This window comes from Molossus molossus, unplaced genomic scaffold (assembly GCF_014108415.1).
Source record: "Molossus molossus isolate mMolMol1 unplaced genomic scaffold, mMolMol1.p scaffold_m16_p_3, whole genome shotgun sequence".
NCBI lineage: Eukaryota > Metazoa > Chordata > Mammalia > Chiroptera > Molossidae > Molossus > Molossus molossus.
The window spans coordinates 44657469-44901261 of NW_023425366.1; the positions used below are offsets into that span (position 1 = coordinate 44657469).

At 43.3% G+C, this 243793-nt stretch overlaps 1 protein-coding gene across 1 annotated transcript; it reads left to right on the top strand.

The window, feature by feature from the left end:
- Nucleotides 1–60421: 60421 nt before the first annotated feature.
- Nucleotides 60422–243476, top strand: LOC118641998 (microtubule-associated serine/threonine-protein kinase 4-like). The gene is made up of 4 exons (XM_036279675.1): nucleotides 60422–61046; nucleotides 209357–209510; nucleotides 237951–238075; nucleotides 243411–243476. The coding sequence occupies exons 1-4, from the start codon at nucleotides 60687–60689 to the stop codon at nucleotides 243474–243476; spliced, it is 705 nt and encodes a 234-aa protein (XP_036135568.1). The 5' UTR covers nucleotides 60422–60686.
- The last annotated feature ends 317 nt before the right edge of the window (nucleotides 243477–243793 follow it).

Sequence of the window (243793 nt, forward strand, 5' to 3'; positions counted from 1 at the left end):
TATTCCTCACACAAGTCAGGGCCTGACTTAGGTGAGAAGGAATATTGGAGTGACCAGCTATCTGAGTTTGCCTAGGATTCCCATGGGTTTAAGGCTGAACGTTTTGCCCTGGCCGGTTTGGCTCAGTGGGTAGAGCATCCGCCTGCGGTCCGGAGAGACCCGGGTTTGGTTCTCGCTAAGGGCACGTACCTCGGTTGCAGTTTGTCCCCGGCCCTGGTTGGTCGTGCGGGTGGCAGCCACTCGATGTGTCCCTTTCACATCGATGTTTCTCTCTCTCTCTTCCTCTCTCTCCCTCCCACTCTATCTGTGCAAAAATGGAAAAATGTCCTCGGGTGAGGATAAAAAAAAAAAGACTGAACGTTTCACATCCCAGGAGCCCCACAGTCCTGGACAAACTGAGGCAGCTTCTCACCCTTGTCCAAAACCTGCCAACAGTGTAAATCGAATTCTCATAGAATTAAATTGAGAAAGGGTGAAGTAGCTCCAGCTGTTTGCTTATGGAGGGTAAAGGGAGTCTCTTCCTCTGCCTTCCCTATTCAAGCTGCCTCCACATTCTATATGGTTCAATTTAAGAAGTCATGCAAAAGAACCTGCCTCTCCAACCATGTTTTCCCTACTGACCTGTCAACTTGGCTAAGGCAACTTTGGAGCCTAAATAATACTCCCAGAAAATCATCTTTAAATAAGTGCCACAGCAAATTAATTCAGTAGTATTCCCATCCCCATTTGTGTGGGTGAGATTACCAAACCATCACCCGGAAATGTATTCTGAAATGAGAAGACAGCAGGTAGGCACATTTTAACGGGGCCATGGCCATAAGGGCACCCAGAAGCAGTGCTGTATTGGGTGCCTCCGTGGTACTTGCTGTCCAGCCGGGGCAGTAAAGAGACACTGGATCCCTTGGAAGAGAGTCACCCCATTACTTATAATCCGCCCTATGATTTATGTTCACTCTTCTAGGGGTTTCAGAATAGAGACACTCTCCAAGTTACCAACGCAGATCTTGAACTTTCAGATGATTCTCTGGAATCTGATATTCCTCTTGCCGTTGCATGACTGCTCTGCCCCTGAATTTGGTCTCATTTATTCAGCCACCACCAAACATTTCCTGGTGGCAGACTTATCTTGATCGTCTTTTCTTTTTGCCTTCTGTTTTTGCTATTCATAGATCAGTTCATTCCTTTTATGCACATGCTCTTTTTAACTTCTTTCCCCTTATAGTTACTCAGAAAAGTCTTTTTGCCATGTTATCCTCTCTGTCCCTTCCTGTGCTCCTTTTTTTGAGTACATATATTCATATTTGTGTGCATGTCTGCATCCAAGTACACACACATCTATATCGGTGTCCTCACAGCCTGCTTATATCTACTTGTTTCAAGCAAAAAGGAGGGGCAGAGACTTGAAGTTAAACATAAAGACTCCGGACCTTCGATTTCTAGGGAATTTAAAAGTGCTTAGAAGAGTTCCTTCATAATTTTTTTTCTTTATTGATTTTAGAGAGAGAAGAAGGGAGAGGAAGAGAGAGATAGAAACATGGATGAGAGAGAACATGATTGGCTACCTCCTGCATGCCCTGCACTGGGGATTTGGCCCACAGCCTGGGCATGTGCCCTGACTGGGAATTGAACCGACGACCTCTTGGTGCATGGGTCAATGCTTAACCACTGCGCCACACTGGTTGGGCTCCTTCATAATTTTTACGAAAATCTCTATCTGCTCCTAAATTCTCCACTAATTCCACCAGCTTTGCTCCAGCACTAGTATTCAATATAAATAGAAGAAAATAATTTCCTACTCATTTCCCCCTGTTTTCTTCTTTTTAAATAGTAGCTATCATTGTAATGCCCTTTCCTATTTTTCATTGTAAATCTGAGGCACATGCAGCAATATTATGTGTGAAACAAGGTTTTGTGCCTACCTGGAAATCTACACACCATTTTACTAGGTGTGATTAGACACAGAGAGAAAGCAGGTGGCTTTCTAGAATGAGACTAGAAGTTTGAGACAATAAAGGACACAAGCACACCTGGTTATTTTGAGCTGTGGTCCTTTATTTGTTACGAGAGGAGCCTCAGAAATCTTTAAGAGAGACCTGAAACTGGGCATGCGCTTGAAAATAGAGCAGAGAGCTCCAGTATGCTCTAGCAAGTTCTATTATATTCTAGTGTCTGGCCTGCGGCCAACACTGAGGCTAGGACTAAGGATATAAACCCTGTTTAAGAAGAAGTGTCGAGAATCGTGGGTCTGTGTGCAGTCTCCATGTGGCCCAGCCTATGAGGAAAGAGCTCGCACTGGTCTGCCGTTCCAGCCGCATCTGCTTCCCTGGGGTCCTGGCGGCTGGAATGGGGGGCAGTGGTGGGCCATCTGAGTTCCAAACAGCGGATTCGGAGTGCATTTGTGTGCTGAAAATTCTTGTATTTTACAAAGGTCTCTTTATCAATTCACATGGCAAACCTGTAAAACATAGCTATTACCATATTTTATAGATGCTGAGTAATTTACCAAAGTTAATAGCGTGTTTGACTTCTCTCCCTCAGCTTCAAAGGATCAAAGCCCTGTTGAATTTTCCTTCAACATGCTACTCACACTCATTGTTCCCTTTTCGTTCCACTGCTACCCTCTCTGGTCCGCCCCTGCGTCATTTTCCCCACACTCCTGCAGCAGCTTCCTAAACGCGCCCCTGTCACCAGCCGGCCTCGCTTCAGGATACCCGAGGATCACTGCTAGGGTTCAATATGAGCTTCATTGTCATAACACCGCTTTGGCTATCTCGGTTCCCTGTTTAAATCATCCAGTGACACCCCCATTCCACGACAGGAGAAGGACCACTCCTGTCAGCCAGCCACGCAAGGTTTTCCACGGTGTTCTTCAGCCCTTCCTTGGAGTTTCCCTCGCCCTGCATGACAGGCAAACTCTTTCATTCTTTGTCCTTGAAACACTTGCACCATAGTCACACTTCTGCTTGTCACGTTTCCCACCTGGCATTCCGCCCTCTTCTTCCCTTTCTCCATCTAAATCTGTGCAGCCCAGACCTCTCCTTCTTGCGAAGAGCGACCGCTGGTGTCTCAGCCCTCAGCTATTAATACTGCAGACCCTGGTGACATCGCTTTCGTAGCTGTGTAATATTGTTACTTCACTCCATGGTTATTAACTTTGCACGAATTTCCCCATTTTTCATGTTTTTGCAGTTATGTAGGCAAGAGTCATGTTTTCGACTGTGTCGATGTAGCAAGATAGCATATTGAAATATTAATCTTTGTGCGTTTGTTTTCTCTTGTCCCTGCAGTGACTCTCCTCTCAGGCCTCGGCCTCAGCATCGCCTCAGGGAGGAAGACCAGAGCAAGAGAAAAAGCAAGAAACTTTCAAGGTCCAGGTTTCTTTGTTTCCTAACTTTCCAAACAGATGTTTTGAGAATCAGAAGGGCAAGTCTGAGGGCTTTCTCTCATACCCAGGGTTCATACCATAACCATGGAATCGGACAGAGAACGTAGCGTATTGCCCATGGTCCACTCAGTCCAAGGAAGCCTTCATCTGCCTTAAGATGTTCTGAGACCCAATCACAATGATCCACGCAGACACCCTCAGCCAATACCATGGCCCAAGATACTCTTAACAAACACCAACCCTGAAAGAGGGTGGAGGGCTTTGATCCCCTGGGGGAGACAAAAGCGGGAAAGGAAAACCCCAGCACTGAGACAATGGGAAATGCCCTGTATTACCTACATCCTGTATCTGCTGGCCAAGATGGTAGGCATGTGACTAGTACGCACTTGAACTGTAGTAAGTGACTACAGAACTGGATTTCAACAGCTACACGTGGCTAGTGGCTCCTGTACTGAAGTGAGCAGCTCTAAAGCTGCTCTGTGTGGTTCCATGACTCGCCGAGTGTACACCACTTCTGACACATAGTAGGCACTTGGTAAATATTTCTAGACTGAATTAATGACACACATTCTAAAAGCAATGAATACATATCGACCGCTGGTTCAAGATAGACCCGAAGCCTCTTAGCTTCAGTGTTCTCTGTTCTACTGATCATACAAAAGCTACTGCAGCTTATTCCATTTTAAAACTTTATAGGAATTGATTTTTCTCAGGGTGCATAATTCCCAGACCATCAACATCAACAGATAGCTCGCTATAGAGCCTGATGATCACCGCACTGCTTAGACTCTGAAAGCACCTAGATCAAGCTCGCCAAAGCTTCAAATTACTCCGTCTGTAACACCCTGAAGGGAACTTGGGTTACGTGCTTTTTCACTTCTCCCAGTGGGGTTTAGTGTTGTTTTATACTATATTTGTAGCCTGATTGTCCCAGGCCTTACCAACCTGTGGATAAAGAGATATAGGCATATTGATATTCAAATCACAGCGACTTCAGTAGAGCTTCGGACCCTTCCTGGGTCTCTCTGGTGTTCTTACTATTATTTCTACTGCTGCTGCCTTGGATGACAGCACGCTGGGATGCGGCACAGCTGGCTTCCCGTGGGAGCTGCTGGGAGCCCTGGGATGCCCAGCCCCCCATGTGGTCCACAGCTCTCCCGTCTGTTCTTCCTGGAGCCGCTTCTTATTCTCTGAGTCCCATTACAGATTTCATTTTGTTTCAATGAACATAGATCTTCCAGCTTCTGGCCCTCCACACTCCTTTGGGGACCAAAACCAGTTCATTAAGCAGAAGGACTAAGCTGAATTAAATCATCAACAAATACTTGTGGATTCTGTTATGTATAAAGATTCTATTTTTTTAAAAATCAATAGATATTGAATATACACCATAATGTTTAATATCCAGACATCTTGCTACACTCCCATCTCTTTCCTTCATCTAGAAATCCTGAAACTCCTGTGCCTCTCAGTTCATGGAGTGAGAGACCCGTAAGGATCACTAGCGAGACAGGCAGCCAAACACTGAAACCCAACTTGAGCTCTGCTGGGAATAATTAGAAATCATTCCTTTACTCCAGGGGTTGTCAGATCTGCACTGAATCACCTGGAGGGCTTATTGAAACAGATCCCTGGGCTCTCCCTGCAGAATCTCTGCTTTAGTAAGTCTTGGGTAGGAGCCAAAAATGTGCATTTCCAACAGGTTCCCAGGTGATGCTGATGTTGGTGGAAAACACGATAGAAACACAGCCTTAATCATTTGGTGACTAGCTCTCTGGAAAAACAACTTATGGATGCATGACAGCCCTCCTAACTTCACTTCATCTTTGTTTTTACATGCCCTAAAACATTGCCTGGTAAAGACCTTTCTTGTCTGAATCCAACCAGATAATGAGTTTGAAACACGATGAGAATTCTCAACACCTTCATCCACAGTTCTAAACAAATGATCAGTTTGTTCAAGGTTTCTGTAAGCCTTTGGATGGCTTGGTTTATAGGTGGTAGAAAGCAATGATTCACTGCGTAGTCAAGGCATTGAGTAACTTTAGTAAGCCTCACCATAATCTCTGTGAAAAGACTTGACTAATTAGGTGGAGCTCATCTGCTGTCTGAGCCCACAGGAATGGGTCCGCTGTCAGATGGAGATTGTTGTTCTAATTATGTAATATAAATTATTCCCAAACAAGGTCAGACAGAATATGATTCCTTTGCTTTTCATTATTTAGGTGAAATTTCCCCAAAGCCATGAAACATTGACTCAGTTCAGTTAATTCATTAAAAATTCCAGTTATCTTACAGATGTTTTATCCACATTTAAAAGGTTAGATGGATGAAAATTTAAATATCCACAGATGCTTTGCTGTCAGGAAAACATAGCTTCACTCAAAAATGTTTTAGGAACCTAGCTTTCTCTCTGTGTTTACTCTCCCTTCTGATCAATGAATTCTCCTTTCAGGGGCCAAACTTCACTCTCTCAGTTTAAACTCATTTCTTGTTTCTCTCTTGTGTAGGGAATGAGTAATACCGGTAATTATCTTTTGGTAATTACTCTTAATTTATTTGAAGACAGTCACTCTTTACCTTTTTCTTTTTCATGCAAAATTACCTCTGACCCTATTTAAAGCTTCCTTCATAGATCCTGATTTTAATTTCCTTTATTTATTCATAATTGTTCGGTAGAGCCTATATTTTTCCAGGATTTTCTTTTAAAATCCTCATCAGAATCTTGACTTCTTGGCTCCTACAGATGTGCCCTCATCACCTGGGCCCTGGACTGCGGCTCCTCCACTGTGATTCCTGCCCCAGCCTCGCTCTGCTGTTTCCATCCCAGGAAGTGGGAGAGCATCATGCCCACATCTCATCAGCTCTGAGCAATATGTTCCTGTTGCAGAGTTTTGTTTTTAACAACTATTTTTAAAAATCTATGAATTAAAAGAAGCCATTCGATTCATACAAATTGATGCAGTTCACAGTTAAGTAAAATGTACACTGAGTTTGATTAATGAATGCAGTTCTGCTTCATGTTTATTTAGTGTTCACTCTGATTTGTTTTAAGTTTTACATAAATAAAAGTTAAGGCAGCTCTCATGGGTATGTGATAAAAATACTTTTATTTTTCTAAATCTTGAGAAATCTCTAGCTCTAAGTCACCCCTGGGGGACCAATCAGGATATAGTAACGATTGCAGTGTTCTTTATCCTAACGGAGGCCTGGGTCTCCCGGCTGCCTTTCCTCAGTGGGTTCTTTGTGGCTTAGTCCCTTGACAGCATTACCATTTTTCATCATTCTCACAGTTATGATAGAACTCGAGGAAGAGGTCTGTCCTCACAAATTACACTAGGATCAGCATATGCTATAAGAAACTTCTACCTGCTACTTTCATTTCTGCTTGCTTATCTTTGGTGGTAGTGTTTAAAGTTTACCTCCTCATATGCTATATTTTGCATTTGTAGAAAATATTGTTTTTATTTTAAGCAAGTACTTTAAAAAAGATTTTTTAAAAGAGAAAAATCATTTCTGTTTATCCACACTATGATCATTTCTGGCTCTCTCTATGACATGACGCATTTCTGTCTGGTATCACTTTCCTTCTGCCTGAACTTCCTTTAACATTGCTTATAATTCATGTTGGCCAGCAATGAGTTTTGTTTGTCTAAAGTATCTTTAGTGTGCCTTCAAATTTGAAAGCTGTTCGTTTTTATGGGTAAAGAATTTTAGGTTGCTGTTTTGTTCTTTTCATACTTTAAAGATGAGTTTCTACTATCTTTTGAATGTATAGGTTCTGATAAGAAGCTTATTATAATTGTTGTAATTATTTCTCTCTACATACAATATCATTTTCCTCTAATTGTTTTAACATTTTTTTTCTCTTTATCTCTGACTTTAGTAATTTAATTACAATGTGTAGGTTTTTTTTATCCTCACCAGAGGACATTTTTTATTCAGATAGAATGGGAGGGAGAGAGAGGAAGAGAGAGAGAGAGAAACATCGACATGAAAGGGACACATCGAGTGGCCGCCACCCGCAAGACCAATCAAGGCCGGGGACAAACGGCAACCGAGGTACATGCCCTTAGTGGGAACTGAACCCAGGTCTCTCTGGACCACAGGCTGATGCTCTAACCACTGAGCAAAACCGACCAGGGCACAATGTATGGTTTTTAATACTTATTTTGCTCAAATTCAGTGAGCTTCTTGAGTCTGTGAGTGTATATCTTTTATCAAATTTGGAAAATTTTGACCATTATTTTTTTTACATATTTTTTAGTTCCCTTCCCCCCTTTTTTCTGGGCCTCCATTTAGCCCACTTGATAGTGTTCCAGGGTTACCGATGCTCTCTTCATATTTTTCCAGTGAATTTTCTGTTTTATTTTGGATATTTTTATTACCATGCCTTCATAATCATTGACCTTTCCTGTTCAGTGTCTAGTCTTCTGTTAATCCCAGACAGTGTATTTTCATTTCACATGTTGGATTTTTTTTCTTTAGTAGTTCATTTGGGTCTTTTTATATCTTCCATTTTTTTTCACATCATGGTCACGTTTCCCTTTACCCTTCTTAAACATATGGAGCATATTTATAATAGCTGTTCTAACACCATTTTAAAAATTCTTGTCTGTTAGTTCCAATCCCTCTGTCATTTCTTGATCTGTTTCTATTGTTTGAGTTCTCTCCTGATTTTAGGACTTATTTGCATGTCTGCTAATTTATTATTGGATGCTAGATGTTATAAATTTTACATTATTGATTGATAAATTTTGTGGTATTTATTAAAATAGTGTTGGATTTTGTCCTTGCACACAATTAATTTACTTGTAATTAGTTGAAAGTTTTAGAGACTTCCTTTTAAATTTGGTTAGGACAAATCCGGAGCAGCCTTTAGTATAGGCTAAAGAACAGCTGAGAATTCTGCTCGGTCTTGTAGCTTATCATGACTTTCTACATTTGCCCTGCTTGAACTCTGGGAATTGTTTTTGCTTACTCCTTCCTGGTGATTATTTATCTGGATTCGGGTAGTTTCTGCTCAGACATGCACAGATTAGTACTAGGCCAAAGATTCAAGAGGTTAATTCTCTCCTGGCAGTAAGCTTGTACAATTATCCAGTAGATTTTTTTTGTTTCCCTTCTGGTAGAAATCACAGTCTCTTGCTATCTGTTGTTCAATGTCTGTGGTAGGCAGCTTCCAGACGGCCCTCAACAACCTTACCTCATGCCATTCACTTTTTTTTTTGGTACGTGCCCCTAGCGGGAACCGAACCTGGGACTCTCTGGTCCACAGGCCAATTCTGCAACCACTGAGCCAAACCAGCCAGGGCACCATTCGCATTTTGTATAACCATTGTCTCTTGAGGTGGGAGCAGGATCTAGGGACTAACAAATAGTATATGGCAAGTGTGATAAAATATTATTTCTGTGGTTGTAGGAGGTTACAGAAGACTATGACTTCCATCTCACTAGCAGACTCTCTCTCTTGCTGGCTTTGATAAAGCAAGCTGCCATGTTAAAGAGGCCTACATGGCAAGAAACTCAGAGCAGCCTCTGGCCAACACCCAGAGATTAGCAGAAGCCCTTGGCCCAACTGCCCATAAGGAACTGAGTCTTGCAACATGACTCAGTTAGAAGTGAGGTTAGAAGTGGATTTTTTTCCCCTGTTGAGCATTCAGATGAGACCATGGCACTGGCCAACACCTCAGTTGCAGCCTTGGTAGAAATCCTGAGCTCAAGGATCAATTGGTAATTTGTGATAATTTTGTGATAGTTAAATCATGCCTGAACTCCTGAACCACAAAACTGTAAGATAATAAATGTGTGTTGCTTTAAGCTGTTAAATTTTGGGGTAACTTTTTACTCAGTGATAGATAACTAATGTATCCTGAGAATCACTGCTTCACATATACTGTCTGTTCTGTTCTGTTTTGTTCACATATACTGTCATCTAAGGCAGGAAGATAAATTAGGCCTCTGATACTCCATCTTGGTCAGAAAGAAGTCCAAGACCACCGAAGTTAGAACCCAGATATCAATATTAAAGTTTCCCAAGTAATGTCAATATATAAGCAACTGTGAAAGCTACTATTTTAGATCAGTGCTTCTCAGCCTTTAATATGCATTGAATCACCCAAGCATCTTATTAATATCAGGATTCTGATTCAGCAATTCTGGAGTGAGACCTGGGATTCTGCATCATGAGATTCTGCTCCCACATCATGCTGATGCTGCTGGTTTGTGGACCACACTTTGAATAGCAAGGACTTAGGTTATTGGGTGCCTTCTGTTTATTTCATCTACTGATAAACTTGGAACAACTTCCTAGTATCTGTACCAAAAGATATTTGAGTAGATCTACCCTCTGTCTAATTCTCTCTCCATTAACTGATTTCTAAGTCATTAATTCAACAAATATTTATTTTACAGGTTTTGTATGATAGATGAAGTTGCTAAATAAATAAGACACAGCCCCTCTATCCCTTGCAATCTGAAGCCATTCTCATTTTGGTGGAAGAAACTGGTATGTGAGGAAGTACAACATAAAGTAGGCTGATAAGTACAAAAGTAGAAGCACTAATTAATTATAAATCCTCTTTTAAGGTGCAGTGGTCAGGAAGGCTTCTGGAAGAGATGATGTTTGAGTTGAATTTAGAGAGATGAATGGCCTCTCCAGTGTGTAAGTTGAAGAGCTGCTTTTTGAGAGGATGAATACTGGAACTTTACCTCTATTTCCTCTCACTACTTGAGCTCCTTAACCTTGCTGTCTCTTTCTCTCATGCAGATTGATTTCTGGTAGTCTGCCCTGAGGTCTCAGAACCCTTCCTCCACAGCCCTCACTGTCTTCACCTTCTGTGTTTAATCAAACAAATTTAAGAAATATCCTTTTATTTTTAGCCTCGTGTTTTTTTTTTAACTTACCTGTATTGTTGAATGTCCCTCCTTTTTTTACCCCATTGACCCCCTCCTCCCCAATCCTGCCCCCCTCCTACCTTCTCCACACTATTGATTGTGTCCATTGGTTATACATATATGCATAGAACTTCTTTGATTTATCTCTCCCACCCTCCCTTCCCTCTTCTCTTTGAGATTCATCAATCTAACAACAATTTGTACTTCTTAATTCCTTCATCTTCTTTACCCATCCTCCCAGCCCCCTCCCATTTGGCAAGCAACAAAAAGTTCTCTGTATCTACGAGTCTTTCTGTTCTGCTTGCTCATTTTGTTTGTAGATTCAATTGTTGATAGATATGTATTTATTGCCATTTTATTGTTTATATTTTTGTTCTTCTCCTTCAAGAAGACCCTTCAACATTTCATATAATATTGGTTTGGTGATGATGAACTCCTTTAGCTTTTTTTTTTTGTCTGGGACACTCTTTATATGTCCATCAATTCTAAATGATAGCTTTGTAGGATAGAGTAATCTTAGTTTTAGGTTGTTGCTTTTCATCACTTTGAAAATCTCTTGCCACTCCTTTCTGGCCTGCAAAGTTTCTTTTGATAAATTGCCTGACAGTCTTATGGGAGCTCCTTTGTAGGTAACAAACTGCTTTTCTCTTGCTGCTATTAAGATTCTCTCTTTGTCTTTAACCTTTGGAATTTTGATGATGATGTGTCTTGGCATGGACCTCTTCGAGTTCATCTTGTTTGGGACTCTCTGTGCTTCCTGGACTTTTATATCTGTTTCCTTCACCAAGTTAGGAAAGTTTTATGCCATTATTTTTTCAAATATGTTTTCAATTCTTGCTCTCTCTCTTATCCTTCTGGTACTCCCATGATGCAAATGTTGGTACACTTGAAGTTGTCCCAAAGGCTCCTTACATTGTCCTTATTTTTTGGATTCTTTTTTCTTTTTGCTGTTCTGATTGGGTGTTTTTTGCTTCCTTATAGTCCAATTTGGTGGTTTGCTTCTTGGCTTAACCTACTCTACTATTGATTCCCTATAAATTATTCTTTATTTCAGTTAGTGTATCCTTCATTTCTGACTGGTCCTTTTTTATGTTGTTGATGTTCTCACTAAGTTCCCAGGAGTTCTCCTTAAGTTCCTTGAAGGTCTCACTAAGTTCCTTGAGCATCCTGATAACCAGTGTTTTGAACTCTGCATCTGATTGATTGCTTATCTCCATTTTGTTTAGGTCTTTTCCTGGAGTTTTGTTCAGTTTTTTCACTTGGGACATGTTTCTTTTTTTTCTCATTTTGGCTATTTCCCTGTGTTTGGTTCTATGTATTTAGGTAGAGTTGCTATGTCTCCTAGACTTCCTAAGATGGCCTATTGTAGTAGGTGTTCTGTAGGGTCCAGTGGCACAGCCTCCCTGATCTCCCAGCTGGGCTCTCAAGGTACACCCCTTCTGTGGCCTGTACACCGTTCTGTTGTAATTGAGTCTTGATTGCTGTTGGCGTTTCAATGGGAAAGATTTACTCAGGCTGATCAGCTGCAAGGACTGGCTGTGCCCACTGACCACTGGCCTCTGACCCCCTTGGAGGATCATCGGTGTATGGGTCCAACACACAGTGCAAGACTTAATTTAGCAGGGTTCTGCTACTCACTGAGTCCACTCATTGAGTGTGTCACTTGTGGAGGTAGTTGGGTGGTGGTGGTGCTTTGATGTGGTCTGAAGCTGTCCATTGAATGTGCTGGCTCTGGGGCAAGGTCAACCTCTGCCTGTGTTCTACCTGGGGCCACCCGGCATAAGCTACAAAGTAATCTGCAGATGGCTGTTTCTTGTGCTGGGCTTGGAGGTACCCAGGAATAGCCAAGTTGTGAACCAAGTCTAGGCCTGGGGCCACTTAAAAAGAGGTATGGGGCTCACTGAGACCAGATGCTGCTTGTTAGAGAGATTTTAGAAAAATTTAAAGTAGGATCCAAGATAGGCCAATCCTATGGTAAAGCTTTTGGAAACAGCTTGGGTGGGCCCAAAGGTTGGGTGGGGCAGAGCCTCAGGGAATCACCAGGGCAGGGCAACCAGTGTGAGCCAAGTGCTGGAGTCCCAGATATGGCGGCTGTCACCTGCTGCCCCAGGGAAGGTCTCACCAAAGGAACAATGGCCTCCCACAGCAAGTCTGTCCAGGAGAAAGCTGCCCCTCCAGCTCTCGCTCCAATGCCAAACAGCTCAGTTCTTCCCTCTATGTCTCTGGTGCCTTTCAAGCTGCCTCCCCTCCGAGCTTACAAGGAGCAAGTTCAAGTAAGTCTGTACACTGGCTCTTTAAGAGAAACTGCCTGGGGCTCCAGAAGCCACAGCCTCTCTCAGCCTCAGTTCCCACTAGTTTTATAGCCAGAAGTTATGGGGATTTTCTTCCTGACACTGGGACCCTGACCTGGGCGCCTGGTGTGGGACGGGGACCCCTCAGTCCTCAGGGAGGACCTTCCCAGCCCAGGTGTCCTCCGGATTTTTATCCGCCACACGTGGGTGTGGGACCAGCCCGTCCCCTCCGCCCCTCCTACCAGTCTGGATGTGGCTGCTGCTTTAATTCCGTAGTTGTAGGACTTCCATTCAGCTCGATGCCAGGCAGTTCTGCATGATGGTTGTTCTGTAGTTTAGTTGTAATTTTGATGTGGTTGTGGGAAGACGTGATACCACGTTACCTATGCCGCCATCTTGGCCAGAAGCCCAGCTCTCAAGTTAGTTTTATTATGGAAAAGTTTCAGAGGTCAGAAGTTACCATCTTTCATCCTTGTCTCTACTCATTTCTCTGGGGTTGGGATGGGGAAGAGAGCAGCTAGACAATGGCAGGCATCCTAATTTTATCCATAGCCGGTTCCCCGACTTTCCCTCCAAGAGAATTATTTGTTGTGAAACTCCTTTCAACACTTTCCCGAAATATTTCAGATGGGCTAATGAAAGTAACAGATTAACTAACTATGTAGAAAATGAACTGGAAAATTTTAAGGTTTACTCTTTGGGATCATAAGTAAGAGACGGTTACTTTCCTTTGGAGAACAGGCCAGTGCAGTAAAGGCTTATGAACCAACAGTAACCCGGAGTTTTTCTCCTTGAGGTGGAAAAATCAGCCCCTCAATCTCTCTCAAAATCTTTTAAAATAAAAATTGGAGAGTAGAGCAAGGCTTACTCCTCCTCATAGTTAGAGCCTGAGACTCTTTGGCTGTTGTTATACATCTGAGGCTAACCCCAACTCAGTGCCCAGAAAAGGTGTGGTTGGAGACCAGAGAGCTGACAAGTAGTCCAGCAAAGTCCTTGCACCTTCTCACATATTATAAGGGCATTGAAATCCTAGAATCCAATGGGGTTTGGCATCCACATTTGAAAGATTACTTTTCTCCAACTGTTAAGGACTCACTGGTTTACCCTCCCCAAGTCTACAGAAAGAATTCAAGTGAATAACTGCTGTTTGATGCTCATCATCCTAATTGTGATAATGATGAAGAGAGTATGTAGGGCAGTATATCAGTGAGCTTTTGCTATGTAACACACCGCTCCAAAATTTAGTGGCTTAAAGCAATACCATTTGTAATTTCTCACTATTCTGTGGGTTTTATGAGTACTTCTTATCTAAACCAGATTATCTGAGGCTGAATGCTTTAGGTAGGTGTCACTCAGATCTCTGGATGACTTAGGAATGGCTGGAATAGAGCCTCTATCTATTAGGTCACTCAGCTTCTAGAAGGTCAGCCTGGGCATGGTCACACAGTGGTGGAAGAGTTCCCAAAAGACATCAAGAAATGTAAACTCCAATGTACAAGCATTTTGCAAACTTCTGTTGGCATACATTTGCTAGTGACCCATTTGCTGAAGTGAGTCACATGGCCATGCGCAGATTCATGTAATAAAGAAATAGACCCATTTCTTGATGGGAAGAGCAGCAAAGTCACATTGAAAAAGGCATTCATCTAAGGAATTGCAATCGACCATAGCAGTCACATCTCATTTCTCCTGTTCTCAACAGCCTGGAAAGTCACCTGACATCAGTTCCTACAGGCAGCAAGTCAATGCAGATTGGTCATTAAAGGTAATTTCCAGAATTACTTGCTATCAGTCACCAATCGTGTAGCACTAAGTTTCCACTCTGCCTACATCACTCTTGTCTTTTACCCCAAATAACTGATATCTCTGGCCTCTGTATGTGCAGTTTCATCAGTCTGGAAGGTCCATCTACATTAAACTTATCTAATGAACTCATACCTATACATTAATCGCTAGCTGCAGTATCACTGCTGTGGAATCATTTCATTGCCTCCTTGGTGGATCTACCTGAGCTCTTACCCCTCTTCTCCCAGGCCACAGTTTATGACTCTAGCGTTGCCTTGTACCATTACATCAAAGTCCCACATCTATCATTCCCACTGGGCTACAAATCTGAAAGATCAGGAAATGCATTATGTCATTCATCTTTGTATTCCTAGAGCCCATCCAGGATCTGGCTCAGAGTAGATTCCCAGTAATTGTTGATTGAGTATATGATACATAGCATAAATAATGCGGTACTCAGCTTGCTTATTGTCTGTTTGGAAAGAGATACATTCACGTGTGAATCATCTAGAGAACAATAGAAATTATTTGCTGCAAGAATCAAGAGGAGGGAAAAATATCTCCTGATTCAATTAACAGCATCTTATCCACCCTGGATTCTTCCCTTTCCATCATTTTGTTGTGTCCCCCGCTACCCCTAGATCTCATCTAGCATCATTTTCCATGGCTCTGGAAACCAAACCTCACTTACTGACCTTGTACAAGTTACTTAACCCCTGAAAGTTACAGTGTCCTCATCTGTTTTCTGAAGATCTATGCTGATCGAATAAGTTAAGACACCTATAAACACTTGGAAAGGTGCTCAATAAATATTAGTTTTTATTGATGTTCATAATATCATTGTCATTATTAGATGTCCAGAGGTACTACTGCTTTTGTTTCAGCCCTTGTCACTTTTCCTGGACCCCTGCAATCCCTTCTCAAGACTTTCCCCCTAACTCACCCCACAACTTTCACCTTTTCTGAACGACACATCTTAACACTTCTTTTACATGCTTCGAAAACTTCTTTGCCTGAAGAACCAAGTTTAAATTTCTCAGCATTCCTCCAGCAGCACTGGACAACCTGCAGTTCCCTCAATGTGCTGTCATGTTTTAAACACCCTTGCTTTGCACAGAGGCCATTTACAATGATGATATGACGCTTATGCCACAGGGTCCCTTGTTGGTACTTGCACCCCCAAGGCTTGGCGTGTTCTCCGGGACTCAGAGGAAGTTGCCGTCTAGCTGGGAGTTTGAGCCAAGGGGCAGTGCTGAACCCAGGGATGGCAGTCCTGAGGCTACACGTGGGGCCAGTGGGCTGCCAGCACTACCTCCCGATCTGCCAAGATTCATCACAACTGGCCCCTGCAACCTCATTGTACATCCGGGCCCTGTCTTTGACCCCCAAGAGAAGATATGAAGTAGAAATGGCTCCACCCCTGATTTGGGGCCACTGTGACTCAGGCTCCACCTATAATGCCACCCCCAACCCAGGGCCACCCTCAGGGGATAGGGAGCCTCTCAGGCTTTGCTCTGCCTGAGCACGAAGCTGGAGAGCCATACACGCTTGGTAATGAGGTCAGCACAAACAGAAGGCAGGTCAGGTTGTCAGGGGTTATGGTGGAAAGAAGGGGTGACTATAAAGAAATAACACTGTAAAGAAAACTTTCTGGGGTAATGAAACTGTTTTGTATCTTGATTATGGTGGTGGTTACATGAATGTATATATGTGTTAACAATTATAAAACTGCCCATCAAAAGAAAAAACTAAATTTTATTGTGTGGTAATTTTAAGAATAAAATGTGCATAAAAACAACTAGGATAAGAAAGACAGGCAGGTTAGGAGCTCATTCAGAAACAGCAATGGGCCCTCTGCCCTCGTCAAAGCCGAGGGTGCATGAGGCAGGGGTCACATGCACAGTGATCAGTGTTTCCTAGACATTGTGCAAGAAACCCACAGACGATTACGTGTTTCCATTCTTTTAGCTGAGCCTTCTTAGGCAGAACGAGACCAGAGCAAAGGGTTGTGAATCACTTGGAAATGACGAACGACAGCCTCGGGTAGAGAAGGGGGTATGTCAGATGTGTGGTTTTCTAAACCTGAAATATTTGCTTTCAGTGCACATATATGTAGGGTTATAATTACAGGGTGTGAAACTCTTGGAAGTGTCATGCCTACTCAGCACTCCACTTGATGATTGTTAAAAAATAAAAACAGCTTTATTGCGATATAATTTACATATTCACTAAGTATGCTATCATTACCACTGTCTAATTTCAGAAGATTTTCATACCCAACAAGAAACCCAGTATCCATTAGCTGGGTTTCTTTCCATTCCCCTCTCCTTTAGTCCCTGGCAACCACTAAGCTACTTTTTATCTCTATGGATTTTCCTATTCTAGACATTTCATATGAATTGAATCATATGATATGTGGTCTTTTGTGACTGGCTTCTTTCACTTAGCATCATGTTTTCAAAGTTCATCTGTGTTGTAGCATGTATCAATACTGCATTACTTTTTATGGCTGAATAATATTCTATTGTATGGATATATCACATTTGTTTATTCATTCACCAGTTGATAGACGTCTGGGTTGTTTCCACTTTTTGGCTTCAATGAACACTCATGTACAGTCTTCTGTGCAGAAATATGTTTTTAATTATCTTGGATATATACTTAGGAATGGTATTCTTGGGTCCTATGGTAATGCTATGTTTAGCTGTTTGAGAAACTGCTAAACTGTTTTCCAAAGTGGCTGCACCATTTTACATTTGCACCCACAATATTGAGGTTTCTGAGATTTCTCCACACCCTCACCAACACCTGTTATTATTTATCTTTTTCACTATAGCCATCGAGTGAGTGTGAAGTAGCTTTCATTATGGTTCTTAACTTTAACATGGTAAGATATACAGCATAGAATTTAGCATTTTAACCATTTTTAAGTCTATAAGTCAGTGACATTGAGTACATTCTCAACGTTGGGCAACCATCATTATTATCCACTTCCAGAACTTCTTTATCATCCCAAACAGAAATTGCACATAAAAGAATAACTCACACTCCTCTCCCTTTCTAATTGTGGTTTGAATTTGTGTTTCCCTAATTGTTGAGTAACTTTTCACATGTTTATTGGCCATTTATATATCTTCCTTGAAAATATATATGTTCAAATCTTTTTTCCCCTTGTAAAATTGGGTTATTTGTCTTTTTATTGTTGAGTTATATGAGCTCTTTGTATATTCTGAGTACAAGTCCCTTGTCAAATATATGATTTGCAAATATTTTCTCTGATTCTTTGTGTTGGCTTTTGCTTTCGCAATGAAGAAAACACAGATGTTTTAAATTTAGTCTTATTTACCTATTTTTCTTTGGTTGCTTGTGCTTTGGACTTTATATATAAGAAACCATTGCCCTAATCCAAGGTCGCAGAGATTTACCTCTGTATTTTCTTATAAGAATTGCTTACTTGCCTGGCTTGTGTGGCTCAGTGGTTGAGCATTGACCCATGTACCAAGAGGTCACTGGTTCGATTCCTGCTCAGGGCACATGCCCAGGTTGTGGGCCCAATCCTCAGTGTGGGTAATGCAGGAGGTGGCCAATTGACATTCTCTCTCATTGATATTTCTATATCTCTCACTCTCTCCCTTTCTTCCTCTCTAAATCCCAATAAAGAAAAATATTTTTAAAAATTGCACGTTTGTAGCTCTGACATTAAGATCTATGATCAATTTTCAGTTAATTTTTGTGTATGGTATGAAATGGGGATTTAACTTTATTCTTACAGGTGAATATGTAGTTGTCCCAGCACCATTTCTTGAAAAGACTCTTTTCCCCCCATTAAACTGACACAATTTAAAAAATTTAATTGAACATAAATTAACTTTGACATCTTTTCCATTGATCTACATGTCTGTTCTTATGCTGCCACCACAGTGTCTTAAGTACTGCAGCTTTATAGTCAGTTTTGAAATTGGGAGGCGTGAGTCCTCCAACTTATCCTTTTTCAAGGCTGATTGGGCTCTTCCGGTTTCCTTGCATTTCCACATGAATTTTCTGATCAGCTTGTTGGTTGGTGTACAAAAGCCAGTTAAGATTTTGACAGGAAGTGCATTGAATGTGTAGATCAGTTTGGGTGGTATTGTTGTCTTATTAATATAATGTCTTTAGATTCATGAAGATGGGTTACCTTTTCATTTATTAAGGTCTTCTTTAATTTTTTTAACATTGTTTTATAGTTTTCAGTGTGTAAATCTTGTACTTTTTTCTTAAGTTTATTTCTAAGTATTTTATTAATTTTGATGCTATAAGAACTGCAATTGTGACCTCAATTTTATTTTTGGATTTTTCACTGCTAGAGTATAGGAATACAACTGCTTTTTGAATATTGACCTTGAATGCTGCAACCTTGCTAAACTTGTTTATTAGTTCTAATAGTGTTTTTGGTGGATTCTTTAGGATTATATGTGAATATAATATTATATATTATATATATGTTTTTTATCTTGGATATATACTTAGGAATGGTATTGTTGGGTCCTATGGTAATGCTATGTTTAGCTATTTGTCATTTGTCAATAGAAATAAATCTGCTTCCTCTCCAATCTAGATGTCTTCTATTTACTTTTCTTGCCTAATTGCTCCAGCTCAATAAATATTTTAAACTCAATTTAAGAAAAGTCAGGAGCTCTGGCTGGTATGGCTCAGTCGGTTGGAGCGCTGTCTTGTGAACCAAAAGGTGTTGGGTTCAATTCCTGGTCAGGGCATATACCTGGGTTGCAGATTTGCTCTCTGGGAGGCAACTGATCGATGTGATATTTCTCTTTCTCTAAAAAAAAAAAAAGATAAAAAGAGTCAGGAGCATTTAGAATTTGTTTTGTCAGAATAGGATAAAACCAAGAAGGTCTAGGAATCCAGTATCTTGCAGATAAATCTATTTGTTGAAGTTATTTTCATATTTCTCAATTAAGCAATTTCTCTTCTCTAATTCCCCCCTGTAAGAAGAAAGATGTATTCAAGACAGTGTGCTTTTATGTTTTAAATAAAAAGCAATATTACCCAGTGTCCCATGCCAGCATTTATTCAGTCTCTTTCACCGCCTAGCTCCTAATTTACCCTAGAACACCACAGTGAATAAAAAGGGCAGAAAAATGTAACTTCTAAACACTAGAATCCAAGGAACTTAGGCTGATTTTTATTTGTATATATACCTGGACTGAATCCCCTACCACCAGATTCATGACTTTCAATTTTTCATTTTTTGGCCTCCTGGCTTGAGATAGCTGATCTTTTTAAAATTTTTTATTAAAATTTCCCATATATATCAGTGTTGGGAAATAAATGTCTCAACTGAGAGGCTATGTTTACCATCAGGCCTTTGCTGCAGATGTGTTTTTAGCTTGATTACGTGGTCAACATAGAGAATTTAAAGTGTCAACATAAACCTAATACTATTTTTCTCCCAATAAGAACTGAGAAATATGTGTAATTGTAAGGATGGCCCGGAATCGTGTTACTCGTGGAATTATTATATTGTACTTAGAGCTGGTAGGTCTATTGTCAGGGGAGCAGCCATAGAAGAATGGAAAGAATCGTCTGCTGCGCGTCCAGCACTGGGTTCTGGTTCTTCCGCTGCCGTCAGTTAGCTTGGTGTGTGGCCTTGGCTAAGTTAAACTGCTTGAACTCGCTGGGCCGGAAATGAAGAGCTTGGCCTGAAGAATCCCTGCAAACTCTGCCAGCCTGTGACCCTGTGACTGGGAAGGGCTCTGTGCAAGCCGGGCGCTGTGGCACTCACTGCAAGAGGCACAGAACCTTCAGAAAGCACAGTGTCCGTGCGGTGTGACCACAGCCACCAGGCCAGCGGAGCCTCTTGATGGAGGGTGCACGTGGGGTCTGATTTCAAATCCCTGCCTACGGGCTTGTATAGTCTTGCCCTTCAAAGACCATGGAGGGGTGGGTGATCGTATGAGAAGACATTGTACTGGAACATGTGCTCTGGATGAGGATTGCTTTTTTCAGATAATTCTTAAAAACAGAGTTCATCGAAGCAGAAGGCAATATAAACTCACGATCCGAATATTGCTGACACCCAGCCTGGGGAGTTTCCTCTTTAAGCTCTTCCCTCCACAGCCTCGTGAGCATCATGAAATAGGGCGACGGGCTAGGTGGAGGCCCCCAGAGAGTCCCATAGCTATGGGCTCAGAACCTCCGCTCAGCAGCAGGTGACTGCCCTGCTTGGTTTGCCCAGGACAGATTCTTTTCATACTTGTTATTCCCGACTAATGATTAATGGGGCCCTTTCCTCTCGAAAGTCTCGTGGCTTAGATAGTAAATTATATACAGTAAGTCCTCACTTAATGTCATAGTTAGGTTCTGCAACGTCAGGCAAAACGAGGTGTAATGAAGCCAATTTTGCCATAGGCTAATTGATATAAACAAGAGTTAAGTGCCTAAGGCATCTCATCAACTTTTAACCAAACAACATTGAATGCAATGACGTTCTTGTAGGACCTGCGGTAATGACCACAAGGTTTTTTTTTGTTTTTGTTTTTGTTTTTTGTTTTCTCAGTGGTAAAATAATTAAAAGTGTTATTCAATTAAGTCCCCTCACTTGCTTTATTTTCTTGCCTTAATAACATATAAGCTTTCATTTATTTCATACCCACACGCAGCATGCCCTGGGCCAAGATTTTATATGAAATCTTACTCACAGCACCTTGGTAGGGAGAGAATTATTAGCCCCCTTTACAGATGGAGAAACTGAGGCTCTGAGAGAAGTAGCAGATCCAGAATTTGACCCAGGTCTATTGGCAATAGTAGTCTTTTGTCATTACTCATGAAGCTGCTGCTCCAACTGCTCTCTGCCATTTTTAGCTGTTCCCAACTGCCACACCGTCTCCTGCCTGCCAGTTCCCCTTACCTTGCCATCTGCCTCTGGTTATATTAACTTTTCATTAGCATCTCTCTGCTGTTATAATTTCAGTGGCACAAAATATGTAAGAAATGTGTCTTTACTGTGGAGACCTGTTTTTGCTCTATCTGCACACTGATTTATCCAACTTTGTAAAAATTTGTAAGAACAATATTTATCCAACTTTGAAACAACTTAAAAAGGAAACTAAGGGATACAAATCGCTGTCTCAGTTTTGCAGTAATTCGAGGTATCATTTCACTCCTCAGTTTCTCTATCTCTAAAACAATAGAGCAACAGTTTCAAGTTCTTATATGGAAGTTATAGTCTTAAGGCAAAGAACTGACCATTAACTATTGACTTGATTCAGGCATCACAATGGTTGAAAAACTTGAAAAGATACTGAGACTCATATTGAAAACATTTTGAAAGTCAAAAATAATATTTTCCCTATCACCCCCCCCCCAAAATAACATGTTAGTTGTTATGTAAATCCTTTGTTCATATTTTTTATGTGTATTTATACATATACAGATACATAAACACATATACAAAAACAAAAATGAGATGACACTGAAGTTGTTTAGTAGTTTTACAAAGTATTTTAAACCTCTTTCTATTTTAGTAATATTCAGTCCATTTCCAACTATTTTTGGCAGCAGAACTAATCTTCCAAAGGGAACCACCCTAAAACCCATAAAGTTGAAGTCTTTGAGGTTGAAGCAGAAATGTGAGATCCAGGGCCCTACCCACTGGCTCCCACTGGCTTTCCTTCTTCCTTGTCCTTCACCCGGTTGCCCCTGAGACACCACCAAGGACCCTGTGTATCTGACCAACAGTCATTACGGATGTGCCATGATAAACCGATTTCTTTTCATTTAGATTATGTCTAATTTTTTTCTGCTATAAACAATAGTGCAGTGAACATCTTTATAGCTTATCTTTATATATTTATTTATTTCCTTTGGACATCTTTTAGATGCAGAAATTCTAGGTCAAAGGGAATGCCCATTTTAAGGTTTTTGTTTTTGTTTTTTTTAAAATGAATATTGTAAAAATTATGTTTTAGAAAATCTGTATAAATTAACTTGCTAACTCTGGGGGTTTCCATTAAAAACAAAATCCTGGCCAATGCATTGATTAAGAGTAAAATCAGAATACTTAGAACCCACACCAGACACCATTAAATCGATAGAGCATGCGAGACAAGTTCTGCCACCCCAAAAGGATTTCGTTCTCTAATGCTTGCAGAGAACTCAGAGAAAAGGCCCTACCCTCAAAGAACTTGTATTTTACAGTTTAAAAAGAAAAGAAAAGAAAAGAAGAGAAGAGAAAAGAAAAAGTGGAGACAATCTTGCTTATTTCTATGAACTGGGTGTAGAAAAGGTCTAACATAGCAAACACTCCAGAAGTATTAATACAAGAGTCAACTTGGCTTTGATGATGTTGGCACTTCTGTAGGTATTGCTGGTAGCTTTACCCGCCATGATGATCATATATTTGGCCCACTGGGCACTGGGCCTATCAGTTTAGTGGTCTTCCTTCAGTAAAAGGAAGAGTTTTTAAAACGCCATCTAGGGCACCCTCCTCCACTAAATCACTTCCGGTTCCCTGAGGATCATCTGCCATATCACCATCCCTCTACCCTTGAAATACTATAGTGACAATAAAGTTACAGCCTTGGGTGATGTAGCAATGAAGCATCATCTCCTTATTCCTTTTATTCCTCTTAAAGAAGAGATACGTTTAATTTTTAAAGAAGGTTTTGTGGGTTTTTTTGCATTGACTATATTTAGTAGTTAGTGAGGTCTCTACAGATTTCTCTGAAGAGAAAAACCAACTTGATGAAATAGTTGGTACTGAGAAACTTGGGTACATAGCAAATCTTTACTTTTTATTTGCTTCCTCCTGTTATAGTGGGTCACCGAGGGTTCCTACACTAGCATTGTATATGAATTTGAAAGTCTTTTTAATGAAACCAAGTAGAAGTCTTTCCATAGTTGATTTCCTAAATATCATCTTTAGGTTCATTTATACCATAGTTTTATACCACATGTTGCAAGAGACTCCTATCTCCCAGCCCAGTACTATACCTGGCAGGGGAATTAAACTAACTGCTCATTTGATGACCCAAAGCACACCTCATCAACTTGACTCCACTGTCCTAAAGATGCTCTACATTAGCTGCACATTGGAATCTTTTGGAGAACATTAGAGACAGATACCGGGATCCAGTCCAAGATCTTCTGACATAATTGGCCTGGGGTGGGGGCTGGACATAAGGTTGTTTTGAGAGTTCCCCATGTGATTCCTTTGTGCAGCCAGGATTGAGAATCCAGACTTAACCCAGTACTTCTCTGACTTCATAATTTTATCTACAAGTTGGGCTGAATGTAAAATAGCCACTTTAAGGAAACTAGGGAAAATAAAGAGAGTGGAGGAGAAATAATTTATATATTTTAAGAATGTCTATTTCACTCAACTAAAATAAAGCTTAAATATTGGGACAGGATCAGGATTCTTTGTCATGAACTTACCTGGAGGAAGGTTGAGCACTGGGCAAGGACATGGGCAGTATGGGAGGAGACAATGTGAAATTCATGTCACTTTAACAAGTAACACCACCTTACAGCATCATTGCTAAATGGCCAGAGTGGTTAGTGCAATCATTCCAAGCCAAGTACGTTTTTGGCGCTTCAGGAAGGAAGGTCTTACTTTTTCCTCTAGATCAAGCACTTAGTTGCTTAATTTGTCTGGAATCTCATTGTGGAACTCATTACTAAATCCATCAGGACTCAGAGGGTGTCAGGATGATTTAGCAGTCTTATAAATTTCTCTATATTCTCTAGTAATTCTCATTGTCTGTTAAATGCTTCAGAATGACAGGAAGATATAACTTATCAAAATGACTAGGAATGACATTGAAAACATCTTTTCTTTTTCTTTTTAAGAGAAAAGGGCTACAAAAAAAAGGTCTTAAAATCCCTCCAAATTAATATTTAACTTCGTTAGCACTAAACCTGTTCTTATCCAAGCCCTTGATTGTTTTATTAGATGCAATTGCTTATCTTGGTTTAAGAAGCTTGGCCCAGGCAGGTTACTCACATGTCTCATTCATATAAACATTATATTAAGTATTTTAAATGGATTTTAACTCTTAAGGTTTTGCAGATTTGACAGGAACCTACAGAAAGAAGAGGTATGCTCTTTTTTTTACATCTTCAAATATATTACTCCTATTAAAAACATCATTCTCACTAATGTCAAATGGTCTTTTGGTACCTAATGATCTTGACAAGAACAAAAACAACTGTGTGGATTTGGAATCAGGAGAGAATAGGGTCATTTATCTGTGGTGCTGTGGGAGAGACATTTTCTTTTTCAATTTTCTTTCTCCTTTTTCTTATTACAATTACTGTTTGGGTTCATAATGACAACTCCCATCATTATGACTTTTCCAGCTCACAAGCTGGAGAAAGATTGATGGTAGAAGAAAATACAGTCTTTGGGCATTAGTGCTATATACAGCTGTTAATATAACAGGGCAGAAGTACATGAAATCCATTTATAAGATTTATGCTTGTGATGGAGAAAAAGTGGTACAAGGTAAAAAATGTTAAAGATGTAGAACCTAAAATGTTGGCAGGTGGCATGTAAATTTCATTCATTCACTCATTCATTCAACACATCTCAAGCATTGATTATGTGTGCATGTTGCACAGGGAAATAAAAAGAAACCCTAGTCCGAAAGGACATAGGGAGGGGAGCATGCATTGAGTACCAGAGGGGTGGGGGAGGTACTTGCTTGGTTTTGCCCATCCTGTAAACTAGAACTTTAATTCTAATGATATGGTGGGAGCTTCTGGGTCTAGCTATCTATAAAAATGATAACTAAGTTTAACACTAAGCTTTCATGAGAATGAGTGAATCTATAAAGGAGAACTGTATATTTATGAATTCATTGTAGTACACAAAAAATAAAGGCTCAGCAGTGAGTTTGAGATAAGCCTCTAATTTCTCCACACTAAAGAAATTGGTAATCCTTCTTTAACTATTATAGCAAAGAATACTTCTGGTGTCTTTCCCAATGTAGTTGTGTATCTGTGGTGTCCTCCTATGATGGTTTGGAGATGCCTCCTGGCTGCAGGTCTCTTATGACTGCCCCTAAGAATTCTTAGACTTTGTCCCTTCACCTCGGGAAGGACTGCTCTAGGTCTGGTTTACTAGAGCTCTCTGAATGTTCTCTGTGGGATTTGCTTTCTCCACCTTATGGCTTTGGGTGGAGCATTTAAAAAAAACCTTTTGAAGCAAAAGAGTCATTTCCTGCTTGGAGGTCTAACAACTATAAAGGGCTTTGTCATTGCTCAGAAATAGGGCATCCATGACAATTGTGCAACATCATTTCACACATCCCAGGTAGAAGTAGGTTAGAGTAGCTTAGGGGTGTTGCCCTTTAATCATCTCTTGCTCAATATCATGTAGACTACAGTCAACACTGTGCCAGGCACTGGAGATGCCACAATCGAAAGCAGTACCCCTGTCCCCAAGGAGCTCGGAGCTGGTGAGGGAGTCAGACAGCGTGGTTAGTTCTATGACAGAGGAATGCAGGTGGTGGGGGTTTGCTATGGGACCACAGAGAAAAGTTACTTAATCCAGAAAGGCCAAACACATTTACATTTTTGCTAAATAGCACAATCTTTAGAAAGTTGATCACACCAAAATAATCTGGGAATTTTCTCCAAAAATGTTTAATTCCATATTAAAATATAAACTGGTCTTATGCTGTGTTTGTCAAGGTAGTTTACAGTTATTATTTAATTTCATGAACTCTTAAAATGTGAGATATGTGCTTAGGAGGATGTCAAGAAAGATTTCCCGTGAAGATCCTCTCAGAGCTGGGGGCTTAAGGAACCAGCGAGAGTAAATCAGAGAAAGTCAAGAAGCAAGAGGGAGCATCCTTTGCAAAGGAAACAGCACTCACGAAGGCTGGGACACAAGCGGTGGTGGGTTGGGAAAGTTGGTGGGTGTTTTCCATCAGGCACGGGTGAGGGGGCAGCGTAGGGGTGAGAGGAAAGAGGCTGGAAAGCTAGTCAGGGGTGTGAGCAGGGAGAGCCTCACGTGCTGAATAAGGAGTTAGAGTTTATCTTGAAGGCAATGGAGGAAGAGGAGATGATAAAGGCCTTTGAACAGGAACGGGGTAAGAGCGGATTTGTGTTTAAATAAGAACACTATGCCTGCACCTTGGAGGATGACTTGGGGGTAATATTGGAGAAAGGAAGACCAAGGGGAGGCTGATGCAATAAACCAGGGAAGGAAAGCTGGTGGCCTGAACTTAGGCAAGAGGAGGAGTGGAGGATAAAAAAGAAATAATGTCCTGGATAGATAATTACCTGGACTGGGATAAGGGAGGGGGAAAATCCTATTCAGCCTGGGCCATCCGCCATTGAGTACTCCATTCGACCAGACCAACAGTGAGTGTTCACTGGGAGGAAAGAAATAACAAACTAAGTAAACAACAGATATGTTCCCTTCCTTTTTCATCAATACCATATTTTAAGTATTTTTATATCATTCTCTCTTAAAATTTTATTATTTTTTGAACAAGTAATATATGCACATAGCTCAAAGCTCTCAAAACCTGACCAAGGGCCCTGGCTGGTTTGGCTCAGCAGTTAGAGCGTCGGCCTGTGGTCCAGAGAGACCCGGGTTCAGTTCCTGCTAAGGGCACGTACCTCGGTTGCAGTTTGTCCCCGGCCCTGGTTGGTCGTGCGGGTGGCAGCCACTCGATGTGTCCCTTCACGTCGATGTTTCTCTCTCTCTCCCTCCCTCTCTCTCTCTCTCTCTCTCTCTCTTTCTCCCTTCCACTCTATCTGAACAACAACAACAACAACAAAAAATGGAAAAATGTCCTTGGGTGAGGATAAAAAACAAACAAACAAAAGAACCTGAACAAGGTATACTCGGAGAGGTCTCACTCCTTTGCCATCTACTTGTTTCTTGTGCCCTCTATACACAAGCACGTCTCACCCCTTTCTTCTCCCAAAGGCAGCATACTTTATACAGTGATCTTTGCCTTGATCTTTTGTTTTGCTTTATTTTGTTTTGCTTTAACCTAGTAGTATCTCCTGCATAACTTCCCATATCAATATAATGAGAGATTATCTTCCTTATTTTCTGTTTACAGCTGCATAGTATTCCATGCTGTAGATTACCATAGTTTATTAAGCCAGTTCCCTGCTATGGACACTTGGATTATTTCTGGTCTCTTATTATGAAAGCTGCTTCGATAAGTAATCTTATGCATTTATCATTTTATATGTGGGCATGTGTATCTGCCAGAATGGGCTTGACACATGGGAGGGAGAAAGTATTTATACAGAGACAGGCCAGTGTCTTCTGGAAGGTCTGGGCCCCATTCCTCAGTGTTTCCCCACCTCTCCTGTGTCTTTGGCCTGTCCCTCCCTGTAGTCATGTTCCTGCTACACAGAGATGAGCACAGTTAATGTACTGACTTATTTCCTTCCAGTTTTTATACATATGTAAGCATACATTTCATACAGCACTGGCATTTTTGTCGGTGAGAGTTCAAACGGGGGAGCAGAGTCCCTGTGCTATGGGACTTATTTCGGGAATTGGACCTCACACAGTTGTGAGAGGAGGGACATGAAGGGCCCAGGTTGATGGTAAGTGTCCTACGAGTGCGGCGGTCGTAGGAAATGTGGTGCCGGCGGGAGCGATGGAGGGAGGGTCCCGAGCCAAGGAGCGCCGCAGCTGGGGCAGGCCAGGACCCAGGTCCTCCCCCAGAGCCTCCGGAGGAACCAGGCCTGGCTTGAGCCTAGTGAAACCGATGTTGGACATCTGGCCTCCAGAACTGCAAGAGAATACACTGGTAATTAATTAAGTTCGTGGTAATTCATCACAGGAGCAAGAGAAAACAAAGCGCACATCCGGCCACAGAGGGAGCTCACCGAGGGAGCACGCTGGAGGAGTCTGCTGCTGCCCGTGGCTCTGTCTGCTGCGGATCTGCAGGCACACGTGGTGCTGGGCCTGAGACCACCGCGGGTGGGTCAGCCAGGCCAGAGGCAGCATGCAGAGCAGAGAAGAGCTGGGACCCTCAGTCACCACTCCATGTCCTCCACTACATCTGACCACAAACGCCATGGGAAGGCTTTGTCACTTTTGCCTTCTAAATCTCACACAGGTTTCTCCTTCCGCCAGCTCCAACCCATAGGGGGAACACCATTCATAGCCTGGGACCCACAGTTCCCAGCTTAAGCAAGTTGACACAGCATGTTCCAACCTAGATTACATAGTTTGATACGATTTCATCTGGCTCCCCCCGTCCCCAATTGCAAGAGTAGTTTCCTATATCATTGAATAGTCTTCCAAACTAATTTGAAAGCAGTCTGATGAATCATTATTTAACCATCCCTTTGTTATTGGTACCTTAGGATATTTTCTGTTTTTCTATTTTACAAGTAGTACTCTCTGCATACAAACCTTTGTACTCCTGATGTTTCCTGGAATGGATTTCAAGACAGGGTAGTCCTGAGTTGAAGTGAATTTCTACAAATCGCGATGGTTCCTGCCAAACTGCTTTTCAGAAATGATGTATCAGCTTTCATTCCTATTAATACTGGGTCCTGGCCAACACTGAATACTATGTTTTGAATCTTTTCGAAGAGGCACTTGATTATTTCTGATGCTGGTAATCATGACTGCTTGAGAACTGGACATGAAGTGAGCTGGCTGGGACACTCATCTCTGGCTGGCTGGGCCGGTGACACCTTCCCTCCTCTACCCCGTGGGTGCCTGCACCTTCAGAAGCTGTGCTCTTAGCAAAGGGGGACAGCCTCCTCTGATAGGGAATCTGGCATTTGCCAGTAAAACACTTGGGGAATTATATTGCTTAAAATTAAATATGTCCTCAGTATACACGGAAAACTGAGAAACAAATAGAGAATCAGAAACAAAATGAGAGCAAGTAACATTTCCAACAATAGCAAGTTCCTAGCAGAGTCTCAATTAGCATTTACTTTCCTAAAGTTTTCAACCATGATTTAAAACTTTCTAAAGCATCTACAGTATACCAAAAACTAGATTTTGCATCAAACATAGCAAAGGCATAATCTTTGGTTTACTACTAAAACACGAAAACACATTACTTTGCTAATTCCCATTGCAAATATTTGAATTAATCAGGATGGTTTTATGGCACACTGTTTTAAATAATCTTTTTGATTCTCAGCTTTACTGCAACAAAAATGAAAAAACAAAACATGATTTGAAAAAACTGAAGTGACCCAAGGAGAAAAGCCCTCCCTTTGGAGAATTTTGTGCAGGGAGTGAAGAATCAGTCTGTGCTACGTGTTTCCCCAAATTTGTATTTCAACTGAAATGTAAGGGTAGATAGATAAGCAGTAACTGGTACACTGAGAAAAGAAATTAATGCTGACTTATCTTCTGTCAAAACTGCAAAGTGTATTTTTTTATATTTACAATCTCAGAATGCTAATAAAATAATCTAGTTTCCATTTATCAAAATGAAATATGCCTGAATTTCTGATGACTGGTTTGCTTTATGAAAGCCTATTTTTAGAGTTATCAGACTGTCGGAGACCTTGAGGGAATTTCTGCATGGAGTGAGCCAGCCCACAAACAAGCTTGACGTATACAGATTCCCAGCAGGCCGAGCCACGTGGGGCATAGCCGAGATGGTCAGTGCTTCTCAGAGTGGTCTCTAAACCAGCGGTATCAGCCTCACTTTGGAGATGATCAGAAATGCAAATTCTGGGGGCAAATGCAAATTCAGTTCAGACTTACTGAATCTGAAACTCTGGCCAATTTATGTTTTAACAAGCCCTGTAATAAATGATGAAGTTTAAGAACTACTGATAGGGTGGCGCCTTCGTTCTGCAGGTAAGGAAGCGGAAGCCCGGAGAGGTTAGGTAGCACCCGCGAAATCACATGAGAAGTTAATGGCATAATGTATAACAAACCCACAGCCAAAATCATACTCAGTGGGGGAAGATGAATAGCATTTCCCTTAAGATCAGAAACAAGATAGGGAAGTCTTCTTTCACAATTCCTATTCAACACAGTTCTGGAAGTTCCTAGCCACACAATCAGATAAGAAGAAGAAATAAGAGGCATCCAAAATGGATAAAAAAAAGTAAAACTGTCATTATTTGCAGATGACATGATACTGTATATGTAGAACCCTAAAGATTCCACCAAAAAAACTACTAGAAATGATAAATAAAGGAGCAGGATACGAAATAAATATCCAGAAATTAGTTGCATTTTTATACAGCAATAATGAAATATCAGAAGAGGAAACTAAGAAAACAATTCCATTTACAATTGTATCAAAAATAAAAATACTAGGAATAACTTTAACCTAGGAGGTAAAAGACTTACATTTGGAAAATTATAAGACCCCGAAGAAAGAAACTGAAAAAGATACAGATAGTTTGGCCAGTGTGGTTCAGCGGTTGAGCGTTGACCCATGCACCGATTCCTGGTCAGGATACATGCCCAGATTGTGGGCCCGATCGTCAGTGGGGGGCATGCAGGAGGCGGCCAATCAATGTTCTCTCTCGTTGATGTTCCTATCTCTCCCTCTCATTTCCTCTCTCTCTAAAATCAATAAGGAAAAAAAAAATTAAAAAGAAAAATATACAGATAAATGAAAGCTCACAGATAGGAAGAATTAATATTGTTAAAATGTCCATATTACTGAAAGCAATCTATAGATTCAACACAATTCCTATCAAGATACCAGCGGCATACCAATGACATACTTCACAGGACTAGAACAAATAACCCTTAAATTTATATGGAACCACAAAAAACCCTCAAATAGCTATAGCAATCATTTTTTCTTATCCTCACCCCCAGGATATTTTTCTATTTATTTTCAAATAGAGTGGGAGGAAGGGAGAGAGAGAGAGAGAGATAGAAACATTAATGTGAGAGAGACACATTGACTGGCTGCCTCTAGCACAACCCTGACCAAGACTGGGGACAAATGGCAGCCAAGACACATGCCCTTGACCAAAATCGAACACGCAACTCATTAGTCTGTGGGCCAATGCTCTAACTGCTGAGCCAAATCAGTCAGGGCTAGCTATAGCAATCCTTTGAAAGAATAAAATTGGTGGTATCACGCTACCTGATATCAAACTATACTTCAAGGCTGTAGTAATCAAAACAGCATGGTACTGGCATAAAAACAGACACATAGTTCAATGGAACAGAATAGAGAGCCCAGAAATAAACCCATACCTATATGGTCAATTACCATTTGACAAAGGAGACAAAAATATACAATGGGGTAAAGACAGTCTAGTTAAAAAAATGGTATTAGGCAAATTGGACAAATGCATACAAAAGAATGAAATTATACCACCTTCTTTTTTTAAAATTATTTATTTATTTTTTTGTTACAGATGTTTCTCCTTTTTTACCCCATTGGCACCCCCCTCCCCACCTCACCCCCGCCCCGTCCCCGGCTTTGTTGTCCTTGTCCATTGGTCATGCATACATGCATATAAGATCTGTGGTTTAGCTCCTCCCAGCCCCCAGCCCCTTTTCTGAGGGAAGTCAGTCTGTGCCCTCCTTCCATGTTTCTGGGTCTACTATATTCCTCAGACTGTTATGTTCATTATATTCCGTATATAAGTGAGATCATAAGAAGGTATACCACCTTCTTATCCCATATATAAGAATAAACTCAAAATGGATTCAAGACTTAAATGTAAGACTTGAAACCATAAAACTTACAGAAGTAAACATAGGCAGTAAAATCTCAGACATTTCTCTTAGTAACATTTTTTCTGATCTATCTCCTTGGGCAAGTGAAATACAAGAAAAACAAATGGGACTACATCAAACTAAGAAGATTTTTTTGCCCAGCAAAGAAAATCATCAACAAAACAAAAATATAACCCACTGAATGGGAGAACATATTCTCCAATGATACATCTGATAAGGGGATGCTAATATCCAAAATTTATAAAGAACTCATACAACTCAACACCAGAAAATAAACAACCCAATTAAAAAAAACTGGTTAGAGGACCAGAATAGACATAAAGATGATCAATAGACAAATGAAAAGATGCTCAATGTCACTAATCATCAGAGAAATGCAAATTAAAAACCATAATGAGGTATCACCTCACACATGTCAGAATGACTATCATCAATAAACAAACAAGTGTTGGTGAGGATGTGGAGAAAAGGGAACCTTCGTGCACTGTTGGTGGGAATGCAGACTGGTGCAGCCACTGTGGAAAGGAGTATGGAGTTACCTCAAAAAATTAAAAATGGAACTGCCTTATGACCCAACAATTCCACTTCTGGGTACATATCTGAAGAAACCCAAAACACTAATAAGAAAGAATATATGCACTCCTATGTTCATCGTAGAGTTATTTACACTAGCCAAGCTATGGAAGCAACCCGGGTGACCAATAATAGATGAGTAGATAAAAATGTAGTGGTATATTTACACATGGAATACTACATGGTCATAAAAAAGAAAGATCTAGAATGAACCTAGAGAGTATTATATTAAATGAAATAAGTCAATCAGAGAGAGACAAATACCATATGATTTCACTTATATGTGGAATTTGAAGAATAATATAAACAAACATATAAATAGAAACAAACTCATAGATAGAGAGAAGAGACTAGACTGATAGTTGCCAGAGAGGAGGGGTTTGAGGGTTTGGATGAAAAGGTAAAGGGACTAAGAAGACAGATTTGTAGTTATAAAATAGTCATGGGGATGTAAAGGACAGCATAGGAAATATAGTCAATAATAGCGTAATAACTATGCGTGGTGCCAGGTGGGTACTGGAAATATCAAGGGAAACACTTTGGAAAGTATATGGCTGTCTAACCACCATGCTGTACACCTGAAACTAATACAAAATAATAGTGAAAGTAAATAAAAAATTAATTTTTATAGAAGAAGTTAATGGCACTGCAGGACAAGACTTTCTCGTCTCTAGACAATTTCAATAGTCTTTGTATGACACGTAGCTTCCCTGAGATATCCAGTGAGGATGAAAGTGTGTTTAGCTTGTTCTGCCAATGCAGGCAGGCAAGCTATATGGTAACATATTCTAGAAAGGAGAACTTACTGCTATAAGAAGCAACCCATGCAGAGCTTAGCCACTAAGGGAATTCACCTCTGTGGCACAGCCAACCAATCCTGCCACCAACTAGATGAATGAGCTATTATTATCCCTCTTGATTTGATATTTTAATCATAAGCATTTGGGAAAATTCTATATTGAGATCACAAAAGTACTCACAGAGTCTGTAGGAAATCTGCCCAGTTATCTATTTTATAAAAAATAACAAAAAAAAAAAATGTGTAGCTTGACCCCTTTGGAGGAATTGCATTTATTGAAATGACCTTATTAATTAAGGGCAGGGAGGAAAGTGGGCAAGTTTTGTCGAATTACAACCACATAGTTTCTTTCTATGGTCTCTAACCAAAGTGAACGTTTCTATTTCTAAAGGGAAACTCTTGCCATAATTGTAATGAAAAGAGAATTTGATGTAACTGATTTTTATGGTATGTTAAGAACCTCATAGATGATTTAAAAAATGTAGTCATCTCCAACTCATATTGTGACCTTATTAAATAATTAAGTTTCTCTTCATTTAATCAAGTCGTATATCACCAGATGGAAGAAGGGATTTATTTGATTGAACTTTTTTCAAAGTCAGCAAGGACATCTTGAGTCTTATAAATATATCGAGGATATGATACCTCTATCTTAACAGTTTCCCAGTTCAGCAAGGATCAAATGATCCACGTGGCATTGTTTTTACTAAAATATAGGTCTATCTGTGCAATATAAACATGTATCTAAAATACAAAAGTCGCCTGGCCGGTGTGGCTCAGTGGTTGAGCATCGACCCATGCACCAAGAGGTCACTGGTCCGATTCTCGGTCAGGGCACATGCCCAGGTTGTGGGACCAATCCCCAGTGGGGGGCATAAAGAAGATGGCCAATCAGTGTTCTCTCTCATCAATGTTTCTATCTCTCTTTCCCCTCTCCCTTCCTCGCTCTCTAAAATAAAAATTTAAAAATTAAAATATGAAAGACATTGGCACTTAAAGTTGGGGACATGATCAATACCTTAAGAAAGGCATGTAGGAAATACCTATGAAATCTACATTTACATTCAAGAATACCATAATATGTCACAATGACATTTCTGGAAAACTAGGATGAGACTATTGGCAGAGCATTAAAGATCAGGCCAATAGAAACAGAAATAGAATGTGAACCACATATGCAACTTAAAATTTTCTAGTAGCCACATTAAAAAAAGTACAAAGAAACAGGTAGAATTAATTTTTTTTATCTTCACCCGAGAATATTTTTCCATTTCTCTTCAGATAGAGTGGGAGGGAGAGAGAGAGCGAGAGCGAGAGAGATCAATATGAGAGAGACACATCAACTGGCTGCCTCCTGCATGACCCCGACCAGGGCCGGGACAGACCACAACCAGAATAGAACCTATGACCTTGTTCCACGGGCTGACGCTCTAACCACTGAGCAGGTAAAATTAATTTTAATGATAGTTTATTTATCCCACTATATCCCAAATATTATCATTTTAACATGTAATCAATATAAAAATTTCTAATGAGAATTTATTCTTTTTGTATCAATTCTTTGAATTATAGTGTGTATTTTATACTTACACATACCTCAGTTTGACAAGCCACATTTCCAGTGCTCAATAGCCTTGGACAGCATAGGGATAGACTTACTAGTAAACTGATGCCTCCCTTAGCCTACCCTCCTTAGCCTACATTCACCCCAATCCTAAATTTTACATTGTCAGCTGTACCCTCTGATTTCTGTAAGTAACTTTCTTGAAATGCCTCTGGGGTCTCATTCTTTACCCTATTCTTTTTTTTTCTCCACAGTCTCTCCCTAGATCCTAAAGCTTTATTTATTCTTATTTTTTATCCTCACTCGAGGACGTTTTTGCAGATAGATTGGAAGGAAGAGAGGGAGGAATAGAAAGACAGAAACATCGACTAGTTGCCACACACATGACCCCAACCGGGGTTGGGGACAAACTGCAACCGAGGTATGTGCCCTTAGTGGGAACTGAACCTGGGTCTCTCTGGTCCATGGGCTGAAGCTCTAATGGCTGAGCCAAACCAGCTGGGGCTAGACCCTAAAGCTTTAAATGCTAGCTATATGCAGGTGCCTCTCAGACTTACCTCTCCAGCTCAAACCTCTTCTCTGATCTCCAGATTTTCATATCCAACTAAATACTCAATATTTCCTCTTGGATGTATAATAAACACCAAAATATAATGTGGCCAAAATAAGTATTGATTAGAAACCACTAGCATAATCACCATATTTGCTCCCCCATAAGCCTTCTTAACGGCACCACTACCTACACAGCTGTTCAGCTTCATACTTCCCTTTCCCACTCACCCGCACCCTACACCCAGCCTTTCAGCCAACTCTGTTGACTTCCTCCATAATGTATCTGTTTTCAAATTCCTCTCCACCTCCACTATTATAACCCAAGTCCAGGTTGCCACAATCTCCCTCTGGATCACCGCAACCATCTCTTAACTAGTCAACTGCCTATACTCTAGTCTCCATTTAACAACCAGATTGAGCTTTAAAGCATAAGTCATATCATATCTCTCCCTTGCTTACAACTTCTCCTTTGGTAACAAGGATGTGAAAGATATTAAACATCATTAGTTATTACAGAAATGCAAATGAAAAGTCCACAGTGAGATACTATTTCACACCCACTAGAATGGCTTTTCTAAATAAGACACACAACAAATGTTGGTATGTTAAGAAATGGGAACCCTCAGACATTGCTGGTGGGAATGTAAAATGGTGCAGCCTCTTTGGAAAACGGTTCGGCAGTTTCTCAAAATGTTAAACATAAAACTGCCATACCACCCAGCATTTCCACTGTTAGGTATCTACCCGTGAGGAATGAAAACATGTCCACTCAAAAGACTTGCACGCAAGTGTTGATAGCACCATCATTCACAGTAGCCAACATCTGGAGCAACCTACCTGTTCACCATCAGGTAAATGGATAAACAAATACCGGTACAGCCACACAGTGGAACATAGAGGAACAAACTACTGGCACATGCTATGGAACATCAAAAACACTATGGCAAGTGAAAGAAGCCAGACACAGGAGACCATACATTGGATAATTCCATTTATATGAGATGTCCAGAAAAGACAAATTTAAAGAGGCAAAAATAGATTAGCAGTTGCATGGAGCTGAAGGAGGGAATGGGGAATACCTTACCTGTAAGTGGGCACGACAGATCTTTTTTGGGAGGATGAAAATGTTCTAAAACTGATTTATGGTAATGGTTGCACCCTTCTGTGGAGTTATTAAACAATATTGAATTGCGCACTTGAAATAGATTAATTTTACGATATGTAGAATACCCTTTAATGAAGATGTTTACAAAAACTTCCCATTACACTTAGAATAACACCCAAACTCCTTGCCGTGGTCCACATGCCCTATGTGGCTGACCTTTATCCACCTCTCAGACCTCCTTCCTACTGGCCTCTTGGCTGATGGCACCCGGTGGCTGTATCATTCCTTTATTCCACTCTCTCTTCTAACATGCCAAGTGCCTTTCTGGGTTCAGGTGTTTGTTCCTCTGCTAGGGTTGTTAGTTCCTCAGATTTTCACATGCTTGCTTCCTTTTCACCATTCAGAACTCAGGTCAGAAATCAACCCCAAGTCCATGTGAGCTGAAGCAGCAACTGCCACCCAGGTCATCCTGTATCATGTTACTTTCTTATTTTCTCTATGGCAATCACCAGTACCTGCAATTATCTCAAAATGTTCTTCTGGAAAAATAATAAATAATAATTTTATCTGTCCTTCCACCTCACAGGGCTGTTTGTGAGGACTGAATCAGAATTTATGTGAAAGCGCTTTGGACACAAAGCTGACTGCAGTTATTTTCTGAAAGGGTTTCCTCGTGGCTCCTCGGCACTACCCTTCTGTGTACGTATCTTGGGATCAGGAAAATACTGTAAATGAACGACTGAGTTGTACACACTGTAGACACCGGGATAAGTGAGACAAGGCACACCAGCAACCACTCTATGTGGTTATTCAAGGACAATGCCCTACTGCTGTGTAAGGGGAGACAATGTCCCTGGTTCCATAAGTGAAAGAGGACCTCATGCCGTCTCATAGGAAACCCGCTGTTCTTCTGGTGACAATGGGGAATCTGTAGGGAAGCAGATTTGTTTGTTTGTCCTTTGCCCTTGCCATGGAAAGTGGGACAAAGACTGGGCACTTGCCATATTTGCTGAGAGTATAAAACCCCAAATTCCAAATACAGGAAGTGGACTTCAGAACTGGCTCATTTCACATAAGTCGCTAAATGAATATCAAGATAACAACCTCTCATAGCCCCTTAACTAAGCTGCTAAATAAGAAGTTATCCTCAATTTTCCCTCCCCTCCTCTCTCCCCTCCCCCTCCCCTCCCTCCCTCCCTCCCTCCCTCCCTCCCTCCCTCCCTCCCTCCCTTCCTTCCTTCCTTCCTTCCTTCCTTCCTTCCTTCCTTCCTTCCTTCCTTCCATAATATTATTTTTTAAGACAATTTAATTAGAGCAGTTTTATTTCCATAGCACATTTAAAAGGAAGGTACGGAAATTTCCCGTAGAACCCCTGCACTACACTCAGGCATAGTCTCCCCTGTTACCAACATCACTTACTGGAGTGGTACACTTGTTACAATTGATGAACCTGCATTAACACATCAGAGTCATCCTAGATCCAGTTCACGTTAGGATTCACTCTTGGTGCTGTATGTTCTGTGGGCTTAGATACACGTATAATGACCTGTATCAAGCACTGTGGTATCATACAGAGGGTTTTCATTGCTCTAAAAATCCTCTGTACTCTGCCTGTTCATGTCCTCTGATCTTTTTACCGTCTTCTTAGCTTTGCCTTTTCCAGAATGTCATGTGGTTGGAATCGCATAGTATATAACCCTTTCAGAGGAGCTCCTTTTATTTGGTAATGTGCATTAAAGTTTCCTCTTTGTCATTGTACGGGTTGGTAGTGCCTTTCTTTTTTAGCACTGAATACTATTTCATGGTGTGGAAGCACCACAATCTATTCTCTGTTCACCTATTCAAGGATATCTTTGTTGCTTCCAACCTTCACCACTTATGAGTAAAGTTGCAATCAACGTCTATGTACAGGTTTTTGTGTGGACATAAGTTTTCAACTCCTCTGAGTGCAGTTGCTGTGTATGTGGTAGGAGTATGTTTAGTTTTGTAAAACGCCACCAAACTGTCTTCCAAGTGGCTTTACCAATTTGCCACCAATTTACATTCCCACCAGCAGTAAAAGAGAGATTCTGTTGCCCATAGCCTCCCCTGCGTTTGATGTCAAAGCCCTGAATTGTGGCCCTTCTACTAGGTGTGGAGTTGCAGGTCATTGTTGTTTTCACTTGGGTTTTTCTGTGGAAAAGATGTGAAACATCCTTTCACATGCTTACTTGCTGTCTGTATATCTTTTTTTGACGAGATATAACAAAATCTATATCTTTTTCTAGGTTCAGGTCTCTGGCCCACTTTTAAATCTGGTTGTTTTGTTTTCTTCTTCTTGTGTTTTTAGAGTTCCTAGTATATTTTTGGATAATGATCATCTATTAGAAGTGTCTTGCCCTGGCCGGTTAGGCTCAGCGGTTAGAGCGTCGGCCTGCGGTCTGGAGAGACCGGGGTTCGGTTCCTGCTAAGGGCACGTACCTCAGTTGCAGTTTGTCCCCGGCCCTGGTTGGGTCGTGCGGGTGGCAGCCACTTGATGTGTCCCTTTCACGTCGATGTTTCTCTCTCTTTCTCTCCCTCTCACTCTATCTGAACAAAATGCCATAAAATGTCCTGGGTGAGGATAAAGAAAAAAAGAAGTGTCTTTTGCAAATACTTTCTCCAAGTCTACAGCTTGTCTTCTCATTTTCTTCATATTATCTTTCATAGAGAAGAAGTTTTTAATTTTAATGAAGTCCAGCTAATCAATTGTTTCTTTCATGGATTGTGCCTTCGGCATTGTATCTAAAAAGTTATCACAGTATCCAGTGTCATCTAGGTTTTCACCTATGTCCTAGGAGTTTTGTAATTTTGCATTTTACATTTAGGTCTGTGATCTATGTTGAGTTCATTTTGTGAAGGGCACAAGGTCTGTATATAGACTCATTTTTTTTGCATGTGGATGTCAAAGTTGTTGCAGTACCACTGGTTGAAAAGCCTAGGTTTTTTTTTTCTTTATTTTTTCTCTTTCTAAAATGTACATCTTTAGCAACGTTGCTAGATGTTCTTTTGATAATTTTTTCCAAAGCAATCAAAATCCTCTTTCTCTCAAACTAAAATACAATTTACCAACTGCCCCAACATTTTAAAACTTTAGTTCCCTTAAAAATTATTCAATGCAACAAGCATTTCTTGCACTTAACATTGTCATTTTTTAAAGTTGAATGATAGTTTTTCTAGGGAAAAAAAATACTCCATTCAAAATACTTTCCCCCTTACAGCATAGGGAATATAGTCAATAATACTTTAATAACTATGTATGGTGTCAAATGGGTACTAGACTTATTGGAGTGATCACTCCGTAAGGTATATAAACATCTAATCACTATGCTCTACACCTGAAATGAATATAATATTTATGTCAACTGTAATTGAAAAATAAAACAATCTGAAAAATATTTCCCTCTTAAAATTTTGAGATTTCTGGTGTCTGTTAGCATCAGTGTTTTTGATGAGAAGTCTGATGCCAAATTGACTTTCATTCTAAGTCATCTTTTCTCTCTTTCTCTCGATGGAAACTTTCTCTTTATCCTTGGTATCTGCAATTTTGTCAATATATGTCTATTCCAACCTGCTTAGCAATCTATGAGCTCTTTCAATTAAAAAACATGAGCCATTTTTTAGCTTTGGGAATTTTTCTTACATTAGTTCTTTGATTTCTGCCTCTTTATTTTGATTATTCTCCCATTCTGGAGTTCCTCTTAAATCATTCCCAATCCCTTGTATTTTTTCTACTTGATTTTGACCATGGTTTTCTCTACCAATGTGATCACATCATCTATGTTTATTTCAGGATTTCTTCAAAATTTCTGGATTGCTAATAACGCATTAACTTTTCGAGGACTGATATTGTGTGTGTGTGTGTATTAGTTAATTCATTTCTTGGGATTTGAGGCTGGAATTAGAAATATGTGACTAGTCTGCCATATTAACACAGGTTCCCAAGTGACCATTTCTTTAAGGCTGGATCCTATCTCAAGTGTGGAAATTTCATATTTTGGGATTTCATAATGCTCTCCTCAGATAAACTTTAGGAAGAAGTATGTTTTAGTATGGATGTAGAATGCAAAAAATATTCCTTTATTGCTTTGTTTCCTTACAAATTAACCTTGTTCATTGTAGTCTGCTATATTGCTTTTGGGGCTCTACTTTCTGTTAATAGTTGTGACTATTCTTAACATTCTATTATTTTATATGAAATACAAGCGTAGTCATCCTAGGGAAGATAGGGTTCAAATTTTCATCCCACAGTTCTTGAAGATCTTGAAAAGAAATGCTTCTTTTATGTGGTTCAGGACTGGATAGGGGACTTTTTAAAACATACTGCCTATAGAATTATGTCAGCAACACCTTTATAACTTCTGAACATTTGAGGGGAAGAGAGAACATTAAAAAAAGAAAGAGGTCATGCTTCTCGACTCCATAGTCCTGGGAACCAGGAAAAGGAATAATAATGTTCCAGCCAGAGTAATCAGAGCAAATATGGCTAATAGGTTTCAACTTGAGTTGAAATAAATGATTGATAGGGGCTGCCTGGAACACAGCTGTGCTGGAAAAGAATTTGAGGCCACATCTGGGTTCACAGGACAAAGTGTGATTAATGATGTCTGCCATGGCTGTGAGAGGGGGTGGCCATGGTAGCCCCGTCATGTATTTTTAATCCCCGAATAAGAATCTCCTGATGACTAGAACTGTTCATCCATGAGTTTGCCAGGTTTTAGTTGGAAGATTATGGGCATATTCTGACAGCATGGAGATAAGATGCTAATGTTATTTGGGCTGATTTTATTCAACCTGTAGTCAAATGATTTGCTGACTTGCCAGAGCCAGTAAGTTGGAGAATAAAGTGTGTCATATATGTACACCTACTGCTTGGATCCAACGTAAGCACAGAACCGTGTGCCTCCCAGTGCAGACACAAACAGGATGCTATTCAGAAAAAAGGGAACATTAGTCTGAATTACCATTCTAATAAAAACTGTCCTGTGTCCTAGAAGGCAAGGGTAGATTCTTTTTTGCTTGCTTGATTTTATACTTTGTTCAGTCAACATAGAAAGGTATAAAGAAGAGAGTGATATTTACCTATAATACTTCCAGAGATAATATTACTGTAGGACCTTCTGGGCTCATTTCTGTGTACATGTTTAAATGTAATGGGATCAGCCCTGGCCGGTTTGGCTCAGCGGTTAGAGCATCGGCCTGCGGTCCAGAGAGACCCGGGTTCGGTTCCCGCTAAGGGCACGTACCTCGGTTGCAGTTTGTTCCCAGCCCTGGTTGGGTCGTGTGGGAGGCAGCCACTCGATGTGTCCCTTTCACGTCGATGTTTCTCTCTCTCTCTCTCTTCCTCTTTCTCCCTTCCACTCTATCTGAGCAAAAAATGGAAAAATGTCCTCAGGTGAGGATAAAAATAAATAAATAAATAAATAAATAAATAAATGAAAGAAAGAAATGAGATCAGACTATGCATCCTGTTTTTAGCTTAAATTTTTTATTTAACAAAACATTGAGCTTTTTCTAAGTTAAAAATAAATATGACTGATTACAGTATTTAATGAATAATATTACGTTATTGTACAAATACACACCATCATTTCTTTAATCTAGCTTCGTAGGTTGTTTCTCATACTTTGGCATCATAAACACCACTCTGGTGATTACCCTTGTACATAAATATTTCTGCACTGATTATTTCCTTAGAACAATTTTCTAGAAGAGCATTTGCTGGGACAAATATATAAATGTGTGTTTTCATTTTAAGAGTTTTGATACTGTCTTCAAGAGGCATCAACAACACATGTACCAAGTCTTGCAGAGAGTGACACAGAAAGTCCAATAATATTGCTAAGATCACCATGCTGAATAAAGAGCCCAAACTATTCCCCACCTGCACACTCACGCGATCTCTCTTCCTCCTTCACGATGTCATGTGTCTTGGTTGGGGAACTCATTATCATTCAGAGGTGCAGCAGCCAGCTCAGAGGCAGGCTTATGCACTTGGAGCTGATGGAGTGGAGCCAGGTGTGGTCCCTGCAGATTGTTTCATTCTACAGACCCAACGGCTTCACAGGGCCAGCTGCCCCCAGACTGCTGGGCTCCAGGGAGGGCCTGAGCGTTCTTCTTTGTACTTCCTAGAACATGCCAGGCTTATGTTGACACAGTATGCAGGTCCCCAGTTCCTTTCTAATGACTGATTCTGAGGTCACTGCAGGGCTGCAGTTTGGAAGGCGGTGGGATGGAGGGCTGGTGAAGTCTGGAGGAATCTAGGGCACAGCTTCCGGGGTGGTGGTGGAAGAAGGCAGAGCTCCGCCCCTTGGGGTGAATATCATGAGGAGGTACGAGTTAGTGATCTCTCAGAGAAGACTCAAACTTTTAAGGGGTCAGGGTGGTGTTCTTGTATCTAAAACTCTTCCCTATTTCTTTTTTTTTTTTTTTTATCCTCACCCGAGGACATTTTTCCATTTTTTGTTCAGATAGAGTGGGAGGGAGAGAGAGGAACAGAGAGAGAGAAACATCGAAGTGAAGGGACACATCGAGTGGCTGCCACCCGCACGACCAACCAGGGCCGGGGACAAACTGCAACCGAAGTACATGCCCTTAGCGGGAACCGAACCCGGGTCTCTCCGGACTGCAGGCCGACGCTCTAAGCGCTGAGCCAAACCGGCCAGGGCTAAAACTCTTCTCTATTTTTGCTGAGACTAGAAAAAAGTACAAGTTTTCACATTTCATTTATTCTCTAAAAACATGTTAATAGTAATCTGTCATTATCCCGTTCCATCATTTTCTTTTTTCTTGAAGTACTTTTGTTATCTGTGGCACCTGAACGTTTGGTGTTATATATACATGCTGTATATAAGTACAGTAAATACCATGAATCATAGTTAAAAGTATCTATGTAAAGTAGAGAATTAAACTTAATCTATACCTACACATTTTAGGGGAAGAAGTTGTCTTTGTTTCATTTTTGAATAATAGCTTGAATATTTAGTGATTTGCAGATTCATAATTTTCATTCTCGCCATAAATTGTTGTGTTGTTGCCTTTTTCCCACTGGTAACCAAAGCAACCAGGACAGCTCCCCCTGCACACTGGAATGCACAGGGAGCTGTCATGAAGGCATGATGGAGACTGTTAGTGCCCACGATTCACACGGCGAGTTTCCAAACACGCCCAGTCTGAGGAGGTGGAAGAACAGTCCATCATTATCACTGGTAACTGGGTTTGGTTTTCAATCTAGAAAATCATAGTGGCATGCACACACACACACACACACACATCTCCCAGGAGACTCGAAAAAAGTACAAGTTTTCACATTTCATTTATTTTCTAAAAACATGTTAATAGTAGATTTTTTTTTTTTTTTTTTGCAAAGAGAAAAGGAAAAGAATTTAAGGGTAGAAAACATAAATTAAAAAATTGGGAAATTAGAAATATGTTGAAATTTATTTCTGGAAATCTTTTACCTGAAGTTTTATATTGGTAATTTAAAAAAAAAAAAAAAAAAAAAAAGTCTCCACTTAAAAAGTAGTACATACATGCCCATTGCAGAAAATTTGGAAAATACAGAAATTAAAAAACTTTAAAATATAGAATTACTTATATTTCCATCACCCAGATACCACTCAAATATAAACAGTTATGTTTCATGTAGATGTAAGATTTATTCTCTTTCTTGTCTTCTTTTTCTAAGTTTGAATCAAATTTTATACATATTTCTTTACCTTACTTTCTCTACCTAAGTTTTGTCATGAGAATTTTCTTAAATTATTTAATATTTATTTATCAACTATTTATTGAGTGCTTACAATTTGTCAGGTATTTTCCCCAGCACTGGGACTATATCTAAGAAGAAAATAGACATGGCGTTTACTCTCTTGGAGTCTCTAGTCAAATGGGAAGACACTCAGTTAAAGAGCAACTGCAGTGGAATGAGGTGAGCGTCACAACGTGGGAATAGAAATGAGAGAGGAACCCTAAACTGGGGAGACTTGTAGAAGAATGGAGCAGAAGGCTAAAGGATGAGTAGAGGTTAGCCAGCAAATAGAATTGTTTTTATAGCTACATAATATTTCACAATATAAACATGCTACTATTTAACTAGCTTCTTTATTAGATAGCTAGATTATATCTTGTTCCTTATCTTTATAAATAATACTATAGTGAGCAAGCTTGTATGTAAATTTTTGTCAACATTGTTGATGTTTCCTTGTAGTTCCTGGGTGAAAGAAAACAAGCCTTTTGCAGTTTCTTGCTGTATACTGCTGAATTGCTCTCCAGAGAGGCTGTACAGTACTTCTCTACACCTGCACCCTAGGACATGATGTTACCCATGATGCTACTCTCTGCTACTGATGAATAGTATCATTTTCTTAAGCAGCAAATTCATAGGCAAACAATATATTTTACTGTGTTTTAATTTACTTTTCTTTAATTACCAAAGAGATTAAATAAAATTTTTTTTACATGTATTGGCCATTTGGGTTCATCTTTAGTACTAGAATGATCTCTTTATGTCCTTTATCCAATTTTCTAGTGAAGGTTAATTTTTGTGTGTTTTGATTTTTAAGAGCTATTTTCATACTGGGGTTATGTGGTGTGTGTGTGTGTGTGTGTGTGTGTGTGTGTACGGAGGGGCGATTTTAGGAATCTTAGTTCTCCAGATGTATCACATTATTCGGATCCTTTTTTTCCTGGCACCATGAATGGAAGGTTATATTTTCAGGAGCTGAACAACGTTGGTAAAGGAGTAGGCAATCAGGGTGTGTAATCTTGCTTTGGGCTCTTCTGTTCCAAGTGAGCGCGCATGGGCAGCCATCTGGAGGGAATGCGAAAAGTCCCATGCTGGACAATTATGGAGACAGGTAGGAATGTGAGAGTAAAGTGGTCCTCGATTTACTGACCCATCTAGGTCCATTCCTCACCTTTATGCACAGCCAGAGAAAGGGAATGCCCTTCTGAGGGTGTCTCCCATTTCCGAGTGGAGGCGTGTCCTGGGCGGTAAGCCCAGGGCTGGTCTGTGGGTCTCTGCCTACAATCCAGAGGCAGAGGTTCTAGGGGTACCCAGCCCGGGAGGGGCAGGGGCGGGGCTCTTCCAGATACACAGCCGCACTTCAGAATCTCCATAAAATGGTAAAGAGAGAAAACACTGAAGATAAATAAAAGGCTTATCAACTTTCAATTGTATGACGTGTTCTGTAACTTCATTTTGTGTTTGTAGCACTGAGACTAGAAAGAAGTGCAGTGATGGTTCATAGGAGGAGAAAAATGGTTCAGCCCGGCCCCCTAGCAAGTCAGCTGGGCGCTTTAGAGTGTGCGGTGCCGTGTACCCACCCACTTGGAGCCAGGAGCTGCACACACATCTCCCAAATATTTAAGCACATCATGAAGCAGGTATCAGAAGCAGACACTCCTTTTCTTGCAATCCTGCTGTGCTATCTCTGCATAGAAAACCCCTTCCTTCCTTATCCTTGTCCCGCTCCACCCTAGAACCTCCTTCCCCACTGTTCCCTAGTCAACAACCACTGTTAATTACTCACAGGGGACCCAACCAATTGTTAGGCATTTGCTTTTAAGTCCTTTCACTCACCATACATATTACACCAAAATTATTTTTTCCCGACCATAGGACCAATTATTTCCTCAGTTCTGGTTTTTAAAAAAATTTAATTATTTTTGATTCATGTTTTCTTCTTTCTTTCACTAGAAGCACTCAGGTCTCTTTTTGAGGCAATCAGATTAGCTTCTTCTCTTTAGTAGCTTTTTATTTTCTTATTTGTTTCTCTCACCATTTATTTTCAACAATTTTATTTTCCCAACTCTCCTGCATTTCCAGGCCACCACCTAAGATTTGATTGGTTCTCACCTTCTAATCAGCCTCTCTACCTTCCTTGTAGAAACAACACAAAATCACCGTCAAAGGCATGCGTTCTCCCCTGAGATCACTGTCTTCTTTTCCTATGAGTGGAAGTTAGTCCAACTAAGTGACATTATTTTATATCTCTTTTTAAAGTTCTAACTAGAAAGCGTAACTTTGATAAGCTTTGCTTTGTAGCCATAGCCCATTCTGAAAGCACTGTGACATAAAGTCATGACTCAGGATTGGTGGCTGGGTGGGGAGTCAGGTTCCTCCACAGAGAAGAGATGGAGGGGCCGCGGGTGGGGCGGACTGTTCCAGGGCACTGTGCTCATGGCAGAACTGCTGCATGTCTATTTTCTCCCCTCATGTCCACTAAGATTTCTGAAAAAAGAGAAGAACAGATCAGGGAAAAAAAAGAACAGGGTGTGCTCTAAACAGAAAAGAGTTAGGACTTGTGAAAAATTGCTCTAGTGGTGGCCTGGGAAAATAAGCAATTAGGGGAATATTTCTTAATGAAAAAGGTGTTTTGGTTAGCATAAGTGGTCCAGAAACTTGAGGTTTGATTCTTGGGGAGGTAAAGGGTAATTGATCCTATTTAAACTCAGGATAAACCCAGGATTAAATAAAGCAGTGATTAACAACAAAAATTATGGGAAAGAATCTTACATTTCTTTAATTATATCCTAATTATGTCATATATATATTTTTTTCTTTATTGATTTTAGAGAGAGAGTGAGAGAGGGAGGGAGGGAGAGGAAGAGAGAGATAGAAACAAGAATGAGAGAGAACACCGATTGGCTGCCTCCTGCATGCCCCCCACTGGGGATTTGGCCCACAACCTGGGCATGTGTCCTGACTGGGAATTGAACCGGTGACTTCTTGGTGCATGGGTCAGCGCTCACTCTGGCCAGGCTATATGTCTTTTTTAAACAGAGCAATTAGTAATGTTAATAAAAATTGGTGCTTATCTGTTTTAATAAAGAGTTTTACTTTTTTGTAAAGAAGCATAATTACAGGGGAAAATATACTAATCTTTATTTATCATTTAATAATGCCTATGGGACATCATTTTGGAAACAGCAAAGTCATAACCACCAATAACACTCTGACAGCTGACACTATTTATAGTTCAAATATTTATAGTTTAAGTACTGGTAATGGAATAAAGAGTCCTTTAGGGATTGACCTTGGAAACCCAAATTTGGAAAATGATAGCAAATGTTAGGCCAACTAAGTTGCCTTCTTCGTAACAAAAAATTATTAGTAAATATGTTAAATTATGATTTAATCACTTATTGGTTATGTGCATAACCAATACGGGGTGGGGCAAGAGAAGGTTTACAGAGTTTATTCTTGTATATTATTATTTATTAATTATTGTATTATTTTCCATATGAACAACTGTAAACCTATTTTTACCCCACCCTGTATAATTGGACAATATTTTTGATCTTTTTTCCTTTATTGATTTGAGAGAGAGAGAGGAAGGGAGAGGGAGAGAGAGATAGAAACATGGATGAGCAAGAACATCGTTTGGCTGCCTCCTGCATGCTCCCCACTGGGGAACGGCCCCACAACCTGGGCATGTGTCCTGACTGGGAATTGAACCGGCGACATCTTGGTGCATGGGTCGACACTCGACTACCGAACCACACCAGCCAGCCGGACAATACTTTTGAAATAATATCTGATATATGTTTTTGTTACTGGAAAATCTTAGTTGTCCTGTTTTCTCTCCATCGTATCAATGACATTTAGAAATGACAAGTACACTCTAAAGAAAAAGCAATCTTCACTTTGAAAAAAGTTATTAAAGCCCAGAGTTAAAAAAGTAGCCTGAAACTAAAAACATGTTTGATTTTCAAGGGCTCTTAAGGCTCCTAAGAGAGAATAGGTTTCGGGGGAGATCCTGAAACTTGGCTTCATGTATAATATTCTAGGCCCTGCATTGGTGTTGTGGCATAATAAGAAATATATAACAGTGTTTTTCTTTTTGATGTGAATTTGGGGAATTTATACCATGAGCTCTAAAGAAGCGCTGCGCCCACTGGGCCAAGCGGGTGGTAGAGCGGGAAGGACTGAGGCAGCGGGGCAGGGTTCCCAGGACTCTGCCCGCCGGAGTGGAGAACGACCAGCAGCTGAGAGGCGGGCAGAGGAGTGACCAGCAGACCTGAGAGAGCAGTTCGGTGTGAGCATCAGGTGTGTGGAGGGGGGCCTAGAAAGACCGTGGGGCCTTGTGTGCTAAGCGAAGAAGTTTGTCCTTGATCTTATTGACATAAAGGGGAGTGGCCTGTTCAAAGCAGTATTTCTGAAAGATTAATCTGACACGAGGATACAAGATAGATCGGAAGGGCTGGACTATCAACCAGGAAATCATTGAGAGGGCTGTTGCAGAAATGTTGGAGTTAGGGAAGCAGAATTTAACATGGAAAACAAGGGATAAATAGGAGAGTTATGTGAAGGCAAAAACAATACGGCTTGATGTCCCATTGGCTGCGGAAGGAATCATGAGAGCCGGAGCGCTGACTGCTTCCTAGAGAGGAAAACAGTATAGCGCAGCCTCCCTGTACCAGGAGCAATCTAATTGAGCAAGTCCAATTAATCTTCATCCACGCAATATAATGTGTAAAAAAAAATACCAGTTTGAAATCAGAAGCTGCTATCGTTGGAGGAAACATCATAGGAAAGCAGTTTTCAAAATTTCTCCTTTGTCTCTCCTCCCTGCCACCTGCTTCATAAATATCACACATTGAATTCTCATATTAGATACCACCATAATTGTTCACTGCTTTACCCTTTTCTTTATGGAAACCACTCAAGAAAGAAAACAACACATCAATAACAGCAAGAACAACAACAATTAATAATTGAACTTCACACTACCTGGCGTTTTGCCCTATTTGAGAAATGCTCTCGACTTCCCTTATTTCCACTGGTGTGAACAGGCCAGTTATGGAAATTACTCAATGGTTTTATTTATGGCCTATTCCACAGCTCTGAAATTAAGTTTACATCCGGTGTTAGTAGCTATTCATTACCTTTCTAAAATGCCATTTTAAAAACTGATTGCTTGGGGACTGGATGGCAAAGAAGGGGACATTTCACACTCGGATGGTTGGCCCTGTTCATAAAATGCTACATTGAGACATTCTCCTATATTTATGGTGTTATACTGCTACTTCTCTTAGTGGGCCAGGCTATCTCTCCAGGGTTTCTTTGCATCTTCTTGTTTTAAAACAGTCATTATCTTGTTTCTAGAGTAAAGCTTTTGTGTTCTGTAAGATAATATACAAGCTGACAGCAAGACATAAATAATGAACAATCTAAAGGAACATTCCAGCTAGCTTAACACAATTTGAGAGTCTTATTTATACTGGAATTAAAAACAAACAAACACAGACAAATAAAGCAAATGAAAAGAGGGAAGAAGCGACCCACTAGAAATAAAAAACTAAGAAATAAACACGTTGTTTTTCACAAAGAACATCCTGTGTATGGATGCCTGTGAGCCTCAAAAATCACTCAGTCCTAGAAGGTGTAAGGCAAGTCTTCTCTGAGGTGCTTTTCTTTCCCCCAAAGAGGTCATAACAGGTGTATATACAGATCTATAATGCTTTTCTGTTGGAGAAATGAAAGTACTTCCAAAACAATCTTATAACATTGTGATGGAGGAAATGATGGCAGGTTCTATATTACTCCCATCACACAGGTGATAGAGGCCTGGATAAATGGTGTCGGTGACAGTCACAAATATGCTAGGCCTTCTGATATACGGCGAATACTTCAGTGGTTAAATGGAAAATATGTCCCTATTTTGTTCAGCCCTTTCTCATCTTTCAGAGAACAGCTTTTTAACTCTTGCTCATTCCTATATAGACATGGCTTTCCCCCCATGAAATAGGGCTCTTGACTTCTTTAAAATTTGAATCTTGGGAAATGATATCACAATCAACAAGTGCAACTATCAAAAGTAAAAAAAAAAAAAAAATTAATTGGAACGTACACCCTTCCCCAACAACAGCTTTATGATCATAAACTGATCTATAACTTTGGGTAGTCCAGTTGTTCATTGCTGCTTGGGGGTCATATATACCCCTTTGGAAATCCAATAAAAGCTACAGATGATCTCCCCAGAGAGATGTACGCCCACAATTCCAAGGGCTTCTGAAGCCAGTACCACCTTCAGTAGGTCCATGAATGCTCTGGTTAAGAACCCAATAGAGTAGAAAGAGCATAACTTGGGAGAGAACTTGAATTAAATCCTAGTCCCACCTTCCTATCAGATAAAAACTCTTTCTTTATCTATAACATGGGAATTGTACCCTTGAATCGGGATTGAGGAGATTAAATGCACAGTGCATGTAAAGCATTTAGCACAGTGCCTGGCATATAGAATGTGCTCTGTACATGAGGATTCTTCTCCCTTATGCAATATTTAGCAGGGAGTGACCGATGTTGGAGCTGGCATCCCAAAGCTGACACTCTGGCCCATTTCTACCTGATGGCTGCAAATATTATGCCAGGGGGTAGATTAATACAATTAATCAAGAGCTGGAGCCTTTTAAAGTCTAAATCATCCTGGTTTACCCTGTTAGCCAAATCTTTTGACATTCTTTCCACATGATGATGGTTCCCCATGGTGTGAATCCCATCTTCTCAAGATAGAATACAAAGCTCCCACGTTTTTCAGTTTCCTTTGCCTCCAGGATGCAGCCAAGTGATTTAGGTTCTGCTAATCAGATGCACATACAGAGATGTAGATACAGAAGTGATTTGTGTGGGAAAGCAGGTGGGATGCAGGGCATTCATTTTGCAGGCACAGATGGGAGAAGAGGCAGTGTGCTTTGGAAGCATCAGGAGCAGGGAATTCTTGCCCAGCCAGTTCTGCATTGAGGTTCTGGGGATTGTTCCTGGAAGCTCACTTCGGCGCCTGCTTCTTCAGTTCTTCCAAAGACTCTGCGAACACTCTAATGTCTTTTTTAAATTGCTGCCTACTTTAACCAGCTGAATAGACTTTGTGGTTGCTAACTAAGAACCCCGTCTTTCATAATGCTAAAATGTCAACTATTTCATCTTCCTCCCTGCCACAATAATTTCTTGGCATTAATTTTGCAACATGACCTAGTGTAATAACGGGCCCTAATATCCTTACCTAAGAATGGGATTTCCAAAAGAATGGGGCTTTCTATAAATAAGGCACAGACTCTTTCCACCCTTACCAGCATCCTGAGTGGGATCCTTGGGCTGCCCGCAGGGATATTCTTGTAGCTTAGCCTTCCAAGGGGCTGCACCAGTAAGCTGTCTCAAGGGCTCCTCACGTGTTTTTTTTATTTTTTTATTTTTATTGTTTTTTAAACCCTATTCACATTACATGCAGGCAGTTCTTAGTTGTTTGGCTATTTTAGGGAGGCAAATGGTTGGGAAGAAATTTTTGTGAGTATGACCATAACAGTGGTTTGAGCTGAAGATTTTTTATGCAATTAGTATTTTATTAAAATGAGGACTCTGGCCACCTTATTACATAAACAGATTTCTTTCCCCCTAAATTATTTTGGGTTCTTTTAATCAACCTATACACATCTCAGACTGAACAAACTCTAGATAAACAGAAAAAATTACTTTAAAGCTGGTTTAAAGTCATGCGGTGGCTCCCTGGCTGAGGTGGCTCAGTTGGTTGGAATGTCACCTCCTACACCAAAAGGTGGCAGGAGGCAACCGATTGGCGTCTCTCTCTTTCTATTCTCCTCTCCTCTCCCTGGAATCAATAACAATAATTTTAAAAAGTCATGTGGTAGCAATTGTCTTATGCACCATTCAATAAGTATCAGACACTGTGATAGCAAAATAAGCTGTTAGATAAATAAGATTTGTTATGCTTTTGCCCTCAAGAATCTTATGACCTAGGAGAAAGATAGACTGACAATTCCCACGTGGGGTGGTGCTGGGATCTCTTCCCGCCATAACTGAAAATGGTTGTTTTTCTCTGCCAGGGCGCTCTTTTCCTCGAATGTTTTGGTACGAGAGACGCCTACTATGACTGAAACAATAATGGTTTCCTAAAGTGTGAGGGAAGCAGCACTGCTGTTGAGGTCAGGATACCACATCTTTCAGTGTGGTGTCAATAATAGCTGTTGGATGGCGTTCAGATGTTTCCCTTGCACCTGGGCTGGGAGACCAGTGGATTCAGGTCAGCACGCTTATGTTTCTTAGGGTTCCTTGGGGGCAGCCAATAGCTGATTTTAGCTACTTCAATCGGAAGGAAGCTTTACTGGTAGCTCAGAGAATCAAAGGAAAAGCCAGAGAACAGGACTAGGAAAGTACTGGAACCACAGCAGCTCTGGATGTAGTTAATGGGAGCTAATTGACAGCATTGTCCAGACACCCTGCCCTTGTATTACTTTTCTCAAGATTCGGAGTCCAAGGGTAGCCCACTCCTGGATGAAGGTCAAGACTGCTCAAAAGGAGATAGGTAATTCCTTAAAAATAGATTGGATGCTCTTACCAAAAGAAGGCAGAATGAATAGAGGGAATCCAGATATCAAATATACCTACCATGAGGTTTATGCTCCAAGTGTATGGACACTAGCCATGGACATTTTCCTGGATGTAGCATTGATGTTGCTACTTACAGCATTGCCCCTTATCAAACCACCTTAATTTATCCTCTTGATGAGGGAAATATAAGAAAAATTATTTTCCTTGAATAAGGAGAAAGTAGGGAAGGAGTTTAATCATTGATGGCTGGAGTAGTAATTTTCAACCTTGGCTGCCATTAGATTTACCTAGGGACTTCTGCTTTTTAACATTTCATTTTATTTTGAACCAATTTTAGATTTATAGAAAGTGCAAAATAGCACAAAGAGTTTCCTAATGTTCCTTACCTTGCTTTCCCTGATAATATCTTATATAACCATATTATAATTATCAAGAACAGGCATTAACATTGGTACAATATTATTAACTAAGCAAGATACGTAATTCAAAGTTCACCATTCCCCCCCGCCAACATCTTTTTTGTTATTTTTGTTCCAGAATTCTATTCAGGATCCCACATTGTATTTGGTTTATTTAGTTGTTACGTCTTAATTTCTGAAATAGTTCCTCCCACTTTCTTTATCTCTTATGACCTTGATTTTGATGAAGAGCACTGATCAGTGATTCTGTACAATATCCTTCAATTTGGATTTGCCGTGTTTTCTTACCAATGGAGTGAGGTTATGCATTTTAATCAAGAATACCACAACAATGATGTTGCACATCATAGCAAGAGATTCAGGATGTTGAGGTGTTTTACTACCAGGGATATTTCTATTGTGACGTTGGTGTCTGCTGGGTTTCTCTGCTGTCACTATGTTACTATCTTTTACTCTATACTGGTAAGTCTCCTGGGGAGAGTACTTTGCGCCTATGCAAATCCTGTTTCTCTCTTCTGCTCACTAATCTGAGCATATAGTTCTGGGTCTTGTCTGCAACACTTATTCCTTTGATGTTTTCCTAATGGTTATTCTCTATTTCCCTCTTTCTTTCTACATTTGTTCATTGGAAATCAATTGTGAGAAAATCTATCTCTGCTCCTCCATTTACTTTTTTATTTCACTACATATCTGAGTTTGGACTCATGGACATTAATTTTATTCTGTGGTTGAAAGTCTAACACTATGATGATTTCTTTTGCTGCTCAGATTGTTCTTGCTTTGGCCATTGGGAGCTCCTTTAGGCTGGCACCTGTGTTCTTCTGACAAGGTCTTATCTCTCTCTCTCTTTTTTTTGAGAATTTCCTTAATTTGTGGCACCACAAGTTGTTCCAGGCTCACCCCTGCCCTGGCCCTAAATTCCACCACTTCCCAGCTAGGGAACTTGTTAAATCCTAGTGTCAAGTCCCCAACCCAAACCAGTTAAATCAGAGGATCTGGGGATGGAATGCCAGTATATCGTAAAGTTCCACAGGTAATTCCAATACACAGCCCAGTTTGAGAACCAAACTAGAGCCATGCCCTGCTACCTGTAATGTGGCTATGAGGTTCCCGAGAAGTCTGTTAAGGTTCTGGTAGAGTAGGTGTGGGCTGGGGACTGAGAGTCTGCGCTTCACAGAAACTCTAGGTCGGCTTACTGGCTAACCACACTTTGAGGGGAAAGGGACTAGAAGACACTATTTCCTCAAGTACAAAAAAAAACGCTTAAAAATGACTCTGAGAGTTGCTGGCTGATGGCCGTGGAAAGAGTTGCTACTTGCTAGGTTACTCTTCAGCATCGTTTTATTTTCTAATTAGTTGGGGTTAGTGGGGAAAGGAACTGCTTGCCATGCAGTGTAGACAGAGTCAAGGAGATTGCTCAAAGAACTGGAAATGGAAGAGGAAACCACCGGACTGTGAAAGCAAACCACTAGAATGAATAAAAATGAGTGAAAGTGTTTGCCTGTCTTCTCTTTCCTAAACAGGCAAAGAGTACTGAATAAATCTTTGTGAAAAATGAAGAGTGATAATAAAAGAACATTTCATGCTGGAAGCATAACAACAACAATAAAACATCCCAGATGTGAATATCCATCTTATCCATCTTGGGAAAACAAATACAAAAGATTGGCGTCTTCTGTGGGAAATAGGTCACCATTTTGGATTTTGTTTAAACAGGATCCTCGAGGGAACATTATTCTCGGTTCTTTTTGTGTATTATTTCAGTTTTCCAGCTGTTTGCAGAGCATGCATGTTCCTGTCCAGCTGCTAAGCTGCCTTGGTCTTCCCTAGGTAGTTGTTCTCCAGGAGATAAGAACAAAGAGGCCCAGAGACACAAACTATAGTCAGCCAAGTTCATTCCAGTCCCCTTCTACAGAGCCATGCACATTTGCCTCATAAAATGGCTCTTTGATCTCCAAATCAGGATAATTTCAGTAATCCTTAAACTTTAGTATAATTGATACTTATTATGGTGCTTAAAAAATATTGATCCCCAAACTTTTGGGTGGGGCCAGGGAACCAGCACCCCATCTTCCCCTGCTTGCCTCCTGGTGATCCGATGAAGTGTTCCACATACACAGTTTTGAGAAACATTGATCTAAGAGATCAGACCAGCAGCATCCTCCCCTTTGGCCCATTGCAGGCTTATTTTAATTTGCTAACATATCTTATTCCACCCCCCTTTTTTTCCCCAAGTCTTAGGTCAAACAAAGACTCCGACAGCTGCAAATCAAATCACATTATTACTTTTCCTCCCCTCTCCTTTTAAAACATTATTTAAAACTTCTACTTTTCTTCTGGAACCTTGTACTGCAACCCTTCGTTTCCCAGAGCCTCAGACAAACAAAAGCCGTGAAGGCTTTACCTCCTGGCCGGATGGTCAGGACTGCCAGGATCCACGTCATGCTACACCCTCGGTGTAGCTCAGAAACCTGCATCTAGGCTGCCGCAAGGGCCACCTTTATTTATTTATATATATAAATAAATTTATTTATTTATATATATATATATATATTTATTTATTTCAATCCTCACCTGAGAATATTTTCCCATTTATTTTCAGACAGAGTGGGAGAGAGGGAGAAAGAAAGACAGAGGGAGAGAGAGGAACATCGATGTGTGAGAGACACATTAATTGTCTCCGGCATGGCCCTGACCAGGGCTGGGGACTGAATTGCAACCGAGGTACGGGCCCTTGACCAAACTGAACCCATGCTCTTTGGTCTTCAGACCAACACTAATCGCTGAGCCAAACTGGACAGGGCAAGAGCCACTTTTTCATCAATGTTTACTTTCTCTTGAAATTGTACTCCATTGGTCATGGGCAGCAGGCAAATCCATCACGAATAATCATAATAAAAAACCTACCAGAGGTGAATAAACCGAGGAGATATGTTTAGGATTTTTTAATGTATCAAATAGGAACATATTTACTTGTAATTTTGCAAAAATGTTCATTGTGAGTTTTAATGTTCTAATTTTATGTATGTAAGAAAGGAAGACAACTCGATTTCAATTTTATTAATTCCTAAACCCAATCCATGGGCGAAAGGTCATGACACTGGAAATAGACTAAAGGTGTGATGACTTGTCCCTGAACATCCTCCATCTCTCAAAGACCAAGCTTGCCATTTTCACTGGGCCCCTCCCACTCAGCAGAGACAACAGACTCCCAGAGGCCTCAGGGGCCATCACTTGGGAGAACTGAGGCACGTGATCACAAAACACAATGAACACTTTCTCAGTGCCCAGGGGTGCTTGTCCCAGATCAATCAATTGGGAGTATGTCCAAAGGAAATTCTGGACCCGATTACCTTGGAGTAGGCTGACCTTGTTCTTCCTTGTCTGTAGGCTAATCTGGTTCTGTCGTGTATCAGCTTCCCAGGGTTATGACTATGTCATTTTTACTTTTTTGGCTCTTGTCTACAGTGACACTGCAGGAAAAAAAGTCATGCTTTTATACCCTCTTCTGGTCCGCAAGTCTCCAACATTATGGACATTTATGAGAAGTTCTCTTGTAGGGATGCTTGCCTGGCCATGGAAAAAGATGTTTATAATTTAATTACAGTAATAAGATAAGAAAGGTAAATTGTAGGATTTAGATAAAAACTGACTTTGATCTAGTGGTTTGACCATATCCCAGCATTTGTTTGTAGGTATAATTGGGGTGCCTTTGGGGAACTATCTCGACCTTCTGATCATCTTCTATTTAAGAGTCATGCTTTGAGTTTGCCCATTTCTGATCTGGAAGCTCTCTGCCTGAACCACAGTCATATTTTCCTCACGGTCAGCTGTGCGAGTGATCAGGTACACGGCTTTTGCCTGTGTGTCAAAGTGGAGTGTGGCATCCATATAGCTGATCATAACTAGCAGTTTTATTTTCCATAAACTATAACAAAAATGTTAGACTGCAATGCTGATAGGAAGGGTAAGTATTGTTTCATGGAATTTGTATTTGTATGTATGTATGTGTCATGAAATACAATGTGAAATATACTGCTTATTTGGAGTGAAGGTTTAAAAAGTTTAAGAAATACTGCTCTAGTACTTGACTTTAATCTGGAGGGTGAAAGGCATGAATGCTGGGGCCTAACTGTTCAAGTTTGAATCCTGGCTCTATCACTTGCCAGCGGGGTGACTTTGGGAAAATTACTTAACTTCTCTATGCCATAGTTTTCATACATTTCACATATGTAATAGAAGAATAATAATAGTTGCTACCTCACAGGGTTGATAACAGGATTAAGGGAATTAACATTTACCCTGGCTAGATGGCCCAGTTGGTTGGAGCGTTGTTTTGTACACCAAAAGGTTTTGGGTTTGATATCTGGTTAGGACACATACCTAAGTTACAGGCTGGGGTCCTGGTCTGGGGGTATGTGGGAGGCAACCAATCAATTTTTCTCTTTCACATCAAAGTTTCTCTCTCCAAAAAAAAAAAAAAAAAAAAAAAAAAATCAATAAAAACATATCTTTGGGTGAGGAACAAAAGAAAAGAAAATTAACATTTGTATAGTGCTTAAAATCTTGCCTGGCACATAGTAAGTGCCTTATAAATTGCTTGTGGGGGGGGAAAAAAAAATCTGTTCCACAAGTATGCTTTTATATCCTTTTACATACGGAGTTAAAACAACAAAGTCCCTGCCCTCTGGACATTTGTAATCTAATATGCATATGTACTCAAAAAAGTTGTATGTTCTGAGTGGCATTATACTGGAATGTTTTAGAAAGAGTGCCTTAGAACGAGACTGCTGGGTTCAAACCACAGTCCTACCATTCATTTGCTGTGTGACCACTTGCAAGTTGTTTGACCTTGCAGATCCTCAGTTTCTTAATCTATAAAGTGGGGCTATTAGACTCTCTCCTAAGGTTGTTGCCAGGATTAAATGAGGCCATCCATAGACGATGCTTAGGGCTCAAGCAATAATAGCTGTTATCATTCTTCCTGTTAGTAATTCAGGTCATGTCACTGCTTCTTATTTCCCAATGTACTGAAAAGCAACCCCTCCTTCTCTTTTGTGTGAATGGCTTGCTGAAGTTGTCATTTCACTCTGGCTGTGGCGAATCAACCACATAGGGGCTCAGATAAAGACCAATACTCCTGATGAGAAAATCAATTGTGAAGCCCAGGGTTGGACTCAGACTGCCCCACTGTGCTCTCTCTTCAGCCTTGCTCTCACAACTTATCCAAGTCTCTAGAATCATCCTTTTGCCTCAGCAGGTCTTCACAGCCCTGCAAATAATTCTCAAGTGTCACAATGCAAGCCTGACAGCCGGAGTCCATTTTGCAGTATGGCTGCTTATGGCAATGGGGTCACATCTTATTTCCTTCCCCTTCATCTCAGGGGAGGAAACCGATCAGGACAAAGCTTGCTGTCCAATATGATGAAGCATTTTGTATGATGTATCACTTTTAAATACCGTGATAGCATAAAAGGGCTCATTAGCTGAAGGGGCTTTCAACTCGTGTCCTTCAGTTCTTAAGGACCTTTGGGAAAACTGTTCTGACAAAGAGAAATCTAAGATTCTTGAGGACTCCTAAGCTTGAGGACCCGGTGACTGTTTTTCTGTAACTCTCTTCTCTTCTCTTCTCCATGGCACATTGTTCCTGTAGCACTACCTCAGCTTTTAAAAATTAAAAATGGAGCTATATTAGGCAGCATCAATCTCTTGCTTGACCATAAGCTCCTCAAGGGCAGAGAACCTGCCTTATTCATCTTTGTAGCCCCTGCAAGCACTTGGCACACATCTCAATCAACGTCTGTGGAATTGAATCTGTTTGAATTTATATCCCAGGTCACACTGCCAGAGCTCAGAATAGGGCTGGAGCTGAAAGCAAGTGAGGAAAATCATTTATTTCCCACTGCTGAGCTGAGTGCTGGCCTCTGAGTAATTCAAGCCATCCTCTCCCCTCAAAAGCTGCTCCAGGAAGGGCCTTAAAGTGATTCCATTGGTGCCTTTGGTGAAAGTTTTCTCCTAGTTCTGAGAGATAAGGGAAATGAAGCACCCAGCTCTGCATCTTGCTGGTTTACAATCCAGGGCTAGGAGAAAGTAAACCGTGAATGTAAACTTTTTCCTCCCCCTGCTTAGTTAATGCGGGGAGACCATCAATGGGAGGACAGGGAGCCCTTTCTCATTCAGCTTTGTCTATCATTGGCACAGTGCTGGGTGTATTCTCAGTCCTAATTACAGAAGCATAATTGGTTATTTCCCTCTCTTTCAAAAGGTACACGTTTTTGACTTAACTTTTTAGTTTATAAACAGAAATAACGACAGGAAAATGTCTTTCTGAAAACTTTCCATGTGTCTAAGCCAGGCAGTCTGCTGAAGCTTTGTATTAATTTGCTCTAATTCTGCCCATAGCCAGACAAGTATTAATACCTACATTTCCAGTTGAGGAAACCGAGGCCCGAGGAGTTTAAATGGAGAATCCGGGACTGGGGATCAGTTCCGATTGGATCCACTCACTACACCATGACTTCCCCCCTTTTCTCCTCCAGCACGCTGGTGGGTGTGTGCCTGCTGTGTGTGTGTGTTTCCTCTTCCCATCAAAGCCCAACTACTTCTCCTCTGGTCAGTTTCCTCGATTCCACTTTTGCTAAACAAAGTTCAGTTCTTCAAAGTCTCACCGCTTCCTCAGCCAAGGACCGCCAGCTACTCCTCCACTAAGTTCGGAGTCCCGGCCTTCGGCTCGGATTCTGGGTTCCAATTCCATCCTCCAGGAGGCCAGGTTTCTCAGGCCCCAGCGTTCCAACTGGACCTAGCGCTCCGGCGGGACCCTGCAGCCTGCGCCTCGGCCCCGCCTTCCCTACCTGACGCCCGTGCGCCTGGGGCGCCACAGCCTCCGCCCACCGGCGCGCCCGCCCTGCCATTGGTTTCTCCGGCTGCCTGTCTTCTCCGCCGCCCCGCTCGGTCCCGTAGGCAGGTTTTACTGGAGAAGCCGCAGTCCCGGCGGCTGGGGCGCAGCGCGAGAGGACTGTGCAGCGCTGAGCGCAGACCCCAGCTGGCATGTCTCCACGCGCGGGAGCCCCCATCGGCCCGCGGGCCCGGGCGGCTGCCAACTTGGCGGCGGGCTCCGGCAGCCGTGCCATGGCCATGTAGTCGCCGGCGGGGCTCCCCGCAGCCCGGGAGCGACAGCGACAGCAAGCCGGACCCAGAAGCCCGCGGCTTTTCCCAGAGGCGCTGAGCGCGCGCCGCGCCCCCGCCGCCCCTCGGGTTGCACTTTGGGCCCGAGAGGGAAATGGGGGAGAAAGTTTCGGAGGCGCCAGAGCCGGTGCCCCGCGGCTGCAGCAGCTACGGCGCCCGGACTCCCGCCCCTGCGGCGACGGCCGCGTCCTCGCAGGGAGCTTCCTCGGCCGAGTCCTCCTCGGGATCAGAAACTCTGTCGGAGGAAGGGGAGCCCGGCGGCTTCTCCTGCCAGCCGCCGCCGCCGCCGCCGCCACCGCCGGGCGGCGCCCTGGGCACCCGGCTGCCCGCCGCGTGGGCTCCCACACGCGTGGTGCTGGAGCTTGGAGTGTCCGCGCCGCCGCCGCGCCCCGGAGGAGCCGCGCCGTCTGCTCTCCAGGGCAGCAGCGCGTCCCAGGAGGAGCAGGACGAGGAGGTGGGCGCCACCTTTCCCCACCGCGGCCCCTCCGGGTCCTGGCTGCCTGGCGAACCCTGTTCTCCACCCGGCGGTGGGCAGGGCTCACTGGGGCTGGAGGGGGGCGGGGGACCCCAGGTACTCTGTCCCGAGCCGGGATAATGACCATTAGGAGCCTCCCTGTGGGTCAGCCCCCGTGGCTGTCACCTCCGTGTGTGTGTCTACATGTGCTGCCTGATAGAGTGATTTAAAATGTCAAAGCAACAAAACTCGTTACTGCCTGTATTTGCTATGGTGGGTCTGTGAATGGATGTGATCTGGACGCCTGGCTTGTCCCCACAACTAAGATCTCCTGCTCCGAAGTGGGCGTGGTTTCCCACCGAAGCGCTTGGTCGAGGGGGAGTGTGTAGCCCAGGTGGGTGTGAGAGCGAGAGATGCTGTGTTGGGGTTGGAGGACGAATGGAGCCGTCCCTGCGAAGCTGCATCGCGGGGTTTCTGTGGCGCCAGCCCCCCTAGGATCGCCCACGGGTGGTTTTGGCTGGTCCCCGCAGCGGCCCTCCAGCAGAGGAGAACTCCCAGCTCTCGGCCCACGGCGCTGACGTGCGCATCTGCACCTCCCATTTGGACTTGGTTCAGGGTGTCCAGATGCGCGCTGGTCGCCAAACTAAATAGAGCCCACCTTCTTCAGGGGACTGTGCCCATCCTAGTTTCCTGGAAGGATGTTCGTCCAGAACTTGTGGGTCGCATCCTGAGACGTTGAGCACGTGACTTTGGTGTCTTCTGCCTGCTTTCTCTGGCCTTTTCTTTTTTTTCTGCCTTTGGAGGACACTTCAGGAAGCATAAGGTTCTTCATGCCTTTAAAATTGTTTGCTTTGGACGTTTCTTGTAGGGAAGTCATCTTGATTAGGCAGGGCCATAAATAAAACATCACCCTAACACAGCCTCCTTGTGAAGTTAATTCCTCAGTGCCAGAATGGTATTTTCCTTCTCTCCGATGGGATTAGCTGTAGTGAATGTCTTTTTTCTCAGAGATTCTGCAAGCTGAGGCCATTGCCCAGACAGTAGCCCCCTGGGACCTCAGCCTGAAGGCAAAAACTAGATCTAGCACAAGGTGAGGTTTCAAGCCTGGTGGGGTGGAGCAAACCCTAGATGGTGGTTGGCCCAGCTTCTGGCAGTAACCATGACCCATTCCCCAATTCCCCCGGAGGAGGGCAGGGATCCTGCATCTGGAGATCTGCTTTCTAAAACTGTCCCTGCTCCTGAGTTGTGAGACCTTGGATGAATTGTTTAATTCCCCTGAAGTTCAGTTCAGTAATTTGACCAACAAACTTCAAGGTAAAAATCATTTATACACGTACACTTCTTCATTTTCTGATCAGGAATTTAGTTTGGATCCAAAGTTTATATTGATTCTAGGGACCAGATGCCAGGAGTTAAACTGAGTGCCACACCCACCACAGAGCTACTGAACCGGGGTTCCGCAGTGGTTGCATTTCCTTTTGAAGATGCCAGGCATGTGTTTTCATGTTTGTTTGCCCTGCAACACCTGCCTCAATCTTCAGAGATGAGCACACTCCTCACTGGGCAGTGGGGGTATGCCTTAACATTGATTTACTGCTAGATTTACTATGGTCATTGGTAGAGAAGATGGTAGAGTTAGTTGCTCTATGTTTTCTGTGTTGCTAGGAGGGTGCTCCTTGGTACATGGCATGGTCTTGTGGATCCTAGGAAGGGGAAGGCGGGAACTTCTCACATTTGATCTGGATTCTGTAGCTGATTTATTGCCTGGCCTCAGGGTGACAGTGTTTTACTTTTCGGAAGTTAGTATAATGATAGCTTATTTCACAGGCAATGGGGTGAGGATTGGTTGAGCGAAACACATTTTGGAAAGTGGAATGACTAGATGACATTGGTCAGTATTTGTGAAATCTCAGAATTGAATGTGAACTGATATGGTATTGCAATTTATCGTGTAACTTAACCTGTAGCAGTGGATACTGGAAAATGTCCAGGAAAGGAAATCTTGATTTGCTCTGAGAATTTTAAAGTGAAAAAACTGAGCCCCCCCCCCCCCCCCCCAGGAGTAGAGAAGTGATCGTCTTGGTGAAAGGGGCTGAAGCCCAGTGCACATTTTCTGGTTGTACACTGGTGATGGTGTATAGTGGTTCTTAAGCTCTTGGTAGGGGGGCCCTTTCGAGAATCTAATGAAAGCTCTCCACTGTCTGCTCAGAAAACACACACAATTTTAAATACCATTCCAGAGGGTTCAGGCAGAAACACCAGGTCCCACAAATACTCAGTTAAGTGGAATGACCTGAGTTTAATTCCCAGCTCTGCCACCTTAACTAGATGTGGATTGTGGACCATTCAACTAATAAAGCCCCAGTTTTTTCACCTCTTAAATGGGAATAATAGCAATAGAGTTGTTAGATGTTTTATACACACCATCTAATTTAATCCTAGCACAGTATCTAAACATATAGCATTGAGTGCTAAGTAAATATTAAATTTTCAAGTTCACTTGTGATTTAAAAAATTGTGCAATGCAAGTATGCTTTCAGAGAGCCTGGGGCTGTCTATTCAGTTTATTTCCATTTGATTAGTATAAGGTGGGAAATAATTTTTATTTGTATCAGGTTGTATTATAGCACTGAGTATAAAGCACTACAAGTCTTAAGCACAACCCATAAAATGGAGAGAGGTTCATTTAGATTTTAAAATTGTTATGTCTAGCTTGGGAGAGTCATTGTTTTTCCAAAGTTATTTTTATGGTAACTTACTACATGCATTTTTATAAGGCAGCAAAGTCCAAGCGTCTAGTGTATTAGTGCAGTGCTAGTTTTTTTGACAACTTGGGTAAAGCTGTTTCCAGTGTATCTAGTAATGTCACCAGTGTTTGACCTATTTCATATTTTATCTCACTGTCAATATTTGTGTAAATTTACAAAGTTTTGTAGACTTCAATCAGCCCCTTTAGCTTTTGGTGTTTCACAGCAATATAGGCAGACCTCAGAGATTTTACGAGGTCAGTTCCAGACCACCACAATAAAGCAAGTATGAAAATAAAGCGAGTGGTCATCTTTTTGCTGGTGGAGGGTCTTACCTTCAACTTGTAAAAAAAAAAAAAAAAAATGCAACATCTGTGAAGTGCACTAAAGCAAAGCCAAATAAAAGGAGGTATACCATGGCAGAGGTGTAGTTTTTATATACTTAATGTTAAACATATGAGAGTTTAGAGATGGCGAGGAAGTTTTTGTTTAAATAACTCCACCTGAGTTTACTGCTGCTTGTGGATTTGTGGTCTGTAGGCATTAAGGAATAGCTGGCTGCATTTCTGACACTTAGGACACTCTAGATTGAATTCTTGTTCCTCTGACATTTCTGAGTTTTGCTTTTAGGAACTCTGCCCTGTCCCTTCCCAAAGATTCTTGCGATGACAAATAAAATTCTTGGTGCCATTTGCTGTGTGGCAGTGGACTCCTAAGGGCAGGGAGTTTGTCTTTGTATGCCTAGCACAGTGTCTGTACTTTATTAGTGGGGGCTCAGTAAATATATACTGAATGAATGGGGAAAAAAATCACAGCTTTGAAAATAGTTGCACATTTGATGGAAGGTGACTGTGTGTATTTATTTGTCGATTGTGATTTTTGCTTAAACTTCTAGATCTCTTATAAAAAAAAAAATCTCAGAGTGAAAATGTCATGAACAGTTTTTCCAGGTAACTTTTGAACACAGTTAAATCCCTGAGGATTCACTCAGAACACCTGTGGAAGTTCTTGTGCGTTAACTTTGCTTTTCACTGTGTACTCGAACTTGAAACTATCAGGGATTCTTAGAACGGCAGGAAAAAAGGCTTAGAAATTAAAAGGATTTTCAACTCAATGTAGTGTCTCCTTTATCCTCTGATATACTAAAGGGTTAATTTTATTGGCATAGGTTGGGAAACAAGGTTCCGTTTTGACTTCATGAAGCTTCCATTGTAGTGGAAGTGATGGTCACCTAGTATGACTGTTAATGAACTGGTTTCAAAGATTTCAACTGGTGTCGGCTGTGAGGGAGTGTGTGACCGCACTGTGGAACTTATTTATCCTGGGGGAACTGCCTCACTGAGGAAGCTGGTGTTTGCGCTGAGAAGTAAGGAGAGTAGGAGTTCGGGGGGAGAGGGGAAGAGAGAGGACCCATGCAGGTGGCAGGAGGCCCCGAAGCAGGAGAGAGGTCGGTGGGTCTGGAGGAATCTGTTTGGCTGGAGGAGAGGAGAGCATGGCATCAGGTGGTGCTGGACAGAGAAGCAGCAGCTGGGATGGACAGAGCCTTGTGGGCTTTATTCCAAGGGCACGGGGAGCCTTGGAAGGATTTGAAGCAAGGTAGGACCATGCTTGGATTTGTATCTGGGGAGGCCAGGCAGCGTGAAGCCCTCCTGTTAGGGACCGCTGGGGTAAAGGTTCCAGCTTGGAGTGGAAGCCCGAGAATGGCATTGTGCTACACGGTGTGTGGAGGGCCCGGGGCCCCCTCCCGGGGAGTTCAAGCACTCCAGGTAAACACGTGGAATACAGTAGGAGAGAAATTTAGGTCTGTTCAGGAGAATATCATGGTGTGAACAGGAACTCTACTTTTCATTGCGATACTGCTTTAAACCTAGTATTTTCTAGAAGGAAAAACTATATCGACATGCATGAGCTTGAAAAGAGGGCCTGGCAAATGTTCATTCTCACAGTAAATGGCAGGGAAACATTGACCCGAGGTGAATGTAGAGGAGACCACCCTGAGGGTGTGTGAGAGTCTCTGGTGACAGGAAGTGTGGTGTTTGTGAGCGAGCTCACATGACTGGGGTCTCGCTTGTGGACGTGGATGTTCCTAGGGAAGGAAGGGTCAGCATCAAAGAACTAGGCTTTGACCCTTTCCACCTGGCCCGAGGTGTTCTAGAGGCGTCAGATATTTATATTGCGCCAGCTTGGGAGCCAGTGACAGCGTCTGTGTGTCCCTCAGACTTAGCGGGTGCTGGATGTGAGTCCAGCTGATTTTTAGTGTGTCCCTGTGAGGAAGGGTGTGGCCTCAGGGTCACGCGTAGTGCAGAGGACAAATAGTGGGAAGGATCCTGCCCAAGAATTTCTCACAGTGAGACGGGTCCATGACCAGGTGGCTTGGCATTCGAGAAGACTGAGAGGTGTGTGTGTGTGTGTGTGTGTGTGTGTACACACATGCGCACAGGCACATGTATATCTTAGAAGAGATGATTGTACTTTTTAGTTGAAAGACACCCCATGCCATTGATAATCACATTCTCACATTCTGTCTTGTTGCCTGGAAAGGGCTTGGCTCCTCCCTTCACCCCTTCAGCGCCAGAAGCCAGCGTTCCCCTGCTCTGGGATCAGGGTCTGCAGAGCCTAAGGGTACGGACTAGTGACTTTGGTTCAGCCACATACAGGCCATGTGACTTTGGAAAGTTATTACTATTGAGACTATTCCCTCATTGGTAATGTGGGTATGCCCCTGCTTATTTTGGGGGTTTGTTATGAGAATTGATGGAATTTGCTCTTGTTATGGAGTGTGGATGTGCTGGTTTATGCAGAACATCAGCGCCATAGCCAGGAACAGCAGAAGCCTGGAGGTCCCTTCCCTCCAGTGTTGTGTACCCAGCATGTGTGGTTGGTAGTCCTGGCAGGCCCTTTCATTCATGAGTAGGTAGATATGTAAGTTATCACTTTTAATTTCATGGACAGAGCATTCTTATGATGTACTAACAGCAAACTTTTATGGTGTATGGTTCATTAACCTTTTTATTAAGACACTATCTCTCTTTTGCTCATGGAACCGGCTCTTAGTGATCATTTATTACGCAATATCCCAAAAGACTCTATGAACATGCAAATTACTAGGTACACCCCAGGAATTAGTCAGAAGGCAGCATGTCAGCCATGTGGGGAGGCCAGTGAGAAGACCATGTACTTCACTTAAGCTTCCTGGGCAATGATTTAGGGGCCGAGAAGAAAGTAACAAGGAGATTCACTGATTTTCTGGAAGCCAACTTTGGTGCATATAAGCATTGCAAGGGGTTCTGCTGGTGAGGGTGATGAGGCAGGTGGTCCAGGGGCCACCCTAACCTCGCAGAGGGGAGATCTGTTAGAAATGCAGTAGATCATAAAAATGCAAGAACTCATGTATGTAAATTGCCCAACAAAAATTCTGTTGGGTTCCTTTGGGATAGTGTAAATCAGTGGTTCTCAACCTTCCTAATGCCACGACCCTTTAATACCTACAGTTCCTCGTGTTGTAGTGACCCTCAACCATAAAATTATTTTTGTTGCTACTTCATAACTGTAATTTTGCTACTGTTATATCTTAGGTGCCCCCTGTGAAAGAGTCGTTCAACCCCCAAAGGGGTCGTGACCCACAGGTAAATGATTCATGTTGTAAGGCAATTATGCAAACTACCCAGGAGCACTTTTGATTCAACTCAAACGCTGGTACTGAGACTGCAACCCAGTGCTCTGTCCCGAGCACCTGTTCTGGTTGACATTTACACACCTCTGCATCATTTAGTTCTAACATTTTTGTTCTCTTTTATGTCTCTGATATTTTGTCTGGTTTCTTATTTGCCCATGTCATTTTTGGGTAAATCATAACACAAAATGTGATTAAGCAGAAATCTCTTTCTCCAGCAGCTGCTGTGTGCTTGTTTCTTACCCACTCTTTGTCCTTCCCGCTTCGAATTCTCTCACCTGGTTCAGAATTCCTGGAAAAGAATGGGCAGTAGTCACCTGTGCTTCCAGGGTTGGAGAGAAAACCCTTCCCCAAATGGGAAATGTTGGTTCAGGACCGCGGTCAGCGGTACCCACGCGAAAGTCACATTTAAGAATCTAGAACTTGTGTGAAATTCTGGTAGCTCCTCCACCTTCTCTTAACGAAAAGCTTCACTGCTTAGTTATCTATTAATTAATTAATTAATTATTTTGGTGTGTGCCCCTAGCAGGAACCAAACCTGGGGCTCTCTGGTCCGCAGGCCGACACTCCAACCGCTGAGCCAAACCGGCCAGGGTACTCACTGCTTATTTAATGATTTGAATTCATAACCAGACGTGTGTCTGTGAGACAGCTTATACATTTGTACTCAAGGCCTGTACTCCTTTGCTAGCCCATCAATTCCCCTCTGGACTCAGTCAATCGAATTTTTATTAAGGTACTTACTTTCACTGAACCTTTGGGCCAAAATGCTTTGTATTGATATAGGGAAAAGGAGTGGTGGGGAGGTGGGAAGGAGGCCGGCGAGACTGACATATTGGCTTTCTTCTCTTAACAAAATTCATAGGCTGTCCTGTGGAAAATGAAGATTTATTTTTAATGTTCTTGATTTTGTGGTTTTTGGTGGATGGCAAGCTCACAGGTGTTTTGATCTCTACCTTAGAACTTGGTCAGCTGCCTTTTTAAAATAAGCTGAGAAGTTAGGTCTGTAGTTCAATCTTAGCTGATTATTTTGTGCCTTTCTGTGTTGGTTTGAAAAATAGTACCGTTCTATCCCGGGCTTCTGGTGTTAACATTGGTTTGTTCAGGCATTTCCTTGTGCAGAGATGCCCACACCTTCCGTAGTACAGGAAGGGCCCCAGGGCCTCATCCGTGGGAGGGGAAATAAACTAAAATTGGGTTGGAATCGGTGGTTAAAATCTTACTTCACTGCACTCTGTCATCGAGACTTATAGTCACAGAAATTACCAATCTAAAATTGCTTCTTAGGGCAAACACTGCTAGCTAAACTACATTAAGGTACTGAAATAGAATGCAGTGTGGTGAAATCCATTTTGTGTAGGAAGGTGAAATGATGATTTTTACAAATAGGTTCTTCATGAATAAATTGGTTCCATAGGAATATGTCTAGCCCCTGTATACCGAAACTCGAGAAATTTGTTTTACACCTCTCTTAGTTTTAGCTGGAGTGCCTAATTGAAATCACCTGAGGCTTGGTTGCAGCCTTCACCCCAGGCTTCTGGTTTTAAAAGGGGATGCTCAGTTAGAGGCTGCGGGACACCAGGAGAGAGTTGCTCCAGAGGAGAGGGTAGCCCCAGTGCTTGCTGGGAGAGAAAGGACCCCTGACAAGTTCTACCTGAGCACGAGAACTGCAGACTCATCTCTAATGAGTAGAGTACATTTGGGGAAGACCCAAGAAAATGCCGACCTCCCCGTTCTTGTGGCTTTTATCAGATTGGTAAGTAGAAGCGCCATGCCGTCCACGTGGCCCAGTGAGAGACCACGCGCGTGTGAGCATGAGGACCAAGGCGATGAGAGAAGTACTTGTCAAGTAAGAAAGACCATCTTCGCTTTGCCCTGCGTTCTGCCACTTTAAGTTATTTATCTCTACTGTTTGAATTTTTACCTTCGTAAACTTTAATGTGCTACCTTATTTCCTTGGAATTTCTTGGGTCTTTTGTTCTACGTGCAGTCAGTTGCTCTAAGAAGCTACCCCCAGTTCATTGCTGGCTGGGAAAACAGCCTCTAAGACCTTTTAGGAACAACTTTAATTGTGGCGATGGGTGGGTCTCAGCTGTGGGGCACACTCTCTGGGGGAGGACGAGATGAAACGGGAATGACAAATTTGAATGCTCTTGGTTTTCTTTACTAAAACATCAGTATCACTTTCGTTTTCAAGAGTTTTGTTTTTGAAATGAAAACATTTCTACCTGGAGAAAGCTGAGGGCAACCGTTTTTAAAAGTTTTGGAGTAAGACCGATTGAGAATAGTTATGCTAGTAGAGTAGCCACATGACACTTTTGTAACCTGCTAAAATCATACTTTTTAAAATTCCTTTAAACTTACTCTGAGTCATCACTTTCTGTGGATTAGGTTACCTGTCATTCCTTGCTCTAATTCATTCTGGTTTCTTTCCACCCCTTCCCATCTACAGCTTGGTCATCGAAATTTTAAAAAGAACAGGAGAAACCACTCTTGTGGGAAGATTGTAGGAAAACCTTTGTTAAATGGGATGTCTGGGGAAAAGGCCTTTTGGTTACTGAATTTTATGATTCACCAAAAACTAATTTGAAAGCTTGTTTTGTTCTTACTTTGTTGCTTACCTTTTTCCCTTATAATGTCCTGGTGTGATTTTCCTGCCTTATTATTCTGTGCTGAACAAGCTAGATTAAAAAAAACAAAAACAAAAACGATTGGACATCTTGTAGTGCTGTAGGGCTCTCCCTTTGCATATCAATCATCTTTGAAGTCTACTGAAGACACAAAGTGTGTAAGGAGAGGTAGAAAGTGAGTGTGAAATTATGGGTGCTATTAACATAAGTAGACCACCTTGATTTCTTTTTGAAATGTTAACAGTTGAAGATAGAAGGGTTTTGCTGTATTATCTTTGTTTCTGGGACCTGCCAGATTGTATATATAGGGCATCCCAGAAATGTATACACAACTTTGAATAATTATAAAGCCAGTGTTTATTAAAATACATTTCATTTTCAAAATGTAATGGAACCTACAGGCATCCTGTGTACATATTTTTGGGACACCCTGAATATTGTTAATATTTAACAGTTTGCACAGCCTTTTCTGATATTTCATCTGTTCTCTCATTCCCATTTTGTACACATTTCTTTTTGTACTAGAGTTAATAGTTAATCTCTCTCTCTCTCTCTCTCTCTCTCTCTCTCTCTCTCTCTCTCTTTCTTTCTCTCACTAGCTTGCAGACTCCTCCGAGTGGGAACAATGTCATATCAGCTCAGATCTCTGCAGCAGGGAGAGCGTATGGCATTTATTGGGTAATACTACATTGCCCAAAATGGCACTCGAGGCATATTGTGTATCGAGACAGCATCCTGAGTGTTTTACGTGCATTTGCTTATTTAATTACCATGCTGTAGCTAAGTTATCTTCTCAACATTATACAAATGAGGGGGAGAATTTTGGGAAGAGATTGGAGAGGAGCAGGTTTTCAGAGACCATCGAGGAACACTTTGCACTCCTTAAGGTCCCAGCCTCTTGGTCATCTCTGTAGCCCAGAGCCGAGCACAGGTGTGGCACGTAATAAATGAGGGTTGAATGATTGATTATTGAATGAATGAAGCACCACTTAGCAGGTAGGTTCCTGTGCTTTTGGCATTTAAGAGCTTGGATTAAGTGTCTTTTGTTAAAGTCAGGGCTAAGATTTAACAGAGCTCTGATTCTAGGTTTTAGTTGGTCAGGTTAATGGGTTGAGTGGGTTTGTACAAAAGAAAGGTTTTGACTACAAATCAATACTTATTTTCCTGTTGGTGTTGGCAAACTGTTTTCTGTTTAGATAATTTTTGATTATTCATTACAATCATGCTTGTAGCAGTAAGCCATCTTTGGCTATATGTTTAAAGGAATTCATTTCTGATGATACATCGACAACTAACCTTAAAATATTAGTGACACGGGGATGTCCTCATTAGTGCTCAGGATGAGACTGCTGTCAGTGGGAACGGGTTACAGGGTTTCTGGAAGTTTCATTGGGAGTGTTGGTGTAACAGTTAAGAGGTCTGAACTTTGCCTTGGCTTCTTGCTAGGCAAATTATTATTTTATTTTATTTTGTTAGTCCTCACCCAAGGACATTTTTCCATTGATTTTTAGAGAGAGTGGAAGAGAGGGAGGGAGGGTGGAGGAAAGAGAGAGAGGAAGAGGGAAAGAGAGTGAGGAAAAGGGAAAGAGAGAGGGAGAGAAACAGAGAAACATGGATGTGAGACAGACACGTTGATTGGCTGCCTCCTGTATGATCCTGACTGGGGCTTGAGATCAAACCTGCAACCCAGGTATGTGCCCTTGACTGGAATCGAACCTGAGACTCTTCGGTCTGTGGGACGACACTCTAACTGCTGAGCCAAACTGGCCAGGACAAGTAGGCAAATTATTAGCCTCCAGGTCTTCATGGGTGATGAAATAAGGGGTCCTTTCAGCCTCAGCTCCAGTTTTTTGTTTTTGTTTTGTTTTTTGTTTTTGTTTTAATCATCACCTGAGGACGTTTTTTCATTTATCTTCAGATAGAACAGGAGGGAGGGACAGAGAGAGAAACATTGATGTGAGAGAAACACATTGATTGGTTGCCATCCGCATGACCCCAACTTGGGCGGGGGACAAACTGCAACCGAGGTACGTGCCCTTGGCAGGAATTGAACCTGTGACTCTTTGGTCCACGGGCTGATGCTCTAACCATTTAGCTCCAGTTTGATTCCCTCTTTTTACAGAAACATTAATTTAAGAAGTTAAAGTTGTCATTGACATGTAATTCATTATAGAACTGTTCAGTCACATTTTTCTTTTGACAAACTTGATAGTTGTGTTTTCTGATTTGTGAATAGAAACATATTCTTGAAAGGAATTCTCACAAGGACACTTACTCATGGATTCTTCCTTTCAGCCTATGCTGACGTAAACATGCAGAAAAAATATAGTTTACTCATGTGTTCCATTTTTATTTATCTTTTAAAATGCTTTGGCCTCTTTCTGTCCGTCATCAGAATAAACGTGGAGGGTACCTGCCTGTCCCTGCAAGGGGATTTTACTCTGTGTGACGAGACAAGTTTTGCATTTCTCTTGACGCTATACCACACTGTTGTGTGCACCGGACACGACTGTTCCGGGGAATTAGGAAGCTGGGTCTTGGAGCTAGCTCCTGGAGACTCTGACTGCAGACTGGGTTTTTCTCCCTTAGAACCACCTGCAAACCTGCTTTTTCCTGTAGGCTCCAAGCAGAAAACACATGAGTTTGTGATTCGCTTGCTGCCTGGGATTTTTCTGTGGTCACATGTCACACTACCGGCCTGCCATTCCTGTGTACTGGACAACAGCTTCTGATGTTTAAAAACCATTCTTTCATTTAAAAGATGTGTATGGTCTCTGCTCCCCGGCAGCAGGGCCCTCCTACACTGTTCTGGGTCCTAGCTGCTCAGGCCTGGAAGTGGATTTAAGTTTGTTTGCAAAGTTAAACCCGATTCTGTCATATGGAGAACATTTTGATGGTTGGGGTGGGGCTGAGTGGAAAAGGTGAAAGGGATTAAGGTATACAAATGACCAGTTATAAAAACAGTCACAGGATGTAAAATATAGCATAAGGAATATAGTCAATAATATTCTAATAAATATGTATAGTATGAGATACATAGTTCTAATAACTGTGTAGTGTCAGATGGGTAATGGACTTATGAAGGTGATCACTTTGTATGTTATATAAATGTCTGATCGCCATGCTGTACACCTGAAACTCACATACTGTATGTCAGCTGTAATTGAAAAATTAAATAAAAATTAAAAAAAAATCAGAATCTATCAGGAGAAGTTGCTCTTTACCAGTCTACTGATTTTATTATTATTTATTTTTATTATTTGAACCTGAGCTGTTAGCCTGAGCTATCAGGGTTGTTCTATATGTTTGTTTGAAAGTCCGTTCCGGGGAACTTGGAGCATGGAGTCTCATAGAGATAGTTTCCAATAGTGATTCAGCTTCCAGTTCAGCCTACAAAAGCATATCAATGTCCAGAATGCACAATGAAGTCCTGGAAATGGGGTAATCGTGCTGGACATGGTGAAGAAAGCTGCTTTGCACCCTGCTTTCCTTCCCCCAGAGAGGATATGTCGACCTCGGTCAGCCTGGGGCCCGGGGCCCGGGCCTTCTGTGCTCCCTCTTGCTTTCTGTTTCTGTTCAGCTCCTTGTCGGGGCAAATCTTTTTCTCTACAGTGTTGGGGGCAATAGGCCAGCGTCTGGAGGTGGGCTGTGGCCTGAATGTATTGGCTGGTAATTCTCAATATTTGTACACTTGGATGAGCAGGCCCCGGCCTCCCAGGTGTTCTGAGATGGGGAACAGGTGAGTTGGAGGAGAGGGAACCCACACACTCAGCCTTCAAGCCAGCCGCCACTGAGTATCATCCCAGAGATGTGTCAGGGCCTTCCTTGTCTTCAGGACACCTTCCTGGGTGCCCAAGACTCCTTCATCTATGGGAGTGAATCACCTGAACCCAGAGCAGGCTCCCGCCGCGCTTCTGTTCAGTTCTAAGTCATGAGGATGTGTTGTACAGCCTGGTGACCATTGTTAATATTGTATCACATATTTAAAGGTTGCTGGGAGAGATTTTATTTATTTATTTTTATTCTTTATTGATTTTTAGAGAGAGGAATGGAAAGGAAGAGAGAGAGAAACATCGATGAGAGAGAACATCGTTTGTCCGCCTCCTGCATACCCCCCACTGGGGATCGGGCCCACAACCTGGGCATGTGCCCTGACTGGGAATCGAACCGGAGACCTCTTGGTGCATGGGTCGATGCTCAACCACTGAGCCATACCAGCTGGGTGCTGGGAGAGATTTTAAAGGTTCTCTTCACATGAAAAAATATTTTGTAAGTAGGTTTGGTGATGGATGTTAACTAGACTGATTGTGGTGATCATTTCACAATATATATGAATAGAAAATCATGTTGTACACCTGAAACTAATAAAGTTATATGTTAGTTATACCTCAATTAAAAAATGGTAGAAGGTGGTTACCTCAGAAAACCCATCAGAATGCCTTAAATTAACCAAGAACTATTAATAGAAATATGAAAACTAGGGACCATTTGTTCATAACATTTTTTTTTTTGTACAATAAAATGATGTTCTAATTTGATTGGCCTTATCGCTCTCCCTCACCAGCAGACATTAAATTCACCCATGCCTTTTCTTTTAGTTTAACTCGGGTGATAGGACCGAGAATTCCTCTCGATGAGGCTTTAAGGAACTGCCCCACGCCCTCGTTCCACTGGGGACCCTGCACGGACACGTGTGCTTTCAGGGACCGGTTTCTCTTCTGAACCTGGATCCACAATCGGAGGACGGGCGGCCCGTCACTCTGGCTGGAGGTGTTTGGATTCCTGTGTTCATGATGCCCCGAGCTGCTTGTTCTGTTTCCCTGGCTTCCTGTTGCTCCCCCTCAGGAGCTGGTCGAGGCTGTGTGGGTGTAGTGCAGTTTGTTCTTCTAAAGAGGTGGCGGGCCCATGCAAATGGTATCGCATTTCCAGCAATGAGGGGGTTCCAGCAGGGCCCCCAGTGTCTCCTTAGAGGTCGTCTGTGGTAATTAACAGGAAAGCCAAACAGATTTTTTAAATGATAAATACAGGTTTACCAAGAGATTCCATAACGATAGGTGTAGGCCCTGCTGAGAAACATTGGGGTGCTCACTTTCTACCCCCGCAAACCTGCCAGCGGACGGGCACTTCCTCGATTTGTTCAGTCCCCGTGACCTGCAGTTCTGAGAAGTTTATTTTGATACTTAAGGACATCTCAGGATGTACATTTCATTACCGCTGCTGCTCTCTCTGGGGTGTGGATGAAAAGCGGCAGATTCCGTGACAGAGTTGCCACTGAAATGTCGTTCTTTTCAAGTGAATGTTCACGAGCATTCCAGATTTTGTTTCTGAACTTGCACAATGGGTGATGACTTCGAAGCATCAAGGTCTGGGGCACCCCGAGAAATTTGGCTTTTGAGGGAGCAGCTTTCAGTTTGTGGTTAGAACAGCGGCTTACTCGTGATATTGTAAAAGTTGGGCTTTATTACAGTGGGGTGCCGTGCATGGGGCTCATTTTCACCGAGGCTTGCGGGCTGGAGCGATGCCTCTGGACTGCTGCAGGTCAGGGTGGTGAGCGAGCTGAGCCGGCACCTCCTCCCCGGTGTCTTTTTCGCGGTGCCTGCCTTTCTTCCCTTGCCTCTTGGCCTGCGCGTTTGAAGGCAAAACGGGAGGAAATATTAGTACTGGATGGGTGGACATAGGCTACTAGGAAGAGAGGGTGTTATCTTAGCACGCTTTTCAATAATAGGTGCTGGTGAAGACAGCCTTGCTGGCCGGGAGGGGTAGGGATCCCCCCACCCCTACCCGGGCTCTGCTGACCCTACTTCTGGGCACAACTGGTGTGAAAGTGCAGGTGGTTGTTCTTTGCCCCAGCAGGAGGTATGTATTGACCCTTCCTGCTTGCACAGCTCGGTAGGAGTTGGAGGCTGGGAAGAAAGGGGGATGCAGAAGAAATAACAAAGCTGGGCAGTGGTAAATAACAAAGGAGGCAGGTGTACACAGCTAGTGCGCCTGAGTGTGCACAGTGCACTGTGAACAGGGAGAATGCGATTCACACAGAAGGGGGGATGGGAGAGCACCAGGTAAGACCATCCACCTGAGGACATTCACCTGGAAGCCAGTTTTCCTGGTGCCCTGAAGATGTGAGCCTGGGACAGGAGGAAAGGACGGACCGGGTTAAATGACTGGCCCTCTCAGAGACTCCTTAGCTGCACCTGCAGTCTTAGGAACGTCTTCTGTTTTCCTCTTCGAAAGTAATGATGTTTAGAAGGAATAGTAATGGGCAGGTTGGTTTTTCTATATGCGATTGGTTAATCTTTGGGCCCGTGGAATTTAAAGTGACTGGTACTACCAGGATGTAGTATTTTCTCTGAAACCAGCTTACTTATGGCTTTGTACTTTCTAATAAAGAGTATTTTTAAAAGATTTATAGTTTCCTAGATAATTGAGCAATGTTTACAACTAATACCATTTTAGTCACGGTCTCCAGGAGCTTTGGGTCTTGTTTGTGTGGGCGGAGTTTAGGGAGAAAGTATGTTTGGCAGGAATTGAGCAGGGAAGGGGTTTTGGTAGCATCTCTCGAGACGACCTTAGTGCCTTGCTTTGGGGGATCTCCGTCAGTCATTACCTGAGATTTGCCAAGTTTGGAGCAGTGATGTTTTGGGTCCAGGTAGAACTTAAAACACTCCCGCCATCTTTCCCCTCCCCCCTTCCACCTCAAAGTGTACTGGAAAAACTTCTTAGAGAAGCTCTCCCCGCGCGGGCTTGGGCAGGAACCCTGGCTGCCAGGGAAGAGCCCGAGAGGGACGCAGCTGTGCCGGCCGAGCCACGCGCCTTGCTGTGAGCCCTCTGCTTTGTGCACAGGTTTGATGAGGCACATCCTGTGATTTCTACGGCAGTTCCTCCGGCCTTCAGACCTGTCGGGGCAGCTCGTCCGGGTGTTTTAAGGTGGGGAGGGAAGTGAGCCAGCGGATGATCAAACCTGCTCTGGATAGAACTCCCCGGGTGTTCCCTGTCTCCCTCGGGATTCTGCAAGCGTGGGGGAGATTCTTCACCAGAGCGCGAGCCACGGCCAGTCATGGTCTCCAGTGTGCAGTCCCTGTGTGACAGGGTGTCCCCCACACAAAATTCCAGAGCAAGGCAGTGGGGGGCTGGAGCAAGTGGGTTCACAGCATGAGTGGGGAGAACTTAGAGGAGATGCTGCTACTTACAAATGTCCAGCCAAGGTGGAGTGATTAGGGCAGTTGTGCTTTTTATAATTAACATCAGTCTCCCAAATGAACTTCGGTCATTTTGTAGCTTCGGTCTCTTTCCCGGGCCCAGCTCGTCTTATCCTTCTCTCGTCCCTCAGGAAAGTAACGAAGCCAGCGGTCTTCGGGCCCTGGCCGACTGTCTGGCCAGTTCCTCCACTTCAAAGATTCTCTGTTCCAGTTATTTTTTGTTGTAACCACAGTGTGTACTCTGGACTTCTGAAATTTTCAGTTACAACTGTGCTATTAATCTTCTCTCAGAAGATGAAACATTCAGCCTCTGCACATAGAGCTCGTAGACAGCAGGTTAATGCATGAGATGAGAGCGCAGCAGCTGGCCCTATGCGACGTGAGTCAGCGGGCATGTGGAGTTGAGGTGTCCGTCTGCTCTCACTGAGACGTATTTGGGGGTCTCTAGACTTCTTTGACTCTTGAGGAGGCAATGAGATCCCAATTTTAGCTTAAGCTTTGAGCAAAATCTTATTGGCACTTTTCTATGCTGCAGAGCAGAATACCATTCAAGGAACCCCAATTTTCCATCCTTCGAAGAGCAAGTCCCTCCTGTGCTTGGAAATTTCTTTCATGCCCAAAAGATGTGGCACCTCGCACACCTCCCAATGAGACAGGGCCATGAGGACAGTGGTTTGGGGAGAGCTTGAGCCTCATGGTGTGCAGCAGGGAGAGGGCCCGGTGTCTGCTGTTGGACGTGGTGGGGGTGCTTCCAGGAGGGGTGCTTCTAGGAGGGGTGCTTCTAGGAGGGGTGTCCACGAGGGACATTTTTATCTGCAGCTGGACATGAGGCCCTTTCTGATGCTGTGTTTGGGGGCTTGTGTGGCAGAATCGTTTTTTAAAGTGATTAAACCTGTGTGTTGCTCTTTGCTTTTCCTCTCCTCTGGTATTTCAAGCAGGAACTGGGACGGTTGTAATTCTTTGCCTTGGGGATATTTGCTTGGCAGAAAACTGAAGCAGTTTGAAGGAGAGGTTCTTCTCAGTCTCTTTATCAAAAGTCTGAAGCTGTGGAAGAGAGAATGCCACGCCTCGGGGGGTGCAGCTGGTTTCTCTTTGAGAGCAGGGAGAGAAGGGAAGCAGGTTCCCCCGGGTCAGGAAAGGGGTTAAGGGTGGTGGGTTCTGGGTACGGGAGGTGATACTCTCGGGGACAGCATGAGGCAAGGGAGGAGGCCACTGGCACTTCCCCGGGAAGGCTGGATCTCAGACCTCAGGCTTCCTGCTGGGGAGGACTCTAGCGCCACATGCGGGCATGAGAGCATATGGCTCTGCTGTGTTCTGGGCCTTTGGGGACTGGTCGACCAGAGGGGCTCAGCAATGGGCACGATAGGCTTCCCTTTGTGTGACATCCCAGGAGCAACTTCGCTCCTTACTATGGGCCTTGGAATCAGAATTAACTTGATTTCAAGAAAAGAGTGGTATATTTTTTTAGTACCCCTGACTTCGTGAATTGAGATTTCATACCTGCTCTACTCATGATCTAAATTTCCTGACAGTGCCTAGATGAGGTGTGACAGTCTCATGAACTTAATCTGGGTCTTACCCTCCTCTCTACTTTTGCTAAAAATTAAAGTATGGTGATCCAGACAATCAGAAGGCACCAAGAGCTCAGCTTCTCATAGCTCAAAGGTATCGCTTTCATCCAACCCTCCTCTTGGTCAGCCCCCAGCATGTCAGTGACTTCTTGCCTTGGGCCTCTTAAGGCACTACCCCATCGTGTTGCGATGTCTTTCCTACTCACCCAGCTACAAGCTGCATGAGAGCAGAGACCCTGTCTTATTTGTCTTGATAGCCACAGCAGCCCAGTATGCAATACATCTTTGATGAATGAATGAATGTACAGAGGAGACTTTATGCTGAAGCTTAGGGGAAGAGGAAGCTCTAAAGTGAGAGTTACCACTGAAAGACTGTGCAGGCAGAACAGGTACAGCCCCCTCCCTTTGCCTCGTGGAGTATGGGTGGGTGCAGCGTGTGAAGTTTTCATTCATCTGTGTCCCCCTGTCAAGGTGAGCAATGCAGAGTGGGATTCAAAGGAGAGAGGACTTAATTTTTGTTGTTGTTTTAAGTATTATGTGTTCAAGTTCTATGTAAGAGTCAGTTTCTATGAGTCTGGCACTGCTGGCTGGTCAGTTGTCACCAGTTAGGCAGAACTGCCTGGGAAAAGACCACTTCAGGCTGGGGGCATTGAGGGAGATGCCCAGGGCTCCCGTGCTCTTCCCATAGCTCCAGAGTGCTGGTCCAGGAGAGGGGAAGCCCACGGCCCCCAGCTGCCTCCTTGGAGGCGAAGGGTGTCTTCTCTGGATTGACAAGCTTCAGGAGGCCCTGGGGCAGCCAGGTTTTGCTTTCTTTTTTTTTTTTTTTTTATCCTCTCACCTGAGGACATTCTTCTATTTTTTGTTCAGATAGAGTGGGAGAGAGAGAGAGAAGCGTCAACGTGAAAGGGACACATCGAGTGGTTGCCACCTGCACGACCCAACCAGGGCCGGGGACAAACTGCAACTGAGGTCCGTGCCTTTAGCAGGAACCAAACCCGGGTCTCTCTGGACCACAGGCCAACGCTCTAACTGCTGAGCCAAACCGGCCAGGGCCAGGGTTTTGTTTTCTCAAGCTCCCATGAGGAGCAGCTGGCAGGGGCCTTGTGTGAGTGGGTGTGGGCTCTGTGTACTTCATCCCAGGATGGGGCAAATGTTTAAAAATGCAAAAGCAAATTCTGAAAACACCAAGACTTCCGTGTGTAAATAGTTGGCAAGTACTCTCCTTTCTCTCCCGTTACTAATGAGTTTCCCCGCAGCGTTGCTTCTCTACAACTGGTTGCTGAATGGCGTGCTCAGGTATCAGTTCATCACGTGCTATGAAAACACAGAAAGCGGCATACAGTGGTTTCAACCCAGCGGCTGAGCCTTGGAAACAGACACCGCGCACATTCTCATCTGGACGGAAAGAAGAGCGTCACATCTGTCATTCATGATTGAATCCACTGCATTTCTTCCTGAAGCCAAGGGAACACATTCAGTTTGCACACGAGGCACTTAAAGGATCTTCAGCTACAACCAGGGGCCGTATCTCACCAAGAGATTGGGGCGTTCTGAAGCCGTTCCTGAGAGTCGACTCTCTGTGGCTCTCTAGCTTTTGAAGATGTTTGTAAAGCATTTCAGCATACGTCTGACTGAAGGCCTACTGTGGGCCGGGCACTGCACTCGTGCTTGGTGTGATTCTGTTTTAAAAGTCTGCCTATGGCTTTGGGAGGCAGGCGGGGGATTTCTCCCTATCTGGTCACAGAGACCAGATAACTTGCTCAGAGCTGCTTCCCAAACCAGGGCTCTTCCCCACGGTGGGCAGGAAAAGCAGCGAGGAGTTGATTTTTTTCCCGCCTTAAAATTGCTCATGAATGGCTTTAGCTGTTTATTGTCAGTGACTTTCAAAAAATGATGTTAAATACCACATAGAGCTGAATCGCTGGCTGAGCCCTGCCTGCCTTCCTGGCTCGCAGAATCGTGGCGGAATGAGACAGGGTTTGTTTGCAGCCACTGGTTTTGGGATAGCACGTCGCACACGTGTTCACCCTCTTCCCCGTGGGACCGCCGGGAGGGCAGGGTCCCAGGTGAGCACAGAGGGGAATGGCCCATGGCCCTCAATAAAACAAAACACCAAAGCAAACTAGTCAAGGGAGAAAGACCAACCAGCAGACTAGCCCGTCTTTCTGGCAGCTGGGGCCGAATGGGGAAGTGGGTGTCCTGGCGGTGGTTTTGGTCTCAGCTTTGAGACATTTGATTCCCGATGGAGCTTTGCCGCGTGCCTGTGTCTGCCACCGGCTGCCAGGCGGTCTGCGCGGGGCCAGCGATGGAGAAGCATTGGCCTCGCTCCTGTTGGCTTGGGGAGAAAGATTGTTTACTGCCCAGGGCCATTCACTCAGGGCCTCTGATGAGCAGGAGCGGCGCTCGGTGCTTTTTCTGCGTGTGTATCCTCAGTGCACGTCCGTGCGGTGCAGGGGATCAGCCCCGTTGTACAGGGAACAGGCGATTCAGGGAACCCAAGTGCCGGGTTGGTACCTGGTCTGCTGGTTAGTGATAGGGATAGAATTCAAATTCATCTCTTTGTCTTTCAAGTGTTTAAGTTTTTGCTCTCGGATTTTTCCTGACCCTCAGTTTGACCTCAGAGCGCGATGTCAAGGGCACTGGCCTGTGTGCTCATAGTGACAAAGGATTTTGCACGCTTGGCTGTACATCTCGCATTATTCATGAATATTTTGTAATTTGTAGAAGACTCCAAGTTTGTGTGTGTGCTTGTGTGTGTGTTGGTACATGTGTGTGTTTGAAAGCATAAGTCCTTACAAATTTATGTCCTTGCTAAATGTAACATTTGGACAAACATTAATGTCTCATTACAGAACCAAACACTTTTTACCACACTGCCAGTTTAAAAGCCTTCAGATTAACTAGATATGACTTCTGATGCTTACCCTGATCATTTTTGATGGATCCTCAAATTGCTAGGCGGTTATTAAAAAGTGTCATTCCCATTAGGAGTGCTGTGTTTTCATTTCCTTCAGTAGTCTGAGGATTGCTAGCGTACGTTCTTCAGAAAGAGAAGGATTGTTTTTCTGACTTGATTTAGCTAAACCGATGGGGATGTGAAGACAGAGAAATACAGAAGGAAGCCTTCTCTCACCCTTTCTAGGGCATCAGTGTCTCTCTGTGGTTTTTCAGCCAGCAAACAGATGTTGTCCAACCAAGTTTCACGTATGGGGACAATGTTCTCTTCGTGGCGATGGTCTCAGAGCCAGCCTGTCACCCCAAGGCAGGCCAGTAATCTGTATGCAGGACGGTCTGGATAGTGAAAATAGTGTCAGGAATCAGTGGGTGAAGAGACAAACACTCACCTAATATTTGTCATCATTTGTTAGTATTTGAATCCTCAAATAGAGGTGTGAGAATAACTCTTACAGGAGTGATTATAGTAGATGGTTTTACATGTGACACTTGATGGGGTTCCTGCTCCTGAAACCGGATCCCTAAACATGACAGGGCTCCCTGGGTGCTGAGTTACAGCCCAGCTACCTGTGAAGAGGGGACGTGGTGAGCGAGAGCCTGAGGGTGTATGTATTTCACTTACTCAGGGCTGTCAGGTCTTATCAACCTTCTGTTAGAAATATTTCTTCTCCCTGAAAACTCATAAAAATTCATGTTGTAATATCAATGCCTGCAGGATCCTGTAGAATTTTGTTGAGCTGCTTATACCTTTTTCTCCTAATAGATATATCATCCTCCTCATACACGGACATACAAATGTGTGCTTGTGAATTGATAGAGGTGGCTCATGTATATGCCAAAGTGGGTTTGCTGAGGGAAATGAATAAACTAATTTTCCCCCCACTGGTTCAGTGTGACTAAGGTAATTCTATGGATATTCTCAGAAGATTCCATTCTGGCAAATATTTTAAATTTCATTAACCTTGTATGTATTTCACCAGATACCTTTTCAGCATATCTGTTTATTGGGTTATCATAATAATGCTTTGCTGGTGAATCAAGAAAGGTACAAAATTGATTAGTAGAGTTAATATTTTTTATGATTAATATATTTAGTGAGGTCACCTTCTGTGTTACTAGAAACACCAGATTTGTCCATTCTTTCAACACTGCATATTCTCGTGTCTTTAAAAAGAAAGTATGATGTCAGCCTAATGCATTACACCAGAATTTTAGTGTTTTAAATATAGGTCTTAAATTGCGTGAAAGGTTTAGGTTACTCTTTTCCTTTTTTGTTTTAAATGAACACAGACCAATTGACTTGTTAGATTTTTCTACCCATTTGATAGAGGAGAGGGGCAAATATTTAAAAATAACTATTATCCATGAATTGTAGTGCCACATGACCAAAATATTCTGTAGGGAAAATCATATTCCATTATGCTTAACTATGTAAGATGAAACCTTAATGTAGTATAAAGTGGATAGTTTTTATAATAACGTTTACAATACAGCGATTGTCCTGTATTGTGGGTATGTATATTTGTGGATGGGGAAAATATGTGGAACTCTACAGTACTACTTTTTTTCTATCTTAAAACCATATAGAATTATGCCTGGAAATTAATATGTTTTAAAAGCTCAGTACAATTTTCAAATTTCAAATAAAGTTAAGTAGGACTTATCTTTTATCAAGAACAAAGAAATTGTCTTGTGAAATTAGAATGGGCTGGCCTTTTGGAAAAGCAAAACATGGCCTTTAGTAAAACAAAACAATATGTAGCATTTCTGGTAGTGGAGAAAAATTTAGCTCAGTGGCCAATAGTCTCATTTATAGAATATTAATTATCTATAAATTGTGACTGAACATTTTTTATGAATTTTTTAAGAAAATATTTCTAGCACTTATTTTTTACATCCTCGTTTTCCCTGCCTCTGTCCATGCTTCTTTTCTCCTACCTCATATGAGGACAGTTCTGTTTTTACAGGTCCTGATTTTTTTCTTCTGTCTCACCAGAAGTGATAATTCATTTTGTTGGAATGGTAGTGATCTCAAAGGTGGAGGATTATGACTCCAGTTGGGGCTTAATCAGCCTGAGCAGGTGCATTCTAAGTAAGAGAGATACTGTTTTAATGCAAATGTCCCCCCTAATTCAGAGGAAGGGAGACAAGGATAGGAATTGACATAGCAGTTAAGTCAGAATTGTTTCTAAATAGATTGTTTTTTTCCCCTGGATTCACTGGGCACCAGCAGTGGTGCCTTGTTAATAAATGAAAGAGAAATATAAAGGAAGAGAAGTTGAGGTGGCTGTCTTAATTTTTTTTGCTCTGAAGGATCACAAATGCTTAACATAAACGAAGTCAAGGACTTACATAAGGACAGGGGTGCCTCAGTGGTACAGTGCTCATTTTAGAGTGGAATTGGATTCTAGGACCCAAGATAAAGAGCAGATGATTATATTAAAATGCCCGAAGCGCTACTATAAGGTGACTTAACATGAACCTCACCAGGTGGCTGTAGACTGGGGCTCCAGAATTTGTCCTGCTCTTCCTTTGTTAAAGTGTGCTGTCGGATAAAAAGAAGTAAGAAAGTGTTTAGTGGTGTCAGAGAACCAGGGCATGCAGAGTAAACCACGGCTCTTCTTATTAGGTGAATAGTCTTTGTGGCAGGTATAATTGTATTTTGAACTTTAGTTAAGTCTGGATTTTAGAGAAACGCATATTTTGATTAAAAAGGCATTAGCCATATTCTCCTCCCTGGGTGGCAGTTACTTGAGTGTGTGCAAATATTTATTATACTGTACTTTTATGTTTTAGTCGTTTTTCTATACATTTGAAGATAAAAATGGTTTAAAGAAAAGTCACCAGTGTGTTCTAGATCATCCAGCTCAACCATATGAATGCACTGTTTGTTTCTCCATCTACTCAACAATACTTACCGAGCACCTGCTGTGCACCAGGCACTGTTACTGGCTCTGGGAATACTGTAATGCGCAAAAGAAGTAGAAGTCCCAGACCTCATTGCATCAAGACAGTGTGTTAAACAATGTGTTAGAGCCAGGGAGGGAAGTCAGCAAACTTTTTCTGTAAGGGGTCGGACAGTAAACATTCTAGGTGCTGTGGGTCAGGTGGTATCTGTCCTGGCTATTCAATTCTGCCATTGTAGTGTGAAAACAGTCACAGATAGCGTGCACAAGAATGGATATTGTTGTTCCAGCAAAGCAACATTTGCAGAATAAGGTGGTATGGCCCACAGCCCATAGTCTTCAAGTCTTCAGATAGTAGTATGTCTTAAGGAGAAAAAAAAATAGAAAAGCAATTTGGAATATTATGGTATGGGGATGAGGGAATTTGCAGTTTTTGATAGGAAAGGCCTCACTGTGAAGGTGATTTAAGTAAAGATCATATATATATATATTCAGCCATGTGTATATCTTGGGGAAAGAATGATGTATAAAGAGGGAGTAGCAAGTGCAAAGGTCCTGAGATAGAACATACCTAGAGAATTGAAGGAATGGTAAGGCCCCGGGTGTTTGGAGCAGAGCAAGTGAGGGGGAGAGTGGTAGGAGATGAGATCCCAGGCAGATGTGAAGATGAGGGACAAGATGCTATCATGTCACTTTGTAAGGCATTACAAAAATTAGAAGTCATTTGGGTATTCCTGGAGAGTTTTGAGTAGAAGAGTAATATGATCTAATTTTTAACCCGATCACTGGCAAATACACCGTAGGGGAGTGGGAGTGAAAACCTAGAGAATCAATATGAGGTTATTGAGGAAATCAGGTGAGAGATGGTGGTGCTGGGCCAGGCTCCTAGTTGTGGAGGTGGCGAGAAGCAACCCGGTTCTGGATGTACACTGATTACAACTCAACAGCATTTGCTCACAGAGTAGAAGAGGAGTATGAGACCTGGACAAGTCAAGGATGACCCCAAAGTTTTTGGCCAGGTAAACTGGAAGGGTGGTGCGCCATTTACAAACTGGAAGGATAGGGAAAAACAGTAGGACAGCCAGCCCAACAGCGGGCAATCGTATGGCACAGAGCCCCTGGCTCAATGAAGCGCACAGCCTGAGATTCGAGGCGAAGTGTGGGTTTGTCATGTCCTAGATCTGTGTGTGCCTTAGTGGTTCTAAGTGCCCAGTGCCTACGGCTGCAGTCTGTGGGGTCCATGCCAGGGCTTATTGACAGCTCTCAGCCTGTTGCTGGAGTTCATGCTTTGTGCTACTGTGGGTTTCTGAGTGTCCTGAACTCTTATGGGGCAGGTGAAGATTCCACATGCAAATCTTGGAGTAAATCTTTAAAAAAAGTTTTTTTTTCTTTATTAATTTTAGAGAGAGAGGAAGGGAGAATAAGAGAGAGATAGAAACATCGATGAGAGAGAACATCGATTGGCCGCCTCCTGCATGCACCCCTACCGGGAATCGTGCCCACAGCCTGGGGATGTGTCCTGACTGGGAATCAAACCCGCGACCTCTTGGTGCCTGGGTTAATGCTCAACCACTCAGCTACACTGGCTGGGTGGAGTAAATCATTTTTGATCCACAAAGTTATCAAAAAAAAATCCTGATATCCAGTGGATCACCAAGCAATCCCTAAAGCTTAGGGGGATGTGTGGGCTGCAAGAGCCAAAGGCCTTATATAAATCTTGAATTCCCACACTATAATTGATGGCTTTTATTGTGTCGATTGGAGAAGAAGCAAATTCTCCCTCTCTGCTGTTACTGTGCATGTAAATAACTTGTAAAATTTAAAGCTAATAAGCAATTTAGGACAGTCATGCCTGCTTAGAGTGTTCTGTAAATTGCTAAAACATCTGCAGAGTGTTTCACAAATGCATCGCTAAATTTATGCTAGTTAAAGCGCGACACTGATTTGAAGACAGTAAGTGGTGGTTTTTGTTTCTAATAAGACAGGTGCTTTGGTCTTACCTTTATCTCATTAGGGAGTTTTATGCCAGTGTATAAAATACCCTGCTGTATAGTATAGAAGGCGTTAAATCCTTTCACGAGCTGGTGGTTGAGATTTCTATTAGACACTCAAGAGGAGATGTGAAGAAGGTAGTATAAATGAGTCTGGAGCTGAGGAAAGACATTCAGGATAGAGAGATACATTTGGGCAGTCACTGGTGGTAGGTCAGGTGGTGGAACCATTGGGGTCCCAGGGGAGTTAGCACAGGCAGAAGAAAACAAAATGCTGGGATACATTGGAGCTTATAGTTCAGAGAGATGAGCAACAGGCAAAGGAGACTAGGGCCAATGGCCTAAGAGATTTAAGAAGAAAACCAGTGGTGTTCTGGAAGCCAAGTGAAGATGATGTTTTGAGGAGGAGGATGGGTCAGCCGTGGTCACTGCCGCTGACAGGGCAAGGGACGCCAGGCTGAGAAGTGTCTGTACCATGGCACAGGTCATGAGGACCTCAGAGCAGAGTGGCGTGTTCACAGAGAACTTTTAGATCAATGGCTGCAAGTAAGTAACTCAGCATATATTATTTGGGCACCTGTGACCTGCCATTTTTCTTCTAACAATATAGCATTGCATTATTGGGTAAAGAAAAAAATAACTTTCTATAGTAAAATCCACGGCCTATCCATTAAGAAAGCTGAAATAGAAAGATGCAAAGCTTCTCTACAAACCTTTCATTGCTCTTTCCCGTTTCAGCCGTGTGACTTTGGGGTCTTGTCACTACAGTTTCAGTGGGTTCACATTACACTCTCAGATTTGCTAGAAATCTGTACAGATTTATTAAGAACCCCTCAGGTCCTCTTGGGCACAATACCATCTGTGCTTCCTGTGTTTTGTTTTAAGGAGATCATAGAGCTATGAAACATGGGACAAGGAAGGTTCTTGTCGGTAGATCACAGGTGTAGGGGATCATTGTAGCCCATCTATTTAGCTAGACCACATGTTGCTTATGTACAAATTACTTCATCTAACATGGCCAGGTTGAATTTCTCCCTGTAGATTGTAGAGGGAATTTTTACTTGTGCTTAGAGGATAAAGAAATAGATCAGGAAATTGGAGCAGAGGGAAAATTAAAGGTAGGGGGGAAAGTCATGGAGAGTGCCAGCTGGCTCAGTTGGTTGGAGCATCATCCCACACACTAAAAGGTTGCGGGTTCAGTTCCCAGCCAGGGCACATACGTAGGCCGCAAGTTCAATCCTTGGTCAGGGCACGTGCGGGAGGCAACTAACTGATGTTTCTCTCTACACCAAGTGTCCCTCTCTCTTTCTCCCTTTTTCTCTCTCTGCAAATCAGTAAAAATCATATCCTTAGGCAAGGATTGAAAAAAAAAAAATCGTGGAGAAGTTAATACCCAGGAGTGTATGGGAGCAGGTCCTAGGTAGTTGCAGGAAGAGGGCCAAATCCCAGTTCTGAATTTCACAGAATTACAGCAGCCTGGGCTGAGCAGGAAACACAATTGTGAAGTGATTCAGTGTTCTGAAGGCAGAAACAGAACAGTGGCTCAGGTGAAGCAGAGCTTTTCTCAGTGTGAGAAATGTTTCCACAACAGCGAGACTGTTGAATTATGAGAGTGCACTGTCCTCCACAGTGTCTCTGCTACAGATACTCCCGAGTTAGCCACAGTGTCTCACACTGCAGAACAATGCTAAAAGCATGGTTACGTTCAGGATCTGAACAATGCTACTGTTTTTTTTTTTTTTGGAGAAAACTTTCCTGACTGATATTTGATGTTGTCGATTTGTCATCTCCATGTGTTTTGACAGTTGAGTGAGTGGCATGCAAGCCGAGGACTTTTTTTTGGTTATTAAGAAGCCGTGTGCCTGCAGGGATGCCCACCACCACCAGGGAGGGGAGGCGGGGTCCTGTGCTGCTTTCTCACTGCAGTTCCTTTACTTTACATAAAGAAACACATACTTGGCACAGAAAACTATGTTCTCCTTGTCCCCAGAGTTCTTTAGAAGGCCCGGTGTAAGTTCTGGTTTTGACACTGATGGCTTTAGTGAAAACTAGAAAAGGTGAGGGTTGGAAGAAGCACATTTCCAGGGAGGTGCCACCTCTGATACCCTCGTGGGTAGCTCTGTGATGAGCCTGCCAGGGCTCTGACACCCACCCGCCCGTGGGCCGGCTCTGCCCTTACAAGCCTTTTTCTTTCCAGTCCCAGCTGTCTTACTCTGTTCAAGTTTAGCAAGTTATTTAGAGCAGTTCATGTTTTACATTATGAACCATTCCCACCTGGCCCGCGCATATCTCCATCTGTCTCAGTGCAAGGACCGCAGACAGCGTCAGGTTCGCGACACGCAGGGCTGTGGTCTGCCTGTCTCTCGCCGGCCTCCTTGGGCATGACACGGTGTCTCAGTGTCCCGCAGGGAACTGCCTGCTCACCTGCCCCTGGCTGCCGGGCTGGCGCAGGAATAACGGAGAACGTGTGCACTCACATTAAAGCAGCTTGTTAAGAAGCTAGAACTTACTAATTTCCATCAAGTACAGAATGCTTATGGGTCATTACTATTCACATTTGATTAGGAATGTATTTTCATTTTGAAACTTAAAAATATTTGAGCCCTGGCCAGTGTGGCCTAGTTGGTTGTGAGTTGTCCTGTGCACCGAAAGGTCATCAGTTCAATTCCTGGTCAGGGCACATGCCCAGGTTTCGGGTTTGGTTTCTGTAGGGATGTACATGGGAGGCAACCAATCGATGTTTCTCTTTCACATTGATGTTTCGCTCTTTCTCCCTCCCTCTCCTTTCCTCTCTCTCTAAAAATCAATAAAAACATATTTAAAAATATTTGAGTTAACTATTCACTTACAAGTGACAAGGATGGAATGGTGGGCTGTTCCAGAATGGGGTGGAGGGTGGATCACCCGTTTTAACTCAGTAGGTCTGATCTTTATTGATGGAAAGGACCATTTTGGGGCAGTGGATCTCATTTCTGGTTGTCATTGAAGTTTGGGAGAAAACTCCCAGGCCTCACCGCAGCCTATGAAGTCCCACTGTCTGGGCTGGAGCCTGGGTATTGCTTCAGTTCCCAGGGAGCCATCGGTGCAGCAGGACTGAGAACTGTGTTCAAGGATGTCGCCAGCCCTGGCCATCAGACGCAGGACCAAACCATGGCTGGTTGTAAAGCATTGAGGGAGCCCTGTTCTCCGGAGTCACGTTAATCTGCACTCTATTCACGGGCGTGTTTAGGAAACGTGTAACGACATGTGCAGTGGGCAGTCGTAATAATTTGGACTTTATTCTGGGAGTTGATTTGGGTAGTATCCGGACTGAAGTTTTTCCCTGTTCTACCTTGAAAAAGACTTAAAAGTAACATAAACAAGGTTGTGAGGGGAGTTTAATATAGTTGATAAAACCAATTCATAAGCACTTCAGAGCATTTATTGAAACTCGAGCCATTTGTACATGTCATTTTCTCTAAAGGTTCCTGGAAAACCTCATCAGTGAGTTTTTAATCACAGTGTATGGACAGTGAAACTTGTGCACTTGTTTAAGATGATTCTAGGATCTCACTTTTCTTGTCCAGCTTGAGTTTACCCCACGAGAGCATCAGAACTTAACACAAAAGAAGAAAAAGTGGTTGCAGAGAGTGATCTCTCTGAATCTCTGTGCCTTATAGATTCTAAGGATAACTCGACTCTTTCCCGCTGACTGGGAACTAGCACCGCAGACATAGTAACCGAGCTGGTGATGACTGCTCCGTTCAGGGGCCACTGGACGGTGCGAGGGCTGTCTGTCCGTTCACTGCTGCCCGCAGGCTCCTGCGCTTTGTCTTATTTCCACCGTTTTTCTACAGCTGCCCCCCTTTTTCCTTTTAATTGTTGCTTCTAATCTGTCACGGACCTGGAAACCAAGAAATAATTAGTTAGACTTGTGGGTCAAATGAGAATAAATGGACTGTCAGTAAAGACCTAAAGAACTTTTTAAGAATAAACTCTATTAATTGCAGTGAATTGACTTACCTTTTTTTGTTTGTTTGTTTACTTCTGGTTCTTCAGAAAGGTGAGCTTGATGGGCAGTTTCTAACTTGGAGGTAAGGACTTGCTATAGGTAAAAAAAGGGGGGGGGCAATGAAGCAGGGCTTTAAAATAAAGAATATTCTGGAATTTGGAGTTTTCATGTTTTATACATCCATTTATCTCTAAATCTGAATCCCACGTTCAGAAGGCGGTGTTGCGGAGGAGATCCACCTGTACGCGCAGGAAGGGAGAAGCCACAACAGGTCGAGTGTCACAGTGAGCTCGCTTGGGAGAGTGGACGTGAAGGGGCTTTGATGCCTGTTCTGTGGCAGGCGATGTTCCAAGCGCTCTGTGCAGTAAACCCTCAGTAAATGCTCCGAAATAATAACTTCAGGTAGAAAGCTATCGGTGATTCCTGGGCACGATGGAGCCAGCTAATGGCAACGGCTTGCCCTATACGTATCTTCACAATAACACTATTTTGTATTTTACATGATTTTATGTGTTGGACCCTTCTAAAAGTGCTGTGATGAGATTTAATTATATTAAGTAATTTAATTCTTGGAACAACCTATGAGGTCGGTATTACCACCACCCCATTTTATAGATGAGGAAACTGAAGCAAAGAGAATTCCAGTCACTGTCCCAGAGTCTCAGTTAATGACTGGCAGAGTCAGAATGTGGGCTGAGTTCGGGCGGGTGACTCTGACCCTCGCTCTCTCAAGCTCTCTCTGTTGCCTCGAGAAACGCTCGAGGGTGTTCTATTCAGTAGGAGCTCGGTTCTGAGCTTGGATTACAAACTACAGTGTACCAAACCTTTCCATGAATAAAATTTTCTTCTTTTAATTATTTGCCTGGGGAAAAATTCCCATGAACAGAATGTTAGGTGCTTTAGGTTGAATTATAACCACCAAAAATTCACACGTTGAAGCTTTAATCCCATACCTCAGAATGTGACCTCATTTGGAAATAGTCATTGCTGATGTAATTAGCTGAGATGAGGTCATCCTGAGGTAGGGTGGGCCCCTCATCCGATCTGACTGGTGTCCTTATCCAAAGGGGAGGTTTGGCCACGTGAGGACTGGGGGTGCACTGCCACAGGGCAGAGGCTCACCAAAGGCGGGGCAGGCCTGGAGCAGACCCTTCCTTCGCCCCTGCAGCGGAGCACGGCTCTGCAGACACCTTGACCTCAGACTTCTCGCTTCTAGAACTTCCAGACTATACATTTCTGTTGTGTAAGCCATTATTCTGCGGTACTTTGTTACCTCGACCATAGGAAACTAATACAGGTTCCTGGAAAAAAAATTCTCCTAGGTCAAAACTCCTAAACTCGCGGCTATTCAGCATGTCCCAGAAACTCTGGCTGAGAAACTCCAGTAGAGATGCCTATCATTTCCTCCTGGTGCGCACCCTTCCCTAGATCCCTGTCCCTCCCCACAGTGTGACAGTGGTAGCTTTCTTACCACGTGACCTGGCCCTGCAGCTGATTGGACCAGGCTGGGCATCTGGCCCCGGGGAGAACCATCAGATGGGCTCTTCAGATTTTCTGGACTTGGGATCTGGAGAGTTGTTAGGGAGCTGAGACGAAAGGCCGTAAGCATATGAGGGTTAAGCCACCATTTGGCAGGAGTCTCGAAGGGGTTGCTTGTACGTAGGTAAATGAATGGAGAAGCTAAGATTTCAGCCGCAGAGCAGATGAAGCAGAAATGGGACTTTTATAGAGACCAGTGTTTCCAGGGTGTGCAGGAGAATTTTAGAGTCGATGTCTTGATTCTTGATGGTGTACAATTTTGGGGTTGAATTTTACTCGATGTCCAGTTGTCCTTATTGCATTTGGACTTGGGGAGATACCTCTATGGGCTTTGGTGAAATTCCTTGTGAGTCAATTCCTGCAGTCAACTGAACCTTGACTGAAACAGGAAAATGATGTGTAAAAGTTGCCTGAAGGATATACGTGTCCTTGTGTAATCTCCAAAACCTATCCCTGGATTGAGCCCAACAAGCCGTGTATTTGTCCACATTGCATTGGTCCTCCTAGAATTATACTGACAGGCTTGTCTTTGGTTGTCATGAATGCCCACCGTGTTCTCGTGGCTCTGATCATATTGTTAAGCCGGTTTTCTAAAAGGGGTGTACCAATCCATCTTACAATGTTTGAGTGTCACTGTTTTACTGCAACTTATCATCAGTGAATAATGTCATGTTTTAAAATTGTTGGTAACTTTAAGTGTAAAATGAAGTCTATTTTTTTCAGTATGTATTTTTTTTCTTACAAGCAATTATTTTTCCTTCCTGTTTGCTAACCAATAATTTGTATTAATTTCCTTTGTAGCCTACTAACCATTTATCTTTTAATAGCTTGGTGTGTATCTTGCAAATTTATGGATTTGACTTAGAAGATCCATAGAATCCCTTCCCCCAAGGCATTTATTAGCATATCTATCCTGAGGACACGCATAACTTTTGATTATTTTATATGAGGAACTGCCTTTTGGCCCAAGGCATGCCACAAATCAGGGAGGAGAAGTAAGAAGGAGTTTCCACCTGCCTTGGGACTGTTCCCTAAAGCCTGGCCTTGGGAGCAACATAGTGGCTTTGGATCTCTGGGGACAAGTTGTTTTGACTAAGTGGTGCACAGCCGAGAGCCTCTTCTAAATAAACATCCTCTATAACTCTCCTTTCTCACTCGGAGTCTTTAGAATCAGACTGGGGGTGATGTCATTACCATAACAGTTAGATCCCGTTCAGGAAGGTGTTCGTGCTTTGTAATTGGATATGTGTCTTAGAGCGCAGTTTTTAATTTTTGTCCTGCGTTTCTCACACAGAACCCACATAGTCAAAAATGGCAGTGGTCCGTTGACTTCCTCCACCCTGGGGAGCTTCACTGCCTTGTTTGTCCCGATTAGAGTCCTCTTACTTTACTCTAGGAAGTGAGTGACAGTGCCCTATTTTTAAGTTGTAAACTGGGCTTTCTTAAGCTCATGTTAAGGAGCAGGCAGGTTTGAGGCACAGCCGTGCTGCTATCGATAGTTCTGTTGATTGCTTTCTGAAGAAAGCTGTTAGAAAGATGCAAAATTATTCCTTAGTGCTTTCCATTTATTCTTCTGTAAAGTACATCTACTGGGGTGTTAGAGATCTTGGAAGTATTTTAAAAATACCAATATTAATGATGCTACGAATATTACTAGTACAAGTGATGGTAATATTATCGGGAGACACCGCAGTGGTTGAACAGGGACTTTGGAGCAGCTGACTTAAGCTAAAGTCTACAATGTGAAGTGGGGATGGGATGTCTGTCTCACATGGTGTTTAATAGATAGAAGTTATCGATGGCTTTACGCTCTCCCTACCTCTATCTGGCATACATCTAACAGCCCTGTACATGTGTGCAGCCTAGTAATCTCTTGTCTGAATAGTTTATCCAGGTAGTTTGTTAAAAAGTTCTGTTTTTTAACTTGTCTTGGTGAAATGGTTTGTGTGTGTAAACTGGCTGAATTAGGTGCTTGGTAAAATATAAAATATTTCCCAAGCTAAAAATTATTCTGGTTTTTAGATATGGAAGTTTCTTATACAATTCAGATATTGCTGGTAAGTGTATAACATGAAGTTTTTGCATATACATAGGTATAAATATATGTATATATATATATATATCTCTTAGTGTAAATGAGTTTGATTTTTTTCTTTCTATTCATTAACTAATAATTTATATTAATTTTCTTTGAAGTCTCTTTAGATATCCTGAATTAGTGATGAAGAATACTAATTCCTGTAGGTTTGGCAACACACCTCAAAGCAGCAGAATTTTCTTTGAAGTCTTCTAGTTTTACTTTAAGCATCACATACATTTTCCATTCTATCTCATATATATAATATGTGTTAATTGAAAAAAAAATGCCTACTTACTCCTGTAAAAGGATACTTTAAATCGATGTCCATGTTCCTTCTGTGGCTTACATAGACACATTACCTATTGTATACCCTTTGGGGTCAGGTTCATCAGTCTGTGAGGACTGATTCTGGGACCTTGGTTGCCCATTTGCCCGAGTTATAGGTGCCTGCATGCTACTGCTTCCAGCTTGGTTGACACGTAAAACATTTGGATTTGAACTTGAGGGCAATTGAAATGTCCATTTTCCACTAGGTACTTTATGGAGAGTACACCAGGAATTCATAGTTATTTAATTACCTAATACTAGATTGGGAGCATAAGAGTTATGGAGAATTCCCTGAAGAATATGCAGTCAACTCGATGTTTTTTTTTTTTTTAACTAAAAACATTTTATTATCACCATGCTTTATTTGCACATTATTTGGTTTAATTTACTTTGTATCCAATTACATATTGGTCTCAGTTAGATGTTTCCAGGGGTTCCACTGGCATTCTATTAGATTCTAATGCTGAGAATGTTAGAATTTTAGTAATTAAAAACTTGAATATAGTCTGGCCGGTGTGGCTCAGTGGTTGAGCGTCAACCCATGCATCAAGGAGTCGCCCGTTCGATTCCCGGTCAGGGCACATGCCTGGGTTGTGGGCTTGATCCCAGCAGAGGGCATGCATGAAGCCACCAATCCATGATGTTTCTTTCTCATTGATGTTTCTCTCTCTCTCCCTTTCTCTTTATAAAATCAATAAAAACTCAACTAAACATACTTGAATATCATCTCATAGAACGCAAGCAGTTTCCTAAAGTGTTTATCAGAGACAGTTTATTTTTTCTCTGCAACCGGGTACCTGCCTTCATTTTTTAATTAATTTTTTAAATACATGCATATCGTCTAATTTCTTAGATAGTCTAAAATTTTTTTGCTTGATCAGTTCAGCTCACCAGATGGCTGGGTTCCTGAAAACCTAGCGTTAGACCCTTGACAGTTGCTCTTCTCCAGAAGGCTGGGAGGTAATTTTAGACCCTTGAAAGCAGTTCGGCATGGTGCTGGGCTGGAGGCTGTCCGCTTCCTCCACCCCGCGCTCCTTGAGACCTTTATTTACTGTAAGGCTCCTGTTTCACAATCGCCTCTTAGGAAGACCCATGGGAGAAACCTCCTCCTCTAGAGTAACCAGTTTGTTTGTTCTGAGGAGCATTGTTTCTCATGCAGCTGATCTTGTTTCTTTTCATGCTGCCTGCGAACTTGCTAAAAAGCCTAATTTGTGGCCAACCTATCTACAGAGCACAGAACCTTAAATCGCAGTTTGTTTTTTTTAATGTTTTTTTATCTTCACCTGAGGACATTTTTGCATTTATCTTCAGATAGAGCGGGAGGGACAGAGGGGGGAAGAGAGAGAGAGAAACAACATCGATGTGAGAGAGACACCCGAGTGGCTGCCACCCATCCCACCCCAACCAGGGCCGGGGACAAACTGCAACTGAGGTACGTGCCCTTAGCAGGAACTGAACCCAGGTCTCTCTGGTCCCCAGGCCGACACTCTAACCACTGAGCCAAACTGGCCAGGGCAAATCATGTGTTTTTTTATTTGATTTTAATTTTTTAAAAAAACTTAAATTGTTTTAGCCTCATCTTTTTAAAGTCCAAAATAAAATAAAAAAATTGTCCTTCCCTCGCTTAACGTTATCTTCTTCCCCAGTAGAAAAATGCACACATTTTGTGACCTGCTTTAAGTGCTTTGGGGACACAACCAGGGACAATCCTTGTGAGAGGCACTCAGTGCCCGTGGAGGCACATTTGCTGTAGTCTTCCGAGCTGTGATCAGCAACACCTGGTGGAAGTTGTTTGCCCCTGGCTGCAGCCGCCTCACCTCCTGTGTGAGTGCACAGGCTGGCCCAGGGGATGGCCTAATGATGCAACCAGGCTCCACCCAGTTACCCGTCACCCAGCCCAGCCTCTCTTCTGAAGCCCAGGGTGAGCCCCTGCTTCGGGTCCCAGGGTAGCCCTCTTAAGGGCTCCTGTCCTATCAGTGTCCCATTTGGGTCGTTTCAGAAGTGCTGAAACTCCGAGTTGGCCTCCAGACACAATCCCTGTCATCCTAGTGTTTACTTTGAAAAGCTGAGGGTCTGGGTTCACAAGGGAGAGAAATGTACAGCGTCTCATTTTTGTACATCAGGTACGTCAATCCACCTAGGCTAGGTAATTCTGCAGACCCAAACACCACCAAGTTTTCCTGGTTTAAAATGCCATGTGATTCCTGTCCATCGCAGGTCCACAGGGACAGCATGGCCACTTGGGGAACCAGACGCCCTGAGCAGCCTCCATATCCAACCCTGCAGGTAACTGCACCAGAGGGAAGGACTCCGGGGGTTTCCATCAGCAGTGTTGTGATGTGCCTGGAAAAGGAGAGAAGTAGAAACATATCAGTTACACTAGTAACTATTACAATAATGACTAGGTTTTGAAATTAGCATAATGGTTTGTTGTTTATACTCTTCTCCCTCTTTGTCCCCCCACCACCCCAAGTAAGTTTTCCAGGATATGTGGACTTCAGCAAAACAATAAATGAAAAGTTTGGGGTAGAAATGAGTACACGGATATAAACTGGCACCGGGTGTGCAACTGTTGCAAAATGCATACCAAAGCAGACAGTATGTTTGTTAAAGAAGTGAATGAAATTGGAAGTTAAACTTTCTAGCAGCCCACGGGACGAGGAAACTTGGTTCAGAAGATGGGGATTCTCAACCCAGAGAGTGGGAGATGCGTCTGAAGTCCCAGGATTGTGTGTACAGTGCAGTGTGTGCATGTGGAGAGAGGAGCCGCAGCTTCCATCAGACACTCGGGCATGTGCCATACCCCTTACCCAAGGTTACAAACCACAGCCATAGGTAAAGGTAGACCCTTTAGTCAGAAGAATTACTGCAGACTTCTGATCTAAGCCCAGGCAGGAATTCCTCCCAGGAGTAATAGATACTCCCCTCACTTACAGTGGACACAATGATGAATTTTATAGGCATGTTTATTACAACACTCTACAATAGAGGCTGATGGATTTCCACAGCAGCTAATTCAGAAAGAGCAAGACTCTAAAGGACTGAGAGTGGTAGGTTTGATACCTAGTGGTGGTGGTGGTTTGAACAATAAGACATGGGGCCAAACTGCTTCTCTGCTGATCTGACCTATTCTAGATGCAGCATCCAAAATAAAATGTGGACTCCGTAACCTTGGGTTTTTTTTCACCCAGTATTTGATAAGTATTTGGTGGTAATGACATTGAGGTTATAGTTACTAATAGTATCCGGGGTATAGCTTTCCTGTGTTGCATATTTAGTATGGAAGAAAGAGAGGGAGAAACATTAATGTGAGAGAGACACATCGAATGGCTGCCATCCACATGATCCCATCCAGGGACAAACTGCAAATGAGGTACGTGCCCTTAGTGGGAACCGAACCCGGGACTCTCTGGTCCGCAGGCCAACACTCTAACTGCTGAGGCAAACCTGCCAGGGCTAAAAGTTATTTGTATGCAACCTAGAGATGACACTATTGTGGAAATGTTGGTAGCCTTCTAGATATTATGTATATATACATATTTTTAAAAATACAAGACATGGCTCATAAAAGGCTCATAAAATACATACAAATTAGTAATTTAGTTTTTCCACCTAATGTATCTTAAGCATTTTCCATATCAGAAAAACTAGACTTTTGTTCTAAGTGATTTTTACATTGTGTGGACGTACCATAATTTAACTCATTTCCTTCAGGACATGTGGATTATTTTCATTCATTTTTTAAAAATGACAGTTGTAAACAGTGCTTTGATCACACACTTTTGTATAAATCATTACACACTTGTGCTATCTTCCTTTTATCCTGAATTTCTAGATATTGAATTGCTGGGACAAAGAGTAGATATATTTGTTAAGATGTTGGCCATGTATACCATATTGTCCTTTAGAAAGGCAATATAATGTATATGAGTAGTTCTCTCACACTTACTTATATTAAGTGGTATTATCTTTTCTTAAAATGTGTTTATCTGATAGATGATATTGTTTCCATTTGTAGTTCTTTGATTACTAGGGATTTGATTACTTTACATTGTCTTTTATTTGTGGGCAGTTAATTTTCTTCCTCTAATTTGCTTATCTGTGTCCTTTGACATTTCCCTGTTGAGTCTTTTTTTCTTAGTAATTTGTAAGAGTTTGTGTGTTTCTAGAGTATGGATTTCTTCATGTGAGTTTTAGTAAGTGATATATTAATGGGGAAGTTTAGCCATTTTATTGTAGCTTGAAAGTTTGAGCTTTTATTTTGAAACTTTCATATCTATTGACATATTTTTCTGTGTTTTCTTGATTAAATTTTTATTGATTTCTCTTTCTGTATCAGACTGTAAACGTAGCTACCTAATCACTCTGAGAATCTTCGAGTGTTCCTTGTCCTTGTGAAAGCTCCGGCCCAGGATTCTTGAACCTTCCACGTGTCAGGAGCCCCACCGGCAGTCTGCGAGGTCTGTGCTGGTCCAGGCAGTGGTGTCCCAGGGAAGGGGTGCCGAGGGCAGTCCACTCTGCGTGCAGGCAAAATCAGGATGCATGGCCTGGAGAAGATTTTAAAATAATACTAAAACTGACAGGAAGTCGGCCTCCTTTTCATTGTCACCATGTGCTGTCAACTCTAAACAAGTCAGTGATAGAATTCTTCTCCCAACCAGGATGGATCTCTCCACCTCTTACCCTTCATTCTAGTCACTAGTGGGATGTGGACCCTTTCAAAACTTTATATGCATAAAACAGAACACAAGGGTTACAAAGGAAACTAATTATACTGAAATATAATGATCAAAATATTAAAAATGTATAATATGGAAAAATTTGTTTATTAAAACATTGACAAGATCCAGCAGCAGGTTTAATCATTGTAATTTCAGAGTAGTAATGAAGATAACCACAATTTTAAGACATCTAAACTATAATGAGACATGAAAACATCTGAAGGTTTTTATTGGTCACAAAGTCACAGGTATTGCGATTACTACTGTGGCTTGCAACCTTCATAATGAGTAGAAATACTGAATTTAAGAAGTTGATGGAAAAAGATGAGGTTGTTTTCTCATCCCAGTTCACGACCCCCTGAGTTTTATCTTTGAATTGTTTGGGGGGGGGGTCAATGTACAAAGGACCCTTTATAAATGGAACAGTCAGTGTAGTCTTTAGTTTAAAGACTATTGACCTACCACATGGCTCAGCGACATAAAACCAAGTTGGGCTGGATATTCTCTAGTTCTTGGGTATAGAAGTAGAGGACTCAAAGTTACCAGTTGTGCCGGAAGCAGACGAGGAATCCTTGGGGAGGCTGGGATTAAGTCGGTGTCCAGCCATGGAGGAGTGTGCAGTGTACAGTGCCTTATGTTGGTCAGTGCAGGGAGCAGGGTGCTGGCCCTCTGTCCAGGGAAAGTTAGTGTGGTGGGTGGTACATAATTATATGTATGTTGAAGTGATGGAGGTAGACCTAATTACATGGGTTTGTCAGGGAGGACTTCTGGGAGGAGGTGACATTTAAGCAGAGTCCTAAGAAGAGGAAGAGGAGGAGCCGCCATGTAAAGAATGGGAGAAGACCGCAGGGAAGCGTTGGCGGGTCGAAGGACCACAAAAGCTGAAGTTGTGAAGCGGAGGGAAGAGGTTGGCACAGGGGAGGACTGAGAGGAGGCCACCGTGGTTTGGCATGGGGACAGGGAGGAGGAGAATTTAATGAGAGAAAGTCAGAGAGGAAGGCAGGGCTGATCATGCAGGACCTTGTAGAGAGATTTTAGAATTTACTTAAAGTATAAAAGAAAGGCATTGGTACATTTTACACTTTAGGGTGGGTTGTTCCAGTTAGCCTTTAAAAGGCCCACTCTGGAGGCCTGGGGGGACAGGGAATGCGGGAGATGGAGAAGAGGAGACTGGAAGGAGACAACACGGAACTCCTTGACAGCGGGATTGGATGAAGAGTGTGACAGAGGCAAAAACCAAGGCTGATGCTTGGGTTTTTGGTCTGAGTATTTGATGCCATTTACTGAGAAGGGGAGACAAGGAGGAACAATTTTGGGGGAACAGCAGTGCTTTAGGGTTCTGCTTGGTACATGTTTGGGTCACATATTAGACAACCAAGTACTCAAGTTTTAAAGGTAATGGATACCTGAGTCTGGATCTCAGAGGAGAGCTTCAGGCTGGAGCTAGTTTGTAGTTACATTCTGATATTTGATGGCATAAGAGTAGATACCTTGCTGGGGAGAAGGTTCAGAGAGAATGGCTTGAATATTGAAGAGCCCAGCAGGTCTGGTACAGGGAACAATTAGGAGAGGGAGAAAGAAAAACCAGAGAGAATCCTGGGTAGTGTGATTTCATAGAAACCAAGAGAGGAGAAGAGGGTATTTCAAGAAGGGCGTGGTTAGTGTGTTGATTGCTACTGAGAGGTAGTTTATGGAACTAACAGGAAGAGCAAACTGAAGGGAAAAACACCCACAATCCTGGGGGGGGGGGGGATGGGAAGATATAAGAGACATGTACTGTGTTTTATAGCTTTGACTTGGGAACTAAGTAAATGTTTTGCATAATTATAAGGCAAAATGAAAATTTAAAATGCATTTTGCCTATAGTAAACAATCTGTTTTGTGCAATAAAAATTTAAGAGAGTCGATCTTTTGTTAAGTGTGCTTACCACAATAAACAACAAACATTCTTAAAAAAAAAAAAAAAGCATAATCATTTATCTCTCCTTTCCAATGGGAATTATATTTCAATAACCAGATAACTGATGTGAAGTTGCACTTTGCAGAAGTATCTTAACTAATAAATGAAGAATTGATAGATTTAGAATATTATCATTTTGCAAACCCCAATAAAATAATGGGTCCAGGCAATGATTAATAATAGCTACTAACAGCACACAAAGATAGTCAAACATTATATACCTCTCAATGAAAGTAGACAACACCTACGATGTATTCTAGCCAACAAAACAAAACAAACAAACTTGATGTTTTTAAGACAATACTTCATTAAAAACATTTTTTGTCATATAACATTGTATTAGTTTTAGGTGTACAGCATGATGATTTGATATATGTATTTATTGTGAAAAGGTTGCCACAGTAAGTTTAGGTAACATCTATCACCACACACAGTTAAATGCTTTTTTCTTGTGATGAGACCTTTTATGATCTACTGTCTTAGCAACTTTCGAATATACAATACAGCATTGTTAACCATAATCACCATGCTGTAAATTACATCCCCAGGATTCATTTATTTTCTAACTGGGAGTTTGTACATTTTAACCCCCTTCACCCATATCACACACCTCCCCAACTCTGGCAGCCATCAGTCTGTTCTCTGCATCTATGAGTTTGGGGTTTGTGTTTGTTTGTTTTAGATTGTGCATAAAAGTGAGATAATAAAGGAGTGTGATTCTTTTACCTAAGTGTCCGGATCTAATTACCCACTTACCAGATGTAGAGGAGAGTGGAGCATGTTCAGTGACACCATGGGGATGCAATCAGCAAAATCTGAACGACGGAAACTGTATGGACAAACCATATGATTTCTTTTTTGTTAATCCTCACCCGAGGATCTTTTTCTATTGATTTTTAGAGAGAAAGGAATGGGGAGAGAGGGAGAGGGAGAGGAAGGGAGGGAGGGAGGGTGGGAGGGGGGAGAGAGAGAGAGAGAGAGAGAGAGAAATATCGATGTGAAAGAGACACATTGACTGGTTGCCTCCCACATGACCCCCACCAGGGCCGGGGATCTAACTTGCAACCCAGGCATGTGCCCTTGACCAAGAATCAAACCCAAGACCCTTCGGTATGCTGGCTGACACTCTAACTTACTGAGTCAAACTGGCCAGGGCCCATATGATTTCTTCAACATGTAAATTGCAACAAATGAGAACATGGAGTAGGAACCTAAAGATTAAAAAATACTTCAAAAATGTGTCAATATATGCATGTTATTTGTGTCTTAGTTTTAACAAACTAAAAATATTTTGAGGCAACTGGAGAAATGGAATAATGACTAGATATTTGGTATTAAAGAATTACTCACCTTTTAAGATATGATGATATTGTGGTTATGTGTAAAAAGACTTGCTGTTTTTTAGAGATATATATAGAAATTGTTATGAATGTAACGATGATGTCTGGGGAGGGGGAAGTGGGTAGGAACAGAGGAAACAGAATGGCCATAGTTGGTAATAGAAGCTGGATCACTGTCCTCTCTGCTTTTGTCCAGGTTTGAAACTTTACATTTCTGTTTAAAAATGATTCATTCTTATTCTCATCAAGAACCATTCGATATCGTTATGGTTTTATTACCCATAATTATACATGCTGAGACACTCAATTCTGAGAGTACTCAAACAAAATCAGTGGTGAGCACTTTGTCAGACTGGTTCTGATTGTGTTTTATGGCTTCTTACAGCATCCACTGCTTTTCCTGGGGGCTGAGGCTGGGCTGGCATTACTGATGCCTACCAGTATCATGTTGTGATTTCTACATTGTTACTGCTCATGTAGCTGGGAAATCCGGAAGAAGAGGCACCATATCCTTAATCTGCAGTTCAACCCATAGCTCCTTTTTTTAATTTTTTATTTTTTCTTTATTGATTTTTAGAGAGAGAGGAAGGGAGAGGGACAGAGAGAAACATCAATGAGAGAGAACATTGATTGGCCACCTCGTGCACGCCCCCCACTGGGGATTGGGCCCGTAACCTGAGCATGTGTCCTGACCAGGAATTGAACTGGTGGCCTCTCAACCACTGAGCACACCAGCTGTGCTGAACCCATAGCTTCTGAACATGTGACATTTAATTACTTTTTCAATGGAATGAATGAGTGTTATATATAGATATATATAGATATATTGTATATATAATATATATGAGGCTGACAAGGGCTTATTCCAGGGTAGATATTGTTTCTGATTGGTCAGTTATCTGACATCATAGAATCAAATACAAGAAGTACCTGCAGGAGACACTTAGAAGAACATGCACTTGGTATGGTTTTGTTTGCTTCCCATAAAATGTCAGGGAAGACTATTTTCTCAGAAGCAGGTACTTTCGGACTTCCAGGAGTGCTGACTTCAGGAAGTCTGTGTGAAATGTCCCTTATTATTAAGGTATCTCTGTTGAAGTTATTGATGTGTCCCTGGGTATGTAAGACACTGTATTATGATACATATATTATCTAAAAAATGTATTTCTCAACATTAGTCATGTGAAGTTCAGTGTAGCAAAAGGAATAAAAAGAAGTGAGAATCTAAAACTGAAACTACACAGAATGGATATTTGAAGGGTTTTAGGGAGAGATGTCTTCAGTGTTTAAATTATTGTTCAGAGGGTGGCACTTCATGTTTCATCACCGTGAGACAAGGCACCAGACTGTATTTTTACATTTCTCTTTGGCATCTGATGCTGTTATATACCAGGGGTTCCCTTTTGATGTTCTTTTTTGTTCTACTAGTCAAAATGAGTGTTTACTTTTTTTTTTTAAAGAATATTTTCCTCTGAGTTTCACTGTATCTCCAAAAAATGAAGCTGTTTTTCTTCTGTTTAAGTTATCATTAAGTATAAATGCAAATGGAAAATTCATTCACATTCCTAAATTGTTGCTGATGTTTCTAAGGGATTTATTGGGAAGGAAAAAAGAGCATGGCTTGATTTTTATCACAGTCAAGTGACCCAAATATTTTTCAGAAGTAGAAAACGACTTTTGACCAAGAGTTGTAATATTCCTTACAGTCATGCATCTCTTCACAACGGGAGTATGTTCCGAGAAATGCTTTGTTAGGAGATTCTGCCATTGTGTGAACATCAGAGTGCACTTACACAGACCCAGGTGGTACAGCCTCCTGCGCACCGAGGCTGTATGGTACAGCCCATTGCTCCTAGGCAACAGCCTGTACAGCGGGTTACCTGCTGAGTACTGTAGGGAGTGATAACATAATGATAAGTATTTGTGTATCTAAACATATCTAAACATAGACAAGGTACATTAAAAATATAATAGAAAAGATAAAAAATGTCCACCTGTACAGGGCATTTGTCGTGAATGGAGCTTGCAGGACTGGAGGTGGCTCTGGTGGATCAGAGCGAGGGGCGAGTGAGTGTGGCGGCCTGGGACATCGCTGTGCACGGCTGTAGCCCGCAACCCGCACGCTCAGGCTGCACCGAGTGTATACAAAAGTATTCTTTGTGATAAATTAACCTTAGCTTACTGTAACTTTTTAAACTTTTTGACTCTTTTGTAACAACTCTTAGTTGAAAACACAAACACATTGTATAGAGGTACACGGATATTTTATATCCTTAATTCTATAAGCTTTTATCTCTTGAATTTTTTTTCTCTTTTTTTACTTTTTAAACATTGGGTTAAAAACGAAGACACTAACACACACACACAGGCCTAGGTTAGGATCATCAATGTCACTGTCTTTCATTTCCACACCTTCCCCCACTGGCAGGTCTCCAGGGGCATGGCGCTGTCATCTCCCGTGATAACAGTGCCTTCTTCTGGAACACCTCCTGAAGTTGTTAGGATGGCTGTTATAAAATACAAGAAATAACCAGTGTTGGAGAGGACGCGGAGAAACGGGAACCCTCTTACTCTGTTGGTGGGATTGTAAATTGGTGCAGACACTATGGAAAGTAGTACAGAAGTTCCCAAAAAGTTAGGAGTAGAACTAGCATATGATCCAGCAGTTCCTCTGCTGCTTTACTGTGATACAGATGGAGCTGGGGCTTCAGGGAGGGGGCGGTGCGTTGGGCAGTCTAGACTTACACAATATTTATTTCAGTTTTATTATTTTCATACATATGTTCACCATTCCCAACTAGTGGAACATGGTTAGAGAAGTGGTTTTTATGGCTTAACTAATTTAGTGAATGTCTACATGTAAAGAGAGACTTTATTTAACATAGTTTTTTCTCCCAAGTAGTTAAATATGGTGAAAGCACTGTTATAATATTTGCTTAGCTGCCTGTTTATTATTAAAAGAAGTAAAGGCGAATTAAGTCTAAAGTTATGCCCTTTTGCAATAAACCATTTTGAACTTCTTGGAATTCTCTGACAGGGTTTGTAATTTTACTTTGAATTTTGACTTCTCGTATGTTGAAAATGTATTTTGTCCAATTCTAGTTCATTTCACACTCCTTCCTCTCTCCTCTTTCTTTGGTAGGACATTATTCCCAGATCTGAAGTTTTTTCCATCTTTGGTTTTAAAACATTTTACAGAGAAATATTTTCTTTAGTCATATAAGACTTAAAATAGTTGTGCCTTTTGTTCCATATTGCTCATACTCTTAAATTATTTATTTATTTTTAAAAATATGTTTTATTGATTTTTTTTTGAGAGAGGAAGGGAGAGAGAGATAGAAACAGTCATGTGAGAGAGAAACATCCATTGGCTGCCTCCTGCATGCCTTTACTGGGGATTGAGCCCACAACCCAGGCACGTGCCCTGACTGGGAATCAAACCTCTCAGTCCGTGGGACGACGCTCTGCCACTGAGCCACACTGGCCAGGCTTATACTCTGATTTTGCTAAAACAGGTTAAAATGCTCTGTAATTGAGATGGATAGCATAGGCCATTTCAAGGCATTTTCTAGCAATAGAAGCAATGTCCTCTTTTGTACGCCTCTTCTACCCCCCGTTGTTTCATGTCATTCCCTCTACAGCATGCAGTGGATGAATGTTACAAACCCTTCTTTTTGTTGTCAGTCAGATAACCAGATGAGGAAACTGTCTGGTCATTGATCATTGGTAGAGGATATACTTTAAAGAATATTTTATGGTAAATCATGTTGATTGTTTTTAGAGCTCTACTTTTATAAGGGACACCACTGGTTATAGCAGACGTCAGAAATTGAATTGTGACAGCAACATCTATTTTAACTCTCAGTTATAGACTCTGCTTTTAATTCTTGACTTCTTGCTGAGCCTTGAGCCTCTCTAAGTGCTAAAAATTCTCGATTGCTAGCTTTGAAAAAGTGACATTGTGTTGCTACTTATCATTTTTGCTTATGTAGGAATAACAAAAAACATGGTGATAATGTGTAAATCTAATATCATTTTCCCCAGAAAGTCAGTATTATATTTTAAGAAAGAATACGACATTCATTATCTTTGTTCATAGAGATACTATTAATTTCTTGATTAATCCGTTTCAACATCAAGTATTAGAAAACCATTGTACCCTTTATTTTCCATTTAACTCTAATTCATGTTTCACTCATCCCTGGGCGTCCGTGGTGGATGATGTCAGCTGTGCCACGGGCACTTTATGAAGCCATTTATCACGACTGGGGCACGGCCAGGGAGCTGGGGAGTGCTGCAGCCCCCAGCCGCGGCCGTAGCTGACAGAAGCAAATGTCAGAGCGAGATGGGCAGCATGTTTCTTTGTGATGTTCAGGCTCACAGCCTATAACTTTAAAGCGCTTATTGCTATCAATGTGATCAAAAAGTGAAATGATTCCAAGTAGCCTTTCAATAAGGCGTCCGACTTAACTGCTTGTCTAACTCATCCCTCTGAATTCCAAACATGGAGATTTGCCCTCTGCTTCCAAATGTAATGTAATCGATTGGCTTTTCCAGTGCACGGACCTGCCATTGCAGGGCTAGACCTGGGATTATGACTGTCAGTGCTTCATGCACAGATTTCCCAGTGACCTTCACATACCGGATCCGTGGCCAAATAAGCTGCCTGTTCATAACCTGTGTCCCCATTCTATTCTGAAAAACTGGGACATTTTTCAAAAGTTTGGCTCCAGGATCACTGATTGAGACATCATTGAACTATTTTGTTCTCCATACAAATTATAAAATATTTAAAGAAGTGGGTATTTAAAACTGCTTATTCAGACCTGTGATTCACCGCTTCCTCCCATTCCCAAGTGGCTGCCCTGTGTCCTTCAGCCCAACATCTAAAGAATTAATTTCAATATATCTGGTAAGATGCTTTTACCAAATGACTTAGCTATTGAATAAAAAAGATCGATAGGAACAAAAGCTAAGAGTTTACTGTATACTAAAGGTTGAATGTTATCATCCAATGTTTCACATAAATCAACTGATTCTTAAAATAAAAATTACCTAGAATATTTGCATTGTTTCAAATAAGGGGGAAAAAACCCCCAAAAACCCAAGAAATTAAAATGCTCTGAATAATCCAGTGTCACTAGCCCAAGTCGTTTGTAGCTTGATTGAAAACTTCGAGTCTGCATAACCAAACAGAATTCCTGTGGTGCGGGGCGGTGGGTTCAGGCTCCCTGAATGAAGTGTAGGAAGTAAAGGCCCAGCGCGCACTCACACACACTGCCGTGCCTCTCCCCACCGGCAGGCCATAACTGCTTCTTGAGAATTTACTAGACCATTCCAAGAATTCACTGGACCATTCCGTTTTCATGCCTCTACCTTTGCTGCCTGAAACATAAGGGAAAAGCCTGAGTTTTTGAGATGAACTTTAGAAAGGTAGGAGTCAAGGTAGGAATGAGACCTAACTCTAATAACCTTCAATTTAATTACATCTCGTAACTCGTTTACATATTGATGTTCTACAATTTGAGGGAAATCCCTAACTTTGAGTGGTTAATGTAGCCTGTGTGCACGTGTGTGTCTGTGTGTGTGTGATATGTGTGTATGTAGCCGCACTCAGTTATTTACATGCTATTTTAGGTTTTGTGGCAATGTGGTGACTTTGGCCATAATATTTTTAAAAATCTGAATTCAGAAGCTGCTTTTTGTGACAAGTTCTAGTCACAAAAAGGAAGCCTTACCCAGTTATTTTTTTTACCCATGTTTGCTGTGCTATGATTAGAACAAGGAGATTTGGGAAAGTTTAACTTGGCATGGCAGAGATTCTGCTGCAGAAAAAATACTTGGTGAAAAAGAGTCCAATGCACAGGATGAGCTGAAGCAAGAAAATGAAACCGGATGCCTATTTTATGTCTCTCCCACAGTTTATATTTTGGTTTTTATACCAGAAATGCCTTAGCTGCATATTTAACGGTAGCAGAGAAAGACAGTAATGGCTTGGTGATTAACTTACTTTTTTTATTAATTAAATGATTCTATCCTGTATCCTGTCTGGTATTCCTACTGAGTTTTTTTTTTTTTAGTCCAAGTCTCTGAAGAGAATGGCCCTATTAATTTTAATATTTCATTGCCGGCTAACAATCTCAGAAGGAGAAACTCGTGCTGAGTGAACTGTATCCTGAGATATTTCTAAATGAAAGCCTTGTCAAATATTATATTTTCTTCCCGTGTTTCCCTATTTGAATTGTCATCTAGTGGAATGGCTTTAGTAGGTTGAATTTACCAGTGTGGCTAAAATGAAGTTGGTTTTTACATTTGCAGAGTAGTCATACTTGTAGAATGAATTCTTGAAGCAAAAATCTTAGAATAAGACTTGCTGTTTTGTGATTGTGACCATCCAGTATGAATTGGGCTTGACATTTCATTTTTCTACTTTAAATGGCTTGTTTTAGCTGGGTAGTTTTGGACATACCTTTGTAAGTGTAAGTAATAGGCTTATACTTTGGATTTTCAGAATTCTCCAAAGAATGCCGTGTCCTCCACAGGTGCGCCTCCCCTTGCGTGGTTGGGAGCACAGGGCGTGCCTGCTTTTGTGATGCAATGTTTCCTGGAAGCCGTGGGCCACATGCTGAATTCATCCACTTGGATGTCGCACCACATGTAGACAGTACTTGTGCATAAGTGTTCTTATGAAATGTGCACTGGATTTGAGCTGCTGAGTTTTGTTTCTGGGACATGGTCAAAGTTGTCTGGCAGGTGAATGGATAAAGCTGCAATTGAGAGGTGAGAGCAATAGCAGCCATCAACGTCTGAGACCGATGTCAGGCCAGACTCTCTGCTTTGTGCCTGGAGTTACATAGGTGAACAGGATCTCTTCCTAGGAGCAGCCCCCACCTGATGTACCTTCACCCAGTTGGTGTTCCAAGGCCAGTTATGATGTGTTTTGATCTAATCCTGCTCACTGATTCTGCAGAAAGTTTTTTTTTTTTTTTTTTTTTTTTTTTTTTAATTCTAGCAGCCTTCTTCATTCCTTAGACTTCGGTTATCTCTAGTTGAACTTTTGGAAGTATTCGCTGCTTAGAGGTCACCTCCACTGGGAAGCCACCCAGGATCCTTTCCCCTGCTTCTATAGCACCCTGCCATTGGCCTTTCACTGGCCTCTCAGCACCTGGACCATGGAATGGCCTCTGTACTGACAATCTCTGCCTCCTAGTCTATAAGCACGTTGACTGCATCTCTCATTTTCACTGTTGAACCCTCGGGGCCTGGTACTGTGCCTGGTGTACGGTAGGACTAAATACGTTCTTGCTGAATTCCCTGCTCTGACATTGTAGTTGGTCCTTACTACAGCTGTTTTACTATGCTGTTTTTTAAAATAGGTTTTTATTGATTTTTGAGAGAGACAGAAACATCAATCGACGGCCTCCTGCACGCCCTCCCAGTGGGGATTGAGCCTGCAATATGGGCATGTGCCCTGACTGGGAATCAAACTAGGAACTCTCAGTCCATGGGATGATGCTCGATCCACTGAGCCACACTGGCTGGGCACCACTATGCTGTTTTTAAAGTTAAACTTACTGAGGCGACATGGGTTAGTAAGGTTTAAGTGTACAGTTCTATGTTACGTTGTGTGCTCACCACTCTTGGAGCATGGCATTTTTATCATTCCCCCAGTGGTTGCCCATCAGCTTTATACTTCCAGGGCCTATTCCACTTTCCCCACTTTACCTTTTTTTTTTTTTCTTTCTTAAATTGCTAGTCTCACCTCTTTAGATAGATTAATTGACCAAACCCTAATTTACCATGGGTTTCAGTCAGCCCTTGCCACAATAATGCTGAAGAACTAAATCCACTCGTTCAGTCCGGATTTGTTCTCAGAGCCAGGGTTCTCCTGGCTGCGGTGGATAGGCTGGTCCAGGCGGGGCTCAGCTGGTGGCTCCGCTTCCACCGGCGGTCTGGCTGGACTTGCCCCCTTGCTGTGCGCTGGGCCCAGGTCTGCGGTATGTGAGTTCTTTCTGGGACCCCAGGGTGGAAGGGTGGAGACTCCCGGGAAGCACTTCTGGTGTTAGAAGCCTAACCATCTGTCTGGAAGGAAAAACAGCCCATGATTTGTAGTATTTGCCCATCTGTGGTGAATACATTCCTATCTCGGCTAGTTTCAGGCGACCAGTACGACGTCACGGGGCAGAGCTGCACAGTAGCACACCATTATGTAGGATTGTTCATCACACTGATTCCACAGACAACCTCAAAAGCACAGGTATTAGTAAAATGTCATAAAATAATTAGGAAGTTATGCATTTTGACTACCTTTTAAAATATAATTTCTCTTTAACTCTAGGTAATTTAATTTTTTACTAATGGGCATTTTTAACAGTGGCCTATGAGTCCCTGAAAATTTCACAATTTTTCTGAGCTGGTAGAGTCCGGCTCTAACACATCACTGGGTTAACCTGAGGACATGATGTGCAAGGAAGGCTAGGCTCAGAGCCTCCACATGTTGCCTTGGTTCACACTCCCTTGGTCAAAGCAAGTCTTATGGCAGAGCTTAGAGTAAGTGGACTGGAAGTAGTCTGCCTCCGGAGCGGACCTGCAGTCACATGGCACAGGGTGTGTCTACATGGAAGGGGAAGACTGGGGGCCAGTGATTCAGTCTATTAAACACGTTGCCTGCTGGCCATGTTTACCTACTGAAACAATATCTGTATTATGTTAACTGTTTTTAACACTGTCTTTGAAATGCTTAAATCACACTCTTATGAGAGCACCCTTGAATATCAATTCTGTTAGCAGATTTGCTTCTGATCATTTTTAAAAATATGTCTCATGCAGTGTAATTTAGGAAAGATTTAGGGTTAAAAATTGAAGTCTGAATTTTTGCTTTATGTGTTTATAATGTTGTCAGGCAGTGTCTGGTAGCTATGGATGCAGGGTTGTTATTTTCTAGTAGATTGCCCTCTTACCATTCAGTATATTTTTATGCTATTTTTTCCCTCTGAAGACTTTTGTCTGATATTAATGTTCAGTCTTACTCTCCCTTTATGTTTTGGCTCTGTGTGTCTCAAGTAGCACTGATACCTTCATAAAATTTGGCAAAAAATTTTTCTGATCATTGATTCAATTCTAAAGTTTTTGATGGTTGATTGACTTCTAATTCACTTTTGATGGTTGATTTACTTCTAAACACTACTAATGATAGTACTAATAATAATTGGTACTATTGATGAGTTAATTGGATAAATTTCAGATGTATTAGATGGCAGTAGATAAAAATAGATTACTTTTATTCAAGACAAGGAAAGTTTTAAAAGGACATCTTAAAAATTTCTATTTATGATTGTCCCAGATACAATTTTTAAAAACTTCATATATTCTATTCTATTTTACAGATTGCATTTATATTAGTATATTAATTATCTATTGCTTTGTAACAAATCTCCCCAAAATGAGTGGCTTAAAGCAGCAAACATTTATTATGTCCTAGTTTCTGGTGATCAGGAATCTGGGTGTGGCTTGGCCAGGTGCTGTGGCCTCAGCCTTTGTCATTGGACTCCAGTTAAAGTGCCCGCCAGGCCTGACGTCACATCGGAGTGCTCCCCCGGGAGGGGATCCACTCCGTCGCTCACTCGGGACTCGTTAGCAGTGTTCAGGTCTTGGTGGCTGTTGGACTGAGGACCTCAGTTCCTCACTGGCTGTTGGCCAGAGAATAATAGTTCCTTGCTACTTTGGGACTTCACCATAGGGTGAGCAAAACAAAAGCCACTGTCTTTTCATAACCTGATCTTGGAAATGATATCCATAACTTACCTTGCTCGGTTCATTAGAAACAACTCTCTAGGTCCAGCCCACATTTAAGGGGCGGGGCCGTTACCCAAGGGCTCAGGTATGAGGACATGGTGATTGTTGGGGGCTATTTGAGCAGTTGCCTACCACAATTATATTGTATCTTGCATGCTATAAAATTCCTAATTTTCAGGTTAAGAAGGGAGGGATTGGAGAGGTTAAACTATTTGTTGCAAGGGTAGGATGCCAGCATATAATATAACTGGCTCTTCAGCTTGAAATCTTCTCCATCCTGAGACAATTTGAAGTTCTGAGATCAAAGCTAATGCTAGGATGTTAACTGCATGAAGGAGGTGTTCATTGTACCATATCACCCTCTATAGTGCCAGAAATGTAATCAGTGTTCCCAACAGTACTTGCACTGATGAATGGTTAAATAACAGTGATCATATGGCTTTCTTAGCTGTTCGATTCCTCTAGTTTTCTTTGTGTTTATTCCTTAACGACAGATAAAAATATCATATAATATAACAAACTCATTTAAATATTTTTCAAGCTTTTAAAAAATGGTCGCTCTCTATTGCCTGAGTCTGAAGACAAAAGTAAGATAACTAATTTGTTGACAAAGCAGTTACTGTTAGAATTTATCTTTGCTTCAGAATAAGTATAAAGAACAATTGGTAAGTATCCATAAATGTCCATTTATCCACCTACCTATCCATGTTGCCTAAGAAATAGAATTCATTTTTTAATGCCACCTAAGAGATAATTACATAATTTTTCTGATTTTTGACAGATAGATCTTTGGTCATAATAGGTTGTAAGAGTCCAGCTGCCTAAGTGTTTTTAGAAATAAGCATGGCTTTTGGGATTTGGGCATGAACTAATATTACCTTTAACATTCTTTAGGTTCTTTTTTTTATTTAAGGAAAACAGTTTGTTTGTTCGGTTTTAGGCAAGCACCCCCATTGCTTGCAGACTTCTCCGCCTTGAGTGCCAGGCTTGAACATTTGAATCAGTGTGATTTTGAGCTTTGCCTTGTCCGCGTGGATCCTGATACCGTTGAGAGGCCACGTGGCTCTGTTTTTTGAGGTCTTTAGGGAGTAGTTCATGTAGTAGCCTATGGTCCACAAGGGCAGAGCTGTGCTCGCTCCATAACAGATTTTCAATAGCTCATTCTTGCGATCAGCCTCATTTACCTCGTCTGAAGTGTCATCGGTTGGTGTAGGACTTAGCATTTGCCATTATTAGTACTATGTTGTCTCATCTCCCAGGCATGCAGTGTGTGTTCATCTGAGGGAAAGGGTACATGTTTAAACTTATTCCCACTGAAACCATGTAATTTCTCCCTTTTTGTTTTCTTTTGCAGTGTAGATGCGGCAGCTGTAGGAACTTGCCTGGTTTTTGTTTACTTCTCTCTTCTCCCTGGTGACCACCACATCTTTGTTGGCCTCCAGTCTTTTGTTACTTGGTTGATTGTTAACAGCGAGGCTAATACTCAGCCAGTGCAGCAGGATATTCCCCACTGACCCTGTGGAGGGTTCCTTTTGACCATGGCATCCAATGGAAAGGCTCCTTCTTGCATTCAAGGCTCTAATCTGGCCTTTCAGGCCCTGGAAATCTGTTTCCAGGCTGCCCAGCTGGCTGTCTTCAGCAGCGCGAGTCTTTCATGTGTCATTTCCACATAGGCCAGGCTTATTCGCAGCTCCTTCCTTGGCATATGCTCTACCAGCTTCCTCTCACTGGGGAATGCCATCTGGACTCTTCTCCAGCATTAACTTAATCCATCCATCAAAGACCAACACAAGTCTCACTTTGTCCATGTAACTTTCTCTGGTGGCTGCATTCATTCATTCACTCCTCTCTTTCAATCCTGATTCCTTTCCTATTGGGTGCTTATCATTGATAGCATGCCTTTAGTGTATTGTGTCTTGTTTCCCACATGGATTTTAAGTTCCATGCAATTATGTTTCCCAAATAAAATGGTTGGTATTAAATTATAAGCTCCATATGGAGGACCATGTCTATTGTCTTCCCCATGGATCCTGACACCATGCCGAAGCACATAAACATCCCAGATTTCATTGATTAATTCAACACATATATATTGAGTACTTTGTGTTTTATGAGATGCTGCACTAGATATTTGGCCTCCATTGATGAATGAATAAATAAAGTCCCTGTCCTCACGGGGCTGGAAGACTGGTAAGGAGGCAGACATTAGATAAATAGTGTTGTGATAAGTGCTATGAAGGAAACCGTGTGCTGTGATAAAGAAAATAAGGGACTTTAGATGGGACACTCAGGGGAGACCTCTTTGGGAGATAATGTTTAATAAAGTACTGACAGTAAAGCTTTGTATCTGAAAAACAGCAAGAAATGCCAGGTAATTCTCTATTAGGTGTCCTGAAGGAACAGTGGTCTCTGCTGTAGGGCAGCCAGGAGTGGTTCGGGTCTGGAGGACTGTGGTTGCTATGGAATCGATACATCTCCTTAGGAGCTTCATGAAGGGACTGGGGCCCCAGACGGTGACGGGGCCATGCGGGAAGAGACAGGAAGGGAACTTGAGGATGCCAACAGTGTCTCCTTGCATTGTTGACTCAGAGGAGGGAAGAAGAGGGGAGGGGAAGGTTCACGTGGATAGGGCGGACAGGAAAAAAATGGAAGGTTTAACTGTAACTAAAGTCTTGTTGAATACAAATTAAGTACCAAAGATTAAAAACAAAGTTTAGAGAAATGGATAATTTAATGACAGTATCCATATACTCTTTTAATAGAACAAATAAACATATTTTCACTTTATTGGTTCGTGGCTTTATTCAAAATTATATTCAGATTATTTTTTCAGCAGGGAGCAAGATTCAGTGGAGAGAGGAGAGTATCACACAAGATTAAATATGGAAACTCTGAGTTACTGGAATGTGCTTTCTCTTGATTATATTAGTGGCCAAGTGAGCACATCACACTTCTCTTCTTTTTTAGAGGAGTTTCTAAACTCAGTTTTGTCAACTTACTTACATTGAAATTATGGGTTTTGGTGAAAAATCTGTAGAACTAGTTCCAAATTATATTTATTTCCATATTAATAATAATAGCTAATATTTATTGAGGGCCTGAGTAAACGCCAGGCATTGAGCTAAGTGCTTTATATTCGCTACTTGTTTTAACCTGAACCACAGCAGCACCGTGAGGGAGACACTGCCTTTAGCCGGCTGACCCGGGTCCGTTATGTTGCATTGTAGTGGAGTCTTACGACTTTGGTATTAAGTGCTTCAGACTGTCTTTAGAGTATTAAGGCTCTCGTTAGAAGATTGCTACACTTTAAAAAAATATTTTAAATTAGAATCATGGACCTTTTCACAGAAGGAGAGGCTTAAGCATTTTGTAACCGAGGGAGCTGAAGGAGAGTCAATCATTTTTATGTAGCTAGGTGGTGGCAGAGCTGGGACCAGCCCAGTTATTTAGGTCCCAGTCAGTAATAAAAGGGGGCAAAGAACCCACTTTAGAAACCGGATGTTACTAGAAAGAACAGTAATGTTAAGAGATTTTAGTAAATTTGCCAAAGATCAATAATCTTGATGCTGAGGCGATCTTTGGTCCCAAGTTTCCTTTTCAGGAAACCAATGTGGGGGTGGGGCCAGCCTGCCCTGCAACAAATACTCAAACCTAGGGTGCACCAAGGAGAGAGGACAAAGGAAAGGCTCTGAGTAGTTCCTCTCTTGAGGAGTTCACACCCCAGTTTGGGAAACAAGGTGCGTCACTCGGTGATCACTCTACAGTTAGTCATGTGTCTCAGTACAGCGCAAAGCGCCTGTGAGTTAACGTGCATGTGTTCAGTTTGCAATGTGGAAATTGGCTCATTCATAAACAGTCCAACGCAGCTGGAGCGTGATAATGCCTATTCTGAGTGCAAAGAATGGCATGATTCAGAACTCTTACTGTGTTAAAAAAAAAGAAAAAAAAGAAAGAAATTCACAAACCATTAGTAATATGTCCCCCTCTTTTTTTGAACTTGGGAAAATATTTGTTAAAAATTTCAGGCCCTGGAAATACAGGGGCGGCAAAAGTAGGTTGATGACAGTTGTTCATATGGAAAAAGACATGCAGTTCTTATCATTATTACAATAGCTTTATTAACTGTTTCGTGGACTATAATACACTGAAAGGCAGGCTTGCTGGAGCAGCCACACTGTGGGCTGAGCTATGGAGGGGGAACTCTGCAGAGGGGCTGTGAGGTTAGGACCCTTCTGCTTTGTACTTGTCTTTATAAGGGGCTGCTGCATGCCGAATATTGCTCATATATATATATATATATATATTTTTTTTAAATAACAATGAAACGTGAATGTTGTTTCTATATGATCTTTTTAAAGATTTGTCTTCTCTAATGTATTTTCTTTTAAAAATTGCCAGTTTACTTGCTGATGTGGTTAGGAATGTTGTTGAATCCTATTTCATTAAATTCCACATTTAACCCTTTTCCATTGTTCAGTAATTGAAATAGGTTCCCTGGGAATGTTAACTCTGTCTCAAACAGTGCAAAATACGCGTGTGTGTATCAGCCATCAGTCACTGGGTTATCTGGTCCTTTGTAATTGGGGAAGAGGAAGCCTTGAGGAATATTGATGAGAAGACAGTGTGGGTGGGACTCCAGATTCGATTAAAGAAACTCTGATAACCTCCCTTGATTAGGTTCAGTGGTTTCTCCATGTAATGGGGTGGCGAGTCTAAGAGAGCTTGCTTTATTGGCTAAAAGAATGCTTTTTGCATTGCAAGTGCATCTCCTTGCTTATGTGAACTGACTTTATGGAAAAAGAATATCTCCCAGTTCTAAAGTACTCTAAAGTGTTAGGCTCCTGTATATTTTAAAAATTGCTAAATGAAATGTTTTCCATCGCGAAGGCCTTGGAAAGGAAAAATGCCTTTGTTTAAACCTGTGAGACCTAATTCTTGGGCATATAGTACATGTAAGTTCAAATACTGGGTATATCGGTTTCATTTTCCCAAGCAAAATTGTGTTTTGAGAGCGCACAATCCCTGCTTTGCCCAGTAGTATTCAATATCTCTTTCTTTTTATATATTTGTTTTTGCAGTTGTAGAGTATTATGCACACTATTTCTTTTTTTTAATTTATAAAATTATTTTTAAATTATAGTTGATAGACAAGATTATATTAATTTTAGGTGTATAACATAGTGATTAGACATTTATATACCTTATGAAGTGATCACCCTGATAAGTCTGGTACCCATCTGGCACCACGCATGGTTATTACAATATTATCGACTATATTCCCCATGCCGCATTTTGTATCCCTGTGATTGTTTTCATAACTGACAGTTTGTACTTCTTAATCCCTCTCCCTCCCATCTGGCGACCATCAAATGTTCTCTGTATCTATGAGACTGTTTTTGTTTTGTTTGTTTATTTATTTTGAGATTCCACATGTAAGTGAAATCATATGATATTTGTCTCTCTGTCTGACTTACTTCACTTGGCATATTATTCTCCGCATTTCGGAGAAGATGCAGTAAAGGTAAGCAACTTCAACAAAACTTCCAGAGGGTTTCTAAGTTATTTCTACTTTACAGAGCGATTGCTGCTCAGCTACATAAGGCTGCTCTGTCTTTGCCTTCTATGAATAGCTGAATTTATTCACCATTGATTGTTGTTGGGTGTTTGGATGTCCAACCTAAATCAATAGCCCATCTAGTTTACTGGGTGACAAGAATAGATAAAAAATTATCATTGTTTTAACAGAAGACACTGTCTTATCACCAAGGAGAATATCTTCGGCATCTCTAATAGGTTAGAAATCTGCAACCAGATCACAATTGGACAATGCCCAGAGACCCCTTAACATTCTAATTGTATCCTCATAAAATAAATATAATGCTACCCTAAATTTGCTTGGAGAAGAAATTGCATATTCTGTATTAATGTGCTGATATTCCATTTCCTCCCTTGCTTCAGTAGCAGTATTTTTCTTCAGCATCTTATACCAAAGTGAAATCAGTATTTGTAATATAATTCCCCATATACATTTCCAGTTAATCGAATTTTGCCTTTGTAAATGCATGGTCCTGAATGAAAGATGTGTGTGTGCGTATTATCAGCAAGGGAAGTTTAATTTCCATTCAGCAAGAGTTCTGCTTATTTCTGTATGCTCTTTCTTCCTGCTTTGCTGCCCGTCATTTTCCTTGTTAACCATGAAGATGACTGGAAGATGTGTCATGGTTACTGATGGGTATGCAGGTTCTTTAATTCTATTCCAATGAGATCAACTATAGAAACAGTTAAACAATGGAGGCTGCCCACCCAGGAGATGGCAAAACAGAAGATAAAGGAGGAAGGTTAAGAAGCTGAAAGATGCTTTCTTAACATCATCTACGTGTTCTTATATGGGGGGTGATGTTGGTAGTAAACGATACAAAGAATGACTGTGTACAAATTTAGTGTCTGCATATAAACATTTATTGTATGGCTACTAGGAAGCTTTGGATTATCAGTCTGCGATTCCAGAACAAGGCGCTGCCACTCTAGAACCAGCTGATCCCCTGTGAGAAGAAGTGCTCATTGACATACATGATGTGTGAAGACAACTTAGGAATAGGCACAAATACAGCCTCCATTATGCTTTTTAAATTTGCATCATGAAAATACATAGGTTAAATAGTTGGTTTTTAGGCATAATTATGAACAGACCACCTTGATTCTCTGGCTAAACAGGTTAGGTTGGCATGTCTGGGCTAACTAGGAATGCAGTTCCATTCTAGAAAAGACAGTGTCACAAAGACTCGCCTATTTACAACCAAGTTTTATGTAAGTGAAACTGTTAATTGTAGAACGAATATCCCCTCCCCCCCAATCAATATCAGCTTAAACCTAAGCGAGTGGAATTGTCAAGGCAACGACTGGTATATGATCGTATAGTCATGAAAACACTGTACTGAGGAGAACCAGTAAGTGATATTTTAAAATTGAACTTGTGGAAAAGTGGTGTTTTGTAAAGCAGTATTATGAGCCTCCAGGGTGTGGTGGGAAAAGGCCTGGTCTTTGAGTCCAAACACCGGGTATCTGGGCCATTCACTAAGTGACATTTGCATGCCCCTTAGGTGCCAGACACTGGGCTCTGACTTAGGGGTCAGCAACATAGACATTTTATTCTCAGCAGCCTGCAAGGTAGGTAGAAAAACAATTGCTATTGGGTAGCCGGGAAGTAGCTGGGCTGGAACTTGAACTTGGGTCATCTGATCTCTAATCTGTCATCTCGGATATACCACATTGCCATACAGCACCCACCTCATCTGGATGCTATAACTTAACCAGACAACGATTGTGCAAACCAATGCAAGAGCACTTTTCATATTTAGGGTGGCTTTGATATTCAGGACTGAAAGAATCTAGGCCATGTGGTGATTAATACAACCCTTTGTTTTCCTGCAAAGATTCTATTTAAAGTAAAGTTAGCTTTGTGTATACCCTATACGATACATTTTGATGCATTTTCTATGACATTGGTAATAGCGAATGCCATCATATATTCACTGACATTCACTTAGTCATTAAGCAAACGTTGATCGATATATTTTTCATGTCTCTTGTAGACTCTAGGGATGCAAGGATGAAGAACGCTTAGGCTTCGTGGATGGTTTATAGCCAAGTAAGAGAACAACAGGTACATAAAGAGGGCGTGATGAGGCTGCATATAGAATGCATAAAGGTGGGACTGAAGCACCAAGGGTTAGCCTTCTCAGAGAAGGTCAGCCACCGGTTCTGAGTCTTCTCCCATCAGTGGGAAGAACTCTCTTGGCACACGCAGAGTGCTGGGGAAGACAGAGATGTGGCTCTCTCCCGTGCCGTGCTCAGGGTTGGGGAATCACTGCACAAACATGACACCCATGAGCAGTAGCCTCTCTGTTCTCCAAAACCAGAGGGCTATGGGTTTGTGAAGATCAAGCCTCACAGCATCTCCAGCCTGACAATGACCAGGACTTATTTAAAGAACATCTGTGAGTGTTTAGTAAAACTTTACAATGCTACCTGCAGTCATTAGAAATTTGTAAATACAATAAGGCTGGTATGACTTGCTGACTCTAATGTAGGAAACATTGTCTTCACAATGGACAAGTCAATGGCTATTTGTAAGCTTTGAGAGGGATTTTCATTTCTAAGATTCAGTTATTTTTTGATGATAGCAAATATTTTGGAAGTATTATTTATATATAAATAATTATCTTATTAATTACCAAGATAAAAGGAATGTAATTAAATTCTATAATTCAGGCTTTTTATTAGTGATGCAGGATTTTGCAAACCCCAAATTCAATTTTTAGTTAATTTTATTTAATATAATGTGTCATCTTTAAAGTTTAATTTCTCTTAGCACCAACAAGAATTTGTCTAACAAAACTGTTGCCTTGCTAAAATGTGTGGAAAATCAGATATGAGCATGTAGTTTGTTTTAGTTTTTATAAATATGCCAAGTTAATAAGTTTAGGGAATGCACTATCGACATCTGTTACTTCCTTGCATCCCCTAGTCCCCGCTAATAACTGTAGCGGGGGTTTGGTTCGGTGTCAGAAATACATCCTAAAAACAGTGGCTTTAACCTAATGAGGGTCCTTTTTTCTCCCTGAGGGAAAAAATGAGGTAGGCAGTGCACACCGGAGGTGGTGGCTCTGGGGTGGGCGTCCTCCCCGCATCCAGACCTTTCTCTCCTATTGTTAGCCCTCCTTGGGGTGTGCCTGTGTCCTCATGGTCTTAAGATGGCTGCCAGCCCAGCCAGTGTGGCTCAGTGGTTGAGCATCGACCCATGCACCGAGAGGTCTCCAGTTCGATTCCGGGTCAGGGCACATGCCCGGGTTGTGGGCCTGATCCCTAGTAGGGGGCGTGCAGGAGGCGGCCAGTCCATGTTCTCTCTCATCGATGTTTCTATCTCTCCTTTCTTCTCTCTAAAAATTAATAAAGAAAAAAAAAAAAAAAGAAGATGGCTGCCCAGCTTCTAGCACTGTATGTACATTCCAGACAGGATGGAGGGAATAGACGAAACTCATGCTGCTAAAGTCTGCCCGACTAGAATTCCACCTGACCACTTTTTATTACGGCCCTGGCCAGACTTATGTGGCTATTCCTAGTTGTATAGGAGTCCGGAGAATGGAGGTTGTTTTTTATTTAGCTGGACATACTGCTGTTCTGAAATAAATCTGGACTGTGCTAGTGAGAAAGAAGGAGAAGAGGATGTTTGGTCGGCAACTGGAACGTGTCACCGTACCCAGGCTAAGGATCTTCAAATATGCCTGTTCAGAGCCTGGATCTTTCACACATTTGCCACATCACCTTGGCGATGGAATTAATATTCCCTCTGGTGAGAAGATGGACTGAAAAAGAAAATACAAATAAAGCCAAAGTAGACACCTGTATTTTCCCTTAATAAATTGGGAAGTAAAATAGGCTACACAAATAATTTTTTTTTAGTGTTTTTTTTTTTATTATTAACACTATTGCAGATGTCCTCCATTTCTCCCCACCCCTTTGCCCACCTCACCCAGCCCCTGCCACCCCATCTTAATATTTTTAACATAAGGGTGTATTCTCAAATATTTAGCAAGATGGAATTCCAAGAGCTATGGCCAATTTGAGGTCCACTTAAGTTTTTATTTTGAAAGAAACAGCAGGATGTAATAATATTCTTCATTGTAAGTTTGCCCCCCCACCCCCCAACACTTTTTGCATGCTAACCAAACCAAAAGGAAGCCATGCATTATAGGTGGCATTTTTATGGTGGTGGTGGTAATCAGAACAGGTAGGTTTGCCCTATCCTGTGCCCAGTATTCAGAGTACTATTTACTCTTTACATTTCTTTTAAGACTACCTAACTCGTATCAGGACTATTCCAGGCCACAGGGGTAGAGCGGTGCAGACAGACCAACATCTCTCCTCACAGAACTTGCAGTCTAGACTGTAAACGAGCTTTTTATAACCGAATAATCGAGGTTGTTACAAATTCTCTGGACTTTTATTGCCCTTCTATTTTGCTTTTGTGTCTTTGAAACTTTTGTTAGCTGTATGTGAGACATAATGGTTAACTAATTAAGCTATCATTTCCAGTTTCAGAGGGGTGAAACAGGCACTCAAAAGTTGTGAGTGGAAAGATTTCTTTAGAGTCTGTCAAATTATTTCATTTTAAGCTCCTCATTTCACATTTCCATCATGTAAAGTACCTTAATTACAGAATCCTCTTTTCCTAATTAAATATTGTAATACAGTCAAGGATTTTAGTTCTTTTGGCACTTCTTTAATGTGTTCAAAAGCACTTAATGGTCTGAACTTTGGGCTTGTAAACAGTTTGTTTTACAATTAAAGGGACAGTAGTATTTTACAAGATCTGTGGTCGGGTGATTAGAACACTGGGCATGCTGGATGCCTTTTATTGCTTCCGTCTGTTTAAGGCCAATGAAAAGAATCTGGAAAAAATTTTTCTAGGAGACTGTAGATTGTAAGCTACAGAATGTACTTCTTAAAAAGAAATATTTGGGTGATCTCTCAGAGATATTTATGCCCTGGCCAGGCAGCTCAGTTGGTTGGAGCTTTGAACCATACACTAAAAAGGTTGTGGTTTTTATTCCTGGTCAGGGCACATACCTAGGTTGCGGGTTCAATTTCCTATTGGGGCTCTTACTGGAGGCAACTGATCTATATTTCTCTCTCACATAGATGTTTCTCTCTCTATCCTCCTTTCTCTCTCTCTCCCCAAAAATTTAGTAAACATAACTTTGGGTAAGGATTTAAAAAAACACCAATGCCTGGGTTTTACAAAGCCCTTGAAGTTCTGATTTAATTGGTCTAGAGTCAGATCCCTAGACCATTAGTACTTCATTGTAGCCGAGGTTGTCCTGGCTAAGAAAGCGAGATGAGTCCAACCATTCAGCATTTCCTGTCCTCAGGAAGCTTTGCACTAGGCATCCGTTTGCCGAGACCGTGTTTCCCAATGTGCCTTGGGTCGTGCCTTTAAAACTTGGCTCATTATTTTCATTCTAGATGACTTCAAAATGTCTGTGATGGTAATGTTTACCTCTACAGACCCCTAACCAGCTGAAAAAAGTATGTATCGTTCTTGTTTCCCACGTCATATCTGGTAATCTATTTTCTGCTGTGTGATTCTCTCGTAGGAAACTTTGTGGTCTGGGAGAAATTGCACAAATCACAACAAATGAATTGTGAGGCATGCCAAAATCAAATGGAATATTCATTCCTGCACATTTGCTTTTTATGTAACTCAAAATGTACAGCCTTTGGGACAGTTGCTATCACACTGACTCCATTATGGCAAGGAAAGCTAATTTAGTAGAAAAATTGGCTGGAGTGTCTCCTTTAATAGAAATAAACACAAAACCACTTTAGTGTCTCTTCTTTTCAAGGACTGCTGTTTTTCCACAAAATTTATAAGCCCACAGATTGATACAGAAGCCCCTAAAACTCCTGTGGCTGTGACTTTATAATTTTAAATATTATTTCCTCAACAACTAATAGTCCTGAGAAACGAGAGGCCATTTTAAAATCACAGCAGGCAAATGAAATTGAGGAATCAACTTTGGCCTCCTTGGTCAGGCCAGGTGCGTGAAGAGACACATGTGCCATGTAGCAAGTGCTGGGTCGCGGAGGCAGGGAGGGTAGCAGGGCAGTTCCCCAGGGTCTTGGGTGGAGGGGGCAGCACAGGGGGAGAGGTGAGTTTGCCCTGAGGGCTGCGGGATGAGTAGGTGTGGTCAGATGCCAGTGGGAGTGGGGGAGGGGGGCTAAAGGAGGGGAGCACCGTGATTGGGCTAAGCAGAGGAGTGTATGCTGGCAGGTACGAAGCAGTTTGCCCATATCTATTTATGCCTGCCCTGTGTAATTATCAATAGCATCCCTTTTACTCACAGAAATGAACTGATTTGACATTGTTATGCATATGGTCCCCTTACCCATGGTTACATTTATACTAAGGGTCATGACCAGTTTGCTCATTGGTTAGAGCATCGGCCCATGGACAGAAAGGACTTGGGTTCAATTGCTGATCAAGGGCACATACCTGGGTTGCAAGTTTGATCCCTCGCCCTGGTTAGGGAGCATGCAGGAGGGAGGCAACCAATCAGTGTGTCTCTCTCGCATAGATTTCTCTCTCTCTCTCTCTCTCTCCTTCTCCCCTCATACTCTCCTCCCTCCCTCCCTCCCTCCCTCCTTTCCATTCTCTCTAAGAATCAATGGAAAAAAATAACCTCAGGTGAGGATTAACAACAACAACAAAATTTATACAAAGGAATGATACAAGAAAATATACAGGAGTTTGATTCTTTAGTTACTCTTTCTTCAGATGCCTTATCCCTTATCCCTAGCTCATTAGTCCATTTAGAAAGAGTGGATTGTTCTAAATATACTACTGTAATATTACTGCCAATGTCTGGTTCCTCAGGTCGGGGGGTGGGGGTGTTTCTTCTGTTTAAAAAAATTTTTTTTAATGAAATCAGTCCCATTTTAGGATATATGACGATCTTCTCATGTTTCTGTTGGCCTTTTTTCTCATATTCTTGTATGGCCTGGACCAGACCCCCAGCTGCAGTGGCCCCTGGTCAGCAGCCCCAAATCCATGGTTTATCTTAAATTCTCAACTCGTTCTTTCTCCTTGTTGATGCGGAGGTCTCACTCCAGCATGTATCACTGTGAAGGAATTTATTCTCATCTTCATTTTACTGCCACAGACTGAAATCTTGGGCACATTTTCTGTTTGCTTGATACTTTTGGTCTGTGGAATGGGGCTGCTGCTACTATCATCATCTCCAACAAATGATTGAATTTCTGTTCTCTAGCAAGTGGTGATTGGGTTCGCTATTCACAATGTCAGGAGGTAATTCATTCCCACCTATTCATCTGAATTTGAAAATGGTAAGGGCCAACTCCACTATTGATCAACAGTCAGACAATCTTTTAAAATAGTTTCATTTGGGAGCTTGCTTTAACAATTGATGATCTGATTTTTTCCATATGCATTGAACTTTAGATTTCGTCACGTATTGAATCACTTCCTAGCCATTCTGTATTAAGGAAACTCTCCCACTAGCATCCAAACGAGGATGAAGTGATTCTCTGGATGAGTGAGCTGGCCCCTGGCTTCGTGCCCAATGCCCGACCACTTAGGGTACAGTCACCGTTGTGCTCATTTGGAACAGTTGTATTTTGTATTGACCACGATTTGAGATGCAAAGAAAGAACAAGAGTTATCATTGTATTTTCAGCTTGCTATTCTGTAATTAAACATCAATACCCATGGTCAGGAAACTTGATGTAGTTCACTCTAAATTGTGGGTGGATTTTATAGATAGTTTTTATCCTGAGAAAGTCTCCTTCACAGCCCTGTTGAGTATTAACATTACTGTTGTTTACCTACTTGCTTTGACATTTTAGGTCTCTTGCTTGTAGCAAGTACCCCAGATGTTTGAAACCCAATCTCCACGTTTTCCTTCCCCATTTTTGGAGAGGGTTTGAAAGATGGCTTTTCTGCTTAGGTTGGTAATATCTACCCATTCAAGACAGGGCTGGAGTAGGTTGTGGGAGATGCTGAGGGTGGGTGGGGGAGGGTCTTAGGGAGAACCAGGAAGCTTTACCACTCATGCTAGTTAGGTTCTCCCAAGAGGGACAGTCTCCTCTGTGAAACGGGACAGTAATAGTTCACGCCCCACTAGAGGGTTGTTAATTCATGTAAAATACTTAGAAGAGTGTCTGGCATGTAAGGGTGGACATGTTAACTGTTATTGGTTTGATATGATTTTGTTTAAGAGAATCCTCAGGACTGTAGACTTAATATCTCAAGAAAACTGCCCATGGTCATAAAATATGATTTGCTTCATATACAGAGGTAGTGGAAGAAAGAAGCTGGGGAGAGGAGGAAACATAGCCTTGGCCAGATTTGATCACCAGCTGCTGGCTGCTCAGAGACTAGGAATGGGAGAAGCTTGCAGAGCTGTTGTGGCAGAGAGGAGAGGAGCCCCGTGGGAAGGAAATCTGAGAGCTACCCTAGACTCGACGAAGAAAAAGGGCAGCGCGTGTTTGAAAGTTCTAGGAATAAGAGCTCAGTGGATACAGCGAGAATGCAGCACCCATAATATAAGTTCTTTTCCTTCAATCTCAGTCCAGTGCCTGTAGGTAGAAGCATTCAGTCCGAGGAACACTGGAGAACCAGCATGAGAGACTTTTCTCTCTCCAGCATCTATTCCATCTCGAACTGAGTTTTCAGAGAAGCTAGTCTTAAAGAGATACAAGGGTAGTCTTCTCGAATGATCTCTAGCCGTGTGTGCTCTGGGCTGGGACAGTACCTGCAGACTCACATCCTAGCATTCTAGAAATGCTGTAGCTTCCCGGGAAGGGTGCTCTGGGTGGGGAGATCAGTTGTTAACGAGAAGGGAATCCGTTTTCACATAGCCTTTTGTTTGTCGTGAGCCTGCACAGCTGGAGCCTGGCTGGGGCTGCCTGGGGTGAGACCCGAGCTGGGAATGAGTGGTGGTTGCGGGAGGGAGCTGGTGAGACCGCCTACAAAGGGTTGTAGAGCCCTGTATTCGTTTGGAGACCCTCTGCTTTGGACTCAGCAGTGGTGGGGGTGATGGGGAGCAAAGACCAGGAAAGCAGGAGAGAGCCAAGGCCGGCAGCTCTCTGGGCTGGGAACGCTGACAGGTGGGGGCAGCGTGGACTTGAAGCTGTGGCTGAAGAGGGTGTGGGGAGAGATTTTGCGCCGTGCCCAGCTGGAGAACGGGACCTTGTTGAGGGCCTGGATTGCTCTGAGGCACCCGGGGGAATTGCTTCTGGAATGAGTGAGCCAGGACAGTGGGGAGCACGAGGGAAGAATTACACTTTTGGCCTCGGTCACTGGTGTCAGCATTTGAAAGAGGGTGACATCTGAGTTGCTCCCTGAATGAAGAGTAGAAGTTTCGCCAGGAGACAAGGGGACAAAGGTAGAGTTAGAGGAGAAGAGCTTATCGCCCAAGGGTGGACTTGAATGTCTGCCGGCATTCAGAGAGTAGGGGGAAGTGGTAAGAGATGAGCCTGGGATGCCAGGGTACTGCTGGGACGTGCGCGGCTTTGTAATGCCTCGCTCACGGTTTGCTAGTTTACTCTGCAGAATTGGGGTGATTCCCAGTGAAGGTGTGGCAATTAACCTTCTGCTCTCCCTGGTTATAATTTTTGTGAAGCTATTACAGAAGTTGACAGTCCTGTGTGTCCTGATCTTATTCAAAAGCAAGTATAAGAACAAATGCTCCAAGGTCAAATATAAATGGCTGTTGGAGTGACTGTTATTTAGAATTACTCATAGATCCCTAGATTCTTCTTCAGTGTATCTGCGTTGTCATGCGTGGGTCTCAGTTTTAAGAAACATATAACGAAAATATATATATATATTTTATCCTCACCTGAGGACATTTTTCTATTTTTTCTTCAGATAGAGTGGGAGGGAGAGAGAGAGAGAGAAACATCGATGTGAAAGGGACACATCGCGTGGTTGCCACCCATACAACCCAGCCAGGGCTGGGGACAAACTGCAACCAAGGCACGTGCCCTTAGCGGGAACCAAACCCGAGTCTCTCTGGACCGCAGGCCAACGCTCTAACTGCTGAGCCAAACCAGCCAGAGTATAACGAAAATATTTAAAATGTTCAAAACAGTCATGTTAATTTAATAATTTGCCAACCCCTAATCTTTGGTTTACTTGGTCCTGGGTGGATCACTCCTTTCAGAGTCTGTTATAAATCAGGACTCCTGGAAGCCACATCATTATGCCACCTGCTGAACATCTCTGTCATCTTGTTGTTATATTTTGGATGAAACATGCTAACTTATGAGGAGGTGTTGGCGGGGGAAATTCTCAGAAAAACTGCTTTTAATTGAAGGTGTGTGGAAGAGAATTAAGCGAGCGGTTTGTTCTTTGCAGGTTACACAGCCAGTGTCAGGAGAACTAGTTTGCTCCGACTTCCTTATAAGGCGAGGCACAGAGCCCCTTTCAAAGAAGATGAAGGGCTACTATTAGGGAAGGAAGCACGCATTTCTTGCTCTTTTATAATCGAAAAGGTGACATAAAGATGTTAACTTGAAAATTTCTGAACAAACCCCAAACATCACTCATGTATTGAAGCTTGCCGGGGACAAGTCCCCGTTTACACTTGTCTCAGCATAATTATTAATAGCGCCCCTTTCACTTTAAAATGTCCCAGTTTGGAAAGATAAATTATTTTGACACTTTGCCCATACATAGGCCTACCTCCCTGACACAACTGTTTTTACTTGCTTTGCTGCAGTTTATCCTTTGACCAAATGCATCCCTCTCATAGCGTGCATGCCGGTCCTTTCCACTGAATATTCTCTTATCAATGTTTTTCTATATCGCTGCACAGTTCCTGTGTTTTGTGTTTTTTTGTTTTTTTTTTCCCATTGCCATTGTATCATTTAGGAACACATTTAATCCAAACCCAGCTCATAGTTTCTTACCCTGTACAGATTTTGTTTATTTTATTCAACAAAAAAAAATGTGGACATAGTTGGTCTCGGGCTGCTTGGGGATGTGAGCAGGATTGGAGACGGTGTCTTCCATCCAGCTCTCTGTGGGCATTGCAGTCATTGGCTCTATATTCCAGTGGGAAGATGGAAGGAGCAAAAGAGGCCCTGCCGGCCGAGCGTGTTCCCGGAGACCTATGCAGCAACCTCTGCGAATGTCTCGTTGGCCCGTGCCTGATCCCAGGCTTACCCCTCCCCGCAAGAGTCCCTGGGAAGTTTCCAAAGGCTATGTTAGGAGATGACAAGGAAGAAGGGGCTACGAATGGTCACCAGTCTGCAGGGTCTGTAAAAATTCTTTTGTCTGATGGAGAAGTATGGTTTTTGAAATACTAATTTTCTTCCAAGAGTTAACCATGGCCACGCCACTACTAATAACCTGTAACATCCATGACTGAGCAAGAATTATGAGAGGTTAAATTGAGTTCCTTCAAGTGAGGTTCAGTGGATCTTACACAATGTCCAATGTAATTTTTTCCCTGATTTCATTCTGAAAAGAAAGCTAACTGATTCAGCAACTGTTTCAAGAGTGTGTGTTTCATTAGCTTAGATTGTGTTAAGCATGACCAACTCTCCAACGTACTTAATATCATTAAAATTTGGAAAACATGCTGTTTAATTTTTAAAAGCATCTTATAATCTCAAATATCTTATGTGGGCAAACCAACTTTAATTTCTCCCATTTTTAGCTGAACTAGAAACACCAAAGATGTGCATGAATATTCTAATTCTTTCAAATCCTTGCAAGTGCCTTCATTTTGTGTAACGTAAATGCACAGTGTATTTTATGGTATCTGAGGCTGCTATGAGTCCAAACCATGTTCTGTCGATGTTGCATACAAGTAACGAAATGTAATTGAATTACATATACCTGGGTTTTAGCTTGGGTTCCCAGATCATCTATGCATATATTTGTGCATAGCCTTCTTGAGTTCCCTTTCCCATTCTTAAGAAAAGATTGCCCCTAACTACTGACACCTGGGAAATATTTTTACAAGTTGAAAGTTTTATTAGATGACATGTTTTTCCTCTTTTTCTTCCTCCTCCCATAGTCAATTATTCTCTCCTATCCCCTACAGGCTGTCACTGTCACTTTAATTTGCATCTTTTTATTCCAATGGGCTATTGCAAAATAAAAATAATGCATCTATATTTTATATTCATTATGCTTTCTATTGCTTCTATTTACATTGTTTACATTTTTAAATATTATGGATCCCCAAAGATGAGGGAAGAAAGTAGGAAAGGATACATAATATTTTAAACTTCATGTAATATCAATATGTTTTACTTTTTCCCACTCCATACAGTGTTTCTAAGATCACTTGGATATTGCTATGTGTACATGTAGTCTGGCTCCAACTGTTGCCTGGGCTGCATCTACCATATTTTACTTTTCCACTTGGTCATTGATGGGCATTGAGGTTGCCGCCTGACCATGTCCAGCATTTTCCTCCTGCTGCTTGTAGCCTTGAAATGGCACGGTTGTCTTTCCCCAGGGCTCTCGTGGGTGCCAAGGGCACACCTTCACACCTTGTTATTTCCTTGCCTATTTGACCTTGGAGAGGTGAACTTGCCGGCTGGACAATCGGTGTCAGGGCAGTGGTATCAGAGAGCAGCCTCGCCCAGGGAGAGGGGCCACCACAGACGGTGCTCCAGTGAGCATGTCTCCATGTTGCCTTCTGGAACTGTGAGAGAATCCCCTGGGACTACATGTCGGAGCAGAGCGTTGGGTCATGGGTGAGACTGCCGATCCTTTTACTCAGTGGTGCTGAGTGCTCTCTGCAGTGCTCACACCAGGTACAGTTCCCCTAGCAATTATGTGAAGTTTCCTCTGTCCCCACATACCTGCCTTGCACTGAATACCTTTCGCCTTTCTGACTGCCAATCTGATAGGTGTAAAATGGTAACTGTTTGTTCTAATGAGCTTTTCTCTGATTACCAGTGCGTTTGAACATGGCATCAGATACAATATTTTGTGTGTGTCTTTCTCATCAGGGAATTGCTTGCTCATATCCTTTGCTCTTTTTTCGATTACTTATCTTTCTTTTGCTAATTGGTAGAGTTTTTTTGTTTGTTTGTTTGTTTCTTGTGTATTGTAGAAATGAATCCTTTGTCATTTTTTCTGCATTAAGAATATCTGCTTACATGTTCTCAGCTGTTTATTAACTTTGTCCACGTGTCCTTCTTTAGACAGAAATTCTCGTTTTGATGTTATCATCGTTTTTCTTGTTGCTTTTGTTTTTGTAGAATCCTAGGTCACCAAGCTAGTTCATTTCTTCTTTTGGTGTTCGATTTTCTAAAAACATTGATTGTATCTTAATTTTTGAAGAATCATCATTTTTACTTAGCATCTTCTGAAATCCCTGTACCTTTCTGATGCTTAAATTCTTATATTTTATCTATTGGAACTACAATGGTCTAGCATTTTTAAAGATCTGCAGAGTAGTTTAAACCTAATTGAAACAGAAGTTGAATTTTTAGCTTCTTTATGGGTTTTGAACCTGATCTTTCATTAGCATAACAAAGTGGTCATCTACATGAAACTGTACCTTGCATTTTTATGTTCAGTTAAAATTTTAAAAACAACATTGTATAGTAGAAGACTCCCTAGATTACATCGAGTCTGAAAAAGTCATGAGCTGGAAAATTATATTAATTTAGCCTTGCTTCCCCAGAAAAGAACTTAGATATATAATGTGAAAAGGAAAACTTGACAAGAATATGGCTGGTCATCAAGTCATAGAATCTGATATTCTGTTAAATATTGGGATGAATATATTGCTGGGAATTTTGAGAGGCTAAACTTGGGACAGATGACTTGGGAATAAAATGTTTTATTGACTGTGCTGGGACAAAGCAATGGCACATTTTAGGGGGCAGAGGGGAGAGATGATAGGTCTTGAGAGAGGAGCTGTCTTCTTTTTGGCTCTATCCAGAGGGCAACTACCTGCTTGGTTTGTTGTGCGAGAGTTTTTAGACCCTTGTGGTGCAAGACCACTTAGCTATTCAAAGAAAGAACATGGAGATACAAGATGATTTTTCAGAGTGTCTAGATGGATTATAGAGAAGGAAAAATACTAAATTTCTGTTTTGCTTTTTCTTTTAAAAAAATAATTTTAGCCCTGGCCAGTTTGGCTCAGCGGTTAGAGCATCGGCCTGCGGTCCGGAGAGACCTGGGTTCGGTTCCCGCTAAGGGCACGTACTTTGGTTGCAGTTTGTCCCCGGCCCTGGTTGGTCGTGCGGGTGGCAGCCACTCGATGTGTCCCTTCACGTCGATGTTTCTCTCTCTCTCCCTTCCTCTCTCTCCCTCCCACTCTATCTGTACAAAAAATGGAAAAAATATCCTCGAGTGAGGATAAAAAAATAATAATAATAATTTTAATAAGTTTTGTGTTACCTAAGATATCCAAAATATTATGCTGATATAGAATGAGTGTAATGTTTTTGCATTTATTAAAGAGGATGATAGGATGGTTGGAAAGGGAAAACACACTGGGTAAGAGGGATCAGAAACCTAAGATGAGTGAGAAACTTGGACAGAAGTACCTTTTGGTATAAACGAGTTTAGAGTCTCTGTTTTGGATGAATTACATCCCCGTGTCCTGACAAAACCTGTAGATGGAATTGCTAAACTTAGATCTGACCTGCTTTTCAGAGTTACTGGGGAGTGAGAACCGTGCCAGAAGTGGAGATAGTGGTGTCCAATTTTAAAAGGGATAGGAGTGAATTCTGCCACATGGGTGCGGTCTCCAGGCAGAATCCTAGACTGACTAATTGCTATATGGCGAGGCTACTCTCAGTCAGGCGGTCTTGGCCAAGGGCAACAGAATCCAGCTCTGAATTACTCAAGTGCAGACGGGTCTCACAGACATCTCGATGTGGGCATCTCGGTGGGAAGGCTGGAGAGCCAGTCTCAGGAAACGGCAGACACCAGGGGAGGCCAGATAGCTAAAAGCTCAGCCAGCCTGTGCTGAGGGAAAGGGACGGCCAGAAAGCTGCCCAAGGGCCCCTGGTAGACGGTCTCCGCTGCGTGCGGGCTCTGCCAGCAGTGCGTTCTGACCGCCCTGGCTCCCCTGGGCTCTTCCTGCAGATGGCCAGGCAGGCACAGCCGTCGGCTGAGCTCAGAAAAGCTGTCCATGTTCTAGTTGCCTGTGTTGTGGGAAAACATGCAGACATTTAGCTTCCTTTTACCTTTCTTAGAAGAAGTTTTCCAATCTCTGCCAAGTCTCTCTCCCTTGGTGGAGCCCTCAAACACAGGAAGCATGTTCAGAAATGGTGGCGATGGGAAAGGACCGCGCACCCAGTGAGAACTGGCGTGGTTACCGGGCCGTTCCTACCTCACGGAACTCACTCTCGTGGGTGGGATTGCTCAGTTAGAATGGAACAAAAGCCGTCGTTCTGAAAGTTAGAAAGGCCTTTGCTAACCTCCCTGACAAAAATCTCATGTACCAGTCATAACTGACAGAACATTTGATCCCGCAAAACATCGGGTAATGTGGGCGATGACTTGAGGCATCTCATGCAGGGAGGGCCTGGCTCCTTCATGACTTGGCCGAGAACATCCGGGGATGCTCATCAAATCTGCCTTTGAAGTCAAGTGGGAAGGGGTAGTGAGTGCACTGGAAACAAAATTGAATCTAACAGGATGACACTTAATAGGGAATAAATATCACATCTGTGCTGAGGTTCTGAACACCAGCTCTGTGTGTCATGGATACAGAGGTGGCCACTGTACGGCATCACAACTGAAGATGCAAGTGAAGCGCAACATAAGTCAGTAGTTTGATGTCTTAAATAAAACTCGGAAGGCGATCTTGCAGTGTGTGAGTGAAAATAAAGTGTCTCTCTCAAGGGAGAGATTTTCCCGATTTTCTGTGTGGAACACGTGACATATGTGTTCATCATTCTGACCATACGCGAGAGTGCTTTTATCTTACTATTTTGTTGTTGTTACAGAGGGACCCAAATGCCAGCTGATATGAAGCATTGCATACGAAGGGCAGTGTAAGGAACGAGTTCCCCTGGAGACCTGGGGCGCAGCTGGGGTTGCTGTCTGCAAGGCAGCAGGTGTCTGCAAGCAGGAGTGGGTGGTATCGAGGGTGGAGCTAAAGCCAGTGGATGTAAGTTGCAAAGAGGAAGGTTTCTCACACCCAGAGCTGTTACAACTTGAAGGGCAGTAGTCAGTTGCATGTCACTTCTGATCACTCATTGTGACCTAGTAGGCTTTTGGGGACGGTCAAGCATTCATGAGCATTTTGCCCACGTTACCCCCGTGGGCCTTACGATTCCCTGATTGCTGAGGTTTCCCAAAGCACTGTCCTCACAAGGCTATTGAAAATTTTAATATCTGCACGAGGTTTGTGAAAGACTCGGAATAGCTTTCAGACCTGGGAATATTAATTCATCATAAAGTTGGAAGGGAGGGTCTTAATGAAAAAGCCGCCCTGGCCAGTTTGGAAAAAAGTATCCTCGGGTGAGGATTTAAAAAAAAAAAAAAAAAAGGAACACAAGCTTGGCCTGTGTTGCTCAGTGGATTGAGCATTGTCCCATGGACCAAAAGGTCACCAGTCCGATTCCCGGTCAGGGCACATGCCCAGGTTGCAGGCTCAATCCCCAGTAGGGGGCGTGCAGGAGGTAGCCAATCGATGTTTCTCATCAACGTTTCTGTCTCTCCCTCTCCTTTCCTCTCTTTCTCAAAATAAAAACATATTTAGAAACAAAAGAGTGACACAGAATGATAAATATTTGATTTAAAAAGATGGGATCCTAACACAGTTGGCAGAGCACTTGCTGAGAAGGACGTTTTTTCTTAATTGGCACCACACAAGCCGCAGCTCTTTCGGAGGCTCATAGTTTTCACATTAAAGGTGTTTCACATTAAAGGTGTTTCACTTTAAACTTACTTCCATCCCTAAGATGTCAGTGTGTTGGAATTGCCTGGCTGATGAAGTAAATTCTGAAGGTAATTGTTATGGGAGTTTAACTTGCCAGAGACCTAGACAAGTCTCTTTCATACTTTAAAAATTATAAACAAGTTGCAAAATAATGGTTCTGTCAAGAAAATTACATGTTGATTCATCATCCAGTATTGGGAGTTGGGCTAAAGGGTTTGTTCATAAAACATCTCCTTGCTGAAGGTCACTTAGTGGAGGAGCAGCTTTAGGGTTGTGTGTGCTTTGTGCCGGCATCGATCGCCGTGAATGAACACCGAGTGGATGTCTCCTGCGCCCGTCTCGTCACCGAGGAGAGTTCTGGCACAGATACCCAGAATGGAAATAAAAAACACGAAGAGTGGCATTTTTAAGGTTCGGGGCCTTGATGATGCAAGCAAGTGCGTGTGTCCTCTCCAGTGATAATTTTTATTGGGAGAGATTAACATAAAAGGGGCTAGTTTGCAGCAGGATGGGAAAATCCCAGCCTTGTCAAGGATCCCCAAGTTATGACAGCTGGAGATGTGCAGGCACTAGAAACTGCGTGGAAGAGTCTGGACGCATCCCTGGATTAATTTCGGCCCATTGGCATGTCTCCGTCCCGCTCTCTAATCTCTCTCAGTTTATTGTTCTGGGATAACGAAAGAACACCTGAGAGTAAACGCTGCCAGTTCTCCATTTGCAGTTTGCTCCAAGTTTATGCCTTTGTTTATTTATACAATATGTGGTCAGGATTTGAGTGCCTACTGTGTGTCAGGACAGCAGTAGTGATTTTTAAAAAATCCCCTGTAGCTCGGAGGCAGGTAGCACTAGGCAAGGAATTCTGATCTCTGTTTTCTCTGCTTTGCAAAGGGAGCTTGCAATGCTCAGAGGAAGTGTGTGTCTGGGGAGATGTTCCAAGGAAGGGCTGTTGGAGCCCAGTCCGGAAAGGTGGGTAGAGATCAGCCAGGCACACTTAAGAAAGGGTAATCCAGTGGGGAGATCAGAGTAGGCATTAGCGGTTCAGTGGTAGAATTCTCCAGTGGGGAGATCAGAGTAGTATCTGCAGAGGTTTGGAGAAGGAGGGAGGACCAGGAAAGGCCACTGGAAGGGTTGCAGTTTAAACTTGAGGGTAGGGCCCAGCCGGTGTGACTCAGTGGTCGACCCATGCACCAAGAGGTCGCCAGTTCGATTTCCGGTTAGGGCACATGCCCAGGTTGTGGGCCCGATCCCCATTGGGGGGCATGCAGGAGGCGGCCAATCAATGCTCTCTCTCATTGATGTTTCTGTCTCTCTCTCCATGTCCCTTCCTCTCTAATATCAATAAAGAAAAAAATAAAAATAAAAAAATCCAAGGGTAGGGCCCTTGCAATGTAGTTCAATCAGAATCACCTGATGAACTCGTTGAAACTGTAGACTCCTGTCCCACCCCCCTGCCTTCCCTCAGATAAGATGCGCTGCCGGTGGGGCCAGGTGAGTCTGACCAGGTGAGTCTGATGTGAAGTGGAGCAGTTTGAGAAGCCTGTTGTGTGGGAGTTGGGGCACTGAACAGTGGAAAGCTGGTGAGTGCCATGGTCAGAGTAGCTTATAGACAGATTATGCTGATAGTGGAGACAGATGAAAAGGATGTGAGACTCCAGGCAGACAGGATATTATGATAGTTCAGGGGAGAGACGGGGGCAGGCATTAAAGGTGGAGTGGGGTCAGAGAGGAGGGGGCAGGTTTAAATCATATTTAGGAGGTAGAATTGACCAGATGTAGTGATCAATTAGATGTGGGGAGCGGGGTCAGCTCCTGGGTTTCTGGTAGATATCGGGGACTTGGGCTCAGAGAGATCTTCAGGAGCACTGTGGCAGAAGCCACCCCCGTCGGGTGCTCCGAGCAGCTCCCTCTCTGGTTTCCTAACGGAAAAGAGAAGCAGTCAGAAGCCCCATCTGTAGCCGCCACTGAAGAAAAGGCCTGGTGAGATTCTCTCTTTCACATTGCCATAACCTCTTACCCCTCTTCCTTCACCACTGCTGAAATTTGATAAGCATGCCAGTCTTAAAGCAAACGTGTTGTAGGAAATGCACCCACAGTGACCCCAGTCCTGCGGGTCTAAAGATATGGGAGCTGTGGGCATCTCGGCAGGGTTGCAGACTTTCCAGTGTTGGGAGGCAATTAACTGTGCACTTCTGAGCATGTGCGCTTTCCCTGTGGCAGCAGGTGCATGGGCTAGCTCTGCAGGACTCATTCGCTCTCACCTTGACTGATGCCACTGGGCTGATGATGGAATTCATCATCCCCCAGAGCCCATATTCTGACTCTAAGCTCAGTGTAAGCTATTTTCTTTATGTTATGTTATGTTTTATTATGTCCTCAGGATTTAATATTTGATAGTACTCACATATTATTTTTCTATTGCATGCAAAGTTACAAATTTCCTGAGTGTAAATTAGGTCCTTCCTTCCCCTCGGGTAATGAGTGATCATGTGCACCTTGAGGAAGGAGGCACCTGATACCCTTCACGGAGGGCCCAGGTTTGGTGGTTCGGATCAGGCCTCTGGCTCACTCTGAAAGGGAGCACTACACTGACGGCCGGACGGGGAAAGGCTGGCAGTGCACCTCGTTGTGGGCCTGGGTCCCTTTCAGCTGGTTGGTTCCTGGCTCCTTTCACGCGCTAAGTTGAGGCAGAGTTCCGTTGACTTTTTGGAAGGATTCACTGGTTTGTGATCTACTTTATTTGGTTGTCTTAGGAGGAAACAAGGGAAGAGCCAGGCAGCAGATGCTAAACCTGTGTCTGTGCTATGATTCATTGTCCTCCAGGTGCCCCCTAATCTCAGACAGTCCCCTCCGTGCCGCTGCCAGGCCCCTCCCTCCCTAATTGAAGAGGGAATGAGAATGTCAGCTCAAGCCCCCCTGAGACTGGTGCTAACCACAGATCTTATTGTAGGGCAAGGCCTTTCCCCTCCAGCTTCTTTCAGTCCCCTATTAATTCAGGTCTTTATTTACTGAACAAACAAGCTGTGATTTCACAGAACAGTGAACAAGTGCTGTACCTGTGGGGGAGAAAGCTCGCAGGTTTCCTCTATTCTTTGTGGTGTCACCCCCACCCCCAAAAGACAAATGTGAAGTGGAACATAAAAAACAAGGCTGCAGAGGTGTAATGGCATTGATGGGGGCTCTTTTCACAGCAGAGATCTGCGAGGAGCCTTCTCTAGAGGAGTGCCCTGGGTCTGGAGCAAGTGCACACGGAAGCTAGAGGCTCAGTCTGCAGCCCAAGGGCGTGGCCCTGCCGCCTGGGTCAGGTGTTGGCACCTTCTGTGTGGGAGCTTACATCTCCCACCTCCCGTCATGGTGCACATGCCTTTGACTACAGGGGGACCATGGTGGACTGTGTACGCGATTCCATGCGGTACTTACAACCTGACACTCCCCAGTCCAGTTCTCCCTTATCTCTCATACCTGGGCCCACACATGAACATACCAAAGGTGCTAACTCTGAGAGTTCACAAAGCAAAGTGTCCAGGTCTACTGGGTTTACTATGAAAGCACTTTCCACAGTCAGTATTTCAGAGCTGGAAGGGACCTGGAGAGATCGTTTCCAGCTTCCTCATCGAACAGAAAAGTAAGAGACCCAGAAGGAGCAAATGACCTTTCCCAGGTGCTATAAACTTCTCAGCAGGAGAGTCAGGACTGAGCCCAGGTCCCCAGTCTTCATCTAAAATTGCTTTCCCAGGTCCCCAGTCTTCATGTAAAATTGCTTCCCCGGCTGCCAGGCAGGGGTGACTTGAGGCAGCGTTGGAGCCGGTGTGGCCTGAGCCGCCCACATCAGCTTACCTGGGCTCGTTGAGAATGCAGATTTCTGGGCCCCGCTCCAGAATGATTGAATCAGCGTCTGTAGGGGTGGGACTTAGCCGCCTGCCTTTGAAACAGACTTCCCCAGTGACTTTTGCTACACTGATGTTTGCAAACTGCTGACACAAGTCTCAGGATTTAACTTTGGCTCTGACCTTCCCTTGTTCGGCCGCAGATTTAATCCCGATCGTGCTTCTTTGGCCTAATTGCTTTAGATCTGTGCATCTCATACGAAAGGGCACAGCGTGGCTGACGGGAGGGAATCGCAGGGAGGGCCTGGATGTTGCAGGGATGGATGGTGGTGACGACAGTGCAGTCACGTAATGCTGATCTGTCTGTACCTCCGTCGCCTTCTCTCCTCGCCCGAGCTGCCTGTTCATGAAGCGACAGCAACCACCTTGCTTGCAGTTGTCACTGCTTTTCTGTGCATCTCTTCCTCTCACCGGCGTTCCTACCACCCCACTCCACACCCCAAATAGCTTTACCATCATCGGCTCCTCAATTTTCAGTTATTCCAGGGACAGGTGATGTTGGCTGAAGCATCAGTTAAGGTGACTCATAATTCAGGGTTACTCAGGAGGCAGGGACAGCTGGACGGTCGTGTGCGTGTGATCTGACTGCGTTTATGTGTAGACAGGTGTCAGGGCTGCATCACAGATCAGAAACATATGAAAGCGTGTGGGTTGGACAGGTCTGGTGCCACTCCCCATGGACAGAGATTTCTAGGCTGCCCGCAGACGAAGGGCAAGAGCAGGTATGCATGGACCTAGAGTCGGGAGAGGGTTGGAATGGTCAGGACGCGCCTGGCCTGCTGAGCTTGATGCCTAAACTGTGGAGGCACCGAGGTTCCTTTCATCAGCATTTTCATGAATCCCAGTTCAGTTTTCGTGCTTTCATAAGCTGGGAGTTCCCGAAGGACAGCAGGAGGACTCACCCGGACTGTCGCAGTTGTCGCGCGTGGGAGACGCTGTGGCGCTGCTCGTGCTATCACAGCGAATGACATCAAGAGAGAAGCTATCAGTAAAGGGGCGTTCAGTTCCCTTCAGGCTGAGCAGCAGACCTGGTGTGAGTTCTAGACCTGCGGTTTGACGAGCATTGTGACTGGGGCAGGAGGACAGTAGTAGGGCCTCTTAGAGTTGTTAAATTAGACAATACACGAAAGAATATAGTACAGTGACTGGCACAGAGTGACGAGGGAATAAATGTTGTGTGTTACTATTGCCCAGGAGAGAGCAAGTGCCTTTGGTAATAACCTACTTGTCTGAACAGGTGAAGGGCACTGGGGGACCAATAACTGCAAAGGAAGTGAAGAAAACCATGTAGTTTTATTTCCTCAAAAGCCAACCTTTGAGGAGGTTTTTTTGTTTGTTGTATTCTGGATTCCCTGGCTGTTGGTAATGGGGAGCTCTGGGTGGAATGAAAGGTGGGGTCTTTGGGGGCAAGGAGGGCCCCCTAGAGGAGACCCCGCAGCCAAGGCTCACCTTGGTCGGAAAACGAGAGCCTGAGTTTCAGGAACAGGCATTCATTCCTTCTGACTGATGAGCAGCTGCCCGCACACACCAGCTGCTCCCCCTCCAGGGTCTCGGCAGCATCATTTTGGCGGCCATTTAAGAGATTAAACCCCTTAACTTACCCCCAACTCTAGCTATGAAGTGAGCACTTTGTATCACGTAAGTTGAAGCAAGAAGACCATCAGATGAGAACTGAGAGCTGGATACCCCTTCACTGTTTATTTTCTTTGACCACTATTCTGGTACTTTGGACCCTTAGATACTTTCTGCTGGCTGCTGAGCACTGGTATTTAAAAGGTACATGGGCAGTGTTTGCCAGAGTAACTTAGCATCTGGTGCCCGACCTGTCTTCAGGTACATGGGCAGTGTTTGCCAGAGTAACTTAGCATCTGGTGGCCGACCTGTCTTCAGGTACACGTAGCAGTGTTTGCCAGAGTAACTTAGCATCTGGTGCCCGACCTGTCTTCAAACCGCTGCTCTTACATGCACTGTGCTGTTCTCAGTTGACCGGCCTTCACACCCTTCAGCCAGGATCGGGGCTGCTGGGTCGCTCAGGCAATAACAGAGTGTTCCCAGGGAGACTGGGTGGCATGCTAGCATCTCTGGGCAGACTTCCTGTCAAGTGTGCAGACCTAAGTCATGTTCCAGATACGTGTCAGATCACCTGCCTTGGGGTCTTTAAAAGAAAGATGTGTGTCCCCCGGGGATTTCCTGAGACTGGGACCTGGTTTGCCCCAGAGTAAACTGGACCCCGGGGACATGCCCTCCAGCTCCCTTCCCAGCTCTGAGATAACCAGTGGGTCAAGGGGGAACATCAGCGTTCCCCTTGGCACTGTGAGGTGTACTGACATGTGCAGAAGCCGGTTTCTCTCTGACCTGGCACCCAAACGCGCTTTTCACGACCAAAGGAAACCCGGAGTGGAGGCAGGGGTGTGTGCTGGAAGGGGGGTGTGGTGCCTCGGGAGCCACGGTATGCGAGCACACATGCTGTACGTGTCTTTCACCCCAGTCTCTGGTTTGGGGGAAGAGGCTAGGCTGCTTTTCGCCCTGGCGCAGCAGCCTGAGAAGGCACGTCGGGCGAGTCGGTTCTGTTCCACATGCATCGAAAGCCAGGCTCTTGTTCTGCAGAGTCTGTTGCAACATCTTTCTGTCTAAATAGGGCACAGAGCAGAGGGGCCAGCCTGGCCGAGGCACTTGGAGTCTACGATGAAAATGGAGGAAAGGGGAGGAGTCTATTGGGAAAACGTGATCATTTCTTGAATCTTTCAGCTATACCTAGAGCTTTTTTCTCTTTTTTATGTTCTGTTCTTAAAGAGCACTCATTAATAATCCACATGCAGTTAACAAGTGTGTAAAAATTTTAAACAATGGTAGGTTCAATTAAATATGTTTGGAAGTCAGGTGTATAAACTTCTCTGGAAGGAACTTGCAAATACACATAGACATCCATGTACATGTGAATGTGGGTATAGGCGCATGTGTGCGTTTTATATGTACACATCTGGCTGAAAGGCAAGATGAAGAAATTTCCTACAGGGCTAGTGCCTGTCTCATGTCTAATTAGTCACGCATAAAGAATGAAAACTTGCCTTGTCAGTTATGAGCAGAAGGGGTTTTCATTGTCATCCCAGTGTTCCTGGAAAGAGAAGGGCTCATAACTCTGAGGGTTTATAGTAGAAGAGGGAGAGGAAGAGTTATACACAGGGGTCACTTTCTGGATGATTTAGAAAAGCTGCAGAGAGCCAGTATCTGTGGGTGTTGAGTCAGCAACAGCTGAACTCTTGCCAGAGATAAAAGTCCATGATTCTGGCCTCTAGGAGTCTAATTGTTCTTATAGTGCAAGAACAAGATGGGCGTGGGCTCGGGCACGTGTACTGAATAAAATAATAGCTACACACAGGGTTAAATGAGTCTACACAGATAATCTGGTAAATGCTAAAGGTTCAGCGAAGATGAAACAGACAGAGCTGAGAGCAGGGTATAAGAATTAGGAAATAAAACATTTGCATAGTTGTTTTTTTTTTTTTTAATCCTCACCCAAGAACATTTTTGCATTTATCTTTAGATAGAGCGGGAGGGAGAGAGGGAGGAAGAGAGAGGGAGAGAGAAACATTGATGTGAGAGAAACACAATGACAGACTGCCACCCACACAACCCCAACCGGGGCCAGGGACAAACTGCAACCGAGGTATGTGCCCTCAGTGGGAACCGAACCTGGGACTGTCTGGTCTGTGGGCTGATGCTCTAACCGCTGAGCCAAACCGGCCAAGGCTGCATAGTTGTTGTAATGGCGACAAGCATGATTGACTACTTTGCTCTTCTTCCTAGAGATTTTTTTTCCTAAAAGAAATCATTGATAAAATAAGATAGTCGATAGTAAAGAAAAATTCTCCTACAGAACGGTCATGGGTGAGCATTCATAGAAACTAAATTCATCCCAATTTTGTCCTTTGTTTCATCTTGGAGAACTCGGTTTTAGTAGAGGGATCTGATGACTGTGTCCATTACTACAGAAGAATGTCCCTTCTACTGGAGTTTTCTTCCAGGGGTGGGGAACATCCGGCCCATGGGCCATTAGAAGGCCCTCGAAATCAATACCAGCTAACATCACACGCCTCGCCAGATTAGCCTGACCAAATGTAGCAGGCTGATTTTTAAGTTGATAATTTTGTATGGCCCTCGAATGATGTTACAAATATTCACATGGTCCTTGGCAGAAAACGGTTCCCCACCCCTGCTAGAGGAAAGAGTGATGCCTGATTCCACCATAGCACAGAGGTTAAAAATGTGGCCACTGGCGTCAGATCACCTGGGCTAAAACCTTGGCCCTACAATAGTTTTGTGACCTGGGGGTTATATTACTCTTTTTAAGCCTCAGTGTTCTTATCAGTGAAATGGGGATAATAATGTTACTTAACCTTATAATGTGGTTATAAGAGTAACTGAATTAATATGTTCTAGTATTTAGAGCAGTACCCAGTGCAATAATCTGCATTTAACGATGTTAGCCATTACTCATTACTACTGCTGTTATTACTATTGTTATTTTTACAGCTGCGTGCAAAAATCCATGAAATTTTTATAGAAATGTCTTTTTCTGAGTAAGCAAAATGAAGATTCGTAATGAATTTACTAGTTTGGATATTTAAAAATTAGCTAGAACAGCCCTGGCCGGTTTGGCTCAGCGGTTAGAGCGTCGGCCTGTGGTCTGGAGAGACCCGGGTTCGGTTCCCGCTAAGGGCACGTACTTCGGTTGCAGTTTGTCCCCGGCCCTGGTTGGTCGTGCGGGTGGCAGCCACTCGATGTGTCCCTTCACGTCGATGTTTCTCTCTCTCTCTCCTTCCTCTCTCTCCCTCCCACTCTATCTGTACAAAAAATGGAAAAATATCCTCTGGTGAGGATAAAAAAAAAAAAAAATTAGTTAGAACAATGTGTCACGGAAGTAAAGCTATTTTCACAAGATTTAAGGGGAGGTCTCCTGTTTATATTCCTGCTATCCTCCCCCAGGAGTGTTTCCTCCGTGAGCTCTGCTGACTGGCAGGAACGTAGACACAGCGCATTTCACAGTGTTAGAATCCACCATAAGCTCCAAGCTGGACGGCTTCCTCCTTAGCCCGCATTCAACTCTCTCCCTAGACATCTCCCCGCCCCGCCTACATTTTATGTGCTTTTAAAAAAATGACTTTGTATGTCCCAATTTCTCCCCACTCCATTGAACTAGCCTCCCACCCTGACCCCCTACTCGGTCTTGTAAGAGCTTTCTGAGGCCAGGTGTTACAGCACGTGTGTTTTTTATATTGCCAAATACCTCATTTGGTACCTTATGTATAGAAAGTATTTGTACAATATGCAAAGTGTATAAGAAGTATAGCCATTATTTACTTAGCTAGTTTTTTTCTTTTATTGTTAGAGGTTTGAATTGGTTGCCATTTGTAAGGCTGACAGTCAAGTGTGCAATGAATGTTCTTTCTGAAGGGAAAAAAAAACATTATTTTTTTTTAGCAGATTGGTGGAAATCCTAACTTTAGTTACCTACCTGAAGTTGTTTGATTTCATAACTTTCTAGTTTTCTAGCAGCTATGTTTTTAAAGCATAAAATTGACTTTAAAATAGACAATGATTCTAAATTTAATTTATATTAAAGTCAGATGAGAACCCGTTGCTTATACTCTCTGCCATACTTGAAGGCGATGCAGCAGTTTCAGGTGCATTTGTGCGCACCAGACATTAGCTTACACTACGTGAGTAGTCGGATGGCGCTCACGTCCAAATCTTACATCCACGGGAACGGCCTGACTTTTCGAATGTGGGGTAACCCTTTGGCTTTGTTTGGACTTTAATGCAGCATGACTCACTCTCCATTTAAGTTAATACTAGCTTCAGATTTGTTTTTTTTAGCACAGTTTCCACTAGGTTCAGGTGCCTCTGCCTTGGGACATGCCAAGTAGACCAAAGGAAGTGACCTATTTCCAGGAATACTCTACAATGTCAGTGACACTGGGCACATCAGTAAGCGTGACTGCAGCTTTGACATACCCACTCAAATGAGTATGAGTAACCTTAGAAATGTTCTGGCAATCACGCCTCCTGAAGCATTGTTGCTGTTCATGGTTTCAGACCAGATTTGGATGAGCTGAGCCCTATTGTCCAGGCTGATTCCCACAGTTGCCATTCTGTAGGGCTGGACTCCGCAGGGGTTGAACCTGCAGGGATGGCTGGGATCTCATGCTATGGTGAGAGGGTAAAGAGGAAAGGGGATGCTGGCTCTTTATACTTTATTCTACTTCTTCAGACAAGAAAAGTACCAGTCTTTCCACAGATGCTCTTAGATGGTTGATGAGCAGAGTGGTGTCTTTCTAGTGCATCTGGAATAAGACAAGGAGGAAAATATGATTGCGGCATTGTACAGGGTTAACTCATGCAAAATTATTCGCATTCGTGATCCAGTTATTTCAGGGGCTGAGATGTAGGGTGACACTCTGGACTCTTATCTAGGCTATGGGAGAGATGATGAGGAACCTTTCTTGGACCAAGACTGGCCATGAAGTATAACAGTACAGATCCCAGGAGGGTCTTTCCAAGGTAGCCCTTCCAGTATGTGCAGATCACCAGGGAAGGAATTAACTGAAGAGGAACAGTTTGTAAAATTTGATATAAAAGACCTACTTTTAAATTCATATCCCTAACCTCTCTTCATAAGAATAGAACCACCAAAGGACTTCTTCCAGACTGAACAGGTGCTTTATTTCAGGCATTTTATCCTATCCTTGGGAAAAAAAATTTAAAAGGGGATGTGAGGATCTTTAGTAACAGTGTCTCAAGAGTCAGTAACTGCTCTGTTTAAACAGTTTCTCTTTTTGTAATTTAAGCTTTAGTGAAAATGAAATGTTAGTTACTTTGATCTTTATAAAAATTCTTCACATTTGTGAAGACCATTAATTGCTACTTAGTGTTCTTTTCTTCAGACCATCCAATCTCATGTTGCATTCTCATTTTATCTCAGGTCTCCTTTGAAACATGTGAGCTCTTAGAAGAGAACCAGGGCCAGATTTGATCAGTACTGCCCCCTGATCGGGCGTCAGTCCCAAGGGGAGGGGGTGATTGGCCCCTGGAGCATACACGGTTACGCCACCCCCAGTGACACCTGTGCTCTTGTCTGCTCTCTTCACTCCTGTACCCTGACTCTCCTTCCTTTTAGTAAAGCTTCCCCTTTCCAGAGGCTTTGCTTCTTCTTACTTTGCTTTCTTCCTCCACCTACCCCTGCTCCATATTCCGGTTCAACTTCAGCCTAGAACCGCTGAGTTTGTTTGACCGACCTCAGTCATGAAATCCAATGGCTTCCATCGTTGGGAGTTCTAAGCCTGCCCTAGTCCAATGTGTGCTGGTTACCTTCAGGTTTATCTGTCCCCGAAGTTGATGAATAACATCACAGTGACCACATAACCTTAGCTCTGCATTTCTGATGAGACAGTTTACTGTTTATCCTAGCAATCATTAAAAGGACAGCGCCTCGTGTTGCCGTGCATGGTGCAGCACTGTCCTCATGGAAAGCATAAGAGTTACAAGAGGTAGCAGGATCTCAGAGAATATTCTCTCGAACCCACTGAGTCATGACATAGATCTTCTGGGGTTTTGTTTTTTCACATGATTTGGGCACACCTAGAATTGGCCTTGTCACCTGAAAAGCTTTAAGTGTGTTAATAGGCGCGTGATGTGGAAACTTTTGGGAGCAGTTAGAGCCCTTGCAGTTGCATTAATCATTATAAGTAATAATTAATCTGTGTGGGGTGATGGAAAAGCTCTGATTTAGGGAAACTTTGTTCCTATTCCCCCATTGCTGGTCTTGTGACCTTGGACAAGTCTTTGAGCTTTTAATGCCTCCGTTTCTTCATTTATAAAATGAGAACCATGATGTTTGCCTTGTCTACCCCCCAGGATCTTTTCTCTAATTTGAGGATTAAATAGTAAATAAAGAAATGTTTGAAAAACTTGGAATATTTTCTCAATATAAGGTATTTGGTGCTGATTTCATAAGTATTTATAGGATTGAAACCTAGGAAGGAGATGAATTTTTATGATTCTCATTTTAGAAACCACATACGTCTTACTGAGGAATTGTATGAGTTTGTTTTCATTGTCCAAGATTAGAAAGTATTTGCTGTAATTTCCCTTTAGTTATTGCTTCCCAGCCTTGAGCTAAAACTTCACGCCTTTACCTATCAATTTTCAGAAGATGTTCAAACTCCCTTCTCCTTCTTCAAATGTTAGAATGTTCCAAATGACACCTCATTGCTCTCTTCTTTTGCCTTGATTATGATCCATTCATTCCAGTGGTTGACCCTTTATGGGGCTGTACTTGCTTGAGTTCTGAGAGGAGAAAACAAAGTTACTTAAAGAACTTTTTTATCGAGCACTGTTGAAAATGAGAAGAAGTGACTTTTAAGAGAGCCAGAGCAATAGAACTTATGGTGAAGGTGTTGCCTCTACTTGAATGACCTTATTCCTGTAGTTCTGAAAGTGTGGCTGTCTCCGCTGGGGGCCCAGCCGGCAGGACTTTGATGTACGGAGGCTGCTCCTTCTCTAGCATTACGAGGACCATGGGATGCTGTGAAGAGGATATTGATTAACTGCTTTCAGTTTAGGCTGGTAAATAAGAATTTGACATTTTTATTTCAACAACTTGGTATGTAACTGTTATTTGGTGCACTTTGCTAAGTGAATTCTGTAGAATTGCCTCATTGAACTTTATTTTATTCTCCTAATAATTTATTTAGAGTGACAGTAACTTAGAAGGGAATTTAGGTTAGCGACTTGCCTAGGGTCCCCAGAGCAGGAACTGCAATGATTGTTATTGTTATTTTTGTCAAGCATTGGAAATGAATTGACTTTCTTTTCCCATTAATTTTATATAAAAATTTTGAATAAATGAGAAAATATGTTTTTGGGAAAAACAGGGAATTTCAGAATCCTTTGCAGAAAAATTCTTTATTAAGAAATCATTACCTTTTTATACTCTTTGTTGAGATGGGTTTATTTTAAATTATTGCTTTTCCCAAGTATCTTAACTCCCCTAGGCTTTTTGTCATGCCAAGGAACTAGCTCATATATTATTGAGACAATTTTTAATGTGCATCGATTAAATTAAATAATTTTTTCAGATAGGTGGGTTACAATAAATAAAAACAAAAGGCTACATAGAAATTGAGTTTGGCAGTGGCCATCTTTTAGTTGTTTATGATAATGATTGTACTGTCCCAGATGGAGGGTTTATTCATCATGTACAATTAATAGTACCTGATTTTATTTTATTTATTTATTTAAAATATTTTTTTTTTTTTTTTTTTATTCAGATAGAGTGGGAGGGAGGGAGGGAGGGAGGGAGGGGGAGAGAGAGAGAGAGAGAGAGAGAGAAACATCGATGTGAAGGGACACATCGAGTGGCTGCCACCCGCACGACCAACCAGGGCCGGGGACAAACTGCAACCGAGGTACGTGCCCTTAACGGGAACCGAACCCGGGTCTCTCAGGACCGCAGGCTGATGCTCTAACCGCTGAGCCAAACCGGCCAGGGCAAAAATATTTTTTCTTTATTGATTTTAGGGGGAGAGGAAGGAATCGGGAAAGAGAAAGAAACATCAATGAGAGAGAACCTAGATTGGCTGCCTCCTGAATGCCCCCCACTGGGGCATGTGCCCTGACCGGGAATCAAACCAGTGACCTCTTGGTATGTGGTTTGATGCTCAACCAGTGAGCCGCACATCAGCCAGGCAATGCTACCCAATTTTATTTTTACTCATATCAGGGGAGGAATTTTATGTCTGTGTATATGTGTGTGTGTATGTGTGTGTGTATAAAACATTATTATATGTAAAAGTATATATAATATATGTGTGTGTGTGTGTAATTTTTATTATAGGAACCCAAGGACAGACATATATAGAATATCTCTAGTTGAAGTTGAAGCCTTATTTTAGTGTAGCTTTGAAAGGTACTGAATGTTATGTTATACTCTCAGGTATATCAAAAGATTATTCATTCTCATTCATTTGTATTCTCTCTCTCTCTCTCTCATTTTCGCTGTTGAGAGCTCAGTCCCATGGAAAAAGAAACTTTCCAAAGAGTTATAAGAAAATTTAACCTTAACACTGACTTAGCTGCAACTGGACAAGAGACTTAGACACACATATTCTTCTCATCACCTTTTCACATCCTCTTTTCCTATATAAACAAACCCTTTTGTGCTTAATACTCATTCTTTTGTTCAAGCCCACTCTTGCTGGGTCTCTTGCTTGGTCTTATTTTAGGGCTGTCCTGAATCATACAGGCAAGACCTGGCTTGCAGAAGAGCTCATGTTCATCCTCCATCCCTGGTAGGAGTTCTTTGTACATTACAGGCAGTGGATGTGTTCTCATCAGAACACTTAAACTTGCCTTTTACTGACTGCTGGCCGATAGCAGAGTCATTAAACCTTATTACTGGAGATTCTAATATATAAAACAATCACCTTGTTTGTAATTCCTTCATCATCTTTTGCTTCCCAGCCATTCTGCAGTAAGTTTCCCAGTGTGATTTGAAACAGGTCAGTGGTAGCTGTCACCCAGGTAAGAGGAACTGAGAAGGGATGCGGTTAGGCAGTCCTATATATTAACAGAATAATGAAAATCTCTAGGGCTAAAATGGAAATTCATAATTTTATGTTTGTTCCCTTGAGAGCAAAGAGAATAATTAATTGTAGTTTGAAAAACAGAATTGAAATACCTTTACATTTCTTATCACCAAGGGATTTTATAGACATCTGTCTGCTTTTGTTTCATGATGGAAAATTCCAATAGCTCCTCTCTCCATCCTAACCCCATGCAGTTTTTGTTGTCTCTCTTTGTCAGTGTTCAAATTGTCTTTAATCTTGGTTAAATCCTCCAAGCCTTAAACTTTGATGTGATATGCAGACATGTTTTAAATTTTGTGTTAATCTTGTTAGGCTGCCCAATTTTTACAGATTTTATAAGTCAAAAGATCAGACAGCAGGAAAACAGGGCTCTGTCAGCAATAGGAAAAGTATCTGTTATTTAGTCTTCTTCTCAGACTTGTCAGTGTAATTCCTAAGTGGCACATTGGGCACATTCAGAAGATGCCTTGCTAGTCGGTTCTTCCTACATTCAGATTCTCCTCTGTAGAAGTGTCTCCTCCACATGGCCTTTTGCCTTTGAACATCCATCAGTTGTGATGTGAGCACAGCAGACTGTGAGGAAGAGCGGTCCCTGTGTGGAAAAGAGGCTGTGAAATTAAAAATGTTATGTGTGTATTAGAATTTCTGGATAACATGTTCAAGTGTTCTTTCATTTTATAAAATGGATTGCTGAATGTTAAATTCTAGGTCTTTAACTATTAGCATACTGAGAAGTAGAACTTGGATTTGATGTAAGACTGAGATGGGCAAATATGTTTTTAATCTTTCGTGTTGCATTGTAAATGCTGTCTACTTTTACTATTGATAATATAACAAAGCACACTTATTACTATAGATTTCATTAATAAAATCAATATAATTAAGTAATAATTATTAAGATTAGGTTACATTCATGACTAATACTATTGAAGTCACTACTAGCACATATTTTAACCATTATTTCCACAAGCTGTGAATAACAGGTTTAGATTTTAGTAGCCGAGTAAACCTTGGCTGTTTCTGCGGAGGCTGAATGTGCATATAATATTCTCACGACCTTTGAGATAAAGTCGACAACTTGCTTCCCTGTAAGTTTATCTGAAATACAGCCTGAGAGATTATGCACTGATGGCTGCTGTCTTGTAGTAGGTACCTGGCTGGATTTTCTTTGTGTGGTTTGCCTCTGCTCCGTTTTGTAATTAGTCCGGTGCACCCCTGTGTCTCTCTCCTTACAGAGCTCTGGACCTCTAGAACGAATTTTCTGTTTCACTTGGTGTTCCTGCCGGTCTGTGTCTTATGCCAGCAGAGCCAACATTATTCTTACCTTTCTGTTTCTTTGTGGTCCATTAGACCTCTATTTCCTGATCTGGCTGCATGAGTTTCTCAAGGGCGTAAGGTCACAAATATTTGAACTGAGATGTTTCTTTAGTTAGGGCTTTACTTCAAGAAACATTTTTCCTTCTTTTAAACTTGGTTTTTAGTAAGCATAACATAAATAATGGAAAAAGAAGTGAGTTTAAAATGGAAAGAATAAGGTCAAGTCCTAATGCTGGAATTTCACGGCCTTGAGCAAGTCACTTAACCTTTTGTAACCTCTGTCTGTTCTTTCGCCAAATGGAAATGGTGATCATACCTATCTCACAGGGCTGGTGTTAGGAACAGTGAAAATGTCCTATAAGTATTACACCCCACAGAAGAACTCTGATTTACCAAAACCGTGGACTTTTCAAGGTAAAGCTTTTTAAAAAATTAATTCACACACAATTCAAAACATACCAGACATTTATATTCATTTTTATTTTATTTTCATTCACTTTTGTGTTCACGTTTATTATTTTGTGGGGGGGTTTTGTTTTTGTTTTTTTTTTGTTACTAAAAATATTTGTTGCCTTGGAAGTGTTTTGAGATAGGACAGCTTTTGCCCAGGTCATTGTGGGTCCCGAATGAGCACTGCTCCGAGTGGACTTTGGACTTTGACGATTGAGACAGTCCCTGATGTTCATTTGCTCCTTGGCCCCCTACCTCCCATGAGGAGATGGACGCATCGGCTGTGGACCTGCTGGGAGTGTGCAGCTACCCTCATCACCATCCTAAGCGGTCTCACTCCTTTCTGACATGTGATGCACTCTTTTTTTAATTCACTCACTACCAATAATTTATTAAGAACAGTCTATGGTCCAGGCTCTGGAGATGGCCTTGCTCTCGTGGGTTAACACTGAAGTACAGGGAATGTAGAGATGGACAACACACAACTAATTACATATGTTCGTGTTCAGGTGGTGTCAGTGCCAAGACAAACCTAAGGCAGGGAGAAGGGGCAGAGGACACAGGGTGTGTATGTGGGGGGTTCTCTGTTGGTCAGCAACGGTCCTTCAGGTAGGGTGACATTTGCGTAGAGGCCAGCATGAAGTGATCGGGCCCGATTTTGGGGTATCTGTGGCAGGAGCCCTCCAGGTAGAGACAGAGTAGGCCCGAAGGCCCTGGGGTGGGACTGGGTTTGATGGGTGTGAAGAAAACGAGGTTAGTGTGGATCGAGTGAAGTGAGCAGGAGGGATGCGATGGTGGGAAAGGAAGTAGGACCGATGGGGCAGGGCTTGGAGGCTGCTGTCAGGATGTGGGCTTGCATACGGAGGAGATGTGAAGCAGGTGCAGGGCTTTGATCAGAGGACTGTCATCATAGACTCATAGACTGACGTTTTAGCAGGATCTCCCCGGCGCGGTCTGAGCATAGACTACAGGGAAGATCAGTGGAAGCAGGGAGATCAGTGAGGAGATGTTGCAACACTTGAGAAGGAAGAGGATCGTGGCTTTGACCAGGAGGAAGTGACATGGGCCCGGGCATTGGGCATATTTAGAGGGTAGATCTGTCAGAATTGGTTGTGGACTAAATGCTTCCCCCTCCCTGACTAAGCAGCTGGCACCCTTTATCATAGTGGTCTGGGGGAGTGAAGGAGGGTTGAGTAAGTTCTCAGCTTTTCAAGAATTTCTTTGGTCGCCCTGGCTGGTTTGGCTCAGTGGTTGGAGCATCGGCCCACAGACAATGGGTCCCGGGTTCGATTCCAGTCAAGGGCACCTGCCTCGGTTGCAGTTCGCCCTGGCCCTGGTCAGGGTCGTGTGGGAGGCAGCCAGTCGGTGTGTCTCTCACATCGATATTTCTCTCCCTCCCACGCTATCTGAAGATAAATAGAAAAAAAGCATCCTTGGGTGAGGATTAAAAAAAAAAAAGCATTTCTTTGGTGCTTTGAGAAAGGCTCAGTTCCCAGCAAACTGATCCAGGAAGAAGACACTGATGCGACAAGAGTTCTTTATTTTAAGCTCACTTTGCACAGCATGTATGTCATAAGCAACCTTAAATTGTTTTGTTAAATGTCATTTTAAAAAGTCTGCATAAGGTTGAAGGTGTGACATGGTATCTGAAAGAAGTGTGATCATTCTCATAAAAATGGCTCCTTAAGTTGAGAACAGTCCAGGGGTACCAGTTAGCCCTGTGGTGGGAGGGGCTGCAGGTAGGGAACAGGGGCAGCAAGGTGGGGCTGGAGCGTCCCTGGCCGTGCGCCTGCCCACCCGGGGCGAAGGCTGCAGGTGCACAGTAATGGAGCGCTGTCGTTGTGTTGACAGCTTTATTCCGGTATAATTCATATGCCATAAAACGTCGCCCGTTTTTAGTGTACATCCCAAAGCTTTTTAGTAAATACGTGTACAGAGCTGTGCAGCCATCGCCCTAGTCTATGTTAGATCATTTTTCAGGGATCCTTCGTGCCCATTTGCAGTAACTTCCTGTCCCATGTATGCAGTGGAGCGGTTGTGTTCTTCCTAGGAATGTTCAAAGATCAGAAATAGCCATTTAGTTTGTACATAACACATCAAATCAGGGGAAAAAAAACTGTTCCCCTGTGCTCCAGTTTGAACTCGTGATGATGCGAGTCAGAAATGGGAGCTGTCTTGAAAAACAAAGGTCGCGCTATCTTGCATCACAGCTTTTATGGGAACCCGAAGCAGTGACACAGGTGAGCACCCCAGTTTGTCCACGTTTCGTGTGCGGGGCCAGAGTGCTGCTCTGGGTGGAGTTGTCGGTCAGTTTTTAGTGATTGCCAGAGTGAAGGCGGCCAGGAGGCTCAAATGGACTACTTTTCAACAACATTACAATTTTGTTCCAGGGCTAGTGTGTTCCAGAGTTCAGGATTAAAACACAGACTTCTTGAGAACCTGATTTTTTTCTGTAAATATTTATGTCTCATTTCACTTTGCCATGTGTTTGGAAGGCCAAAGTCATCCTAAAAGTATGCTCAGTTGGGTTAACTCGTTTGTTTATCATAAAAATAGCTGTAGTATGCGGAGTACTTACTAAGTACTAAGAGTTCAACCTCAGTTTCCTCATCTGTGAAATGGGGATCCTAACAACTACCTCATGGGTGTTATAAAGACTGTATTAGGTAATTTATGCACAGCATTTAGCATGGCCGTAAAGAAATAACTGTTCAGTAATTGGTGGCCATGTTATAATTAATAACTGCTACTCCCGTCTGTAGTGTTGTGCCCCAGTTTTGAACTACAGGCCAGACTTTGTATACCCTGACGGGCCGTCTCAGCCTTCTGCCTTCTCCCTGCTGCTTGCTGCCTTCCTGCCCCCTCTTTAAATCCCGCTGATCACAACTGTTCCTGCTCCTCCACTGTGCTTTGTGTCTTCTCTTCCCCTCCGTCAGACTCTGCAGCTCACTGTCTTCCAGGGAAGCAGTCATAAGAAGCTGCGTATGTCTTGAAGTGCTGGGTACTCTGGCGGAGCTGTCACTCAATCCAGATCTGGGCTTCCCGGTCTAGGGTCCAGCTGTGGGTGTGCAGTGCCCACCAGGCCATGAAACCGCTCTGCTGCAGTCGTCGGCTTCCTCTGGGAACCCAGTGCTTGGATGGGGGTCCATTCCAGAAAGCTCCAAAACCGTCCCTGGGGACTGGCTACTGAAGGGCAGATTTGGTGCTCTATATTGACGTGCAGTCATTTGGAATTCTGCTTGCACAGATTCATTGGAGATTATCTAAAGATTAAACTTCCTGTGTGCTGTCTGCATTTCCCTGTAGCTTTCTTTTTTTCTGTTTTTCATGAGTATAGCATGAGCATGTTTAGAATGATAATGCCAGAAACCTCACCATAATTAAATACACGTGCTGCTTCAGGTCTACACAAGTCCCAGGTGTGTTTCTAATCTCTGCGTTACTGGTACAGAGGGATTTTTTAAAAAGATAAAAACAAAAGATATAAATGATAAAAAAAAAAAAAATCTGAGTCAAATACATAATTATCCAGGAGAATGCTGTGGTTATTGGGCGGCAAAGTCAAATGATGTTCCACGGGAGCAGTTTCAGGACCCCCCGAGTCTGCTCCGACATCTCCATTTAAGATGCTGTGAAATGAAAACCTAGTTGAGTGCAGAACTGCCTTTTCAGAATGCGTTCTTACAGCCGCGCGCCTGCCATTTACCGTGAGGTATTATTTAAAATCCAAGCACTCATAGCTTTCTGATTTTTAATCAGAAGACATGTTTCTAGGGTTCCCTTAGAATATCACTGTGCTGTAATGAAGGGCTAATCAGTCATTGAACCAAATGTAGTCAATAAATTCCAAGTCCTTTTATATGCTGTAATAATAATAACCACTTTTGTATATTTGCAGTGGTTTGGGCAGTGTGTTGAAGGCTTTATGTAGATTATTCTGTGTTACTCTCCAACACTCTCGGAGGTAGAGACTATTGTTTCTGGAGTTTGTGTAGGGAACAAGGCTCAGGAAGGAGAAGTGACTTTACCATGGTCACACATGCTGCATGCAAATGGCAGTGTCAGATCCAAAGCCCTGTGACATTAGCCGATACTCACATTGCTTTGGGTCTTAAACTACACTCAGTTTAAGAATCCATTAAAGAGTTTGAATAATATGAAGATTCCTGGGCACCACCTTAAAATTAAATGAATAAATCTCGGTGCAGCCCAGGAATCTACGTTTTAAGAGTCTTCTCCCTGTGATGCTAGTTGAGTTGATACAGAGACTTCTCTAAGAAATATGGCTCTGCTGTCCCCAGGGTCTTTTTCATCTTCAGTAGCACAAAGGACTTTAGGGGGACACAGAGACCTCCATGATCTAATCTGCGCATGTAATGATGGCTGTAATCCATACCTGGGTCAGAGAGGACTCAATAAATATCACAAGGTAAGTTCGAGGACAGAGCCACTCCCCAAATCCTCCCCTTATTTTTGAGAACATGTGACATGGAAGGGCAATTTATAATTTGAATTTGAATTTAAATTCATTGTAAAAGGAAGCGGTATCTGAGCTTAAGAAGACGTGTTATCTATATGTTCTTTTTAGGATGTTTATTACTTATCATAATGAATCTTGTCCATAACTTCCTTTTACTGAATGACATTCTACAAAAAGGTAGAATTTTCTAGGAAAGTGTGTGCTGAGTAGTAATGGAAGAGAGAAATAGTAATTTTTTTGTTCCTTAAAATGATCAGATAAAGTCCTCAAACTAATGATTCATAAACATTCTTCATCTTTGATTAGTCCATTTCATTCTTCAAGCCAGGCATTTTGAATAATTGCCATTATGTAGAAAGGGGATTTAATTCTCTGGGGATGAGTCACAGAGTTTGACTTAGATTTATAAATAGCCAAAGCTGTATTACTCATTGTCTGTTAAATGTTTGACCACATGAAACTGTGCTCTTAGGCCTCATTTGAATGTTTACTACTGCTACAATATCTTCCTAATACGATCTAAAACAAGAAACTAGGAAGTAGTGCTAGCCTTTCAAAGCTGTTGTAATTTTTACTTGTAATTTTAGCTACTGTGACTCTGAAAGCTTTGTTGTCCTGGGTGTTCAGACAGGGAGGCTCCCTCACCAGTGCCTTAACCTGTTTCCCTACTGGGAGACCTGCGAAGGGCCCACCCTGTCTGAAGAAGATGCCAGGAAGAGGCCAGGGCTCTCCTCTTGAATTCCAGTCCTTTCTCATGGAATCATGTGAACTAGCCATCGATGCTGGGAGTGCTGGAAAAGGCTGGTCCCTCTGTGCGCTGGAAATACAGAGCGACCAGTATACAACAGGTCGGCCTTGCATTCATCTGTGAGCCCAGCCAGTTTCCGGTGGCTTCCACGGCCATGCTGGCGCTACAGCTGTGTGTTCCTCACACCCGAGTTGGGCTGAGTGGAGAGAAGATGGTGTTTGAGGGGTTGTGTTAGTCTGCTGGGGCTGCAGTAACAGAACACCCGGGACTGGGTGGCCTAAACAACAGACACTTATTTCCTCACAGTTCTGGAGGCAGGGAGTCCAAGATGGAGGTGTTGGCAGGGTTGGCTGCCTCTGAGGCCTTTCTCCTTCGCTGGGAGATGGGCCTCTTCTCCCTGTCTTCACATGGCCTTTCCTCTGTATCCGAAGCTCTTCTTAGAAGGACACCAGTCATGTTGGATTAGGGCCCACTCTAATGACTTCATTTAACTTTAGTTACCATTTTAAAGACCCTGTCTCCAATAGTCACATTCTAAGGTGCTGGAGTTAAGGCTTCAACATTGGATTTAAAGGGGGAGACATAATTCAACTCCTCACAGTGGAAAGATGTGGGATTCTGGAGTGATGGAGACCAAGAGCTTATACTGTGGTAAAGAACAGTGCCTCTCGAACTCTTCTTGTCAGCAGGGAACTCTTCGAGTTGACTTCACAGAGTTGATTTCTTGCGCTAGTATATGCTCAGTAGTATTTTACGAAGTGGTTACTACAAGGATAGAGTCTATGTTATCATTGGTAATAGTAACACCTACCATTTAGGTGCCTGTATGTACCAGATCTCTTACACATTGATTCTTGTTTTCGTAGGGACGGGGATGGTACTGGTAGATCATTTTACAGATGAGAAGACTGAAATTAAAAAAATAATAATAACTTTTTTGAGTTCACACAACTACCAAGTGAGATTCGAACTTGAGTCTGCAGAGCCTGTTCTGGTTTTACTATACCCTGTGCCCTGGACAGTGTGCTAACTTTGATTGTTTGTGGAAAGGGATGAGACTTGGATTTGGAAGACAACATTAGTGTCTTGCCTTAACCACCAAAGTTTGGCCAGTTTGGATCAAGCCTAACTCTGTATGAACTTAGTTTCTCTACTGGTGAATTGGTGTGGGTGTTAATAACTCGACCACGGGATTGCTTAAGGGTTCAATGAGAGTGTGAATGGGCCTCTCAAAGTCTCAGTAAGCTTCAGTCATGTTGAATTTTGTTCATAAAGGCAGAGCTGCATAATGACACAGAGAATCTGGTGCTGGAACAGATTGCACCTGCTGACTCTGGTGAGCCACTTGGGCCCTGAGCTTATGGTGCCCTTTCTGTGAAGAGGAAAGTACTGGCTGGAGTGTGGCAGCCAGTGTAGACTGTTCCAAGCCTCCTTATCAGGGCTGAGTTTGCTGTTGGCTTTCGGCTTTGTCTAAACTTGGCCTTCCGTTCATGAATGGGAAACATTCACTCTCACCTGGGGATAATGACCTGCACATTTGGCCCCTGTTAAGTTTTACATGGGCTGTCTGTTGCAGATCCATTTATTAGCCATTAATCATTAAAAACAGCAACACCCCAAAAAGTTGTTTCACTACCCATTTTTTTTTTTTACCATAGTGAACTTATTTTCTGGGGTGATAGCAATGTTTTTCAAAATATAAATGATCTGGGGAAAAATATAACATTTAAAAATGCTGAAATTTTAAAATAATGAGAAGAAGAAATAGATATTAATCAGAATTCACATTGAGCTACACTTATGGACTGCCCAGGTGGAAAGCATATACTTTCCTTTGCTAGGACTTTAACTGCTTCTCAAACTGAGGTTCCTTCTTTCATGTCTGTTACTACTTTCTTCCCAAAGCCCCCCAAATGGTGTTTGCAGATGGCTGTTCTATAGACACCTTCTCTGAAGTTCTTTAATTTTTCCTTCTTTTGTTAAAATGATGACATATCCCATATTTCCAGGATACCAAAGACAACACAGACACCATCCGGATTTAGCTGTTGTTTACATTTTACTTTGCTTCGGAATCTTTTTAATTCTCAATTTTCTGAAACTTAAAAAACCTTCACTGCTCTGCCTCATAGGCGTCCGAGAGCGGATGTGTGAGCTTCACTGTGTTACCTTCAGGGACATAGAAGCATCAAAATGCATTTTTAAAGCCAAGTTGACATTCTGCCTGTTTATCTCCCCATTCCCTTTTAAGTTTTATCACAAAACTTATTTTATATTGTTATATGAATTCAGTGAAATTCAAACAAATTCAATGAGACTTAGTTTACAGCATTCATTTTACATCCAAATGGCCTGTTTGAGTGCCATTAAGTCTGGTCCCGGATCGACATATTAATGCTGACAGCGTTTCACCAGGGCCGAATGTGGGAAAAGGAGCCAGCAGGGTGTTTGATCCCCAGCCTGTGACTTGGTGGCTGTGAGTCCTGTGCTCTCGGAGCACCCGTGGGCATGTGTGGGTGTTTCAGCGAGACGACTGTGAGCGTCAGGAAATGTATTCCACAGAGTCTGGTGCCACGCAGGAGGTGGACTGGGACTGTGTCAGCCTTGGACTGGCTCTCCCCCCTCCAAGCTGCTTTTCCAGCTGCTCACCCTGTTGCTCGATGTGAGGGAAGGAAAAGGGCTGGGCCCTCTGCCTCTGTCCCTACTTTCCCGAAGTCGGGACATCAGTCTCTGCCACTGGTGTGACCCATCCCTGCTTTGGTCCCCCTGACAGTGCTTCAAGTTCAGCTCTTCACCTCTCTCCTGGGTTTATTAATTTTTCATTGTAGGAACCATGTGACTTTGCATTCGGATTCATTCTGATCTGATTTGCCAGAGGAAGCAAAGGTTAATTTTTTAAAAAACAGGGAAATATTGTATGTTTGTTTTAACCTCTACCATGATATATATTGGTTCTGTTTTATAATACATACTATGTCCAGGTCAAAGTGTTTGTACTTTTATTATTCTTTCACTTGATAAGGGAACAAAACAGGACACTGTAGTAGCATCTTGACCTTGTTAGCTGCGCAGGGCTGTTCTCAGTGACCATTGTCTTTCTCGTCATTTCTCTGTCTGTCCTCTCTTGGTGGGAGCCCACAGACACGCCGGCATCTTCCTCAGCCCAGTGGAGTCACTAGAATGTCTCTACTGAATTCTTTTTTTATAAATTTTATTTTATTTTTTTATCCTCACTCGAGGACATTTTTCCATTTTTTGTTCAGATAGAGTGGGAGGGAGAGAGAGGAAGAGAGAAAGAGAAATATCGACGTGAAAGGGACACATCAAGTGGCTGCCACCTGCACGACGCAACCAGGGCCAGGGACAAACTGCAACTGAGGTACACGCCCTTAGCGGGAACCGAACCTGGGTCTCTCTGGACCACAGGCCAACGCTCTAACCGCTGAGCCAAACTGGCTAGGACTCTACTGAATTCTTACTCTACTTTTGTTGGTATAAAATGATAGAATGCATTTTTAGAAAAAAGGGAGTCTAGCTCTAGAGTCCTTTTATTTGTAAAAAAAAAAAAATTATATTCCTTCTGTTAGAAATATTAATTTATTTTTGCTTGCTGGAGACCTAATTCTTCCTGTTCCCTTACCAACTGTTCGGGTGCAGTCAGTGGCCTCCTGGTCTCTGTGGGTTTCCCTCGCGGTGTGAGACAGCCAAGCTCTGGGATTGCTCCCAGCCAGTACTTCCCCAAAAGGGCTTTCTTTTATGAGTCATTTGGACCTAATGATTAAAGAGAAAAAAAAAGTAGTTTATAAAAAAAATCAGACCTCTTGTTGATGTATAATATTTGGAGAGAAAAGTATCCACATTATATGTGGATAATTCAATGAATTTTCTCCGAGTACATTATACCCATGTGATCAGAACCCATATTAAGAAAGAGACTATTATCCAGATGTCCCCTCACCTCCCTTCAAGTCAGTGCCACTTTCCACAGACAATTGCTGTCCCGACCTCTAACCCCGTGCGTTCGTTTGGCCTGGTTTTGAACTGTGACTAAAGGCCGTCACGCAGCGCAGCCTGTGTCTTGCTGCATTTGCCAAACGCTGTGTCTGTGGGAAGGCTGCTTACATACTCCACTCGCTCTCACTTCTGCATAGCACCCCATCGCATCGTTTTCCTGTTGCCGTTGTCACTGTCACAAAGCTAGTGGGTTAGGAAACACAGCTAACCCTTTTGCAGGTCAGAGCTCTGAGATCAGTTCCTCGGATGAAGGTCGAGTGTTGGCAGGGCTCCTCCCTTTGGCAGGGTCTGAGGAGAGACTGTTCCTTTGTCTTTTCCAGCTTCTGGAAGCTGCTTATTCTCTTGGGCTTGACGTCGCTTCCTCCATCTTCCAAGCATGGCACTCCAGTATCTGTCTCCCCTTCGCGTCCCCTCTTCCTTCATCAGGATTTCTTGTGCGTCCCCTTATAAGAACACTTTGACTCTATTTAGGCCACCTAGATAATCTCTACATCTCAAGCTGTTTAACTCTATCGCCCCAGCCCAACCCTTTGCCACCTAGGGTCATATTCACAGGGTCCACGGATTACGATATGGAATTTGGGGAGGGGGGCGTTATTCTGAATACCACACCCACCATGTGAAGGCACTGTCATTTATTACCCATCCTGTCATTACTGGACAATGGCGTTGTTTGTGATTGGGAGCTATTATGAATCATGTGCTATGACCATTGTTTTACATATTTTTATAACCATTATATATACACGAGTGTGTGTGCGTTTGTGCCCTTGCACCCACATACACTAATTTTGTGGTGTATATGTCTAGGAGTTAGTTGGTCATACAGTAGTGTGGAAGTTCAACCTTAGGAGTTAGTGCCAAATTGTTTTCCAAAGTGGTTGTACCCACTTATACCCTTGCTAGCAGCGTGACAGACGCCAGATAGAGCCTGGTTTGGGCCTGGAAGCTTTGTTCCAGAATTGAACCCTTCGGTGGCCCCATTTTAGACCCTTTGTATATAATCTAGATTTCCTCATGTTTGTTTATGCAAACAGGGGCCTGAGAGGTACGTTGGAGAACAGGCCTCTTTTATCAAATGACTTGGGGAGGCATTGAATCCTGCTCTTTCAGATGAACGTGTGCAAGGTTTACGTGTGCTTTATTTTTGTTTGACTCGTTTCCCAAGTGGATTTAACTTTGACTCAGTTTCCCTTTATTGAGGTCGCAAAGAAAAAGAGTTCCAAGAAATACTCTTAGAAAACTGTGAGATACGCTGTAACTCAAGATGATTTCTTACTTTTTTGGAAAGAGAAGTTTTAGGTTCATAAAAAATTAGCAGGAAGGTACAGAGATTTTCTATGTGCTCTCTGCCTCCGCACATGAATAACTTCCCCTGTTATCAACATCCCCACCAGAGTCGTATATTTGTTACAACGGATGAACCTACAGTGACACAGTTGTAATCCCAAAGTTCATATCTCTCATTAGGGCTCACTCTTGATGTTGTACATTCTCTGGGTTTGGACAAGTGTATAATGACCTGTATCTACCATTACAGTATCAGGCAGAGTAGTTTAACTGCCCTAAAAATCCTGTGTTCAACCCCTGGCAACCACTGATCTTTTTACTATCTTTCTACTTTTGTCTTTTCCTGAGTGTCATAGAGTTAGAATCATAAAGAATATGGCCTTTTCAGAGTGGCTTCTTTGACTTAGTAATATATGTTTAAGGTTCCTGCATGTCTTTTTCATGGCTTGATAGCCCATTTCTTTTTAGTGCTGAATAATGTTTTCTAGATGTGCCATGTTAATTTATCCACTCACCTGGGTATTGCAGGACAGCTTGGTTGCTTCCAAGTTTTGGCAATTACAAATAAAGCTACAGTAAGCCTCCATGTCAGGTTGTTGTGGGGACATACCTTTTCAACTCCTTTGTAAATACCTAGGAGCATGGTTGCTGGATCATATAGTAAAATTAGGTTTAGTTTTGTAAGAAAACACCAAACTTTCAACCGAAGTGGCCGTATCATTTGGCACTCCCACCAGCAGAGAGTGAGAGCCCCTGTTGTTCTACATCCTTGCCAGAATTGGGTATTGTTACTGTTTTGGATTGTAGCCATTTTCACATGTATGTATGGATCTCGTTGTTTCGCAATTGACACTGCCCGGGTGACATATGCTATGGGACATTTTTTCATGTGCTACTTGTCATCTGCATATCTTTCTTGGTGAAGTCTTTATTCAGGTCTTTGACCCACTTTTTAAATTGGGTTGTTTGTTTTGCTATTGTTGTTTCAAGACTTCTTTGTATATTTTGGATAACAATCCTTGGCCAGATGTGTCTTTTGCAAATATTTTCTCCTGGTCTGTGACTTGTCTTCTCATTCTCTTGACAGCATCTTTCTCAGAGTAGAAGTTTTTAATTTTAGTGAAGTCCAGCATACCAATTGTTTCTTTCATGGATCATACCTTTGGTGTTGTGTTTTATTTTATTTTATTTTTTCTTTATTTATTTTTTCTTTATTGATATGAGAGACAGAGAGAGGGAGAGAGAGAAACATCGATGAGAGAGAACATTGATTGGCCGCCTCCTGCATGTCCACAACCTAGACATGTGCCCTGACTGGGAATTGAACTAGTGACCTCTTGGTGAATGGGTCAATGCTCAACCACTGAGCCACACCGGCTGGGAGTATTTTAAAAGTCATTGCCATATCCAAGGTTATCTAGGTTTTTGTCTGTATTCTAGGAGTTTATAGTTGGGTGTTTCACATTTAGGTCTATGATCCAATTAGAGTTTATTTTTCGGAAGGGTGTAAGGTCTGCATCTAGATGCATTTTCTTGCACGTGGATGATGTTCCAGCACCATTTGTTGAAAAGACCATCTTTATTCCACTGTATTGCCTTGGCTACTTTGTCAAAGATCATTGACTGTATTTATGCGAGTCTATTTCTGGGCTCGTTGTTCTGGTCCCTGGATTTATTTGTTCTTTCACCAATAGTGTACGGTTTTGATTACTGAAATTTTATAGTGAGTCTTAAAGTCAGATAGTGTCAGTCCTCCAAATTTGTTCTTCTCTGTAAATTGTGTTGGTTATTCTGGGTCTTTTGCCTCTCCACAAAACTTTAGAATCAATCTGTAAATAACTACAAAATTACTTTCTGGGATTTTAATTGGGATTGCATTGAATCTGTAGATCAAATTGGGAAGAATTGACATCTTGGCAATAATGATTTAGGGTGATTTTGTTAAAAAAGTAATGGAAAGTTATTACAGTTTTCTTTTAGAAGGTTGAAACACAAGTTATATCTTTGAGTATTCTTTCCATAATGTAAAGACCTATCTAGAGAAATTTAGAAATCATCAGAAAATAAGTTGAACTTGCTTTTATTTAGTTTTCTTTTAATGAGGCCTATGCTTTTGAGAAAAATTGTTTTTTGTTGCTGTAATATTAAATTTTGTGCCAAGTAGTCCGGTATAAATAAATCATTTCTGGTCACTTGGAGCAGTGTTGGGGGATTCACCCCAAAGTACTTGCTTCTGGTATATTTGGTCCCCACAGGTGGTCTTACCTCTGCCTTTTTCACTTCTTTGAAGCAGTCTGTCGTAGAAGGACCATCCTGCCTCCGTTTGTTCTTTCTCTTGGTCTGTTTTGTTTTTATTTTTTTCTTGTTTATGTTTGGATGGCCCTCCTTATATCAGCACATAAGAGAGGACCCCAATTCTGGGATTTTCCCACTACCCAGAAGCTACCCAGCTCTCTGGCATCAGACAGCCTGTTTCTTTCCTGAGTTACACTTAACCCACTGGTACTGGTCTGGTGGAGAAGGAGGGGCTTGGACCGATGGGGCCATAGACTACGAGTAGGAGACGCACTCACAGTGGCTAAAATTTAGTTTGAAGTTGAAATAACCAGTATATGCATAGCCATGAACACTGTCTCCATAGTTACTTTATCCCCCTGCCTTGGGACATATTGAATATCAAGCTAGGCGTGATTTGGAATGCATTGCTCAAATAATACTTTATACTATTAGGTTTGTGGTTGATTATTTACCCTCTCATTTCCTTTGCATTTCTTCTTCAATTGGATCAAGATCTTCACTAGCAATTTTTTTTTTTTTTTTATGCTTTAGTTTTTAAACTACTTACTGCAAACTTTCCATGTGAGAAGTGGCCCTTTTGGGGGACTTTTATTAGTAATTAGTTGTGAATATTTCTCTCTCCCCACAGTGGCTGGTGAGGCCAGTGGAGAATTAGAACTCAGGTTTTAATCTGAAGTTGGAATCTCAGTTTGAGATCTAAAGACTTAGATATGTGACCTTGACCAGATGCTTCTTAAGTCAGTTCTTTTTTCTTTTTCTTTTAACCATTTGTATTGAATTTATTGGGGTGACATTGATTAATAGAATTCTATGGGTTTCAGGTGTAGAATTCTATAATATAGCATCTGTATATCGTGTTGTGTGTTCACCAGCCCAAGTCAAGTCTCCTCCTATCACCATTTATCCTCACTTTATCCTCTTCTGCCTCCCCAACCCCTTTCCCTCTGGTGCTGACCATACTGTTGTCTGTGTCTATGAGGAATTTTTTAATGAGGGGATAAAAAAGCTGCAATAGCCCTGGCCGGTTTGGCTCAGTGGTTAGAGCGTTGGCCTGCGGTCCGGAGAGACCCGGGTTCGGTTCCCGCTAAGGGCACGTACTTCGGTTGCAGTTTGTCCCCGGCCCTGGTTGGTTGTGCGGGTGGCAGCCACTCGATGTGTCCCTTTCACGTCGATGTTTCTCTCTCTCTCCCTCCCTCCCTCCCTCCCATTCTATCTGTACAAAAATTGGAAAACTGTCCTCGGGTGAGGATAAAAAAAAAAAAAAAAAAAAAAAAGCTGCAATAAGTTTACACAATGGAACTACTCGGCTGTAAAGAAGAAAATCTTACTTTTGCCCCAGCATGGATGGACCTGGAGAATATTATGTTGAGTAAAATAAGCCAATCAGAGAAAGATAATTACCATATGATTTCATTTATATGTGGAATGTAATGAACAAAATAAACAAACAAAATAGAAACAAGCTCACAGATACAGAAAACAGACTGAAAGCTCACAGATACAGAAAACAGACTGACAGCTGTCAGAGGAGAGGAAGATTAGGAGGCTAGGAGAAAAGGTGAAGGGATTCAGTCAACTTTTTTTTCATTAATATGTTTTTATTGATTTTTAGGGAGAGCGAGAGAGAAATAGAAACATCATCAAGGGAGCAAAACATTTGATCAGCTGCCTCCTGCACGCCCCTCGCTGGGGATTGAGCCTGCAATCCAGGCATGTGCCCTGACTGGGAATTGAACTGGTGACCTCTTGGTGCATGGGATAACACTCAATCTGAGCCACACTGGCCAGGCTTAAGTCACTTCTAGCTATGGCCTAGTTTTCTCTCTAGGTGATTATGGTAATCATGATAGTTAAAACTTATTTTTAACTATTTTGATTATTTGTGCCTGATACTCTTATAGATGCACACACACACACACACACACACACACTCACACTCACTCTCACTCATTAATTCTCATGCTAATCCCACAAGGAAGATACTTTTGTTATTCCCATTTTACTGATAGAAACATTGAGGTATAAAGCCCTAAGATCACCCAGCTGGCCAGGGGAGGAGCTAGGATTCACACTCAGGCCTGGAGTCTATGTTCTTAATTGTAGTGTTAGACTGTCTCTCTCTGGCTACACCCTGACCCACATGGGTTGCTCTTTCCTGCGCTGTCCAGTCTGCCTCAACTACTCACATCTATAAGGTGGAGACCTTTATCAACAGAAGAATTGCAAAGGAGGCCTGAGGCTGGTTGCAGACTGGCATGTCCCTGTTGGCTAGGAAGCTCCACAAGGAGCCTGTCTGCCTGTGCACCATGTGGACCAAATACTAGGAACCCACTGCCAGATTCTGGTGTTTTCTCCTTAGGGAATACAAGAATGGAGATCTCTGACTTTTAGAACCTAGGAACTGAGATCGGACCTCTCACTTAGGAAGATAGCGTAAGGACCGCTTTCTTGGTAGGCCAGGGCCTGACCCAGGGTTAATCCTGTAGAACAGCAATTAGTCACTGGCTCTTCTGTCTTCACTGCATCTTGCCTGTTTCTTGCTTGTCCTTGTAGGTGGCAAATCCTATTTCTCCACTGAAAGTGATTTCTCACGTTCTCCCTGCTTTTTCTTAAATCCAGTATCTAAATAAAATGTCCTAAACTCTCTGCCGTTGTTCTTTCTCTTATGATTTTGCTGCACTTCGCCTTTAAAAACATAATCTTTTTTTTAGACGGTGCATTCTTGCTTTGCTGCACTCTGAGTGGGAGCGTGGCTCACCTGGTCAGGAGCACTCAGGTCTGGCGGCTGCACTTTGTGGTGGGAGTTCTCCCTGTGCCTCTGCGGGCTTGTCTTGTCTTCTCCACTCACGAGTTGGCTTCCCTGTCACCATCCTCCCCTTCTGCCTATATTTGAATGTTTTCTCTACCTCAGGGCCTCTGGCCCTTGAAGTCAACAGACTTGGGTGTGTGTTAGTTGTAAGGATACTTGAAGACTTTCTGAGAGGAACTGAGCCCACTGAGGGTTATAAGGAAACTCTAAGGATCTTCACCTTCTCTGTGCATTCCTTCCTAAAGCGGATCTGCCCAGGAACACACCTGTTGGAATGGGTGGCCTGACCTGACCTCTCCCCAGTCTCCTCGTGGTATTATCACGGGAACTGACCGCGCCCAGCCCTGCGGTGCCAGGCAAAAGGACAATCAGAATATTGGCTTGGTGTTGAGAAAGGGCATAAATCTGCCTACTTGGAAATTAATCCTTTTGCAAATCAAGTGACTTCTAATTATTTTTTAAACAGAAGGTGACCATAAATGATTTTTCTGGGAACAGAGATTACTATATAGAAATTTGTTTAATTACCTATGATTTGGGGGCATAAATTTCAGAAGACGCTCAAAGAATTAATTGCCACTGGTATAATAAAACTTCCATTCCCATCAACTTACTTATATGAACAAGTTTTTTTAGCATATATTTCTAATACAAAAAAAAAAATAGAATGGCTGTGGATAAAGTTCTTATTCTAGCAATAAAAAAAATATTCATAGGTACATGAACTACTTGGGAAAAAAACCTATCCTCATTCAACTCATTGAAAAATGTATTTCCAATAAAAATAGACTTTGATTACCTTGGCAGGTTTGGCTCAGTGGTTAGAACGTTGGCCAATGAGTCTTGGGTTCCATTCTAGCCATGGGCACGTACCTCGGTTGCAGTTTGTCCCTAGCCCTGGTCAGGGTCGTGCAGGAGGCAACCAATTGATGTGTCCCTCTAACGTCGATGTTTCTCTTTCTCCCTCCCACTCTATCTGAAGATAAGTGGAAAAATATCCTCGGGTGAGGATTAAAATAAAAAATAGACTTTGATTTTCATTATAAAATTAGATGTTTGATAAATTACATTCTATTAATAGTTGTAATCATTGGATAAGATGAAATTAGAACCATTTAGTCACAGTGAATAAAAATTTTTATAACTATATTTGTTGCACAGGAGTATGATAGTGTAATTAATAAAAAACCTAAAAAGCATAGATGTGTTACATTAGGATACACTTATGTGGGGGAAATGAAATGGAAATACAATTAAAGGAAGAAAGGAACCATAAATCTGGGGTATCAAATCACCATGGTATTTTAGATAAGAATGGACACATTTACAAGCTTGAATGAAAGCAGTTTCATTTTAAAATGTCAATATTTACGAAGTGCTAGAAATTAGATACATGGCACGTTTGGATGTCTACTTTAAATTGTGTTAGGGCATATCTAGTTTTTAAAATTTCCTTGGATGCGTTTGGAAGCAAGTGTTTGTAGACCCTTCTGAAAGGAACGTAACCTGGGCAGGTAGGGCTCTTGACACCCCTAGTTCTGCTTTCCTGGCCCATCCCCTTGGCCACACTAATCAGCGTAGTGCGATCTCATTCCCAGTACTGATGTCATGTTTATCAGTTTTATCTTTCCCTTCTGTTTTGATTCAATCGCCAATAAACCAACACTCATTCAGTAATCACATGCCTCCTATGTGCTCAGCATGGATCTCACAGATGAAGAGGACAAAGGTCTCTATTTTTTTTTCCTTTATTGATTTTAGAGAGAGAGGAAAAGAAAAGGAGAGAGAGAGAGAGAGAACATTGATTGGCTGCCTCCTGCATTCCCCCCCATTGGGGATCAGGCCCACAACCTGGGCATGTGCCCTGACCAGGAATTGAACCAGTGACCTCTTGGTGCATGGGTCGACGCTCAACCGCTGAGCCACACCAGCCGGGCCAGAGTTCTCTCTTAAGGAGCTTGGTCTGTCAGGGGAGACTGGCCATCAGATCCTAGGCGATGTGCACTCAGCTAGAGGAAAGCAGCGTTTTCATGGTGCATTGGATCCTAAGAGGAGGGTTTCCTAGGGGAGTTTGAATTTCATCTTAAGCCAATTCTCAAGCAAGAGGACCCAGGATTGGACCAGGACTATTTAGCCAGGTGAAGGGGATGGAGAGGAAGCTTCACTTCTGATGAAAATGCTGCTAACTGAGGTAGAAAGATGGCCAACATTCATGCCACCCCCCCAGAGGCATGCCCATTTCTGTGGACTTTTGCACGTTTTCTTTGTAAATAATGTTCTTATCTAGGCGAAGGCTGAAGCATTTTTAACATTATAAAGTTATACCTTATGTTCCTATCCATAAAAAAATTCTTTTGGCACTTTTAGTTTTGACTATTTTCTAGCAAATTGTGGGTGAGGAGCATGTCCAATGTATTAGTTTTGACATATGGTTACACCCAGTGAGCCTCAGCCAAGCTGTCTCTGGGGATGCAGAGGCAGAGTTACATTTCCCAAGTTGGAAAAGAGACTCTCAGAAATGAGTTTCTCGCTTCATTCTGAGTGACTTTGCTACTATTTCCCTGGGGAGGTTGCTAGGCATTTAATAGATCTCCATGTTAGGAAAATTCTTCCAAGCGTTCAGTCTCAGGGGTCCCCCCCCCCCGTTGGCCTCAGTATTGTGTTGTGGAGGCTGTGTCTAATTTCCTGGAAATTTGTATTGGTAAAAGTTCCTAGCAGATGATCTCGGCCCGTTACTGTTGGCATAGTCCTCAGGTGCTAGTGGTCTCAGTTAGACACAGTCCTGCTGACTGGTCAAAGGAAGGGAGGCGGCCACGTGACAACTCGGTCCAGACCTGTTCCCACCACCCTGCACAGCTGTTGGCCTTCTCCATCCCTGAGCTCTTGCGGACATGAGAGACCTTGTTTCAGCTGTGACAATGTTTTGTTGCTCTTGGCCATTATACAACAGCTCACATCCTGTGTATTTTTAAAATGTCCTTTCAAAGTCTCTTTTCATTATCTATGGGATTTATATGTAGTGACCGAAAATATATATTTAAAACCAGTGTTTAGCTAGCTTTTCTAGGAAAATAAAGCATAAGCAAAATGAAAGGCGCCATATTGGAAAGTATTTAAAAACAATCCCTTAAAGGGGGTGGGAAGAGATTAACCGAAGAACTTACATGCATTTGTGCATTACCCATGGACACAGACTAGGCCTGGGGCAGGGCGGGGACCCTGAGGAGGGGCCAATGGGGAAAATGGGGGGACATCTGGCATACTTTCAACAATAACGATAGAAAGAAAGAGAGAAAGAAAGAGAGAAAGAGAGAAAGAAAAAAAAGAGTGTGTGCACACACACGCACGCACGCACACACTCACCCTTAAAGCTAACCTTAAAGTACAAGTTGTTTAATTATAATGTCGGCTTGCTCATCAGACACACGGCCTGTTTCATGTGCTGGTATTTGTTAGTTCAGTGGGGGCTTTTCTTGGTAAAGGCTCCTTTGGTATCTGCTGAACCTGGCAGCCCCGTGAGGGCCCACAGCCAGTGCAGGTGCCCTGCAGAGGCCTGACTGGCTCAGGGTGAGGAGGTGGCATCCTCGGGGCCACTGGCTCTGCCCAGGTCACGTGGTGCAAACATGCATGCCCCCGGTTTCAGAGGAGGGAGCTATGGGTTTGGTGGACAGCCTTAGAGAGATCCATTGTAGGGTTGTTGTGTGTGTTTGAAAATAATACAGTTTAATTGTTTCAAGAAATATTAATGTTTTGGTTTTTCACTAATTCCTAATCTCCCCAAATTTACCTGAATTGTATCCTGTATGTGTGTGTCCTGCATTTGGGGTCATGCTCCCTCTTGGTTCCTCTCCCTGCTGTGCCATGTCCCTTCTGTGTCTCTTGCTTGACTTTCAGTTGAGTTCTTCAATAAAGCTTTGCATTTTGAAAGAGTGCCTTTACATTATCCTTGGTAATCCCTTTGTGTATATTCACGTGCTTAACTGTCTAGCTCTGAACTCCCTCTGTTTTCGGTGGTTAATACCAATTATATAACCAACAGTTATATCCTGACATTTGTTAAGAAACATCAAATTTCCCAAATTCTCTGGAGAAGCAGTGGAACTTTCAGATATAAAATAGCTGAAGTGAGTTCCAGAAGTGAGGTGCATGTTTTTTTAGAAATTATTTTCCCATAGGAAGCTAGGAATCTAACCACTGTGGATGGTCTAATGTTGCCTCACGTTAGGGTGAACTGCTGTCGAGGGGCACCTCTTTGGCTACTTCCTTGTGCTCGGAGGTTTACAAAGCTTTCTCAAACCTCAAGAGTTACAATCAAGGATGTAACCAAATTCTTTTTGGAGGACATATAAACCAATGAGTTCAATTCCTAATGAGCCTTATTCCCAATGAAGAATCACAGACAAGTAAAGCTGGAAAAGAATAACAGGAGTTTTTAAAGTTTTCTTCTTAAGTTGAAGAATTTCCTACTTGGAAACTATCAGCTGAGCAAACATTAAGATAAAATGTTTAATGGGTTACACAGTATCCTGAATTGTTTATAAAAAGATGAAATTAGCCCTGGCCGGTTTGGCTCAGCAGTTAGAGCGTCGGCCTGCGGTCCGGAGAGACCCGGGTTCGGTTCCCGCTAAGGGCACGTACTTCGGTTGCAGTTTGTCCCCGGCCCTGGTTGGTCGTGCGGGTGGCAGCCACTCGATGTGTCCCTTCACGTCGATGTTTCTCTCTCTCTCTCCCTTCCTCTCTCTCCCTCCCACTCTATCTGTACAAAAAATGGAAAAATATCCTCGGGTGAGGATTAAAAAAAAAATAATAAAAAAATAAAAAAAAAAGATGAAATTAAATATTCTTGCTTTCAGTGTTTTACAGATTTGCTATTCGTAATTCATTGGAATTTAGGCAAATATCAAGGTCTACTACATTGTTAAAACAAAATGCAATTTAAACAGACTTCTTTTCTTAGCGTGTTTGTGTTTTGTGTTACATTTCAAAAAAGCTTTGTGATCAACCTGCCTGAATTTCTGTTCAGGTGTTGTTAAGCATTGGCTGTAGTCATCCTGAGGACAGGGAAGAGTTACCTTTATAGAGATGTGAAGTATCAGTGGTAGGAACAAACATTCTCATTTTAATGTAGTACGAATAATAAAATAGCAGTCAAAGTTTATTGAGCACTTACTATGTGTTTCTGAAGCTGATGGAAGGCCTTTGGTAATTCATTGTGAAATAGGATCTCAGATACTGGTTAGTAATAAATATTGTTTAATGTGAATTTACTAACAGGAATGATTTAAAAATTTTTTTCAAATGCATCTTTGGCATCTAACTATATCATCCATTCTAGCTGTTACCTATTTGATATTTTTTTAGAATTTAATTTATATTTATAAATAAGATGAATTTATATATATTTTTTTGTATTTTGAGGTTGTACAGAATTTTATAAAATGAAATGGGAAACTTCCTTTGATTTTTTAAAAAAATATTTTTTCTTTATTGATTTTAGAAAAGGGGGAAGAGAAAGGGAGAGAGAGATAGAAACATCAAAGAGAGAGAACATCGATTGGCCGCCTCCTGCATACCCCACACTGGGGATTGGGCCCACAACCTGGGCATGTGCCCTGACCAGGAATCGAACTAGCAGCCTCTTGGTGCATGGGTTGCTGCCCAACCAGTGAGCCACACCGGCCAGGCCTTCCTTTGATTTTTAAAAATACATGTTACATTGTAAACTGTATAAAAATTCTCTTAAACATTTGCTATTGCCCCTCTATAAAATTATTGTCAGCATTGTCTATTTCTGTATCATTACTAAAGTGTTCAGTCTATTTCTTGAGTCAAGAAGATAACTTATTTTTTCTTAGGAATCATCTCTTTCATTTAGTGTTTCAATTTTTCAGCATAAAATTGTGTATATTCTTTTGTACTAAATCTCTTTTGTCTCTTTGGCTATACATATCTGTTTTTTAATTTCCCTGTTGTTAATTGTATTTTCTCTTTCTTGATGAGCTTTGCATGAGGTTTATTTATTTTATTGATCTTTTCAAAGAACCAGTGGTTCTACTGTTTATACTCTAATCCCTTAATGCTTTGATCTTTTAATAATTCTTTCTTTTGTTTCCCTTAGGTTTATTTGATTTTTATTTTTAGCTTATTGAGTTGAAAGATTTTTTTTTTTATTAATGAAAATGTCTCTTATTAAGGTGACATTTTCTGACCTCTTTCCTCAAGCTTTAAACATCTCTCCTCCTATCTTCATTCCTACCTGACAAACAGATTCCTACGTTGGGAGAAAACAGAAACAGTCAAAAGAGAGCTTTCTGAGACCACCAGATCCACGTCCCTTCCCCGCATCTCCACTCCTATCTTCTTTCTGCTTGATGCATAGGTAATAATTCATGCTAGTCACAGAACAGTCATAGGTAACTCTTCACACTCCTGTCTAAAGCCAGTTCCTCTGCAGGTGTCCCCATCCTGTCTCCTCTGGCCTGCTTAAAAGAAACTGCCCCACAGGAGGTGACATTTGGGGTCTTGAGGAGATGTTGTTGACGGGTATAAAATCGCAACTAGTAGATAAGTGCTGGAGATCTAATGCACAACGTAGTGATTATAGTCAACAATACTGTATTATGGACTTCAGAGTTGCTAAGAGACTAGATCTTAATTGTTCTCACCACACACACACACACACACACACACACACACACAATGATAATTATGTAACAGGACAGAGGTTTTAGCTAATGCTATGGTAGCAATCATATTGCAGTACATAAATATATCAAATCAGTACATTGTACATCTTAAATTTGTACAATATGTCAATTAATCTCAAAGATAAAAACCACCCCAGCAATTCTCCCCTCTCACTACTCAGATTTTCCCTCTCCTGGAGCATGCTTGTCTTCACCCAAGCATGTTGTTAGAGCTCCATCTCTCATAAGCCGTCTCCTGCTCTCACTTTCCTCTCATTGTCTACTGGGCAGACTATGCCAAAGAGTTGTTTCTACTCATAGTCACAAATTCATCTTCCTCTAGCCTGTCTCGAACCTAGTCTACAAGGCCCTCAACCTCTCACTCCACAGAGAATACTCTTGTTGGGGTTGTCAAGAAGCTCCATTGGTCACTGAACTACAGTGGTCACCTTCTCTGATGTCATGTAACGCAGTCCTCCTCTTGTTACGTCCGGTCTTCACTTGGCCTCTAGGATACCTCAAACTCTTGGTTGTCTTCCTGCCATACTGGTTGCTCCTCGCCACTCTCCTTCACTGGCTCCTTCTTTGTTCTCTGACCTCTTAATGTTGAAGTGTCCCAGAGTATATTCTTAGCCCTCCTCTACTGTCTGTTTTACTCTACCCTTTGTGATCCTGTCCATTGCAATGGCTACCATCTATATGCTCCTGGTCCCCGAGTTTATATCCCTAGCTCTGAACTCTCCCCACCTCCCAGAGGAGGATATCCAACTGCCTGCTCTGTATCTCTACTTGAATGCCTCATAGGCATCTCCAGCTTAATGTGCTCCAGCTGAACTTTTCACCTGTTTCCCAAGTCTTCTCTATCTCAGTAAATGGCTATTGCATCTTTGAAGTTGTTGCTCATGCTATGCCGACACCATCCTTGGCTGTTTATTCTCTCTTATGCCATGTCCAGATCATTGGACAACTCTCCCGGTTTTACCTTCAGATATATCCAGAATCTGCTCACTTCTCACCTTCTCTGCTGCCTCTACTCTGGTCTGCATCACCACCGTCTCTCGCTGTACTGCTGTCGTCTCCTAAATGGCCTCCCTGCTGGTATCACTGCCTCGCAATGGTCTATGCGCAACTGAGCAGCCTGAGTGACCCTTTATCCATGTTGGCCAACCCACCTTTCTGCTCAAAGCTTGCTGTTGCTCCACAGTGCACTCGGTGACAGCCAAAGTCCTTCCACACGACTCGGACCCTGCTACTTCTTAGACCTTCTCCACTCCTACTTTCCCTCCCTCCCTCCACTCCACCCACGTGGCTTCCTTCGTGTTCTGTGGATGTGCCAGACCTACTGTGGCCTCAGGACCTCTGCTATGGTGGTTTCAAGCCTCTGTCAGAAATTCTTCTAGCTATCCAGTAGGCGAACTACCTCCACCCCTCTGTCTCCCCCAAGTGCCATCTCCTCCGTGGGGACCACCCTATTTAAAACCACAGCCCTCCCCGCAACTCCCAGCACCATGTACTGTGCTCTTTTTGTTGTCTGCCAAGTTCTATAACTTACTGTTTTTATTTATTGCCTGGCTTCCTCATTGGAATGTAAACATTTTAGGAGGGCAGGGATCTTTGTCTCTGTTTTTCACTAATGTGTCCCAAGCATATAGAACGGTGCTTGGCATGTGGAGGAAACTCAGCGATCATTTGTCAAATGAATGGTGAACAAGACTGTGATTTCGCTGTGAGAAATGTTGGCCGCAGCTCGTAAATACTGATGTCCAGCATACTCATTGTCTTGAGTTCCTAAATAGTTTTCTGGGATTTGCTGTCTCTTTCTGAATGGGGAGAGATGACCATTTAGGGGGTCAGTCACATGGCAGTAGCAAGGGCGAGGTGTTCGGGGAGCAGCTCCCGTCGGACTTCCCCATCGTGTCTGAGGTGGAGAACGGACGGCTGCTCTGTGTTCTAGGGGAAAAGGGATGTGCTTGAGTCAGGGACATGGCAGGAAAATCATGACATACTGTGCCACCTTCTTAAATAGCATCTGCTGATGAAGTGAAGTGAGGGTGTGCTGCAAAGCAGAACTCGGGTGGATTTCTGTCTCATCCTTGCGTGGGTGCCTTCCAGGTCTGGCGGCCGTTTGTGTTTTCAGCAGGCTTGGTGTTTGGAGGTGCTATGAACAGTCGCTCCCTCTAAATCTTCAGTGGCATTTCAGTGAGAAGTTGGGAGAGACTGTACCAGCAACTTATATGTATGCACATTGTTTTTATATTATTTATTTATTTGTTTGTTTGTTTATTTATTTATTTTTGGTATGTGCCCCTAGCAGGAACCGAACCCAGGACTCTCCGGTCTGCAGGCCGATGCTACAACCGCTGAGCCAAACCAGCAGGGCAACACATTGTTGTTTTTTAAAAAATCCTCACCTGAGGATATTTTTTCATTCATCTTCAGATAGAGAAGGTGGGGGAGAGAGAGAGAGAAACAATGATGTGAAAGAGACACATCGCCCGATCGGTTGCCTCCAGCATGCACCCCAACTGGGGCCGGGGGGAACCACAACCGAAGTACAGGCCCTTGACCGGAATTGAACGTGAGACTCGCTGGCCTGCAGGCTGACGTTCTAACCACTGAGCCAAACCAGCCAGGGCAAGACACGCACCATTTTAAATCAGAAATCTCAACGTGAGTTCATGGAAGACTTTTCCAGAATGTTGGTTGACCATTTTTCAGTTCTCAAAGCTTCTTCTTGGCTATTCGAATGGTTCTTCTTAAACACAATGAGGACTTTAGAATTCTCGACTCTAGCTGTGCTTCTAAGTCTGAGTCAGTGGCCTGAGACACAGCCCGGGCCAGCTCACGTCACTCACAGTGCTGCAGGCTGCTTTGTTGAAGGGCAGCCTGGCCATGGCCCTTGCGGAGCCCCTCTTCCTAGAATCTCCAAAAATGATGAGGAACCTCGATGATATGAGAAATGCTCATTGTTTTTCATTTTTGATATTGCAGAGAGGTGTAAAGAATATGATCGATTAAGGGAGAGTGCTGATTCCCTTAGGAAAGCTTTGCGCTTTCCTTGTGGCTCTGTGACTCTAGGGAAATGGGAATCTTCAGAAATGATACTTGTGTGCTTTTCTCAAGAAAGAGCTCAAATTGTTGGTTTTTTTCTTCTTCTTTTAAATCAGATTATATAATATTTTTCTCACTTAACCAGGTCATGTAAAAGACCAAATTACTTAATACCAAATCACCTTTTTATTAAAACATTATACTTTATGAAGCTGACATCTCTTAGCTTGTCCCTTATTTAAGAAAAATGAAAATGCTTTAGGAAGAACATTTGGTGATGATAAAATTTACACCAGCATATTCTCCCCTAAGCAGCTGCTAGAACACCTCCCCCCTCTTCCTTTGCTAAATACATGGTAAGGATATTTCTGGGGATAGTGCGCTGGAGGGAAATAAGAGAGATATTTTGAAAGATTGACTCAAGGATGTAAAGTACAAAAATGTCACTTTCGGTAGAATTATTCTCATTTTATTTCTAAGCAAACATTGTGACCCCACATTGGCCCAACTTCTAAGCAAGACATTGGTTTTCCTTCTGGCAGAGGCAAAAGTTCTTATTCATTCTTTTCTCTTTCCTTTTACAGCAGTCACATCAACATTTAATTCCTAATATTTGGGTTGTAAGTTGTTGATTCAAAAATACATTAAGCCCTGGCCGGTTTGGCTCAGCGGTTAGAGCATCAGCCTGCAGTACAGAGAAACCCAGGTTTGGTTCCTGCTAAGGTCATATACCTCTGTTGCAGTTTGTCCCTGGCCCTGGTTGGTCGTGCGGGTGGCAGCCACTCGATGTGTCCCTTTCACGTCGATGTCTCTCTCTCTCTCTCTCTCTCCCTCTCCCCCTCCCCCTCTCCCTCCCCCTCCCCCTCTCCCTCTCCCTCCCTCCCACTCTATCGGAACAAAAAATTATTTTGAAAAATACATTTATGAAGTGTGGAGCACAGAAATACTGGCAGAGTTGTATGTATTGAACTATATTCCTGGTTGACCAAGATGCCACAGTGAGAGCAAGTTTTAAATTCAGATGCTGTCAACTCTGCAGGTAGACTTTGACTGCTAGTGACAAGTTCTGAATTTGGGTTTGGGTCATTCTCACTTAGTGTCTGGAGAACATATTTGTGTGTAATGAAATGTAAAACCTTTTCAACTGGTGGTATCTTAAATGGTCCCTCTGTAGGCCACACCATCCATTTGTTTCTCTTCAAATGTTTTTTCTTTTTCTTTTTGAGAACAATCGAAAGTGGTTGTTTTCTTATTTTTCACCTAAATCTGCCTTGTGATTAATGAAATATTATGTCATTTTAAAGAAATACGGGTATTTTTCTGGTCATGTGGTTTTACTGTTTTTGTTTGTTGTTGTTTTTTTTCTTTACGATTCTGCCAGTTTTGTTTAATTTAAATCTTCAGGATGAAGTGATATGCTTTTCTCATTAGACCATCTGTAGTATTCTTGATCAGAAGGAATATTTTGTAAATGGCTTCAGATTTCTTTGCTGGTTTCAAGTATTATTCACAAATTTGTGTGTTAGCAGAAATTGCTATAGTACATGAGATTTAATTTTAAGCTTCAAGAACATATGCATATTTTATCATTCTCCTTACTTTCTTAATCTGATTTTTAGAATGATTATAAATATTGGATGTGTCTATGACTTATCACCAAGTAAAAGCCTCCTCCTTTTGGAAAATACGGTGCCTGATGACTCATTTCCTTCAAATGCCTTCAGAGTTTTAATGGTTCTAATGTTAACGAATATGAATGCTGAAAATGTGGATATTCAAGCTCTTTGTATCTTCTTATCAAATTAGATGATGTCTTTTTTATAACAGTATCCACTTCCGGAAGATAACAGGTCCCTAAAAACTTTTAGGTGGCCTGCCCATACCCCAGGCATAGTGATGTTCTAAAATTTCTCCTTTCCTTTTGGTTGGCTAAGTGGTCTGTTGGGCCTTATACGTCTCTGTGTCCTTGGGTCTGCTAAAAGGAGAAGAGTATGGGGAAAAAATTAGAATGTGCTATATGTGAGTTTCTATTTTCACTTCTTAAAATGCAGTTATTGTGTACCAGCTTTGCAGCAGGGACAATGATATGTGCTAGAGACTCAAGTTGAGTTAGTGGCAGTCTCTGATCTTCAAGATATTCACTCATTTATTCATCAAACAAGTATCCATCGAGTGCCTCTTATGTGTCAGGCACTGGACTATAGCAGGAATAAAAAAAGACAATGAAATGGAGCCGGCATTCCTAGTTGGTGGAGACAGACATGAAACAAGGTTAAAGTTAAACATAAGTATACATTTACTAACATTGTATATGTATATGCCTATATGTAGTATGTGTACATTTAACTAACACACATATGTAAATGTACATCTACATAAATATAAGGTAGGTAGTGGTAAATGATAAGGAGAAAAAAGAAGCCAGTGGAGGAAGCTGGGAAAGGGGTGGGGAGGCAGTGACAGATTAAAAAATTAGTCAAGGTGGTCAGGGAACATCTCATTGAGAAGGTGACGTTTGAAACCTGGAGGAAGTAGATGAAAACCTTCCCTAGTGGAAGAGATTGGCTTACAGGAAATCTGATTTGCATGAGGTAAGAGACCAGACAAGTAGGGGCAGGGTATTTGGGAGTCCAGAGCAGAGTCACAGAACCACACTGCAGGGTTCCAGGACTCCTGAATGTTTCCAGAGGAAGAGCATGAGCAGAGATGTGCAGGGAGAGACAGCAGGTTACATAGGACCTGACGGCTGCTTGGTGGTCCTGCTGAGTCGTGACTGAGGCTGCAGTTGTAGGAGGTATTTTGGAGGTACTTGCAGTTGGTTTGGGGAGTGCCGTGTGCACCAGGCGGAGGGAGCTTTGATTTGATTCTGTGGGCAATGAAAGCTTTTAAGTTGGAGATTGAAAGGGTCAGGTCTGCATTTTGAATAGGTCATTCTGGCACAGGAGTGGGGCTTATCTTAAGGAGGGTGTGACAATATAATGGAGATCAGTTTGGAGGTTGTTCTAATGGTTCTGGTGAGAGATGTTGACCTAATCTAGGAAGTGGTATGCGGGGAGTCAGGGTTTGGGGGTATACAAATCAGGATTTTCGGAAGTAATCTCAGCAGGCCTTGGTCATTGCATGTGAGGGGTAAATGTGAGAGGAGCCAAGTACCTTTCCTAACCTACAGTAAGAAATACACTTTCTATCAAAACCTAGTGCACATGCTACAAATATACATCTGATTACAGAATACGTCGCTGAAACAAAGTTTTATAAACCATTTTTTTCACCTTACTGTGTGGAGCATACTCTGATATTTTCTCTTCTGTTTCAATTACTTTAAGATGCTGGCCTTGACTTGCTAAATTGATTGTGCTGATGGGCCATGACCCATAATATGGAAAACACCTACACAGACTTCTTCAGGTTACCTTTCAGTAGACAGGATATTTCCCCCTCTCTGTTATTTGTGGTCCCAGATCTCCAGATGTTTCCACTCAGAGGAGGGAGGCAGTAGAAAGTGTTGCTCCCAAGTTCAGTGCACTGTGGAAACATGCATTTGCGGAAATAGTGTGGGAAGTCAACTGATGGCGTCTTAGTAGGACAGGTCAAGAGCTGCACACGGTGTGTCACTGCTAGATGCCTAGACAATGTATCTCTTCTGAGAGGTGGTTAGTTGTGCTGGAAACACCGATTATGTGGTTTGGGGAGCAGGGAGTGGGGAAGGAAGGGTATGTCATCTTTCTTTTTCTACTCTCTTAGCTGCTAAAAGCCAGATACCAAATGGCAGACTTTGGGGTCCTGCAGTTATGATTTTTGCCTGTGGGACTCTGGGTTGGGCTCATGCAAACATGTTTTGTTTTTTCTCTCTGACCATATAACTCAGTTTTTTGTTTTTTTTCCCCAGCTATTCAATGGGAGATAATACCACTTACCTGATTTGTTTGTTTCATGAGGATTAAATAAGATAACATATAGAAAGTACAGTGACGCATAGTAAACCTTTTGAATAAATGGCGAGTGGTGTTTTCCTCGTGTAACTAAGCTGTTACTGACACTGAAATACTTTGATCACTTTAACTAGCACTGGGAAAGGTAGGGAACCTTTCTGAGTTTCATAGATAGAATAGGCTAAAATTTAAGTTCTCGTGTTGGTGTGTGCTGAAACTTTTACCGTAATGTAAATTTCCGTGAAAAATGACAGTACATTTGAATTCAAGAAGAAAAGATACCAAAGTATATCTCAGTTGAGAGGGCTCCAGAGGGGCTTCTGATGCACCATGATTCTTGGGAAGCGCGCACCCTGAATTGCTTAGCGTGAGCAAAGCTTTTAAACAGCTCTGGCTTTCTGCCCCCTGACTGACATGTATAAAATCTTGAATATCTTTGCTGTAGTCCTTTGCATATGTTTCCAGTGCATTTTGGATGATTAAGCTTAAATTTTTGAATATGCAATTTCTTTGAACGAGGGGAAAGTCATGGCTATACCACATGGATTTCTATTGAGTAGTGAAAGGCTTTAGCTCAAAGAAGTTAATTGGTAGACATCTATGGAAATAGGTAAAAGAGGACATCTTCACCAGAACTTTACTGGGACCAATCTTCCCTTTCCCTTTAAATGAAATGTAGAAAAATGGATGAAGGAACCTCATTTTTTCTTTTGGAAGAGGTTGGCAAAATGCTCCTTAACAAAAGTCATGATGTCTTTCTTTACACCAGTAGATGCTAAACAACATTTTAAAGAATAAGACCCAGAAGTCAGTCCCCAGAACTTGGGTCCAGTGGAGGGGATGGAGATATAGGCTAAGAGAGGAGGAAGGAGAAGGGGTTGCTGGATATTGTGTGGTCCCTGGGTTTTCTTCAGTGCCATTTGCTATTTTGTGGTTTTTGTTCTGTTTGCTTTGTAAATACAATCCTGTATTTTCAGTGGAGTTAAATGAAGCAAAAACAAAATATTTAGCTCTTCAATTTGATTTTTGGAAAAGGGAAAGATGTGGAGCAGCATTTAATTGACCCACTGGAAAGGAAGGATAAGACAAGCATGCGTTTTATTCCAGTGAGTACAATGATTATGCAATTAGGGATATTTAGTTATGGATTTTGTGCTGCAATCTGAGTAAGAATAGTATGGTTTTTATTGATGCTGGGCTTTGACGGGGAGGGCTACCAATTAAATGATGGAGCACCTCAGAAACTGTGTGTGTGTTAATGTGGATATTTAAATTACAAATGAAATATTCAAAGGAGCTTTGTTTAAGTGAAACTACAGAAATGATGGTGTTGATTAGCTTAGACTTCTATATATTTATACAATTTGGTACTTGTCTTGCTTCTGTTACACTGTGTGCCCAAGCATTTGGCCTGACTATAGTGTTCTGTTTTCATAGTGAAATGTGTATTAACTATGCAGGCCCTGCATAGAGCAGTGTTTTAATCATTTTCTATTGATTTATACATCCCTTTATGCTGACAGGAGGGACTCTTATTCTAAGTTGCTTTACTTGGATTCTCTTCTCTCTACCTGACTTGCATAATGGTTTGGGACTGCTTTAATTTTCTTCCCTGTGGGAAACGGTCATGATTAGGAAGCCACAAAAGGTCAGCTGTGTTGTTGCTTTCCCTCTACTTTCAGTGGTGCAGAGAACAAATAATGGGTCTAGAAAAATATTGTCATTGTCCATAAGTGATAATGGGGATCATAACTTATTTAAAATTAATAAATGCTGAGTTCCCAGCTTTGGCATGAGCCTGAATGATTTATTGCCAGCTGCTGATGCCAAGGGAATGTTTTGCATTTACCAAAGGAGTTGGGGTAATGACGAGAGGCCTCAGTGGTGCCTGAATCCCCTGCAAGGAGAGCATTCTGGGCAGGGCTATGGGCAGCCAGTGAACAGGGCTGGTCTTTGAACCTAGGGTTGTTGCTACAAGCAGGCCAATACAAATGGGAATTTTTTTTTCCCTTTTGTCTTAATGTTAATTTGGGTGAGAGAAAATATGAATCTGGTTAATGTGGATAAAGAATGCCTACATGGACTTGAATAAATAGATCCAATCCCTTGCCTTCCACCTGCAACTTTTAGAATCTCATTTGGGTTGAAAGACTAGAGCTAGATTTTACATATGAAGAAGACTCTGCTCACTTCATTATTATTCATGGTCAAATCCCCGAATCTCCTCCCTGAAGAGATGTACTCTTCCCAGCAAATTAAAACATCCTTTTTTTAGAGGCCAAATGATGATGGTGTCAACTATTGATGAAGACGAATAGGTAATTCTTTTCTCAATTTATACATTCCTCCCCCCTTCTGTTCAGAGCTGGGGGGCGGGGGGTGTGCTCACTGAGACCCAGTCCTGCGTTTCATGCCCTGCTCTCCGCAGGCTATAGCATCGTGTTAATCTCCTGGCTAGGTAATGGAGGAAAATATTTGAAAATGTGATAGCTCATTATACAGGCATTTGACATAAGCATATTTGCAGATGACGGATTGCCCATCATTGGTAATTTAAAGGGATTCTGAGCATTAGTTAAGGCAGAACATTTTTCTCACTTTAATCAGTTAAGATTAAGATGACCTAAATTACAAATATCTTTCTGTCTCTAAGTAAAATGTAGATTTGGAAGCTGGTTATCATATGAATGCACGTATACCTTATTCTTTCAAATACACTGTGTGTGTGTGTGTAGTTTTTTTTTTGTTGTTGTTGTTTGTTATTTTTACTTAATCAGAGTCATATGGAAAAACACATGGGTTAACAATATGCCATTTTAGTCTGGCCGGCATGGCTCAGCGGTTGAGCGTTGGGTCGACCCATGCACCAAGTGTTTGCCCGTTTGATTCCTGGTCAGGGCACATGCCCAGGTTGTGGGCCTGATCCCCAGTGGGGGACATGCAGGAGGCGGCCAATTGATGTTCTCGCTCATCGATTTTTTTCTCTCTCTCTCCCTCTCCCTTTCTCTCTCTCTCAAATCAATAAAGGAAATAGATAAATAAATTAATAAAAAACAACAATATGCCATTTTACTTTATCCAAATATATTCTTAAAAAGGGAAAAATAGTATTTTTAGATACACTTTAGAAAACAAAAATGGGGGCTAGAATAGGATGTTGACTTAAGATTTCCAAGATATTGCCAATAGAAACCGGTATCAAATCCTAATTTAAATTGATATCTATCAGAACTTTAATCAAGTTAGTCTTTAGCAGTGAGACCTAGTTACACAAATTCTTTAAAACAGGCATTAGCCTACCTGTGAAAATGATTGGAGTAGTTATGTTTTCATTTATGGAAAAGCATCATGGATGTGCCCCAGGTGAACTGTTGTTGTTTAGCGGCATTTTGGAACTCCCAGAGAGTTGCACGGTTGCATAATGACACTTCAGTTTTCTCGGGACATGCTTTATGATAAAGCGGCTCTGGGTGCCGCTCAGCAATATCCGAAGATCAGAACAGCTGTTATGTGCAGAGCCACTGGGGTGTGTCTGTCAGATGTTTGCATATAGAACAAGGTGTTGCAGTTAATGTGTCATGATAGTTTAATTACATCACCTTTCTTGGGAGTTTGCTTGATGCCTGGTTCAAGAACATCAGTGAGATGGAAACCTATCAATTTTTCTTTCTGTAACAGCCTTTGCTTCTGTTATTGTTTGGCTGGTTATAGATGCTCATTTCTAAAACATACACGGAAAAAAAATTATGCCCATCATTCAGCTCACCTTCCCTGTGGCATTCAACCTTGCTCGTTAAAACCACTCTGTCCTTTTTCTCTTTCAACTTTTCTTATTAAAAAGAGTCAGCTTGCCTGGCCAGTGTGGCTCAGTGGATTGAGCATCCTCCCACAGACTGAGAGGTCCAGGTTCGATTCCCAGTTTGGGCATGTGCCCGGGTTGTGGGCTCGATTCACAGTGGGGGGGGTGTTTCTCTCACATCGATCTCTCATTCTATCTCTCTCTCCAAAATATCAATTAAAAACCAACAACATTTTTAAAAAGTCAGTTTTTCCTCTGCTTATAGTATTCTAGAAGTCCCCACTCCTAGCTATTGGTGGCTTCTTCTTTGTCTATTCTCTTATTTTACTTATTTCTCTATTACCAACTCCCAAGTGGATTGCTTCTGTCTGATTTCTTCCTGCCCCTCAAGGCCGAATCTGTCACCTGCTTTCTTGACATAGCCATTAGGTGTCCCAGAGACAGCCTCAGTACAACTTGTTTAAGAATGATTTTATCTTTCCTCCCCAAGCCCACTGCCCCTGCTCTCCCCACAAGAAACCCCATAGTGGAAGGACCCCCTAGGGATCTGTGACTTTCTGTTCTCCTTTGCCTTCTGTCCCCTCAGGCACAATGATTTGTCACTTTATTTTCAAAACACCTGCCAGTCTGCTCTTCCCCCTTCCTGCTGACGTTGCTTTCACAGACCCTTCTTTCTCCTCACTGTCCCCCTCTCCTGCCATCCTCCACTATCCAGGTCACCCTTGTACCACTCGCCTTCAGGCCTCACTGTCGCCCCTGATGGAAGAGCTTCCTGACACGGCCTTGTGTCCCCTGCAGCCTTGCTGACCTGGGCAGAAGCACTCACCGGGTGGTCTTTGTTCTAGAGCACTTTGCACATAGCTCTCCTAGCACATCCTCTGTGCTGTAGTTACTTAGGAAGCTGACTTTGGACTGTTTCTGAAGGACAGAAACTGTGTTCAATGAACTTCGCATCTGGTACATCATAGGTAGGCAACATTTGATTCATTGGATGAAAAACCGAGTGGAGTGAAAAACATCTGCAGATGGCTCAGCATCTGGATGGTGGCCTGGGGACAGAGATCCTCCCTTTTCCATGCAGTGGTAAGCCAGGGTCTGTTCTAGTCCATTAGGGGAAGAAGTGGGTCAGATGGAAACAGTATAGTTTGTGGAGAGGGTTGATGAGCTTTCTTTTTGTTTTAATCCTCACCTGAGGATATTTTTCCATTGATTTTTCAGATAGAGTGGGAGGGGGAGAGAGAGAGCAACATCGATGTGAGAGAAGCACATTGATTGGTTGCCTCCCACATGATCCCGACCAGGGCCAGGGATCAAACAGCAACCAAGGTCCATGCCCTTGACCGGAATTGAATCCAAGACTCTTTGTTCCTCCGGCTGTCACTCTGACCACTGAGCCAAACCAGCCAGCGCTGATCAGCTTTCTTCTGTCTCCTCCCCAACTACATCTTCCCTGTAGTACGTATGCCATTCAGTTTCTAAAGATCCTCTTCTTCTCAAAAACGTGAAACTCATTCGTATGTTCCCATTGGGAAGCCTGCTGTTCTCCAGCAGCCCCCCTCCCCCTTTTACCCCCAGATTCAGGTCTTCATTGGATATGTTTGTGTTTTTTTATGCTTCCTAAACAGCCATGGCTGGATTTCCAAGTCAATATTTTCTGTACCACAAGTCACTTTCAAGTTCATTTTCTACAGAACTGCCAGGCAGATCTGCCCCAAACTTTGTTTTCACCAAAAATAAGAGCCCCCCTCTTGTCTGGCCAACCTAGAAATTTACATGGAGCACTTTTTATTAAACACCTCCCTCCAACTGTGTTCTCTCTCTCCCTCACACACACAGAGTTTTCTAATTCTACATTTACAAATATAATTCTCTTTCTTCAGGTAGACCATTTATTTACCAATTTCTACCGTTATAAGTTCTTATCCCTTATAGCAATATTTTTCATGGAACCCATGATAGGTCATAAAATATGTATTTAGTTTTTGTTAGTTTTTTTTTTTAGTTTAATGGGTTTAGTTTATTGGGTTACAATTCTTTGTTAAAAATGAAATTATAATAGGAAATGCAGAAACTGCATATTGAAGTAAGGCTAAATTACTGCCTTGAGAAATGTTTCAGGTATGTGCCTACTGGAAAATTACCTAAAATATCTTAGTATGGTTTGTGGTTAAATAATTTTGAAAGTTACTGACATGTAGTAATAGAAAACAGTTGGTTTCTTTAATATTTAGTTAATAGCTTACTTCGTTCATGAACCCTTTTGTGAAAAATAATAAACTCATACGTAACTCAATCATAAAAGCATTTGCCATCACCTTCCTTTTTACCAAATCTTTTTTGAAGAATTTTGGCTCAAACTTTGCTTTTCTCTTTTCTGTACTTTTTTTTTCTATGAAAAGTTATTACTCTGTTTGTTTATATTTAGTCACATACACTTTTTAATTCTTCTATATTTCCTGTGTGTCTTTTAAAATTCTCCAATTTCTCAAATTACAAACTTTTTTTGGATTTTTAGAGCACCCTGAGCAACAAATAGAATCCTAGAACTTAGAGAACCAAAAGCAGAAATAAACTTAGATGATTTGTTCAATTCTTAACTTTTCAGGTAGAGAAAGTGAAGCTTTTCAGAAAGGCTGTGTTTTCAGATAGAACTAATCTCTAGTCATGAGCCAAAAAGAATTAGGAAGCATGTAATGGAATGAGTCTCTGGAAAAGATAATGTGGAATGAAAATAAAAATTATATCTCATAGCAGTAATGTTATGATTTCTGCAATAGTTATGATTATATGCAGCATGACTCTGATACGTGGCCGTGGAAAATATGTGGACTATCCATATAAATAAATATGTCTCTCTTCCATATATCACTTTTTTCTGTCTTACTCCACTGAATTCTCGAAGGCTAAGACAGGTCTTATTATTTTAGCACTCTCCTCCTCTTCAGGGCATGTATAGATATCAGGAACTCAGTGAATGTTGTTTTTGGTCGGTAATGAAAATAACTCAGAACTTCCACGGGCTCGGTAGCTCCTGAGCCACTTGGGTTTTCCGGGCTTTTTGTGTGATGTGGGCCATTTCTCCACTGCACTCAAAATTCTTAATCTTAACTATTTTCTACTTGCTTTGCGTCCATTTCTGTTCTGTTATAAACAGAAGAACTCAGCTGAAGATCGTTCATCTCCGAAACTGTGTACTTTCTGTTCAAGACTAATTAATCCTCAGTGTTTGGGGCCCTCCCTTCCTGGAGTAGAGCTGCCCACACAACTTGCAGTGAAGGGAATGTCCTGGATTCTGCAGTGTCTAATATGGCAGCCAGGAGCCACAGGTGGCTTTTTTTTAAACATTTTTTTTTCTTTATTGTTTTTTAGAGAGAGGAAGGGAGAGGGAAAGAGAGAGAGAAACATCGATGAGAGAGAACATCGATTGACTGCCTCCTGCACGCCCCCCACATGGGCATGGGCCCTGACTGGGAATTGAACCGGCGACCTCCTGGTGCATGGGTTGATGCTCAACCACTGAACCACACCGGCTGGGCCACAGGTGGCTTTTAAGCCCTTAAAATGTGGCCAGTGCAAGTGAGAAACTGGATTTTTCATTTACATTAATTTATATTGAAATAGCCACATGTGGTAGTGGCTACTCCACTGGCCAGCACCATCCTGGAAGCTTGAAAACGTGGCACTTTATGTTTCTCCCTTTCCTCTTTTCTGTCTTCCCTCTCCTCGCCCCGCACTGCGTGACTCTTTCCTCCTTGGTCTCATTAGTCCTCACATCTTCCACGACACACCTGGGCTCCCCAGCAGGCGGTCTGTCCTGGGTCTGGGAACGTGTTTCCTGGAAGACACTGCAGATATGAGAGGAGAAAGAACTTTTAACAAATCTCTGATGCCTAATGCACTCGTCATTCATGTTTGCTTTTCGAGAGCATAAGCAGAGTGTATGTAGAGAAACTGAACTTTTACAAAAAAATGAAAAATCCATGTGAACTTTTTTTCTACTAAGATTATAGCCTAAAATTATTTAAACCATTGAAACTAATGAGAAGTGCTCAGTTTGCTATCTTGGAGCTACAGAAAAAAAAAAGAAAAGAAATTATATTTCGAATTAATTATATAAAATAACTACCCCTAGTGTAAGGATGAGGATCTTTCAAGTTTAGGTTTAATGCACATTTTACTTCAGTTCGATGACTATTCCCTGCAAACAGCGATGCCAGGGATATTAGTAATTGTTACTTCTACACGGATGTATTTTGTCTTCTATGATATCTGGTGCTTGATAAGAATAAAGGTTTTATTTATTTTTTTGGCTGCTTGGAAAAGAGTGTAGGTTAATATCTAATGTTGTATATTATGTAATACATTTATTAAACAAAATTCTGCATGTTTTTCCCCCTAGTAGATCAAGGAATGCTTATCCTAAAATCCATTGACCTTGAAGATTTCCAGATAGCCTGAGACTGTTAGCATAATGTTGTATTTACCCATATATGTGACCCCCAGTGATTGAGAGTCACTTGCTGCCATGAGATATTCCTGGTGGCAGGGCCTACGTGTACTGTTGCTGTCCTGATGTTCCAGACACAGCGCCTCACGGACAGTAAGCACTCAGGAATTATTATTTAATTAGAGGATTATTATTTAATCCTCACCCGAAGATATTCTTCCATTTATCTTCAGATAGAGTGGGAGGGAGAGAGAAAGAGAGAGAGAAAAAAACCCCATCAATGTGAGAGAGACACATCGACTGGTTGCCTCCTGCACAACCCAACCAGGGCCAGGGATGAACTGCAACCGAGGTACGTGCCCCTGACTGGAATCGAACCCATGACTCTTTGGTCCATGGGCTGATGTTCTAACCGCTGAGCCACACCAGCCAGGGCTCTTATCTTTCTTGTTGACAGTATTACAGATGTCCTCCCTTTCCCCCACTGACCCCTCCTCCTGCTCCCACCCCCTGCCCCGCACTGTTGTCTGTGTCATTGTGGAGACCACTTCCTCCTAGCGGATGCCCTGCTTTGCGCTCAATCTGGGCAGAAGGGACCTACAATAGCTTGTATTTCTTCCATGCTTCCAGTGTTCGGTTTTCGTCACTCTTATTACAGTGATGCAGAACGTTCAGTCCTGGAGGAAACATCTATGGGATTTGGGGGATCTGGAGAAGTGAATTTTCCCATCCTCACGGCTGCTTTCTGTCGGAGCTGATTCCACTGTGAACCGCAGCACCCTCTTGTTTAACCTTCGCTGACCCTCATTCCATGCTCCCTTCCTTTCCTGTCCTCGTCCGGGCAGGGACTCATTCACCGTTCTTCCCAGGAGGTAGACCTTAGACTGTTTAATGACCACCTCCCTGCTCTCACTGACACCCTTCCTCCGACAGAGACAGAGGATCAAAGTGCCAGAGGGTAGGGAGTACTTGGCCAACCGCGTGTTTGGTTTTCTCTGGTTTTGCCCTTTCATGTGTGTGCCTTGGCTTATATGTATGTACTTCCTGCTTGGACACACACACAACTGGACTTGTATTTTATTTTAACGAGATAGTAAATTAACTAGAGATCAAATGCAAGTTCTGAGGAGAGGTAGAAAGTCAACAACTACTTAGCTGCGGCCGATGGCCGTGGCTCAGTGTCCCAGGAAGGGATTCCTACTGGAGTTCCTCTGTTACATTCTCTAAGTCTTCTTTTGGAAATAGAATAGGAATAAAGAAAGAAACATACCATCATCCCACAGTTCTATGTTCAGGTACTGTTCGTTGTGGTCCGGTCATCTTTTTTTTTTAAATTTTCTGGTTTGCTGTCCTCCAAGAGTTTTTTGAGTCATGCTTAGTGAAAGACCTGTCATAGATGGTGTGACATGAAGAGATGAAACTGGTTTTCTCATGTGACATGTGGAAGGCTATTTTCAGCAGATCAAGGTAGCCATGAAGGGAAGAACTGTTCTACACTTCAATGTGACAAGAAGAACACTTGGGATTAGGGGCTCCAGGAGAGCTGTATGTGGCCAAGTGTGTTTGCAGCTGCTCAGGTATCTTAGGCCGTCAGGGTGAGTGTACCGTCCATTCCATAAAGTTACTGTGCACATGCACATACATGCACACGCCCAGGCCAGAGGACATTTGATATATGAGTTATCTTTTGCTACAGAAGGAATTATCCACCAAATTTTGCAGCTTAAAAAAAAAAAAAGAGTAGCCTGGTCAGTTTGGCTCGGTGGTTAGAACGTTGGCCTGTGGACCAGAGTCCTGGGTTCGGTTCCCATGAAAGGCACGTACCTCGGTTGCAGTTTGTCCCCGGCTCTGGCTGGGTTGTGTGGGTGGTGACCTGTTGATGTGTCTCTCTCACATCGATGTTTCTCTCTCTCTCTCTTTCCCCTCTCTCCCTCCGGCTCTATCTGAAGATAAATGCAAAATTGTCCTTGGGTGAGGATAAACAAACAAACAAACAAACAGAAAAACGGAGTAAAACCAAACCCAGTGAGTTATCATCCCAAAGCTTTTAGAGTGAGTAATTCAGGGGAGCTCAGCTGGGTGTTCTGGCTCGGGGTGCTTCACGAGGTGGTGGCGGGACTGCAGTCATCTGCACTTCTGACTGGGGCTGGAGGAGCCATTTCCAAGAGGGGCCCCCCCACTGCTGGCATGTTGGTGCCACCTTTGGTCAGGAAGCCTCAGTTCCCCACCGTGCAGGCTTCTCCACGGGGCTGCACGCCGATCCTCAGGACCTCGCAGCTGGCTTCTCCCAGGCGCGGTATCCATGAACCGAACGGGGAGGAATGGAGATCGGGCCAGCGGGGAGAGGTGGGGGGAGAGGAGAGTGGGAGAAAAGTAGAAGCCAGGCCTCAGAAGTTATATTTCTGCTGTGTTGTGTTCCTTTGAAGCAAGTCATGACGTATGCCTCCGTAGAGGGGAGGGCGACGGGGGTCTGCCTCCTGGAAGGAGGGGTACCAAGGAATTCTGGGACGCTTTGCAACCACGCCTGGGCAGCTGAGGGTTCCTCCTCAGCCCAGTGTCCGTCACACCCCGATTCCTTAGACCTTCTTCTGGCGTCTCAGCTCTCTGGAGGTCTAAGGTCCACCCTGGAGGGGCTATTTCACTCTTGGGGTCTGTGTTTTTCTGGAAGGAACTTTAAGCTCTTTAGAGGCTTCTGAGTGAAATATCTACAAGAAGAACACACCTTTCTCTTGCTGATATAGATCACTTCTCACAGCATAACCTCCAACTCACTCTTGAATTTGTTCGGTCAAAGGACTTTTCAGGAATGCTGCAAGCAGATGTGGAAAGCGGAGGGCGAGGGGGACGCCAGCCTGTGCTGCGCGTGCTGCGGATTAGGCTCCAGAGAGGGGGGCAGAGCGGGGAAGCTGACACACAGTCAGCCATCACAGCACCTTTTCTTTAAGAACAACTTTGACTCAGCTCCAGGAAGAGCTGCGAATGGTTCCAAGTTAGAATGGGCTGCACTGAGTACGCAGGTCCCCTCGGAGATCACTGTAGTGCATGAGGCATGCTGACACGTTCGGCCACACTTTTTTATTGAGCACTTGCCCTGTCAGTTAGGAGGGGTGATAGCCCTCGACTCTCAGTGGCTACAAGCACAAAGGTTTTTTTCTTGCTCATACATTATATCCATGGGGAGTTAGCTGGGCATGTCGTCCCCTCTCTGAGACAGGCTAACAGAGCAATCACTGAGCGTCAGGTAAGAGCACGGTGGAGGGTCTCAAGCTCACAACGAAGTGCATGAGCTTGGACATCACACACACCATTTGCCCTCCCACTCACTGGTCAGACCTGGTTACGTGGCTCTCACCAACCACCGGGGTCAGGAAGTACAATACCATCGCGTGCCCACAAGATGGAGAGGCCCAAGCAGTCTATGGCTATGGTTACCGTATCTAGTGCAAACACTGTTCCAGCCTCTGGGTGTTCACGGGAACAAGACAGACCCGAATCTCTCTCTTCCTAATGTTCATGCTCTCTCTAATTGAGGAGGAAACAATAAGCAAACACAGACTACACAGTGTGTTAGATGACAGCCACCGTGGAGGGGGATATAAAGAAGGAGGGAGATCTGGCTGGTGTGGCTCAGTGGTTGAGCATCAGTCCCTGCACCAAGAAGTCACCGGTTAGGTCAGGGCACCTGCCCAGGGTGTGGGCGCGATCCCCAGTGGGGCATGCAGGAGGTGGCCAATCGATGTTCTCTCTCTTCGATGTTTCTATCTTTCTCCCTCTCACTTCCTCTCTCTCTCAAATCCATAAAGGAAAAAAAAAGAAAAAAACTAAACAGGAAGGAGAAGAGTGTCTCTATTTTCTATTTTTAAAGGTGTTCTGGGGAGGCCAGAGCAGGTAGTCATGACGTTCTCTTTCAGTGTGAAGATGCTGCGGCTCAGATCTGCCTGCTTACCTTTGATGGTGGTGAGTATGAACCTACCACAGGCCTTCCACACCGTCAGCCACATCACACTCTCAGCTGCCTACAGATGCCTTTCTTCTCACTTCTTTGTCCTCTTATGTCTGACTTGATTACATACTATTGTTTATGAGTAAATTCTGATGATCAGATCCCATCACTACATAAGATTCTGAAATGCAAGAATCATAAAGGTTTTAGGTAGGTTGCTTCCCTCTCTTAGAGCCGTGAGCAGTCTTGAATTATTGATACCTTCATTGTCCTTTTCCTAGAGATCTTACTTTCTTCCTGGCATTAATGAACCGCGGTGATGAAGGGTGCTTTATTATCAAGTAAAAAATGTTGCCACTTCATTACGTTGGTGTGATTTGTATAAAGTCTTTACTAAATTTTCAAAAACGATTCTCAGGGTCGACTTTCCCACTTTTTCCTATATTCTTACTCACTTGGGAAATGGCACATAAAAATGTCCCATTTTTTATGAAATGTTATTTATGTAACGAAATGTAAACTTATTTTACGCTTCCAGGCAGTCTGTTACTACCGCCTCTCTCCCCAGATAGAGGACACCCCTGTTCAACCCTCTTTTTTCAGAGGTTGGAGCAGAGACCATTTGTTCATGTCCTGGCCTTTCTACCTCCGGTGGCAGGAATTCTCGGGGGAAAAAAGAGGAGGTGGAAAAACGGGTTCGCCTTATCAGAAAGGAATGGCAATGGGGTATGAAGAGTGTCCTGGCCCCTTCCTAATCCAGCTCCAAGGAATTTCTTAACACAGCTCATCTTAGCCCTCCTCTCATTTCACATGGATGGAGTGATTTTAACCTTACTTCAATCTTCTTTTCATTCCGTCAGTGGTGCATCTCTTAACTCCTTGGGGCTATTCGTCACCTAATAATACTCTCAAGTATAAGTGGACATTTGCTTTTGTGACACGTATACTAAATGTTGACTATAACAGGCCTTTTGCTAAAGTTTAGGAGGCACAGATAAGCGGTTAGAGTTCACAGGGTGCAGCAAACATATCAACCAAGAATGGGATCACGTTTTCCCCTGTAAACAGTAAAATAGGGGAATCAGCAAAGCATTTTTGCATCCCCTCCCCACTGAGCAGAGGAAGTTATTTTCCACCACTCTTGCCATTATTCCGTTCCACTTTTTCTAGGTAGCATTTATTTGAGGTGTGCTTCTCACTCTAGTACATGTGGTGTTAGAGTTCTGTTGCACGTGATTTTTAGGTTCCTTGGCATTACTGTATATTGAGGTGCACACGGGGAATTCATCCATATGCCTGCTTTGGCAGCGCTTAGGAGATGGTGGTGCAAGCCACCAGGAACCCAGCTGCCTGAGGACTCCTCGGCCTCTGGGGAGAACGGACTCTGTATGTGGGGAGATGTCGCTTTAGGACTAATCAGCTGTGCTCAGGACACTGTCTTAACACTTGAGAGCAAAGCATGAAAAGCTGATATAAACTCTTGACAGAGAGGAGGCTGGTGAGGGCCCGAGACGGCACGCAGGCAGGAGAATAGGACGTTGCTGTACACCTTGTCTCAGGACGCTGGAGGAGACCCATCCCGAGGACCCCAGGACAGCGGGGCGTGCTCTCTCTGAGCTTTCCAGCACGTCTTCTGTGGAGACGCCCCAAGCAGCGCCTGCGCTGTGCGGTGCAGAAGTCCACGTGGAAGATGTCCTATTTTCCTACTTCCATATTCTCACTAAGTATTGTCTCTCAGAAGCACTGTGCAGTCTTTATATCAGGGCCTGGCACACAGAAACCTTCTGTCAATATTAGTTCGCGGTCTCCTTCCTCCTTTGCAAGCTATCTGCCACCCTCAGCGAGTCTTCCATACTCAACAATTGGGTTTGGGGGTAACCTTCGGAGATTTACATCATGTGAGGAATGCAGGAAGTAGAGGAGTTCAGTGAGAACAAGGTCCAAACACGGGTGAATCAGGAAGCGGGTCCCGGGAAGCCATCTGGCCTGCATCTCGGACCAGGTACAACTGTAACATCTGGCCGCTGGCGCTGCCTGCGGGGACTGGGGACCAGCACAGGAAGAGCCTGGGTCTGACAGCTGGATGTGGGTCACAGTCTCTATTGCTCACTAGCCCTGATACCTTGGGCAAGTTGCTTGAACTCCCTAAGCCTCAGTTTCCTTGTCTGTAAAATGGGAATGAAAATGTTATCACATCAGAGGGTTATTTTGAAGACTAAATGAGATAAACACTTAGGAACCTGCACATAGCAAGGGTTGTGCCTAGCTGGGAGGGGAGTGGGGTGTGGGGTGTGGGATGGGGGTGGGGTTGAGATCCTGGGGAAAAGGGACATTGCCCAGTCACCTTGCTTACTTTTCCTGGAAGCCTTTTCCCCTGCACAGGTCCCTCCCCCCCTCCCTCCAGGTCTCTGTTCAAATGTCCCCATTTCAGAGATGACCTCCGATCACCCATGTGGTAGAGTCATTCTCTGTCTCATGCCCTGTAGCTGCTGCTTCACAGCACTATTACCACCAGAAGAAAGGGATTTTGCTTTGATCAGTCTCTTCACAGTGCTTGGCACATAGTAGCTGCTCAGTGAATTTACTGAAGACAGCAGGCACTGGTAAACTTGCTCAGTACAGGACCATGCATTCTCTGAGAACTGCTCAGCTGTGCTGTTGTAGGCAGAGCGTGGAGAGTAGGTAAATGAGTGAGCTTGGCTGTGGTCCAATAGAACTTTATTTGGCATGCAATCCTAGGAAAATCAATAAATGGCGAAGATCAGGAATGGGTCTTTAGTGGCTGTGGTGGTTTGAGCTTGGTGGGAATGGAGCCTCTTAACAGTAGAGGTGATGATAACCATAAGAGGAATATGCACAATTAGAAGACAAAGAAAATCCATAGCCCTGATGGAGAGGCAGTCTGGCTTCTGGTGGTCATGATGGTACAGTTAGCTGGGGGCTCATGGGCTTCACCAGCCAGACCGGTTCAGTGGGTGTGCCTTGCAAATGGAAGTTATGCGTTCATATGTGGTGAACTGCTTTCTGTTAATCTTTCAATAAACACTTACATGGGAGATGAAGTCATTGTTTGAAATCCCCCTATATGGAGAAGAAATCGAATTTACGTGCCTGGAAGTTTGGGCCTTTACAGACGAGAGCCCTAGATTTATTGAAAGGAAGACTGGTACCCACAGCGTGCTCTGTTCTCCAGCAGACTTCAGGCTCACACTTGAAACTTCCCCTAACCCAGTGTCTTTTTATTCCAGCCTTTAGAGCCGATGCTTTAGTGCACAGCCCTTCCACCCGTGAGTCTCAGGCGAGAACGGGAAAATAAAGACCCGGGGCCTGGGAGCTGGAACTGGGTCAGATGCTGACTGTGGAGTTGCTTTCTGGATTCATTTGCCTGAGTCTATTTCAGATGTCTGGGAACGTCCTGACTTGTCCTTCACTTCTGTAACCTGGAGTAAAGTCTCCTCCTGCCACATGGGGGTGGGGTGGTCGGAGCAGAGGGCTCTTGGTTGGAACCACATCTTCTCACGAGGAGCAGATAAAAACATGAGACGAGTTTCCTGCAAAGGCTGGCCCGCCAGTCTGACGTTTAGATAACAGTGTAATCAGTGATCAGATGATTAAGTTACTCACACGCTCTTGACCCAAGCAAATAGTAGAATGTGAAGAAAAGTTAACCTGGGTTCATTTTCTGCAGAATCTACCAAGCTATTAATTGCTCTCCTTTCTCCTTGTTCTTCTGTCTCCCTCGTGGCATTTCCCACCCCCTTCCTTCTTCCTCTTGTATATTTTTGTGTCATTTTCTCCTTTCCATGTTTCTGTAGTTCATGTCCTGGGGGCCTGGCAGGCTAGACTTGGCCTGACCGTTGGGGATTGGAAGCCAGGGGTGGAGGATGACCTGGATTCAGCCCTGGGATGGTGTGAACAGGACGAAGGAATGCTGGGCTATGCGCACCGGTACTCAAAGCTCTAAAGCCAGCCCTCGGCCAGCAGGGGCAGTTCCCTGGGCAGGCGGGGGACACTGGGGCCAGCCCCTCAGCCGGATCCGCTCCCCAGTAGGTTGCGTTTCAGAGACAGGGCCAGTCAGTGCAAGACCCTGGGGGTACAGGGTCTGGGGGCTAGTGATCAAGATGCAGAGGACATGGCCCAGGGAAGCGGGTAGACCGGAGGGCGGGAACCTGGGCAGGTAGAAATCCCGGAGTCAGGTGAATTTAGTGCTGAGCTAGGGAGCTACTGACTTAAGGTCTCGGAATTTACTTATTATTATGGGATATCTTTATTTAGAAATATTTAATAATGCGTGTGTGATTTCCTATAATTATTTATATACTGTTTGTCAGTTTTGCTAAGAGAGAAGGTTGGCCTTAGGCTCTGTGTAGAATACCCCGGAACGGGCGGCGAGATGACTTGGGGACAGGAGTCGGGCGGAGCATCCGCGTCCTTGAACGGCTCTTGTTCGTCACCTTCGCCTCATCCTCTCCCTCTCCTTCCTCCTTCGGCCCTTCCCTTCTCTTCCTTCTCCAGTCCCTTCACCTTCTCTGGTGACTTTCCTTCTTTAAGAAGGAAGGCAAGCTGGTAGAAATAGTTCTCAGGGCCCTGCACTTCACCCCGCCCCTCCCCAGAGCCCTCCTTCCGTCCCCTTCTATTTGCCAACTTTTCGGTGATTGTTTTTCCTGTTCTTCTCAATTATTTCCATTTTAACCAGGTGAGGCCCTCAGCTGCAGAGAACGCATGACTCATGGCTCTTAGGAATGCTTTCTTTAAGAACATTTATTTTGCCTCTTGGGTCAGAGTTCAGTTTGTTCCTGCTACCCAAGGGAGACTTGCTCAAACAGCCCATTTTTTCTCTTAATGTAAAATCATGAGATGAATAATAATTTATCTGTGCTTGTCCAGTGAGAGAGCTTAAATACTATCTTACAAGCGGAGTACATTTTGAAGTTGTTCCCAGAACCTTGTATAAAGTTTATTTTTAGTTCGCATGCGTGTCATTGAACAGAAGTTTCAGCCTTGCCTGTTTTCTTGCACGGTTCTGATAAAACGAGCTGGGCTGGGAAAGGGCAGGGGAGGGGAAGGAATAAACACCTGAGAGACTTCTCTTGCTAGGAGCTTTCTGCTCATAAGTTCACCTAACCCATAGGAATTGCGTGAGGATAGTGTAATTATCCCTATGTTACAGATGAAAGTATAATTTGTACCCTTTATGCAGCTGCTAAGTGTCCGGATTCGAATCCAGCTGTGGGCCTGCCTCAAGCCACAGCCTTCCTCCCTGCACTGCCCTTGTTCCCCTCCGCACATGGGGGCGCTGCCCTGCACTTCGCCAGGGCTCCTGGCCCTGCTGGGAGCGGTGGTGCCCAAAGAGGGCGGGCGGCCCGGCTTGCGGAGAGCCTGGCACGCCGGGTGGTCCGATGGTGCAGAAGCTCGCTCTCGCTCTCGCACCGCAGGGTGCGGCGGGTGACTTTGAAAGGCCCCAAACCAGAAGGACAACTAGCAAGTGTTTGCCCACCACATGGTGCCCCTTCCTGGACTGGCTTCTGGGTGCCCGAGGGGACCGTAACGATGTGGTTCCATACGAGTGAGCCCCTTCTGTACTTCAAGCAGATGCCAGCCTTGCTCGCCACCCAGTAAGGAACGGCGTTAACTAGGCGCGCAGCCCTGCTCCAGGCCGCCGCAGTCCCGTTCCTACCTGTCCCTGCGCGTGCCTGCTGTTTTCTGGTTGTGTTGTTGTGTTTGTCTCCTACACTCACTAGAAATGCCCCGAGGAAGATGACCGCATCTATTCTGTTTACTATCTCTAGCCCTTAACACAGAGTCTAGCCCACAGTACACATTTGGCTAAAGTTTTTTAAAAAACAACTCTGAGTGAAGATGTGTATGAATTAAAAGCCATCGGAAAAGCACACAGGCCGATTACAATGGAGTGGTGATGTCAGTGGGGCTGCAGAGGCACGGGGGGGGGGGGGGGGATGACAGGCATAGACTGCAGGTCTGAACATGAGTGTCCTGTCCCGAACTGGTGCCCCTGCTTTCTCTGTGAATGTGGAGAGTGCACGCGCCTTGCTGAGCCTCAGGCTTCCCCCAAACAGCAAATAAGTCTGTGAGTGATTTTCGGTCTTTTCTACTGCTAATACTTTGTGATTTTATAATTCTGACTTCAGGATGTCAGCTATAGAAGCCCTAGAAACTTTGTGGAGGCTATCTGTTGGGACGGAACTGGGCCATTGAATCAGTTGACACCAGGGTCAAGATCTGGGGAGTCTTCCCAGCCCAGGATGGAAGAGAGCGTGAAAGTTAACTTTGGGGGGCTTCTTGTGCTTCGCCTCGGGAACCCCTCTCTGGGGGACAGATTAGAACAGTGGGAGGGACCGCGCTGTCGTATTAGGAACCTCCACCTTGAGTCCTTTTGCACCTCTCATGGAACTGAGAACTTTGGAGGGGTTACTCTTTCTGAATCTGTTTCTTTTTTTTTTTATCCTCACCCGAGGATATTTTTCCATTTTTTGTACAGATAGAGTGGGAGGGAGAGAGAGGAAGAGAGAGGAAGGAGAGAGAGAGAGAAACATCGACGTGAAGGGACACATCAAGTGGCTGCCACCCGCACGACCAACCAGGGCCGGGGACAAACTGCAACCGAAGTACATGCCCTTAGCAGGAACCGAACCCGGGTCTCTCCGGACCGCAGGCTGACGCTCTAACCGCTGAGCCAAACCGGCCAGGGCTGAATCTGTTTCTTCACGGTGAAATGGAAATAATAATACTACCTGGCTGGGGGTCTACCCTCTGCCGGAGGGCGAAGTGGGCACATTTTCCTCTCTGGCTTCAAATGGAAGGACGGAGGCTGGTGAGGAGTGTTCTCCTCCTGCCCCGGTCACCGTGGCAGAATCTTCCCTTATGCCGCTGACAGGGCCATGACGGAACCGGGGCTTTAATGACTTCAGATCAGTGAACAGCTCCAGGCATAGATTAGATCCCTAAATAAAGGTCAGGGAAACATCTTGAATATTAAAGTGACAGGAAAGTAGGCGGTGTGTATGCAAAGTCAAATCCGTGTTCTCGCTGAGCTCTCCCTGAGCCTCTGTTCCTAAGCAGAGCTCTGAGAAGTGCTGCTTTAGAAACTGTAACATAATGTTTTAAAATCTGGAATGTAATATTAGCTTTATTATTATTATTTTTTTTACATCTGTAGACTACTGAGCTTATTGCTTAATGTAAACATCACACTGATAATTAAATGCCTGCTGTGTGGGCCTTGTCCTTGGCCCTGGGATGATATTGCTGGTGGTGAGCGTGTGTGTGTGTGTGTGTGTGTGTGTGTGTGTGTGTGTGGAGATAGTCATAGGCAAAGGAATTGACTTTCTTGAAGTTGGGTTGACAGACAAAAGTGAGATACTGTTATCAGAGTGCTAATTTACATATTTCTCAGGGAAGGGAAGAAAGAAAGTCAATTCTCTTAAGAAATGCAATGCAATGCAGCTCTGTTTAAGTGAATGTAATTGTAGTTTGATCTAATAATGTGTGTTAGGATGTTTCTGAAACACTTTTTATATTGCTAATTGAAGTTTGTGATTCAAAGAACTAATTACAAAACTAAAGATGGCAAATGCTATTGGTATCTAGTACATCTAGTTTAAACATGTTCTATTGACGTACTATTTTTCAAAGCATGGATTCATTGAGAAAGTGAATTGCAATGAACTGTTAATAGCTTAGGTAAATTAATGTGGCTCAGGAAGTTATTTGCTTAACAAATCTTGTTGACATGAACATTTTTTGCGAAGATTCTGTGTTCTTCCTCCGTCCCCTTCTTTAAAAGGTTTTGAAATGACCTACAACAATAGGTAATGCAGCACGATGAATAACTTAAAAATAGGTGAAAATAGACAAAAGGAAAGTAAGTGTGGAGCAGTTTCTTAGCGGTGGCATTGATGACATTGGGTGACACGTCGTTCTTTGTTGTTGGGGGCTGTCCTGTGTGTGGCAGATTGTTTAGTAGCATCCGTGGTCTCCACCAGCAGCGTCCTCTCTTATTGCTAGGTGGGGACAACCAATCATGTCTTCAGGCATTGCCGACTATCCTCTGGGCGACAGTATCCTTTGAGCTATTATAACAGACTACCACAGACTGGGTGGTTTACAAACCACAGAAATGTGTACCTCGCAGTTCTGGAGGCTAGAAAGTTCATGACGAAGGCACTGGAAAGTTCAGTATCTGCTGGGAGCCACTTCCTGACTCACGGACAGCCACCTTCTAGCTGTGTCCTCCGTGGTGGATGGTGGAAGGTCACCAATCCCATTCTGGAGGGCTCCACCTTCATGAACTCATCCCCTCCCAAAAACCCTGTCTCTAAATACCATCACCTCCAGGGTTAGGGTTCAAGATACGAAATTAGGGCTGGGGAAAGAAGCATGCAGTTTACAGCAGAGGGTAAGGCGCAGCCGGGAGAAGGTTAGTGAGGCCACCAGGTCCATGAAGCCTTGGTGGAGACTGGGCCTGCCACCCTTGCTGGAGGTGGACAGCAAGCTTTGCCCGGTGAGTGCTAGTGGCTGAGCTGGAGAAGCATGATTAGTTATGTGGCTTGTGGGGTTCCCAGGGTGAAATATACCATAACCCAGCAGAAGCACATCTCTTTCTAATGTGACGACTGACAACGTTTTCTCCAGGTTTCTGTCTCCCCCAGTTGGAAACTCCTGAACGACGGGATTTTTGTCTTTCGTCTGCACTTCTGTGCCCAGAGGAATACCTGGCACACAGTTGCTTAATACATATTTTTATAAAGAGATGAGTTGACAAGATATTGTTTAATAAAGGCCCTTCCTTACATGTTTATAGAACAGAATGGCAAGGTTTGTAGGGCTGTTTTCTTGAAGGATCACTCAGTGGACGCATGAATTGCGGGTGGCATAATCTAAAATGAATGTTGGCAAAATCAATGAAGTGGGCCCCAGCTCACCGTGGTGTGCTCCAGGACTGCAGCAGCTCTCTCAGTGTCTGGCGCAGGTCTTAGGCTTTGGGATGCCGAGAGGAGGGGGTGCGCCTTCTTCGGCAGTGGGGAGATCGTTAGATGTTAGGGCTAAGGGAGGGGGAGACTTGAGCTGGGCTGTGGTGACCGTTCTCACCATCATGATTCGCTACTGAGCACTTCCATGTGCCAAGCGCGGTGTCGAGTGCCCTTCGTCCATCAGCCCTCGGCATCCTCACCACCTCTGAGGTCTGTGCTTCAAGGCAGAGTTGCGTGGCTTGTCCAGGGCATGGCACTGGGATCTGGACGAGGCTTCTCGCCTCTCACTGCTCTGCCTCATGCCCGCTGCAAACCTCCTGGCACCGGGCGACCAAGCCCCAGGGGCTCGCGCTCTTGGACATGGCAGGATAGTTACAGCCAGAGATACTTTTTTTTTTTTTTTTTATCCTCACCCGAAGACATTTTTCCATTTTTTTTTGTACAGATAGAGTGGGAGGGAGAGAGAGGAAGGAGGAGAGAGAGAGAAACATCGACGTGAAGGGACACATCGAGTGGCTGCCACCTGCATGACCAACCAGGGCCGGGGACAAACTGCAACCGAAGTACGTGCCCTTAGCGGGAACCAAACCCGGGTCTCTCTGGACCACAGGCCGATGCTCCAACTGCTGAGCCAAACCGTCCAGGGCCAGAGATACTTTGAAAGCAGTTCAAACCACGTTCTCATTTGAGCTGTACGGGGGGGAAAAGGACAACTCAGTAAAACTGTCATCAGTGGAAAGTTTTTGCAAACGATTCACGATGAGATGCGCGTTCAGAGACGTGAAGGCCGCGGCGGCTGCTGGAGGAACGCTGCAGCAGGCTGCTGGCATCCGTTGAGGGCTCACTGCGCTCCGCTCTGTTTATGTGCCGTGCGAGGGCCTTGGCCCCTGCGACACTCAGGAGGTAGCAGTGTTGTCACTGACGTTCTGTGGGTGAGGAAATAGACGTGGAAGCAGGTGTATGTCTTAATTAGGATAGCAGGTGTTGGCGTTCCTGACAACTGCCAAGTTAGTATGAATCCAGTAATGACTGTCTTAACGATATAACCTTGTCCTATCAAATTGTAAAATATTGTTTATAGGCTTTGGTTTAAAGTAAATATAGTCCACATATAAGTGAAATCATGTGGTGTTTGTCTTTCTCTGACTGGTTTATTTCACTGAGCATAATACTCTCCAGGTCCATCCATGCTGTCCCAAAAGGTAAGAAAAGAAAAACAGAATTAGCCCTGGCCTGTGTCCCTCCGTGGTTAGAGTATCGGCCCTCACACTGAAGGGTCGAGAGTTCGATTCCCGGTCAAGGGCATGTGCCTGTGTTTCGGGTTCGATCCCCAGCCCCAGTCAGGGTTGTGCAGGAGACAACCAATTGTGTCTCTCTCACATTCATATGTGTCCCCCTCCCTTCCTCCTCCTTTCCTCCCTCCCTCCTCCTCTCTCTAAAATCAATGGAAAAAAATATCCTCCAGCGAGGATGAATAAAAATAAATGAAAAACAATTAAAATAAAATAAATTTTTTAAAAGTAAATATAATCCAATTTTGAAATACTCATTTCAGATTGCCAATTTGACTCCATTTTGGATGGAGCAGTTAATTAAGATGACAAGCATTGTCTATGCAGTTGTATAATTATTCCTATATTTTCCTATCTTTGGTTTCTTAGAATATTTAATATCAAGAAACGGAATAACCAAACAATATCTTTATAGCCCTGTGTTTCCAGTCAGTCTCTTCCTCCTTTTTAGGCATAAAAAGACTTTGCTGGTGAGCCCTCATTATGTATGTGGACGACACTGGGATCCCTTTGAACTAAAGGACTTTGGCCTTAGGGCACTTGCATTCTGGCTGGGTCTTTAAACCGCATGCACCACTGTGGGAATGAGCGGGAATTACAGAAAGGCTACACTTCAGACACAGTGAATATGCTAGTTAGGAGACAGTTAAAAGGTCGAATAATCCATTATTTAGGAAATCACCTTCAAAGGTAGCAGTGTTAAAAAATTAGCATATTAGTTTGTACACAGAAAAGCTTCTTTGAAAAGATGTCATTTGCTATAACCTGAGGGTCCTTTCTTATACATGAAGTGTTCAATTTTGTCAAAATGCTATCGATTTCCCTTTAGCCTTTTCACCTTGACTAACATTTAACACGGTTTTATTCTGGTTTTCCCAACAATAAAAACCCTTCATGGCATGTGTTCCTTTATTATCTGTTGTTGTTGTTGTTATTTTATTTTATTTTTTTTACTAAATACCAGAGATTTGCAATTAATTTTTCTTGCAACAAATATTTCCTGTGTGCCTTTTATGTGGAGCTGTGGACAGAAAGAGCCACGGACGAAACAGACTAGTACGTCATTTCATGTAACTTGCATTCCAGTGGGAGAAGGAGGGTAATGAACGCATATAAAAGGTCTAACATATCATGTGGTGATAGATGCTCTGAAGAAAACAGAGAAGGGAATAAAGTGGTCGGTTTCACGTGGGGTGATTACATGGGTCTCCGTGAAGGAGTCACATGGAAAGAGACCTGGAGGATGGAGGGAGCACAGTAGCTGTAGTATCTGGAGTGTGTACCAGGCAGAGCAAGTGGTCAGTGGAAAAGTCCTGGGTGGGAAGAGGCCTGGGCCTTCTGAGGTCTGCGGTAGACCAAGCCGGACCGAGTGGAGCAGTCGTGGTGGGGCTCGGAGAGGAGGCGGTGCAGGAGGTAGGACCTTGCAGGGCATTGTCAAGACTGGATTTTGTGGGGATGAGGGGAAGCTGTGGAGGGCTCCTGCAGAGGATTTGGAGCACAGCCTGGTGTTTCCGAAGGGCCATTGGCTGCTGGGCTGAGCCGAGGATGGAGGCAGAGGGATCTTCTGGGAGGCTGTTGCAAGAGAAACCCTGGTGGCAGGGGCAGAGCCGTAGCAATAGAGGTGAGGGTGTATTTTGGAGGTTGAGTTAGAGCATTTGCTGATTGGATATGGAGTAAGAAGAGAAGTTTGCAAGAACTAGAGGTTTTATGATGTGCGTAGCTAGAAAAGAGGAGCTACCATTTATTGAAATTGGAAAAGCTTGCCAGAGGGGAGGGGGTTGGGGGATGGATGAAAAAGGTGAAGGGATTGAGAAATGCAGACTGGTAGTTACAAAATAGTTACCGGGATGTAGGGTACAGCAAAGGAAATATAGTCAATAATATTTAATAATTCTGTATGGTACTAGATGGGTACTGGAAATATCGGGGGAACACTTTGTAAGGTATAGGATTGTCTGACTGCTATGTTGTACTCTTGAAAGCAATACAAAATAATTTTGAATGTAAGCTATAATTGAAAAAAATTAAAATTAAAAAAATCTCTATGTTCACATCGCCATTGTTAATATTTAGAAACTATAAATCAGAAAACTCATGTACCGGGGCATGAAAGTGTCTGGAGATGAGGTTGGAGAAGTTGTCAGTTAAGAAGGCTGCGAGTTCAGTAGTCATTGAAAATCACAATATGCCTTTTAGAAAGAGCTGGATGGTGTTACTAGGGGACATAGCCACAGAAGAAGAAGCCCACGATCTGTGTTTAGAGAGAGTGGTGATGGCGATGGCAGAGACCCTAAACAAAAATAAGGTCCAGGCTCATGAAAGATTTACCTCTGCTTTTCATTTATCTTCATTGAGGGCAGAAACCACAGTGTAATCCTGGTGGAGTCTTGTTTTTCTCAGCCTGCTAATTTGTAAAACAAGACAGTGGGTGGAGATGATAAATGTAGAAAACGACAGACTTTGAGTTTTGGTGATTAGCATTTCTGTAGGACTGACAATTGTAGAAACGTCCCCGAATCTGCATCAGACTTACAGCAGCTGCACACCTTTTGTTCTCTAAGATGCTTATATGTTCCCTGTGCAAACTGCTAGCCAGAGCAGTCGTGTGTCCATCACATGTAAGTGGTATGTTAGGCGCCTGTCTGACTTCTAAAGTTAATAATATGCCTCTTCCAGTGGTTTGATGGCTCTTGGAGCTACAGGAAACTAACATAGGAGCAAATCTAGTTTGCCAGGTAGCAATACTTGGTACTGGTGAATGAGGTAAGGACACATTTCTGGGGAATGCATTTCAATCCAGGGTACTTGGTGGCTCTCCGTGTGCTAGGGAAGCATGTGACCAGGGAGTCGGTGGGGCTCTTGGGAGTCCACTGTCTCTGCTTAGGGAGGGAAATTAGAAGTGTTTGAAGCAAGAATGACCAGCTCAGGCTTAGATGCCCTTGAACATCTGTGAAAGTTCAAAGACAACCTCTGTTTTTAGTTGAGCTTCTTGTAGTATGGAGACTTTGGGACTTTGGAAAAATTGAAACAGATTAAACTGAAATCACTTAAAGGACAGTGTCTAAAGTGATAGGGTTGATGTCTACTATAAGCTCTAGGGTGTGATGAAATGTTTTTAAAGGAATCATGAGTGTTTCAATCAGGACAAAAATGAAAAAGAAATTGCAAGGCTGCAGTGGACCATTTTGAGAAGCTTTGACTAATTGTAGAAAGAGGAGAGAGCCGGTGACAGCACAGCAAATTTGTAAAAGTGATCTGTTTAGAGAGAGCCCTGTTGGGAGAGTGATTCGATGTGAAGGAGGAGTGGGGTCCTGGGACTGGGCACTATGCTAATAGCTTTTCCTACTTAGATTGTGTTGGGAACATTGGCGGCCTGAACAGTTCACTGCCTCAGTTTTTCCAGATTTTACAACAATACCCCACGCTTGAGATTGTGATTCTGATAAAAGACAAACAAACAGAGAAGAAACTCTGGCTTATTAATAGTTTGTGGCTATATAGGTATTTGAGAAAACAGATTTTATTTTTCCTACACTTTCTCCTTGATCTCCTTCCTTTTCTTCTACATTTGTTTCATATTCTCTCATGGCTTTGTTGGAAATATGTAAAGAAGGCGAATTATTCCTAGTTAGAAGTTTTTTTGTTTTCTCCTCTGCTGGTTTTCCACTTTTTAATTTGTGATATAACAATCTTTCCTAGAGTCATTAATTGTAATTCTGCAAACTGAAGATTTTAACTTCAGGTGAAAAATAAGTGACAGAAGTTGATGGACCTGAAACAATAAATGTTTGTATTTTATGCAGCTGCTACTAGTAATTAAGAGAAAATAAGCAGAATGGACCTTAACATGGTTAATTGCTCTGAGGGTTCTTGGTGCATTTACAGGACTCTGAGCTATTAGGGAACATCTCGCTGAATGTCTATAGCACAGCGCCACCTTGTGGCGGCACATTTTTTCTTTTAATGTAAAAGCAAATTTTTCATATTGTGTACAAGATATAACCTTATATTTTTCCTAGAATTTATACTTTACCCCGATAAAATATTTGAGGCACCTTTTAAGCCTATGTAGAATATTGGGTTGGAGAATTCAAGCGAACATCCTTGTCCTTAGAAGAGGCGTGCTGAAGTGTTTAGGGGTGAAGATCCACAGTGTCTGCATCTAACTGCTGTGTTTGGGATGGAGCAGAGGGAATGGGAGAGATCACCATCACTATGGCAAAAGGTTAACAGTTCACCTTTGGTGAAGGGACTATGGGTGTTCATTGTACTAGTCTTACAACTTCTCTGTTGTTGCAAATTTTCTTATGAAATTAAAAAAAAAAAAAAAAAAAAAGCAGGTAGAAAAAAAACTTTCGGGGTAAGGACATAAAACGGAGCCAAGAGGGAGGCAGTAAGAACCTCTACAGTGTGTAATGACCTGACTACGTTTCCACCACTGACTAGGTTCTACTTTTTCTAGTAGCTGATATGTCACTGTCCAGGGTTCCTTTGTTATATAATTCATTGTCCATAAGCTTTAAGGGCAAAATGTGTAACAGTAGATAGAAATTCCTCCTTAAAGGTCCTTTTCAGTAGGACACTCATGCAATGAACAGCAACCTCGACAAATACTTTCCAAAAGTACAATTTGGAATCCCTTTGCCCCACTCTTCTGACTTGATCCTGGAGTAGCCACACCGCTAGTTTTCTGGGTACCTCTCAGAAAACACTGCATGGCAATGAAATTCAGTGAATACTGGCTGGCAATGGGTTTGAGATCATACTTACTGACAAGTGCTTAAATCTAGCTGTTCCAGCTGAGCTTGAGCGAGAGCTGACATCGTGTAGTAGCTGATCCAATAAGGTCCGTTCCATCTCAACTGGCTTGGGAGGAGTTACTCTTAGGCAGGGTCCAATTTCTTTCTGTGCCATGGATTCGAATGTGCTGCAGTGCATAGTCAGACACATGGATGACTTCATTCCTGAATGTCTTCCTCCAGCAAACATATCCATGAGAGTGTTAATTAAAAAAAAATCCAGACAGGTATAACCAGATGAACACCTTTATCATGAAAACAAAGCAAAACGTATCACAATAAAATATTTCTAAAAATGCCTGACCTTGACCACTGTTACCCATCTCTTTTCTATTTTTAAATTTCTATAATGGTGGCCCTTTTTTGTGGCCATTCAAGTTTCCATGAATATCTTTTGTACTTCCTTTTATTTCTTAGTAGCTACCTGGATATATGTATGAGCACATGAATATTTCTGTCCTTCATAACTATATATATATACACACACACACACACACACACACACACACACACACACACATATATGCTTACTCAAAGGTGAACATTTTAGAAGATATGGCCTTATTCAAGTATGAAAGATTTTCCTATAAAAGCAGGACAGGTCTTTAAGTGTTGTGACACAGGGAATTCGTTTGTAGAAAGCTGTCTCTTGAAGTGACTTTGGTTTCTCTGGTTCTTGTGACAGGTTTTCTTTTAAAAGCAATAAAGTGATATAGGGATGTATTGATTTCCATTGTGGGCTGTGGGGCTTAGAATTCCCCTCCCCATGTCTGTCTATGAGCATCAAGAGCTTGTGGATTTTTTTCGTGAACAGAAAAATCTATTGATTCTCTGAAGAGCAATATTCTTTATTATGGGGGGGATCAAGTCCCACAGAAAGACAAATATTTTAATAGTCTCAGGACACATACCTATACATGGATAACTTAATAAAAAACGTCCTGAAACAAAACTTCTCCTTCCTTCATTGGATTTTGCTCATTTTTATTCTATTGTGTTAACATACTGATCACAATCTCCTAAGCGTGATGTTATGACCCACTCACGCAGCTGGGGCACATTGGTATGCTGCAAGAATTTTTAAAACGTGCAATACCTGACTATTTAGTCAGGGTCACCGACCTCTCCTCCCTTAGATGTCAAATTTAAAAAATGACAACAGTCAACATGACAATAGCAGTCTCGTGTGAATGAATCAAAATTATACCTATTTCTTTTTGTCAGATCTGCAAAAAACCTAGAATGCCTATTTTGGTGTGCGCAGGATTTTAGTAATCAGCGTGTGCTGTGAGATGGGGAAGGTTGGAATCGTTGCACTAGTGCATCGTGACCCAGAGCTTGGCACACCCTGCCGGGAGGTTTTGCAGCGAGCCAGGCTCTGTCAGGCGGAAGACGCAACAGTGAAATGCTGAATTCTCTCAATAGCCAAATGAAGAACAGGGTTGGAAAGGAGGGATTTCGAGAAGGAAAAGGAAGGAGGAAAGTTGACTGGTTGGGCTTTCATTCTGATTGTGTTGAGAGCGTCCCCAGCGAGTGATGCGCTGTCCTTGTCTCTGCAGCTTGACCACATACTCTCCCCTCCACCCATGCCATGTCGGAAATGCAGCAACCCAGACCTGGCCTCTGGCCCTGGAAAGTCACTGAAGTTTAAAAGACAGCTGAGCGAGGATGGACGACAGCTGCGGCGGGGGAGCCTGGGCGGTGCTCTGACGGGTGAGTCACGAGTGACATGTGTAAAGAGGGATGGAGTCTACACACTGGGGAGTCCTGAGTGGCTGTGGAGTTCCATGTGCAAAACTCAGAATGAGCCTGCCTCTCTGCAGGCCATTTGGTACAATCGAGTTCAGTCCAGAGAGCAGTGAATTGGGGATTTCTATTAGTAACTTTATTGAAATATAAGTTACATACAATAAAATGTACACACTTTCACTGTATGTGTACATGGGTTTTGGTGAATTTATATTCCAGACTACCATCGAAATCAATACATAAAATGTTCCCTGTGCCTCTTCCTAGTGGTTCCCACCTCCACCCTCCAGTCCGTACCCCAGACAACCATAGATTTGCTTTCTGTCGCTGTAAATTAGATTTATCTTAAGATTTCACATTGGTGGAATCGCATAGGACGTGGAAATGCAGCAATCTGTACCTGGCGTCGCTGGCTCAGTATAATGTTCACAGATTCATCCAGGTCGTTGCATATGTCAGTAGTGAGTGTCGAGCTGTGTACGGAACTGCCAAACGTTTCTAAAACTGGCATCGTACATACCCACCAACAACAGGTGGGTGATGAGAGAGGCGTAGCATGTTGTGGTTTTTATTTATATTTTCTTGATGACTAAATGTTGTCAAAGATCTTTTCACGTGCTTATTGGACATTCAGATATCTTTTTTTGTGAAGTGTCTGTTCAAATCTTTCACCCATTTTTTAGTCATGTTATTCAAGTTTAATTAACTTAAAAAACAAATCCAGAACACCCACAAATCACTCGTATTGACTTGAAAGATAGTCAAATGAAGGTAACTTGGGTCTTTAATAAATAACTCATCATGTAAATTTCATGTTATAAAAGTTAACTCTAAGTCACTAAAGGTTAGCCCGCTGCTGTGGCCCAGTGGATCGAGTGCTGTGCATGAGCTGAGAGGTCCCAGTTTGATTCCCTGGCCCAGGTTGTAGGTTTGAACCCCGTAGGGGCATGCAGGATCCTCTCTCTCTAAAAATAAATCAACAAAAACATGTTTTTAAAATAATCACTAAAGGTTAGATTTCTATCATTTCATTCTGAGTGCTTTTTCCTTTAGATATTTTTGAAGACACTTTATTGTTTTTTACACCCCTAACCAAGGTTTTCTCTGTACATGACAGTCTTGTCTGCCAGTTCCTAAATGGTCTGGAAAATAAGTTGTTATTCATTTTATTATAAAAGTGTGGATTTTGATGAAACCTCTGGGAACAGAAATGTGCTGCCATGTGATGAGTCTGGAACATTTGACCCCATGTGGCACACAGCAGGAACGGGGGTGAACCTGACCTCGGGCCAAGGGGAAGAAATTCGCCCCAAATGTCTGCCCTTCCCTAAGATTAAGGCAAGTGTTCCTGTGAGTTTGGCTGACGCTCTACTGCTTATTAAGCTGCAGGCCATTTGCTTTTTAAAGTGGGAGATCCTAAAGATTTTTTGGTCTAATCTTTATGTTATAGGTGGGGAAATTAAATCTTAAAAGTTAAAATGCTGCCCTGGCCGGTTTGGCTCAGCGGTTAGAGCGTTGGCCTGCGGTCCAGAGAGACCTGGGTTCGGTTCCCGCTAAGGGCACGTACCTCGGTTGCAGTTTGTCCCCGGCCCTGGTTGGTCATCTGGGTGGCAGCCCCTCGATGTGTCCCTTTCACGTGGATGTTTCTCCCTCTCTCTTCCTCCCACTCTATCTGAACAAAAAATGGAAAAATGTCCTTCAGGTGAGGATTAAAAAAAAAAAAAGTTAAAATGCTCAACCCCATGCTTAGTGATTTTACTTAGGAAAATCCTTCCTTTGCTTAAACTATGTTTGACCAATGGGGGGTGGGGGCAGGATTGGTTCTTTCCCATTTTTGCTAAAAGCGATTTACTTAAAGCGTTAAGATAATGCAAGGGTGTAGCTCCTGATGCAGATACATGGCCTGCAACATGGAATTGGTCTTCAGCTTTTTTTTTTTAATCCTCACCCGAGGACATTTTTCGATATTTTGTTCAGATAGAGTGAGAGGGAGAGAGAGAGAGAGAAACATCGACGTGAAAGCAACACATCGAGTGGTTGCCACCCACACGACCCAACCAGGGCCGGGGACAAACTGCAACCGAGGTACGTGCCCTTAGCGGGAACCGAACCCGGGTCTCTCCGGACCGCAGGCCGACGCTCTAACCGCTGAGCCAAACCGGCCAGGGCTGGTCTTCAGCTTTAAGGGGAAAAAAAGCTGGACTTAATTCTCCTTTTGTAATCTTATCAGCTCTAGCAATTCCATACTTGCGCAATATTAGCTTGCTAGATAATTATTTTAGGTAATTATTTGGTCAGATAGTTTAAGAAAATATTCAGTAGTATTTGAAGGAACTTAAATCTTTGGATATCAGTCTGTTTGTCAAAACGGTTAAAATTTTTATTGGCATATAAAGAAAACATTCTTAATTGGTCCAGTAGACAGCTTAGCTGAGGATTTAATGAAATAATATATGCAAAGTGTTTAGCTCAGTGATGGGTGGATATTAGCATTATGGGTATAACCAGCTGGGTCCGGGGTGATTTCGCCTGGGTTCTGCTGGGATTGGTTCTAGGTTGCAGTTTGGGTTCAGATCTGCTCTGTGTCTGTTTTCCTTGGACCAGCAGCCACCCAAGGCATCACATTCTCCTGCTAAAAGCCAGGAGCGCGAGAGTCCATGTCACCTGCACGTTTCCAGCCGCCACTGACATCATATCTGCTAATTGTTCTATTGGATGAAGCAAGCTACATGGTGAAGCCCAGAGTCAAGGGGCGAGGCACACTGTACCCACCCGACACGCTGGTGCGGATGCAGATACAGAATCCATGCTGGAGGGGAGCAAAACATTGAGCTAATGACATCATCTATCCAACTTAGCCTTCTGCTCTCTTTTTTAAGCAATCTTTTACAATAAAAATGTTTACATTTCCCTATTTTTCACGATAGAAGCAATATGTGTTCAATGTGGAAAGTTTCAACAATACCGAGTACTGTAAATAACAAAGCCCACAATTGTATCATGCATACACACCCACGGTTGAACTTCTGACATTTTCTTACTTAAATTTTGAATCAACCACTTAAGGGTATTTGATTAAAAGAAAAAGCAACCAGTACCTTTTCTTCAGGACTGGCATTTGAACAACAGAGTTTACTGTGCCCATCACTGCGTATTTGTTGTTGTTGTTGTTGTTGGCTGATGGTGTTTTCTGCCTTCGTGGCCCGCAGCTTGCTAAATAGGCACCAGAAGGAGCACCTACACCCTGACTGAGCTTTGGAGCTTTCCTCCCTGACAAGGAAGGTAGCATCGTTCTAGTTATTACTCAGACCCTTGCAGCCTGGGCGTGGCCTGTAATAACACCCCTGACAGTGCACAGCCAGGAAGCTGCGGAATGAAGGGCAGAACCTCAGGATCTAGAGTCCTGGCTGCTTGATACGCAAACGTGGCCTGAATCTTGGTGTTGCATTCCGGGGACACGGTTGCAGCCCTAACAGTCAGGAAGGGAAGGCTTCTTCTCCTTATCAAGAGGGTCATATTTTTCAAAATGTGTTAGGGCTGTTTGGAATGTAAAACAAAGAGGAATCTATGTATATGTGTGTGTAACTTGTACATAATAATAAGAAATCAACTTTGCTGACTATAAACTGGAATCATGGCGTTCTATCTTGGGGGGGAAATGGAGAGATTTTTCTCTCTTGGATTATGAAAATTGTTTTGGAATAAGATTTGAACATGTAAAAAAAGGCATTTCAGAGTGCATTTTGCTTCAAAGAAGAGAGGAAAAACAACACGATCTCAGAAACATTCTTTTCTTTAGAATGAACCTGGAGACCATAAGGTTTGCAAGCTGTGTGGAGCTGAAGAGGTTTCTCCTCCTATAGTCTCCTTAGCCTAGTGGGCAAGTCTGGGAGAATTCAGGTTAAGGCACATTTACATAAATATGGCTATTTTATAGGTAGCCTTGGGATTTAGTAAATATTGCACCTAAATACCTCCCATGTTCTCTAGATTCCTTTACTTTAGTAATACTATCCAAATAATACTGATATAAAATGGTGTTGTTATACTACATGCTGCAACAAGCACCCCCCCCACACACACACACACATACACACCAAATCAATGTCTTAACACAATAGTCCTTTATTTCTCACTTATGTACATGATTTGGGTTAGCTGGTGGCTCTCTTCCTTGTGACGAGGGACCCACACTCCTTCCATCTTCTGGTTTTGCTCTCTGTGGCCTTAAGGTACTGTGCTTCCAGCCGGTGGAAAGAGAGGGGAGAAACCTTTCTGACTTCTTAGAAGTCCCAGCCTGGAAGAGACACACTTCATTTCCATTCCCATTCTGTTGGCAAGCTCCCATCACAAGGTCACAGCCGGGCGCCAGGCTGGTGCAGGGCCCTAGACTCCTCCCTGCTGGGCCTGGCCGCCGAGTTCACCTACATAGGAGGCAGGGGGCAGCAGAGCACTGACTAAACCTGGAAGACGGGGAGAAGTAGGTTCTAGTAAAGAGATGGGATGTGATTAGGTTCGTCTTCAGTGAGCTCAAGTTGAAATGCTTACGCGATACAATGAATAGATACCTCCTCTAGGGCTGTGCAGCCACAGAGGCGGGGAGGATCCTACTCGGAGAGGAACAGGGTTGGCTTCATCTGAGTGACAGAGCAGGAACTCGGCGTCGGCCTCAGCAGAGGACCGTCCCTGGTAACCTTCCGGAGAGCAGTGGAGTGTGGGTGGAAGCTAGAGCGGTGGGGTAAGAGCACATGGCAATGAGGGAATTAGAGGTAGCGAATGTGTTGATGGTCAGGTCTGCAGGTGGCTCTTTTGAGAAGTTGTGCTGTGAAAGGGACTAGAGAAATAGCATGTGAGCTGCAAGGGCATGAAGGGTCAGAGGGAGGCAGCTTAACGATGGGCCATGCAGGCATGTGCGTAAGGCCCAGAAGACGTGAGAGCCAAAAGTGCCGTGCTTTGGGGCAATCCGTCAGGGTGTCCGGAGCACATGTGACAGGTTCGCCCTTGTATGGGATGAGGGACACTTCCTCCATTATAACAAGAGAAGAAAGTGGATCAAAAGCAGGTAGTTTAGGTACCTCCACACCATGGAATGCTACTCAGCAGAGAAAGGGAGCAAACTTGATGCCTGTGACAACCTGGGTGGCCCTCCAGAGGACTAGGCTGAGTGGAAAACAAAGCCTAGCCCAGGAGGTTACGCACCATCGGATCCCATCTGCATATAACATCCTTGGAACAACACAATTACAGAAGTGGGAGCGCATTAGCGGTTGCCCAGATCGAAGTAGGCGGAGCTCGGAGGGGAGGGGGTGTGACCAGAGGCGGGAAGCACAAGTGGCTCCGTGGAAATGTTCTGTCACTGGGCTGCATCAGTGCCCTTGTCCTGGTCGTGAGAGTGAACTGTCGTTTTGCAAGACGTTACCATCGAGGGAAACTGGGTTAAGGATTCCTGGTTCTCTCTGTATTATTCTTACAACTGCAAGTGAGTCTATGCTTCTCTCAAAATAACTTTTCTTTTTAATAGGGAATACAGTCAATAATATTGTCGTAACTATGTATGCTGTCAGGTGAGTACAAAACGTATTGGTGGGATCACTAAAATGTCTAATCACTGTGTTGTACACTCGAAACTAATACAATATTGACTGTCAACTATAATTAAAAAAAATTTTAATCTCTTATTTTTAAAATGTCCCCTTTCCAGATCAATGACTTTAATATATTTGCCTTTAATATAAAGCCGATATTTTAATAGATTACCACTGTTACCCCACTAGATTTAAAGTTGCTGGCTGCCCTTTCCTGCACGCGTGATGAGACCCCCGAGTGCGGGTGGGGAGGCGTCTGTGGGGTGTGGAGAGAAGGAAGTCGGATAGCGGCAGAGGACAGGAGGGATTTCTTAGAAGCACTGACAGCCCACGGAGGTCTGAGACTGTGAACGTGAAGTCTGTCTGCATATTTGAGGAAGAGGGCGTCAGGCACCAGAGAAATGTGTGTACCGGGAGCAGTAGTCCCACAGACATAGCAGAGAGGCCTGGTGGAGGGTCCCCCGGACGGTGGGAGGCGGAGATGAGCTGTGTGAGCGTGAGCCACGTTCTGGTGCCTCTGATGGGATTTCTCAGGGGTCGGGATCAAGCCCATGGGAGCTTGGAGGGAGGACTGGCAGTGGGGACCTGGGTGTGTGGTGGGGCGGGGGACTGAGCAGTGGGTACGGCTAGGATGACTGAAATGTTAATATGTTGAAATCTGGCAAATTTTGAAACTCTTAAGGCAAAGATATTTGCAGTTATGATCCATGGTGCTCTCTTGCGATACTCTCAGTCTGGGTTCTTGTCTCTTGGCCAACAGGGGCAAAAATCCAGATCCACAGATAATTCACACTAATAGTTTTATGGGCTTAAAAACATCCTGCTTCTATGTGTTTTACTGTTTCTCAATACTCATAAAACCTCTCTGCTGAAGGCATACAACTGGGGTCGGGGATTCCCTTGTGTCGGCTCAGTGTCCTGTTTTAGAACTTGTAACGTTGTTCATGAACAGCGGTTTCTGAAGCTGGAGGAGGTCGCCACCAATTTTCTGAGTCACCAGGAGATCGGGAGGCCACTCCATTTGCATCTTCTCCCTGGCTGGGATGCATGATTTTAAGTAGCCTTTACAACCCTTTGCTGTCTTCACTCCTGCGTCAGTCTGTGTCTGGATGTTTTGTTTGCTCCCTAGGTGTTCTAATTTGAAGATGATTTTTTGGGCATGTTTTGAGTTTGCAGTTTGTCCTTGTCAGGGTAGGAAGATCTCCTGAGACTTCCTCTTAATGGGGCGCACAGCTGTTAGCCAGTTCCTTGGGCAGATGCTGCCTCCCAGTGGCTCCCTGTCAGGGAGCCGTCTGCTGGAGCTCATCTCCCATGCAGAGAGCCCACCAACGAGTCATCGCTCCCCCTGGGCCATCACATGGGGGTCCCAGGTCCCTGGTCATCTGCTCAGCTCACCTTGTTCACAGCCAAGCTGCAGAGTCCTATCTGAGGCTCAGGTCCCTCCTTCAGGCATTTTGCACCAACGAAACTTATCCGAGAAGTGATGATGTCTAACATGATGAGAGAAGTAATTAAGGAAAGAATCTAAATGAGGACTTGAAGGATCGAACGCGTTTCTCTTGTACTGAGAATCAATGAGAGACTGGGCTTTCACTTTGATGTGTGTGAGCTCCAGACGTGCTGGGAGTCCTGCTAGGTCAGCAAATCGGGCTCTCCAGGAATCTCTTACAATTCCAGACCAGATCAGGTGGGAAGGACTTAAAAATTAGTCCTGAGTGTTAAGATGTGGTTGATAGGAGACCCAGTTTCTCATAAGAATCCTGCAGTAGTTTCTGCAGAGCAAAAGGTAACTTGGGTCTTAAATCATTGTTTGTTTTTTGTTTGTTTTTTATCCTCAGCCGAGGACATTTTTTCATTTTTTGTTCAGATAGAGTGGGAGAGAGAGAGAAAAAAACATTGACGTGAAAAGGACACATCGAGTGGCTGCCATCCGCATGACCCAACCAGGGCCGGGGACAAACTGCAACCGAGGTACGTGGCCTTAGCGGGAACCGAACCTGGGTCTCTCTGGACCGCAGGCCGATGCTCTAACTGCTGAGCCAAATCGGCCAGGGCTTAAATCATTGTTAACATTGAATTTCAAGAATGCTGGGGTAGAAAGAGCAGGTGCATATTGAGATATAGCTAAACTGTTATCATCTGCAAAATAAGTTCTCTTTCTTGCTCTTTGGCTGAGTATGTTGAATGCAGCAAATCAATACAGCAATGGAAATTTTTCCAAATACACCAAAGATGAAAGTGTCTACTGGTTATTTAAAGTTTTTGCTGGCATTACTTTATGTTTCTTGTGTCTAAATATATTTATATAAGGAGGCTGTCTATACCAATTAGGCTGATGAAGAAACTTAACAAAAATAAGCCAAAGATGTATGGATATTAGGATCCACAAAGCATTAAGTGTTCCTTTTTCTCTTTCCCAATCTCTCCCAATATCTCTCTCTTTCCCTCTCTCCATCCATCTCTCACTCTCTCCCTCCCCTTCATCTCTCTCTCTGTCCCTCCCACCCATTCTTCAGTTCCTCAGTCCCTCTCTCTTGCTCTCTCTCATTCTTTCAATCTCTCCTCATTTCTTGTGTTCTAGAGTGATCCTATAAATGATGGACTTTGGTTATTCCTGAGAGACAAATGAATTTATTGAATCCATTTATCAAACATTTGAGTTGTGCCCTGGCCAGCATGGCCCATGCACTGGAGGGTCTCTGGTTCAATTTCTGGTCAAGGGCACATACCTGGGTTGCCAGGGTGTGTGCAGGAGGCAACCAATTGATGTGATATTCTCTCTCTCTCTCCCTCCCTCTCTCTCCCTCTCCCCCTCCTTCTCCCTCTCCCTGTCCCTTTCTGCCTTTCTCCCTCTCTCCTTCTATCTACAAAATCAATGAAAAAAATGTCCTCAGGTGAGGATTAACGCCCCCCCCCCCGAATTAAATTGTTTGTTCTTAAAATTCCCTTTAGAATAGAAAATTGATTGATTTCAGTTATTTAAACATTTTTTAAAGCATTTTATTAAGGCGTCAAATTTTTTGAAGGGGTATAATCATGTTCCTTTTTGTTTTTCCTCCACTGGTTGTTTTTTGTACTTCCCTGAAAATATGTTCTGTTCTGATAGGATGAGCTGAGGCCTAGTCATGGCTGGATGTGGTTTTCCTATCTTTCATGCCCTGTTATTTTTAGGCTCTGAAAAGTATGCCGATTCTAAGCGTACCCTGCGCGTTCCTTCTGTGTGCAGTCTACAAGAAGGAAGTGCTTTAGCCTCCCATGACTCCTTAGCATATGTGAGGAGGCCACAGAAGTGGAAATGGTTATATTACAGTTAGGAGTATGAAATACTGGTAATGGAAAATTAGTATCGGCTATGAAATTCCACACGCCACATTCCTCTAGTAATTATTGGGGAGCAGAAATAAGACTGGGGAAGGCGAGGCGGATGGCGGGTACTGTCATTTCACACCACGCGGGGCCCCGTGTACGCAGTGGACGTCATAGCTGGCTCTTCTAAAGATGTTTTGTTTTGTTTTGTTTTTTAAATCCTCACCTGAGGATATTTTCCCATTTATCTTCAGATAGAGTGAGTGGGAGGGAGGGAGGAAGAGGGAGGGAGGGAGGCGGGGGGAGAGAGAGAGAGAGAGAGAGAGAGAAAGAGACGTTGATGTGAGAGAGAAACACCAATTGGCTGCCTCCTGCACAACCCAGACCAGGGTCGGGGACGAACCACAACCAAAGTATGTGCCCTTGACCAGAATCGAACCCGTGACTCTTTGGCCCACAGGCTGATGCTCTAACCACTGAGGCAAACTCCCAGGGCGAGACGTTTTCTTAGGTACAGTCAAGCTGCAGAGGTCAGGCGAGGTGCCGCCTGCTCTTGCCCAGGGACGTCTAAGCTAGAGCGTGTGGGACCCCTCCAGTCAGGGCCGCCCGCAAGTGAGTGTGAGCCCAGGGGGAGGTCAGAGAGAATGGGGTTGGAAGATGGGAAGCAGGTGGCTTGGCTGAGTGGAGTACCATCCTGGCATCTCCTACACTGCTGTCTCAGGATGTGATGGGAAGGGAATGAAACGGGGAGCTGAGGCCCAGATGCTGGCCCCAAGTCAACCGCTAAGTAGCTATACCCTTGTTTCTGGTTCTCAGTTTTCTCGTCTGTAAAATGGGTGCGTGGGACCCGACACTCAAGGTCCCTTCGAGTTGGAGTAGTAAACTTTTAGCTCTCAAGAGAGAGGGGAAGCCTTTGCAGAGACGGATTTTCCTTCCTTTTCTCCCGTTTACACATGCATCCCTCCCCATTGCCCAGAGCACACTCGCCTTCTCCCCTCGAGGAGCACGGCAGAGACGGCCCAGCGCTGTCCTCCGAAACGGCACACAGGCCGGCCGGCCACCTCTTCCCACGGTCTCAGTGGCTAACCAAAGGTCAGGAATCTGGGCTGCTTTTCGACTTCCTGGTGGAAGCTCATACTGAGGCTGAGTTCACGTGGACTCCCCAGGAAAAAGAGTGAGCGAAGAAATGCAAACGCCACCAACGGGGAGGTTTAAAGATTTATAACAATTAGTGTTTCTGATACGTTAATGACTCTGGTGGTGGTAGCTGGCATTTGTCCTTGTCATGTTCCTTTGTCATTCAAGCACTTAATCAACGTGTGTTGCCAGGACCAAATGTATTTTCTTGCGTCTGCCTGGCCAGATCATTTTTCTACTGTCTGACAGTCCCGTAGTAGGCGCCTGCATGCCAGCAGAGCCTGAGGGGGGAGCTGGGGGCAAGGCCCGCGGTGCTTTTACTCACTGCTGACTCGCTCACTGGGGGCAAAACTTCTGAAAACAGAACAGTATCATTTACACGTCTGTTTCCCCCTCTTTGAATAAGAACACAGGTGCAATCATAACCTCTGTAAATGATAAATACTGCACCAAGTTAGGCTTGAAGATGGATTTCGCATAAGGAAGCACAGCTCCCAGAGTCCAAGTCCCCGCACAGTAGAGGCGTGTGCATAGGTTAAGTGATGTACACGGACATTCATTCTGTGTGTACATGTATGTGTGCATACACGGCACTGTTTTTATTTAGTGTCCCACAGTGTAGGAGGTGCCAGCATCTTTGTCCTAAATTACTCTAGAGGGCAGTAACAGTGGTTATTTCCCTGTTACTAAAACTTCTGAAATGAATTTCTCTGAGCTCAGAACAAGGGGAAAAGGGGTTAGCTCGGTCTGATACGTTTAACTTTCTTTTAATTAAGGAGAGCTGGGTATCCCACTGTGTTTCTGTCTTTGCCTTGGTTACAGAGAATCTCAGTTCAAAAGAACCCTCCCATTTGGTTTTGGCTCCATTTCACCAGCTTTGGCTGTGGTGCTGCACACCAGCGATGTTCTTAGAAAGGGGAAATACATGTGCGCAGACCCAGAGCACTGAGGCCCCACGTCAGGAGGCCTTGACTGCATTCCTGTCCCATTCCAAACTCCGTCCTTCGGGTGGCTGCCTGGTGCCCAGGAGTGCTGTCCTCTGCCCACCCCACTGCCACTGATAGTGTTCTCGTATGACGGGGCAGGTCGCTTTTAGCTTGCCAGTGTTTATGTGTCTATCATCCCTTTTCCTAGTTTATAAATGCCCTGAGGACCCCTTCCTTGCAGCCTTAGTGCAACACCCCTGCTTTGCAGACACTAAGTGCTCAGTAGATAGTGTTGCCATGTGACCCAGAGGAAACTGTGCTAAATGAAATAAGTCAGGCAGAGAGAGAGGAAAACCAGGTGCTGTCACACCAAACAGGAACAGACTCACAGATACAGAACATTTGGATGGTTGCCGGTGGGAGGAGGTTTGGGAGGATGGTGACAAAGAGGGAAGGGCAGAGATGTACAAATTGCCAGTTATAGAGATGGTCACGGGGATGTGGAGTGTGCGCAGGGATTACAGTTGATGGTATTGTGATGGCTCTGTGTGGGGTCAGACGGGCACTGGACTTGTCGCGGTGCTCACTTTGTAAGCTATATAAATGTCTAACCACTCTGCTGCACACCTGAAACTAATATAAGATTGTGTGTCAACTCTAATTGGAAAAATAAAACATTTTAAAAATAAAAAATAGGGAGAAATGGTATTGCCATATAAAATACATGACATCTGCCCTGGCCGGTTTGGCTTAGCGGTTGGAGCATGGGCCTGTGGTCCAGAGAGACCCAGGTTCGGTTCCTGCTAAGGGTATGTACCTCAGTTGCAGTTTGTCCCCGGACCTGGTTGGGTCGTGCGGGTGGCAGCTACTCAATGTGTCCCTTTCACATCGATGTTTCTCTCTCTCTCCCTCTCTTTCCCTTTTACTCTATCTGAACAAAAAAAATGGAAAAATGTCCTCGAGTGAGGATTAAACAGAAAAACATGCCATTCAATTAAATTTTAATTTCAGATAAGCAACTAATATTTGTAGTATACTTATGTCCAATGTGCTATGTGGGGCATCTGTAGTAAAATGTATTTGCACTCAAGTTTATTTAGGCATCCTGTAATTTTACTTGTGAAACCTGCAACTCTCTGAGGAAACGCTGGAGTGGTTCTGGACCAGGGCCTTGGCAGACCTGCCTCATAGGCACAGGCACGGAGTGGCAGGCAGGCAGGCAGGCAGAGTCCCAATGCACAGACATTAGCACAACATCCTGTTCTTAATTGCGTTCTCCTCTGACCGTGTAGTCACCTTGGAGACAGGACCATCATTGCAGGTGACCTGAGCAGATCTGATACGTGATGTACCCTTCAACGTGTGAAACTGTGTGCATAGACCCCACTGCTGTGCTGTCAACAGTCACTGTGCTCTCTGTGGATTCAAACAATAGGTGATTAAGTGCATTGCATGGAATGGCTAGAAAAAGAAATGATCGGGCTTGAGAGATGACCATTTGGAGGGTGATTGGAACCACCACATGGCTCTTCCCCCACCTGGCACGGAAGCACCCCACTTCCCCATCGCATGGTAAATTCTCTACAAGGGGATATTCGGTAGCCAGTGATACTGTTTCTTTAGGACAGACACCGACCCTGGACTTTATGCTGCTTAATGTGTGAGCTTTCAGAAGAAGTCAGTGGCTGAATAACAAACCAGAAATAGAAAGGTTGAATTCCAACCCTACACTGGTCACTAATCCCCAAGCAGTGCTGAGGCCACCATGGTGCTAATCTTGGCTTTGGTTTTTCTCAAAAACAAAGCTGTGTTCTCTTACATTCTGTAAAGCACTTAGTCGTTTGTTAGAATATGAGTCCGAGCACAGGGTTGCGGTTGGGATAACAGGAATTCCTAGATCCTGTCGCTCTTAAACCGGGTCGAGTGAAGATTAGCTTTCTAGTGAGGGAGGAGGGGGACCAGGTGAGACAGTCCCCGCAATCTCTCACCCCCAAAATTGGGGCCTTTAGCAGACTACCATTTGGAGGCGCAGGAGGTGATCTACAATACGCTCTTTTTGAAGAAATATTTTATAGTTGTGTCCTAGATTCTTTGCTTATTCAATAATCAGTATCAACAAACATTTCTGAAGACAAAAATATTAGATTTTTTTAGGGAGCATACACAGACGTTGTTATTGAGGAGGAAGAACTTGAAATCTGTTAGGAATAAAAACCAGCATGGAACTAGAAACAGTTCCAAATAAATATATGTGGAAATACACTGTTAGGTGAATTAGATTTTATATCGGCGTTTCCTTGTAAAAATGGAGAACTGGTTGGGAAATACGGACTTGTCTAGAAATTGGTTTCATCCCCTCTGCGACTGTCTTTGTTCGTTTTGTTTCTCTTGGGAAGCTCCTGGTCCCCGCTCCTCCTTGGTCTCTGCCACAGCTGTTTAGATGTGGGGCAGTTGTCAGAAATGTTCAGCACCTCAGGGCCACCAGTGACGCTGCTGTGTGTCGATGAAAGCATCTCGGTGTGCAGAAGGGTGTTATTGAGTAGGATTCATAATTTTTTCAAAAAGTAGGATGCTAAATCCAAATCATCCTCTAATCTATCGAGGATGAGCCCGCTGACTTTGAAAAGACACAGTATTTTGTGGAGGTATTGGATTCTTTTGGAGATGAGTTTTAGAAGAGAAAAATCAAAGCCAGAAGTGATGTGATATTCTCCATATCAAATTTAAGGCGCTGAGTCTTTTTCACAGTTGTTCTTGTTACAAAACAAACAACTGAACCAAAATGGAATACTCTGCCAGGCAGACTGGAACTAAACAATGGGAAAACGTGAACGTAGGAGAAATATAAGTGAGAGACAGACTGGAAAGTTGTTATGCGCAGACATAAGAATCGGCTCTGTGACTGTCCAGTTGGTGCTGTGTGAGGGTGTGACAGAGGGGTGTGGGTACAGAGGAGCATGGTCCCAGCTGACACAGAGTTTACGGTACAGAGGAACATGGTGCACATAGGAGTAGGTGGCGCTCTGTACACACACAGCCACACAGAAGTAGATGGTTATGGATTTAATGCCAACGATGCCAAGATGGGTACAGCATGCTGGAGGGGGACCTGAACCACCACTGGACACAAGCTGTGTGTTTACAATGGTGCAGAGCACTTGACATCATCACTAGAGGTTTGGAAATGGAAGCTCAGAGAGTGGACAATAGTGTATCCAAGGTTCCCTCATAAATGGATGGTGAAACCAAGATGCAAACCCGTCTGGCGGGTTTCCCACTTGGTGCTCCCACGTCCATTGGCTGATGGAATGAGAGTCAGTGTTCCCCGCAGAGCCCTGTGCGGAGAGGACTGGATCCAGTCTGAGGGCGACACCGACCAGGAGGGCCTTGCCAGGGAGAGTTGTTGGGCATTGGAAAGTCAAGGGAATAAAAGTCCTTCTTCATTGCTGGCCTTCTATCTGCCAGACGGTAGGACAGGCTCTCTGTTGACATTTTAAATTGGTGCTTGCCATCACCCTATGAGGTTGGTTGGTCATCTTCATTTTACAGAATGTTTAAGGGAAACTGAGGCTTAGGAGGCTCAGAATCCTGACCACAGTCACACAGCTACTACATGATAGTAGTTAGCCTTTGAATTTTGGATCTGAACCTCATGACTAGGATTGCATTGTAATGGGCTTGAACTTAACAGTTTCATTTCATGAGTTTAAAAATTGAATGTATTTCCAGCTCCAGAGGGGACAGTGAACATATTAGATGGAATGACTTTTTTTTTTTTTTAATCCCCACCCGAGGACACTTTTGCACTTACTTTCAGATAGAGCAGAAAGAGAGAGAGAGAGAGAGAGAAACATCGATGTGAGAGAGACACATTGACTGGCTACCACCCACACGACCCTAACCAGGGCCAGGGACAAACTGCAACCGAGGTACATGCCCTTAGCAGAAACCGAACCCGGGTCTCTCTGGTCTGTGGGCCGACGCTCTAACCACTGAGCCAAACCGGCCAGGGCTGGAATGACATTTTGTAAAGGACTGGCCTAACTGGGCTGAGGAGTCAGCATATACCAGGGTCGGAGGAGGTGCCTCTTACATGTTGGATACTTATTTTGAAGAGGGCAAGGTACTAGTCCTCAGGGAGGTTTCAGAAAGGTGTAGAGGAGGCAGATGGGGGAGAGGCAGGAGAAAGGAAGAGAGAATGGGGGGCTGACAAGTAGTTTAACAGCTGCTCCCCTCATCTGCAACTGACTCGGAGAAAAAATGGTTCTATTTATTTGCTGTTTCCTTCCATATATCTTCCCAACAGCATTCATCAATATCTGTCATTTCCCAGGGGGTTTGGACATGTCTAGCAATTCATTTTGCTGCATTATATTTCAATACGCGGATGGAGGGAGCCAGATTGCAGATGTTAACTCTGACCTGTGCCCAGTGTCGCGTAGATACCGCCACCACCCCACCCAGCTTCTGGGTGCCCTCAACCAGACAGACGTTCTCAGCAATACTGCTCGATGTCTGATTCTTGTTACCATGTTCTCATTAGAGTTGGCTCTATTTCATACTTCTTCAAAAATCAATCTGAAGTTGTCACATTAGTCTTTGGCCCAAGCAGCAAGAGCTTGTGACCAAACTAGAATATATATATATATAGAATAAATATATATATATATAATTTTTTTGGTAAGAATTTTAAATCCAGAGAATCACCATCCGGAGGGAGACAGCTTTGGTGGTCTGGGACATCAGGGAGTTGCTGGCCAAGGCTGGGTCTCAATGCAGAGTCGGGGTTTGCTGGGTGTTGGTACACAGGTAGGCAGCTATAAGAGTCACACTGAGGCTTGCTGAGTCCATTTCATGTATGGACTCACTTGACTCTAATATCTGCCCTTGTTAGAATTTGACTAGAGTGATAATCTCATTGGATGAGATGAAACATTTCTTCTTTAAGAACAAGTTAAGGGAAAACGAAACAAAGAAAAGGTCGATACATGTCTCTGTAAGTATCCATTCAAATTGTATCCCTTTAAAACTATACTGTGGCCCTGGCCGGTTTGGCTCAGCGGTTAGAGCGTCCACCTGCGGTCCGGAGAGACCCGGGTTCAGTTCCCACTAAGGGCATGTACCTCGGTTGCTGTTTGTCCCCGGCCCTGGTTGGTCGTGCGGGTGGCAGCCACTCGATGTGTCCCTTTCACGTCGATGTTTCCCTCTCTCTTCCTCTCTCTCCCTCCCACTCTATCTGTACAAAAAATGGAAAAATGTCCTCGGGTGAGGATAAAAAAAAAATAAATAAATAAATAAAACTATACTGTGTATTGGCATCTTTGTCTTTTTATCCTAAAATGGCCAGAGTACCAGGGTAGCTGTCTGTGATGGAGGCTGAACCTCCTTTCCGCATCACCCACCCCGAAAGCCGTCCGTGATGGAAAGTCCCACCACGGTCCACAGGGGCAGGGCAGCCCGAGATGCCGCTCCCCAGCCTTGCGGGCTTGTCCGAAGGCTCTGATTTCTGTGGTGGAGACGTGTGTGTTTTGTTATTTTTCCACAGTCCCAGCCCTCTCACGGGACGGGACTGGGCTTTAGGAACTCTTGAAACATTTGTCATGTGCCCAGTCACTCTGGGCTTGCCCTAAACTCATCTCCTGCTACCTGCTTTGCTTGAATAAGCTTCCTTTTACAGCGGCCCCCTAACTGTCTCCAGGCCTTGCGGTTAGTACTATCCCATGTTCGATATAGAATGCTGGTGAGTAGTCAAACCGGGCATCTCTGGTGGCTTTGAGCCTTGTTGCCAAACAGGAGGAGTTCAGAGCCTGCTGCTGCGTTGGCCGGTTAACTTGATTCAGACCTGGAAGGCCCCACTGGCATCACTGTGCCCTGACTGCCAACCCCCGGAAGACAGGCATGCCGTCTCCCTTCAGCTCTGTTTCCTTGTGAACTGGAGATCCCTGGCTGGTAGGCAGTGATACCTGCAAGGTCTGAGGGTCGGAGCTAGGCTTTGGACGTTTCTGGTGTGCATACACACAGACCACTTTGTTGTTGGTAAGGCTAGAATAGCAGCTCAATATAGGAGTCAGTGAACTTTAGCACTCACTGGTCACAGGTCTGTTGGCTCCTCAAATTATATTTATTTATGCCATTAAGAAGAATGATTTAGCAGCATTATTGATGCTTTCTAGGTATAGTTATTCTTTTGCAGTGGGGACAAGAAATTGGAAGTCAGTCATCCATGCAGAGGGGAGATGAGGGAGCCAGGTCTGTGTGTGGCGGCACAGCTGCAGACGAAGGGAGGGAGGCGGTAATGGCCCGTGGGCCTGGCAGCCAGGATGACGAGGGGCCCCGTGTTCAGGAGAGCAGCGGGCCATAGCCAGGAACGTCTTGATGATGATGGAGTACACTTGAGGGCCGTGGCTGCTGACTCACGGATTCTGCCCATATTCAGCCAAAGACTCATTATGGTCTTTAACCTTTGTCCATGGAGGATTCTTAGAAAACACAGTCCCTCTGAATTGTAAATAATTCAAAGGGCTTAAGTTATTAGGTGTGATTTGTAAAAGCAGGTGCTGATGTAATTGAATGTGGATAACTCCTTTCGGCCAACAAAAAGGACCCCTTGATAATTCCCTCTGGAAGGCGCAGTTTTTGGCTAAGCAAGGGAGGGTAGCTTTGTGTGTGTGCTTGGTAAAACATAACAAAGGTGACGATTTTAAGCACTTTTAGGTGTACGGTGCTGTGGCATTCAGCACACTCACACTGTGGTGCAGCCACCCCGCCGCCCGTCTCCAGAACTTCTTCATTTCCCCAAACTGAAGCTCAATACCGTTAAACTGTGACTTCTCATGCCCGTCTCTCCAGCTCCAGGAATCATTTATACTTTCTGTCTCAATGAATTGGACTATTTCAGTAACCTCATGCACATGGAATCATACAATATTTTTCCTTTTGTGTCTGACTTATTTCACTTAACATGTCTTTGGGCCTGGCCTGTGTGGCTCAGTGGTTGAGCATCGACCTATGCAGCAAGAGGTCACCAGTTCAATTCCCGGTCAGGGCACATGCCCAGGTTGTGGGCCAAATCTCCATTGTGGGGCATGCAGGAGGCGGCCAATCGATGTTCTCGTGCATCCATGTTTCTATCTCTCTCTCCCTCTCCTTTTTTCTCTGTCTAAACAATAAATCAAAACAAAACAAAACAAAAATCATGTTTCCCTGGCTGGTTTGGTTCAGCAGTTAGAGCATCAGCCCACGGACCAGAGAGTCCTGGGTTCGGTTCTCGTGAAGGGCACGTATCTCGGTTGTAGTTTGTCCCCAGCCCTGGTTGGGGTCGTGTGGGTGGCAGCCAGTCAGTGTGTCTCTCTCACATCGATGTTTCTCTCTCTCTCTTCCTCCCACTCTATCTTAAGATAAATGCAAAAATGTCCTCAGATGAGGATAAAAACAAAACAAAAAAACATGTCTTTGGAGTTCATCCATGTTGTAGTGTGTGTCAGAATTTCCTTCCTTCTGAAGGCTGAATCATATTCCATTGAATGTATATACCACATTTTGTTTGCATTCGTCCATCAGTGGACATTTGGGTTGTTTTTGCCTTTGGCTGCATGAGTAATGCTGTTCTGAATCACGCTGTTATTGGCTAACATGAATAATGCTGTTACGAATACCAGTATCTGTTGAAGTCACTGCTTTCAACGCGTGTGTGTATCCTCAGAAGTGGAATTACGCAAGGGAGGTGTTAGTAGGCAGTGGGAGGGTAAAATGATGAGTCTGTCCCTGGTCCCACTGTGGTGGCAGATGTGAACTTTCTGGGCACTGCTGTGAGAGCTTCAGCCTCGACTCAGGTTAGCAGCAGCCTGGTAGTAAAAGGTCAAGATTCAGGGCGAGAGGTGTGAGCATGTGGTCCCATCTTCCTGCCCAGGGCTCCGGCACAGTGCTGGCTCCCCATTGCCCTTTCTGTCCCCAGCCCCTTCGCTCTGTAATGCTACCCCCGTTCTCCTCCCCTCCCTATGGGCTCCCCCACCTCACTCAAACGCCCAAGAGCCACGCATCGGCCACCTCAGCTTCCCTTTGACCCTGGTTGGTACCTTGGAGGGATAAACAAAGTTTTCCTGAGTTCTGCGTGTGACTGAGTACCAGAAGCCTCGTCTAAAGTCTGTTTTGCAATATAGTTGCTGGGTCTTATTTTTGCTCGGATGTCCTGTTTGTTCTCCCAAGAAATAACCCCCAACACAAGGCCGTGGACTGACGGCTGGATGTATGTCGCACTGCAGGTGCTATGGACCTTTTTTACTGAAAGCTTTTAAATTTGGTCAGGTACCATTATTCTTTGGTGGGAAAGTGCATCACCAGAGGCTATATTTAATTCTTTATATAGCCATTCTGCCAAAATTACTGCTGACCGGATATTTTCATACTTAGAGGGACACTTCAAGCTTTGGGGGTGCTTTGCAAGCATGGACATATCTCATGATTGAAAGCATGTGTTTATGGAGGTCTTGCTTGTTGTTTCTTGGGATTCAGGATGGAAACAAAGGAAAACGTTTTACAAAAGAGACCATGGTTAGCCTAGGTAGAACCAAGGCACAATCTGGGTCGAGACGCAGTAATCTACTTATTTTTATGTGTCACCTTAAAAGGCTCCAGACCTTCGCACTCACTCCGTTAAATAGAGGCCCCGTGACCAAACAGTGACAATCACCAGTACAAAAAGCCCATTCAGATCACCTGCCTCTCTGTGGTATAAGCCTGACGAGTTCTGTCACTCTGGCCAACTCCTTCCAACTTTAATACAGACTTCTTTATTGCCACCAAATTTCTTGCTAGAAAATATTTACTGAATGTTTCAATAAACATACTGAAATTTAGAAGTGTGCTTCTGAAGACACAGAGCTGATCAGAGTTCTAGTTGTAACAACAAGCCCCGTTCGGTACTGTAATGAGGCAGCAGATTACTAGCAAGCTCACCTCTCCTACAAGTAGGGAATGGTGCTATCCATTAATTTCCACCCTGTGCAGCTGAATAATGTGGTTGACAGATGCTAATTTTCTTAAATTATAGGCAGCAAATGATGCATGCAAGCAACAGCAACACACTTTTTAGAGGCTCTTGGTAGTCATCAAAAAGGGAATTCATAGGAAGTTTGATGTAATCACTACCAGCTATGGCACAGTGTTAGTGCCTTTTAATGACAGCCTTAAATCCATCTGTTGTCCTCTTTTCCCTGTTAACACTAATGGGGGTCTAGGCAGGAATAAAACAGTCCATGTGTTGTGCTAACAGACCCTCCAGTTTGTAACATTCATGTGCTTCCTAAGAATAAGGCTCATCTAACGAGAATGACATCTAAAATCTAACCCACGACAGGGTTATAAACACTTCATTATGTATGTGTATACATGCGTCCTCATGGAATTATTTTTTTCCGTGGCTTAACAAAATTTTATTTCTTTTTAAAATATATTTTTATTGATTTTTAGAGTGAGAGGAAGGGAAAAGGAGAGAGAGAAAATGGATCGGCTGCCTTTCGTACGCCCCCTACTGGGGATTGATGCCCTGACTGGGAATTGAACTGGCAACCTCTTGGTGCATGGGTTGACTCTTAACCACTAAGCCACACTGGCCCGGCTCACCTTATGATTCACTGTGTTGGGGAGCCCTTTCTATTTCTTATTTATTTTAAAGTTTTCATGTATTGAATGTTCCTTATAGAATGCATTTTCTGTTTCGATTTACAACCACTCCATAAGTTCACCCTGTTTTACAGTCGAGGAGCCTGGAGAAACCCATGAGTACGTGATGGCATCAGTTTTGGGGGCAGAGCTGGCACTCAGCAGTCTGGCTCGAGTCCACCAAGACGAGAGCAATGCAATGTTACCATTACTTGCAGGGACCTCTACGTCCTGTTAAGGGGACCTCTATGTCCTGTGTTCTACAACTGATCAATTATTGAACATTCAAAGGTCTCCTTTTGGGTTAGGATCTGTTAAGTCACAGAAGAACTGAAGGTTGACAAAGTCTCTCCTTGACCAAACCCTGGCCAGGTTGCTCAGAGCTCTCTCCCCACTAGGCCTTAAGGTTGACTGTTCAAGGTTTAAACAGACACTTACATAGTTCTAACAGCTCAAGGCTGCATCCTCAGGATGACTCCATCTCCCTAAAGTGTCTGTCTGAGAAAACTCAAGGCTGCCAAAAAGTTACTGCTTGTTTTGACCAACAGATAGGGTCCCTGTCTCCCAGTCTCTGGGGTGGAATTCTAACTTCGATAATCCCCAGCTGGCAGACAGAGCTGGAGTGATCACAGTTCCACTGCCTAACTCGTTGTGATGTTTCCCTTCCCTGACCCAACTGAGTCCCCACTTGCCTCTGCCCTTGTCCCTCCTTCTCCTGTTGAAACACCCAGCTCCTTCTGTACAAACTGAAGGTAAGTTCGTACTGGACTTTTTCTCTGTTGCAGTAGTTATTAGTGATTAAAATCTGTCCTCACCACTTTAGTAGTGTGCAGCTTTGCTTACCTTTGACAGGGCACAACTATGGTCTCATTGCCAAGATTAGACTCGCACAAGAGGTAACAAAATGTCTATGGTAGTGTTGGGCTGGGTGACTTCAGAGGAGAGGGTGGCATGTGTGTCCTGTTAGCAGAGATCTCTGCTCGCTGTGAAATGGCTCTGGTTCCTTGTGCCTCCCTTCCCCAGCGCTTCTCCTGGTCCCCACCTGAAGCAAGCGGGCTCACTGAGCTCAGATCCTAGCAGATGACTTTCCTGCACTGAGGACCTGTTCAGGAACGGTCCCTGCTTCTGTTCTGCCTTCCCGCTGGCAGAAAGGGAGCCTTTCCCGTCACAGCTACCATAGCTTTCCCGACTCCACGATGAGGGTCCTCATTCTGCATGGGATTTCTCCCGCGGCTCCTCGCTTCCGCGCCCCCCCCAGACCCCTTGGGGGGCCCCCACCAATACCCACACCGCTCCCTGATGTGGCCTTAGGAACTGCCATTATGAGGGGTGGAAGAAATGTTCTCCTGGCTGGTTTGCCATGTTAGATTTTTGGAGCACTTTATTTTTTATAGGAACATTAAAATCAATGTTATGTAATATCATATACAGAGATTAGTGGCGTATAATCCAGTACAACTGCCTATATCTGCCAGCCAGCTCTTTCAAACCTTAATATTTGCCGCAGTCTTTAGTGACATTAGAAAAACTTAATATTAAATTTGTTAAAACTGCAAGCATTCTTTAAGCTTCCATTAGTCTCTGCAGATGATTTTTGAAACGATGAAATATTATAGCATACTTCTCCCTGGACCCAGTCCTCATTTTCCCTGCCAGAGACAACAACAATTCTGCAAGAAATGCTGTTCTTTATTGTGATATTGTTCAATAGTTTTCCCTGTTTCTTTTGAAATCTGGCCAAGGAATTCGTTGCCATGTTTTATTTTGTTGCTATGGTGGTGGGGCTGCACCGATGGAGCTGTAAAGTCCTTATGATCACGCGAGTGGTGACATTATGTTAACTGCTTCCCATGTCGCAGGTCGCGCGCATCAAGTGCATTATCTCCTTTAATCCTATCTGCTGCCTTTTCTCATAGATACAGAGAAAATAACATACACATGTTTTCTTATAAATACAAAACCATCCTATCTCATAATGTGTTTTTCACCTAAGTAAATGTGATGAATATTTTTCAGTGATAGGATTTGGGCTTCAATGTAAGAATCCTGGTTTTGCTTACTTATCAGCTATGTGCCCTTGTCTAATTATGTAACCTCTCTGGGCTTAAAAGCAAAGATAATATTGCCTGGTACCCCTTAGAGTTGCTAAGACATTGCAGTGCCTGGCATATACTAAGGTCTCAATGTATTTTAACTGTTAGAATATTCTACAAATGAAATTTAAGAAAATAATCTTTAATTTTACTTTTCCTGTTTAGACTTGATCAAGAATTGACCAAATAGGCCCTGGCCAGTGTGGCTCAGTTGGTTGAGTGTTGTCCCATGTACCAAGAGGTTGCAGGTTCCATTCCCAGTCAGGGCACATGCCTGAGTTGCAGGCTCGATCCCAGGTAGGGGTACATGCAGGAGGCAGCGAAATGATGATTCTTTCTTATCAGTGTTTTTTTTCCTTCTTGCTTTCTCGCTCTCTTAAAAAAAAAAAATCAGCCCTGACCAGTTTGGCTCAGTGGTTAGAGTGTTGGCCTGCAGACTGAAGAGTCTTGGGTTCAATTCCTGGTCAAGGGAACATACCTGGGTTGCAGGTTCGATCTCATGGAGGCAACCTATCCATGTGTCTCAATCAATGTTTTTCTGTCTCTTGCTCCCTCCCTCCCTTCTCTATCTAAAAATCAGTGGAAAAATATCCCTGGACAAGGATTAACAACAACAAAACAAAAAACATTTTAAAAAAGGAATTGATCAAATAGTGCTGTTTAACTCCATATCAGTCAACAAACATTTATTGAGCACTTACTCAGAGCCAGACCCTGTGCCGGGGACTGTTGCCGGGGGCTGTTGCCGGGGGCTGTGCCGGGGGGCTGTGCCGGGGGGCTGTGCGGGGGACTGTGCCGGGACTGTTGCGGGGGGGGGGGGCTGTGCCGGGGGGCTGTGCCGGGGGACTGTGCCGGGGACTGTTGCCGGGGGCTGTGTGGGGGACTGTGCCGGGGACTGTTGCCGGGGGCTGAGCGGGGGACTGTGCCGGGGACTGTTGCCGGGGGCTGTGCGGGGGACTGTGCCGGGGACTGTTGCCGGGGGCTGTGTGGGGGACTGTGCCGGGGGCTGTTGCCGGGGGCTGTTGCCGGGGGGGGGGGCTGTGCCGGGGGGCTGTGCCGGGGGACTGTGCCGGGGACTGTTGCCGGGGGCTGTGCGGGGGACTGTGCCGGGGACTGTTGCCGGGGGCTGAGCGGGGGACTGTGCCGGGGACTGTTGCCGGGGGCTGTGCGGGGGACTGTGCCGGGGGGCTGTGCCGGGGACTGTTGCCGGGGGGGGGGCTGTGCCGGGGGACTGTGCCGGGGACTGTTGCGGGGGGGGGGGCTGTGCCGGGGGACTGTGCCGGGGACTATTGCGGGGGGGGGCTGTGCCGGGGGGCTGTGCCGGGGGACTGTGCCGGGGACTGTTGCGGGGGGGGGGGCTGTGCCGGGGGGCTGTGCCGGGGGACTGTGCCGGGGACTATTGCGGGGGGCTGTGCCGGGGGGCTGTGCGGGGGACTGTGCCGGGGGGCTGTGCCGGGGACTATTGCGGGGGGGGCTGTGCCGGGGGGCTGTGTGGGGGACTGTGCCGGGGACTGTTGCCGGGGGGGGGCTGTGCCGGGGGACTGTGCCGGGGACTGTTGCGGGGGGGGGGCTGTGCCGGGGGACTGTGCCGGGGACTATTGCGGGGGGGGGGCTGTGCCGGGGGGCTGTGCCGGGGGACTGTGCCGGGGACTGTTGCCGGGGGGGGGGGGGCTGTGCCGGGGGGCTGTGCCGGGGGACTGTGCCGGGGACTATTGCGGGGGGGGGCTGTGCCGGGGGGCTGTGCGGGGGACTGTGCCGGGGACTGTTGCGGGGGGGGGGCTGTGCCGGGGGGCTGTGCCGGGGGGCTGTGCCGGGGGACTGTGCCGGGGACTGTGCCGGGGACTGTTGCCGGGGGGGGGGGGCTGTGCCGGGGGACTGTGCCGGGGACTGTGCCGGGGACTGTTGCCGGGGGGGGGGGGGCAGGGCCGGGGGACTGTGCCGGGGACTGTGCCGGGGACTGTTGCCGGGGGGGGGGGCTGTGCCGGGGGACTGTGCCGGGGACTGTGCCGGGGACTGTTGCGGGGGGGCTGTGCCGGGGGGCTGTGCCAGGGGACTGTGCCAGGGACTGTGCCGGTGGCTGTTGCGGGGGGGGGGCTGTGCCGGGGGACTGTGCCGGGGACTGTTGCCGGGGGCTGTGCCGGGGGGCTGTGCGGGGGACTGTGCCGGGGACTGTTGCGGGGGGGGGCTGTGCCGGGGGGCTGTGCCGGGGGCTGTTGCCGGGGACTGTTGCGGGGGGGGCTGTGCCGAGGGACTGTGCCGGGGGCTGTGCGGGGGGCTGTGCTGGGGGACTGTTGCCAGGGGACTGTTGCCGGGGGCTGTGCCGGGGGCTGTGCGGGGTACTGTGCCGGGGGCTGTGCGGGGGGCTGTGCTGGGGGACTGTTGCCGGGGGCTGTGCCGGGGGCTGTGCGGGGTACTGTGCCGGGGGCTGTGCGGGGGGCTGTGCCGGGGACTGTTGCGGGGGGGGGCTGTGCCGGGGGGCTGTGCCGGAGGCTGTTGCCGGGGACTGTTGCGGGGGGGGGCTGTGCCGAGGGACTGTGCCGGGGGCTGTGCGGGGGGCTGTGCTGGGGGACTGTTGCCGGGGGACTGTTGCCGGGGGCTGTGCCGGGGGCTGTGCAGGGGGACTGTTGCCGGGGGCTGTGCGGGGGACTGTGCCGGGGGCTGTGCCCGGGGCTGTGCCGGGGGCTGGGAATACAGAAATGAATATGTATTTCTTCATCTGAGTGATTATAGGGAGATAATCTAATAATTATTTTCTACTAAAAGAAAAAAAAGACTGAATTATATAATTTTTAGTGGCTTAAAATGTTTTCCTTTAAAATTTTTCCGTGATTGCATTACATTTTTCAAGTGTTTTTGTATCTTCCCTTGCTTTTCTTTCAAATGAAGCATCTGGGCCAGAACAGTGGTGAGGCCAGAGTACAGTGGCTCCGTCATATAACATGACGTCATGTAGCTTTGACGTCATGTAACCTCTATACCTCCTACTAGGTCTCTCTCTGAAACATGAACAAAGAAAATATGAAACATAAAATATAGGTAAAGACACAGGAAGAACTAGAAAAAAATTAAGTATGGATTCTGATTACTGGAGGCTGGTATATTTTTAACAAGTGATGTTTTTCAAACAGTGAGAGTTAGTTCTGTGTTAAAGAAATAGCATCATTGTCCAGCCAGTGTGGTGCAGTGGTTGAGTGTTGACCCATGCACCAAGAGGTCGCTGGTTCGATTCCTGGTCAGGACATATGCCCAGGTTGTGGGGCCAGTCCCCAGTGAGGGGCATGCAGGAGGTGACCAATCAATGTTATCTCTCATTGATGTTTCTATCTCTCTCTCCCTTTCACTTCCTCTCTCTCTAAAATCAATAAAGGAAAAAAAAATTTAAAAAAAACACACAAATAACATCATTGCCTTGGTTTGTCTCAGCAGTTAGAGTTGCGGGTTCGATTCTGGTCAAGGGCACCTCCCTTGGTTGTGGTTCTGTCCTGGCCCTGGTCGGGGTCATGTGGGAGGCAGCCAGTCAATGTGTCTCTCTCATATCAATGTCTCTCTCTCTTTCTCTATCTTTTCCTCTTACTGTGTCTGAAAATAAATGGAAAAATATCCTTGGCTGAAGATTAAAAAAAAAAAAAGAAATAACATTATTACATAATGATGTTAGCATTCCTAAATGCAGTCTATAGTTTTCCTGTTCTTTGTTATTAATGTTCTGCTTTTAGGCCTAAAGGAGGCAGATTTCCCAAAGCCCCTATTAGTCCAGCTTTTAGTTCATGTTTCAAAATAAAGCAAGGAAAAATAAAGTTCTAAACTTTAAGTGTAACATACCCTGCACAAAATATATCGGAATGTTTTTGAGATGGTAACTAGAAGGACAGCGTGTAATTATATTTGAATTTTTAATAATAGGATTTATGCTTCAGTTGATTTTCTTTTTTTTTTTGCTTGGCAAAGGTCACATAACCTATTTTGTGGTGTTGATGGGAGCATGTGACAAAAATAAAATTTTTGCTAGAAAATGTCGGTTGCAGGAAGAAAATCACTGAAAAGTTGATGATGGTTTTCCCTGGTGTAATTGTAGATTTTTTTCTTTATATATGTTTATGTTTTCTACTTGTGAGTGACCAAACCAAAGCAAAAAAGACAGTTTTCATTTTTCCTACTGTATGGTTAAATAGCTAACATTTACTGAGTGCTTTACTTATAAACTCCTCTCAATAACTTTACGTAGTCAATCCTATCATCTATCCCCGTTTTGAAGATGGAAAAATCAAGGCCAAGAGAGATTGACTAACTTTCTTCCCCAGTGTCATTCAGCTATAGGTCAAGATCTCAAAAACAGATCTAGTTTTCCTAGAGTCTGAGCTTTCATTATATAATAAGGGGAAGAGCAATTTGGGCAAAACAGGAAACCATTTTCCCCTTTGCAATTAAAATATATATTTTGGAAGCCCTTGTGTGAACAAGGACAATTAATAGGAGCTGCCCCTAGCTCCTGTCCTTTGATAGTGCTGGTAGTTAGCATGGGCACTAATAGTCAACTAGTTAATACACAGAAATAGTTATTAACCATTGGGATCTGCTTGTGAAGTGTATGTCACAGGTAAGAGGGCCAGGGCTCTTTTACAAGGAACAGATCTATTAGGGAAAATCCAAGGAGCAAATGTCACCTCTGCTCCAGGGCCACCAACCACACATGTGGCTACAATCCCTCCTGATTCTGAGAGGTATAAAGCTGGAGTCCTACCCCCCCCCCACACACACACACACAGCCCTTAGATGAGACTCTGCATTGCCTGCCATCTTTCATTGTCCCTATGTGTTTTCTGGGAAAGAACTGCCCATTCGTTCTTTCATCATTCAAGAGCACCTACTATGGCCAGTCATTGTGCTAGTATTGGGGCAAAACAGATAAAAATCCAACATGGCCTCTGCTTTTACTGAGCTTCATTGCTATGTGGATACTCATGTTCACCCGACTTCGGGAAGTCAAAAGGCTTATTTCTTATGCATTAATAACAGGTCTAGTCCATGTACTAAGGAAGTAACACAGAGTGAATTGGTTCAGCTGTTTGACTTTCAAAGGCATACCCATATATTAGAGTTCAAGGTTGATGTAAATTGCTCAGTGAAGCTTGACTGACATTGATGTCCTGATTTATGCAAATGGATACAATTATGTGTTCTGTGGACATGGTTGGATGACCAACCAGTGCTTCGGAGAGAGAAGTGGGAGAAAGAGGCACCAGCCCCATTTCACCTTGAAAAAATTCCAACTCTTCCTTTTGTTGGTCATGATCTCCACTTGGTAGACTTTTCCAGATGAATCCTAGATCACTTTCCATATTAGACATTTTAAAGGTACAATTATAAAGGCACAAGCTTATTTCTAAGATGCTGAGAATGCTTTGCATATTATATACATTCTCAGCACATTTGGTGGATAGGCAGAAGTAACAAGAAGCTTCATTTGCCCTGGCTGAAAGCTACAGGTGCTGGAGATGAAGCTGAGTATATGTGGGAAATCAGGGTCAGAATGTGCCACTGAATCTCCTGAGAAAACGATTTGCCCCCAGTTGCTCTTGATAAATGTAATTATGGCAGAAGCAATACAGAAGGATGGCCAAGAAGGGATCTGCCATTGGCATGGAAGTGCTGCTGCTCTGCCTGCCATTTACATTGTCTTCCCTTTAACTCCAACAGGGAGGTACCTCCTTCCCAACCCTGTGACGGGGCAGGCCTGGCCAGCCTCTGCGGAGACGTCCAACCTCGTGCGCATGCGCAGCCAGGCCTTGGGCCAGTCGGCGCCCTCGCTCACCGCCAGCCAGGTAAGTGTCTGGGCTCTGTCTGTGGTGGGTCGGGCTTGATCCGTCTTTTAAGATTTGAACTTACATTTAACATTAAGCATAGATTTGACAATGTGAAATTCCTTGCTTTCAGTGTGCTCGTTTTTCCAAGCCCTTCCACCAACCGAATTTAGAGTATTTATGTCAATTTGATGCTGTCTCCATTCTTACCTCAAAAGAAATGAAGATGTTTCTAAGCTTTAAAACAGCCAAAAACAAAAACCACTTTTATTTGGAAATGATTTCAAACTAACAGAGAAGTTACAAGAATAAGAAAAATAATGGAATACCAGTTGATCCTTTACCTAGATTCAACTATTAACCTCTTCCCAATTTTATCAATTGCTTTCTCTCCATCTGTATCTTCACATGTATATACATATATGTACATATACACATAATTTTTTGAACTGTTTCAGAGTAGTTATCAGTTATCGAATTCAGTCAATTTTTTTGTCTAACCCAAGGACATTTTCTCCTTTTTTTGTTCAGATAGAGTGGGAGGGAGAGCGAAGAAGAGAGAGAGAGAGAGAGAGGCGAGGAACAGAGAGAGAGAGAGAGAAACATCGATGTGAAGGGAACACATCGAGTGGCTGCCACCCGCACGACCCAACCAGGGCCGGGGACAAACTGCAACTGAGGTACGCGCCCTTAGCGGGAACCGAACACGGATCTCTCTGGACCGCAGGTTGAAGCTCTAACCGCCGAGCCAATACGGCCAGGGCAAATTCAGTAAATTTATGGCTGATAAAAGGCTTTTCTCTTTCTTCCATCCACACTTTAGTTTTTTTTGTTTTTTTATCCTCACCCGAGGATATTTTTTGATATTTTGTTCAGATAGAGTGGGAGGGAGAGAGAGAGAGAGAGAGAAACATCTACATGAAAGGGACACATCAAGTGGTCGCCACCCACACGACCCAACGAGGGCCGGGGACAAACTGCAACCGAGGTACGTGCCCTTAGCAGGAACGAACCCGGGTCTCTCCAGACCGCAGGCCAACACTCTAACTGCTGAGCAAAACCAGCCAGGGCCACTCTTTGGTTTTAACCATGGGCTCAGTACTATCCTCAGTAGCTTTTTCCCTCTCCAGGATAGGACCCAGTCTACAGTCGTGCATTGAATGTAATTGTCATACCTATTTAGTCCCCTTTAATCTGGACCTTTTTTCCATAGCCTTTTTGACGTCAACGTTTTTGAAGACTACATCCCCCCACCCATGTTTTCTAATGGTCTATTTCACATATTACGTGTAGCTGATACATATATCTGACATTTTCTCACGGCGAGATTTATTTTTTTGCATTCCAGGCTAGAGTATGACATGGGTGATGCTGTGACCTCTCAGCGCATGCCATCTGCAGACACAGGATGTCCATCTGCCCCTCACTGTGAAATTAATTTTTTTCACCCAAACAAATGTTGCCCAATTTCTACACTGTAGTTAGACCTTTTTCTCTCGTATTCAATAAGCATTCTGTGGGGAGATACTTTCAGCCATGCAAGCATGCTTCTCCTCATCAGAAATTTCCCCTAGATTTCCATGACAATGGTGATTCTTGCCTGGACCCTTTTTTCTATGAGAATTGAAAATGCTCATTATTCCAACTGCAGCACTTTCTCCACATTTACCAGGTGGCACACGGTATAAATGTTTGTGTATTGTTGGCAATATGGACACCTACATTCCTTTTTCTTTTCTTTTCTTAATGGTACACTTTTATTTTTAACCATGATCCTTACTAGAATTTTGTTTTCTAGTGGGTTCATTACTTCTCTACTTTAACCTTTGGCCTAAAAGTTTTTAGAAGTGATTTTTGCATTGGCGGTAGGGGTTGTATGGTATGGGAATAGATTTTTAAACATCTTTTACTGATGATGATGCAGATAATCTGTAAATCAGTGCATTGTGATGCCTTATAATTTTATGCATTAGTAATAGGTTATGTTGGATATTTGGGAATCATTCCATAATGCTGAGAGATGTGATTTAGGTCTGGCCTCGAGTCCTGCTTTTGCCATTAAGTAGCTGTGTAAACTTGGGCAAGTCATTTCGTTTCTCAGGTTTTATCACCTCATCTGCAACTGCAAGATGAAAAGAGGTATAAGCAGTCTCTGGAATTCAACTTTGGAATTCCCTGATTTTACCTTTCAAATAGTAAAGATTCTGAATGGCACTGAATAATTATCCCTATGAAAGTGTCTTTCCAGATATATTTTGACTCCAAAACTGACTATGATCTTTAAGCCAAAATTCATGGTCTTCCTCTCATGAAAAATTTGGGACTTCTTTTAAAGATATAGTTAAAGTGATGATAGTTAGCATTTTCCTCCGTGTCATCCCCAAGTTCAAAGTTACTCTTGGGGAATTTTATCAGAAGGTTATTTTACTGTAAGCAGTTATTGTTTAAGGCAAGAGGAAAATTCTTCACAATTAGTGATTTTTTTTTTTAAACAAGTGTTTGGGGGGTGCACTGCAATATTATTCTTAACACTTAAATAGTAATCTTGTATGTTGATTGCTAAGAAAATCATTCTGATTAAAGCAACACTGTCACAGAGTTTTATATATAACTATCTAATAATGGTAGTCTCATACTCAAACACAGAGTCCGATTTACTCATTGACCGAGTCTTCTGTTCTCCAGCCTCTGCTGTCTTACGAGCAGCAGCAGCTGAGGAGGGCTGCCAGGCAGAGAACCTCTTGACTGTTCTGTCCATATTGGTCAAGGTTTCTGTGCCACATCGCTTACTTCAGTGTGTCACTCGGTCCATGTTAATGATTCTCCTGCTTTTGGTACCCTTTGCAGAAACGTTAATGTTTCGGGTTTTTTTGAATTGGATTATGTCTAAAGTGTCTCTGCTGATTACAATGAACAGATCTGATACTGAAAGGTGGAACTATACACCTCTTAGAAATTACTTTCTTTTCCTATGTTGGGGGATGGTGACACTGGTTAATAAAAGTACATAGGTTTCAGGTGCACAGTTCCACAGTACATCATCTGTATATTGTACTGTGTGTTCAGCACCCCAAGTCAGGTCTCCTCCCAGCACCACTCATCTCCCCTTTCCCTCTGCTGTCTACCCCACCCCTTTTCCCTCTGCTGATCACTATGTCTTTGTCTATGAGGTTGTTTTGTTTTCTTTGCTTAATCCCTTTGCTTTTTCACCGAGCCTCCAACCCACTTCCACTCTACCAGCTGTCAGTCTGTTCTCTGTAAGTCTGTTTCCATTTTGTTTGGTTTGTTCATTAGATTCCACCTATAAATGAAATCATATGGTACTTGTCTCTGTCTGACTGGCTTTTTCTCTCCTCCTCTTCCTTTTTCCTTTTCTTATCTTCTAAACAAGCTGATGTTTCTGGAGGTGCTTTGTACAACAGAACATGCTTTACTCTGATCCTCTCTCCTGGCCACTGTGCTCACCCCCATCATCCATGCCTTAGAGCTGTAAGTCAGCCTTCTCCTCCCCGCTCCCCTTAGCGGGCAGCACGGTGCACCTTTGTTTCAGTTCTTTGTGTTGATGCCTGATATTCCCCTGCTAGACTGCAAGCTCCTTCAGGGCGGAGTTCCCGTCTGATCTGGCGTTCTGTTTCTCACTGCTCCTGGCACAAGGCCTTGCATGGAGGAGGCATTCAATAAATAATGCTGATGGAACGAATAATTCCTCCTATGAAGTGACAGATGCCTTCGGTTGCAAGGTGAGAGTGATGGTTGATTCTGTATGCTGTAATAGGTGGCCTAATACGATCATCCATCTAAAACCCTTTGATTTTGCTGCTCACTGTGCCTCTTACGATTGTGATTAGCCTCAAAGTCCATGTAATGGGCCGAATCCCATTTAGTTCCACATCAGCTGCTCAAAAAATATGGTGATAAAATTATGAAGCAATTGCAGTGTCCACATTCAAGGAGATTTTGTTAATCTGCTTGTAAGCAGTCATGTAATCGCATTGGTTTAAATACTTTGTTGATTCATTGAAGAAGTAGGTTGAAGCGAAATGTGTGTTCAAGTGTGAAAAAATGGGAAAAAATGGGAATCAACGTGGTTTATGTCCAAATAACAGTGTTACAACTTGATAGAACAGAATTTCATGTTCAGCATGGCAACACACATTTCAGAAAAGCATAGACCCTCAACCTGAGAGGTATTCATATGTTGGTAAGATGTAAATGAAGGCCCTGTGGCTGAGTGGTGTTCCTATGTTAGTAAGATACAAATGGAGGGCCCGTGGTTTGGTCGGTATGAATTTTAGTAAATGCATGACCTGTAGCGATTTAAATGCCATCGGCGAGCTTGAAGGTAATACTAACTACCTTCTCAAGAAGGAGATTAATTCCTAGCCCAGAGTGTCTAGCTTTCCTTGGCAATGCTAATGTAGCTGTGCTCCCTCTCCCAGACGTTTTGGGCATTTCAGATAAATGGCATGTTGCCAATTCATCCTAAGTAGCCCGGTAGCTGGCAGAATCCATGCTCAGCCAGTGTCCGCCTGCTGGGACACCAGCCGGGAGTGCTGATGAAGTGTCAGATGTATACTTCGTATACATTAATCTGAAGAGGGGAAAACTCATTTCCTCATTTGCTTCCTCCATCTTTCTGTCCCTCTCCACACACATGGGTAGTTTATCAAAGGAGTCATAGTCGTCAAAAGCAGGGGATTTATACAGATGCTGCTTTCTGGCAAGAGAGAGAGAAATTTCAGCAGGCAAACGCAGAACCGGCGGTGACTTATTTTTCTGTAGGAAAATAAGGGAGTAAGCCCTGATGGTTTACATTTAGGAATGGCACATGTGGCCATTGTAAGAAACGTTCACCAGTTCTGTACTTTGGAGTAATAGATGGCAGAAGCACAGTGACGTTCGTTTTCAGTATCTTTCTCCAATTTTCTGTGTGATTTGAATCATGAGACTTTTGTTTTGTTTGTGTGAACATCCCTGTCACAGTCTTTCTTACTGGCGTCTTCCTCGACCATCCTGTTGACACTGTTCCCACACTGCATGCCATAGCCCCCATGGGACCCCTTCACTTTTTTCCATCGCTTCATCTCCTTTCACTGTTCTGCGTAATGTATTGATTGTACACCTCTTAATATCTGGTGAAAAATTCACGAGGGTGGAGATATTTTTTCTGTTTTGCTAACTATTTTTTCAGGGCCTACAATAATGTCAGGCACATAGTAGGTGCTCAATGAAGACTTGTTGAATGCATAAGCATATCTATTTTCTTTGTGTATCTCTTTAGTGCTCTTGAATGGACTACTGTTTTTGTTGGTGGTGTTTTAATCTGTGATTAACTTTTTAGGTTTCTATCCTTTAGCCTAAAGAAGAAGCTATTCTTCAAGCCGGAGGACAGTTCACTATGCAAACTGAATTCAGGGATTAAACTCTGGTTGTTCAGTTGGAAAAAGGGAATGAGGGGGAAAGCAGTGTGGTTCAGAGATCAATTCTAGTTTCTACTCACTGTTTAGCTGAGAAAGCCTCAGTTTCTTCATCTGTGAAGTGGGTCTAATGGTTGTAGAAACCTCAAGGTTATTGTGAGGATTAAATGAATGAACTTTTGTGTGCTATTTTGCACAGTGCCTGTCACCCCAATGCTGGCATCAGTGTTCCTGGGGTTGGCAGGAGAAAGGTTTCTTGGGGGTTGTCAGCTAGGCTTAGCTGAGATGGTATCAGAAGGGACTTTTCTCTCAGATCATTTTA

What these genes read in the sequence shown, in the direction of transcription:
- LOC118641998 (XM_036279675.1), top strand. Translation starts at nt 60,687, where the DNA reads ATGGGGGAGAAAGTTTCGGAGGCGCCAGAGCCGGTGCCCCGCGGCTGC. An exon ending in AGGAGGAGCAGGACGAGGAG is followed by an intron (nt 61,047 to 209,356) that starts GTGGGCGCCACC and finishes TTGTCTCTGCAG; the next exon opens with CTTGACCACATACTCTCCCC. An exon ending in CCTGGGCGGTGCTCTGACGG is followed by an intron (nt 209,511 to 237,950) that starts GTGAGTCACGAG and finishes TAACTCCAACAG; the next exon opens with GGAGGTACCTCCTTCCCAAC.